Source organism: Balaenoptera musculus, chromosome 5, assembly GCF_009873245.2.
Source record: "Balaenoptera musculus isolate JJ_BM4_2016_0621 chromosome 5, mBalMus1.pri.v3, whole genome shotgun sequence".
Taxonomy (NCBI): Eukaryota; Metazoa; Chordata; class Mammalia; order Artiodactyla; family Balaenopteridae; genus Balaenoptera; species Balaenoptera musculus.
This window is the reverse complement of record NC_045789.1, coordinates 107,873,115-108,161,472: the sequence shown is the minus strand read 5'-3', so window position 1 is coordinate 108,161,472 and position 288,358 is coordinate 107,873,115. Positions and strand designations below refer to the sequence as shown.

The following is a 288,358-nucleotide window of genomic DNA, read 5'->3' as shown; positions in this document are numbered from 1 at the left end:
TAGATAAAGCTGATATTTGCTTTAGGACTTTTTTGTGGGAAGGTCAATATCATTTAGCTGGTTATATTCTTTTATTTATCAATTGGTTTGTTCTGAGCTTAGGGAAGGCACAGTTCCATCTGGCCTTAGCATCCTTCCAACCTGGGACTCTGTGTGTCTCATGGAATACAGAGCTGAGCTGGATGTGTTCCTTTCTTTAAAAATAGCTGCATTCTGGGCATAGATTACTATGGGAACATTTTTGGACATTTCACATTCCTCTCCAGTGGGTACCATAAAGTCATGGCCTCAAAGGCTTGCCAAGAACAGCTAACGAGTATCCACATGCCAGCCCAGAGGTGCTGTTCTTAGCATTATTTGGCTTGAACTCTGTGTTTCCCTCACTGGTTGTCATAAAGTATTCTGAAGCTATTCTAAGCATACTCTATTTTCACAATGCCCTTCCATGAGCCTTAGGTGACATGAGGCATGTCACCATGAGGCAATGGTGAGAGGTGAAACAATTATTATTAGTTTGTTTCTTTATTTACTTTTTAAGCCTATAGGCTTTGGGTTATGTTTAGGAGTTATTTATATAATGTTATTACTCAGGAATCTCCCTTTAATTGTTTAAATAACAGAATGAGTGCTCAATCATCCAAAGACATAATGATATTAAAAAAACAAGCCTTGATCTGAAGTTTCAACTGTATAAGTCAAATGGAGGTTTCATTCATTTAGGCCAGTGTCCTCAAATTACTTTTCTTAAAACAATGTGTTCTTCACCTATCAAAGCTATTTAAAATATTAAAGGGAACTGTATACCATCTCACATCTATCTGTCTTTCTTTCTTTCTATCTCTCTCTCTCTCTCTCTGGTTGGTTTGCTATTCCTTTGTATTTTCCACCTGCATATATTTTCATAGAGTTATATGAAATTTTATAAGCAGCTTGAATAAATCATCTAGAGTTTTTCTATCAGGATTATGGCCAGAATAACTTCTCCAACTACCACTTGTACCATACTCTCACCTCTAACATCATATACCTGAATACATCAAAACAATGTGAGGTGTTTTCCCTACAGATCCAGGAAAATTTTTTTTTCAGGGTTTTTTCATTGTTGTTGTTGAGCATGGGCAGAGGATATTTACTGATGTGAAGACACCAGAATACTGGTGTTTTTTTTATTGCTTTAACAAATAGAAGCTATGGTCACTAGGGTCAGAGTAGGTCTCCCTTGGAGGCCATGTGCTGTCCTAATAAATTTAAAAATTGGAAGAAACTTCAGGGCACACAAAGACAGTGACAGATTCCAACAGCTTTACCCAGAGTTCTAGCCACAAGCAGAAATGCTGCAATATCCAGTGTGGTGGTCTGGTTCTAATAAAACTAAGCCATCAGTCAACAGATATTTTTCTCACTGTCCCCAAAGTTTTATCTCACTAAACAACTTTTTGACTGTTCCTTAATTCTTGATCTCCAAAATATATGTCTCTAATAGACTGAGTGATTAGAACCATTTATTCTTTTTATCTTTGTATAATTTTCTGTACTTCTGTATACTTACATTTAGGAAACCATGCTGACAAATGACTTCTTATTACAGACTGCTTCTGTGGACTCACCAAGGATTGTGGTTGTTAGCGTTTTCTGTTTCATTTTTCTTTTTTTTTTTTTATCTTTGCAGTGCATTGTGGTTGGTCACTGAGCCTTGAAACAAGTGGTAGGTGCAGTTTTAAAGTCTCCACAGCCTCCTAAAACAGCTGTAACTCAGAACTCTGTATACACTTCCTTGTACAATCAAAAGAACAATGACCCGAGTGTTACTCTTAAGGCAGGTGTTCCAACACAAAGAAGAAACTAGTAAAAAAAAAAAAAAAAAAAAAAAAAGAAACTAGTGATGGCTGGTAACTCATCCTCTCTGAACAAATGTGCTCAGGTCTTCTGTAGTTAAAGAAGACTTTCCTTTGACTGATTCTGTCCTCTCTTGGACCATCCAGGCTCTACATCCTGACCATCCATTCATTTCTAATTCCTTAGACTATGGTTTTTACACTGTTCATAGCAGGATTGCCACTCACCAGTGTCCACTTTGCTAAGTTCACCTCAGTCCCACATCTCTAATTGTCTACTTCTTCACTGATTATTTAGTGATAACTTCAACCAAAATTTTTCTAGCCCCAGACTCATATTTTCTCTAAAATTGCCTTGTTCTTAAGATTACCTTATTTACTATTCCTCTGTTATGTTGGATATGACTTTTCAACCTTGTTCTACCCCATCCTCCAATCTTTCCCAGCTTTTTTCTAACTACACACAAAGACTATTTATTAACATAAGACACAACAAAAATGACAAGCAAAGCAAAACAAAACAAAATAAAATAACATACTCTGTTATTATTTTTAAAATTAACTGTTCTTCTAGGTAGAATGTGAACTTCTTGAGGGCATAGGCTTAGATCCACTTACTTCCTTAACATTTAGCACAATAAATATTTGTTGAGAATTCATCATCTTCATGTTTTTATCTCCTGACATATAATGATTAATACACATTAAAACAATTCTACAGTCTTTAGATTAATTTAGCAGAGGTTATTAACATTTTTAATATCAGAAAGTTTTTGAGAATCTAAAGAAAACAATGTGCTGTCTCAGGAAAACAAGTGCATGCAAGCACACACACACACACACACACACAAAAAAAAACCCTACCTCTCTACCCCTTTCTGTCTCGCTGTCTCGCTGTCTCACTCTCTCTCACACACACACACACACACACACACACGCACACAGTTACACATACTATTATTGCATACACTTTTTAATTAATTAATTAATTATTTTAAATTAATTTATTTATTTATGGCTGTGTTGGGTCTTTGTTTCTGTGCGAGGGCTTTCTCTAGTTGTGGCAAGTGGGGCAAGTTCATCGCAGTGCGCGGGCCTCTCACTATCGCGACCTCTCTTGTTGCGGAGCACAGGCTCCAGACGCGCACGCTCAGTAATTGTGGCTCATGGGCCTAGTTGCTCCGTGGCATGTGGGATCTTCCCAGACCAGGGCTCGAACCCGTGTCCCCTGCATTGGCAGGCAGATTCTCAACCACTGCGCCACCAGGGAAGCCCTAATTAATTAATTTTAAACATCTTTATTGGAGTATTGCATACACTTTTAAAGCATTCCTGGATGCTCTGGGGTTCAGCTATGGATGCCAAGTTAAAGGTTACAGCCCAGTGGTTTTTATAGATAATATTTCAGTGTTATTTTTGTGGGAATGTTAAATAGTGATGTCAGGAAAGAAACGAGAACACTATAGAGAGGGAGAAAGGCATGGCATAAGGGAATGAAATGTAGGGGTAAAAATAGGGGAAGTAAGGGGAATAGGTGATAAGAGATAAAAGGACTAGAGGTGGCACAAAGTGGTCATGAAACATTGTTGATTCTCTAGGATCAAAGAGTTTCAGGATTTAGGCTGAGGTTTGAACTGAGCTTTAGACTGTGAAGGGGACCATGGTCCAAAACAAGGTAATGGCACCCTCTACCCTCTGGGCAATATGAGCCCAGAGAGAACAAGTCCTTGCAGATGTCATGAGTGATCGGTTTTCAATCTGAGATCATTGAATCTTAAGTCTGACTCTCATGAAGAAGGACTAGGAATATGGAGACACTATCAAGTCTGGTAGGATGACTCAACATTGAGTCCTAGTGACATGTGGGCTTTGGGAGAGGAAAACAGGGGTGTCTGTCACCCAAGAAGTTTACTCCCTGCATTCCATCCTTTCAGGTCTAACTGGAGTTAGAGGCTTCAGATGTAATAACCACTGGACCAGTTTTATATTCTTATAGTAATGAGAGTAAGTGTAAATGTTTATTGAGAATTTATAAACCAGAAGCTAGGCTGAGTGCCTCACATGGATTATTTCATCGAATCCTCACAATAACTCTAGACTGTAAGAAAAATTATTTTTCCCATTGTGTGAATGGAAAACCAGGGATGGAAGAGATGAAATAGTTTGCCAAGGTCACAGAGCCAAGAGGTTCACGGCTTGGATCCACAGTGTCTGACATCAGGTTTAGCTTTCTTAACCACAACTATAAACTGACTTGAGACAGAGTTGCTGTAGCAGGGGCTGCTAGTGGTAGATGGAAGACTGCGATAACTGGCCTTAACACCCTCTAGCCAAGGAGATATTAGTGATATAGTTGATTTCTTCTTCTCAAATTTTGAACAGCTGTGAGGTGTTTAGACTTCTGAGCCCAGTATCAGTATGTATAAATAACTCTAACTTGATCCCCTTTGATTTTATTTTTGGATGTCATAGCTTTGTCCTTTCTTTATTTTAGCTAAGCCTCTATTGCGTGTTCCCTGAGTAGCAGAACGATCCATTTCAGGAGCATATTTTATGCGATGCTGACACCAGCTGCTCCATGGAGACCTTCGGGTTCCTGCCAGAGAGTAATTGGCACCCAGGAGCAGACAGGCTCCAAAGCACCAAAAAGTGAACATGTTTCACAATAAGTCTTTATCTCACCATGAAAAAAGAAATTGTGAGAAGTCTGAGCAGCTATTCTCTAAACACACACACAAAAATTTATTATGCTAAAACATAACTGCCAAAAATGAGGACAACATAATGCTGATTATTCAAACTTCTTTAATATCCAGTGCTGGGTGATTTAAGATATTCAATTAGTATTCATTCATTCAATAGACATTTCTGAGCACTTTCTGTATGTTAGGCCATATTCTAGGAATACAGCAATAAACAAAGATAGGCATAAATTCACACCTTAATGGAGCATACATTGTGGATATAAACAGGCTTGAAAGAAGCAGAGAAAGTGGGGAAAAAGAGATCCATCATTTACCTCTTTTAAGGTTCCAAACATTCCCCTGCATTAGGAAATTATACTTTTGGTGTCAGTTGATTGTGATGATAATTCCTATAGATTCGGAAACGTTTTATTTATATTTTCGCAGTCATAATTACGTGTCTATGCATCAGAAATAGTCACACAAGGACATGTGAGATATCTTGATTTTTGTTTAAAGAAATTCTTGGTTTCTACATGGGTTGGTTTTTCTCTTGTGCAAATTTCCCCCATCGGTCCAAGACCACAGTTGAGATGACCAAATTAGACGATCTCTGGAGATTCATTCCAGGTCTGAGGGTGGAGTGCTGTCTTGGGAAAACTGCTAGATAGTCCCTGTTACAAGATGTTTCTAAAAAGCAGGACATCTCTCATTTGACTCATCTTTCCTATATTAGAATAGTTTTAGATAATTCAGCACATTTTCCTGAATCTTAAAATTATTAGAGTGCGAAAGGGTTCCTGAAATCTATTTTGCCTTTGTTCTATATTAGACAATTCTTTCCAAAATGGTCTCATAAATAATTCCTTTAGTTTTCTTTTTTCTCATTTAAAAGGAATGCAATTGAAGCCTTTTTACTTTTGTAACCAAGAAGAGTTAGACCTCACTATGCCTAATAAAAATGCATTACTATGTTCAGTATAATTCTGATAGAGTTTATGGTAAAAAAAATACTTTAAAATAGGAAAAAATAGCTAACCTTATATCAGTTTTCTTGTATTTATCAGATTCTTGAAGAAAATCATACCAATGCTCAGACAATTTCTTGAAAATTTGAAAATAAAATAACATAGACTGAATCACCTTGCTTTGCATATAATGTCTGATAAATCATTATACCCTCCCTAAATCTCTCCAGGTGGATTATTTCCATAGTGCTTCAGAGTGATGATTGACTTTCAAATTCCTATCTCAATAAGGTCATAATTCAATAACACTCACTAAGTTTTAAATCTCATGCAGCAGAAAAACATTGGTATTATCTTGTGCTTTATTGGGTGCAGACAGGTTTCCACTTAGAGTATTTCCATCTTTTTGAGAATTCACTTTTATAGAAGAGATCTGAGATGGACTTTAGGATTATTTGGAATGAAAAGATGTTTCTATAAAACTATATTATCAACCTGGCCTTTTAGATGAACTTGAAGTATTTTGCAACTAGAGAGTTTGATCTAATTGATTATACACAATATAACTGAAAACTAGGCAGCAGTAGCAGTTTCTACTTGAACCCTAACTATTAAATAAGCCCTAGGATTTTGCCTTTATTTAATCATTGGTTTCAATTCCTTGTCTTAGGACTGAGAGGAAGGAAAGGAAGAGAGCGTTGGCGACGTTAATCTAATATCAACTACAGAAACTTCCCTGGTGGTCCAATGGTTAAGACTCTGTGCTTCCAATGCAGGGGGCACGGGTTCAATCCCTGGTCAGGGGACTAAGATCCCACATGCCGTGTGGCATGGCCAAAAGAAAAAAAAATAAAATAAACTACAACTGAATCTGAAAAAATTAGGTCAAAAAAGAAGTAAGGGTAAATCCAAAATCGTTAATGAAATATTTTCACTGGGTGCAGAGTTCTGTTTTAGATGATACAAAAAATGTAAAAAATAAGTTCCTTCTCTTTCAGAAGTTTACTACAATATTATATCTGTATGGTGGTTGAAATGATAAAAATTCATAGAGAAAAATGTCACATATTTATTAATTCTTATTAGATTCCTAGACCTGTTATTTAACTATTAACAAGAACAAAAGACTTCTTAGGAGCTAAAGGAGAAAGAAAATAGGGAAAAGTTGAATCTGACGATTCTTGTGTCAGTTAGCTGAAGAATATATAAAGAAAATCTTAAAAGCAACTAAGGAGTAAATAGGGTACCTACAAATTAATGGCAGAGTGGGCATAAACATCTCAACAATAGCAGTAGAAACTTAAACATAGTGGTATGATATCTTTTAAAAGTCCTGAGAGAATATATTCCTAACTTAGAGTTTTATACCCAGCAAAACTGTTCAGAGACAAAAGAGAAAAAAATTAAAAGAGAAACACTGAAAGAATATACAATCCTCAGAGTCCTTCTGAAAGGACATGTATAATTTGCATTTTCCAAAAAAAGGAATCTAATCCTAGGAGAAAGGTTTGAGAAGCAAGTGGCAATAGCAAGCAAAGATACTGGTAAATCTAAACAAGCATTGGCTATAAATGATAATGATGATAGTAGGAAGATGATGATGATAGTAGCTGGGGATTCAAAATCAATGTCAAATTCAAATGCTAGACAATAATAAAATGTGTGAAGCTGAAGTAAAATCATTTTAAGGTGCTTTTATTAACTAGGAAGGAAAGACACTTTAGAGATGCAATCAGCAAAATCCAAACTGTGTGAATCTCTGCAGGATCTCTGGAGTCAAACTGCCTGGGTTCCCCACTTGATAGCTGTGTGACCTTGGATGACTTATTTAGATGCTCTATTCCTCAGTTTCTTTATATGTAAAATAAAGTTGATGATAACAGTACCTATTTCATAGCGTTGTTATAATGAGTTTGAGGCATATAAAGCATTTAAAAGAGAGTCTGACACTATGAGACTATCATCATATATATATAAATTCACAAGTAGAGGTTTGATTAAGATTAGTTATAATGGACTTTAAGGTCATTGTAGGTTCTTGAATAAGAGTGTGATATAATATGTGGGCATATAACATGCCCACATATGAGGGGCACCAGAAAAATACCAACCGTATCTTTCTTGATTTCAACACCTGAGGCAAATTAGATGTTTTACCTTTATTCTCAGATTTCACAGAGTGGCATCCTTGTTTTATGTCTCTTTTTCCACTTAGACAGTGAAATTAGAACTAAAGATAAGTTTGAAGCACATAATGTGATACCTTTACGAGGTAGGTTTTTGTATTTTTTAGTTCAAGGCAGTACTTATAAAGAAAATTTGAGGTGAAATAACACACATTAATAACTATATATTTTTTATATCTTTTCCTAAACCTATTTTAATGGAAAGAGCATCTAGATTACAGGGTAGCATCAAAATGAGTTGACATATGTTACCATCATGTTGTGTACTATCTTCTTTGGAATGAATTTCCATGTTTTTCTTCTCCAATTATATTCACTGTAATCATTGCTCTTGTAAAGAGCAAGGCACATTCCAGTCATAATGGCTCACACCTTAAATAAAAATTTTAATCTCTTTTATATTTTTAAATGTATTTCCTCAGATAATCAGGGCAAAAGGAGGTAAAGATGGATAGCTGTCCTTAGCTAGAGGTTACTTCAGTTAGAAGGAGCTCACTTTTTAGAAAGAAGATCCCCTTGATTGGACCTAAACTTGAGGCATTTCTCACCTAAAATGATGTAGAAATTGCTTGTGCCCACCTGTTGTCTCTTCCTATTTTCATTTCTGGCCTCTCTTGTCTTGTTCCAAGGGCTGGGTTATTTCAACACGGTCTTCCAGGGCAATCTCTAAAACTACCTCCTCATTTGGTCTTGAGAATGGATTCCCTGGGGATCACTCTTTAACATGCCAATGGCACCCATTGTGTAGCCCTGGCTCTGGTTCTGAAGGGTGTTTTAAGTCAAACAAAATAATTCCATCGGGCTCTTTGATCTGATCCCATTTGGTCAGCTGGGAAAGTGAGCTTGCTCTCTTCACTCCTCTGAACCTCCAGGTTGGCTGCTGGCCCTCTAATGTGGTCTACTAATGCTGCAGGGTTCTAGCTCTCCACAGCTGCTTACACTGGCATTGGCCCCCATTCTGGCACGCTGATTTATCTCTGCTGGCACTGGCCCCATTCCTCTGGCTTTTGTTCTCGGCAGTGCTGCTGAGTTTTTCCCCTGACTCCTGGTGAACTCCCAAATGCCTCAGGAAGGCTGAGATGTAATCACATTTCAACTGCTGCCCCAATATGAAGTACCAATTAAACTGAGATGAAAAAGAAGGAATCGGCTCTCAGATAGAAAGCTGAAACCGACATTTACTCATCTCTGAGCCATGGTAGCGGGAAGAAAATGACACACGCTTTGAGGTTTAGATTCTAAATTATAGCTCAGAGGGGTGAGGAGATTTGTTTTAGTGTGTGTGTAGAGTCAGTATGAGCTTTCATCTTTACATTGTTAGGAATTGCTTGGAATTACTTATGAAAGAGTTGCTGAAAGCCCCCCTAAACAATGGGGAGTTAAATCCTATCGCTGAGGATATACTAAAACAGAAAAAAAAAATTATAAAGCACCATGTATGAAAATCCCTTTCCCAATCCCCTCCAAAAAAAAAAGTCTCTTTTTTTTCCCACCGCAGCAGATCTTATTCTATTGCAAATCCATTTGTCAGAGACTGAATATACTCTACTGTACTTCAGCAAGGGATGACATATGCCACATGGTCTTTTGACAGTATTAAAATATCTGGTCAACCACAGGCCTCCATACTGTGGCTCTACAAAGCAAGCAGGTCACTTGAGGGAATTAGAGATGAACTGCCAATGACTGAACTTGGAAATGGAAGTCTTAAAAGAGAGGCAGAAACTTACCATTCACTTGGTTTCTGGCTTTTCTCAATAAGGTTGATTGTGTGGTATTTTGTTTTGTTTTTTCTTCATGAACTTGAGTTTAAACAATCATGAGGAACTGTCACTCCTTTTTAACATCACTAGCTAGTTGAAGTCAGTATGGTTAAGAAGCAAGGTGTACTAATGGCAAATAAAATCCTATTTTCTTAAAAAAAATGCTACTAAAAACATTCTGTTCAAAGAAGGAACTCAGAATTGCAGAATTGTCCAATGAAATGAGGAAACATTGAAAAGAGGAAACAGTCTGTGGGATATAAATGAAAAGAGGAAACAATCTTTGGGACATAATTGAATCAATTATCAGAGGAAAATCTATAGCATTAAATAGCTATATCAATAAAAATTAAATGGATTAAACAGCCAGTTTAAAAAGCTAGAAAAGCAACAATGTAAATCAAAAGAAAGCATAAAGAAGGAATTGATATAAATAAAAACAGAAATTAGTGAGTTAGAAAACAAAAAATAGTTCTAAAATAACATCAACCGATGCAAGGAATGCAAAATAAAACAACACTGAGATGCTATCTCTGTTCTACCTGACTATCAAACACTCAGTTTTGACAACTTTTTTCTTGCAACGCTACTACAAACACAGAATGGCACAACCCCTATGAAAGGAAATTTAGCAATGCTTAGCAAAAGTATGTATTTGTTTACTTTTGGATGCTGCAAACATCCCACTTGTAAGAATCTATCCCTATGATACATTGGCAAAGTACAAAAAGATTTATGCATAAAGCTATTAATTGCAACACACTTTATACTAACAAAGGATTGGAAAGACTCCAAATGTTCGTGGTGGAATGAACTTCCATTTGTCAGCACAGCAGAGTAATATGCAAGTGTAAGAAAGAATATAAAAATCTCAATACAGTACTATGAGTGATGTCCAGGATATATTGTTAAAGGAAAGAAGAAAAATGGAGAAAAGTGTGTATGGCATGTTACTAACTTTCTCAGAAATGGAAACAATATTGGTTACATTTAAAAATGGAAAATAAGCCATAAAAAAGGAATATGTGCCTAGTGGGTCACTTTTGGTAAGCAGAACTGTGCTGCAGGGTGAAGAGAGAGAGAGAATATGCTAGAGGTGACACGGATGAACTCCTTTGAATATACTTTAAGTATTTGACTTTGGAACAATGTTAATATTTTATGTAATTAAAATATAAAATTAAACATTTACAAGTCCCTTAATATCAAAAAAAAAAAAAGAAAATGATACAAATGAAACTGCATCCAGTTGGTTGCTGCTGTTGTGTGAGGGTGTGGTGGTACACACACAGAAGGACTCTTCGAAGTGACTTTAAAACACAGTAATTTGTATTTTCTTAGTGGAATATGTTATGATAAAAATAAGAGCAAAATAATTTCAGTATCTGTTTTTGGTAATCATATTTTTAGTAGTAGTTTGATATTATTGTATGTGATATGATGTATATTGTGGGATAGAACAGATATTGACATTGAAAAGTGAGTTTTATGGTGTGGTAAGAGGAGATACAGACGTAATATATATGAATTGAAAAAATCAATATGAACTCAAGAGATATTTTATCTTTCTTAAAATACATGTTTTCTATATTTTCCCCACTGAAATGTCCCCAAACCCGATAGCATGGAAACCCCTTATGCCAAGATTGTACTCTCTGAATACAATTTTCCATTAATAGGAACTAGGATTCTTGGAGAAAAGAATGATTCTAGCTGAGGGTGGAAATGTACAGATAAACCTGGAACATCTTGTCATACCAGGAGCAAGAAAACTGTTATAGACTACAGGGGTTTGCATTAAAAGGATTCAGAAATCAACTTGAATAATCTCCCACTGGCTGAAGATGGGACTCTTTAATATTAATAAGGATAAAAACTGCGATGGATTGAAACATATATCTGTTTAGATCTGTGAATTCGTAACAATACTTTATAAAAAACCCTTAAATGCTTTTGGAGGCTATTAGGAAAGTAACTCATTATTTTGAGAATTCATGTCATTAATTTCTGTTTTTATCTATATTAATTCTTTATGCTTGCTTTCTTTTTTTTTTTTAGTTCTTTTTTAAATTGAATTGTGGTTGATTTACAGTGTTGTGTTAGTTTCTGTTGTATAGCAAAGAGATTCAGTTTTATATAGATAATGTATATATATATATATGTATATGTATATATATATATATATATATTCTTTTTCATTTTCTTTTCCATTATAGTTTGTTACCAGGATATTGAATATAGTTCCCTGTGCTATACAATAGGACCTTGTTGATTATCCATTCTTTATATAATAGATTGCATCTGCTCGTCCCAAACTCCCAATCCATCCCTACCCGGCCCCGCCCCTTGGCAACCACAAGTCTGTTCTCTATGTCTCTGAGTCTGTTGCTGTTTCATAGATAAGTTCATTTGTGTCATATTTTAGTTTCCACTTATAAGTGACAGCATATGATATTTGTCTTTCTCTTTCTGACTTACTTCACTTACTATGATAATCTCTGGGTCCAATCATGTTGCTGCAAATGGCATTATTTCATTATTTTTTTATAACTAATATCCCATTGTTTATATAATAACCACATCTTCTTTATCCATTCAATTGTTGATGGACATCTAGGTTGTTTCCATGTCTTGGCTATGGTAAATAGTACTGCTATGAACATAGGAGTGCATGTATCTCTTCGAATTACAGTTTTGTCTTTTCTAGATCTATGCACAGGAGTGAGATTTCTGGATCATATGGCAACTCTATTTTTAGTTTCTTGAGGAACCTCCATACTGTTCTCCATAGTGGCTGCACCAACTTAAATTCCCACCAACAGTGTAGGAGGGTTCCCTTTTCTCCACACCCTCTCCAGCATTTGTTATTTGTAGACTCTTTAATGATAGCCATTCTGAGCAGTGTGAGGTAGCTTTGATTTGTTTTATGCTTCTTTTGATTTATTTTCTTGTTATTCTTCTAGCTTTTTGAATTGAGTGTTTAATTTGTTTTAATTTATAACTTTTATTGATATAGGTATTTAATGCTATAAACTGGTGAATAAAAGAAAATAATTATTATCCTTTTTCTTTTCTATATGATCTATGCCTCAGAGTAAAAATGAAAGGGATAGAGGGATATGGATGGAACTTGGACTTCTTTGACTATATGTTGTTGCAAGTATTTGACTTGGGTACAAATAGTTGGATTACCAAATAATTTTTAAAGGAAGGTTTCTCTTTATAAGTCTATTCCAATTAATAAATAAAGAATAAATGATAGGGCTTCGCTGGTGGCGCAGTGGTTAAGAATCTGCCTGCCAATGCAGGGGACATGGGGTCGAGCCCTGGTCTGGGAAGAACCCACATGCCACGGAGTAACTAAGCCTGTGCGCCACATCTACTGAGCCTGTGCTCTAGAGCCCACGAGCTACAACTACTGAGCCCATGTGCCACAAGTACTGAATCCCATGTGCTTAGAGCCCGCACTCTGCAACAAGAGAAGCCAGTGTAATGAGAAGCCTGTGCATCGCAATGAAGAGTAGCCCCCACTCGCTGCAACTAGAGAAAGCCCACGTGCAGCAATGAAGACCCAATGAAGCCAAAAATAAATAAATAAAGTAAATAAATTTCAAAAAAATTAAAAAAAGAAGAAATGATAGAAATAGAATATTACCATTTTGTGAATCCCCCAAGTTAATGAATCTCAGCGATAATCATCAATGGCTGATAAAATTGCACATACAAAAAAGAGAGATAACCAGACATTGTGGATCTCCTGGTGGAAGTACACAGTGTCAGCAGTGAAGTCCCACCCCCTTACCTCTCCAAAACAGAAAAAAATCAAACTTGAATGTGATTAAGCCTCTGGATCTAACTACCAATTCATAAGCAATATGAGGGTTAGAAGAACATGGTAAATGACACTGTGGAGTTGCAATCAGCAAAACAAGAGTGTTTGAAACTATACAAGACAAACAATCTGGTTAGTTTTTCTTAATAAATAAATGGCAAGGAAAAAAAAGAATCGGAGGAAACTCTAGATTAACAGATCTTAAAATATGTCAATCAATTCATATACTGTATTTGAATGATGATTTAAACAAACAAATAGTACAAATAATTGGAAGACAATCAGGAAAATGTGAAAACTGGCAAGATATTTGATCATATGAAGGAATTATATTAGGCATAATAATTATATTTTAGTTATGCTGAAAAAGAGTACTTATCTTTCAGAAATACATACTGAACTGTGATATGGTATTTGCTTCAAAATTATTCATTGAGAAGGGGCGTGGTAGTGAGTATAAATGAAACAATACTGGTTATAATTATTGAAGCTAGGTGGTAGATTCTTATGCTATTTTCTTTATTTTTGATATGTTTAAAATTTTCTATAAAATGCATATAGAAACCTCAATATACAAAATACAATCCCTCAGTAAGTAATAATAATTCATGCTTTTAAAAATGTATTTACCTTTCAGTGAATAATATTAAAATTCATCCTACTGCAAAAAACACGTATATGTATTCCTGGTTGTGAAGAAATTAGAAAACCTTCTTAAGACTATGCACTGCCTTATGAGGCAGATTTGGAACTTAATGGTGCCAGAGGTGTGATGATAAATGTTTAACAATCAGCTCTCCAAAATGGGGGGCGGGTAGTGATATGTGATTTGTAGCATTTGCTATTTTCCCTGGTGTAAATATTCCCACCAAGGCAGATTTCAAGGCTACCAACTTGACATCACTGGATATGGAATTTGGAGAGATGTGCACAACTGGTTCTCAGGGCAAGCCAATATAAGCTGGCTCCAGCTTACTGTTTCATGGTCCACATTAAAAGACCTAGGAGGTCTTCAGACAGCTGTTGGAGCATTTGATGTTGCTGCCATCCCCTCCACATACACAGTTGGTCCCAGAGAGTCCTGCTCTGTTAAGCCATTGATCCAAATCTCTGGCTCCTTAAGTTGTATAGGACACCTAGCTGGGTGGTGACCAATTCAGTTTTTTGTACCGTGACTTTTCTTCTAGTATGCTGTGTGATCATCCATCAGATATTTACAGAATTTCTTTTTTTTTAAATTGAAGTATAGTTGATTTATAATATTAGTTTCAGATGTACAGCATAGTGACTCAGTATTTTTATAGATTATACTCCATTAAAAGTTATTACAGGATAATGGCTATAATTCCCTGTGCTATACAATACATCCTTGTTGCCTATCTATTTTTAAAAATATTAATTAATTAATTTTATTATTTATTTGGCTGCACCGGGTCTTAGTTGCAGGACGTGAGATCTTCGTTGCCAAGTGTGGGATCATCATTGCAGCACAGGGGATCTTTAGCTGTGGCATGCAGGAGCTTTTTCTTTAGTTGTGGCATGTGGGATCTAGTTCCATGACCAGGGATTGAACCTGGGCCCCCTGCATTGGGAGCGTGGAGTCTTAACCACTGGACCACCAGGGAAGTCCCTGCTTATCTATATTACACATGGTAGTTTGTATTTCTTAATCCAATACTCCTAACTTGCCACTCTCTCCTTCCCTCTCCCCTCTGATAACCCCTAGTTTGTTTTCTGTATCTGTTTCTGTTTTGCTATATACATTCATTTGTATTATTTTTTAGATTACACGTATAAGTGATATGATACAGCATTTATCTTTCTCTGTCTGACTTATTTCACTAAGCATAATATTCTCTAGGTCCATCCACATTGCTACAAATGGCAGAATTTCATTCTATTTTATGGCTGAGTAATATTCCTTTATATATATATAATATAATATATATAATAATAATATATTCTTTTATATATATTATAAATATATATCACATCTTCTTTATCCATTTATCTGTTGATGGACACTTGGGTTGCTTCCATACCTTGGCTATTGTACTGCTATGAACATTGGGGTGCATGTATCTTTTTGCTTTTTTGTTTTTTGTTTTTTTTTAACATCTTTATTAGAGTATAATTGCTTTACAGTGGTGTTTAGTTTCTGCTATATAACAAAGTGAATCAGTTATACATATACATATGTCCCCATATCTCTTCCCTCTTGCATCTCCCTCCCTCCCACCCTCCTTATCCCACCCGTCTAGGTGATCACAAAGCACCGAGATGATCTCCCTGTGCTATGCGGCTGCTTCCCACTAGCTATTTTATGTTTGGTAGTGTATATATGTCCATGCCACTCTCTCACTTTGTCCCAGCTTACCCTTCCCCCTCCCTGTATCCTCAAGTCCATTCTCTAGTAGGTCTGTGTCTTTATTTCCGTCTTGCCCTTAGGTTCTTCATGACCTTTTTTTCTTTAGATTCCATATATATGTGTTAGCATACAGTATTTGTTTTTCTCTTTCTGACTTATTTCACTCTGTATGACAGACTCTAGGTCCATCCACCTCACTACAAATAACTCAATTTCATTTCTTTTTATGGCGGAGTAATATTCCATTGTATATATGTGCCACATCTTCTTTATCCATTCATCATTGATGGACACTTAGGTTGCTTCCATGTACTGGCTATTGTAAATACAGCTGCAGTGAACATTTTGGTACATGACTCTTTTTAAATTATGGTTTTCTCAGAGTATATGCCCAGTAGTGGGATTGCTGGGTCGTATGGTAGTTCTCTTTTTAGCTTTTTAAGGAACCTCCATATTGTTCTCCATAGTGCCTGTATCAACTTACATTCCCACCAACAGTGCAAGAGGGTTCCCTTTCACCACACTTTCTCCTGCATTTATTGTTTGTAGATTTCTTGATGATGGCCATTCTGACCAGTGTGAGATGATATCTCATTGTAGTTTTAATTTGCATTTCTGTAATGATTAATGATGTTGAGCATTCTTTCACGCGTTTGTTGGCAATCTGTATATCTTCTTTGGGGAAATGTCTAATTAGGTCTTCTGCCCATTTTTGGATTGGATTGTTTGTTTTTTTGATATTGAGCTGCATGAGCTGCTTGTAAATTTTGGAGATTAATCCTTTGTCAGTTGCTTCATTTGCAAATATTTTCTCCCATTCTGAGGGTTGTCTTGTCATCTTGTTTATGGTTCCCTTTGCTGTGCAAAAGCTTTTATGTTTCATTAGGTCCCATTTGTTTATTTTTGTTTTTATTTCCATTGTGCTAGGAGGTGGGTCAAAAAGGATCTTGCTGTGATTTATGTCATAGTGTTCTGCCTATGTTTTCCTCTAAGAGTTTGATAGTGTCTGGCCTTACATTTAGGTCTTTAATCCATTTTGAGTTTATTTTTGTGTGTGGTGTTAGGAAGTGTTCTAATTTCATTCTTTTACATGTAGCTGTCCAGTTTTCCCAGCACCACTTATTGAAGAGGCTGTCTTTTCTCCACTGTATATTCTTGCCTCCTTTATCAAAGATAAGGTGACCATATGTGCGTGGGTTTATCTCTGGGCTTTCTATCCTGTTCCATTGATCTATATTTCAGTTTTTGTGCCAGTACCATACTGTCTTGATTACTGTAGCTTTGTAGTATAGTCTGAAGTCAGGGAGCCTGATTCCTCCAGGTCCGTTTTTCTTTCTCAAGATTGCTTTGGCTATTCGGGGTCTTTTGTGTTTCCATACAAATTGTGAAATTTTTTCTTCTAGTACTGTGAAAAATGCCAGTGGTAGTTTGATAAGGATTGCATTGAATCTGTAGATTGCTTTGGATAGTATAGTCATTTTCACAATGTTGATTCTTCCAATCCAAGAACATGGTATATCTCTCCATCTGTTTGTATCATCTTTAATTTCTTTCATCAGTGTCTTATAATTTTCTGCATACAGGTCTTTTGTCTCCTTAGGTAGGTTTATTCCTAGATATTTTATTCTTTTTGTTGCAGTGGTAAATGTGAGTGTTTTCTTAATTTCACTTTCAGATTTTTCATCATTAGTATATAGGAATGCAAGAGATTTCTGTGCATTAATTTTGTATCCTGCTACTTTACCAGATTCACTGATTAGCTCTAGTAGTTTTCTGGTAGCATCTTTAGGATTCTCTATGTATACTATTGTGTCATCTGTAAACAGTGACAGCTTTACTTCTTGTTTTCCGATTTGGATTCCTTTTATTTATTTTTCTTCTCTGATTGCTGTGGCTAAAACTTCCAAAACTATGTTGAATAATAGTGATGAGAGTGGGCAACATTGTCTTGTTCCTGATCTTAGTGGAAATGGTTTCAGTTTTTCACCATTGAGGACGATGTTGACTGTGGGTTTGTCATATATGACCTTTATTATGTTGAGGAAAGTTCCCTCTATGCCTACTTTCTGAAGGGTTTTTATCATAAATGAGTGTTGAATTTTGTTGAAAGCTTTCTCTGCATCTATTGAGATGATCATATTGTTTTTCTCCTTCAGTTTGTCAATATGGTGTATCACGTTTATTGATTTGCGTGTATTGAATAATCCTTGCATTCCTGGGTTAAACCCCACTTGATCATGGTGTATGATCCTTTTAATGTGCTGTTGGATTCTGATTGCTAGTATTTTGTTGAGGATTTTTGTGTCTGTGTTCATCAGTGATATTGGCCTGTAGTTTTCTTTCTTTGTGACATCTTTGTCTGGATTTTGTATCAGGGTGATGGTGGCCTTGTAGAATGAGTTTGGGAGTGTTCCTCCCTCTGCTATATTTTGGAAGAGTTTGAGAAGGATAGGTGTTAGCTCTTCTCTAAATGTTTGATAGAATTTGGCTGTGAAGCCACCTGGTCCTGGGCTTTTGTTTGTTGGAAGAGTTTTAATCACAGTTTCAATTTCAGTGCTTGTGATTGGTCTGTTCATATTTTCTATTTCTTCCTGGTTCAGTCTTGGAAGGTTATACCTTTCTAAGAACTTGTCCATTTCTTCCAGGTTGTGCATTTTATTGGCATATATTGCTTGTAGTGATCTCTCATGATCCTTTGTATTTCTGCAGTGTCAGTTGTTACTTATCCTTTTTCATTTCTAATTCTATTGATTTGAGTCTTCTCCCTTTTTTTCTTGATGAGTATGGCTAACGGTTTATCAGTTTTGTTTATCTTCTCAAAGAACCAGCTTTTAGTTTTATTGATCTTTGCTAATGTTTCCTTCTTTTCTTTTTCATTTATTTCTGATCTGATTGTCATGATTTCTTTCCTTCTGCTAACTTTGGGGTTTTTTTGTTCTTGTTTCTCTAATTGCTTTAAGTGTAAGGTTAGGTTGTTTATTTGAGATGTTTCTTGTTTCTTAAGGTAGGATTGTATTGCTATAAACTTCCCTCTTAGAACTGCTTTTGCTGCATCCCATAGGTTTTGGGTCATCGTGTTTTCATTGTCATTTGTTTCTAGGTATTTTTGGATTTCCTCTTTGATTTCTTCAGTGATCTCTTGGTTATTAACTAGTGTATTGTTTAACCTCCATGTGTTTGTAGTTTTACAGATTTTTTTCCTGTAATTGGTATCTAGTCTCATAGTGTTGTGGTGGGAAAAGATACTTGATATGATTTCAATTTTCTTAAATTTACCAAGGCTTGATTTGTCACCCAAGATATGATCTATCCTGGAGAATGTTCCATGAGCAGTTGAGAAGAATGTGTATTCTGTTGTTTTTGGATGGAATGTCCTATAAAGATTAATTAAGTCTGTCTTGTTTAATGTGTCATTTAAAGCATGTGTTTCCTTATTTATTTTCATTTTGGATGATCTGTCCATTGGTGAAAGTGGGGTGTTAAAGTCCCCTACTATGATTGTGTTACTGTCAATTTCCCCTTTTATGGCTGTTAGCATTTGCCTTATGTATTGAGGTGCTCCTATGTTTGGTGCATAAATATTTACAATTGTTATATCTTCTTCTTGGATTGATCCCTTGATCATTATGTAGTGTCCTTCTTTGTCTCTTGTACTAGTCTTTATTTTAAAGTCTATTTTGTCTGATATGAGAATTGCTACTCCAGCTTTCCTTTGATTTCCATTTGCATGGAATGTCTTTTACCATCCCCTCACTTTCAGTCTGTATGTGTTCCTAGGTCTGAAGTGGGTCTCTTGTAGACATAATATATATGGGTCTTGTTTTTGTATCCATTCAGCCAGTCTGTGTCTTTTGTTTGGAGCATTTAATCCATTTACATTTAAGGTAATTATCGCTATGTATGTTCCAATTACCATTTTCTTAATTGTTTTGGGTTTGTTATTGTAGGTCTTTTCCTTCTCTTGTGTTTCCTGCCTAGAGAAGTTCCTTTAGCATTTGTTGTCAAGCTGGTTTGGTGGTGCTGAACTCTCTCAGCTTTTGCTTGTCTGTAAAGGTTTTAATTTCTCCATCAAATCTGAATGAGATCCTTGCTGGGAAGAGTAATCTTGGTTGTAGGTTTTTGTCCTTCATCACTTTAAATATGTCCTGCCACTCCCTTCTGGCTTGCAGAGTTTCTGCTGAAATATCAGCTGTTAACCTTATGGGGATTTCCTTGTATGTTATTTGTTGTTTTTCCCTTGCTGCTTTTAATATTTTTTCTTTGTATTTAATTTTTGATAGTTTGATTAATATGTGTCTTGGCGTGTTTCTCCTTGGATTTATGCTGTATGGGACTCTCTGTGCTTCCTGGACTTGATTAACTATTTCCTTTCCCATGTTAGGGAGGTTTTCAACTGTAATGTCTTCAAATATTTATTCAGTCCCTTTCTTTTTCTCTTCTTCTTCTGGGACCCCTATAATTCTAATGCTGGTGCGTTTAATGTTGTCCCAGAGGTCTCTGAGACTGTCCTCAATTCTTTCCATTGTTTTTCCTTTATTCTGCTCTGCGGTAGTTATTTCCACTATTTTATCTTCCAGGTCACTTATCCGTTCTTCTGCCTCAGTTATTCTGCTATTGATTCCTTCTAGAGAATTTTTAATTTCATTTATTGTGTTGTTCATCGTTGTTTGTTTGCTCTTTAGTTCTTCTAGGTCCTTGTTAAACCTCTCTTGTATTTTCTCCATTCTGTTTCCAAGATTTTGGATCTTCTTTACTATCACTATTCTGAATTCTTTTTCAGGTAACCTGCCTATTTCCTCTTCATTTATTAGATCTGGTGAGTTTTTGCCTTGCTCCTTCATCTGCTGTGTGTTTCTCTGTCTTCTCATTTTGCTTAACTTACTGTGTTTGGGGTCTCCTTTTCACAGGCTGCAGGTTTGTAGTTCCCGTTGTTTTTGATGTCTGTCCCCAGTGGCTAAGGTTGGTTCAGTGGGTTGTGTAGGCTTCCTGGTGGAGGGGAACAGTGCCTGTGTTCTGGTGGATGAGGCTGGATCTTGTCTTTCTGGTGGGCAGGTCCACGTCTGGTGGTGTGTTTTTGGGTGTCTGTGACCTTATTATGATTTTAGGCAGCCTGTCTGCTAATGGATGGGGTTGCGTTCCTGTCTGGCTAGTTGTTTGGCATAGGGCGTCCAGCACTGTAGCTTGCTGGTCGTTGAGTGGAGCTTGGTCTTGGTGTTGAGATGGAGATGTCTGGGAGATTTTCGCCGTTGGATATTTCATGGAGCTGGGAGGTCTCTTGTGGACCAGTGTCCTGAACCTGGCTCTCCCACTTCAGAGGCACAGCCCTGATGCCTGGCTGGAGCACCACGAGCCTGTCATCCACACGGCTCAGAATAAAAGGGAGAAAAAAAAGAAAGAAGGAAAGAAGAAGATAAAATAAAGTAAAATAAAATAAAATAGTTATTAAAATAAAAAATAATTATTAAAAAAATTTAAGAGAGTAATAAAAAAAAAAAGAAAGACGCGAGCAACCAAACCAAAAAATAAATCTGCCAATGATAACAAGTGCTAAAAACTATACTAAAACAACAACAACAACAAAAACAAAAACAAAAAACTGAAAGACAGAACCCTAGGACAAATGGTAAAAGCAAAGCTATACCGATAAAATCACACACAGACGCATACACGTACACACTCACAAAAAGAGAAAAAGGGCAAAAAATATATATATCGTTGCTCCGAAAGTCCACCTCGTCAATTTGGGATGATTCTTTGTCTATTCAGGTATTCCACAGATGCAGGGTACATCAAGTTGATTGTGGAGATTTATTCCGCTGCTCCTGAGGCTGCTGGGAGAGATTTCCCTTTCTCTTCTTTGTTCTCACAGTTCCAAAGGGGGTTCAGCTTTGGATTTGGTCCTGCCTCTGCGTGTAGGTCGCCTGAGGGCGTCTGTTCTTCTCTCAGACAGGATGGGGTTAAAGGAGCAGTTGTTTCAATGGCTCTGGCTCACTCAGGCCGGGGGGAGGGAGGGGTACGGATGCGGGGCGAGCCTGCAGCGGCAAAGGCTGGCGTGACGTTGCAACAGCCTCAGGCGCGCTGTGTGTTCTCCCGGGGAAGTTGTCCCTGGGTCAAGGGACCCTGGTAGTGGCGGGCTGCACAGGCTCCCGGGAGGGGCGGTGTGGATAGTGACCTGTGCTCCCACACAGGCTTCTTGGTGGCGGCACCAGCAGCCTTAGCATCTCATGCCCATCTCTGGGGTCCGCACTGATAGCCGCGACTCACGCCCGTCTCTGGAGCTCCTTTAAGCGGAGCTCTGAACCCCCTCTCCTCGCACACCCTGAAACAATGGTCTCTTGCCTCTCTGGCAGGTCCAGACTTTTTCCCGGACTCCCTCCCACCTAGCTGTGGCACACTAGCCCCTCAGGCTGTATTCATGCAGCCAACCCCAGTCCTCTCCCTGGGATCTGACCGAAGCCCGAGCCTCAGCTCCCAGCCCCCGCCCGCCCCAGCGGGTGAGCAGACAAGCCTCTCGGGCTGGTGAGTGCTGCTTGGCGCCGAGCCTCTGTGCGGGAATCTCTCCGCTTTGCCCTCCGCACCCCTGTGGCTGCGCTCTCCTTCGTGGCTCCAACGCTCCCTGCCTCCGCCACCTGCAGTCTCCGCCCGCGAAGGGGCTTCCTAGTGTGTGGAAACCTTTTCTCCTTCACTGCTCCCTCCCACTGGTGCAGGTCCCGTCCCTATTCTTTGTCTCTGTTTTTTCTTTTTTCTTTTGCCCTACCCAGGTATGTGGGGAGTTTCTTGCCTTTTGGGAGGTCTGAGGTCTTCTGCCAGTGTTCACTAGGTGTTCTGTAGGAGCTGTTCCACATGTAGATGTATTTCTGATGTATTTGTGGGGAGGAAGGTGATCTCCACGTCTTACTCTTCCGCCATCTTGAAGCTCCTCACATGTATCTTTTGAATCAGTGTTTTTTACCATATGCCAGTACTCTTTAAGGTGCTGACATTTTGTGATGAGCAAAAGAGACTTTTTTACCTACATTGAGTTTGTAGTGTCATTGATGTGGAGACCCATTCATTAAATCCCCCATGAATATATAATTACCAATCAGTGCTAAATGGGTAAGGACCAAGATTCCATGTCATTGTGTAACTAAGCAGACCTAACCTGTCCACTCTGGAGGCTCAGGAATGGCTTCTCTGTGGAAGTGCTCTCTGAAGGGAGATTAGAAAGTTTCAGAGGAATTAATGGTAGTTTGTGAGGGTGGACATTCCAGGTGGAGGACAGAGTCTGTGTGAAGGTCCTGAGGTAGGAGGAGTGATCAATGGAAAAAAAAAGAGACCAGAGAGGTTGAGAAACAGCCAGCCAAAGGCAGAGTCGTCGGAGATGGGGGAAAAGAGAGCAGAGATCAGATCCTTCATAGGTCTTTTTTTCCTGTGCTTCTGAGACTGTGTAATGTGGCAACTTGGATGCAACCAAATGCAATCTCCAGCAGCATGTTTTATTTATAAAATATTCTACCAAAACATCTGCTTTGAACTCCTCAAATATTCACATTCATGTTGTTGATATTTGGAGCTCCTCCATTTTCTTGTGCATTTCCCACAATTTAAACTCATGAGATAAATAAATGTCTAGTAAATGTTCCTATTATTTACAGGCAGTAATGTTCAAATGTCCAGGCAATGAAGGCTCTGCCCTGGTCTTCTGCTCTGGCCTTCTTCCAGCCATTCCTCCCCTAAGGGGAAAAAGACTGTGAGGCCAGGAGTTGGTGCCAACTCAGAGCCTCACCTCTACTCCCTTCTGGATTTTCTTTGTGTACATGGGAGCCTGAATTCCCTGCCCAAACAACACCAGTTAACTTTGGGTTAAGTTTTATTCCAAAATAATACATGCTTATTGAAAATATAAAACATTTTTAAAAGTAAACATAAAATATCTTTATAGTCCCACCAACCAAAGACAGACACTGTTAACATTTTAGGATAGTTTTACCTAGGCTTACCTTATGCTTTATAAAACAATACTGTATAGTTGAGTTTATATCCTACACAATCCCTATTTTAGTTTCCAGTTAATATTATAACATGAAGTTTTCCTAAACTATTCAAAACAATGATCACAAAGTAAACCATAATTTATTTAATCATTTATTATTTGGTTTTCAAGGTGTTTCCTTGCTTAACTCATTAATTATTTGCCATTATAATTGTCACAACATTAAGCATCTATCTGTGTGCTTAAACGTTGTACACATGTCAGTTTATTTCCTTAGGCTAAATTTCTGGAAGTCAAATTGTATGAGCCTTTTTAAGGCCTTTGGAATATATTGCCTACTTACTTTTAGAAATTTTATGTCCTTTTATGTTCTAAACAACAGATTATGAGTATGCTGTGTGCTGATTTCCTCACATTTTCCCTAAAGTTGAGTGGTATCACTGGAAAGAATTCTGCTAATCTGACAGTTATAGAGGTGTTGTTTGTGTGTGTATGTGTGCATTATCAGTTCATAGTTCTTTCTCTATTTATGGAGATGTTGCTGTTTGTTGTGACAATATCTGTGGGCACTTTATATAGGAATGATATTTTAACTCTGATATTTTCTGTGACTATTATCTCCTAGTTTGTTTTTTGCTTTCTTATTTTGGTCAGTTTAATTGACACACAAAATTTAAAATGTTTATGGAATTAAATATATTTATCTTTTATACTGTAATTTTCCCATTGCTTTTAAGCTTAATGATCCTTCCCTGTGCAGAAATCAAATTACATTCAGCAATACTTATTTTTGTTGCATACAACTTTTGCAGTTAAATGTTTAGTCCACATGGGGTGTACTATGTGTACATACTCTGTGTACACACATAGAGTGTGTACATAGAGTGTACACACTCTGTACATTTCAGTGTATGATAAAAACCTAAATTGATCACACATTGATTTCCTCCCAGTAGCTCTCCAGTTGTCTATTGGTCAAGCAAGTTATCTTTGCCCCCTTGGTTTGTGATGTCTGTCTTTTATCAGTTATAAAACACTGAATCAGGCTATCTATTTTGTTTCATTAACCTATTTATTTTTGGACCAGTGTAAGAGTTTAAATTGTAGTAGTGTTAAAATATGTCTATATTGCCCAATTACACTATTAGTTGGCAGAACTATGTCAATGGTTGTGTATCTGAGAGAGCACTAGGAATGGAAAAAAAGCTACTCCTCATGTCCCAGTTGCTCTAAATGCACAATAAGCTCCTTGAAGGAAGCCACTAGATTTTATATGTGTTTGGACTCTGTCCGTAGGGTCAAGCAAAATGCTATCTATACTGTGCAAGCTCAAATGATATTGTCTATTGTCTGCCTGGTCATAGACCAGCAGGAGAATTGATTTCAGCAGCCATTTCCAGAGAGTGTATCAAAGTTCTGCTTTCAAAGCTTGCGAAGGCAATGAAGAGTGGACACATGGAACCAAAGTCTTCTGGCTTTTTGTCTGTCTGGTCATACTTTCTTTTCTGGGAGAGGCAACTACTGTTCTTCTCTGCTAAGCTATTAAGTAAAGAAACCGATGAGATTTTCCTTTTACTTTGTTTGAATGTAGGATGGGTTATAAATATGTCTGCATGAGCTATGGATAAAGTATGGCAGGAGACGTTAGAATGAAGCATAATTGGATTGATGGGAGCTTTGTGATGCATTTTAAAGGTTTACCTGTGAAATCACAAGTAGAGCCCTCTTTAAACTTCTTGTACATTAGAAACAGTGATAGCTATCAAACAAGTATTAATTAGAAAAGACCCTGAGAAATCATCTAGTTCAACTCCTTTACTTTATAGAGTAAGGAGAAAGAGAGAGATACAAAGAAGCTAAGATCTGTTTTCATGGTCACACAGTTAATTAATTAGTACAGATATCTTGTAACTCCTCTTTCAGTCCTCTTCTTATAGTACCCTGACTTCATTAGTTAAAATGACAGTGACAATTTGAGCAATTCCAGAACCTCTAAAACTTATCTTTCTATATAACACATAGGTGGAGAACTTGTGTTTGGAAAATTCCTGGTGAATTGCAATGGGCCTCTTAAGAATTTTCCCATTTTTACTCTCTCTCCCCAGTCCCAAGAAACTAGGCCATAGAATCATCAATTCACTGGAATTTAATAGTTTTTCTTTTTTCTTGTGCTTTGAGAGCAGAATCTCTTAAAATCCAACTCTAAACTCAGGCATATGATGTGCTTTCTGATGTCACTTTTAACACAAAAGCCAAAAGTTACCAAACCATCTCAGAATTACTGCCTTTGATACAGTGTTATAATACAGTGTTTTCACTCCCAACACTGTGAATCATATGTACCTTCATCCATTACCTGAAACTTTATTAATTTTTAACATTTCCATCCTTCATGATAAGAAGAAACAGTTGTTTAAGTTGAAAAGTAAAATGCAAATATGAGTCAAGAAAAATCTATGTGATTTTGAAGTGGGGAGGGGAGTATTGGAATCCATTTTTTTTCTTGTTTATTCTCAAGAGTGATCACCTTTTCAGGATACCGAAAAACCCCCTCAGAAAGCAAATAGCAAAAGCATGTCTAATTCATGGACCATAACCGTCATATCATTTAAATTGACAGCACCATTACTGAGTAAAGCAACAGGCTCTGTGTTATCTAGCTGTGTATGTCCAACCTTCTGTTATCACGAAATCAGATATTAGATTTTCTTTTTGAGAAGATTTTTTGTGCTAAATTGCTTGGTAAAAATTTGTTTTTGTGTTTCTCATAAAGAAATTCAGCGAGTTAGAATGTTCCATGGATAAATGGGGAGCTTAGGTCTCCAAAGGTCTCTTCTTTATTTCTTTAGTATTAATGAAAGAAATCAAAGGAGGTCATAAAGACAACTCTTATTATCAGAATGTTCTTCATGATTTTGAACATACTAGAGAAAGAATTCTTGATGTGGCAACATCAAAGCTTAAACTAGTAGGACTTATTGTATTGGCTAGAAGATGATACAATTCCTTTTTCTCTTTGCAAAAGGAAAGCTTTGACTATTGCCTAATGGGTTGTATAAATGCTGTCTTTTGTGCTTTGAGTCTGTTATTGCATCTGCATTTTATGAAAAACTCATATTTTGGGTTTCACAGATGGACTCATTTGAATTAGGTATGCTGAAAAGAGTTTTTCCAAATTGTATTATGTAAAAGGCTAATACAGCAGACTTGACTCAAAATTTTCTAGAACAATGATTAGGCCCAAAGACTCTTAGGATGAAGAAATAGTTGTGGTGAAGAACACCCAGAGCTCCCTCAGGTGGGAGGGGCAGAGTCCTTCTAGGAAAGGCATGGTTCTTACCTCAAAACAGGTCCATGAAAAAAGCCCATTGTCTTTCTCACTGACTGACCCAAATTTCTCCGTGCAAGGCAAATAGCCTATGAAATTTGCTTTTAATTTTCAAATGAAATGCATTTGAGTCAGCATCCCAGCATACCGAAAAATAGAAAGGAGTTTCATGACACTGAGTACACTTAGTGCACATTTGCTGCAAAAATTTCATGGAATGGTGTCAATTGCTTCAGAAGAGAAACAGTTTTAAAGAAGAAAAAAGACCCTCAGATATTTTTAGGCCTTTAAAAAGTATGTGGAGGGGCTTCCCTGGTGGCGCAGTGGTTGAGAGTCTGCCTGCCAATGCAGGGGACACGGGTTCGAGCCCTGGTCTGGGAAGATCCCACATGCCGCGGAGCGACTAAGCCCGTGAGCCACAATTGCTGAGCCTGCGCGTCTGGAGCCTGTGCTCCGCAACGGGAGAGGCCGCGATAGTGAGAGGCCCGCGCACCGCGATGAAGAGTGGTCCCCACTTGCCGCAGCTAGAGAAAGCCCTCACACAGAAACGAAGACCCAACACAGCCATAAATAAATAAATAAATAAATAAAATTAAAAAAAAAAAAATGTATGTGGAAAAGTGGACAAAGTGACCCTAGGATCCTGGTGAAAATTTGTCTTTAAAAGTAGGTGTCAAAACTTCTTAGCTTCCTTCTGTTTTTTACTTGGAAGAATATAATTCTTGTTGTAGTACACAATTCCTGTGAACATATATTTGAAAGAAACATAAAATCTTTGAGGGAGCAATGTACTCAGAAAGGAAAAAGTATGGGGGGGTATTGGGTGGATGGGATGAGGGAGGAAAGAAAAGCTGAATGGGGTAAAAAGAATAGTTTCTAATACACCTCAAGATCCAACTTAAAAAGCAGTTTAGGAAAAAAATAAGAATTGGTCATTTTTTTAGACTATTTTTTTCTATTCTGGGCAAGAGAAGTAATGGGAACATGGGATATTATGATTATTTCTTTCTACCTCTCTCTTCCTCTCTCCAACCTGGCCCCCATCTGCCCTTCCTTCCTTCCTTTCTTCCTTCCCTACTTCCCTCCTTTCCTCCTTCCCTCCTTTCCTCCTTCCCTCTTTTCCCTTTTTCTACCATAACAAACTGAGGAAAGGACATCATCAAGGAAGGGCATATAAGTGGACCTGTGAAAAGCAAATTGAGTTACAGTTGCTCTTTGGTATTAAGAAAGAGGTGCTTAGCCTGAAGACCCCTCAGCAATCTAAGGATGAGGTTTGGTGGTTTACGAATTCCCAAAATTGTCAACATGTGCCTATTTTCATTTTTTAAGGGATAGAGTGAGCTCTCATCTTTCATCAGATTCTCCAGAGGTTCCGTGGCCTAGAAAAGTGTAAGAACCACTGATATACAGCATTTGAAGCAAAAGCAATAGTTAGACACTATTATAATTTTTAAATGTTATTTTGGTATACTGTGGTTTTCTTTCTTTCTTTTTTTTTTTTTTTTTTTTACAAGTGGATCAGAGTTTATTAAGTAGGGAGTGGAGAAGGTGCAGCACAACTAGAAGTATACAACACTCAAACTGAACTGGACCTGAGATTCCTGAAAAAAATCTGTCGGTTACACAATTGGCTACTTCTGACACCACTGATACAGGGGCTTGTCAGGGGAGATGAGGGAATAATGCCAGTGGCAGGACCGGTGGTTGCTCCTGGAGCTGGGAACGATCTCCGCGGAGCTTTCAAGGCCAGGCCACCGACTCAGGGTCGAGATTTCGGAGTGGATGCAGCCAGACCCGCCAAGATGGCTATGACCGTGAAGCCCTGGGGGCAATTCGGGTGGGCATCATGAGCTGGGAGCGCTGGCTCTGACCCCGGTGGAAGCAGTAGAGGCCGTAGGTAAGGGCGGCCGCTGTGCCCAGGCAGCCTATGGGTACAATTGTGTTCTCGCGGGTCTTGTGAAGAAACTTTTCCTTGAAGCTTTCCGAAGTGCTGTGTACACTGGGGCTAAGGCCCTCAATGACTGGGGGCTGCGATGGTTCAAAGGGTGCCTCCGGAGTGACAGGGCCAGGAGTCGCCATGTTTCAGGCTACAGCTGTAGGAGAAAATCAGGACGCTAATATGGTTTTCTTAATACACATTTTTTTCAGTAAATTTTAGATTGTGATTTTTTTTTCCAGTTTGTTGTTTGTCCTTTATTTTTAGTTGTGATTTTTTCATGTATACTAGTAAAAGAGGATTTGTTTTCTACTTGAAATTTTGCATCTCAATAAAATTAATGCACAAAATTTGTGGGAGACACAGAACTTGCATAGACTAAATGATGTCCTCCAAAGTATTTTTTACCTCCAAAGGGAAAGATAGTAACTTCAAGGTGGAGAAACCCAGCAGACACCACTTACCCAATTGATCAAGATTAACATCACCAGTAATGAAACATTATTACACTGTTAATCCTTTGATAAGATTCCTTGAGAAGGCAATAACATAGTTTCTGTGATATTCTTGCCAAAAATACAGAACCTTATTCCAATCAAGAGAAAAAAATCAGAGGAACCCAAACTGAGAGACATTCTACCAAATAACTGGCCAATAATCTTCAAAAATGTCAACATCATGAGAAACATGGAAAACTGAGGAGCTATTATGCATCAGAGGAGACTGGGGAGGTATAACAACTAAATGCAAGGTGGAATCCTGGTAGGATACTGGAACAGGAAAAAATGTTAGTGAAAAAAACTGGTGAAATTTTAATAAGGTCTATAATTTAGTCAACAAACCTGTACCAAGGTTGATTTATTAGCTTTGGTAATTGTACTATGGTTATGTAAGATGTTAACAAAAGGGCAACTGAGTAAGGAAAGGGGGTATACAGGAACTCTCTGTAAGCCTGAATTACTAAGTCTTCTGTAAGTCTAAATTGAGTTCAAAAGTAAAAAGAAAAAGAGAGAGAGAGAGGTAATGGATCCTCAATGACATCCTCTTAACATTTGGGTCCAGCTCTGCCCGAAGTCTGAGAATTTTCTCCTAACATTGTAGTTAGGTGGGATAATACACACCCCTTTATCTTAAAAAGATTTAAGCAAAATAAAATTCTCTATCTTAACTTTGTTACTCTGGACAACTTGAGCCCAAGAATATATAATGTCCTGAAAAAATGTTGTTGCTTTAATCTTTCCTCGTTTTTTGATTTTGTTGGGTTTTGATACCGGCTTCCTGACTCTAGAGTGCTTTATTCTTGACCTTGAGCACAGATCATATCTTTGTGTGACTTCTAGACATGGGTCACTGACATAAAGTGCCTGGCTATTTCTTTTCATAACTTCCATAATTATTAGAATATCAATTATGACTCTTTGGCATTAAATATGAATACATTGCCTTTTTTCTTTCTCATAAGTTTTGTAGACCTCTTCTTAGTGGTAATGCTATATTATTTACTACCAGATATCTAATAACTATCTGTGCAGGAGAATGTATAGCTATCTTACACTGTGTTCCTCTATCTTTCATTGATTTAAATACTTGAGTGACTACTATGTGTCATAAAGTATTTTTCAGCAGAGAATAATACAGGTAGATTCTCACCATCCTATCTGTATTCCTGCCCACAGGAAGGAGGAAAGAGGGAATGCAGGATAAGTGGCTTTGCCTTTTAGGAATCACTTGGAGGTTGCATCCACATCAGTTCTGTTGACTTCTGTTAGCCCAGACATCATCACACGGACTCACCTCCTTTGTGCCAAAAGGAAGCAGAGAGATCAATTCTCCTGCTGAGCAACCTTGTACTCCCTAAAACTTGTGATGGTGGGGACTATTATTTTAAAGAAGATGGAGAGAATGGGAAGATCTCTGCCATAGTGGATTTTAAATGCAGGAGTCATATATTCAGATCTATGTCTTTAAAAGTTCACTTTAATAGCTGTGTGAACAACAGAGCTTAGTGGAGGCAAAAGTGGAATTGAGGAGACCAGTTAGGAGGCTACTTGCAGTTCAGATGGCAGGTGACGGTGGCTACTTGGTGTTGGCAGGGTAAGTGTTCAGTTTTTAACCACTAACTCTGTGGATTTTCACTTGGATAATGAAATCATTGTAAAACTTAGAGCATTTATTATAATTATGATCATCTTCACATAATTATTGTTTTTTCCACCTGGAGGTTGATCACATTATTATTATATACAATGATTTTACAAGTAAATGTAATAACTTTTACTTTGGCTTTATTTTGGCCACCAAGCTAATGGTTCTTATTTACTCTACAACATGACATTAGCTGGGAGATGAGTTAGGAATTTTTTGTGGTAGTGCAAGTCAGAGATAATAGTGGCTTAGACTAGGGTTGAAGCCAGGCAGATGGAGAAAAGAGGAAAATTTCAACAGAACTGGCAAGTAGAATGTGAGAGAAGGGAGAGAAAGAGAAATTAAGAACAGCTCATAGGTGTTCTGCCTTGATGGAATTGGTGAACATTGCTGCCATTTACTGAGCTGGAGAAGTTTGTAAAGAAATGAGTTGCCAGGGGCCAATGAGAGTCAAGATTTCTTTTTCATTTATGTTAGGTTTGAGATCCAAATGGAAAACAAAATGGATGTCTAATAGGTGATTAAGTATAGATGCCTGGGGCTTAGGTGTCAGGTCAAGGGAAAGATAATCTATAAACTGACTGGGAGTTTCTGCTACAAAGATGCTCCTGGGAGGTTCGAAGGATGAGATGAGGCAGATAAACCTTGGAGAAAAGTGGGAAGTTGCAGGGGGTCTGTTCTGCATAGATAAGAATGATGAAGAGTCTGAGAATGAGTGGGCTTAGTTGTCTGCTTAACTAAAGACCCTAGTCTTAGTAGCATTCACAGTGGAGAGGTGTTTATTCTCCACAAAATACTTAGATTTTTATCGCAACTTTACATAGTTGAGTGGATACTGGTAAGAGTAGATAGGGATGCACTTGACTTCCTTCTTTTCAGAAAGGGCTTCAAAGAATGCACAGTTCAGAAGCCTCCAATTTCTGTCTTTTGTGTAGTTTCTTTTGGCCAATGGTGTCTTTCTTCTGAATTTCCCAGACATGCTTACTGAGACCTAGTATACATTCAAAGTCAGCTGATATTTTCATCAGGATAGCTTTAGTAGAACCTGGTAAACATAATATCATAATGGTTGGAGGCTTCACTTGTGCATCCTTGAACTTGAGACTAAGTCCAAAGACTTTAAAGGAATAGTCTGAGCTCTTCAAAGCTGACCTCTCATCAGGTAATGACGACACTCCAGTTAGTCAATGCCCAGGAGGAATTCGGGAATGATGAAGTGTTACTTTGCAATGCTTTCCACTTGGAACGTTTTATTTGGTGTCCTGTAGTCTATTCTTCTGTCTCTTTCCCTTCTCACCTCCTTTTCTATCCACTTGTATCACGTTTTAACAGTTCATCACAAAGGGAAAGTAAGAATTGGATGGTCTCCCTCTCGTTTTTTAACACCTTTGACTAAAAGTAGATTTGCGACTGTAATCACTTCCAGAAAGGACTTGCATTGGGTGCCAGTAAATTGACTCTTGCTTCCAAGTATGCAAGTGTGTAAGGGCATGGGGGTGGGAGAATGAAGTGGGGTTTTGTTTTTTCCTGCTGCCAAGACTGTGCTAATTGCCTGTGCTTCTGGTCTTTATTTGGGGGCACCAAATCTATCTGATTAAAGATTTTAATAATGCCCAAAGCTTTTTATCACAGGCTCTCTCTCTCACTTGCTTCTAAAGTTCCATGTCATTTACTTAGAAATCCATCATCCATCTATTCATTTTTTGTTCAGTCATTCATCATTTAGTCATTGGGTACATATGTCTGCTCTGTACTGTACTGAGCATTTTAAGAACTTTAAGAGATGGTTTTATAGTCATTGCTTCTGTAATGTTTATGGTTTTTAGGGTGATATAACTTCCATGTATTAACCATCTAAAATATAATTCTAAGGCAGTATTTGATTAGGTTAGTGGTGGGCTGGGTGTCTCAAGTTATGAATTCAGAATAACGTTGTTCAAATTCAGAATAATGGAAAGCCTGTGGTGGGAGTGGGGTTAGTCACCAGTAGCTTTTCAGAAGAGAAAGTCTTGTTGTGGCCTTGAAGGAAGCTTAGGGTTTGGGTATGTTATTCAGTGTGTATGTCACAAACCTTCACCAAACTCCAGTTCCTATTTACTGTGAGAGTGAGAAAAGTTCTGCAAGAGTTATAGGTGATAGCCTTTGTTCTGATCCTTATTATTATGTTAAAAGTTATTCATGAATTTCTGCAGTGTGTTTTGCTTATTATATTCAAGTCTTTTCTCCCCATACTAAACATCTTAATGGCAAGGTCTATTTCTATCTGATCTTAGTATCTCCTTGTCTAGCGGCACAATACTGTGCAGGTAGTAGACACTCATTAAGGTGTCTAGGAGGGAAATAGACCATAGTGTTGAAGGGCATAAACCTTGGAGCCAGGATACTTGGGTTCAAATCCAAGTGGTGCTCACTTCTTCCTAGCAGTGCACATGGACAGATTACTTAAACCTTCTGTGTCTCAGTTTCTTCTTCTTAACCTGAGGATATAACACTACCTGCTTCATAGCATTGTTTGAAGGATTAAATAAGGTAATGTATATAAAATGCTTAGAAAATTGCCTGGATATTATTATCATCATTATCACCATCATCAAATGTTTATGGGAATAAAATGGAAGCAAAGGAAAGAGGACATAGATGGGTATTTTAGGTAAGGTAGGGATAACAGATGAAATATTTTAAGTGCTAGGCTGAGTAGTTTAGTAGATGGAGGAAATCAACATTCATTGGGTGAGGTGGCTTTAGCCTCAGGTCTAGAGGCCAAATCATTCAGAGTTAGAGACTCAGGGCCACATCTTGGTCAGATGATGGTAGAGGAGGAGGCTCTAGTTAAATATGGCCAAGAGGGCAGATAGCCAGCCATGAAAAGCCTTTACATATTTGCTGTACTGAGGGCTTTTATATCAAAAGAAATGTTTATGCCCCCATGTATTCAACCAATATTAATGGAGGTATTTTGCTAAGTAGGGTTATAGAATTAAATAGCTTAGTCATTTTATTTGACCTTATGGGGTTTATGGTTTTGCGGGCGGCCAGATTTTAAACAACTTCAGTGAAGTGTGATGTATGTGAGGATGGGGATGCGCAGAGGACTGTGGGAAGCATCTGCCAATCTGTTTTCTCTTCCTGCCCACTCCGTGCTGCCAACTGGTGCTCTTGGGAGCCTTCAGGATCTGGCTCACATCCTATCTTCCACTGGAAGTCATTGTTGACAGTATCATTAATTTTATTTTCTCTTGTCCTTAATTCTATCATTCTACAAAAATGCACTGACATTCTAAGTTTTCATATTCTTCTGAGTTTGTACAGCTTTCACTCAAGAAGATATAGGAACAGAGTTCTGGAATGCTATGTTGACTTCTATTTCTCTGTGTCCTTTTCTGAAAATCCTTCTGGAATTAGGAATTGATTTCTTCAAAAACATACTCATTTTTATCTTCTCCCAGAGATCTTTTAAAGTCTCAGGTGTCTCTCTGAGTTAGCATTCAGTCATCACTTTCCACCCCATTTTTAGTAGAGTCTTCCCTATATCCTTGTTCTTTTAATGCATTTTTTAAAACTTAAAAAAAATTTTTTTATTTATTTTATTTTTGGCTGCGTTGGGTCTTCATTGCTGCCTGCGGGCTTCCTCTAGTTGCGGCGAGCGGGGGCTGCTCTTCGTCGCGTTGCTCAGGCTTTTCATTGCAGTGGCTCCTCTTGTTGTGGAGCACGGGCTCTAGGCATGTGGGCTTCAGTAGTTGTGGCACATGGGCTCAGTAGTTGTGGCTCGCGGGCTCTAGAGTTCTGGCTCAGTAGTTGTGGTGCACGGGCTTAGTTGCTCCACGGCATGTGGGATCTTCCCAGACCAGGGCTCGAACCTGTGTCCCCTGCATTGACAGGTGGATTCTTAACCACTGCGCCACCAGGGAAGCCCTCTTTTAATGCATTTTATCTTCCTTTTATCTGGGAGAGCCAAATCCATGATGAAAATTGGGAGGTCGGATATCCTGGCACTTTGAAGAAGTAACCAGTTCTGGGTCTCATTTGCAGTTCACTTTTTGGTGATGAGTGCATATCTTTTTTTCAAAGCAGGGCCAAGAAGGTAAAGATACATTTTTGCTGAACTACTGAAAGTCTCACTTATAATAGAAGCAAAAGAAATAAAAGTCCAGTTCTTACTACAAAAAGAATGAATAATCTTAGTAAACATTGTTAATAAAATTGAAGCCTTACACAATAGTCTCTTTATCTCCTTAAACTTGATGTGGCGTGAGATTAGAGTCATAGAGCAACATATCCAAATTAACAACTGTAAACCTTTGAGATGCATGCTCAAAGTGGTCAGCTGCAAGAGAACTGATTTTTACAACATGGTGAAACAGGCAATTATCTATTGTCTCATTATACTAAGACTAATCTTTGCACTGACTCATTTTAGACCCCCTCTCTCTCTGGAGAATATCTTCTGCACAAACTGTAAGGTCCAAGATAGTGATGATCTGCTAAACATATGCAGAACAAATGGTTGAAGTAACTCTCTGCCCATTTGATTGTTACATTACTCATTTCTGCCATTTTGCTGCCCATGCAAACACAAGGCTATATAAAGCCAGTCTGTGGGTCATTCCCTATGTTGATTCATGGAGGCCCCTTGGCATGGCTGCCTGTGGAGAAGTACGGGGACCAGCATCCTCAGACAATGTTGACTAAATCTCTGGCAGAGTGCTTTTAAGGAGTAAGAAAAAAGTACTATGATGTCATTCAGGTAATGTCCAAGTTACATTTTCAGTCTACCTAAGGTAGTTATTTGGGAGCTCTTGGGAATGAACTGCAATCAAAGTTCTAGAAGATTCAGTCTACATTCTCTGCCAGCCTAGTGTTGGAAAGTCTTGTCCTGGACAGATATCTAGGAAACAAAGAGAAGCTGAGGAGTACAAAAAGTAAATACTAGAGATGAAGGAGACCTTGTTGACCTCAAATGTTGCTCCCTCTCTCATCTCATATTGTAACCAATGACCAAAATTTGCAGTTTGAATTGTTTTAATCCCTTAGTGAGGTAAATCACAAATGTTTGCATACAGATATTTCTTAATCCATCTCTTATGCCATAGATCCAGAAAAGAAAAATAAAACAAAAACCACAATACTATAGAAATTGAGTTTTCAGTCCTTCAGTTGACTGAGTTTTGGAATAAGTCATATTCAATTAGTGCATCCTTGCATTAAGTAGTTCTAATAATATCAGGATCAAAGCCAGGAGAGTTGAAAAGGTCACACTGAGAACCTGTGGTGTCTACCACAGCATTTTCCTGTTTACATTTAGTTGAATTTTAAGTGGGTTCATAATGAATGGGTAAAACCACTATACTGTTTCTGCCACTTGGTTTTAATTAGTGACTGGGAATAAAAAGGGTCCTGGTTTAATTTAGCAATGAAAGGGTTAGTTTGAAGCTTGAGAAGAAATGAAACAATATACTGTGTAAGGTTTTATTTTATTTTGGGCTACTTTTCTTTCATTTCTTCGAATTTTTATGCAGTAGTTTTGTGCCATGGACTGTGCTGGGGACATAACATCCCTGTCCTTGTGGACCTTACATTGTATGAGATCACTTTATGGTTCAGACTTAAATAAGAAATCTTTCAGAAAAGAAAACTCTCCAGGAAAAATCTTGATACTAATAGTAAAACAAATGAGAAAGCATATTAGATTTGACATGCTCTATTCACTATATCCATTTCTACAAATGACCATTTTTCCAGCCAAAATGGTTTTCCACTCTCATTGAAAATATTGGTTACTACAAGTATTCTGTTAAGATATTATTCAGTATAAAAAATACCAGACTCTTTGGTCATTAAAACAGATAATTTTTATATAATGTGTGCAAGAAAGAGCATATAGCAAAACAATACTTGTGACTTTTTAGTTAAGTGGCAAGAAGAGCCCGAAGATAGCAAGGATTCTGAGTGAGGCTTTGCAGGGAACTCAGGTATTTAAATAAAAAGAGCCTTTAAAAATTTTGGCCAAATGGCTCTACCATCCTTGTTTCTCCCTTTCCTCCTTCACTCTTTCCTTTTATCTGGAAGATGTTAGTACAGAATAAATACATTGGTGAAATGGCTTTGCTTTTTATGGTTTCCTAAGGCTATGACTATTTTACAGAGATTCGTTCCACTGGAAGTCCCAGGTTTCCTGTTTTTATTATCCACACTTCACACGGTGGTTTAGACCAAATTGGCCATTGCAGAGTTTGGAGAGCAGTCTGCTTAACACAGTAAATTGCACTGCTACTTCCCTACCCATCTCTCACGGCCCACGCTCTGGGGCTGATCAGATACACAGTCTCCAACACGGAAGAGCCCATCAGTGCCTCACTTTCTATCTATTTTTGAAGTTAGCTCCTCCTGAAATAGTTTTACTTCAGTCATGTTCATATGGCCTAGAGAGTGGATATCAGGAAACAGGTAATTTGGAAGGAGAGATGACTATCGGAATGTAATTTCCCTTTCAGCAAGAGGCACTCCTTCACACTTTGGACTGTCCAGCCCCCGACCACAGGTGCCGAAGGCTCAGTAAGGAGTTCACATTGCCTAGTGAAACTGTGACAGGGGAAGCACACATCTCTTCATGCAACCAAATCATGATGTTAGCCAGATGAAGTCCCTGACGAGCTCTTGTAAATAGAATCTCCCTTCTAGAGTGTCAGCATACTCAGCAAATACTCTGCTCCACGTGCATGGTAATTTAGTTAGTGAACAGCAGGGGAAATGATAATACGTACACAGAGGTTCATAATAACCAGTAATGACTTAGACACAGCAGATAACCCCAGCGCAGAATAACCAGGCAGAGGAGGAGGGAAGGTGAGAAATGAAAATCCTTGCAATGAGACCATGGTGTAAGCTGGGAAGTGACTGGGGAGTGACGGTGTCCCTGTGTCCACCCTGGGTAGGGAAGCTGTGTGCTCCCTTGCCAAGGGTGCAGACTAGGTTAATTGGCCAGAGTTGCAGCTCGTGGCCACTCGTCTATCTTCCCAGCGGACAAGAAGTGTCCTGGCCTCAAAACTCCTTGAAATGATTAATGTTGCTTTTTTTCCTTCTGTTATTGTAACTTGACAATATGTCAGTAACTTGTTTAGTCCACAGATGGTGGAGAATTTGGAAAAACAAAGCTGAAAACAGTTCAGGCACTGTCAATGCAGATCTTCCAGTCTCCAGACATTTCTGGAACTCCAAGGGCAGTGTTTGCATGTTATATTGACTGCAAACTTAGATGGTCAGGTTATAATATGGGAGGCATTGTTGTCCTCATTTTATAAGCAACAGAGGAGAGATACTTCTGTAGTAGACAGGGTTCTCAAATCTAGGAGGATTTGTGTCCTAACCATGTTCCCTAGTATGATGGCTCTAAATATTTGTGATTCTACAAAGCCTTTTTACAGTTTTCGTCACCTCCTTGTTTTCCCTGTTTCTTCCCTCTGGTATTATAACTGGGTCGTGATAAGGTACCAGAGAACCACACACAGGAATGAGTAAAGAAAATCCTAATTGTTTCAGTATTTTGGAGGAGGATGTGATCTATCTGAACACATTTTGTTTGGGTTGCCTTTCCCAGTCTTCTTTGACCTGTAGCCAAAAAAAATAAGTTCAGTTGAATTTACAGTTGTGCCCCTCTGCACCTAAATGGTTTTACTGGCTTGTGTGTGTGTGTGTGTGCGCGTGCACACACGCCTGTGAGCATGGGTGCGGGTTTTGTTCTTGTGATTCATAATGGCTCTGTAGCGTGGTCATTTTATGGAAGTTCTGTGGAAATGCTAGTGTATGCCATCAATTGTGATAAACACAGCTGTTAATCATCAATGCTGCTGTATTGCTTTAGAAAGAAAACAAACCTGAGAACTGTCACTGATTCTAATGATTTACAACACCACGATTCATAGGCGTCTGAGACGACTGTTTGCAACACGTTTGGATCGTCTCCATTTATTGTTTTGCTATATATCCATCATAGAATTAAAAAAAACATTAAATTTATCCACAGGTGTCTCTAATGGTAGGAAAACAATTCAAATCCCTATGAAATGAAGAAGTGAATGAGAGGGTAAGAAAGAAAATGTGCTATTTATGCCATCCCCTGAGTAATAAAAGAGTAAGCTGAAAAAGAAAGGGTCAGTGTTTCTTGTGAACATCATCTGGGTTATGAATATGTTCATGGTTGACATTGTTTTCAAGTGCATATTTGAGAAACTAAGCATCCTTTCCTCTTGTTAGGTCCCTCTGCACTTAGGAACATATATGGCCATGACTGGGGAGTGGAGGGTAAGAAGATAGCACCTTGCATCCCTCACATATATTTCTTTTCTCCCAAGAGTACAGGACTGGGGGCAAACCCCAAGAAATTCTATGCTTTTGTGAGATATGACTGGTTAGCAGGTGAGGTAGGAGAAGAAAACGGACTTAGTGTTCTTCTGAAGTGTAAAAGAACAGAGATGGGATGAACAGAATCGTGAAGAATCAGTAGAAATGTATAGGTAGAGGAAAATATATCCACACGTTTTTGCTCTTTAAGTCATAGGCCGGAAGACCATGATTCTAAATTTCCATTCTTAGCTCTTGAATATCCTTAGTCAACTCTTTGAATGACCTTGTTTGTACTCCATTTATTCAGTATTGATTTATTGAGAAATCTGAGGGACCTGTTAGTTTGTTTCTTGCTTCCTGTTATGGAAATGGCACTTTCTGCTTTGGTAGGGTATTGGGACTGCAGACTGGTGGCAGGTAGAAAAATTGGCAAATATGGACAAGTTAGAATTGTATCATTATAAATAATTTTTAAACTTTTGGTATCCACTGTATCAAATTTCCCAATATAAATTACGTCTATATTTGTCCATATATATTGTTCATTTTAAACAGCTTGGGCTGATAACATCTAGTTAGTATACACCAGTGTATAAATATTGGTAGTAAAAGTATTTCAATAATTACAAATAGCTGCTGCTCCAACTGCCTGAGGAGCTCCCTGCTGCAGCTCACCCAGCTCATGCAGCCCCTCCACTGGGACCCCCAGCTCTGCTCGATTCAGCCATTGAATAACACCCAGCAGAGCAAGGCCCTCCAGAGACCCTGTTACTCTACAGGAGCCTTATTTTGCCTGGTTGGTGTCGGTGCCATATAAGTTGTTAAGTATTTTGAATATCACACTTGCACGAAGGAAGAAAGCAACACACACACTTGCCTCAATTAGACAAGTGTAAGCGTTAAAGATCAGGTTTAACATTCTTAAACATTCTTAAAGCACAGAATCCTGTGCTTTAAGAGCTTTACTTTGAAGGAACTTACTATATGTATGGGTTTTGTAATCAATAACTCTTACCCAAATTTAAGTGCCCTTTTGATAGTAATGTTCTACCTTAAGTTAGACATTTCTCCATAAAGCAACTCAACGTGTTGGAGTAGCAGGTATTTATACATTGTCCATTCAAGGTAGTAACAGCAAGATGTTATTATCCACATTTTGGCAAACTTTTAGGCTTATATTGGTGAAGTGCGTGCAGGTTTAGAAATTAATCACAGGAGAAGAATGCTAAAATAAGTATTCCTCTGGGCATGTAGTACTGATAACAAAACAGAAAATTTTGTTCAATCCGTGCACCTCACCCCAATCCATTGGGCAGTCTGTGCCTCATTAGCCTTAAAACACATTGGACTCAGATATGTGCTTTCTATGACTTATGTTAAGGAATACGAGAGTATTTGCAAGTCAGTGTGGATCGTGAACCTGAAATGAATTGGACCTATCTCAAGTCTGTTCTTCAGGCCTTAACATATCATAAAAGCCTAGAGGCAGAAAGAGATGAAGCTATGGGGGCAAATGGAAAGTCAAATGTACAAAGCCAAATAGTTCTAGGGTTCAAGCAGTCTTCCAGAGAACAAATCAAATTTAGCAATTTAGCAATTCACAACTGCAGAGAATTCTGAATGTAGTTGCAAGTTTTCCAAGGCTCTCTACTTTTCTTTTTTTTTTTTTGATTTATCATTTTTTCCACCATAGGATTAGTTTCTCAAGCCACATAACAGTTTTATATTTAAACCCTTATACTATCTATTTATAATGTTTCAGTGATAAAACCTGTTTTACATGAAGTCCTTTTGCTTTTACTAGGGTGTAAATTGCTTGAGGACAAGTGTTATTTCTGATCCATTTTTGTATCTATTATAGACTCTAGCATTATGCCTTCCAATATTGAAGCTGTTTATAAGTGTGTTACACTGATATGAATTTGAGATAATATCAGTGAGTTCTTTGAATTCAGCAAATGTCTGGAGCTCATGGTACAATGTCTGATATAGAGTTAACATTTGCTTTCATTGTAGCCTCCGTGATGGGCTTTGCTATATGCATGTACAGATGAATCTGGATATTCTGGTATAAGTTTATATATAGGAATGAGAGTTTGTATCATAAATACATATTTAATTAGAATACAAGAATATTCTATAACCCTAAGGTGATTTGTGTTATTGAAGAAGGATTCTATAAACCTTATTCCTCTAAAATATTTGAGTCATCAGAGTACTACTAATAAAAATTCATGACCACTTAATGAAACCAAAATTATTATTTCAATCTATAATAATTTGAAAATATAAGACATTTCCAAGAAATATTTTTAAATTGTGCATATAATTCCAAAATCCTGAAAAAGAAGATGTAAAACTGTAGTGAGAGAAGGACAAAAAAATGTGTGTGTGCTTATATTTCAGGGCATCAGCACAATCATGGTAAAAGAATCAGGATTTTAGGTAAAGGGAGAAAGGGAAGTGACAGCTGTCTGAGTCATGCTCATTATTAGGGTCTTTCTCATCTAATCACCCTGCATTTCACTTTACTTTATCATCCCTAATAACTGTGGTTTCCTGGACGGTTCTTTATTACAGTCTTTGGTTAGACTCATGGGCTAAACTCATGCACAGCTCACACTGGAGCTTTTCAGCTCTGTTTACCCCGGAGGAATCTCTCAGAACTCCTTTCCCTTGGCTCTGTCACAGAACAATATTCCACTGGAAGAAAAGTGCTGGCTGGATCCCTGTTATCACCTAATTCTCTTTCATTTGATGAAATCCTGGATCCCTCTTTCAGAGAAGCAGTCAACAGACTGAAGTTGAAACAGAGAAAAGTTTATGTGAAACTAAAGTGTGTGTGAAGTTACGCTTATTCTGTGGCATCCTGGAGAGTGCCAGTAGCTTTTGGTCACTGCGTGTCTGAAACTTGTTCATCAGAAAGGGAGTGCTTGATGAAGAGAATAAGAACGCTTTGCAGTTTACACAAATTTCTTTCATGTTACATTAGTGAGGCAAGGCTTTGGAAATGAGAAGACATGGGTTCAAGTCAGCAGTAGATGCTCTTGGTGCTGTGTGCCGTATCCCCTAGACCCACCTGAGTTCACCTGCAGCTGTGATGGACAGTTTCCAGTACGCTAACTGCTTCTCACCTCCTGTTCTCCACGTCTCACCTGAGGATTTTCACTGGAGCCCTGGGAGCTTTCTCTGCTGCCCGAAAGTGCAGGGGAATTAAGGCCCCCATGAACAACCCTCAACCTGTGGAGATGGGGGATGGTGGATAGATGCCCAGTCTTCCAATTCTATGGTGGGCGTATTCAGAGGCATGTTCTATATGGTTTCTAAGAGGGTACCCAGCAAGACTGAGCCCCAGATGTCTGCAGAAGTAACCCACTTTCTCACACAATCTATATTGGACTTTTTCCTTCCTTGTCTCACTTTCCCAATTCTGTCACTTTTGTTTCTGAGGATCAATTCCCAAAGAAGTTACCTGCACCAAGTCTTGTCTTGGTATCTGATTTGAGAATCCAAAGTAAGATATGGTCCTAACTATGGAATTACCTGGTACTGAGACTCTGAGGAGGTTATTTTATTTTTCTGGGTCTAAGTTTTTTGACCTATCAAATAAGAGTTGGGCTAAATTGAGAATTTCCTTATTTACTTAGCTGCAGAACTCTTTTATTTTTTTAAATTAAATTCAATCTTACACAAAATCTTATAAAAATAAAAGTGATGAACATGTTTCTTAGGTAATTTAAAGCTTTTTTTGTCTGGCAGACATTTCCTTGTTTATAGATCACTGAGGTATATTCTTGGGTTCTTGCAAATCCTCATAGCACAATTTTGAAATAATTGGATTGGAAGATCTTTAAGGCTCATGTAGAGTTTGAAATTCTGGGATTCTAACAGTGGATAAAGGTCTGTAAGGAGCACTCTACTTCAGTCCTGATCTCTGAGTTATTTTCCAAAGTCTACACCCACTCATAACCAGTTTAGACTCTTTCTTCCCCATACCATTTATCTTCCCATCACCAAATGGTTATATGTGTACTTATACATGTGCACATGTATTTATACATTCTAAAGAATGAGTCAGAAAAATAATTTCCTAGCTTGTGGCATGCCATAGTTTTCCAGGAATTTTAGTACAAGGACTATAAATTCTGATGATATGCTGGATGAATATAAGAGCAAAAAAGTAATCCTCATTAATTTTTTTTTACTTCATCATAAGGACTTTCAGACTTTTTAACCTGTTATTTCATTAAAAGAATATATTCAGTAATACTTTCCAGCTTTAACGCAGATGAAAAATATATATTTCAGGGAGCCTGTGTGCTGTAATTTCTTTCTTTTTTTTTTTGTCTCTCAAATCTTAATTCTTGGCCATTTATATAATTCCCAAAAGTCGTTTTCCTTTCTGCAGCAAGGTATTTTGCCTAGAGTTTCAAAATAAGATTTTTTTCCTAGAAGTATCCACATGCCTCTTTGTTTCCTCCTTTCCCACACTTTCTGCCTAAGCTGGGGTCTGGGTTTTCATCAGCCTGTCTTCTCCTATTATTTTCCTTAGAATATTTCAGTACATTCCTTTGTCCTTCCAGGTAAACCACTAAACCTGCAACCACTTGTTTCCTGGGACTAGTTCCAGCACATCTTTCACCTCGCCAGTCTTTCTAGGGACATTTTCTCCTCATCTCTTAAATCCTGCACTTCTGCTTGACTTGTAGAAATACACAGAAAAAAAAATCATTTTTGGCATTTTCTTCTAGAGGAATATCTGTTATCTGATTTCCATTGTTCATCAAATCTTTGCCGTTGTGATCTCATTTTTTTTTTTTTAAGATTAATTGAAAAGAGATCCAATTTACTAAATTTGGAGAAGAGAGAGAGTAACTTCCACCCAAATTTCTGGCAAATATTCGTATCCAGATAACATGTATGCAGGTTCCTTTAGGAAGAATTATTTCTCCCAACTATGATTCTTAGTGATGTTAGTAAGGTATTTCTTATTGAAGCTGAAAGTCAGTAAGAAAGAGAATAATTTATATAGCCATCTTAACCCAGCCATGGTGTCCCACATTTCCAGAGGAGGTGCGGGTTGTGATTTCCTTTTATAAGTTCTTCATTTACTCAACAGTTTTCTATAATATTTCAAAGCTTTGAAATACAAGACAGTATTGTGTCAACACAACATTTTAAAGATTATAGTTGTTTCTCGGTACCCACGGGGGTTTAGCTACAGGACTGCTTCAGATACCAAAATCCACGATACTCAAGTTCCTTATATAAAATAGTGTAGTATTTGCATCTAACCTATGCACATCCTCCCATATACTTTAAGTCATCTCTAGATTACTTATAATACCTAATGCAATGTAAATAGTTGCCAGGTGCAAGGCAAATCCATGTTTTGCTTTTTGGAACTTTCTGGAATTTTTTCCCAAATATTGTTGGTTTGTGAATCTATGGATGTGAAACCCACAGATGTGGAACCCAGGGATAGGAGAGCCGACTGTATGTCCTTTCCTCTCCTCGGCAGAGTTTTCCTAGAGCCCTTCAGTTTGCATGTGTTGCCTTTAATTTTTGTTTCTGAGCTCCATCATTTCTTTCATAAGAGGTGTACCCTACCGTATGACTTCATCTAAATGCATGCCTTACCCAAACCACCCAGGCTGTGGAAAGTGGGTCTCTCGTCTCCCACATCTGACTGTAAGTTCCTTCAAGGCAGAAGCTCATCTCCGCGAGTTAAGCAACTTGTTGGGTACGTGATAGCTCCTTAATATATGCTGGCTGAATAAATCACCAAATTACTGGAACATATGTTTTAGGAGTTGCTTTTGGATGAGGCTTCATTAAGAATTTTCTGAATGGCTCAAGATTTAGTGATTTGGCTGTTTTTCAGAGGCTCTGACCAGCTTTTCATTATTTCCAGTTCCATGTATGAATTATGTATCTGAAATTTCTCTCCTACTGTGCTTGGCTTTGATGGCATCCCAAGCTTTGAGCTTACTTTGTCAGATTATAATACTTTATCTCGTTCTTGGTCTGGCTCTTCCACCTCAGACACTGATGTGAAAAACAAAATTCCTTTCATTTACGTTTCTCTGTCGTGTTTAGCTGTGCTCATATCAAGTGTCAGCCCACACCATGAAGAGATGACCAAAGGTTCTGTGATAGATGCCAGGGTGGTGGTATACTTACCACAGACTAGTTTGGGGGCATTCCAGTGAGGGGAAACAACTATTTTCTTTCCTGTTTTAGTTCCAACATCCTTTAACAAATTAAGCCAGTATGTCTCTGCATTGTGTTTTATATTATTTCTGGGCAGGAATCATTACTGACGTGTTATTCCCTTCAGTACCAGTGCTCCTAACAGTTGGCCAACGTGTAGCCATAGGTACAGCAGTTGATCAGTTTCACATGTGTTTCCTCATTTTATTTCTTCGTGTTTTCCCTTTTGTGGAATTTCTCTTGGCACATTTCTTTCTAAGTTGATTTTGTTCTTTATTCTTTTATTATGACACCTACCGAAAGATGTTGCCAGGTCAAGATCTTAGGATGGTGGATAGTCCCCTGGAGCCTCCTGAGAGGGACATATTGTTATCATCTGCTTTGGGGCACTAGGAATAGAGAGGCAGCCCCAGAAAAGTTCTTATAATTGTTTTCTTCCTGTCTCACTAATCATCTCAGCTTGCCTCTGCTGATGACGATAATGTTGGAGGAGACCTTTCCCTTCTTATTAGCTATATTTTTAGGTGGTGGGAGATGACAATAAAAATTATTTGCTGCATGCTAACTCTGTGTCAGGGAATGTTCGATGTGTTTTACATACATCTTTCATTTTATCCCCACAGCAACTGTATGAGTGTCATTCACCCAGTTTCTCCAGAGACCTCTGCTCTTCTTGTCTGCTTGCTAACCTGGTATTTCCTGCCCATCTCTACCACATGCTGGTGTAATATGTAATGCAATGCAATAATATGTAATATATGTAATCTGTTATTATATAACATGCAATTTTCTGAGCCTTAATACCAGGATAATTTTCTCCTTACTTTTAAAACATTGTGTTTATTATACACCCTATTGATTGACATCGATCAAGAGGAGGATTATAACAACTCTTCATATTATTTCATTTTTCTATTCAGTGGTTTTGATGCTACCTGCAAATCCAAGATGGCAAAGGGAAGAAGAGGTAAAACGGCATGTGGAACTGTTTCTTTTCTGTTTCACTCCTAAGGATGCCATCCTCTTGTGTTTTATTATTACTCCTGTTTCTTCTCACTCCTCTCATCCTAGCCCTAACCTTCAAGTTCACATGTACCAGGCTTGAGAGGTAGACTTTTCTCTACATGTCTTTTAAATACGTGACTTACTATGAATTCTCTTGGCTAGTTGATAAAGAATCTGAAGAACAGAGCAGTGAAATGACTTGCCAAGTTTATAGAAATACGGGAGCAATGGGGCTTATCCTTCTTGAGGTCTTGTTCAAATCTATGGAATCTTCCCTGAGTCCCCTTCCACTTTCTCTGAAGGCAGAGTTATTCCCGTCTGTCTCTGTTATCTCATGTCACTTTATATATCCCTTAGCACAGCATTTATCTCAGGCTATTGTGACTGCAGATTTATTTCTCTTCCCTATTTGATCGTGAAATCCTTTATAGCAAACACTATGCTATCTGTCCATGCATCCCCTGGGCCTAGAACAGACAGCACTTGGCAAGTTGTAGATGTCAGACAAGGGTCCGTTTGGGGAATGACTGCATCCATGCTGTACAGTTGGCTGCTATTTTTATTCTTGCTTCCTGAGGTACTGCTTCATATGGATCCTGTTGTTTAGTGGATGCCGATACAGAAGGATAGTCCTATTGACTCAGAAAAATATATGAGGCAATGTGGAGTTCAACCACAGAAGTTTCATCACAAAGATTCCATTTTCAAGTTAAAAACCCTGAGTCAAAACAGACCTAATCCACTCATGTTATGGAATCTCCTTTGTAAAAACTGTGAAATGAGTTTAAACACAAAGGTCAAATTTCAAAATAAAAGTTCAGTACTATGGTCAGGGTCTTCCCAAGGCAGGGAGGATTTTGTGTATTCGCACACAAACACACACACACACACTCTCACATGTGTGTTTGCTGCTTGAGGTCATTTTTTGTGGTTATATAAGCTTTAATTTACATATGAAACATTACTTACCAAATTGTTTACATCCATGGATTTCTGACATCATTTCAGCTTGACCTGTGGTAAATTTCCCCATGTAGGCACAGAAAGAGACATAACCTCTAGCCCAGATTTTAACTCACAAGCAGAAGTAAGTTATTAAGGAATCAGGAGAGAAGAAAAAGAGAAATAGCTATGCTTCTAATAGAAGAAAGAAAGCAAACGTTGATTTAATCAATTGATTCACTTTTAAGTAAGAGAGCAGATGTTTTCCGTTAAGTCCCCGGTGAAAATTCAGTAGGCGCCAGTGATACTCTAGGACCAGTGGCTTCTGATAAAATTTGAAATGAAGGTCTGAGCTGTTCTTGCTAAATGGGCTTTTGCACAGCAGGCTTGTCACCGTGGTGAGATTTTTCTCTTGAGCTCTCTCTTCTTTATGCATTCATGAACTCTCTTCCACTGCCCATTCACTTGTGTTCTTTATCCCTTAGAGTAGGAAATAACATTCCATTTGTATACTGTTGTGTTGTTTGAAAATGTTAATTGTAAAGAATTTATTTCTACCTATAAATAGCCATTTGAATTCTGCATTTTCTGGCCCAGGAGAAACACCTGTGGTATCTTCTGGTCTTACCTGGGTTACAGCCTGCTCTCTTGAATTTCAAGAGTGGTTGAGGTCTTAGTTTCCCTGATGCTGTCTTCATAACCTGTGCCCCAGCCTTGCTATGGAAACATTAACCAGAACCCCACTTACTAAAACTTCAAAGGGTTCCTCCAAATATTTCTAAGATTCTACATTCCCCCAAATGCCAGCTTTTCTTTTTCAGCTTCTTGAAAATTGCTTGCAGTAATATGAGACTTTTCCTTCTCATAAACACCCCAATTATGTTAATATTCTTGGAATTTCTTTGCCAAACACAATTTGTTATTACGATTTCAAGTAATACATCATCTTCTTTGCTTTTTTTTTTTGCCCAGACAGCCACCCTCTCACCCATCATTTGACAAACAACTCTGCTGGACTGTAAACTCCTTATGATCAGGGAATGTCTTGTACCATTTTAGATCCCTGTGCAGAGCATGGTTCCTACTACATAGTGGGAGTGCAGTAAATGTTTGCTGAATGAAGCCAGGTATCTCCCTTATAATCATTTATTGGAACTCATGTGTAGGCTGGCTATCTCAAACCATTATAAACTTCCCACTGAGGAAATCAAGATAGCCAAATAATCAAAGTAATTTGTTCCTTGCTCATATTTTCCGTAATGAATTCTCCCCTTCTTACCTATGCATTTTGTATTATCTGATAATCTTTGTATATATATCCATTTGCTCACAATTAGTCTGTATTGACACAAAAGTATGATAATATCTAAAACTACACAATGACTGTCTTTGTAAAATAAACTAGTCTTGAAAACTGGTATCATAGCATTAGCAGGCTAAAAAACTTTTCACAATCTAGTAATTTCCATTCTATGGGAGATAGAATGAGTGACCATGTCCTGATAGCTGCCTGGCACCTACTTGGAATAGCATCTCATTGACTGACTAAATTAAGTGGAGGGGATGATAAAAAGGATAGTATTAAGACACATGGAAACTCTTCCATGATTCCCTTCCTGATGGAGCTGTATTGGGTCTGCTCTGGTTTTCATCCTTCAGTGTCATCCTTTATCCTGTTCCTCAAACTGAAACATCTTCCGTAGGAGCAGGAGAGTGTTTCCGAGGCAGGAGCATGAGGAATGCTTATCTGAATGGAGCTGGCTTCTTACCCTCCCCAAGGGACAGAGGTGTTGATAATTTCCATCCGTAATGACCTCACAGGAAAGCCGTGTGCATCTCAAAAGCCATCACCACAGCTGGCACTGATTCAGGGAGAAGCTGGAGCCTGAGCCTAGGTGATCGTTGTGACAGAGCTACACTGTCTCCTCCTGGGTGATCTGTTGGCCCCGTTCTGGAAGCAGACTGGGAAGAAGCATGGAAGAAGACTCTTTTAAAACCATATCTGCCCTCTGGAAACAAGAGAGCACCTGATTTCCCAGCCTTACAATATTTAATGTACATTATTTAGAAATATTAAAATGACTTCCCTTCTTCTTAAAAAAATCCCACAATTACTCAATGTATGCCTTTGCTCATGAATCAACCCAGACACCTGCCACGAGGTAAGCACTTGTGAGGCAACAGGAATACAGTGGAGAGCAAAACCAGAGGCAACCTGCCCTAGTGAAGCTTTTAGTCTATCAGAGAGGTGGGGCTCAGTCAAATAGTCACACAGCTGTACAAACAGAGGTTGGAGCTCTGAAGGGAGAGAATGTTGTTCTAAGAAAGTTAGAAACTCTGCTTTCTGAATAGAGTTGCATATTCATCGGAGCTATATATGCCCTCCAGAACCTAGTCTTCTAAACTTATCCTTCACTCTTGTCCCTCTTTAATTCTTAGCTGTCACCACTGTCGAAACTTCTTCTGTAACATGCAAAACTGACCACAATGGCTTCCTTGCTTAAAGTCATTCCATGACTTTTATTCATTAACTAGAAGATAAAAATCAAAAGTTTTAGGAGGATGTTTCGAGTTCTTTATCACATGATTCTGCTCTATAATTTATCTTTATCTTCTTCCACTCTAGTACACTAACTGTGTTTTACCTCCAATCTCAGCCACTTCCTGGTCCCCGAACTGTCATGCTATTCCCAGCCCGAGCCTTTGCTGATGCCACAAGTGAGCTGTCAGTTGTTTCTTCTAGGTGAACTCTGACCTGCTGGCAAAGATTGTTTACCACTGCTGCTTTTCAGAAGCCATTTGTAGCTGAGGGTTAATTTTCTTTATCTCTGTTTGTATGCTCTGAGAGCACTGTCTAGGAAAGCACAGTATGTCATAGTTACTTCTCTGTGTGTCTTCCTCCACTGGATTCTGAAAGGACGCATCTTGTTAGTATCCCCACCACTTAATATGGTATCTTGCACGTGGCTTTTGTTTAATAAATACTTGTTGAAAAAACAAATGCATTAATGAATTTAAGATATTAATGGTGCTAACTGCAAGACAGAAAAAAAAAACTTTCCTAAAGACACAGAAACAATGGGAAAGTTAACTTCTTTTAGAAATTCTAGAATGGTAATCATTTGCTCTGGGAACTCTGTACCATTTTTGTGATAGATGTTTGTAAGTGACGCAATTAATAAATTGCTTGCAAAAATATACCTAAATCTTCACCCCTCCCTGTATGCACACCTTTTGCAATAAAATCTTTCAGCCCCTTCCATCAAGAGGTGGAGTCTATTTCCCCATCCCTTGAATCTGGGCTGGCCTCATGACATTTTTTTTAGCCAATAGAAAGCCGTGGAAATAACTGTACCCCAGTTCTGAGCCTAGACTTCCAATGGCCTTGCACAATTCTGCTCTCTGTCTCTTGGAATCCTGCACTGCATGAGAACAAACTCAGTCTATTCTGATGGAGGATGAGAGACCATGTGGAACAGAAATGATTTGTCCCAGCTGAGTTCTCCATAGACCACACAGTTCTCAGTGGACCTGCCAGTTGGCTGCAGGTGCCTGTGCAAGCCAAGACCACTCAGCTGAGTCCATCATAAACTGTAACCAGCAGAATCATGAGCTAAATAAGTGGTTCTTTTAAGCCACTAAGTTATGGAATAATGTTACAAAAAATGTTTCCCAGTAATAATCTATTTTTGTCTTATTTAATAATTTAAGTTTTTATTCACAAAGTATTTACTGAGCACCTTCTGCAAATCAATGTTTTAGACTTTAATGGGATACATGGGTAAATCAGATATAGTCCCTGTCTATAATGGAATGTGATTAAAAACTCCTAGGAGGAAGTGAACAAATGCATAAACAGGCAAAGATGCTAAGTTTAGCACAAGATTCCAAATAGGTGTGATAGTAAGTGCAGCTTTAAGATCCCATTTCCTAACTGGTTGATAGTAAACTATACTCCAACATAAGAAAACAGTATAAAGTGACCTGCAAGCAGAGGAAACTTCTTTGAAATTAGTTCCAAGGGGGGTGGTCTGAGGGTCTTTACTGAAAGCCATAGACTACCTCAGCAGCTCAGTGTCCTCTAATACTGAGGCTAGGAGTGGGACCTACCAATAAAATGCTATCTTTTATCATGTTACAGAATTGGAAAAAAATATTTCACAGTACAATCAAATTAGAATGTAGAATAAGTTTTTTTTTTAATGAAATTATTTATTTATATATATATATTTATTTTTGGCTGCGTTGGGTCTTCATTGCTGCGCACGGGCTTTCTCTAGTTGTGGCGAGCAGGGGCTACTCTTTGTTGTGGTGCGCGGGCTTCTCGTTGCGGTGGCTTCTCTTGTTGAGGAGCACGGGCTCTAAGTGCACGGGCTTCAGTAGTTGTGGCTCTTGGGCTCTAGAGCGTAGGCTCAGCAGTTTTGGTGCGCGGGCTTAGTTGCTCCGCGGCATGTGGGATCCTCCCAGACCAGGGCCCGAACCCGTGTGCCCTGCATTGGCAGGCGGATAGAATACGTTTTTAATACAATGAAGAAGTTTTTGTAAAGGTTCTACCACTATGAATTTCATTTTGAGTTGATTAACATACAAATTCTAAGATTTTTTGTCTGAGGAGATACTGACTGATATGGAAATGACTAAATTTCCAACAACCACCAAATAGCTCAGAATTTTCCCCACACTGGGGTGTTCTGAAAATGGTTTTCAGTAACCAACATTTTTTTTCCCCAGAGCAATGTTGAGCACATAGTCGAGACTCAAAAATAATTGTTGATTTGAAGTAACTTAAAAGCTTTCCTCTTTGTTAGAAATAAAAGAATGACATTTCTCCAAAGAAGACATACAGATGGCCAACAGACATGTGAAAAGATGCTCAGCGTCACTAATTATTAGAAAGATGCAAATCAAAACCACAATGAGGTATCACCTCGCACCGGTCAGAACAGCCATCATCAAAAAGTCTACAAATAATAAATTCTGGAGAGGGTGTGGAGAAAAGGGAACCCTCTTGCACTGTTGGTGGGAATGTAAATTGATACAGCCACTAAGGAAAACTCTAATTTGAAAAGACACATGCACCCCAATGTTCATAGCAGCACTATTTACAATAGGCAAGACATGGAAACAACCCAAGTGCCCATCAACAGATGGCTGGTTTAAGAAGATGTGGAATATTACTCACCCACTGAAAAGAATGAAATACTACCATTTACAGCAACATGGATGGGCCTAGAGAATATCATACTCAGTGAAGTAAGTCAGACTGAGCAGGACAAATATCATATGATATCACTTACATGTGGAATCTAAAAAACAATACAGATGAATCTGTATACAAAACAGAAATAGACTCACAGACCTATAAAACACACTTATGGTTACCAAAGGGGAAAGGAAAGGGGAGGAGGGATATATTAGGATTATGGGATTAATAGATACAAAGTACTATCCATAAAATAGATAAGCAACAAGGATTTACTATATAGCACAGGGAACTATATTCAATATCTTGTAATAACCTATAATGGAAAATAATCTGAAAATATATATGTAACTGAATCACTGCTGTATACCTGAAACTAACGCAATATTATAAATCAAGTATACTTCAATTTAAAAAAAAAGAATGAACATTTGACTAACTTTTTGGTGGTTTTGTGTTTCAGTAATCTCTTAATATATCTAAATGATTAGAGAATGAAATATTCTGACTTAATTAAATAGTCTATCAAAGGATTAATACTTATTTTATACATTTATAGTTTACCTAATAAAAACAATAAGAATTCAGCAGAAATGCTAACATTAAAATAATAGTCAAGTTTGACTTTTTGTTATAGTCATCAAACTTCATTGTATAACACTATAAGCAACATATTTTTGGGATTTCTGGATGTTTGTATTCCATAGAGCCATGAGTTTCCCACAAAAAGCTGTCACTTATAGTATTATGCCCATACAACCAGAAGTCAGACTATAAACAATCCTGAATTTTTCACTTTTATTTTACTGTTTTACATAGTAGCACATGGTGTTTAATTGTCAAAATGGGAAGTTAACATAATGTAGAATGCTTCTTCCGGTATTGAAAAGAATTTATCTTCTCCAGATGTGTAACAAACCTTTTATATGCCTTTCTATTTTGTCAGTAACCATATAGTCATATATACCACAAATGTCAGATTTTTCTTTCAAAATTCATTTGGAATAAAATAGTCTAACAGAGAAAGAGTTTAAATATAATTTAGCAGAAAGTCAAGTCAAATTATACCTAGTCAGCTTGAAACTCGGGCCAAAGCTAAGAGATTTGCACCATTGTGGCAGTGGTTTGAAATAAAGATATTTTAGGGAGATAGAGCTCTCTTCTTTGTGAAGCCCGGAAATCAAGGAGTATTTATGTTATTTTGTGCAAAATATTTAGAATAAGAAATGTGGGTGCTATATTAAAGTTACTTGATAGAGTAAGGCTCCAGGAGGTACCAGGTTTAAAAAATAAAATAAAAAAGTACAATTGTCGTTATCTCTACTTTCAAGCTTGAGTAAATCAGAGGCAGCTGGAAACTTCATTCAAACAAGCAGTAGCTCAATGAACTATGTTGTAAAGATGTTAAACACTCTGCATATGTTCCTATCTTATACTCAGTTAATAGCATTTGAGTTTAGCTGAATTAAATAGTATCTATGACTTAGCCACTAAGTAGCTATGTATCTTTGTATAGTTCCTTTTGCCTCTCTGGGGCTCTAAGATGTGACTACACTGTGAGTTATAAAATTATAAATCTTCTTGGGACCCACAAATCATGAAAGTCGAACATGGTCTTTATTTTCTTTGGGAACAAGTATCATTTTGAGGCAATAAAGGAAATAACCTACACATTTGCCAGGCTGTACACTTGTCTCATTTATTAGTATATTGCCCAGCATAACCTTGAGGACAGGTAAGTCCTCAAGAAACAATGGATTATTTGGTGCCTTGTGATTTATTTCTCTTAGCATTTAAAGAATATTGTCAGGCATGATCTCAACAACCTAGAGGAGCTTACCTGGCTTTTGCGTCTCTACAGAGGTCACATGGTCTATGTAGTTAGAACCAGTACTGATGTTATTGCTTGTGGATATGGCCCCTAGTAGTTTTAATGAGGGTTATTTAATAGGTATACTAATTAGTGAATATACTGTGAGCTTACCTTTTTGAAAAAAATTCCTGGGAAGCTGTTGGGATATAATGCTGGTACGATTATCATGATATGGCAAAAATTGTGCAGGACTTCCACATGAGATCATAAGTAAACAGAGGATTTTAAAAAGTGACATTTAAGATATGAATTTTTCTCATGTGTTGTCTAATTTAGTCTTTATGATAAACCTCTAAGGTAGGTATGATTATCCCCCTTTTACAGGAGAGGAAAAATTGAGAGAGATTATTGCTCATTCATTCATTTATTCAACACGTATTTATTAAATGCCTCCTCTAGGCCAGACACTGTTCTAGGTATTAGGGAAAAAGCAGTGCGGGGGTGGGGTAGTGAGGGAACAGGATTCTTGCATCCGTAGAGTTGCATTTTTGGGAGTTATGGTGGCAGGAGATACTTGTTTAATGCTAGTAACAAATGCATAAACAAATAGTTTCTGATACCGTTAAGTTTATGAAGACAATACAAGGTAATGTGATAGACTGGCTTCGGGGGGTGCACATAAGGGGGGGGGGATCAAGAGGCAGCTCTCTGAAAAGGTGACGTTTGAGTTGGAATCTAATTTGTCTAAGTGGAATAGCTAAGACTTACACTTAGGACTCCTAGTGCTAAATAATCTAATAATACTATTCCTTTTAGTAACTCTTGCTATGAACACTAAAATACTAAAAGGTTTATATTAATAACAGAAAAATCCAAGAAGTCTATAAGTACCTACATCCTGCCTCCTCTTGAGATTGTTAGGGTCAAATAAAAAAATGAAAGGAATGTAAACTCTATAAAGAGTTATGTACACTACAGCTTTCTTCTTATTGTGTACACTTGCAGTCTGGCATGGGATGCATGCTGAGAGCAAAAAAAGAAAAGGAATGAAACACGTATGCAATTTCAGTTGAAGAAATGAGGAGTGTAGTGATGTAGCCGTTAATAAGATGTGGCCACATCTGTTCTTCTTCTGCCCTCCAAGGTCTTGAAGAAACAGCCTTCTGGAGATAAAGATTAACATCATCAATAATCCACTGCCACAAAAATGATGGTTAATATTTTGGTGTATTTTTTCCTAGAGTTGTTTTCTATGCATATCTGAATAAAACTAACTTCAGATTTGAACATGGACTTTTTCTTTTTTACCTAATGTTTTATTATTAGTCTTTTCTCATGTTATTTAAATTTCATGAAACATAATTCGTTATGGCTCCAGAATAGTTCATCATACGGCTATACACTAATTCATGTTTTTGACCATTCCCCTATGTTGAACACATAACTTCGTCCAATTTTTTGGCATTTTAAATAATACTGAAATGATCCTTATACTTATTTCTATGTATGTTTGCTTGCCTCACAATGTCCTTTGGATAGATTTCTAGAGTGAAAGCACTGTCAAACATAGGAAGTTTCATTCACAAAATTGCTGGGAAAAAGTTGCTGGGTAGTTTCAGGCTGTCTTGCAAAGCCACGTTTGACATCCTATTTCACCCTGCACTACTCTGAGTAATCGACTTACAAGTGAAAGTCCTGACTTACAGATGAAAGTCCCTGTGGGAGCCAATGGTCTAAACTTATCAAGTCTGATAGTTATTTGTCCAATATTCTGTTAATAAAAACTTTATTTTGACCAAAATTTGAGTCCATGTCCAATGATAATTGATATTCACAGAATAATACTGAGACACTGCAAATTCTTAATCACCAAAAATGAAAAACTTATGTTCAGTAGAGTTTTGTATTATGCATTTATAAAATTATATGTTACTTATATAGAATTGTACTTACAATTTTCTAACTCTTAAAAAAATAACAGTTCCTTTATGTCAATATGGTAGCTTTTGATTACTCATAATTATCAGTTGATCACAACAGAGTTTATTACATATTATAATGCAGTTTGTTCCTACTTAATTAAGTAAATAGGAGTATTAGATGAGACATACCCTCATTCTATGCTATATTACTTTCCCCAAATAAGCTTTTCTCAATTTTATTTAAAACATTCTTTATTTATACTGAAGTCTGTCAGAATAGCCATGAAGCCTGTCAGATGGCCTTAAGATTAGCAAATTATAATTTAGCTGAAAAATGACAATTTTAGCAGGTCAGTGTTCCCCTCTGGAGGCTAAAAAATATGCATCAACTACACTAAGAAGAGGGATGTTTATTTGAAACTTATCCAAACAATCTGAAACCCCTAGATGGAAATCTTGAAGAAAAGGAATTTTCCACAGATTTCTAACTTTCCTCTTTCTCACTTTTTGATATTCAAGAAACAGAATCAAATAGCCCATCTGGCTTTGTTGCCTGAGGTGGAAGGGAAAGGGAAAGAAAGAGACAGAGAAGCTCTATCAGAATTTGAATTTAGCTGAAACTTATATCCAAGAAAGAAAGAAAAGAATATTGTACCTTAAATGAGGTATATTTGGAATCATTTGTGATGTATAAGGAAATTTAAATTCATGAAATTGAACTTTAAACTACATAAACAATGCAATAAAAGCAAGCATAAATTACCCAGTGTTACCTTCATCCTTTATCCATTTGCATTAGGCAATGGTAAATGTATACTATTTCACTCAATGAGCTTATCTCCAAGTGTAGCTGTAGGAGAAATGATTTCCTTTAAAATAGCCTATTTTGTAGTCAAGATTTCTCTCAGAGTTCAAATTGAACAGAAGCTCAGTTCTTATCAAGGTAGGACATATCATGCAATGGAATAACTACTGAAGTAGGATTTGGAATAGTAGTTTTCTGCTTATTGACTTGGGACTTTAGGAAAGTCAAATCACATTTCTGGACCCATTGTTTCCTTCTCTCTAAAATGATAGGCTTGGAATGATAATTTATCTTTTAGATCACTTCTATTACCTACCCCTTAAAAAATTGAAAGCCCTAAAATTATAGGTACCTGATGCATCTTTTTGTATATTTCATTGTTCTATTGTTCTGCTTTCTCTCTCCTTCCCCATATTTTTTAAATTTACAATTTCTTGTATGTTTGATTGCTCTATTAGAGGTATAAAAATAAATTAAACTTGTGAGTCCTTTCATCCCTATTAATTTCCAGTGTACTTGAGAGTAAAGATAGTCTTTTGTTTCTTTTGTGCCTTCACATAATGTCTAATTGTTTTTCTGTGCACAGAGGAGTTCCTAGCTCTTTTTAAGCTGACCAAAGTCTTTACAGACTCCCCATGGAACATTGTAAATAGAATAAACAGATGCATATGTTAGATCGTTGAATCTCCATTGTTTTGTTTGTATGTGTGTGAGCTCCTGAGGCTATATATCCAGATTCTAAATCTTAGAATCAGGGTCCTTATCCTCTGCTTCTTAGAGTTTTTCCATCAAGCTCAACAAACCATCCCTTTCAGATTTCCATCGTGAGCTGGGAGAAGTAATCATAGTTAAAAAGAAAAAAAAGATGTAAATATGATCTCATTGGGCACTTAGGGCCGACAGCATCAAGAACTGTTTTCCTTAAGAAAGCTGTCCCTCGGGGCCCTGAAGAAGGACAGAGCTGTGATTAACCACACTTGCCACTAGAGGTCAGTGCTGACCATTCACAGAGATAGTGAAGCCAATGCGATGGCCTCAGGACTCTTACTAAAGTTCAGAGTTAGAAGAGTATCTGAAGTTTCTTTGCACCATTGGTTGAGATTAAATGGTGGGTCCATTATGACTTGTGTATTATGTGCAGGCCTTATTAGATATAATTTGAACTTGGCTGATGATTCTATTCTAGAATATTTAGGATTACTTCTCATTCTTGGATACAAATCAACTGTTTTAGAAACTTTAACAAATTCCTGCTTTGCGGGATATCTCAGTATGCTGTTAGGTTTCCCTACTTTCTCCTTTTTAAGAATGTTATAGTAAGTATCAATCTAGAAGTAAATGTAGGGTATATGTAGAGGGCAGGGTGATGGTATTTGAGGTACTTTGATAAGGTTCTTGTATTCCCACACAACTTGAAATTCTTCTCCACTTTTCCAACATGGAGGCTTGTCATTCTATCATTAGGCATTAGTCCTTTTGAACGAAACCACTTTCCTACAGCTTCCCCTACCATAAATGTTTGTTATTTGTATCTCATATGACAGGAACTGTACCTTGATCTTGAGCTTCAAGAATTCCCTTGTCAAATATTACCTGAAAGAGGTAATGCTAGGACATGGTTTCTAGCTTATATTTACTTGACAGAGGTTATTTGGCTTTTTGATTGTGTCTCTATGACTATTTATCTATGATCAGCATTTGTTATAAAAGAGGGAAGAACTAACCTACTATAAATAAGTATTTCTTGTGTATATTATTGCATTTAATGCTCATAGCAACTCCTGAAGTAGGGATTGATTTTTGTCTCCATTTTACAGATGAGGAGATAGAGGTTCAGAGTTGAAATAACTTGCTCAAGACCACACAGCTTACAAGAGAAAGGGCCAGGGTTTGAATCCAGGTTTTCTTTTCTCTAAAGCCCATCTGTTTTCCTAAGTATCAAATTGCCTAATGTGGTATACATACTAAAATTACTATCCCCCATTCCCTGTCCCTCCGATTTCTCTATTCCATACTGGTCACCACTGCATCAGGTATCTTCAGGAGTTGATGATTTCTAATATTTACTATTCTAGCGTGCTATTCTAATGAGAACATGTCCTGACCCCAGTACATTTGTTAACATAGTTTAATGTCAATTACAGAAGGTCTCTCCTTGAGTCAAGGTATTTGATCATTGTAGTGCCTCTCCAAGTCTCCTTATAGTTATTGAAACTCTAAAAGCCAAAGGGCTCTAGTACACAGCTTGGGCTGCCATAATAAAATACAATACACTATATATATGGACATATATACACTACCAAATGTAAAATAGATAGCTAGTGGGAAGCAGTGGCATAGCACAGGGAGATCAGCTCAGTGCTTTGTGACCAGCTAGAAGGGTGGGATAGGGAGGGTGGGAGGCAGGGAGATGCAAGAGGGAAGAGATATGGGGATATATGTATATGTATAACTGATTCACTTTGTTATAAAGCAGAAACTAACACACCATTGTAAAGCAATTATACTCCAATAAAAATGTTAAAAAAAGATACAATACACTAGATAGTTAAACAATAGGAATTTTATTTCTCACAGTCCTGGAGACTGGGAGCCAATTTGGTTCCCCGGTGAGGGCTCTCTTCTGGACTTTCAGATGGCCACCTTCTACCTGTGACCTTACGTGGTGGAGAGCTAGACAAAACAACCTCTCTGGTGTCTCTTTTTATAAGGGCACCAATAGCGTTATGAGGTCCTCATTCTTATGAACTCATCTAAACCTAATTACTCTCCAAAGGTCCCATCTGCATATCATCACACTAGGGGTTAGGGCTTTACCATATGAATTTGTGGGGGAGATACAGTTCAGTCCATAGCAACTCTGAATATTAAATACCAGCTATTTTTCCTATCCAAAGTATAAGGAGGAAAATTTTGGGAGGGGAAATGTCGGGCAAGCGTTTTACTTTTGTTTTCATACTCGGTAATTTGGTGAAAATGATAGCCCACCACTATTTGGTGGAAATAGTAGTGATGTAGTAATTCTACTCCAATAGTAACTGAGCTTCTTGATTGAGTTTCTTGAGAACTGTGCTGTTCATTTATATATGACTGACAGCTACATGTTAATTGGCACATGCGTTTTGAATGAAAAAGGGATCCCCTAAGGAACAATGCCTCCAAACCTGCCTTTCTGGTATGGTTTAGAGCTGTGAGAATTATACATAGGCTTCTTGGAGTTCTCAATTTTCCATGTTTTAAAAAATGGAAACCAAGTTTATTGAGGTATGTTTTGCATATAGTAAAATTCACATTCTTAAATGTATAGTTCAATGGGTTTACATAGTATAATGTAATTATACTATGTAAATGTAATGTAATATAATGTAAGTATACATTAGTATATACTCTGTCACTACCATAGGAAAAAATAGAGTATTTTCATCATCCCCAAAAGGTCCCTTGTACCCTTCTGTAGTCAATCCCTTTCTTCCATAACTAGCCCCCAACAACACTAATCTAATTCCTGAATATTGTTTTGCCTTTTCCAGAATGTCATAAAAACAGAGCTACATAGTGTTTGCCTTTTGGATCTGGCTTCTTTCTTGAGATTCCTCCATATTTTTGCATGTATCAGTAATTTACTTATTCCACCAAGTAGTATTCCATTACATGGATACACCACAGTTTGCTTATTCATTCACCAGTTAATATTTGAGTTCTTTCCATTTTTAACTATTTTGAATAAAGTGGTTATATATCTTTTATGGACTGAATTTTGTGTCCCACCCCCAAATTTATATGTTGACGCCCTAACTCCACACAATGTGACTGTATTTGGAGATAGGGCTTGTGAGGAGGTGATAAAGATTAAATGAGTTCATACAGATGGTGTCCTTTTATGAAGAAGAGAGTTCTCTCTCTCTGTCTCTCCCCCACTGAGCACACCAAAAGAAGAGGTCATGTGAGTACACAACAAAATGACGGCTGCCAAGCCAAAAGAAGAGGTCTCAGAATGAAATCTACTTTGCCAGAACCTTAATCTTGGACATCCCAGCCTCAAGACCTGTGAGAAATAAATTTCTGTTGTTTAAGCCACCCAGTCTATGGTATTTTATTATGTCAGCCTGGGCAGACTAATACAATATCTGTGCACGAGTCTCTGTGTGGATATGGTTTTACATCTTTTGTGTAAACACCTAGGAGTGAGATTTTGGGGTCATATAGTCAGTTAAGTATATTTAACTTTATAAGAAACTGCCAATCAGTTTTCCAGAGTGGCTGTACCATTTTGCATTTCCATCAACAGCGTGTGAGAATTTCACTTGCTCCACATAGAAGCCAATACTTGGTACGGTTAGTCTTTCAAACTCAGCCATCCTAGAGAGTAGTGATATCCAATTGTGGTTATAATTTGCATTTACCTAATAAGTACTAATATTGAGCATCTTTTTATGGTTATTTGCCGTCTCTTCTTTGGTGAGATGTCTGTTGAAATAGTCTCATTTTAAAAAGTTGGATTATTTTATTACTGAGCTGTAATAGTTCTGTGTATTCTAGATACAAGCTCTTTATAAAATATTTGTTTTGCAGATATTTTCTCCCAGCTTCAGTCTTCCCTTTTCTTTTTCTTGACAGTATGTTTTGAAGCACAGAAGTTTTAAATTTTAATAAATTCCAAAATCAGTTTTTTCTTTTGTGTTTACTTCTTTTTGTGTCCTAAGAAATCTTCACCTAATCCAAGTTCACAAAGATTTTTTTTCTCTTGTGATTGACTTAGAAATTTTATAGTTTTAGGTTTTACATTAGGTCTGTTATATATCTAAGGTTAATTTTTGTGTAAGGTACTATGTAAGGTCAACACTCACTTTTTAAAATGTTAATCTCTTCTTAATTTTTAAAGAGTGAAATGTAGAACTAGGACTGTCCCTTTCTTGCCACATGGTGAATCAAGATTATTTTGATCATAGACTTGATGGAATTTAATTGAATATTGACTTGGAAAAATATTTCCTCTCCAGTTATTTTTTTATATCTATAACTACATCTATACTTACATCTATGTCTTTTCTAAACTCTAGACAATCTTCACACTTCATTTAGGAATAAAACCTCAAACAAAAAAAGAAAAAGGCAGCTATAACGAGAAGGTTGAAAAGGAATTTCATTCCAGTGTACTTTAATTCATTCCAGAATCACTGAGATTCAGAACATGCTGTGTTATGGGTGAAAAGGCTTTCTAATAATCAAATGTAAGTTGCCAATGAAAGTGTCTCAGTTGGAGTCCCTTGGATTTAAGTGCTTTCAGTAGGAGAGCATAAAAAATGACTTTCAGTAGGGTGCCTGATAAGTTGTTAGAATCTGTAATACATGCTGAGATTACTTCAATACACGCTGTAAAAATAAACTATTAAATAGAAGACAAAATGACAGAGGAAAAAAACTTTTCCAATAGTTACCACGGCATTGTGGAGGGTTTTTTTTTTTTTTTTTTATTGTGAGTTAAGTACTTAGAGACAGGAAACAAAGGGCAGGAATAAATAAGTACTTCTCTAAGTGGAGAATGATAGTGGGGAAGTTCTCTAACAATTTCTTTTTTACTTTGGTTTATTACTATTAACATTTTAGTAAATTGTCTGAATAATAAAATCTCTACTGAAGTTAATATCAATATAAGAGATGTTAGGCTCATGGAAATAAACTTACAGATAAATTCTCAATTACGTGAATGTAAAAAAACTGACAGATGAGGTTTAATGTGTATGTACAGGTAAGAGGCCTATTTAAAGGGAAGAAGTATAGAACTGATGGCTTCAAGGTATTGGTTATAACCTAGGAAAGCAACCTAGAAATGATTGTAGTCTGCTCCCCAAGGCACCAACCCAGTGGCCTGCCTCATGAAGAAAATTGGAAACAAATCAGAAAGCATCATCTTACAATTGTCTAAGAACTGGAATACTATAAATTCTCCAGGTCACCACTCCTCAGACAAAATAGAGCTGGATGAGTCCCAGAGAACAATAAGTAAAATGATCAAGGGGTTTCTATATGAATATCGATTCAAGAAATTCGGATGGTTTAGGCTAGAAACATGAAAGCAAAGAGGGAATATGATCAAAGCCTTAAAGTTGTCAAGCCTACTGCTAGGTAAAACACAGGCTTGTTCACAAAATCACAGAATATAGAACTAAAAACCCCTGGTGCTTGACATACTGTATGTAATATAGCTTTTTAAAGTATTACTTTATAGATAAAGCAGTACGTTTAGTGAGTGCAATTTCTTTAATGGTGAGTTAGGTCCGAATGAATGAGTAGTTTCTGGGACTATGATTATTGTTGTTGGTAGAGCCACAAAGCAAAGAATGTTTAAGTAATATTTCTGACCTTTAAGAAATTAAATGTATTACTTTTTCCCAGTAAAACCATAATGTGTATTCATTATAGAACTGTAAAAATATGGATTAAAAAATAAGTACCCACACTCTCACTGAGAAATACAAAGAAAATGTAACACTTTAATCTATTTCTCCCATGCATTTCTTTTGTACCTCTGTTCATACTTTATGTACAATTTTTTTGGAATATTATAAAAATAATTTCCTATTATTTTAATATGATATTTTTGTGCCCATAACCTTAATTTCATGGACATACTATAACTCACATAATCACTCCTCTAGTTCTCAGCATCTGGGGTCTTGCCAAACCAAACTGAACTTTTCTAGAGTGACATTTAGACGGTGATGAGATGTCAAAAGCAGAACAGGAGAGTGGAGAATTAGAGGACATTAGGTTTTTGCAAGGTGCCTTAAAAATCTATATTATGTCAATTATTAACTATAGACTAAATATGCCAAAGAGATTTGTAATATGATTTTTAATTTTATTTGCATGCTACTGGGATTAATAAAATAGAAACTCATTTTAAAGTGACATGGAATGCAGAGTATCTTTCTCTTATGCATTGTGTCAAAAGTACAATCACTAACATGGGAGGAGTTCATAATATTTTTAATTAAAAAGAGATTTTCATGCTTATAAAGATTACATAAAATTACTCCGTAGTTATCTTTTGAGTGTGAATACCAGAGCTAGTGATACTTTTACTAACAATTTCATTGAAAGCTGTCAGTATGATTGCTTCAGTATGGTTTGAGACAATTTATTTTCTCTTAATGTACATTATTTGAAGAAGGTAAAAGAAGGAAAATAAACAAATTTACCAACCCAGCGAATGCTTTTCTTTGGAGAAATATGAAGATGAATAACACACAGTATCTTTCCTCAATATAATTATTATATAACTGGGGAATCAAAATATACAGAAAAACATAAGTAAGATTTCTATAATAAATGTAACAGAAAGAGAAAAGAGAGAAACTGGAAAACTTCATGGAGGAAGTAGTATTTAAGTTGCATGTTGAAGGATGGGTACAACTCATGCAGGTAAATAGGAAGATTGTAAGTCTTCCTTTGGGAGGGTAGGTAACGAAACACACGGTGGCAGTAATGCCATGACATAACTAGGGGTATTAAAAAATTACTTTGGCTGGAGTGGGGAAATTCATTCTGGGAGGTAGTAGAAAATGGAGATGGAAATAGAGATGGAAGATGGATGAAAGATTTTAGACTTTATCCCCATGTATAATGGGGCCCTTTGAAGAGTTATTTAATAGTAAGATGATAAAATAAATGATACTTGTAGATGACTAAATCTAGTAGTGATGTGTAATTGGATTGGAGTGAAGAGAGACTGAACATAAGAATACCAGCAACAGTACAGAGAGATGAGGAACTAGGGAGACAAGGTCATTACACGTGCGGATGAATGCACTGTTATAGCTTGTATTTCCCAACAAGAGACTAGGTCCACCCAGGAACTCCATTCTATTATGGGTGTGATTTGCCTTATCTACCTTTTTTGAACACCAGTAAAGTCACTGGGATTTCTCACAGCATTATAGTCTCAGGGTAGTCAAACTTCTTTCATGGTGTCTGTCTTCTCCCAGTATGAGTTTTCTAAGAAAACCAGGCAGAAACTGCAAGTTTCCTATGATCTAGCCTCAGAAGTCATGAAACATCATTTCTGCCATATGCATTTAGTCAAAAGTGAGTCACAGGATTCAAGATTCAAAGGGCGGGGGGGTACTTCACTGGAGCATGGATAATGAAATTCAGCCAGAGACTCCTCACCAGTTCCTTGATGAGGGTCCAGTCCCTCCCTGTTCCCTGGGCATGATTCTGTACCAGTCAGTGATCAATAAGGGAAGTGGAACCACTGTGAGTTCTTATAGGACTAGGGGGTTTATTACAGAGAATAGACATTATGCAGTTGTGGCAGCTGGTGACTAAATTTCTGTAAGGCTGCTGCCCCTCTGTCTGGTGGTGGTCTGAAGTTGTGGTCAGCTGTTAGAAAGAAAAGCTGGACCCAAAGCAAAGGATGAAAAAATAGAATGTGAGAGGACATACTGGACCCATGAGGACAAACTTCTGTCTCTCATTTTCTCCAACCTTGACAATGCAGGTCCTTTATAGAAGTAGTGAGAGACAGACTCTGAGAAGCAGAAGGAGAGCCAGTAGGAGCTGGTGGAGCTCTAGGCGCAGTTGCTGCCCCTTCCCAGCAAGCCGAGCCAGCAGATTGGTGATGGAGTTCACAACCTCCAGGGATACCTGGAACCCACATTGAGCTTCACATTTGCAGCTTCACTTCAGCCTTTCAAATCTCACAAAAACTTCTCTTTTGGCCATGTCTACACCAGAAACATACAGGGAAGGGATTCTGGGAAACGTAGTTCTAGCTTAGTTATGTTAACATTAGTACAAACCTCCATAAAGTTCTTCTTTCCTCCAATAATACAAAACACTTCCTGCGGCTGCTGTGAATGTCTCTGCGTTGCACGGGTTCGGTGGACTTTTGAGATGTAATTGGCTTTTGGCAACCAAAAAATGCCTTCTTTGGAGATAGTTACCTAAGAGCAGATCTTTTCATTGTTTAGATATTTACTGATCTTTGATTGTTTCCTTTTTCTTGCAGTAACTGAGATGACACATTTTGCATAAAGTGCCTCAACAGGTAATTGATCCATTTCTACTTTTATGTAAGTTTGTATGGAAGGTATTTTTAAAGAATATTGCTGTGGTTAGAGCTACACTGAGTGTTTTGGCTTAGAATGTTCTGTTATGAGGAAACAATTTGAGTACTGTTTTACTGATCAAGACCTAGCTGCAAGGGTCTTTTAATTCCTAGTACTGTTACAACAACTCTCTCTAAGCAAGAAAAAGTAGGTGAATCAATAATGCTTAGACCCTCCCTCCTATAAGCAGATCTGAGTAGGAAATGAGCCAATGAGAAGTAAACTCAGCATTTTAAAAAAATATTCATTTATTTATTTGTTTATCTATTTAGGCTGAGCTGGGTCTTAGTTGCCGCATGTGGGCTTCTTAGTTGCGGCATGCATGCGGGATCCAGTTCGATTGAAACCGGGCACCCTATTTGTACACAGATTCCCAGAAAATCCCACTTGCTTTAATATACACACATATGTTAAAAAACTAGCAAAAACCAGCAAGTAGCTTTGCTGTTAGAAGCAAAAAACGCAATAATTCTTTCATTTGGACATCAGTAAGTAGCCTTGCCAGGGCAAGGCCTCAAAAAGTTGCTGTGAGCCTCACTTGTTCCTCTCCATGGAAGTCTTTAGTAAAAGGCGAAAGATTTATTCGATCTGAAGAGAAATTGATATGACAGGAGGAGATGGAGCAGTGAGGAACAGGCCCTGGCAGGCGTGCAAGGGGCGTGTGCCTTGGTTTCAAGGCAGAGTGGATGCAGTTGGTATACCATGACCCTTTTATTTGAATGTTAACGATGCAGAAATCCAACCTGACCTCTGAATTTTCACTAGACCAGAGCCTTAGCATCAGGGCTATCAAATCATGGTCCCTAAAGTGTCATCTTCATGGTATCTGCTATAGGAGAAGACAGCTGGGACAAAGGTTGAGAAAATGGGGGGAGAACAATAGTGTCACTTCTTATTTTGTCTGCCGAACCCATTTCACTTTTTTAAAGTATCTGCTGTTGAGTGCTCACTTTGATCTGCCCTCCTGCGTGGTTAGGAGGACTCAGATAAGCTCTTCCTCGTCCTTAATTTCTCTAGCTAGCTCAGAGGTATTTGGAACAAGATTGCACTGAGAGCCCTTATTACTGAGTTTTGATCTGTTACTCTGAGAGGACCTTATGGATTTCAACTGTTACTGTGAGAGAATGTTCTGGATTCAGTTCTTACTCTGAGAGAACATTCCAGATTTGAACACTGGAAGCTTTCTTCAAAACTGTGTTGAGTTTCATTATGATGTCGTCATTCTTTCATTGAGAAAAACATAGAATAATGAGAAAACGTGGCATAATAGAAAACACGCGGGAAATTGAGTCTTGGCTCCTAATAGCTTTATGACTTTTACTGATTCTGGGAATTGGTTTCCTTATTTGTAAAGCTGGTTGCACTAATTATTGCTGTGGAAGTAGATTCGGTGAGAAGGTGAAACTTATCTAAAAGAAATATGGTCCAAAAATGTGGTTTATTCCTTCCAAGCGTACTTGTGTTTTACCTCTGTCTGGTGCTCTGCTGGTTGAGAAGCAGCATGGTCTGAAAAAGAATCGCTTTCCTCTTCAGCACTCCACAGCTTCCCATCTTCATTCATCTCTTAAGCCTAACACTATCAATAAGTGTATCACTGCCCCTTCTCTCCACTTATCTGATTCTACTTGTGGGGAAGAAGAAAACTGAATGGCAAAAATAAAATTATAAAGTCATGTGGAGAATTGTAATGTTGGTGACATTCTAAAATTCTAGGGATGATTATATACTTTTTTAGTCTTCTCTTTAAAACATTTCCAAACTTACTTCCAATGTAAAAAAATAATCAGAAAATATACATTCAATGGATATATAAATGGCTTATAAAAGTTACCACAGGTGAAAATCATCCTTTCTAAATGCAATGTAACCATCCTTCCTAAAGGCAATTAAAGTTATTTTCCTTTTTTGTGATTTCAAGAGTATTCAAATTATCCTTTATGTATCAGATTCTTTTTTTTTTTTTCTTTTGGGCCTGGAATCTTTAAAAGATTAAAACTTAGGAAGATTGTTTTAATAAACGTAGAGCCAAGGCTGTGCATTTCATGAAGCATCTTTGCACTGTGAATAAACCCAATTCTTTATGGATCTTTATGGATTTTGTGAGCAGGGAACACTGTTGGTTAAAGTTTGGCAAGGTTAACGAGGGGAAGGAAAGTGAGGTTATTCAATTAATTATTATTTCCTCATCTTTAAATTTTTAGTGATTACAAAGAAAACTCAGTCCTAAATAGAAAAATAAAATCAATCCATACTAAAATAACATCTCTGTTGGTTTTTGATATGACATAGTGATACATGGATAATTACTTAGAAATAGCAAAGTAATTTTCAGCTCTTTTATGTCGGCTTCTCTGTAACCAAAACACCCAATTTTTTGCTCAGTTAGGTAGATCCCTCCTTAACCAAAAAAGTTTCTGTCAGATTCAAAACCAAAATGGAAAGTAAGAGAGGATGATCAAATTCATTTCTATTTGGCAGACACTTAAAACTGACTTTCTTCTAGGCCTTAATCTTTTTTTCCATTTCACATCTTGGCATCTCAACACTTTGCTATCTAAAAACAAGACCCATTCCTTCCTTTCCCAGAGTACTAGAGTGCTTTGCTCCAGAAACAAAAACCAAGTAAGTGCTTCCAAATGCTTAGCTCCTCTTTCCCGTACTTGTTAAAACTTCCAGCTGGGATGCCAGTCTGACTCCAGGCCACAAGAGTAGTTGGGCCAGTCACGGAGAAGTATGTCAGCACCGGCATGCATTGTCAGGGAGGGCATGTGTGGCCTGATGCTGACACAGGTGGGCCTCCAGATAGCCTCTGTCTTCATGACCATAGCTACATCTTAACTGTTCCCACCCAACGTAAATCACAGTTGGGGCCTTGGGCTAATTCTGTGTGCCTGGGAAAATGTATTATTTACCTTGAAACTATGTATGTAGGACCTTTCAGGGTTGAAAATTATTTTCGCTACTGGTTGAGGACTTTCTTCTTTCAGTGTTGAACCTAATTCTTGCATCCGATTCTCAAATAATCAGATGACAGTTTTATAAAATGGGGATTCGTTTTGGCAAAACTGTAAGCTCAACATTGAAATGCAGCTGGTTTTGCTTCTTACAGTCTAGTTTATCTCCAGAACTTAGTTGATGCTCCAGAAGTTAAAATAGATGTGAATTAGCAGCAGAACCTGTAGCATCAGACTTCGCTTTGTCTGATACTGACTGAATTAGTGATTAATTATGTTTAGAAAGTGATTTGAGCAGCTTTGAAGATCATGAAGTTGTCTATATGGGTGTTTCTCACAAGGAAAGTAGGAGTTGTAGTGATTCTAACCATCACAAAGTAACTGGGGTGGTATTTGTAAGAGAGTTTAAGATCCAATAGTATAAAATGATGATTGTGTATTAATCAGAGAATATCACCTCCAAAAAAAAGGGGCCATAAGTAAGCAGAATGGATAGTAACCCAAGGAAGTCAGAGTGAAATAACCTTATCTCAGTGGCTAAACTAAGGGTGGGGATCTCTAACAAATGGTGGAAACGGGACAGTTATACTGAGTGCTCACCTGCTGGCCTTTGCTCCTCATTGGGCCTCTGACACCAGTGCTGGTGTCACATTTGTGTGTCTGTGTGTGTGTGTACATGCATGCATATTGGGTAGTCCCAAGAAGAAAACCAAAGCAATGATAGATTTGGCATTAGGTAACGATTAATTCAGAAATTAATTTTTCTGCATTGCAATCTGTTGGCTTTTTGTATTTTAAAGTTTGCTATGTGTATGTCAGTGAGGGAGTTGGTAATTGGAAATGGACCTCTGAGTAGGGGAAGGGAGAAGTGGTCCATAAAGACTTCTAGGAGGAAATGATTCTTGAGTTGAATCTTGAAATATTATGAGGATTAGATCTGGTTAATATGGGAAGGAAGAATATTTTAGGTTGAGGAAATGACATGTAAACAAATAAACACATAAAAAGGTGAGTGAGAGTGATCATTTGGGCAATAGCAAATAGGTAGGGAAAGGGTATGGGGTATGACAGGAAATAATATAAGATGGAGACAGAAGTCAGATGATGTAAACCCATGAGTGGTGTGCTCCAGCAAGCTGAATTTTATCCTGAAAGAATGGAGAACCATTTAAGCAGAAGGACATAGTCATACCCTGATATGACTTTGGTAGAAGTGTGGAAGATTGATTAGAGAGTATCAAGTTGGAATTAGATAAGTTATAATAATTTATGAAGTAAATGATAAGGCAACAACATTCTCCTAAACAAATGCAAAAAAATTGTTATCAAAACTTCCCGAAGTAAATATTGGAATAGTTAATTTTTTGTGCTTTTATGTCAAAGCAATATTTTGGTTTCTAACAATGATAGTTTAAATATATTCCTAATTCATTTTCATGTGTGTTAGAAATGACTAGTAAATATGCTAAATAGTTATGGAATTAATATTTTGAATGCTTTTGTGATTCTTAGATGTATATGTTTTTGCATTATTCTTTTCTGAAGTTTCAGAAATATAATTTCAATGTCATTCAACTTCATTGAAGATGTACAAATATCCCAAGAGACCACTTTTATTCTAATTTCTCTCAGTTTTGAGTCTTTTGCTCAAGTTGAAAAAGGTAAAAATTTTCAGATTTCAAAAGAAAACAAAAATTAAATAACACAAATCTAACATGTTTGTCTTCCTGTTTCCTTCAAATCTAAGAAATAGATTGATATGACTATTTAAAAACCAGATAGTATTCCAGTACCACTTAATGCTGTTAAATAAAGCTTGACATTGAAATGAAATGGGCCCTCTTAAAAAGTGAAGTTTTTTTTAGTTCTTGGAAGGTATAATAATTAAATAAGACTGTTTCATATATTAAAGGATTTTGATTTTCTAACTGCAGTACACTTTGTTTCTTTGAAAAGTATTTACATTTGAGAAGATTTCTTTTGTTTGTTTTGTGAAAGTATTAATTCTGAAAACAGGTATGGCTATTATTTATATTTAAAAAAACCTCACACAAAAAGTGAAATTGTAGATTTTTGTTTACATTCACAAAGAGTAGTTCTTTTCGTAAAAAAGGTGTTTGAACTGATGTCTAAATGTTAATATATTTTTAAATGCAATGGGGGCTTACAAGAATATTTCGACAACTGATAGAAGAAACAAAGTGCAAAATCATGGAATGCCTGGACAGCACATACCATTAGTCACAATCTGCTTGGCTCACATATATATTACTTATTTTGTGAAACCACCAACACTTATGACACCAGCATATGTTTACCATATGCTTTTTTATCCTTGAGTTTGTTTCCTGAATAGTACACACTGTCCTTAACACAGAATGTATTTAAAATATGGTAAATGGGTCATCACGATAGTAATTCCAAACAAATTCTGCTAAAGGACAACAAAGTATAACATTAAGAGATATAGACGAGATATTCTTTCACCAAATGAGACCCCCATGTCCCTTAAATTATTCCTCCTATCTATGTTTTGGTATTTTCCATTGAGACACTTTGTCCTTTAAGACAGAGATTTCAGCTTAGCATTTTCCTGGAGATTTGTAGGAGATTATAAAAGGATCCAAATAGGAAATGTTTTATCCATACTACGTACTTTTTCTGATCCATTATAAACACACAGGCATATCAGGGAAAAGTGGGCCTCTGTGGGTCTCAGTCTTTTTTATCCTGAAAACAAGCTTTAAGTAGGGCTGTATCAAAATCAGGTGCATCCAATCACCATGGAAATATTTTTGTAATTGCTTCCTGGAGGAGCTGCAGAGACATTTGTAGTCATATATATATATATATATACACGTGTCTAGGTTTTCCAAATTTGGACTCTTTTGGAACACAATACCAAAGGCCAAATCCATTAACCATGGATAGAACAGAAATCTCTACACAGCAAAAGATCTCTGAGACTCAGCCAGTGACTTCCTAATTTTAAACTATAGCAAAGTTCAAATTTGTCCAAAATTTAACTTTTTAGGTAAACAATTTTTAGAAAAATCTTATAAAAAGACTATCAAAACCTCCCTGACTTCATGTTTAGCCTTACAGACTGAAAGCCTTGGTGAAGGAAAGGAATGAAATAACATAAGAGAAAGGGGGGTGGGGGGGAAATAGGAGGGAACAGAGAGTAAGTAAACAGAGAAGAGGTGAGGCTTCTCGCCCGCAAAGGACTCAGGTGTCAAACTAGAGTTTATCTAACACTGGTCAAAGGATCCAGCCAAAGGGAGACCTCAAACCAGAGGTAACTTGCTGGTAGAAGGAAGCCATAAAGATGTTCTGTCTGGCACAATTTGATTATTTTCAATGAAAGAACTGCCCTTTAAACTCTTCCTTTGTTTCTTTTGTTATTTGGTAAAAATTTCTCCACCTGTGTCTATACACGAAAACACAAATAACCAAGCCACACAATGGCATCTTGCCAATATATTTTATGAATTTATTGGCACTCATTTTGATTCGTGAACTCATTTTATGTTTTAGGGTTTTAAAAATGTTAATATGTCCCAGGCTCCCAATTTATTTGAAAACTGAGTTTTGTGTCATAATGTCTCCAATGCTGACTTGTATGTGAACTTAATATCTTACAAATGGCGTATCCTTAACTTAGCAGGTGATGTAGTTTTTTGGGTATTGTGGGTTAGTTTCCCCAAGGCTGGTACTTTTCTTTATAGTTTTTCGTTTTCTTCCACGCCTTTTTCTTGATTTGAAAACTTTGTTATATTTAAATGTCCAGAGGAGACTAGGTCCTAGTAGACGTCTCTATACTCTGCAAAATTGCATTAAGGGAGTACATTTACTAATTTACGGAAGTGAGGTAGCTAAAATGGTTTGTTCCTTCTGCACATCACTAAACTGATGGCAATTATTATTACTAAGGCAAAGAAATCAATGCTCAAGCAATCACATTGTTAATACAGACCCAAAGATCCTCTCAAAGAGATAATCCACCCAGGCCATCGGGGGCCCTCTGAAGTTTCCTTCCCACTCTGGGTGGCTGTTCTATGCAGTAAATTAGATTTGAGATCAGTACATCTCTTTCCTTCAGTTCTCTGTTTAGCCTTTCCTCACTCTCTCAATCTTTTCTGACATATATGTGAACACCTTCACAGCACTTTGGCATCTGAGACAGCTCAGATTAATGTAAATGTAGTGATTTCCTAGGTTTTATAGCTAGTAAATGGTGCAGTTGGGCTTAGACCTATGGTCAAAGAGAATTCTTTCATGTTGAAAATGTTAGAAGTCCATTCACCTTTCCTCTAGCATTGAATGTCCATTCTGGTGACCACCAACATTCTAACATGCAAGATTTATTAAAAAATGCCATTCTCTTCTCCATCCATATCATTTTACATCATGTGACTTAAACATTTCTTAACAGGCTTCCCACTTCTTTTTTCAGGCTATTCATAAAAATGAGTATGTAGGAAAATGAGACTTCAGGCATAATTGTGTCTATTTATAGTATATCTATTGTGTGATAACTGAATTGCTTGTTTAAAATATATGGTGCTTACAGGGACCCCCTCCCTCTGGGAGAAATATTCTTCCCCCTCAAATATCAGTGTCGGCCACGTGACTAGTTGTAACAAATGGAATATGAGCAGAATGGACACATCCCGGATCTGAGCAGAGGTTTCAGAGCCATACATCATGCTGCCGTTGTTCTTTTCCTGTAGAAAAGCATTTCCCAAATTGGGGCCACTCTTTCTGCCTGCATTTGGGAATAAAGACTTGGGGCCACAGCTACCTCATAGCCAACATGCCACATGAGTGAGAAATAAGCCTTGGTTGTAAGTCACTGAGGTTTGGAGGTCGGTTATCACAACATTATAATATAGCAAATGCTGACTAACCACATATAATGCATGTCAGTGGGGCCACTGGTTTCACACACAATGGCTTTTGATACATTTCTTGTGGGTAATTTTGATACACATATATTTCTAAATTAATTGGAATTTGTTAGAGCAGCTATTGTGCCAACAGCTAAAGTTATTCTTTTATATTGCTATTCACTGATTTTTTTTCATTTTTTATATTTTTATTTTTTAATTTTTAAATTTAATTTTATTTATTTTTTTATTCAGCAGGTTCTTATTAGTCATCAGTTTTATACACATCAGTGTATACATGTCAATCCCAATCGCCCAGTTCATCACACCCCCACCCCCATCCCCAACCCCGCGGCTTTCCCCTCTTGGTGTCCATACGTTTGTTCTCTACATCTGTGTCTCAACTTCTGCCCTGCAAACCGGTGCATCTGTACCATTTTTCTAGGTTCCACATACATGCCTTAATATACGATATTTGTTTTTCTCCTTCTGACTTACTTCACTCTGTATGACAGTCTCTAGATCCATCCACGTCTCAACAAATGACCCAATTTCTTTCCTTTTTATGGCTGAGTAATATTCCATTGTATATATGTACCACCTCTTCTTTATCCATTCATCTGTTGATGGGCATTTAGGTTGCTTCCATGACCTGGCTATTGTAAATAGTGCTGCAGTGAACACTGGGGTGCATGTGTCTTTTTGAATTATGGTTTTCTCTGGGTATATGCCCAGTAGTGGGATTGCTGGATCATATGGTAATTCTATTTTTAGTTTTTTAAGGAACCTCCATACTGTTCTCCCTAGTGGCTGTATCAATTTACATTCCCACCAACAGTTCAAGAGGGTTCCGTTTTCTCCACACCCTCTCCAGCATTTGTTGTTTGTAGATTTTCTGATGATGCCCATTCTAACTGGTGTGAGGTGGTACCTCATTGTAGTTTTGATTTGCATTTCTCTAATAATTAGTGATGTTGAGCAGCTTTTCATGTGCTTCTTGGCCATCTGTATGTCTTCTTTGGAGAAATGTCTATTTAGGTCTTCTGCCCGTTTTTGGATTGGGTTGTTTGTTTTTGTAATATTGAGCTGCATGAGCTGTTTATATATTTTGGAGATTAATCCTTTGTCTGTTGATTCATTTGCAAATATTTTCTCCCATTCTGAGGGTTGTCTTTTTGTCTTGTTTATGGCTTCCTTTGCTGTGCAAAAGCTTTGAAGTTTCATTAGGTCCCATTTGTTTACTTTTGTTTTTATTTCCATTACTCTAGGAGGTGGATCAAAAAAGATCTTGCTGTGATTTATGTCAAAGAGTGTTCTTCCTATGTTTTCCTCTAAGAGTTTTATAGTGTCCGGTCTTACTTACATTTAGGTCTCGAATCCATTTTGAGTTTATTTTTGTGTATGGTGTTAGGGAGTGTTCTAATTTCATTCTTTTACATGTAGCTGTCCAGTTTTCCCAGCACCATTTATTGAAGAGACAGTCTTTTCTCCATTGTACATCCTTGCCTCCTTTGTCATAGATTAGTTGACCATAGGTGCGTGGGTTTATCTCTGGGCTTTCTATCTTGTTCCATTGATCTGTGTTTCTGTTTTTGTGCCAGTACCATATTGTCTTGATTACTGTAGCTTTGTAGTATAGTCTGAAGTCAGGGAGTCTGATTCTTCCAGCTCTGTTTTTTCCCCTCAAGACTGCTTTGGCTATTCGGGATCTTTTGTGTCTCCATACAAACTTTAAGATTTTTTGTTCTAGTTCCGTGAAAAATGCCATTGGTAATTTGATAGGGAGTGCATTGAATCTGTAGATTGCTTCAGGTAGTATAGTCATTTTCACAATATTGATTCTTCCAATCCAAGAACATGGTATATCACTCCATCTGTTGGTATCATCTTTAATTTCTTTCATCAGTGTCTTATAGTTTTCTGCATACAGGTCTTTTGTCTCCCTAGGTAGGTTTATTCCTAGGTATTTTATTCTTTTTGTTGCAATGGTGAATGGGAGTGTTTCCTTAATTTCTCTTTCAGATTTTTCATCATTAGTGTATAGGAATGCAAGAGATTTCTGTGCATTAATTTTGTATCCTGCAACTTTACCAAATTCATTGATTAGCTCTAGTAGTTTTCTGGTGGCATCTTTAGGATTCTCTATGTATAGTATCATGTCATCTGCAAACAGTGACACTTTCAATTCTTCTTTTCCAATTTGTATTCCTTTTACTTCTTTGTCTTCTCTGATTGCTGTGGCTAGGACTTCCAAAACTATGTTGAATAATAGTGGTGAGAGTGGACATCCTTGTTTTCTTCCTGATCTTAGAGGAAATGCTTTCAGTTTTTCACCATTGAGAATGATGTTTGCTGTGGGTTTGTCATATATGGCCTTTATTATCTTGAGGTAGGTTCCCTCTCTGCCCACATTCTGGAGAGTTTTTATCATAAGTCAGTGTTGAATTTTGTCAAAAGCTTTTTCTGCATCTATTGAAATGATCATATGGTTTTTATACTTCAGTTTGTTAATATGGTGTATCACATTGACTGTTTTGCGTATATTGAAGAATCCTTGCATCCCTGGGTTAAATCCCACTTGATCATGATGTATGATCCTTTTAATGTGTTGTTGGATTCTGTTTGCTAGTATTTTGTTGAGGATTTTTGCATCTATATTCATCAGTGATATTGGTCTGTAATTTTCATTTTTTGTGGTATCTTTGTCTGGTTTTGGTATCAGGGTGATGGTGGCCTTGTAGAATGAGTTTGGGAGTGTTCCTTCCTCTGCAATTTTTTGGAAGAGTTTGAGAAGGATGGGTGTTAGCTCTTCTCTAAATGTTTGATAGAATTCACCTGTGAAGCCATCTGGTCCTGGACTTTTGTTTGTTGGAAGTTTTTTTTTATATATATATTCCAGTTATAGTTATTATAAAATATTGGCTATATTCACTTTGTTGTGCAATACATCCTTGTAGATTATTTATTTATTTATTTATTTATTTATTTATTTATTTATTTATTTATTTATTTATTTATTTATTTTTGGCTGCGATGGGTCTTCCTTGCTGTGCACGGACTTTCTATAGTTGGCGCGAGCTGGGGCTACTCTTCGTTGCGGTGCGCGGGCTTCTCATTGCAGTGCGCGGGCTTCTCATTTCGGTGGCTTCTCTTGTTGCAGAGCACGGGCTCTAGGTGCACAGGCTCAGTAGTTGTGGCACACAGGCTTAGTTGCTCTGCGGCGTGTGGGATCTTCCCGGACCTGGGCTCGAACCCGCGTTCCCTGCATTGGCAGGCGGATTCTTAACCACTGCACCACCAGGAAAGCCCTGTTGGAAGATTTTTAATCACAGTTTCAATTTCATTACTTGTGATTGGTCTGTTCATATTTTCTATTTCTTCCTGGTTCAGTCTTGGAAGGTTATACCTTTCTAAGAATTTGTCCATTTCTTCCAGGTCGTCCACTTTGTTGGCATAGAGTTGCTTGTAATAGTCTCTTATGATGCTTTGTATTTCTGCAGTGTCCGTTGTAACTTCTCCTTTTTCATTTCTAATTTTATTGATTTGAGTCCTCTCCTTCTTTTCCTTGATGAGTCTGGCTAAATGTTTATCAGTTTTGTTTATCTTTTCAAAGAACCAGATTTTAGTTTTATTGATCTTTGCTCTTGTTTTCTTTGTTTCTATTTCATTTATTTCTGCTCTGATCTTTATGATTTCTTTCCTTCTGCTAACTTTAGGTATTGTTTGTTCTTCTTTCTCTAGTTCTTTAGGTGTGAGGTTAGATTGTTTATTTCAGGTTTTTCTTGCTTCCTGAGATAGGACTGTATCTCTATAAACTTCCCTCTTACAACTGCTTTTGCTGCATCCCATAGGTTTTGGATTGTCGTGTTTTCATTATCATTTGTCTCTAGGCATTTTTTGATTTCCTCTTTGATTTCTTCAGTGATCTCTTGGTTACTTAGTAACGTATTGTTTAGCCTCCATGTGTTTGTGTTTTTTACTTTTTTTTCCCTGTAATTGATTTCTAACCTCATGGCGTTGTGGTTGGAAAAGATGCTTGATATGATTTCAGTTTTCTTAAATTTACTGAGGCTTGATTTGTGACCCAAGATGTGATCTATCCTGGAGAATATTCCGTGTGCACTTGAGAAGAAAGTGAAATCTGCTGTTTTCCGATGTAATGTCCTATAAATATCCTTTAAATCTATCTGGTCTATTGTGTCATTTAAGGCTTGTGTTTCCTTATCACTTTTCTGTCTGGATGATCTGTCCATTGGTGTAAGTGAGGTGTTAAAGTCCCCCACTATTATTGTGTTACTGTCAATTTCCTCTTTTATAGCTGTTAGCATTTGCCTTATATATTGAGGTGCTCTTATGTTGGGTGCATATATATTTATAATTGTTATATCTTCTTCTTGGATTGATCCCTTGTTCATTATGTAGTGTCCTTCCTTGTCTCTTGTAACATTCTTTATTTTAAAGTCTACTTTATCTGATATGAGTATTGCTACTCCAGCTTTCTTTTGATTTACATTTGCGTGCAATATCTTTTTCCATCCCCTCACTTTCAGTCTGTATGTGTCCCTAGGCCTGAAGTGGGTCTCTTGTAGACAGCCTATATACGGGTCTTATTTTTGTATCCATTCAGTGAGCCTGTGTCTTTTGTTTGGAGCATTTGATCCATTCACATTTAAGGTAATTATCAATATGTATGTTCCTGTTACCATTTTCTTAACTGTTCTGGGCTTGTTTTATAGGTCCTTTTCTTCTCTTGTGTTTCCTGCCTAGAGAAGTTCCTTTAGCATTTGTTGTAGAGCTGGTTTGGTGGTGCTGAATTCTCTTAGCTTTTGCTTGTCTTAAAGTTTTTGATTTCTCAGATGAATCTGAATAAGAGCCTTGCTAGGTAGTGTATTCTTGGATGTAGGTTCTTCCCTCTCATCACTTGAAATATATCGTGCCACTGTCTTCTGGCCTGCAGAGTTTCTGCTGAGAAATCAGCTCATAACCTTACGGGAGTTCCCTTGTACGTTATTTGTTGCTTCTCTCTTGTTGCTTTTAATATTTTTTCTTTGTCTTTAATTTTTGTCCATTTGATTACTACGTGTCTCAGCGTGTTTTTCTTTGGGTTTATCCTTCCTGGGACTGTGTGCTTCCTGAATTGGATGACTGTTTCCTTTCCCATGTTAGGGAAGTTTTCAGCTATTGTCTCTTCAAATATTTTCTCAGGTCCTTTCTCTCTCTCTTCTCCTTCTGCAACCCATATAATGTGAATGTTGGTGCATTTAATATTGTCCCAGAGGTCTCGTAGACTATCCTCATTTCTTTGCATCCTTTTTTCTTTATTCTGTTCCATGGCAGTGATTTCCCCCATTCTTCTTCCAGCTCACTTATCCATTCTTCTGCCTGTTATTCTGCTATTGATTCCTTCTAGTGTATTTTTCATTTCAGTTATTATATTGTTCATCTCTGTTTGCTTGTTCTTTAATTCTTCTAGGTCTTTGTTAAACATTTCTTGTATTTTCTCAATCTGTGCCTCCATTTTTTTTCTGAGATCTTGGATCATCTTTACTATCATTACTCTGAATTTTTTTCAGGTAGATTCCTTATCTCCACTTAGTTGTTCTTCTGGGATTTTATCTTGTTCCTTCATCTAGGACATATTCCTCTGCAATCTCATTTTGTCTAAATTTCTGTGATTGCAGTTTCCGTTTGCTGGTTGCAGGGTTGTAGTTCTTCTTGCTTCTGCTGTCTGCCCCCTGGTGGATGAGGCTGTCTAAGAGGCTTGTGCAAGCTTCCTGGTGGGAGGGACTGTTACCTGGCCACTGGTGAGTGGAGCTGGGTCTTGTCCCTGTGGTGAGCAGGGTGATAAAGTCTTTTTCACTTGAGAGTAGGCCTTTGATATGGAGAATACACTGGAATTATTTCAAATTGTTACTTTTCTCCTCATTTTTCCAAAGATAAAAGATTATTTTTCTTGGCTGTTTACCATGAGAACATGGTATTGTTCCTGGAGGTAAAACCCAAGAAAGGGTTCCTGCACCCCTACCAAGACTACAAGCTCTAGGATTTTCTCGTTCTCAAGGTAGTCTACACTCCAAGCAGTTAATCAAATAAACATTTAAGTTCTCCTACCAGTTTATGGATCCAGTGGCTTTTGCTTTAGCTGAGTTGATCTCAGCTGTTTTTCTCTATATTTGCATGTGTTTCTCAATATGGAGGTAGAGGTTAGCCCTGTGATATCAATTCTCTTATGTGTCCAGGAAAAGTCATTGATTTTTTTTTTTTAATTTTATGTTGGAGTATATTTGATTAACAGTGATGTGTTAGTTTCAGGTGTACAGCAAAGTGATTCAGTTATATATATACTTGTATCTATTCTTTTTCAATTTCTTTTCCAATTTAAGTTATTACAGAGTATTGTGCAGAGTTCCCTCTGCTATACAGTGGGTCTTTGTTGGTTATCTATTTTAAATATAGCAGTGTGTATATGTCAATCCCAAACTTCCAATCTATCCCTTTCCCCACTTCTCCCCCCACCCGACCCCCACCCCCAGTAACAATAAGTTCATTCTCTAAGTCTGTGAGTCTGTTTCTGTTTTGTGAATAAGTTTGTTTGTATCATTTTTTTTTAGATTCTGCATATAAACAATATCATATGGTATTTGTCTTTCTCTGTCTGACGTCACTTAATTATGATAATCTCCAGGTCCATCCATGTTGCTGCAAATGTCATTATTTCATTCCTTTTAAAAATTTTTTAAATTAATTAATTAATTTATTTATTTTTGGCTGCGTTGGGTCTTCGTTGTTGCACTCAGCCTTTCTCCAGTTGCGGCGAGCGGGAGTTACTCTGCGTTGCGGTGCGCGGGCTTCTCATTGCGCTGGCTTCTCTTGTTGTGGAGCACAGGCTCTAGGCACACAGGCTTCAGTAGTTGTGGCACGCAGGCTCAGTAGTTGTGGCACACGGGCTTAGTTGCTCCATGGCATGTGGGATCTCCCCAGACCAGGGATCAAACCCATGTCCCCTGCATTGGCAGGCGGATTCTTAACCACTGTGTCACCAGGGAAGTCCCTATTTCATTCTTTTTAATGGCTGAGTAATATTCCTTTGTATATATGTACCAAATCTTCTTTATCCCTTCATCTGTTGATGGACATTTAGGTTGCTTCTGTGTTTTGGCTATTATAAACAGCACTGCAATGAACATTGGGGTGTATATATCCTTTTGGACCATGTTTTTCTCTGCATATATGCCCAGGAGTGAGCCTATTGCTGGAATATGGTAGCGCTATTTTTAGTTTCTTAAGGAACCTTCATACTGTTCTCCATAGTGGCTGTACCAATTTACATTCCCACCAACAGTGTAGGAGTTTTCCCTTTTCTCCACCATTTATTGTTTGTAGACTTTTTGGTGATGGCCATTCTGACTGGTGTGAGGTGATATCTCACTGTAGTTTTGATTTGCATTTCTCTAATAATTAATGATGTTGAGCATCTTTTCATGTACCTTTTGGCCATCTGTATGTCTTCTTTGGAGAAGTGTCTATTTAGGTCTTCTACCCATTTTTTGATTGGGTTGTTTTGATATTGAGCCACATGAGCTGTTTGTAAATTTTGGAGATTAATTCCTTGTTGATCGTATTGTTTGCAAATATTTTCTCCCATTCTGTGAGTTGTCAGTTAGTTTTGTTTATGGTTTCCTTTGCTGTGCAAAAGCTTTTGTGTTTAATTAGGCCCCATTTGTTTATTTTTGTTTTTATTTCTGTTACTCTAGGCAATGGATCAAAAAAGACATTGCTGTGATTTATGTCAAAGAGTGTTCTACCTACATTTGCCTCTAAGAGTTTTATAGTGTGCAGTTTTACATTTAGGTCTTTAATCCATTTTGAGTTTATTTTTGTGTATGTCGTTAAAAAATGTTCTAATTTCTTTTTTTGCATGTAGCTGTCCAGTTTTCCCAGCACCATTTATTGAAGAGACTGTCTTTTCTCCATTGTATAGTCTTGCCTCTTTTGTTGTAGATTAATTGACCATAGACTTCTCTCCTGTTCCATTGATCTATATTTCTGTTTTTGTGCCAGTACCATACTGTTTTGATGACTGTGGTTATGTAGTATAGTCTGAAGTCATGGATCCTGATTTCTCCAGCTCTGTTTTTCTTTCTCCAGGTTGCTTTGGCTATTCAGGGTCTTTTGTGTCTCCATACAAATTTAAAAATTTTTTGTTCTAATTCTGTGAAATGTGCCATTGGTAATTTGATAGAGATTGCATTGACTCTGTAGGTTGGCTTGGGTAGTAGAGTCATTTTAACAATATTCATTCTTCCAATCAAAGAACGTGGTATTTCTTTCCATTTGTTTTTGTCATCTTCGATTTCTTTCATCAGCATCTTATAGTTTTCAGGGTACAGGTATTTTACCTCCTAGATATTTTATTATTGTTGATGCAGTGGTAAATGGGATTTTTCTTTAATTTCTCTTTCTAATCTTCTGTTGTTAGTGTATAGAAACGCAACGGATTTCTGTGTATTAATTTTGTATCCTGCAACTTTACTGAATTCATTGATGAGCTCTAGTAGTTTTCATCTTTTTTAGCTTTTTTTCTGGCCTGGAATGATTACTTCCAAGCTGAAGTCATGTCATAGCTGAAACCAGAAGTCAATATTTACTTTTTTTGATAAATAAAATAGCTGAGTGTTTCAATTCAGGACTCATTTTTCTTATTTAAAATAATCCTCACTATTGATAGCTTATAGAAAAAAATTACAAAGTCCATGAGGAAATTCATTGCCAAGAGAGAAAAGGCACACATACAACAAATGGCAGTATTTGTACTTGAGAAACTAGAAAAACCAGAATCCATTCTGAAAGGGACTTTAAAGCAAACATATTTAAAAGATCAGAGGATAAAAGGAATTCAGTAAGATCCATAAGAAAATTTTAAGACTATATGATAAAATGAACAAGAAGATTGTAAAAAGCATCAAATATAATTTTGGTAGCTAAAAGTGTAGGATTGAAATAATAAAAACTCAGTGGATCAGTTAAAGCATTGATTGTTATAGATAACCAGAGAATTAGAAGATAAATCTGAAGAAACCATTCAGAATGCAGCTCAGATATTTTTTTAAAAAGACAAATTATGATTTGTCCTAAAAAAAAAAAAAAAAGACAAATTATCTTCAGGGAAGACAAAATGAGAAGCTGTGCTATGTGTCTAAAAGGAGTCCCAGGGGAGAATGGGAGAGAGAAAAAAGTCCTGATGTGATGGTTCCAAGTTTTTAGGAATTGTAAAAATATTTTGAGTCCCCTTTGATTGTAAAAGCATATCAAGTCTCTAGTAAGATAAATAAATGCAAATTCATTCCTTAAAAACATCACAGAAACTGCAGAACATTTGGAGAGAGAGTAAGAGGAACGTTTTAAAGGCTACTAGAGAGTCAAGACGGATTACATATAGATAGCAATCACAGTGGCAGAGTATTTCTTAGAAACATCAATGGATCTCAGAAGATAAAGGACAAATATCTTTAAAGTACTGAGGGAAAATCTGTTTATTTAGATTTAGATACCTTTTCCACACAACCATCAAGAAAATGAAAAGGCAACCTATAGAATGGGAGAAAATATTTGCAAATCATATATCTTATAAGGGGTTAATATATGAAGAACTCATACAATTCAGTAGAAAAAATGATTTAAAAATTGGCAGAGGAACACACATTTTTCCAAAGAAGACATACAAAGGACTAAGAGGTACATGAAAAGGTGCTCAACATCACTAATCATCAGGGAAATGCAAATCAAAAGCACAATGAGGTATCACCTCACATCTGTTAGAATGTCTATTATGAAAAGACAAGAAATAACAAGTATTGGCAAAGATGTGGAGAAAAGGGAACACTTGTGCACTGCTGGTGGAAATGTAAATTGGTGCAGACACAATGGAAAACAGTATGGAAAACAAAAAATTAAAAATAGAACTACCACATGATCCAGCAGTTCCACTTCTGGGTATTTATCTAAAGAATGCTCATTGCAGCAATATTTACAATAGCCGAGACATGGAAACAACCTAAATATCCATCAATGGATGAATAGATAAAGAAAATTATATATAATTGTATATACACAGGAATATTATTCAGTCATATAAAAGATGGAAATCCTGCCATTCATGACAATAAGAAGGGACCTTGAGAGCATTATGCTAAGCGAACTAAGTCAGACAGAGAAAGACAAGTACTGTGGGATCTCACACATGCAACCTAAAAAGCCCAAACTCATGGATACAGAGAACAGATTGGTGGTTGCCCGAGGCAGGAGGTGGGAGGTTGGCAAAATGAGCGAAGGTGATCAAAAGGTACAAACTTCTAGTTATAAATAAATCTGGGGTTGTAATGTACAGCATGGTGACTGTAGTTAAGAGTACTGTATTATATATTTGAAAGTTGCTGAGAGAGTAGATCTTAAAAGTTTTCATCACAATAAAAAAAGTTGTAACTATGTGTGGTGATAGATGTTAACTAAACTTATTTTGGCAATCATTTTGCAGTATATACATATATCAAATCATTATGTTGTACACCTAAACTAATACAAAATAATTTTTTGTAATGTACAGCATGGTGACTGTAGTTACGAGTACTGTATTATATATTTGAAAGTTGCTAAGAGAGTAGATCTTAAAAGTTTTCATCACAATAAAAAAATTGTCACTATATGTGGTGATAAATGTTAACTAAACTTATTTTGGCAGTCATTTTGCAATATATGCATATATCAAATCATTTTGTTGTACACCTAAACTTATACAAAATATATGTAAATTATATCTCAATTAAAACAAGATTCCACATATAGAGAGATCTCACACACACACAAAGAAAAACTTTTCACATCTTTTGCCATTTTTTTTTTACGCTTTTAATATCTAATGATCAGGAAGATGTGTAATAATTTAAAAGTAACTCTATATACAGTAACACTTAAAACTGAATTTGTATCATATTAAACACAACTGTACCTACATACATTTGAAAGGTGATGATGTAAGTCCTTCTCTATAATATATATGTCATATGTGTAATGTGTAACATGTAATAGATGTTTAACATATACTAAAATACATTTTATTGTCAATCGATGGCCAGAGCTTAGTGCTTGAACATAATCATGGACCATTTGCCACAATTACTCACCCACAATATTTTTTAAAACTGTAACTTGACAGCGTCTCATGGCTCTGTTTTGAAGCTTGTTTCTTACAGTCCTGGTAGTATATTATTTTATGCGGAGTTTCAGCCATATTGGTCAACATACCTTCAAATTATAGTATTTTCCAGCCTTTGCACATTCTAACAGATATCCCTGGTCCCCAGCTGCTGTGATTTGCTCTGGTGGAGACTCAGGCTGTTTTAAGAGACAGTGTAGTTCTGGAATGTAGGACTGACTTTGGATCTCAGTGCAGCATACATGCAATTGGCTAAGGATCAGAGTTTTGGCTGCATGGATAGATCTGGGTCCTCTGAGAGCAATTCTAATTTCAGGTATCTTAGATGTTGGAGGATATTGCCAAAATATTTTTTATTCCTTAAAAACACTCAGATTCCCCCTCCCCTGCCACTTTTTCAGTCTAATAAATCCCAAAGGAGCCTTAAAAATAAAATATATTTTCAAAACAAAATGTGTTCTCTCAATCATAGGAGAAACAGCTGTTTCTCACTGGGTCATTCAGTCAGAATATATCCATGAAATATATATATATATATATATATATATATATATATATATATATATATATATATATATTTCACTTTTTGAGAGGGTGCAAGTAATATATGTGTTATACTTTTAGCCACACCTTTGTTTGCTCTGAGATGAAAGAATATATGTGATTTCCTTAGAAATATACAAGCTCAGGAAAAACCCTCATGATTACAAATCCTTGCCCAGCCATCAGCTTCTTCTTATATGCTGGGAATGCAGTTTCCTGAGGAACAACTTTCAGGAAAATGTGCCATTCTTTGATGTCTTAATTTCTTATCTTTGAATCTCCGAACAGTTTTTAGAAATTCAAGGCATGTCGACTCTTTTCAGCTCATTAATTCAACAAATTTGGTTGATCTCTATGCCAGGCACTGTGATAGTTGGTGGGGATTCCCTAATGACTCTGAAAGAAATAGTCCATAGCCATGCAACATTAAGTTCTCAATGCCCTTGATACCAGATTCTTGGCTTCAATGGAAAACTTTACTTCTTTTTAAAAACTATCAGTGGTCTCTCCTCTCTTATTTTTTGAGCCAGATTCCTCACACACAGCAGCAGTCATCTCCCCCATCATAGCTCAGCCTGATCTTTCTGAAGGACTTTCTATTGCTGGACTGTATCTATATAGCTGGTGGCAGAATGGTTCTAAAACAGGAATACAGGGGCATCATTTTTCTAAACAGATAAGTCAGTGATACCTCTTAGTACACACACAGCATTGCGAACAACAGAAGACCAGAAGTATCAGTTGCTCTGTTTTGGGTAAAGTGGGAGATAGGCATTTTTGCAGTACAGCTCAGTGGAAAGAACTTGGACATTAGAGTTTTTTCTAAATCTTTCATAGAGCTATATGAGCTTGGACAATGTCTTCTTTTGTCTTTTGTTCATATGGCAAATGGGAATAATATTACCTGGCTTATATGGTTGAGTATTTATTCAGAAATGGTACAATGCAGCAATAGTGGATAGTAACTATTATATATAAAAATATGTACATTTTATCTTATAATATGACTTATGGAATCAATATTGATTAACTAGGGCACAGCTCTACTTGCCATGGATATGCTATGGATATGTATTATTTTACACCTTTTAACCTCTGATCTGCTCCAGCAACAAAATATGCTGCTAGTTCCATGCTCTGTCATGCAAATAAACACGGAATGACCACAGTATTTAGCGTAAGCTGGTCTTCTAATACTTAATATGAAAATCATTGCACTTATAGCTACCAAAATTTAGCTTTCCTTTTTCTTAAACATGGAGAATTTTTAAAAACCCATTTCAGACCTGAAAGACACCTCAGTTTTTGTATCTAGTACTGGCTTTTGTCCAAATGTCATGTAAGGAATTTATTAATATTACTATAATACTTCAGAGGACTGTGGAATGTACATTCTAGGCAAATTTTTTAGGCTCTGTAGGGGGGGAAGGGAAAGAGCAGAGATGATGGTGGGATAGAATTCTCTTCTCTGCAGGAGGGAGAAAGAGAATTTTCTTTATGCCACTCTTTCATGTTGAGGCCTGCACTGCTGTGCCCGTAGCATCCTAACATAATATTAAATCACTGGTTCCTGCGTGGGCTAGTCCTATCTGGTCACTGACTCAGAAGGAATGTAATAAGAATTTCCTAAAAATGTATTGGTGACAATAAAAAAAACAGAGACTAATATATTTTATAACTGTATTTCTTGGGCAAGCCAGTACTATTTTGGTAAAATAAAAATATTTCATACTTCATTGTTAATACTTTCATTTAAAATATGCATCATTTTTGTTTTTGTTGCAAATATTTTGGAATATTATCATCTACTATTGATATAATAAAAGTTTAATTTAATATTTTTAAAGTTCTTTAATGGGAAAACTGACACAGGTTAATCAAAGACATTGAGAGTAATCGCTGTTTTTTTATGAGAATTTTCTCCAACACTTAGCTATTTAAGAACATTTCATTTAATTTAATCACTAAATGCAAAGGTCTTTGCCTAGTCCATTATCTTTGACCTATTTCCAGCATTTGTTGGAGTTTTCCTCCCCTTTCTTATTGAAACCTCACTCTTCCTTAGGCTTCTGTAACATGTTCCTCTCTAGATGTGCTGATTATTTACTTATTGTCTCTCAAATTCAAGACCCCTTTTTCTACTCTGCTCTGTAAGGCTGGGCATGGAGCTCTATAAATAACTTTTCCCAGACTGCCTTATCAGTTGGCTTCTGTTAGGCCCTGCCAGTAGAGGGCCCTAGAGAGAGGTTGGAAGGTGAAGGGAGAGAAAGAGGGTTTCCTTTCTGGTTTTCCAGTCGGTAGCAGCATTGTTCCAGTAGCAGCGGACAGCTGTCTGCAGCCTCCAGCTTCTTTTGCCACTACCAGCACCTGTTGGTAACAACATGCTTCCTTTAAAGACTGCAGTATGAGATGTTCCCGTATTCCCTCACACACTGGAGCACATTCTTCTGGGCACCTGTTGAACTCTGTCCCCTCTGCAGAGTTCTTGGCACCTGCCCGGCCAGAGATCTAAGAACCAGCTTCAAGGAGATTTCGCCAAAGGACCAAACACCAGGATTTCTGGGCCCCTCGTCCAAATTCAAGGTTCTGACATCACCACCTGTTTTCCTTTGTTTTCCCAGCCCAAGGGACAGTAGCTGCTTCCTACAGTTATTAATCTCTGTGCAACCTCAGCAATCCCTTTTCTGTTCTTGCAACCATCTAATATCAACTGATTCTCTGTATTAAATTCCATTTTAGAAATACCTAGCATGCTTTCTCTTTTCCTGACGCTATTCACAGTTCTCTCTTTACTCTGCTTCCTTTACTGGATCCTTTTTCCCCGGGACTATTTAGTCCTTCATATACGCTCTGTATATCAAAATCTGTATATCAAAGGTCCGATCCATTTCCTCAGCTTCAAACATCACATCTCCAGCAGTTCACATCATCAACTGTCCACTCAGTATTTCTGTTGGAATTTCCTATCAACTCAATGTATTTACAATGACTCAGATCAAACTCTTCTTTCACGTACCATTTCCATGTTTCACCGTGTGCTTCCTCTTCACACTTGCCTGTTTCAATCAATGGTACCTCAATCATCTTAGGAAGACTCATACTTTAGAATTTTAAAATTCTCTCCTCTTATTAGACCCTCATATTCAGTCAGTAATAATATCACCTAGATTATTCTTTTATACTATATTTTGCATTTATCCTTTTCTTACCCACTACCATCACCAATACCCTAATTTAGATCCTCATTAACCTCACTCTCTGATGACCAGTAAAATCCATACTGGTTTACCTGTTCCCAAAATTATTCTCATGTGTACATTGCTACCAGTCTAATTCTCATAGACCCTGAAATCCCCTTCCACAAACCTTCAGTGCTTCCTTCAGCCCGGAAGATAAAATGCAAACCCCTTGGCTGGAAGTCTTACCTCAATAAATGTTTGGCTTTGTCTCTTACCATTACCTCCAATTAAATCTCTACTACAGGAAAATTGGTTTTCTCAATGACATCCCACTTTTCTAACCTTGTCACTCTGTAGAATGTACCCTATTCAGCAAAGCTCTTCTTCGTAATGCCTTCCAAGAACATCTCAGACAGAATTGATCTCTCCCTGTGAGGAACTTTGCCTGGAAACCACTTCTCTGTATTAACTATTTGGCACTAGTCATGGGTTGCATGCAATGCTATCATGAGAAAAGAGGGAAGTATATATTTAACAGATAACAGAGTAGTGCATGGGTGGTCACGCTGTGTGTGAGACAACTCTTAGGATGTATCTATCCAGTGTTAGGTCAAATAGGAGGCAAAAAGAAAAAAAAATCTGAACTAACAATTCATTTTTACTTCTTGACAATAATTAAATTTTTTTTTTGATTTAGAAGTCACTAAATTAATCAGCTATATTACCTTAATTTTTTGTAGAGGTAGAATTTATTAATAAGCCTTGATATTTCTCATTTTATGGGAGTATGTGCTCCATCATTCATAGTTCTAAAATTTTTGTCTTGTATCAGAGATCTGGAAGAAATAATAACATATATTAACATACATAAAATATAATATATTAATATATTTTAGTACTTCTTAAAGACATAAAATATTTTGGGGAAGTTTTGTTTGAGAAAAATTTCCTGCCATATTCCCTCCCTTTCTTCCTTCCTCCCTCCTCCCTTCCTCCCTCCTCCCTTCCTTCCTTCCTTCCTCCTCCCTTCCTTCCTTCCTCCTCCCTTCCTTCCTTCCTCCCTCCTCCCTTCCTTCCTTCCTCCCCCTCTCCTTCCCTCGCTCCTTCTCTCCCTTCTGTCCTTCCTTTCATCCATCCAAATATGTTATAGTAACTCTTGCTTCTGAAAGCCAGGATTCTAATAGTGTCAGATTTCATGATTAAATCTGATAATGTCAAATCTCATTATTAAATGTGACCCATCAGATAAATGCCAGGTTTTGCAGTGTGTAGAGATTTTGAGTGCTTCAAAGGAAAAATGTCTACAGAGAGCAAAATATTTATAAAAAGAATACCAACAAAACGATGTGGAACTGCTTTGTCTACACTTTCTTGAATGGCTTTCTATAATCCGACCCTTGGCAGTGTACAGACAAGTTGAGAGAATTGTTATATATGGAAAACCTCCAAATAACTAAAGAGATATTTTGAACTGTATAGTATGTTAGGAAGGAATCTGGAAAGAGCATCTTAGTTTTTTGCTTTCAGAGAACTTTATAACTGCATAATTTTAGTATGATACCCAAAAACAAATTGAGCTTCTAGTGAGTTTCAGGACAGTTAGTTATGCACAGAGGCAGTGAGTCCCCATGAATGGCAACTCTACACCTCCCACAGTATCTATTTTTACTATTAACATTTTGAAAGTCAAGATGATCTAATTATGTAACTAATAACTGGACAATGAAAGTTTAAATTTATATAATCATATGTTTAATAAGTAGATAATGAGCCCAGTGATAGCAGGGTCCTCAATAAACTTATAAATACACAAAAAATATGTCCTGCTTTTATTCTTATTCGGTTTTCCATGGATACGGAGAGTAAACGATAAATATTTTTCTCATTAAAATCCCTCATATACTTGAAGTCAGCCAAAAAGTCTCCAATGAATAGATCAAGCATGTTCCTGGTTTGCCCAAAACGGTCCCAGCATGGGTCAGTTGTCTTGGCAAAATCTATAATAGCCACTCCCTCCCTTTGCTCTGAAAAGTTTCCCAGATTTTAAATCTGGGAATTATGTGGTCAATCCACTCATTAATCTTCGCTCATTCAGGCCAAATAATCCATATATAATCCATTCTTTTTAGAACTATCTTCACTGTTTTTCTCTAAATCATCTCTACTGATAAGGGAGCAGGTTGCAAATTTCCTCCCCTTAATGGTGTGGAGACATTTCAATAGTGAAGGTACCTGCTTTCAGAAAAGATAGCACCAGATCCAGTTATTGAAAGACCAAAGTTAAGGAATAATTGAGGGGGTGGAAGTATTTAAGAGTGACAGAAAGGAGGAGGGTGAGAGAAAGGGTGCCACTGAAAAGTTTATGATAAGCAGATGAATTCTAGTACAAGAAATCAAACACCACGTATTTCAATTCCCACCAGAGGTTCAATTAGAAATAGAATCCTTCTTTGCTTCCTGCCCTACGCTGGCGTGTTGTTACAGGGCATGCACTGTTTTAACAGCTGCAGAGTCTTACCTCAAGAGTGACGGAATTGCACTGGTGATGTTGATCCCTGTATGGAGTTAAAGCTAAGAGGAAACTTGATCATTTGCAGTATGATTTAGGAATTGAAGGTGAGTTATGCTCTCTGTATGAGGATAATGAGTTAAGAAAGTCTAAAGTATGTGAAGTCTTAGTACCAGTTTTGCCCAGTAAACCTAGTGTTGGACTTTCTCTTTTCAGACAAACCAAGTATGAAGAACAGCATAGACAAAAATGTACAAAAAGTAAATTTTAAAAAATTAAAATATGAACACTGAAATATTCATTTGAGCCTCTGGAACAAGCAAATGGCAAGATGTCACTTGCTTATTTTCTTTTTCTATAGTTTTCTATCCTCCTTTTCTAACTCTGCCTCTATTCCTGTTATTATCACCTCACATTTAATAACTGTGAATGAGCAGACATCTCCTTATATCCATGTGTTCCTCTGGTCCACTGGTCCTGAAACTTGATCATGCATTGTGAACACCTCGAGGGTCCATTGTAACAGATTGCAAGAGCCCTACTCCCAGAATTTCTGATTCAGTAGGTCTGGGGTAGAGCTCCAGAATTTGCCTTTGTAATATGTTCCCAGATGACACTATTGCTGCTGGTCAAGGGACCACACTTGACAAGCACTGTTCTAGTAATTCAAGGTCTTGCTGAAAGGCTTGGTGAAAGTAAACTACTGAGAGGGTAAAGGGAAATGCAAATGCATTGTTTGGGAAGAACATAGGAAAAAGAAGCACCAGCTCCCTCAATCAGACTTGTGAAGGGCTCATCACCACTCTTCCCTCTGTGGTCTCCTCCACCAACCCTGCCTCATTCTTCTGAATTTGATGCTAGAGGTTACTTTTCAAAGCATTCCAAGAGGAAAAGTAGGTTTATTGAATTTGAATTTATTGATTAAGTGAATTCATAGATTTGAGAATATTAGGTAAGAGTAACTTTGTAACAACTGGATTTTAAATGTTTGGTGATGTGTTGAGAACTGTTGTGAATACAACATTCATTAAAATATACATAATGAACCTATGTACACAATGGCATGAAAGATGGTGACCTGATCTGGTTTTGGTTCCCAGAATATTAAACAGTTGATGCACAGGTGCAGTGTGCGTTGCTCAGTTGGCACGTTACTTGAATGGTTTTGTTGCTGCTGTGTGTGTCAAAGTATTCAATTTTTTCTTCTCCTGCCTGCAGACTTCTGCCTTTTAGTTTACATTTCTTTTCATTTACTTACTACATTTAATCTGTATTTATTTTCATCTTGTTGCCAGAGTCTCCTTAGATCTCACTATGTAATATCCTCATATTCTTTACTTCTAATTTCAGTAATTACTACCTTCATTTTACTCATCTTTAGTGCTCTAGTGATTTTTCCATTACCACTTTAACTCACCTTCCCCCCCCGCCACTTATATCTTTTTCAGTATCTTAAAATATAGTGGGATATCTGATTATTTTATTTCTCTTTAGCTAGAACCCATTTTTTTTTACAAAACGTTTTGGGATATCTTTCAATGATATACACAAAACCCAAAAATATATGCATAAATTATAAAGCCAAGGCCATGAAAAATATAGAAGACAAAAGCAAACTCATAGAAAATTTAGAATTAAGGAATGCATATAAAGACTTTAATAATAACATACTTTCATTAATAAATTTAACTCTGAGCTCCTTGGCAGTTGAAGCAAAAGGAGCTGTGATTAGTTTATAGGAATCATATGATCACTTAAGGAGAGGACATACTAGTTGTTTGTAAGGTCAAGCACAAAGGCCCATGCCTTGAGTGGGTCTTTATATAGGGGATTCTGGTTTATGTAGTGGCTGACATTTTAATAGCATTATTGAGTAACTGTAGTAGTCCATTTCATAAAGCATTTTTAGGGCATCTATTAATGTAAGCCAAGGGATAATGTCAAAGTACAACAAAGGAAATATCTTGTCAGAGGCTAAGTAAATAGCACAGCATGATTCAGGGGTTAAAAATTAGGATGTCTAGAGAGAGACATACACTTCATTTTTTTCAAAACAATCTCCAGAAATGAAATTCCTTTCAAATGGCTTCTGAGAGAAGTTAGCTAGCAAACAGTTTGAAAGTATGTTCTCTGGCAATAAATAATTCTTTGTTACTGATTAAGGACAGACTCTGCATTTTAAAAATTAACTAACTGAGCAGGAGGGTTGACAACCTTTTATGAAAACCAGATCAAAAACCAACACTACTTCTTGAATAGATGGCCACCCAATTTCCACATTGAGGTGGGCCAATAGAATAGGTGGGTCCAAGAGTTTACTTGAGAAACAGTTTCTGAGTCTTTTTCAGCATGTGAACAAATGAATTATTAAGTCTCTAAAGTTCTTCACCATGCAGTGTGACCTAGGTGATTTAGATTGGAACATTTTCAAAACATAAGTTATCAGCCACCCGCTATGGCTATAGAAAAAGAAAATATCTCAGCAAATGCACTGATGGAACCTCTGGTTTTAAGAAACTAATTTCCTTGGTGAATCTGCCAGGATGAATTAGTTACGAATGAATGTGTAACTAACTAAATTATCTTGTTATATGGTGTTGATAGGATCAGTTACATTTTGAAAGATAACTGACCCAAATAATTTTGGTTTTAAAGTAAATGATTTTAAGCAATCTTTGATAATAATAGTTCATAAGCAGAACCAATTTCCCCTTAAGAGTCCTGATAGTCATAATCATGGTGTAAGCATATAGAAGGAACATTCTAGTCTCAATATCAGACATATTTGTAGTGATCAAACAAACCAATGAAATGTGTAAAAAGAAAATGGGTGGAATTAAAACACAGAAAGATTTTCTGTTCTTTAAAATTATTTGATTAGCTAGTAGGCCATTTCTCCCAATCTTTATTCTCCCAAAAGAGCTATGGCTTTGCCAGCAGATCTGTATAGAGCACAAGGACCAGTACCAGGAAATCACTTAGCAGATATTGACCATTAGTTTTTGCCCAAAGTAAAAGACTGAGTAAAACTCAACCAAAGTATGTCATTCTGGATAGACTTGGTCACAAGGACAAGATTCAACCAAGTTTGTAACATTGGTCTTTTATAGGATAATCTTGCCCCAAATCTATTATTTCTTATATAAAATATTGAGCTAAGAAATATCTATCTGTAGTTTGTCAAGGAGAAAATTGGCATGGAGTTTGAGATGGAATGTATAATTAATGATACCTTGTTTCAGAAATACTGTAGCTTTCCAACTCTTTTGCTAAAGATCTATATATTTTTTATTTTTCAAGCCTAAGAATGCTATTGTTCTGTTAATGGAGAAAATGATTCCTGGTTCTAAAGGAGTTGAAGACTTCTGAGTGAATGCATAAGAACTGGAATGTTTCCCCTTTCTTATTTTCCATTCACTGTAGTCATTTAATGATAACTAAATGTCACTGGAGGTTGGGATACATGTGAAATGTACCAAAATAATCTTTGCATAGAAGGAAATCAATTTTAGCACCTTTTAAGGATATGACATAAGAAAAACCCTGCAAATAACTGTGACCAGCACTGAGGCAAGCTAAACTTATTTTCAAATCAATCACTGAGAGGGAAGAGCTGAAAAACAATTTCTTGCTTGTACTGCTCTATAGAAAAATTATGAAAGATACAAAATGTATTATGTTCTTTGATTCCAAATGCATCCTCTTGTGTTCCTTATGTCTTCTTTAGTGTAATAATTTATGTAAAACATGCTTTTTCTTATGAGCAGTTATAAGTATCCATGTTTCCCCATGAGAATGTTCGAGTAGTTAACATATATGAAGAGTAAGTGATACATACTTAGTAAAAATGAACTGTTTTTTGCTATTACAACTCTGTCTCATTTGAGCCGAAAGACAATATTAAAGGTATGTGCGTAAGTGGGACTCTTATTGCATCTGTGTTTTCTTCTAAATTAATGCAAAAATAAATATATAAAAGACATTCTATCATTCTGTTTACTAGATCTAGAATGGGCTACACATGTTCTGGAGACCTCAGTAGATTTACAAACTTAGCAGATTTACTGAGAAGACTGAGAATTCCTCCTCCAAGCTGCTTCATTGCCTCTTCCTGAGATCCTCAGTGAATTTTGTATTTGTAGAAAAAATTTGTCTCACAGTCTTCTGGAAATTTGGAAAGACTCAGAAATCACCCCTTTTTCTGAAGTTGTCTCTTGAGATGTGTTTCTTTTCCTATCGTGTCTCTGAAATGTCAAGTTCCTGCACAGTCGTACATACCATTTTATTTTTCCTTCCTTATATTGAGACCTAAGCATGTTCTAGCAGAGTAAAAATTTCATTTGGCATGTAGCCCATATGTTGATGTTCCAAATGATATTTCTCCTAGAACTTGTTGGCTTCTATAATTAACCATTCTTTACATATCAGAGCATATAACTCACATTGCATCACATTTATCTAAGGAAATTCTATTGTTTATATCTAAAGGTAAATGGGCCAAACTTCCTTATATACCACAGCAGCAGATTGTGTGCTTTCTTACAGAAATGACCTGGAATGCTTTGGATTCAATATGGTTATTTCATTGGCCTTTTGACAAATAAAGCTCAGCATTAAAGCCAGAGATCCTTAGTAACATAAGTCACTCTATAGAGTTTAGAAAGTTCAATTAATTCTATCAGTTGTCCCATATGCATCTCAAAGAAAGGTCATATTAGCCCATTTACTTTACTTTCGACTGTATACCACATACAGTATTTGCATGCAGATCAGAATTACTTTAGAACAGATTTCCACAGGATAGTCATTGAGGAATCAATGAGTTTTACAAAAGTATTTGTCCTATTCATCATTGAAAACTTGTTTTAAAGAGTGACTCAGTTATAAAGTCACAACCACTCTCAAGGCCTGAAATCATCCATCCCTCTTTGATGGAATGAGTAAAATTTAGTAGTCTGGGTATGAAGATTCATTTAGAGATTCAAAATTGTTTGATTTGTAGCTTTGTGCTCTTAGAAACATCTCAGTGCCTCAGAGCAATTATAGTAAAAAAGGTTAATACTGCCTCACTCTCTGAATTCATCAGTAAGAGGCACATATATAAGTCACAGCATCCATATTGATAACCAACATTATTTGAAACAGAGAACCTCAATATAGGTGCTAAAACTGGGGAAATATTTCATTTGCTACAGATGGAGAATTAATTTAGAAAGAATGATGTTAGCCTCAGAAGAATATAAAATTTCTTAATTGGTAATGTGGAATAATAGTAAGAACAGGGCCTCTATTTGAATCAGGTTTCAACATAACTACTACATTGGATGTAGAATTGCATTATTGATATCTACTTGTCTTCCCTTCTAATTATAAGCAATTCCAAGTTAAGACCTCTCTCCTTTATATGCCATGAATGCTCACACCTCCTAGTACAGAGATGAAGACACACTACTGATGTCAAAAATCTCAATGTTGAAGAAATAGTGGATTCTATAAGTATCTGTATCTAATTTATTTCAATTTAACAAATGCCCATTGAGTTTCCAGGCAACATTCTGGGTGCAGTAAGTTGCAGATATGAATAAGCCATGGTCCCTGACATCCAGTGAAAGAAACAAACACATTCAACTAATTATAATGGAATATGTATTTTAATGATGGTCTGAATAAATTGTTACGGAAGCACAGAGGAAGAAATGATTTATTTTCTCAGATAAAATATTCAAGAATTGATTCTCAAAGTGCAAAATGTGTGAATTTCATCTTGATATGAATTAGAATTTTCTTTTGTCAGATGAACAGAGTAAAAACATTTCCAGTAGGAGAAATGGAATAAGAAATGAAAGAAGTATATCACATTGTGCAAGTAATATTGAGCACCTTAGTATGATTAGAGTGTAGGGAGAGATACTGATTGAATAAATGAATGAATGAATGAAGAGTGGCATAAATTGAAGAATGCTACTCAGTGGATCCTCTAGTTAATTCAGTGCAGACCATGTGGATCCATTTTAATTAAGATAATGAAAGAACCAGATTGTGTTTTAGAAACCTTGGTAGGCAGTCTGGAGGCTGGATTGGAGAACGTAGCTACAGGGGAAATGGAAATTCAAGGAAACAATTTGTTTTTGCCAAAATTATCAAAGTAAATAAGAAAATAAGTAGTTTTACATAAATTAGGCACATGGTGGTTGCATTCATTCTGTTAGATTTATATGGTGCTTTTTTTTTTTTTAAACTGAAGAGAAGCCTGGTTTGGAGTTGCTTCTCTTTTCATCTTTTCAGATTTTATGCCCATGAAGTAAGGAGAATGGTATTTTTTCCCTTATCTGTCTCCTGTCTATGGAATGGCTTATGCCATGTTATTTATCAGAGGCTTTGAAGTCTTTGAAAGAGAACGCCATAAAAATCATAGAGTGTTATTGTCCCTTTTGAACAGAGACCATATTCGCCTTATTTATGCTATCTTTGAACGAGGACCAATAAGATACCGGCTTTTGGCCGATATTTTATACATAAGTTTTTCTTCCTGAATAAATTAGAGGACCATTTCCTGGGACACAGTCCAGCAGAAAATATTGCCCATCAGCAAAATTTCTTGGATGGCAATAAGAACACCATTTCCTATAATGACAAATGAATTGGAAAATTCCTGGCTCTTGGTGGTTTTACTATGAACATACAAGTTATTCTCTTAAAGTGGAAAATATATTTCTGGAAAAAGTGTTTTGGCTTTAGCAAATACGTATATCCCCTTCTACAATGCTTGTTAACCAGACTTTCTTGAGTTTCTCTACTATTCATAGCTTTCAAATAATATATTATCATAAGCATCTCCTTATTTCCTGAAGTGGCTGCTAATGAAGATGTATTTCTGGTACCTCCTAAATGGTCTGGTCCTTAAATGAAACAGATCTCAGGCAGTCTGATCTCTTAAAGTAGGTAAGGCATCTTTGATTTGCTTGAAGGAAAAAATAGAGAAAATCAAAAGGACTGGGTCTGTTTTTAATGTGATAACACTTCAGCTAGAGTTTCCTCCTTTCTATTTTCTGACTCTAATAAAAAATATCTTACCCTTCAATACCCCAAATTTGAAGAAATCTTACTAGCCATGTAGTAGAAATGAAGATATAAAATTTTAGTTTATTGTTTAGGTATGTGTCATTCAAACGTGCAATGTTTCCTCAAAGATTACAAATTCAGTTCTATAAATTAGCACACAGTGGTAAAGATTAGGAATTTGGACTTCAAACAATTTGATTTTACATTGTAATTAAATACACCTAAACGAAATTTAACTCTTTAAAACTAAGTTGGCAAAGAAGTCTTTTTACATATATTCAATGTCTGTATTATATATGTGTGTATATGTATGTGGTATTTATGGTAACTTTCAAAGTATGTAATCAATAACCACGAGATGCACTTTCCTACACTCTAAGCTCAGACTAACCTAAAGTAAGGAGTCGATGTATAGTATTAGTACTCTGTTTTAGCTACTTTTTTATTCACTTTTTATTTAATAAACATTTTTGAGTCCCTACTTCCTCCCAGGCACTATACTGCATTTTAAAACAATGAAATGTTAGGTGGACAGTAGGACATACCCTTGAAAAAATTCATTAAACCGTTCTTCTTGTCTATAGTAATAGTAAACCAAAACACATAAAATTTAAGTTACTTTTTGTCTGTGTCTATTGAATTGTAAACCAGTAGAAAGTGGGTAGTTATGTAAGCATTTGTTTTGGGGTAATGATTCAACACTAGATATTCAATGCAATTTTCATGGCAAGGTGATTATAATATCATGAGTCTAACTATAAATAAAAAAATTTTGTATGCCCAATAATCTAATATTCTGATTACATTGATAGTTATTTGTTATAACCAAGTTTCTACTGCATTTTCAATATTTTGTTTTATAAAAATGTCAAACAGACAAAAGGAGACAGCAGTAAAATGAACCCATTGTACCCACAGCTGATGCAGCGTTGCTTTAATATCACTTTTTCTCCAAGCGCACACGTGTGCGTATGTATGTTGAGGGGGTGGTAGTGATGATAGGGAAGTCTGTTTTTGTACATAATATAATATTCCATTTGAGGTTCTTGGGAGGGCACCTAAGATTCAGCAGCATGAGATTGTTGGTTCAAAGCATCAGAAAAACATGTTTTAAATTTAGGTTGCAAATGCAACTGTCCAGTGGGGATTAATCCCCCTGGTAGATAATGACCATCAACACTTATATCACCACCAACATTTGAAAAGTCAAAGCAAAGCAGGAAGAGGAGTATGCTTAGTCCAGGTTTAGTGTGATTAAAGGGACTCTGTTCTGCTTGTTTTATTCATCTGGCTGTTTGTAAATGCCCAAGGAAGGTGAAAAATAGCTCCCATCATGAACAACAAAAGTACATTTATCCACCATCCCACCCTCTTCCAGCTTAGCACTGAGAGTGTCTTAACTGGGTGTATTATTTGTATATGAAGAGAACACCCCATTTCTACCTTGAGCTTTATTGTCAGGACAGAGTGGGAGTTGGAGTTGCTCAGTTGCCCTACTCTCACCTGAGGATGTAGTCATCAAGAACATGAACAGCTGGGTATAGTTGAGGGTACAGCCAATTGTAAAAATCACAAACTGCTGGTCTTCTATCAGAACCCAGCCCATTAATCTTTTAGTGTGAGGCCTGAACAAAGTTCTTAGAATATTTTAAGCCTACATTTATACAATGGAGATGGCATATAAAAATTTGCATTTTCCACTTTTCTTGAAAAATTAGAATGTCTGGTATCATTGCACTAACAATGGCCAAGAGGCATCTATTTCTTTGGACAGGTAACTTCTCCTAATATACTGCAGTTCCCACCCAGCCAGGGTCATTCATCCGTGCTCCCAGCTATGGGAGAAGAACTTGAGCTGCTAATCCTGGTGTAAAGCCATTAACAAGTGCTGCTCCCTCCATGTAAACTGACAGAACCAAACAAGCTGACTTCCAAGGACAGAAGCCCTGTTCGTGACTTTGAAATTGGACCTAAGAATGTATATTTTGACCAAGGTATCACAGTACAAAGCTGTGAATTTCTAATGTGTTAGCTTATGAGGAGGAAATTTCCCAACAGATGACCTAGAACCAGTTTAGATAACGTTAAAACCCTTGAGGAATGTAAAAAAAGTGATGAGAGGGGAAGATCAGTCTTTACAGAGTGCGGTTGCTGCTTGTCAGTCCCTATTTACCCCAAAGAGGGGAGCGGTCAGGGTGCTACCTCCTTCATCTCAAGCCTAGTGAGATGTGGCTTCCATAGGATCATTCAGAAGCCTGAAATACGTTCCCTATGGTTAAGAGGCATCATTAGAAGATGCCTGATTCATCCAGAGAAGGGGAAACATATTCTGTTTGTATTGCAGCCCACTTCTATTGAGTGTGGGGCAAACGATGTGTTTTCAGTGAACCAGATGTGTGCTACCCATGCAAGAGAGGGGCTGTTTTGAATCTTCTTGCAAAGGGAGGATGAGAGACTCTAACAGCAAGAGCCTGTGAGGAGTGGACAATCTGAGGAGACCTGGAAGAGGGTGCAAATGGGTGAGGGGGAAGAGGGAAGCAAATAAAAAACTGACAACCCATCCTTGGTTGACACCAGTTTCCAGCCAGCTGGAAAGGAGAGAATATTTAATACTACTTGAAGTTTAGAATTATATTACATAGGATTTGGCATTTTACTTACCAAACTGAACCCGTGTTTGCAACTTAGAGTGATCTTAACACTGTTAATACCTGAACGTGAACATGATTGTTAAAGGCATGTGATTTCTCAAGGTTTCCTCAGGTCAGGAGATTGCCACCACTGAATACATTTTAAAGGGACAGTGGGACACAAAAACAAGGTTGTGTTTTGATTATGTCAGGAATTGTGCTTGTTCACTGAGTTGGATACAAAACATCAGCACAGCAATGTAAGCAGTCAGGCTCTGTGGGGAGGTTGGTGTACTGTCTTCAGGCTCTTAGACCTTCTGGGTTTTATATACAGCTCTAGAAATGTGCTGATAATCAGGTCACTAGTATATTACTTAGTGCATCTTTTGTGTTATTTTCCAAGGCTGTTCAAACCATGTTAACATTAATTTTCTTTAGCTAATTTTTACTTCCCTCTAATCTTCCTTAAAATCTTAAATTCTGTCAACTTGTGGTTATTTTCATCAAAATTAACTTTTGTTTCTGCATTCTCAGCAATGTTGCCTTGTCAGACAGAGGCACCTCCCAAGTAGGTGTAACATAGAACATCTTTACTTAGTCGCTTACAGATTATGGAAAGCATGCAGTGCCTTCTTCCTATTGTCAGTGAGTTCCTGTCTGGGGATTTTATGACATGCTCTACTGTCTCATTTTTTTAAATTGGAAAATGAAAGGGAAACAAATGTTTTGATTGTTTTCTAGAAGTTTATCTAGAGTTCAAGAAAGAGAAGTAAGTGAAAATGGAAGGTGTTGAAATTAATAAGGTTACAGTTGAGGCACAATAATTATGAAGAAGCAAGAGAGAACGAAACTTATTAGTATGTTATGGATATACAACATGTGAAGTACACCCTGAGCAATTTCCTGTGGGGGAAAAATCTCCAACAGAAAAATGTAAGAATAATGTAGGTTAAGTCACCTATGTCAGAAGCAATTGATACTTAATAATCATAAAATTAACTAATTGGACATATTTATAGGAAAGAGCAAAAATAAATCAATTTATAATTCCCTGGGTACATTTATATAGATTTAAAAATATAAAGATGGACATTAAAAAGAGGATGAGAGGAAAGGGACTCTGGAAGAAAGGACCTTTGGGAATCCATGAAACATTCTCTGTGCGCGTGTGGTTGAATATTTGTATGTTTGAGAGATAAAGAACAAAAAATTAAAAATTTAACTGATATTCTAAAAATCACTAATATATCCACTCCTCTTCAATCCACAATTAAGTTTTTCAGGGATATAATTAGTTTCTCAAATAGTTAGAAATTCATATATTATTTAAGCAGTCAGGTTTTATTTATCAAAACCTCCATTAGCAGGTACGAAGTAAAAAAGCATTGATTTAAAAATATATTCTTATTACCTAAGGAAAAGGGAGAGACTATAAAAAGAAAAATATGCAAATGTTAATTCATTAGATTGTGAGTTCTTTGGGAATGTTATAATATTTATAACTCAGAGCATAAAGATACTAGCACTCAAAAAAAAAAAAAAAGACTGAAGAATGAATGGGAAACTAAATGCCTAACCTTAGAACTTTTCAAAAACATGCATATAAATATGATTTTACTCTTTTCTCCAAGGTTGTTTCTTCATGGAATGATTGATTAATTGATTGATGGAATGTCTAATGTAGATTAGAAAGAGCTCAGAAATTTAGTCTAACACTCTCATTTCACATAGGAGAGTCCTAGGGTTAAGAGAGGTTAAGGTAACACGACAGAATCAGGCCTAGAAACCAGGTTTTCTAACTTTTTGACCTGTGTTGTTCTCAGTACAGCATTCATCTGACAAATTCTTTAATGTTAAAGTTGTAGATTCAAAATGAAATGTTCAAATTTAAATGGTAAGCCATACTGAGAAATGGTTTAGAAACTTCTTCCATGATGTCGAGAGTTAAAGAAAATGTATTCAGATCTGATTCAAGCACAGGCAGTGACCCTGATCTCAAAGCTTATCTTTTTGGAGTATGTTGTCAGAGTTAGAAAGGTCGAGGATATTATCCTGAGGTCTGAAGAATTCTTGTCATTAGAAATGGGGGGGCTTCCCAGGTGGCGCAGTGGTTGAGAGTCTGCCTGCCAATGCAGGGGACACGGGTTCGAGCCCTGGTCTGGGAAGATCCCACATGCCGCGGAGCAACTAGGCCCGTGAGCCACAACTACTGAGCCTGCGCGTCTGGAGCCTGTGCTCCGCAACGGGAGAGGCCGCGACAGTGAGAGGCCCGCGCACCGCGATGAAGAGTGGCCCCCGCTCGCTGCAACTGGAGAAAGCCCTCGCACAGAAACGAAGACCCAACACAGCCAAAAAAATAAAAACAAATAAATAAATTAAAAACAAAAAAATCAATTACCTTTAAAAAAAAGAAATGGGGGAAATTAAGCCACTGAATTTTAAAGAAAATTACTCAAATACAGGCACCGTTATTAAAAATTATCTTTTTGAATCATCTATTCAGAATCCTAATAAGGGAAGTTTTAAGTGGAAATGGATTAAGCCATAGTTTCTAATAAGAATCAATGTACTTTTATTCGAAGTATATGCCTTATTCAGACTTGTTTAAAAAGTACCCTCTTTTATCATCTCAGTGAATGTTATCTGGTATCTCTAGGGTATCACACAAGACTGATTCTGAAAATTGTGGCTCTAGCTTGTTCAATTAAATAATTTTCCTAATGACAAAAAAAACCACAAAGCAAATACTATAGTATTTTCATAAACAATGAGTAACAATTGCAGGATATATATGGAAAAAGTGCCATTGTTGATAATGCAGTGGCTTTTAAGCACTTGTGAGAGAGTCCAATTATAGTATCTCCTGCTACCTTCTGCCTTTCAGTATAACCCTACCACCCATGAATGGGAGCATGTATCACTTCCTCCCAAACAGTTCCATTCAGTTCAGTCATGAAGAAAACCTCTTTTATGCAGATCCCCACTTCCTCCCCTCTGATGTTCAGATCTTTCAAGCTCCTAAGTCACACAGCATTTCTGTGCATCCTTACCTCCGCCTCAGCAAGGCTGTTGGGAAACACTTCAAACAGTCTGTCCCCGAGGGGGACAAAAACTGGCAAGGGGGGAGGGGAAGGCAGGGAACTCAAGTCAGCGCTTGCCAAAACAATGAAAAAAACAACGTGGAAGCTTGTGGTCCTGGTGGTGGAGGGGGAGTGATCTTTACTGAGCCAAATGAAATGACACCTGAGTGAGATGTTTCCTTCATTCTAAAAGAGAAAAATTAGGAGTTAGGTAATCACTTTACATCTGTGAAAATGAATAATAGGAAAGTGGTGGTAAGAGAATAATTTGGGGTGTGAAAAAGAGGCCTGAAAGGATGTGGAGATGCTTTGACTTCCCCAAGCTTTTCAAAGCCTCTGAATTTCCATTTTAACCCACTGAGACACCAGGCACTTAGCGTCAGTGCAAGACACTGAGTCTGGACTCTTAATGTGGTTACATTTGTTCTGACCTAAAAACCTGTGGATAAGATTTCTCTCAGTGACATGTTCCTTGTAATAAAAACATAACCATACTAGATATGTATAGCATAAAGGCAGATTGTTTTTAAACAGGGGGCTTTTCAAGGTTTACTGCAAGGCGTCAGCTACTCTTTAAGTTAAAATAATGTTTGACAGGTCAGTAATGAGACATAAAAGATTTAAAAAAAAAAACAGACAATTTTGTACAACTAAAGGGGCAGAAACAGAAACATCAAAGCTCAGGAACTGTATACATTGCACAAAGCATTAGGAGTTTCTGTTCTCTTTAACATTTTGACATATGTTGTGTAGTGTGGTTAGAGCTATTAAGGGAATGCAAAGTTCTTTCCAAGCAGTTCTTTTACCACTTACATCGCTCCATGGTCACTTGAAGGGCACTTTGAAGTTTCCCAGGAATAAGAGCAAGGTACTGCTGTGCTTTGCTGGATAGGATAAGTATGAACAGAGAATGCTATGTAATGTAATGCAGCAATCTGTCAATTAAGTAGTATTTGTTTTTGATTTAAAGGCATTTTGATTTTTAATACAGGGATTCCAAGAGAAATCTTCTGTCTTTTACAATTACTCCAGCTCTATTAGAACTGAGACCTCTCTTAGGGTTGAGGAAACTTGGAAGTTAGCCTTGGCAGGTTGACTGTCCAATTAAAGGAGTATGGGTGGAGTACCTCCCAACTGGTAGATGTGAAACTCCACATAGATTTGGAAGGAATTTTTCATAACTATTACATTCTTCTGCTTGATCATTTATTATTTGATTGGATAGTTTTTCATTTAGCTTCAGCAAATTATCAAAAGCATTTCTTGGATGGAATAAGACAGGTGTGATCATTTCTAAAATTGAGTTTGAAATGCTTTCGTACAGGAATGCTTTTTAGAGCATGTTATAGCTTAAGGGACAGAGAGACTCTTCAGTTTTCTCATAACTAACTGTTTTCCTGAGCCTGATTTCTGGAGCCAAGATTTTCCTTGAAGAGTCAACATCATGTAATGGAAGAAGCATGGACTTTAGAACCAGACAGTTGTAGATTTATATGCAGCTTCTACCACTTACCAGCTGGGGAAGCTTGAGAAAGTCTATTAATTTCTCTGAGCTTTGGGTTTCTCATCTGTGAAGCTGGGATAATAATACCAATTTATGCAGGTTTACTGTAGGAATTAAAATATAGTTTACGTAAAGTTTTAACATCTAACAAGTACCAGTTCTCCCATTCTTCCTTCAACAGAAGGAGGACTGATTGGAAAGGCTTACATTTGGGAGCCAGAAAGAAGTATATTGAAGATTATGAGAAGGAAAACTATTCTTTCTCTTTATATGAATGTTTATTTTTGTAGCTTCAAAACCTATTATCTCAAAAGCTTAGATGTTGGAATCAGAACAAATGAATGAGGGAATTATGTGGACTCATTTCTCCCTACTCCTTATTTTTTCTAACCCCCCATCGCCACCATAGCTTTAAAAGTAAGCCATTTGGGGGATAAGCATGAGCACATCAAAGGTAAACACAGATTCTTCAAACTCAACTTGTCCAGTGCTGAACTTAGGATTTTTTTCTGCCACCATTGGCCACCCAACCTAAGAAGCCAGGCTTTCTCTTAGCTATCCTCTCTGATACTCCCCACATGCAACCCACCTCCAAGACCTCCTGTTGCTACTTTTAGTATGCCCCAGTTCAGTTCCTTTCTTTCCTTCTCCTTTGACTCCATCTAAATTTTGGTACTCTTCAGCTTTCTTAGATTACCTGCCAGGAAATTTTAATTGGTGTCTTTTCCTCTGGTCTCAATCTCTTCCAAATACAAAGCTAATTTTGTAACTCCTCTGCTTAGAACCATTAAATGTTTATTATAACCATTAAATGTTTATTGTTTAATTTAAAAATTAAAGTCTGAATTCCTTGGCATAGTTACAGGCCCTTTATGATGTGGTTCCAGCCTGTGTATTTGGCCCTATATCCTGCCAAGCGTCTCCTTGCTTCCTAAACGCCATCCACTCAGAATCACTTGAGGTTCCCATGCTGCCACTACACTCTGTACCTTGGTACATGATATTCCCTCTACCTGGATCTCCTTTTATCCTAAGGGAAATTTCCCAGTTCAGACATTCCCTTCTCTGAAACATTCCCTGACTCTCATGGTTTACCACTACCTGACCTTCAAAACCTGGGAGAACTAATCCTCCCCTTCTCTATACTCCCTGAATCTGTATAGACTCTAGGATTCTACTCACCATGTTGGATTAGATGCAGTGTTTCCAGCCCCTGGATAATGAACACTGTGAACAGTGCACATATCTTTTCATCTTTATGATCTCAAAGGCTGCTTGAAACAACAGAATTTAGGAGACAGTATCAGGTTACATGGATGTGGCAGCACAGGAGAGAGATCGCTGTGATGAGACCAGGCCACATTTGCAACCTAGGAAGCAAAATAAAAGGACCAGCTTGATGTTATTTATGATAATTTTGGCACAGTAATATTATATGATGAAAATATATCAGTAGTATAGAAAGAACAGTGAAAGAAAGTTTAGTGGCAAGTGATATATTTGTTTCAAAATGCCGGTGACTTGACCCTTAAACTTTTAGAGCCATTGTGTCAGTTAGGGTATGGCCCAACATGTTGTAAGAAATAGATTCCAAATTGCAGTGGATTAAATAAAATAGTAGTGTATTTCTGGTGATTTCATGATAAAAGTGTTTGTAAAATATCAGGAGATAGAGAAGGAGTGATCACTTTGACAGTGGGATTGAGGGAAGTGATAATTGGGTTGAAACTTGAAGGACTCTTAGGACTTTAACAGGTAAAAATATAGGAAAAAGACATTCCTGTAGAGAGAACAGCATAAAAAACACATGCACTGTCCAGGGAAATGCAAAAAGTCTGGTATGATGAAGTGAGAAACTAGTGAGAGTTTAGGATGATCAGGTGTGTGGGAACCACACTGTGAAAGCCTTAAATGGTAAGCCGGATAGTTGGGTTTATGCGAAGTCTACGTGTAATGTCCCAAGTGGAAAGCCATATAAGGCTTTTGATCCAAGTGGTGATATGACCCTAACTATAATGTAAGAGGAGCCTTCAGAGGGCAGTGGGTGGGAAGGAATGGTTTATTACTATATGGTTGTATGGCACCCTGGTCATTCCTATGGTGCGTAATCTGGGAAAGGAGTTTACCACGGGTAAAGGTAGATCTTTCTAAATCCTGATAGAGAGGAGTTACTTCATTTGCTGTAGGATAAAATCTGGAATGACTGCCTTAGCATTCTCATCCCTACTCAAACATCAGAATACCTGGGTGGGGGGGGAAGGTCAGAAGGTAAAATATCTCCTTCTAGGCCTGGTGGGAAGAGCAGGATATAATTACCTTTATAAAATGAGACATACCAGGAGTTGAATGGCTCACTTAAAATCCAAGCAAACTTAAAATGTATGACCCTAAACTACATGCCCCCCAGGCTATCCACAAAAAAAGATTTGGCTGTGTACTATTTCCTTGGGGGTGGGGAAAAGAATAGAGTATATATTTCTTCACACATCTAAAGATTCCTTTGAACTCATTCTTCTTATATCCCTACACACTTTTATTTGAAGGCTGCAGTGCCCACAAATCCAGCAGATAACTTACATTTTGATGTAAGCAATTTCAAACAATTTTTCCTCTCTGTATTTTTGGCCAAAATGTTTGGTCAGAGAGAAGTGAGTCATAGACTCACATATGTTACTACAACAAGGACATTCTTGAATGCATATTTCTCCCAGAATTGGGATTGCTGAGTCAAAGATTAGATGTGGTTATAGTTTGCTTTGCTCCCTATTGCCTTACAAAAGTGTTGTATTGATATATATTTTTACAAGTAGGAAATGAGCATCTGTTTCCTCCTACCATAGCCAATAGTGAGTATTATAAAAACTTTTTAGTTTTTACAAAGTATAATCTTCATATTAAAGATGCGTTTTTATTTAGAGTCATGTACCACAATGTTCATTGCAGCACTATTTACAACAGCCAGGACATGGAAGCAACCTAAGTGTCCATCGACAGATGAATGGATAAAGAAGATGTGGCACATATATACAATGGAATATTACTCAGCCATAAAAAGAAACAAAATTGAGTTATTTGTAGTGAGGTAGATGGACCTAGATTCTGTCATACAGAGTGAAGTAAGTCAGAAAGAGAAAAACAAATACCGTATGCTAACACATATATGTGGAATCTAAAAAAAAAAAGTTCTGATGAACCTAGGGGCAGGACAGGAATAAAGACAGACACAGCAGACATAGAGAATGGACCTGAGGACATGGGGAGGAGGAAGGGTAAGCTGGGACGAAGTGAGAGACTGGCATGGACATATATACACTACCAATTGTAAAATAGCTAGTGGGAAGCAGCTGCATAGCACGGGGAGATCAGCTCGGTGCTTTGTGACCACATAGGGGGGAGGGATAGGGAGTGTGGGAGGGAGATGCAAGAGGGAGGGGATATGGGGACATGTGCATGCATATAGCTGATTCGCTTTGTTATACAATAGAAACTAACACAACATTGTAAAGCAATTATACTCCAATAAAGATGTTAAAAAGAAAAAAAAAAAAAGAATAAGTAAGGGAAATTGAGCAACGGATACTTAAAAAGTAAATTTTGCCATCAAAATCTCCCGCCACCCAGTCTCTAAATTAATTGGAATTTTAAGTTAAATTTTAGGTCTAATAGCTATTGTTAAGATATTAAACAAGGAAAAAAACTATATGAGTGTAGGGTAATTGTAATTCTTGGAATACGCATTACAATAAAAACACCCAATTACTAACCATAAAAAAAGGTGTTTTTATTTTAAAATTTCCATTAAATTTTTATTTAAAAAATGCAAGCCCCCCCCCCCACCCCAGCATACTTGAAAAGTCACTATTTTCAGCATGGAGGAAATGGAGCCAGCTGTAGGCTGAGGCTAGGAGGGGAGGGGAGGCAGTGAGAGCAGATAGTCCTTGAGGAAGGCTTGAAAAAAGGAGGAGAGAGAGGTAACAGGCAGGAAGTGGGGTCAGGGCTCAAGTCAGGAAAAACATTTTGTTTCGTAAGGAATTTGAGTTATTTAGAATTGGAGTAATCTTTCTCCCGAGGAAGTGGATTCCTTGTCACTAGAAATGGGCAAGCTGTGACTGTGATAACCTCTGGCCAAAGACACTGCAAAAAAACTTCATGCACTGGAAAGAAGGCTCTAAAATCACCTTGTCTCAGGCTTGTCAGATAGGAAAATAACTAAGAGCTAATTGGATCCTCTCAACGACATATAATATATACTTCATGAAACTGCAGATTCTGCTTGAATATCACTAATTACTCACTGAAGTCAATTGTGGGGCATCACAGAGAAGAAAGAGATGATCTCTAAAATTCCTCCTGATTTGAAGTTTTTATGATGGCTACATTAAGAAATGTTTTTATTTAAGATCCAGGTTGGAGGAAAATAATATGACTGACCAAATCCCTATGTAATTATTAGTTCTAGAGGCTTAATTTATACAGAAGAAATGAGAATAGATAAGATTTAGTTGATCACAAATTAATATTTCTTAAGAAAATCATGCAAGCCCAAGAAATACTTTGAAGCAAAAAAAGTTTCAACTGATAAAGTGGTTCCTGCATTGAGTTTACTATACATTTATGATTTTTATAAGTATCTTCCCCATCTGTTTACACTCAGTAAGTCCTCCATTTCGTCAGATACATTCCATATACACCCAATTTTATTTACAATCTGGCCCATTTTGTGTGTCTCTCACATGTACACACTCATTTTTTCATCTGGGATTTATACACATCAGTAAAATGCCTGATACAAGAAGGACCAAGCAAAATTAAAACGAAAAACAAAAACCCCAGACTTCCCAAATATGAGTTGAAGCCTTTTTTTCCTTGCAGTTTTCTTAGGATTTCATGAAAAGCCTGGGGTGGTATATCATAATAATTTAGTTTAGAAGATAACTGTCAAGGGTGTATCAAAATGTTTTTACCAATTTACATTGAAATGCTTGGTTTCAATATGGGCAATCTTTCAAATGCCTGATTAAGTTTGTTGGAAGTTTTGTTTGCTAAAGCATTCCACATCCTGGGAAAATAAAACCAAATATGTTGTTTTTCTTTGTTCTCCACTGAGCCATGCAAAGTTAAAGAGAGCTAAAAACAAAAAAATCTGAATAAATCTCTAAATCAAATTGACCTTTTCTAGGCAATTTTTTCTGCATCTTGGCCGGGACTGAATCTATATCCTTCTCTTTTTCTAGGCTCACTCTGTGTGGCCCACTTCCTGTAGCTGTTCCATTCTCTGAAATGACAGCATTTTCAGACTACAGTAGCTTAAGAAACATTAATTCACAGTCATTGGAAATAGCCTACATTTCACTCGAGGCAAAGAAAGTGTTCTTGCTTTTTGACACTTGAGCTTTCTTGCTTCTGATTTCAGGCAACCCAAACACAGGGAGGTGTAACTTTCTTTTGGAACCATTTCCTTTGTGCTTTGCTTTGCCACTTGGCCTTCCCTGGTCCCCCCAGCCAGGCTGTCAGCACATTCTCTTCTCAGGGTGGTGTGGGGAAAAAAGCCTGAGTATGGAAGGAGAGTTTATTTTAGGTAAATTTAATCAAGCAGTGAGCTTTTATTTTTACTTTTTATATTTTGGAAAAAAGACCTCATGTTAGAATGGACAGAATTCTGGAGCTAAGTTTTAGAGATTTTCAGTTTTGCAGATGACAAAAGAGTCTCAGATCTCTCTGCTTTTACCCTTTACAACTTGTTTCCCTTTTTTGACAGAAGGAAGTAGTTTTACAGTGTACTCAAAATAAACCCCAGTTTTCTTTGGTCTACAGTACTTGGGAATGGTGGGCTGCTTGAAAGAGAGGAAAACCTCCTGATTAAAAGCAAAGCAGACAGACAACTTTCACAGGCCTCGTCCAAAAATGGACTGGGAAGAATGTCTCTAATACAAACGGTCTAGTGAGAAAAGCCATTCCAGCTTCTTCTTTTTTCCAGATTTAAAAAAGTTGGATTAGCATATCATCTTGAGTATATGAACCCAATAGTAAGCACATCATTAATTATAGTAAGCCTGATTCTCTATAGTTTGAGTGTACAAATTCAAAACTCACATTTTTCTGTAAGCTGACACAAACAGAAATCACTCCCCTCCCCAGGGGATCTAACTGATAGAAATTTGGTCCTATTGAAATTTACCTTCAGTGGATACCCTGCCAAATACAAGAGAACTGACTTTATCTATTTTAAATCTTACTTAGCATTGCTGTCTATACACTGGATCATCAAAATACTCTATTCAGTATTGTTGGGTACTGGAAATTGAACATTTATTATATCATGGGTAGTTTACCCATTCTCACTTTTAAGCCACCTAAAAATCCTATGGGTTATTTATCCCCACTTACCAGATGAAGAAACCGAGACTCATGGAGTGAAGTACAGATATATATTATTATGTATATTAAGTTATATTGTGTATAATATATATAGATTTCTATGTCATATAATTACTACTACAACTTTATTAGAGACTTTTGATACAGTGTAAAACAGGGACTTTACAGTAATAGAGACTTAAATGTTAACTTCCCTTAAACAAGTTATTCAATCTAATGTAACTCAGTTAAAAAAAAATCAACACTCTCAAAGATATATTCCCCCAAAGCAGAACCTAAAGCAGGCATTTGGGTACAGATGCTTTACAAGGGATGTGCTCTTCAGGGAAAAACCAGTAAGGGACCGAGGGAAGCAGAATACAGAAGCAGAAAGAGTGGAGACAGGATGTCGTCTCAGGGAATGTCTAGCCTTGGCCTGATCCACCAGACATCGAAACATACATTGTATGGCAGCGTATGCCTGACCGAGGGAAGGGACAGAGCTTTGTACCCCTTTATCAGTCAGTCATTGGCTGACCCCAGCAAAAGTTTGGCATGACCTTCCTCCTACTCGACTTCTGGAAAGTTGGCTCCTGTCTGCCAAGGCCAGTCTTCCTGAGAAGGTCGAGGGTGTCAGGGTGTCAGTTGTTAGCCCACATTACCCTCAGCAGCTGGAGCTGTGTGTCACAGCAGGTTAAGGTAAGCAGGGCAGGGCGTTTAAAACATTGACTATATCAATTTCTGTTGCGTGTCTGCTAGATGCCATTGACTGTATTCCTCACCTTAAAGGAACTCAGAGTCTAATGGGAGGAAAAATAAGTATGACAGGGGTCAAACTAGAAAAATATCTGTAGTGTCACAGTCTGTTCTGTACGCCTGGGCTGGGGATGGGGAGATGGAGGAGGAGAAGGGAGAGGGAGAGGGGCTAAAGGGCTGATGAAGGGCTAAGAAAAATCAAACGATACCCGAAGGGACTGACCCTCATGGTGCCTCTTGGAGACCCTTAGAAGTTAGTCGATGAGATGCCAAAGGACATTTCAGACAGTAGAAACAGCATAAATAAAGGGAACTTGACTAATCATGGCAACTTTGGGGAGCAGCATTAGGTCTGTATAACTATAGCATGATTAAACCTTGTGAGGGCATGGTGGGAGAAGAGACTGGAAAGATGAGTAAGGGTCTTTTGGTTTATGCCTAAGAGTGGAATTTAATACTGACGCAATGGGAAAGTTGAAAAAAAAAATTGCTACAGGGTGACATAGTCTCAGGTCTTTGCCACACCCATGACAGTAATTACTTACATACATTTTGCTCTGTAAGTAGATTCATACAATGTTGCCATGTTGTTTTACACTTCTTTTTCTCCCACCTCCGTTCTCCTGGAAATATCTGAAATGTAGGTTGGATGATTTTGCCATGCTAATATAGTTGATTAAAATACACCAAGGATAATTCTGAGATTGGTGTCAAAAAGGAGCACATTGCCTTATTCCACATGCCAGCAAATGCATGGCTTGAGCACAGGGACACAAGCTTGCAGAGGCTGGTTGTGGGAGTCTTCCTCCAGGCTTCTCCAAGCCTGCGCTCACCCTGACACTTACTCCCTCATCTCTGAGGTTCTTCCACATCCCATTCTTTGAGCTCCATAAGTCACACGGCTGTTAGACTCCTAACTTGCTAGCTTACTTTGCTTTTCCTCAAACCCATGGCTCCCACCACTGAGTGCTGGTAGACTTCTTCAGGGTGGAGACCGACTTACTTATTTTTGCTACAGTCACCATTGTTTTCTCTCCGTTTTGATACTTTTTCCTTTTCCTGTCATAGGGTCATATTGCTTTTCCACATGGCCTCTCTGTAAAGCAGGTCCTCCGTGTGCTCTGTGGAACTCCCGAGTTCCAGCCAAGGTGCATGCTTTAGAAATGTTCTTTGGAAAGTAGCACAGAGCATGGGCTGGAGTGTAGAGTGGTGGGAAATAGAGGTGCTGAGTCCCATGTTCAATAGGGGATATACACATCAAAAAGTCACTGTTTATGATAGCAAAACCTGGAAGCAACCCAAATGATTTTTTTTTTTTTTTTTGGCAGGAGGTGGGGACCGTGAATAATGGTGGTATAGTCACACAATAGAATATTGTATAGCTGTCAAATGAATAGATTACAGTCCCACCCAGTAGCATAGATAAACATAACAATATAAGTATAAAAAGTCAGTCACCCAAATTTACATCTAGCATAATACCATTTTTATAATATTAACAACAATATAATAAAAGTAAACATTTTAAGAATACAGAATGGATAATAAAACCATATCATAAAGTAAAAAAGGGACTAATGAAACAGGATTTGAGGTGGTGGTTACCTTACATGGGAGGAAGCAAAGGAATGGAATGGGGGAGGTAATTAGGTGTATGTCAAGTTCCTAGCTTTTATTTTGAATGGTGGTTTCATGTGTGATTATCATATAATAAAAAGTAACTCCAAATTGTAAACCAGTTACATAAAAGAGGATCAATATGGACAAATGACAAGAGTGTGTCATGATCCATGGGCTGTGATTCACCTAAGTCTGTGTACCTGAGATCCAAAAGGAAAATCATAGATAATTCTTGTAGTCACTCAGGAGATAAAAGGGAATAGCAACGCTTATGGCATGAGCTGTTTTGAGAATTAAGTGAGACAAGCAGTGAGCTTCATAGGTTCTTAACTGACTTGGGAATGGGGGGGGGATAGTGAATCTTTGGCAAGACTGGGAACCATGATCCCTGAAGTTTGGCCTCGGTGGGTATACAGCACAGCTGTTTCTCTTTGAGGCCTTACCACCTAGATCAGATCCTAGTTGAGACCCAGATACCCTTGTCCTCTTCCCACTTTCTGGGAATCTTATCTCTTTCTCCTTGTCCACAGGGTCATCCCACCCCCTCTTCCCTCTGTAATATCCAGTACGTTCTCTTCAAAAAATTAAAAATTTTCCAAATGGTAGGAAAACACTGACTTTAAGTAGCTTCTACTTTATGGCCTGAAAATATACCTAACATAAGAAACTACTCCGGGAAAATGAGATGTAAGAAAATGTAAGGAGAAACACAAATATTTTAGTAAAATTTCCTTCCTGTATGTTAAGCACTGGTCATGTGGCCTTAGGTGCTCAGTAAATATTCTTGACCTGCCTCCACCCCCTAGTTAATAACAAGGAGGATGGGCTTTTGTTTCCCTATTTGGCTCAGGAAATCTTATACCTGAAAATGTGAAGGGGGTTTCGAGTGGGCACTGTGGAGAAACCTATTTCTGAGTTTGCTTCTTCCAACTCTGCTCTTCTTTCTATAGAACAAAAATGATAACTCGTGTGTTCCATTGCCAGAATAGTGTGACATATAGAAGGTGCTCAATACACATTTCCTGGCGACAATTCCAAAATAGAAGATGTGAAAGCATCATTTTTTCTTGAAAAAAGGAAACTTGGGACGAAGGCAGAATTCAGTGTGTTCTAAAAGTGGCTTGAGTCTTACTGTGGCTGGCAGACTTCAGCCCATTTCCTATTTCCAGAGGCTGGATGTTCTCCAGTCCAAGTGAAGGAAGTGCACTTCCTTGGAGTGGGACTTAGAGCATCCATACAGCCTCAAGGCAGCCCACCCACCCAGAACCCCTCCCACCACACATCACAGCATGGGAACTGAGCTCTGTTTTCCTTTCCTTTCCATTGATTCACGCAAGCAAACAAAATAACGCACTCTGCTCCCTTAAAAGAGCAATAGTTTAATCTGAGAAAAGTCATTCTAAATAACAAACTGGTGCTTCAGGAAAAAGTTCCTTTGCCTCCTAGCAGTTCCACAGAGGTAAACTATTCATTACAGGAATCTCCTGGGTAATCAGCAGACCCCAGCCAATCTGTCCAGATGGCCCCATCCTATCACTGTGTGTTGCAATAACATAAAAAGAAACCATGCTCTGTGTTGGCTGATTTGAAAATGGACCGCTGTTGTGGAGATAAATATAGAAAACTTATCAGGTTACTAATCTGCCATTGAACGTAGGCCTCAAAGGAAAGTCATAATCATGCTTGTCATCTCTGCCTTCAAAGGCCATCATCACAAATATAGCTAATGAATTACAGTAGCACCTGCCTCCACCTTTATCAGCTTCCCTTCACGTACTTTTCTTTGTCTTTTGAAATATCAACTGACTTCATCATGATTAGACAATGATACTGAACAAAATCATGATTTCTGATCTGCCTTAGCGTCACCTTCTGTCTGTGTTTCTGCTGTTGCTGTTAAATTCAGCTAGAAATTTAGGGCAGTGGGAAATCCATTTATTTTATTATCTACAGTTGACGATAAATGTTTTTGAATGAATAAACGAGTACATGCATTCAGTTACCTCCACTATCTCAAAGTTGTACAAAGCTATCTTTTTTGTAATCTTACCTAAAAAGTCTCCATAATTTCACTCAATATTCCATAGAAAATTATTTTAAAATCTCTTTTTTTCTTTGTTTAAAGATTGAAAATAGGGGCTTACTGTCTGCTGTGTAAAACTATTTAACATCATTTAAAATTGTTATTAAACCACTTTTCAGGCTTATGGCTGACTATCTTCTTGACTTTAACTTTCTTCCTTGATCTTATTTTGCAAACGCAGGTCTCTTCCAAACAAGTATTCAGGTGTGCATTGTTGCTTAAAACTGTTAAACTAGACCTCTGATTTCTAGTACTTGTTAAAATTACTAGCTCTGAGCATAACAGAAAAAAAAAAATCTCTGTTCCTATGAGTTTGAGTACTTTTAATACTTAAAAGTATATTTGATAGTAACATTTTAAAACTCATTTCTGGGTTATAAGCAAATGAGATATTTTGAATAGAACAATTATCTTAAAATGTAAGTTTAGACACTTGATTGTTGAAAACATTTGGACTAGATATTTTTACTTTTGGTATTACATATATTTGGCTAACAATAGTTTCTACAGTTGTGAAGTGCTTTTTTAGTGGAAAAGTCTTGGTTCCTTTATCCTTTTTCCAATCACAGGATCTCCAACTAGTTTTTATTTTTTTAATAAAATTTAATTTGTAGAACAGTTTTAGATTTACAAATAAATTACAAATATAATACACAAATTTCCCAAAAACCTCCAGACAGTTTTCCCTCTTATGACATTTTATGGTACATCTGTTACAATTAATGAACCGATATTGATATAGTATTGTAACTAAAGTCCATACTTTATTCAGACTTCCTTAGTTTTTACCTAAGGTCCTTTTTCTGTTCCAGAATCCCATCCAGGATATGATATTACATTTAGTCATGTCTCCTTACGCTCTTTGCTTGAGACAGTTTCTAAGACTTTCCTTGTTTTTGATGACCTTGATAGCTTTGAGGAATACCGGTCAGGTATTTTGTAGACTGTCCTTCAACTGGAATTTGTCTGATGTTTTTCTGATGATTAGAGTGGGGTTGTGGGTTTTGAGGAGGGAGGCCACAGAGGCAAAGTGCCATTTTAACTATATTATGGGAAGAATCTATTAAATCAATTTAACTTATTACTATTGATGTTGACCCTTGTCATTTGGTTAAGGTAGTCTTGGTTAGATTTCTGCACTATAAAGTTAGTCTTCTCCCAAGCCTCCTCCCTACTTTCCACACTGTACTCTTTGTAAAGAAGTCATACGAATGGCCCACACTTAAGGAATGTGGCTGCTACATAAATTATTTGGAATTCTTTTGTATAGGGGATTTCTCCTCTCCCCCATTTATTTCTTTATTTGATCAATCATCTATATCCTGGACTCATGGATATTTATTTTAATACTTTGAGTTATAACCTAGCACTACTCTGTTTCGTTGCTCCCATTGTTCCAGCTGTGACCATTGCAGGCTCTTTTATCTGGCTCCATTGCCCTTTGACATACTTCCATCCTTGCAGGATTTGTAAAAAATCAGTATTAGCTCCTTCTTACTTTTTGGTGCTCTAAGATGCTCCAGCCTTACATTGTATATTGTCTGCCCTAGTCCTAGAGTCAGCCATTTCTCCAAGGGGTCCTGGTTCATTTTATTGGTGTTCGAATAGACAGTCGGGGTGCTCTGTGTATTTGCTACCTGGATGTCATTGTTTCTAGGCCCTCTCAATCGACTGAACAAGGAAATATACGTGTGAATTTTAATCCGTGTATATACACATACCTATAAATATTTCTTTATGTAACTATCTGTATCTGTATCAAACTAAACATGAGTTCATACTGATGTCTCCAACTCTAATCCATTACCACATGGATCATTTAACTTCCCCCCATACTCATCTCTGAACTCCCACTCCAACAGTGAGACACCTGGCTCCCACCATCCACCATCCATTCACCTAATTGTTCAGTTCCAGCATACAGTGTGGAGTGTGTCTGAATATCGCAGTGTCTGAATTCTTTACCCATACTTCCGTGGGAAACAGCTCGATCAACTAAAATCCAGTGATTATGCACAATTTCTTTTGCCTTTCATCATAGAGACGCCACTCATTTCCAGAGTTACTTGGACCTATCTGTACTTTTATCCCCATCACCCTTCAGTGAGATTGCTTCATATATTTGTAATACAGTTAGATTGTTCTGACATATTCTACATTCCCTTCTGGGATCCCCTGACTGCCTAAATAAAATTTTTTACTTTGCATACATTAAGGTTCACTCTTTGCGTTACAACATTCTGTGGTGTTTCACAAATGTAGACTGTCATGTATCCAGAATTATAGTGTCGTACAGAATAGTTTCACTGTCCTAAGATCTACCCTGTACCCCACCTACTCAACCTTCCTCCCTCTCCCTGAGTCCCTCATCAACACTGATCTATTTACTGTTCCTATAGTTTTACTTTTCCTAGACTGTCATCTAATTGAGATCATATGGGATGTAGTATTTTCAGGCTGATTTAAAGAAATGAAAGCACTTAGCATATGCATTTAAGGTTCATTCATGTTTTTCATGCCTTGAGAGTTCATTTCTTTTTATTGCTGAACAATATGCCATTGCATGAATGTATCTCAGTTTGTTTATGCATTTACCAGTGAAAGACCTCTGGCTGCTTTCAAGTTTTGACAATTATGAATAAAGCTGCTATAAACATCCACATGCAGATTTTTGTGTTGACATAACTTTTCACACCACTTGGGCAAATACCTAAGAGAATGATTGCTAGATTATATGGGAAGACTGTGTTTAGGTTTGTAAGAAGCTGCCAAACTATCTTCCAAAGTGGCTATACCATTTTTGCACTACCACCAGAGATGAACAATGGTCCACATCTTTACCAGAAATGGTAAAGATGGTCCGTTTAAAAAAATATTTTTCCATTCTAGTAGATGTGTAGTGGTATATCATGGTTTTAATTTGCAATTACCTAATGGCAAATGATATTGAGGTCTTATTTGCCATCTGCCTATCTTCTTTTGTGAGGTGTCTGTTCAGATCTTTTACTCATTTTTTAATTGGGTTATTTGTTTCCTTATTGTTGGATTTGAAGAGTTCTTTGTATATTTTGGGTAAAAGTCCTTTATTGGATGTGTGTTTTACAAAGGTGTTTTTCCTCAGTCTGTGGCTTGTCTTTTCATTTTCTTAACAGTGTCTTCACAGAGAGAAGTTTTAATTTTAATAAAGTCCAACTTACCAGTTTTTTTCTTTCATGTATTATGCTTTTGGTGTCGTATGTAAAAACTCTTCACCAAACTCAAGATTGCCTAGATATTTTCCTATGTTTTCTTCTAGAAGTTTCAGAGTTTTGCATTTTATGTATAGATATATGATCCATTCTGAATTAATTTTCATGAAAAGTGGAAGGTCTCCTTCTAGGTTAAATTTTTTGCATGAGAACATCCACTTTTTCCAGCATCATTTGAAGATTGTCCTTTTTTTCCTCCAGTTTTATTGAGATATAATTGACATTCAACACTGTATAAGTTTAAGGTGTACAGCCTAATAATTTGACTTACATATATAATGAAATGATTACCACAGTAAGTTTAGAAAGATTATCCTTTGTCCATTGAGTTGCCTTTGCTCTTTTATCAAAGATCAGTTGACTGTATTTGTGGGGAGTCTATTTCTGTGCTGTCTATTCTGTTTTATTAATCTGTATGTCTACTCTTTCGCAACTACTACACTACCTTGACTTCTGTAGTTTTATAATAAGTCTTGAAGTCAGGTACTCTCAGTTCTCCAGTTTTGTTCTTCGGTATTGTGTTGAATATTTTGGATCTTTTGTCTTTCCATACAGACTCTCCAATCGGTTTGTCAATATGTGCAAAATAGCTTGCTGGGATTTTGACTGGGATCATTTTGAATCTATAGATAAAATTGGAAAGAATTGACATCTTAATAATATTGGTTCTTCTAATCTGTGAACACAGATATCTATTTACTTAGAATTTTTCGTTAGATTTTTGCAGTTTTCTGTACACAGATCCTGTACATATTTTGTTAGGTATATGCCTAAGTATTTCATTTTTCTTGGTGCTATTGTAAATGGTATAATTTTTAAAAATTCAAATTCTTATTTGCTGATATGTAGGAAATCAACTGACTTTTAAATCCTAAAACCTTGGTATATTCACTTATTAGTTACAGGAGGGTTTTTTGCTTTTGTTCTGTCCATTCTTTGGGATTTTTAACATAGACAATCATGTCATCTGTGTACAAAGACAACTTTATTTCCTCCTTCCCATCTGATATACCCTTTATTTCCTTTTCTTATTGCATTAGATAGGACTTTTCAATAAGATGTTGACTACACATGGTGAAAGAAGACTTAGTATCTTGTTCTGATCTTAGGGAAACTGTGTCCAGTTTCTCACTATTAAGTATGATGTTAACTTTTGCTTCCTTTAAGAATTAAGTATTTACCTTGGTCAGTTCAGGGTGTTATAACAGAATACCATAGACTGGGTGGCTTAAAAACAACAGAAATTTATTTCTCACAGTTTTTGAATCTAGGAAGTCCAAGAACAAGGTGCCAGCAGATTCAGTGTCTGGTGAGAGCCTGCTTCCTGGTTCATCCTGTATCCTCACATGGTAGAAGGGGCGAGAGAGCTCTAAGTGCACTGATAAGTATGCTAATTCCATTCATGACCCTAATGATCTAATCATAGCCAAAGGCCCCATCAGTGTGGTGAATGAAGTACAGCATTCACAATAGTTCCTTTTTTTTTTTTTTTAAACTTTGGGTTGGTTTGTTTGTTTGTTTGTTTGTTTGTTTATTTATTTATCTGTGGCTGTGTTGGGTCTTCGTTTCTGTGCTAGGGCTTTCTCTAGTTGCGGCAAGCGGGGGCCACTCTTCATTGCGGTGCGCGAGCCTCTCACTATCGTGGCGTCTCTTGTTGCGGAGCACAGGCTCCAGACGCGCAGGCTCAGTAGCTGTGGCGCACGGGCTTAGTTGCTCCGCGGCATGTGGGATCTTCCCAGACCAGGGCTCGAACCCGTGTCCCCTGCATTGGCAGGCAGACTCTCAACCACTGCGCCATCAGGGAAGCCCCACAATAGTTCTTATCTTCTGTAAGCTCAAAGCAAATTCTCTGTCTACAAATTCAAGATATTAATTTTATACAACTGGGTTTTATGAAGCTTATTAAATCTTGAGGGTCTAGATCAAAGTTACGACTTTTATTTACTACCAGTTAGTTATATGAGCATAACAGAGCTGCTGGAGTCAGTTAAGACAAAAAATTTCCAAATGCTTTATCTCTCAGTAGAGTAGAGTGAGCTTTTAAAATTTTTTGAACTACGTAGTTATTTAGAGATATATTTATAATATGAAAGTCCAAGGGTCCTTTTGTCAACCTTATAAATAGGCTGAGAAATTTTATCAGCCCTCAGAAACATGCAGAATATCAGCCAGCAACATTTTTTAACAAGAGTGTCATAGTGATGGAATATCTGATAGCTATGAATGTTAAGCATGGAGTATATGTTGGGACACATTTCAGTTTGATGAATATTCTTATATCTATGGTATTTTAAAACTTTCCTTAAAATCTAATGCTAATCATAAGCCTTGGGTAGGAGGGTGAAGTCTGGCTCTTTACGATAGATACTGAATTATGTGAAAAAGGTCTGTTTTGGATCATTTGTGTTGTTAAGTATAACATTTCCTAATCCTATTTTGATAAGCCACAGTGAATAAGCAGTCTTTTATTCCATGCATAGATAACTATAGATTTTACATACTGTCTCTAGAAATACATAAATCCAGAGCTCAAGACACAGTATGTGCTTCATCTGGCTGTTCCTTTGTATCCTTCACCTTATCCTTTAATAAACTGGTAAATGTAAGAAAAAAAAAAAGACACAGTACATGAAAAGCTCTACCTTAAAGGAGGTTATTACTTTTATATTCACCTTCTATCTGACTCTCTTGTCCTGCATTCAGTTTTGTTTCCAGAACTTTAGCTGTTCTAGTCTTTTCTACAAACTCCTCTTCCTCACACTGATGGACAAATTGTAAACCTTTCACTTCCTGGTCTTTTAAAAAACATTTTTTATTCCTATTCTACCCCAGGAGAAAAGAATCCTTGATTTCTATTCATGATAATACAAACTTTTTACCCTCTTTGTTGCTATGGAATTCACAATTTATTCCTTATTTCATATTTGTTAGATTTTTTTTTTTCATGTTCCTGGGGTGGGAGGGTGAGGCAAGTCGATGGGAGAGAGATAAAATTTTGAGGAATAAAATTCAGGAGTCTTGATTTTCTGATCACTAACACCTTGTTTGTGGAATTAACAAATTAAGCTAAATGTTAAATTTGCTTTAATATGTACAATAAATCTCCCCATTCTAATTCTGTATATTTCATTTGTATATTATTATTGTAATGAAGATTAAGTGATTAAAACATTGCTTCTGGGTTATGATTACTTCTCATTTTCCTACTAAAGTTCTGAGACTAGACTGGCCATCCTTCCAGTCTCAAATTTCTATATGTTGCTCAATATTGAGTTTGTCTTTGGATATATAGACAACTAAAATTTTTATTTCTGTCACGTGAATAAAAAAATGAACAAATCAAAACACTGGAAAAACCAAGTGGTATTTAGTCTGACCTCCAATATTAGAATTAAAGTCAACGTGGAATTTTGTAGCCAAGGCACACTTATAAGTTTTTTTTTAATAATTTCTTTATTTTTTCCCCATGTTCAATATTAGTTATCTATTTTATACATATTAGTGTGTGTATGTCAATCCTAATCTCCCACTTCATCCCACCACCACCCCTCCCCCGCCACTTTCCCCCTTTGGTGTCCATATGTTTGTTCTCTACATCTGTGTCTCTATTTCTGCCTTGCAAACTGGTTCATCTGTACCATTTTTCTAGGTTCCACATATATGCGTTAATACACGATATTTGTTTTTCTCTTTCTGACTTGCTTCACTCTGTATGACAGTCTCTAAGTCCATCCATGTCTCTACAAATGACCCAATTTCATTCCTTTTTATGGCTGAGTAGTAGTCCATTGTATATATGTACCACGTCTTCTTTATCCATTCATCTGTCCTTATAAGATTTTAAATGATGGGGAATTTAAAGATTAGTGATGTTAATTCTAATTTGAGTTAGCCCTATATTTAGGGGAAAAAAATCAATCTGAATTTAGAATCTGTCACTTGATCTGTGCTCAGTTTCTTCCCTCTATAACAATGGGTTTGGGTTGTTTTAAGTGTCTGACAAAGGTCCTCTGTCTTCATTATAGAACGGAAAAACGTTTCAGAGATTGAGATTTCTTATTGCCAGATTTGGAATAGGTACTCCACCATATTTTTTTAAAATAATCATTATTATTTTGCTCTAATCCAAAAGGAATCATCATGGGTCTTTCTTACAAACAGAATTAGTTTTCTTGCCTTAGTTGTTTTTAAAGGGCAACATGACAAAATCAAATGACTTCCAGCTCCTGAGCTCAGGGAAAAGCTAGAAATCTCTGGAGGATGATACTGCCTGTACTTACTTGCAGAAAAGAATTTAGCCTTTTTGTGAGTAAAGACCTTAAGGTGAAGAAAATATAGAAATGAACGTGTTATCATGTATCAGTTATCCGGCAACTGTCTAGACAAACGATATGTGATAAATAAAATTTGGAGAATATTTTGTGATATTTTGGGTTCAAAATTTGTAACGAATTTCAAGCTTTTTCCTATTTAGCTTCATTTACTCTTGTGAAAGAGTTATTTCCTGTTCTTCAGAAGGCTTTTTTGTGAGGTTTAACTGAAGGATTGAACAGCTTCTTAGTCATTAAATGGCTCTGACAAATAACATTTATAACATATTGGAGGAACACAACTGGATGAGTGAATCAGAAACCAAATGAATTTCAAACAACGGATCTGATTCAACATTTATCTCCCCTTTTACTCTTAAATATGCACATGTGTGATGGGCCATAACCACAAGACTAAGACACAGTAATGGGTGACTAGATGTGGGGAGGCTCTTACAGGAGCAATTTATTTGCAGAGAGTTCTGGGAATTAATTTGAACCCCCAAAACTGTTACTCTATGTAGACCATGAACTTGCTACTGAAAAGGAAAAATAAACCCATCTGTAAGAGTATTCAGGAGAGATGGCTTTATGAGTTTAGATAACAAGGACAAGTGGAGAGAGAATGATAAATCCAGCAGAGGTCAATCCTTGGGAAGAAACAGAAGTAAGATGCACATCTGGAACTAAGTCCACAAATAAGTAGTATGAAAATAGTCCTTTTATTCCAAGTCCAGGGTGCGATATTATGTAGGCCTTTCATGACATTATACCAATTGGGGCAGTTTGTGAAAGAGCACAGAAGGTCATGGGGACCCTTAGGAATTTTTATGTGTGCTGGGCATAAATCCCTTCTGTGCACAAGGGACTCACACTTGTAACCATGAAGTGGATAAAACTTAGTTGTGGAGCAGAGAGAGATTTAGAATCTTCATCTCTAATTCAAGGTCCATGATCTTGAAAACCTCCTGCTAAAACAGGACCCGCTGTTTGGAAAGAAATTAAAGTCAAAGAGCAGATTGATAAGCCACTGATTAGAAGCCTTGCTTATTCTTACCAGGCCTCTAAGATAGTGAAGACAATTCCTGAGAAGGCATCCCTTAATGATATCTTAAGATGGTCTATACTTTGACACTTATTTTATTCTTAATTTTGGTAAGACTCAGTTGTAAGGTGGATTCTTTTCCCAGTCAGAAAAGTTTATTTGTTTGTTGTTGTTTCTCCTCGTGTGTTTTCATATATAAGAAAATATACTTTACTGTTAAAGTTTCTCACATATCTCTGGTGTCTAGAGAACATCTCTTGTTTTTGACTGTTCAGTTCTATTCTTTTTGGAAATGTTTGCTTTCTCATCCACTATGATTCTGTTGGGACTGCCAATTATATCACACTCCTTGTGATCACACACATAGTATCACACTCCCGGTCACAGGACTGAGTGTGTGATCTAGACCATATTTTTCTACTCTCCTGCTAATGTTGATTGATTCAAAAGTAGGCATGTGACCCAAGGTAGGCCAATCAATGCATTTCTCCAGGAGTCCTCATTTTGGAGCTAGGAGAAGGTTCTTGCTTTTTTGGATAATAATGCTTGAAGGGTAGTGTATTCATGAGATTATAATTCAGGTGATGTTACAAAGACCTCAAGTTAGCATTAGCTTAAACAAGGTAGAAGTTGACTAATTTATTATGTAAAAGTTTGATCTGTATGGTAGCGCTCCTCCACCAAGTCATTAGGGGCCCACACTCATTCTGTGTAGTTATCCTGCAATTTTAAACATACAGCTTCTGTCTCATGGTCAAAGAGGACTACTCCAGCTTCCACCTCATGTCTGCATTACAGCCAGTGGGAAGAGAGCAACCAAGGGGGCTGTACACCTCATCCCTTCAAAGGCCTAAGTAGAAGATGTATAAGTTACTGCTGCTCAAATCATATTGGCTATAACTTAACATGGCCACACCTGTCTTTAAGGAAAGCTGGAGATAGTAGCTATTACATGAATAACCACATGACTACTTAAAAATTCTATTGTCGTAGAAGAAGTGGAGAATGGAAATTTAAGGAAGATTTTTGTCAAATATAGGCATCAGGGTTTCCTGGAAGCTGTCTTTTCTACTGTATGAAATCTTCCTGTAGTTGAGAAAAGTTGGAGTATTTAAGTACATTTAAATGTTTGAATATAGTTGTGCTACTTCCTGACTTTCTATTTAAATAGACAAATTATTTGTGTGTATGTGTATATATTTTGCTAAATAAATTTAAGTCAAGCTGTTATGGCTTGTGGTCCAAATAGTCTTGACTAATACTATGTTGCAAAGGGTGAGGGGAAACTAATTCTTAGTCACCAAGAATGAATAAAAAGAAGAGAGTTTTCACTGCTTCTTTTATGACATGGGGTATGCATAAAAGTGGAGTCTCCTGAAAACCATGATCATTACATATTGAAAAGAACTGTGGTATATTTGGCTCAAGAAAGATTTAAACTGAGCAAAGCATTTAAACTCTCAGAGATGGTTTGGGTTTGATGAAGGCTGAAGATAAGGATGAAGAGTACAGGAATTAATAAGAATAAAATAACCAAAAAAATAGCCACTTCTTAAATACTGATTGTGTGCCTAAAGAATTAAGTATTTAAATAATTTCATTTAGTTTTAACTTCAACTTTATAGTAATCAGTATTACCCCCATTTTATAAATAATCAGAAAGTTTAAATAACTCCCCCAAGATGATAATTTGTGGCTAAATCAGGATTGCATCTTAATCTGACTCCCAATCCAGGCTTCATCTTTTCTTATCATCATCATTACCACCATTGGTTTCATCATGGTCATCATGATTCACTGTCCTTTTTCACAAGCACCCCCATCTCACAGCCACCACCACCACCACCATCACCACAACCACACCATTACATCAGAAGCACTGTTAGCACTACTGCCCTGATCACCACCATCTAAAGTGCTCCACCATATCCAATAACAACCCCAGAATAATAATGCTTGAGGAGAATATAAGACTTAAGTGTTCGTTTTATTCCATGCAAAGAATAATCTTGGACATAGAATAGCCAATACAATTAATATAATAAACAAAAACCCACTCCATATTTTATGTAAGTTATTCATTAATTTTTCTTCTTGTATCTCAGGATACATTACACATACTGTCCAATTTATTCCCTAGTATTTGGGTTTTATAAGGACAAAGACCTTGATTTGTTCACTGTTTTATTTTTAAAATATAAACTTAATGTACTTTCCCAGTCATTCATTCATTACAGAAAATAGTCTCTTTAGTGTCAGGCTCTAAATTTGACTTTGGAATGCAATGGTGATTAAGGAAATGAGACAACATACAACTGAACAAGGAGTTGATATGAGTTAAGTGTAAGGAGAGGGGAAGTACAGGAAGAAAAGGGAAGACAAGGTAGAGACACCTCATAGTTTAGGGGTGGGATGGAAAGATATCTTGAAGGAAGTGATGTTTAAACTGAGACCTAAAGGATGAGTAGGGTACGGCAAGAAAAAGAGGGGAGCAATGTGTTCCAGAGCAGACTGCATAGACAAAGGCCCGGACACAAAGAGGACATCTTTTTCAAGAAATTAATATTCATTGTGGTGAATCTGGACATGAGAGGGAAGGGCTGCAGCTGTAGGGGGAAGGAAGTGTCGAGTCACATAAATTATGCTAAATAAGGTGGACTTTATCCTAAGGACAATGGGAACAAGTTAAAATATTTCAAGGCAATCAGAGTTGTGCTTTAGCACTTCGCTTTAGACTGCTGCTTGCAGTGTGGAGAATAAACTGTGGAGGTCAAAACTGGAGTCAGGGATTAGGACCATTATTAACTTGCAGTAGTCCAAGTGAAGTGATCATCCTCAAGAATTATCTTACTTGAGATGGGAATAGTTGTCTTTCATCTTTGTAAAGGCAGCGAGAGGGAAAATGATGCACAAATTCAAGAAATAGTTATGAAGTAGAATCACCATAACTTCTGGTTGGTTAAAGCAGAGACATGAAAGAGAAGGAGGATTTAAAGATTATACCACTGTTTCTGTGTGGGCAACAAGTATCTGGTAATGTAATGCATTTAAATATGGAGGAAGGAAAGTTTTCAAGAAAAGGGAATGAATTAAGGTTTTTGGTTAAAAAATAAACTTTTTATTTGGTAATAGTTTCATGCTGAATGAAAAGTTGCAAAAATGATACAAAGAACCTCTTAGACACTTCTCTCTCTCTTTCTCCCTCTTTCTCCCTCTTTCTCTCTCTTTCTCTCTCTTTCTCTCTCTCTCTCTCTCTCTCTATATATATATATATACACACACATACAGAGATAGATAGATGTATTGATAGGTAGAGAGGTGATAGTTATAGGTATAGATAGATGTAGCTATCCATGAACTATTTAAGAATAAGTTGCTCACAACATAAAATTTTATCTCTAAATATTTTCAGTGTATATATTTTAAAGAACAAGGACATTCCTTTACATAACCACACTGCAATATTCCATTTTAGGAACTTTACATTGATACAACATTTTAATGTACATCCATATTCCAGTTTTGTCAATTGATCCAATTATGTCCTTTATAACATACTTTTCCCTCCAGAACTGCATTCATTCCACGATTATGTATTGCGTTTCATTATATGCTTCTTTAGTCTCCTTTCATCTGAAATAGTTCCTCAGTAGTTTTACTGTCTTCCATTTTTTATAATAGAACAGAATAATTTATGTAATGGACATGGTCAAAATTAGAATTCTATGTTACTAATTCTTTCTTTCTGCTACTTATTCTGTATTTCCCACTGAATGTTATCTTTTAAAGTATACCTGGAAGAAGCCTGCCCGTAGTATTTGTGTTGACCCAAACCGAGCCAAAATTTACCTCATAACAAAAAATCCCATGTACAAATGTCCAGGATTCAAACAAAATGTCAGTGGCAGCAGAACTCACATCTCAGAGCTGAAAGCGAATACTCCCTAGTCTGTCTGCTGAAATGTTACCTTTTACTGCTCCTTGTGGAATGGCAGAAGTCAGGTGCTCTGTGAGTCTGCATTTAACAGCGTCCAAGAAGCACTAGGAATGAGAGGCTGCATGTTAAATGGAAATTTCTGCTGAAGTAGTGCCCCCCCACACACAAAATTAACCTTGCTGATTATAAATTTTGTACATGTATGTATTTTCTCACGGGGAGAGGGAATGATGTGAACGTATTATGCCATGTGGGATTGAGAAACATGCAGTTAGGAGAGAGTAAGCTCAGGGTACACACACAATAAAGCACTCCTATAGAAAATGAACGGGCTGTCAGGGTAAACAAAAGAATGACCAGAACATGTGTTTTTAGTCATGTGACTGAAACACCACAAAGTTTTAGAAAGAGAGACCGAGTCTATTCCTTAGAGGATTTCACAGAATTCTTGGGCTGGTTGTCAGTCTTAGCTGAGCTGATGGATTGGTGTGGCAGAGATAATGTTAGATCGAATCGCCATTCCAGTTAAAACCTCCCAGAGATTGATGGCCTGGGTCAGTGACAGTTGTCTTTAATGCTCCCTATAACTCTATTTTTTAGAATGCTTTATATTTGTAAACAGAGTTTACACTTGTTGACTATTTGCTATGTGCTCGAAACAGTTCCAAGTGCTTAGCATGTATTAAATTATTTAATCTTCAAAACAAACTTCTAAATTACATATTATTATAATTTCCATTTTTTAGATGAAAAGACTAAGCTATAGAAATGTTGAGTAACTTGCCAAAAAAAAAAAATTGTGCCCCTGGGCATTAAACACTATCATGATTCACTTAGCTTCTTTCCAAAGAAGTGAGCATAAAGGAATAAACTGTATTCTAAAACTTCTGTAAATGAATTGATTAATTCATTCTTGGCCATGTCACTTTTTAGCTCAATGAACTGTCCCACAAATAGTGCTAATATGTTCTATATCTATTTCAAAAAAACTAACTGAAAATCGTATACCGCAGTGTAAATTCATATCGAATGGTTAGTGTATTTCTATTTTTGCATATTGCTGAACACATAGAACCTGTAAATTCTCAGAGAGTGGTACTATTTATACATGATGTAAATTTGTGAGAAAGCTAATGATAATTATCTCCATATTAATAAAACTGATCTCATTTTCCCTGTAGTTTAGGAATGTCACTTAACATACCTTAAAGATATGTCACATTATTTCATATGTTATAAATTTTATTGTAAAATTTTAATTAATTGAGTAAAAAACTATAATAATATAAAATTTGTTGCAAATATTATTTTAAAAATCTCTTTTGGAGAGCCCCTTAATTCTATATGCAGAATATAATATTTAAATTGTTCTTCGGTATCTACATAGTTTATAAAATAATCTGTTTTTCATGGAATTATTCTTAATTTCATTAATAGAACTGATAATAACATTCATTACTTTGTGGGCTCTTTCACAGTGATTCTTGGAGACCAATTGTTGCTACGCATAATACAGTGAATCACTAAAACATCTGTTGCTACTTTTTAAAAAGTTGGTCATATACATAAATTGCCTGTCAGCTGTAGCCTGGGCTCCATCTATTGCACAATGTATGCTACTGGGAAATTGATTTTTTCCAGGAATTAATTTTTAAGGCTTTCAAACAAAAGTGACCCTTTTGTATACATTGTATGTAATTTTGAACATAACGTATCCACTTATACTTTTGCATTCTTTATGAACTGTACATTATGAGCAGGAAAACTTCATTATCAGACAGGATGGTTTCATCTGTTGTAATCAAAATTTGCTCGACTTAGCTAATTTTATACATCTTTCTCAATGCTGATGGTTATTCTTCAGAAAGAATCATGGCTTGCAGAACAGAAATTATTTCATTTTTTCATTATCCTACTTATAACTCTCACATAATGATACTAATTTTACTTTAGTGTTATAGGGCCCATCACATTTTTAATCATTTGTGTTCCTCTGTAGGAAACAAATTGTTAAAAGACTTTTAAAATAAATCCAATGTTGATATTCTGATTTTCAGTGTTTTCCTCTGAATCTCAGTAATATTATACACATTTGCCAATTTATCTTTTATATCTTTCCTGTCAGCAGTTTTAATCTTCCTTTCCTCCTTCCTTCCTCCCTCCATCCCTGCTTCCTACCTTTCTTGTTTTTAAAACTCTGTGTATAGATGATCCTTATTTTATTTAACACATTCCCCAATAATGGAATTTAAATATACCCTAGTTTTGGCTTCAAGAAGCTAACATTGTCTTACATATGTGTTTGCAAACTTTCTTCAAAAATATCTATTAAAAAATACCTGTAAATAGAACTTTTGGAACAAGGGACATGAATATTTCTATGTACTGGGTGGAGAATCGGAATAGGGCTCTCTGTTAGTGACCATATTTCTAAATTCTCATATTTTCCTAAATCTCTCATTTTGGGCTAGAATTTTAAAATGCTACTTTTGTTGTTTTAATTATACAAATGATACATGAATTTATATATGATGAAAAATTATTTGGATAAAAAATTTCATTCCCTTTTTAATCTCTGCCAAACTATTTTGTAAAGGAGGGGTATGCATACACACACACAGATATAGACCTTTTTCCGTTATATAAAAACAGTGTGGATTATACTAAACATATTGTACTATGAATAGGTCAGATCAGTAAGTCAAATCTTTTATGTTTTCATTTTTAAATCAACTTTACTGAGGTATAATTTACATACAATAAAATGCATCCATTTAAAATGTACAGTTTGCTGAATTTTAACAAATGTTTACACCCACATAAGCACCACCATAATTAAGATATGAAACACTTCCATCAAACTACAAAGCTCTCTTGTATTCCTTTGCAGTCAGCCCCTTCCCCATTCCTGGCCCCATGCAACCACTGATCTGATTTCTATTGTTCGAGATTGTTTTCGCCAGATTTAAAAATTCATATACCAGATGGCTTCATAGGCAAGTTCTATCAAAAATTTAGAGAAGAGCTAACACCTATCCTTCTCAAACTCTTCCAAAATATAGCAGAAGGAGGAGCACTCCCAAACTCAATCTACAAGGCCACCATCACCCTGATACCAAAAGCAGACAAAGATGTGACAAAGAAAGAAAACTACGGACCAATATCACTGATGAACTTAGATGCAAAATTCCTCAACAAAATACTAGGAAACAGAATCCAACAGCACATTAAAAGGATCATACACCATGACCAAGTGGGGTTTATCCCAGAAATGCAAGGATTCTTCAATATACACAAATCAATCAATGTGATACACCATATTAACAAATTGAAGGATAAAAACCATATGATCATCTCAATAGATGCAGAAAAAGCTTTTGACAAAATTCAACACCCATTTATGATAAAAACTCTCCAGAAAGTGGGCATAGAGGGAACCTACCTCAACATAATAAAGGCCATATATGACAAACCCAGAGCCAACATTGTTCTCAATAGTGAAAAACTGAAACCATTTCCTCTACGATCAGGAACAAGACAAGCTTGCCCACTCTCACCACTATTATTCAACATAGTTTTGGAAGTTTTAGCCACAGCGATCAGAGAAGAAAAAGAAATAAATGGAATCCAAATCAGAAAAGAAGTGAAGTTGTCACTGTTTGCAGATGACATGATACTATGCATAGAGAAACCTAATGGTACTACCAGAAAACTACTAGAGCTAATCAATGAATTTGGTAGAGTAGCAGGATGCAAAATTAATGCACAGAAATCTCTTGCATTCCTATACACTAATGATGAAAAATCTGAAAGAGAAATTAAGGAAACACTCCCATTTACCATTGCAACAACAACAAAAAAATACCTAGGAATAAACCTACCTAAGGAGACAAAAGACCTGTATGCAGAAAACTATAAGACACTGGTGAAAGAAATTAAAGATGATACAAACAGATGGTGAGATATACCATGTTCTTGGATTGGAAGAATCAACATGAAAATGAATATACTACCCAAAGCAATCTACAGATTCAATGCAATCCCTATCAAACTACCAATGGCATTTTTCACAGAACTAGAACAAAAAATTTCACAATTTGTATGGAAACACAAAAGACCCTGAATAGCCAAAGCAATCTTGAGAAGGAAAAACGGAGCTGGAGGAATCAGGCTCCCTGACTTCAGACTATAATACAGACTTCAGACTATACTACAAAGCTACAGTAATAGTAGCAATACTATAGTACTGGCACAAAAACAGAAATATAGATCAATGGAACAGGGTAGAAGGCCCAGAGATAAACCCACGCACATATGGTCACCTTATCTTTGATAAAGGAGGCAAGACTATGCAACGGAGAAAAGACAGCCTCTTCAGTAAGTGTTGCTGGGAAAACTGGACAGCTACGTGTAAATGAATGAAATTAGAACACTTCCTAACACCATACACAAAAATGAACTCAAAATGGATTAAAGGCCTAAATGTAAGGCCAGACATTATAAAACTCTTAAAGGAAAACATAGGCAGAACACTCTATGACATAAATCACAGCAAGATCCTTTTTGACCCACCTCCTAGAGTAATGGAAATAAAAACAAAAATAAACAAATGGGGCCTAATGAAACTTAAAAGCTTTTGCACAGCAAAGGAAACCATAAAAAAGACGAAAAGACAACCCTCAGAATGGGAGAAAATATTTGCAAACAAAGCAACGGACAAAGGATTAATCTCCAAAATATACAAGCAGCTCATGCAGCTCAATATCAAAAAAACAAACAACCTAATCCAAAAATGGACAGAAGACCTAAATAGACATTTCTCCAAAGAAGATCTACAGATTGCCAACAAACACATGAAAGTATGCTCAACATCACTAATCATTAGAGAAATGCAAATCAAAACTACAGTGAGGTTTCACCTCACACCAGTCAGTATGGCTATCATCAAAAAATCTACAAACAACAAATGCTGGAGAGGGTGTGGAGAAAAGGGAACCCTCTTGCACTGTTGGTGGGAATGTAAATTGGTACAGCCTCTAGGGAGAACAGTATGGAGGGTCCTTAAAAAACTAAAAATAGAATTACCATATGACCCAGCAATCCCACTACTGGGCATATACCCAGAGAAAATGATAATTCAGAAAGAGTCATGTACCGCAATGTTCGTCGCAGCACTGTTTACGATAGCCAGGCCATGGAAGCAACCCAAGTGTCCATCGACAGATGAATGGATAAAGAAGATGTGGCACATATATACAATGGAATATTACTGCCATAAAAAGAAATGCAATTAAGTTATTTGTAGTGAGGTGGATGGACCTAGAGTCTGTCATACAGAGTGAAGTAATTCAGAAAGAGAAAAACAAATACTCTATGCTAATACATTTATATGGAATCTAAAAAAAATGGTTCTGATAAACCTAGGGGCAGGACAGGAATAAAGACATAGACGTAGAGAATGGACTTGAGGACACGGGATGGGGGAAGGGTAAGCTGGGACGAAGTGAGAGAGTAGCACTGACATATATACACTACCAAATGTAAAATAGATAGCTAGTGGGAAGCAGCTGCATCGCATGGGGAGATCAGCTCGGTGTTTTGTGACCACCTAGAGGGGTGGGATAGGGAAGGTGGGAGGGAGACGCAAGAGGGAGGGGATATGGGGATATATGTATACATATAGATGACTCACTTTGTTTTACAGCAGAAACTAACACAACAATGTAAAGCAATTATACTCCAATAAAGATGTTACAAAAATAAAAAATAAAAATAAATTCTATGAAAAAAAATTCATATAAATGGAATCATACAGTAAGTGGTCTCCTGTGTTTGGTATCTTTTTTGATACCAGGCATTCATCATGTTTTGAGCGTCATTCATGTTGTTGCACGTGCCAATAGTTTGTTCTTTTGTTACTGAGTATATCTATATATGAACATGTTTATGCATTTACCTCTGATGGGCATTTCGGTACTTTTGTTTTTTGGCTGTTATGAACAAAGCTGCTCTGTACATTTGTATACATGTATTTTGGAGGACATATGATATTTGTTTTGGGTAAATATGCTGGGTTATATGGGAGATATATGTTTCATTGTATACAAAACTGACAAACAATTGTCCAACATGATTTTACAATTTTATATTTCTTCCAGTATTTCATATTCTTAATATCTTTCAAAAGCAGAAGGTGTTAATTTTGGTACAGATCAATTTATCAGCATTTTTTCTAATGATCTGTCAAATCAGTTTTTTACAAAGGAATCTTTGTCTAATGTAAGGGGTGAAGATTTTCTCTTGTGGTTTCTTCTAGAAGCTCTATATTTTTAGCCTTAACTTTTAGACTTAAGATCATGTTAAGTTAATTTCAGTATATGTTGTCAGATAAGTATAGTGCTTCACTTTTTTCCACGGAAATATCCAATATTTTAGTGCTTTTTAAATATGTACCGCATTTTCTCTTTTTAACTTCTTTTTTTAATTGAGGTATAGTTGATTTACAATATTACATTAGTTTCAGGTGTACAACATAGTGATTCAAAATTTTTACAGATTATATTCCATTTATAGTTATTATAAAATATTGGCTGTATTTCCTGTGCTATACAATATATTCTTGCAGCTTATTTATTTTATACATAATAGTTTGTACCTCCTAATCCCCTACCCCTATGTTTCCCTTCCACTCTTCCCTCTTTCCACTGGTGACCACCAGTTTGTTCTTTATATCTGTGAGTCTGCTTCTTTTATGTTATATTTGCTAGTTTGTTTTATTTTTTAGATTCCACATATGAGTGATAATATATAGTATTTGTCTTTCTCTCTCTGACTTATTTCACTAAGCATAATACCCTCCAGGTCCATCCATGTTGTTGCAAATGGCAACATATCATTCTTTTGTATGGCTGAGGAGTATTCCATTGTATATATATACCATAGATTTTTTATCCATTTATCTGTTGATGGGCACTTAGGTTGCTTCCATATCTTGGCTATTGTAAATAATGCTGCTATGAACATTGGGGTGCATGTATCATTTCAAATTAGTGTTTTTGTTTTCTCCAGACATATACCCAGGAGTGGAATTTCAGGATCATATGGTAATTCTATTTTTAGTTTTTTGAGGAACTGCCATACTGTTTCCACAGCAGCTGTACCAATTTACATTCCCATCAAAAGTGTACAAGAATTCCCTTTTCTCCACATCCTCGCCAACATTTGTTATTTGTGTTCTTTTTGATGACAGCCATTCTTACAGGTGTGAGATTGATATCTCATTGTGGTTTATTTTTAATATTTATTTATTTATTTGGCTATGCTGGGTCTTAGTTGCAGCATGCAGAATCTAATTCCCTGACCAGGGATTGAACTTTGGCCCCCTGCATTGGGAGTGTGGAGTCTTAGTCACTGGACCACCAGAGAAGTCTCTCTCGTTGTGGTTTTGATTTGCTTTTCTCTGATGATTAGTGATGTTGAGCATCTTTTCATGTGCCTGTTGGCCATCTATATGTCTTCTTTGGAAAAATATCTATTCAGGTCTTCTGCCCATCTTTTAATCAGGTTGGTTTTTCTTTTTTTTTTTTTTGATATTGAGTTGTATGAGTTGTTCATATATTTTGGATATTAATCCTTTATTGGTCATATCATTTGCAAATATTGTCTCCCATTCAGTAGGTTGTCTTTTTGTTTTGTCAGTGGTTTCCTTTGCTATGCAAAAGCTTTTAAGTTTAATTAGGTCCCGTCTTAAAATTTTTGCTTTTGTTTCCTTTGCCTTAGGAGACAGGTCCAAAAAAATATTGCTGCTACTTATGTCAAAGATTATTTTGCCTATGTTTTCTTCTAGGACTTTTATGGTTTCCAGTCTTACATTTAGGTCTTTAATTCATTTTGAGTTTATTTTTGTAAATGGTGTGAGAAAATGTTCTAATCTCATTCTTTTACATGTAGTTGTCCAGTTTTCCCAGAACCTCTTATTGAGGAGACTGTCTTTTTTCCATCATATATTCTTGTCTCCTTTGTTGTTGATTAATTGACCATAGGTTCATGGGTTTATTTCTGGGCTCTCTATTCTGTTCCAGTTATCTATGTGTGTGTTTTAGTGCCAGTACCATACTGTTTTGATTACTGTAGCTTTGTGGTATAAGTATAGTACCCAGCCTGGCTAATCCAAGTTTGAGTATCTCTCAGCCCTGTAGTTCCTGAGTCTGCGCCCAGCTTCTCTGGAGTTTCACTCTCTTCATAAGCTGGTTTACACTCAGCCAAACACTCAAGAAGACCCATAGCCGTATTTCTGAATCTCTTTTACTAGATTGCTTCCTCCTTTCCAATGCTCTGCCTCACAAATTCTAGCCACCTCAGCCTCCCCCACACTCTGATCTCTCCCTTCACTCAGAATATCACCATGTTCTTCCTGCACCAAGATCCAGGAAAGTGCCTCCAGGCTCAAAGCCCAGGTGTTCATACTGATCATGTCCTTTGTTTCCTTTCTGTTAAGGATCACAGTCCTGTGCTGTCTCCTGTCCAGTATATGAAAATACTTGTTTCTATTTGTTTCACTAGAGGGGCCAGTCTGGTACCAGTTACTCCATCTTTGCTAGAAGTAGAATGCTAGGAACATTTTATTTCGGTAAATTTTGCCAAATTTCCCTTCAAGTAGATTGTACCAATTGTCATTTCCACCAACTCTGTATGATAGGTGGTACTTATTTTTCTATCCATTATCAAAACTGGGTTTCATTCAGTGCTTTATATACTTTTTTTTTATACTTTTTTTTACTATTTGTCTGTTTGAGAGGTATTTTTATTTACAATTCTTTGAATATATGAGTTAGGTTCAGTCACTTTTATATATATTATCAGCCATGTGTATTTCTTTTTCTTTGTTTATTTATGGACCTTAGTCATTTTCCCATTTATATTTTTCCTTTTTAATTGATTTCTTAGTATTCTCTTTATATTCATTTATTTACTCATTCATTCAGTCATTCAACAAATATTTATTGTATACCAGCTACATTCCAGGCCTGTTCTAAGTGCTGGGAATATGACAGTGAGTTAATTCTGCACTGGTGAAGTTTATCTTCTAATGAGTAATGAGGAGAGAGAGAATTAATACAGTGTAAGCACATTTGATATATCATGTGGTGGTAAGTAAGTATGGAGAAGAATAAAGCAGGGTATGGGAAATTCAGTACAATAGAAATATATTATTGAATTGGGGGATTTCTGTTTTATGTAGGATCTTTAGAAAAAGATTCTTTGCTAGGTGATATTTAAGTGAATACTTGAATGAACAGAGTAAGCCATGTGGATGTCTGGAGAAAGAACATTCCAGTTAGATGAAACAGCCTGAGCGAAGGCCCAATGATGGTTGTTGCTTGGCATGCTGGAAAAATTAGAAAGAGGCCCCTGTGGCAGGAAGGGAAAGAGAATAGAGGAATGGGAGCAGTAGTGGTCAACTGGGGAAGATATCTAGATTAGGTAGAACTTGGCAGGAAATTACAAATTCATTGTTAATTCATTCATCTGCATAAGATGGGAAGCCATTGGAGGATAATATGCAGATGGACATAACTGATTGTCATTTATAAGGGATCCTCCTGGTAGCTTTGTGGAGAAGATAATACAAGGGAGCAAAAGGGAAACAACAGCAGCCATGCGTCTCAACACATTACTGAATATCTAGTATTAATTCTATTGAGTTGTGTTACCTTGATTATATACTAAATTCTCAGATGCATTTGGGTCTTTCAGTTCTCCTTTAACTTGTCTGCCATTGTTAATGTTAAACTTCATCTTGATATCTGGTAGGTCTCTAACGAGGGTGATCGTTCTGCCCAGTTAACCAGAACAGTCCCAGTTTATACCTGTTGTAGATCAGTTAATATGTGTTAATTACTTTTAATATGTCTTTTCCCATCAAGTTTCCTGGTTTGATGATAAGCTACATGGTCACTCTCTCTATGACCTCATTACTGTTCTTTCAATTTTCTGGGTGTTCTTTTATATTTATTTTTTAAATTATGGTTTTATTTTCTATCATGTTTTGATAAAAATTCAAGTTGATATTTTGTTTGGGATAAAACTGAATTTTTAAATTAATTTTTGCATAATTAATATTTTTGTAATATTTGTCTTTTCCTAACCACAAAGAGTTCTCATTTTAAAATAGTGAAGTCTTCTATATTCTTTCGTATATTTTATTTTAAATCTTTTTCTTTACATGTTTTTTACACAATTTTTAGTGGTTTTATCTAGTCATTTAACAAAATGTTTTCTTATGGAATTTTTCAAACACGAAGAAGTAAAGAGTATAGGACAACAGCCTCATACAATCATCACCTAGCTCCAACTACCATAAACATTTCCCTAATTTTCTAGTTATTTTAACATTTTTTGCTGTTACTATTGAAATATTTTTTCTTGCTGTATATTTTAGAAAAATATTGTTCATGTACTATTGTAAATTGCCACATTTCTAAATTCTGTTTTTGTTTCAAAAATGTTTTTTCTCATGGGATGGGATTGTCAAGTATAAAATCCTGTCAATTGCAAATGATAGTTTTGATTTCCTTCTCTCTTTATTTATGCCAGTTATTTTTTATTCTTATTGTATGTTAACTAATCTCTTAACTGGTGTAGATTTAAAAATAGCATTGTAATAAGTATCCTCATAACATCATTCCGTTTTAAAGAAATGTGCTGAGAGAAACTTTCATACTTTCCATTTCCAATTTCATATTTCTGTTTAGTAGTTTTTTTTTATGAACTTAAATATTCTTAACACATGATAATTTGAATGCAGGTTTTACGCTCTTTATAAGCTGAGCAGTTTTACACATTTTAGGAGCTCTTCATAAACACCATTTTCAATGAATGCATAATACTCCATTGGCCCTATATCGCTCTGTGGCAGGCTCTGTGCTCCCAGTCTGTGCTACACCCTTGTGGGAAGGGCTTCACTCAATTGCAATGTGTGCAGCGGCCCATGAAGCCAAGTCACACCAAGCCACAAACCACCTGAGTAGACTCTACATGCCTGACCTTCTCTAGATCACATTCTGTATCATCACTTACAGTTAAACTGCCCACTAGTCTCCTACTTTTGAGCTTTAAGCAGTCTTATTTGTTTTTCCTATTATAAACAACCCTGTGTTGAATATCTGTGACCTGGGACCAGTAATGGATTATCTTTCTGTAAATGGTCTGTCCCGATGTGAGTATCTTTAGTGCTTCCCTGGTGGTCTCCAGGCTAGACACAGTAGGCTCTGAAGAACCCTCTGTGGTGAGCACTCCTCTCCCAAGCTGGAAAAAGACAACCCAGAGCCTGAGTTGCCCCAGAACTACAAAGACTTGACCTTCCCAACTTTCTTCTAACTATAGAGCTGCGATTAGAAGTGTGACATTATGTTGATTATGCTGTGATATGACCTTCTATTCAGGGAAATAATATAATCTATTCCCCCGAATGCCTATTTTCTCATTTCTGCAGTATTCAATATTAGAGCTGGAATTTCATAAAGAGGAATTTTTGCTTCATCTTTTATGTGGAAAGAACACTAAAATAATTTTGTACATTCATCTTTGTGCATAAGTCTGATTATTTTCCTAGGATGAATTCTCAGAACTCAAAGTGCTAGAGTCAAACATATATTTAATTTTATTATGACATACATTGCAATATTGGCTTCCAGGAATGCTGTATCCATTTACATTTTTTTATCAGCAATGTTTGAGGACTCCTATTTCTTCACTTCCCAGCTTACATGGGTATTATCAACCTTTTAAATTTTGTGTCTGATGGGCAACCACTTAAATGTCTGTCTCTTTGATTAGACATGTTTTCATATTTTCTAACCATTTTTTCTTCCAATATTGATCACTTATCCATATTCTCTTTGGGTTTTTGTATTTTTCCTATTGATTTTTAGGAATATGGTTTTGATTGAGGGATATCAACCATTTTATCTTTATTTATATTATCCCTCTAGTTTGTCTTGTTTTAATGTTTGCAAATTATAATAATAAGTTGATAAAACTTTTCCTGGGCAGCAAAACTTTCTGTAAAGATTTGTTTAAAGTTTCTCGCTTGTTCTTCAGTAAAGAGGCAGTAGAGCCTAGTGCCAGACATTTGCATCCAAACCCTGGAGCTGTTTCTTACTAGCTTCATGCCCTAAGGGAGTTTCTGTAACCCCAGAGGTCCCTGCTAGTGGATCCTGCACTCGCCTCTCACCTCTTTCCTCCTCATACTCTGGTGCCCTGGCATTCTGTTCTCTATGCTAAGTTTTCACTTGCCATGAGGCCTTTATACATTATGCAAGACTTTTCCCTGACATTCCCCCTTATGATTCCTCAGGTCTTCAAGTAAATGTACTTTCTGATCTGACAATAAAGGGTAGATGTTTGTGGCAGTTACCATAAGTCGCCTCACTCCAAAACCATTTCCAAACCCCTTCACGTTTGCCCTCCTTTAGTATAGAACAGGGGTTATCAAAGTGTGATTCTGGGACCAACAGCAGTAGCTTTTTCTAAAGACTTGTTAGAAGTGTGAATTCTTAGGCCCTTCCCCAAACCTCCCTAATCAGAACTCTGAGGGTGGGGGCCAGCAATCAGTATTTAATTAAGCACTTAAGGTGATTTTTTTTAATTGAGATTCTGATGCACACTATGGCTTGAGAACCTAAATACTGTGGAAATTAGGATACTTGATACCCCTTCCCCAGTCTTGATGCTAAAAGTGGCCATATAAAGGAGGTCTGGTTAAAGAGGATTAGTAAACTCAGCTACTGAGGGTTCTGGGAAAAATTTTTCTGTCAAAAAAAAAAAAAGGACAGGTGCAGCTAGGGTGGCCCTTTGCTCTTCTCCCTCTTGCTGTCTAGAATATGTATGAAATGCCTGGAGATGCAGCAACCACTTTGCAACCAAGAGGTTATACACATAAGAGTGAAAAGCCAACACACTGAGAATGGCAAGATGGGGGAGGAAGAATCTGGGGTACCTGACAACTTTGTTAAGTAGCTGAACTAGTTAGATGAAATCAATACTTCTTTTGCCTTTTGTTTTTGAATTTCCACAGTGAAATATGTATATACACATGTATATGTAGATTCACATATATATAATAGTTTTTAATTTTAAAAACTTTAAAAATATAAATGCAAATCTACCTACAGCCAGATTCTCTAGTAATTTCTCTGAAAAAGCCTTTAGCTACAACACACTTAGATTTGTTCAATAAGATATAAAATGCCTTATTTAAATGTCGTTTACAAAAGCAAAGTGAGAACTGTAGCAAAAGAGGTAAGTGGGAGTGTAGGTTGTGGCTTTCAGGAATGAGAGTTGGAGACAAGATGCTAGTTTGCCAGCCAGGGGCTAAGGTTTTAACAACCATTCAGGGAATGTAGATAAGTCCTACCTACATGTCTGGGATTCAAACTGAGATAGCAGTATTAAGTTGGGTAAGGATGATATAGAAAGAAAAGCTTAACACCTGCAAGAGTAGATAACAAGAGAACTTGACCATCATAACTTAGGCTCTGGAAACAAAAAAAAAAAAAAAAAAAAATCTCTCCTGATAGTATTTATCTATGACTCTTCCACAAAAGGGTTGGTGTTTTAATTTCCTGTACAATCTTGAAATTAACATGAAAAACCATCCCAAGTAACTTATACCTTTGAAGCACCTGGCTAAGCAAAACAGAAACTTCCCTGGATGGACACGCTCTCAAATAGGCCAGGTAGTTCTTCCAGAGATAAAGTCCCACAGACCATAAGGTCACAATCTAAAATTATAATTAACACAAGAGCACAATTCACTACAAAACAGCAGATAACACAAAGAATAGAAATAGACTCCTCAGAATGTCAAATTCCTTAGAATTAAAAGACAGAGGAGGGCTCCCCTGGTGGCGCAGTGGTTGAGAATCTGCCTGCTAATGCAGGGGACACGGGTTCGAGCCCTGGTCTGGGAAGATCCCACATGCCGCGGAGCAGCTGGGCCCGTGAGCCACAATTACTGAGCCTGCGCGTCTGGAGCCTGTGCTCCACAACAAGAGAGGCCGCGGTGGTGAGAGGCCCGCGCACCGCGATGAAGAGTGGCCTCCGCTTGCCGCAACTAGAGAAAGCCCTCGCACAGAAACGAAGACCCAACACAGCCATAAATAAATTAATTAATTAAAAAAAAAAAAAAAGTGGGACTCCTGATATTCATCCCACTTTAAAAAAAAAAAAAAAGATGTTAAAAGACAGAGGATATAAGATAATATTCTTAAATGATTAAAGATTAAAAGAAAAAAAATTATGACTTGGACTTGCTGGTAGAAATGGAGGGGGTAAGAAGTTGTTAATTTCTGGGTGTATTTTGGGTTTTTTTAATATAATTTTTCTTTTTTTAAAATTTATTTATTTTATTTATTTATTTTTTGCTATGTTGGGTCTTCATTGCTGCGCGCAGGCTTTCTCTAGTTGCGGTGAGCGGGGGCTACTCTTTGTTGCGGTGCGCGGGCTTCTCACCGCGGTGGCTTCTCTTGTTGTGGAGCACGGGCTCTAGGCACACGGGCTTCAGTAGTTGTGGCTCATGGGCTCTAGAGCGCAGGCTTAGTAGTTGTGGTGCCCTCCCTGCTCCCTTTATCCTCCTGGAAAATGTTCACCTGTTCTGACCTCCTATCATAGTATCCCTTCCTCTGATTGTGGTCTTTGGCTTCTCTCTCCATTCATCATACTCCCTGCCCCCCCCCACACCCCATAAAATGTCTGTGTATTGTACGTATATCTGCTATTTTACACATAGAATTATACTGTAATGATTTTTATATATCTCTTCTATTGGCCTAAACATTTTGAGAGCAGATACTGTACCTTAATCATCATCATTAGCATAGCACTTGCCATGTATTATGTGCTTAATGAATGGGTATTAAACTCCAGCAAAGGGAAATCATAAATCCCTCTACATTATTTCATCATCCATAAAGTAAATGGATGATCTCTAAAATCATCTACTCTAATTATGTGTTCATTATAAATCTGTATCACCACACCACTAATTTACTTCTCTTGGGCATTGTCACAAAAAGAGTTAAGAAATACAGGGACACATACACACTGCAGGAGAGAGAAAGAGAGAGAGAGAGGATAAAGATCCATGTATTTACAGCTTAATATTTGTTTTAAGTGCAAGTAATGTTAATGGAAGTTCAGGAAGGGAGGGCAAGAGAGAAGCAGACAGAAAGATGTGGAACATTTATATTTAGGAAGTGTGAGAAATAAGGTCAATTCATGAAAGATTTAGGTAAGAATCTATGTAGAGAGGAGAGGCAGGAGACTGTGAAGAGAAGCCAAGGGAAGGAGTGGGTCTCACGAGAGAAAGACCAACATTATAAAGGGAAGCAAAGCAGTTAAGATGAGAATTGAGAATAGAGTAAATACTTGGCTACATGTTAAATAAGAGCCACATTTTTGTACTGGAGCAGAGTGAAATCATAAGATCTAAATGGGGGTTAAATATATGAGGAGAACTGTTGCAGTTTAGAATGATTTAAAAGGGAAAATAAGCTTTTGAAAACCTTTAAAAATTTATTTTTAAAGCACTTTCAAAATCTTTATCCAAAGTAAAGAGGTCTTTAAGAGTAAAAATTGCATATATTTTGTCATAATTTCTCTAATTATCTATATAACTTTATATATTTCCCTTCTGTTTATTCAGGATAAATCTTCATTCTCTTTGGAGGGAACAATACATTCAACAAATGTTATATTACTTCAAAAGTATCAACTACACTTTCAAGATACAGTCACTAATTTTATATGCCTCACTCCAAACACTAAATTCTGATAGTTGATGGTTTCATTGTATCACCATGAAAGTCAGGGTGGGCTTAAGAAAAAAAAAGTAAAACTTTCAGAATGAACATTTGCTGTCGATTATGAGAATGTGTCAGATATGTGTGTGGGGAGGGGGAGGGTGAATGGTGGTGGGTAGTTGCATGATCTATTAATAAGAAACAGTTTAATGCAGGAGATCACTAAAGCATGGCTAATTCTGAAGCCAAAACCCACACATTCTTAACTTTCCCCCCAGCTTTAGAATCACTCTCCATACACTCAGTACAGGAACTGGAACATTATTCTTTGAAAGCAAAGCCAGTGTTTAGAAAATCTGAAATTGAGCTAACAGCACAGCATATAGAAGTCACACAGGATGTTATTTTAAACTGTAATGCAGAAATGTCAGTTCATTTGATATCTTTATTTGTTACATGTGGGCTTGAAGAAAGTATGTTGTATACATTTTTGCTTTACAGATACTCTGTTACAGGGTATATTCAACTGTCAGGAAAGTTTGAGGTCCATCAAAGAGACAGAATCTTTACTGAACAGCTTTTGGAGCTTAGAGAAAAGAACATACAACGATTTATCTCATCTCTTCCCCTAGAACAATATATATTTTAAAATATCACTCAGGAGTCATTCAGAAAGGATGTCCAACTGGGTGAATCACATAACTGTAATGGTTATGCAATTTAAGCAGCTAACTCATATTCTGTCAACATGCTCCCTCTCCACTGCACATCAGTCAAAGACTTAAATACACAGTTGGATCCAAAGACAGAGTTGTGCAATATCCAGAGGGAATGAACATCGTGTTTAATTGGTTGCACTTGACTAAAGCTTGTGCTATCCTGTAATACAAACACTCCAATCCAAATATCTCACCACATCCTACATTTACATTTTCTCATTTTGCTTCATTACCAGCTTTATTTGACTACTCCAAAATGTTAAATCAGATGGTTAATTGCTGACCTTCTACTAATTGATTAGCTGCCTTAAAAGGGAAACCTGAAATGTAAATTTTAAAATCAATGACACATGCTTTCATGTTCCAGCAGTCTGGAGATTATACATTTCTGTTTTGTATAAAATGTATAAATAGCATAGATGAATTAGTTGAAATTTTCTGTGTCTCTCTACTACAGATAAGCAGAAAATTATTTTGGATACAACACTAAAATAAAGCAATCTTTGGCAATTTTCGTAGAATTTGTTTCCAAAGGAAAAAGAGGAAAGTTGTTTTTCTTTAACAAGGACATAAGAAGAGAAAAATACGGAGTGAGAAAGGACCTTACTTTTATTGGTAGAAAAAATTGGAAATGAAGGTCTGTAAGCTATAGCTGTGCCTATATATATTGTAGCTGTAGGGATAGAGAAAGTACAGTTTAGGAAAGGCTCTCCCAAAGGGGTGATGGTGGTTTTTTTTTTTTTTAATTTTTTAAAAAAATTTATTTGTTTATTTATTTATGGCTTGTGTTGGGTCTTCGTTTCTGTGAGAGGGCTTTCTCCAGTTGCGGCGAGTGGGGGCCACTCTTCATCGCGGTGCGCGGGCCTCTCACTGTCGTGGCCTGTCTTGTTGCGGAGCACAGGCTCCAGACGTGCAGGCTCAGTAGTTGTGGCACACGGGCCTAGCTGCTCCGCGGCATGTGGGATCCTCCCAGACCAGGGCTCGAACCCGTGTCCCCTGCATTGGCAGGCAGATTCTCAACCACAGCGCCACCAGGGAAGCCCCGGTGATGGTGGTTTTGCATCGTGTTGGAGGCTACAGTGTATGAGTGGCCAGAGCACATTGGAGATAATGTACTACAATGTCTGTCTACTTCAGTTTCACTGATAGAATTCATCTGTCAGTATAGACACTTAAAAACATGTGATGGGATATTTTAAATATTACCTGAGTTTTAAACTTGTTACCTTTAACAAAATATTTTGATAGGACCACATCTCTCTTATAATAATGAAAACAAGCAGAAACACAGTATTTAATGTGGAGAAATTTTATAACTATGTATATTCAAAAAAGTAAAGCACACCCCTTTTTAAATGATTGTATTGATTAAAAATATGCCGAACTAAAGATACTGAACAAATTTTATTTTACAAAATGTATTTAAAGCACTTGTATAGGAGAGGAGGGTATTGTATACTCCCACAGGTACATGTTACAAAAACAAACAAACAAACAAAAAAACCCAGAGTAATTAGGTACCAATCAAGAACAGTTTTGCTGACAACCATTGAATTCCTTGCAGGTTTTCCATTGTTGTTTTACATTTCTATATTTTTACTTGTATCCAATTATCTTTTGTGGTGAAGTGGATGGTATTTTATAATGATTTAAACAATGGTAGGCCGTACAAATCCACTCTTTTTTACAGTGAATACATATTTTATCCAAGAATTTGAGTAACTCTTGTCTTTAAAATTATTTTATTTATTCATTCACTTAATCATCCAAAAAAACAGATGTTGAATGACCTTTATCTGCTAAGCACTGTTTAGGCACAGGGATTAGAACATTCGTTAGTTCATATACAGTTGACCTTTGAACGTTGACCCCATGCACAGTAGAAAATCCACATATAACTTCACAGTTGGCCGTCCATATCCATAGTTACACGTCCTTGGATTCAGCCAACTGAGATCATGTAGTGCTGTAGCATTTATTGAAAGAAATCCACATATAAGTGCACCCTTGAAGTTCAAACCTGTGTTGTTCAAGGGTCAGCTGTAATTTGATAAGTTTCTTGTTAGTCATTTCCTGGGATTCATGTCTTGATGGGGGTGATTACAGGTTATTTTGAAGAGAATGAAAAGGAGAGACTGATGAGAGAGTAACACTGAACAATCACATGATTCTATTTTTCAGTTTTTAGACAGTGTTTAGTTCCTTGCATTGTCTGTATTAAAACCACTCCCTTCTTCGTGTGAGAAATATCCAGCAATGATTGAGGTTACTTTGATTTGAACAAAATGAGTTTTCCACTTTCACTGGACATTGGAGTACAGGAGTTAAATTCAAAGTTAAATATCAATTTAAAAAGCTCAATTTTGTAATATATGAATTTGTGATTGTAAACCATATAACCATTATATATACACTGCAAAGGACTTGGTGGAAAGTATAAATAAATTATGTGTAAAACCTTCACTGAATTATTATCTTACTCATCTTTTAGAAGAAAAATTTTGAAATTCTGTCTTTGCTCAAAGGCTCTTTTAACAACCCAAGAAATCATGCTGTCATTAACTACATATTCAGCTTCTCATGGACTCTACCGATGCCTGGATATTCTGAGAGAGAGAGAGACAGACAGAGGGAGAGAGAAACTGAGAGACAGAGAGATAGAGAGAAAAACTAAGAGACAATTTCATATGTATATATAATTTTAAATCACAAATTTAAATGGTAAATAAAATAAAGTGCATTGTATTACTTTTGAGAATTTTGCATAAGATAGAAAATAAGAGAAAAGTTCTGGATAGAAAAATAGAGGAGAACAAACACTGAGTGAAGGGAGAATACATCTTCAGAAAATGTCACCTATTTCAACACATCAAATTCAGTGTGAAAAGAAAACTTTCAGGAAAGAACTGTGAGTCACCCCAGACTGCACTGGCACTGTCATGGCAGATGGGCCCCAGCACACATTTAGGATGTGGACCCTCCATGCTGTCGTTATGGCAGATGAGTTGTGCTGCCCACAATACAGTAATTTGGCATGCAGACTCTGAAACCAGACTGCCTGGATTTTGATCTTGCTTCTACCGCTTATGATCACAGGAACTTGAGGAAAATGAATTCACTTTCTGCTCCCTAAATTCCCTCATCCCCAAAGTAGGGCTGGTAAAATTCTCTAATTTATAGAGCTGCTCTGCTCTGATTTTTTAAAAAATTAGGCACTTGAAACTATCTCTAGTGCCCCAAATCATTAGCTATTATTATTTTTGTTTCCATTAGTATTTATTTCAAGTATTACCATTTGCCTGAGGTCTCTTATTAACCCTGCTCCATCTCATCTTCAACTGACAACCTCAAGGTCCAATTTACCAAGATGGTTGAATTCCTTGAGGGTCATCTCCCTCTACTTCCCACCTCTTATTAATTAGTTTATCTATAAAAACAAACTTTGTTACTTCCAGTCTTCTAGGGACATGGTATCCCTCCTCCTGTGGACCAGCTCATTCTTATCCTTAAGTCCATCCTATCTTTTGTCCGTTTTTGGTCCATTGTACTCCATTTGCTCTACTTCGGTCCTTTATGGTTCCCTTGGACTATTCTAATTTCCAAACTAGTTTCCTTGTTCTCTTCCAAACCATTCTGCACAATATGGCGAGACTAGATTTTCCAGTTATTTTTGTTCACGTTGCTCCTCTAGGTAAATCCTTTCAATGGTATCTCTGTTCTTATAATAAAGCGCTAATTCCATAATATAGCCTGCATGATCTGGCGTCTGCCTGCGATCTTCTTCCACACCTCCCAACGTGCTCCACCTCTTTTACTTTGTGCCTCCAGCTACCCTGCTCTTCTCTATGTCACACTAGTAGAAAAAGCTGCTTCCTCATCTGCTCATGTGGTCCCCTTGGCTTGGAATGCACCACTCCAGCACTTTTTTTTTTTTTTTTTTTACCTGATTTGACGCTCTCCATCTTATCCTAACTTCAATATCACTTTATTATCAAGGAGAACTTCTCTAACATTCCAAACTTTTTGACACTTACTTTCTTTTAAAGTGTCCTAAAATTTCTCTTCCCACCTTAAGGTATCCTGACGTTTCCCATGATAGTCATCTAAATTGCAGATTTAATGTTTGCTTGTTCTATTCTTTAATAACACAACTGAAACTTTAGCAAAGTCTAAGACCGTGTCTTCTTGTTCACTGTTGTATTTCTGGCACAAAGTGACTGGCCAGTTGTTTTTGAATAATAGAATGAATGAATGCTGATGCCTTCACTAGGAATTTCGATGTTAGAAAACTTCCTTTACCCTCCTCTTCAGTCTATCACATTTCACAATTTACTGCATAAGTTTTGACATTAGCCTCAGCTTTAAACTCTGTAGCCAGCAGAGAGACTGACTAAGAACTTTAGCTATTTCAAATCAAAAAATGATGACTCAATCTCCTTACTCCTCCAAAATTCTCTTATGGATAAAATAATGTGATTATGTGATTTTATAATTGAAATGTACCATCAGTGACTTTGGGTGCATTATTTATGGCCATCTTATAATTTTGTGCTCAATAGCTGAAACTTGGGCAGGTTAGTTAATCTCTCTTTGACTTGATTTTCTCATTTTTAAATTTGAGTATATGCTTGATCATCTATCTAAAGTCTTTAAAGGCATTCTTGGACTATAGTAGATACTCAATAAATGATAGAAGTTCTTTATGATTCTTTTTGTTAATATTTAAGCCAGATAGCAGCTATACCTGAGGGGTGCAAATACATACTTTTCAAATACATATTTGAAAATTCTGTAAATAAGAGTATTACTTGCCAGGACGCTCACTGTAACTAACCAAAGAGCAAACAATGCCATATTAAGGGGCCAAGAACAGAATTTGGTATACAGCAGGTATGAAATACATGTTTGTTGAAAGAATGAATTAATAATAGAGTAGTAATTATAATATTACAGATCTTCCATTTCTTACATATACAGGAAAAATGGAAGTAGCTTCAAAACTAAAGGGTTAACTTAGCAAAATTAGGATATTTGAAAATCTTATATCTCCATGTTGGTTAATAAATTTACTTTTTTATATATTCCTTTGGATCTTAAGTGTAATTTCCGTGTAATTAAACATTTAAATTAAATTGATAAAGAAATCTTGATATAAAGCAATTATGAACTCTTTTAATATTGAATTAATTTTTTTAAAAACTCTATAATACTTCCTAGTTGTGGTGGAATCCTTCTCAAAAGGTTGTAAGTCCTATGCTACTGTTTCTGACAATGGACCTTGTGTAAGATACTTTTTAAATGTCTCTCTAATTGTCTTATATTGGAGGTTGAGAAAAGAATATAGGTATCTGGCTATGGCAAATGTCCCAGGAATAGTAATACACATAAAATAAATATGTAAGATTTACATGAGTTAGTTGGCATTCTCTGTCTATCCCATGGAGAGGCAACTCTACTCCCGACTTCTCTCAGGGAACATTTGGCTAAGTACTGATAAATATTGCCTTCCTTAATAAAGTCATTGAACCTATAATAATACAGCCTCTGCTTCCCTGAATTGATCTTAGAAGTACTAAGCAGATGAAAGGTAAGCCCGTGCTTCTACTGTAGCCAAGGCATGGGGTGGACTGCTAAGAACACATCTTCTTCTGCCGAATTAGTTGGATGGTCATGTTGGGAAGAAGCTCTGTGGAGTATCTGAGCTCTGGTCACAAACTAGGGAAGCCACAGTTGACATTCTAGATCTTTATAGTTAAGCTGACAACCCAAGAGACAACCCTACTTTGCATTTATCTTTGTGCAGGAGCAAAGAGGATTCATATACCCAAACATAGCTAAGTAGAGGCCTTAACATCACACGCATCAAAAGGCACAATTATTCTTAGGAGGAATAGCCAGAACTGTTCCTGGGATAGAACCTTGAGACAGAAAGGGAAGACTGGGAGTAGATATTACTGGTGCCACTTCCATTTGTATTCACTGCATGCCCCCTCCATCTCCAGAAAATGAAAATTTAAAAGGTCTATTTTTTAAAATTTTATTTATTTATTTATTTATTTATGGCTGTGTTGGGTCTTCGTTTCTGTGCGAGGGCTTTCTCTAGTTGCGGCAAGTGGGGGCCACTCTTCATCGCGGTGTGCGGGCCTCTCACTATCACGGCCTCTCTTGTTGCGGAGCACAGGCTCCAGACGCGCAGGCTCAGTAATTGTGGCTCACGGGCCTAGTCGCTCCGCGGCATGTGGGATCTTCCCAGACCAGGGCTCGAACCCGTGTCCCCTGCATTGGCAGGCAGATTCTCAACCACTGCGCCACCAGGGAAGCCCTAAAAGGTCTATTTTTTAAGTGCTATGAGCTGAATGTTTGTATCCCCCAAATTCATATGTTGAAAGCATAATCCCCAATGTGATGGTATTTGAAGGTGGGGCCTTTGGTAGGTAATTAGGTCATGAAGGTGTAGCCTTAGTGCTCTTATAAAAAGATGTAGGATTAGTGCTCTTATAAAAAGGGGAAGCGACATGAAATCTCTCTATGTCTGCATGCACACACCAAGGAAAGCCTGTATGAGGACATAACCAAGAAGGCAGCTTTCACCAAGAACTTGACCACACTGGCACCCTGATCTCTGACATCTAGGTTTCAGAATCATGAGAAATAAATGTTTGTTGTTTTAGCCACCCAGTCTATGGTAATTTATTTATAGCAGCCCAAACTGACTAAAACACTAAGTTCCTAAGATTGATAGCTCAATTCATTCAAACTAACAAGATCATTTTGAGGGTAACTGTCTTTCAAATCATGTTAACTTTCTTGGGACCCTTTCTGAAACTACCTCAGTTGAATTAATGAAAATGTTAGACTGGAAACATATTAACCTAAAGAATACTGCAGACATGTAAGCGCACACTGAGGTGGAGAGTTAGAGGTGGTGCAAATGATACTTGTCAAGTTTCTTACTCCGAAATAAGTTCTACAGTGGAGTTCTAAGTGCCGTAGCTGCACAGCTCAGTCATCAACAAGAGCTTACAAGACAAGAAGTGGTGATTGTTACAAAAACTGTAGGATTTGGGGTCGGACCTGCCAACCTTCCAAACTTAGAATTTTATGTTGATTTAAGACAATCTAAGTCAACTTTAAATAGCAAAACATGGAAATTGGTGGGATGGGGGAAGAGGCATGTTTTATAATATAATTTATCACTTCATAAAATGTTTAACCAAAGAATCCTTGTTAAAGAGAATGCAAACATATAAAATTAAAAATACTTAACCTCTTAGTAATGAATTTACTGTCTATTGTGCGGTTGTTACTCTTGTGCAAAAATATCCATCTCCCTATAAAATTAAGAACGTAATAACTCCAGACCAACAAATTTCAAATTCTTTTCCATGAAATTCTGGAGTTTGAGCAGTAATTTAAAGAGGTTCGTTGAAATACAATTTGGTCACGGAAGGCATGCTTTAACACCACCGCTTTGGGGACTTGATGCTGACAATGAAAGTACATGAGGGATAGCAAATAAAACTGTCTGCTCTGGTTTGGGGAGTTTGGAGTTGCGTTAGGGAAACTGACTAATTTATGATAGGTATTTAGAGAAGAGATAGTCTGTCAAAATAAATCTATCTTTCCTCTTTTCTTGAGAGGAAGCAAGATGTCTTATGGATTTCCTTGGAATCCTTAAAAATAGCAGGAGAGAAATGTTCCCATTATTCATGGCATGCTTTAGTTTTGCAGGTTGAACAGGCCAAAACATTTGAACTTGTACAGGTGAAACAGGAAAGCTCCATGCCATGCTGGAGATTGAACTCTTTAGGGATGATCCACACCAACAGCTTACATCCCCTGTATCCAGGATCTTTGGGCTTCCTCAGTCAATGGGCTTGACATGACTTTAGTCACACAAGGATTCTGAAATTTAGGAAAGTCAAACACAGTGGGGAGGAGAGCAGAGCACTGAGTGACCCAACTATCGGTGTATGCGAGTGCTTGCTGTCTTCCTGTGTATAAAAGAGGCAGAATTTATACTTCAAATTCTTTGGTTACCTTGCTTCAGACTGTTTAATCTACCTGAAAAATCGTCCATATTTTCTTTCCCCCATTCTCAAATTTAACCCCATTCTTTTGTGAAGCTTCTGAAGACTGGTAATTCTGGGGTTCAAGACTCATCACCATCTGTCAACTGGATATTATTTACTTCCAAGGATGTGATAAAGACTAAATGGAAAAATATGTAAGCAGTCCTTAATGTGCCTGTCACACAATAGGCACTCCATAAAATGATAGCTTTAAATAAAAAATACTAGGACTTGCAACTATATTCTTTGAACTGGTGTCATAACAATATTGTCCCTAAATTATTTTTCCTTTATTTTATCCTCAGAGGCCCTCTTAGGCATGCAGTAGGAGAGCATGTGATAGGTCTTTGATTCTGAAAATGAATTTTGAATATTTAAAGGCATGTATATCATGCCCCGACCATCTATCGAAAGTGGGACAGCTTACATAAACAGTTTTCACTCTACTAGAAACAAATGTGCAGGATAAATTTATGGATGGTATTTGGCAGATTTAGATCCTTTGGGAAGATATGGAGGAAAATAATGCTTCATAATTATTGTAAATTCAATTTAAAATTGATTTAAAAGTCTTTCTCTTTGGTTATTATGATTGTTTAAGTTCTGGCCCTCCTCCTCTAATTACTATGATTTCTGGCCCCTTGTACACATCCTTTATTTCTTGTCAAAAAATAAAATCAAACCCTGCTGTGATGATCCTTCTTCATTTTTCCAAACAAGCATTGTCTTTTCAGGAATATAGAGAGTGAAGTACAGGAAAGTGAACTTCTGGTTGAACTATTCAGCTCAGAATTCCCCTCCTCTGGGAAACTTTTTTCTACACTTCCCTTCCCTCAAATCTCTATAGAAGTAATTATTCATAATTATTAATTTTCTGTGCTACCTCTGCACTCTGCACATATTGTTAATCTTTCACTTTACCGTACTGTACTGTAACTTATTTTTCATTTCTGCCTCCCTTCCGAGACTGTGGGCTGTTTGAGTGTAAAGACTATGCTGTAAACATCTCTGTATCCTGACCTGCTGCTTGACTAGATATGCGGCAAGTGTTCACTGAAGTGAATTGTTGAGTTCTTGAGTTATTGCTATTACGTTTAGCTAACACATAAAGAAAACATGTCTACATGTCCATTTTCACAACAAATGGTCAGTGATATGGCTATTTGGCTAAGCCATGATTTTGAAAAAGTTTTCTTTGTAATACATTCATATTTTCTACTTTTACAAGTTAGTGTTGCTGTTATTATGTTTCTTAATCTCTAAACTCTTCGCAATGAATTAATTCTGCTTCACATGCAGCTTTAAACTCTTGGTGAAAAGTTTCCTGCCTGTTCTGCCTTTTCTGATGAATGTTTTCCTGTTGGGTGTGTTTAAGTTATTTACTTTTCCTGTAATGACAAATTCTGTCCAACTATATGGTGCCTCTCTACCTAAATTGTTATATAAATATCCTAGATTTAATTGTCCCTAGGGAACTAGCCTGAATTTAAAAGATTTATTTTCTCTCCATTGTTCCTCTGATTAATAAATTCAGCAAATACAGAAAGGCTGTTCTTTGGAATACTACGTACTATGTTTTTGTTTAACTACATTAATTTTTTTTGAAAAGATAAAGGTGAGAATATATAAATTAATAACTGTATTCTGTTTATCTCTCTTCCTTATTTCCAACGTTTACTCTTTAATATTTTACTTTATAAATTCCCAAAAGTAATTGCATTAGAATGTTAATACTAAGTTTTTCCTATATTCATAGGAGAGAGAAAAAAGCAAGATACACACATATATATATATGATTAATGGTATGACTGCATATTAATAACAGCAGTAAAATAATTTTCTACATACAGTTTGGGCAAAAGGGAAAAATTGATTTTATTGTACAGAACTAAATTATTTTCTGAATAATAGCAAACAAGTGAGATAAACAAATATTTTAATATATTTAAGATTATATTTAAAGTAAAATGATCTCTGCATCCTGTTATATTACAGAGTTTAAAAGGACAGTCATGTTAGCTGTTGTTTTAAAGATGAGGTTAAGTTACTTGTCCAGGGTCACACACTAGTTAGTAGCAGAGTTCGCCTGACTTGCAGACCAAGGTCTTGTTATTTTTAGGCAAATAAATCAGAAAGATACATTAGACCATGAACTGTCAATGCATTTCAGTTATCTCATTATTAACCATGACAATTACATAACATGCTATGTTTTGGTGCCCAATTTTTGTTAATTTTCAGTGCAAGGCCTACTAGAAATATGCAGAAAGTTACTGCTCAGTGTTTGTTTTTTCATTAAACATTTATTAAGCACCATCAGTGTGCTGCATGGTGTTAGGCACTGAGGATACCAAGTGGCTGAAAACACACATGCCCTGAGAAGGCATGGTTACAGTAGAAGAGCCAGCCCTGTGAGCACATATTCTGAGTATTAAAAATCCTTTTTAATATTTGATGAAGAGTGCATTGGAGTAAGGACAAGTGATATTCTTGGAGTTGTCCAGGTTTAAGGAGATAAAACTTGCAGAGCAACATAACTGGACATACCTGAAACTGTGGAATAAATCAGTGGGGCTCCCTTGTCCAGACCTGAGATACTGTTTTCCTGGACTTGTGGCTCTACAGCCTCCTCTCATTTGTCCCTAGTAGATTCGGTGCTCTACACCCTCAGGAAGCCTGCCGTGCACATTTGCAGCTCAGTGTCTTCATCGTTCCTGTGGCCTCTGTCACCTTCCTCCAGTTCACGTTTTCCTATTCATTCCTTAAATCTCAAGTCAAATATCATCTCTGCTTGGAAGCATTTCTTGGTCCCCCAAAAGCTAAATTTATTACTCAGTCATTTGAAACGCTATTTCTTTTTTTTTTTTTTTTTTAATTTTTTTTTTTTAATTTTTTATTTATTTTTAATTTATGGCTATGTTGGGTCTTCGTTTCTGTGCGAGGGCTTTCACTAGTTGTGGCAAGGGGGGGCCACTCTTCATCGCTGTGCGCGGGCCTCTCACCATCGCGGCCTCTCCTGTTGCGGAGCACAGGCTCCAGACACGCAGGCTCAGTAATTGTGGCTCACGGGCCCAGCCGCTCCGCGGCATGTGGGATCCTCCCAGACCAGGGCTCGAACCCGTGTTCCCTGCATTAGCAGGCAGATTCTCAACGACTGTGCCACCAGGGAAGCCCAGAAACGCTATTTCTAGTTGAAGTGACCACTGTTATAAAATTCTGATATATCTACTTTGTTTTCTTGCGATTTTGCACTTTATTAATTAATTTAAATAAGAATGAATCCTAACGTTTTTCTAATCCTACAAATGGCATGTGTCTCTCATCAGGAAAAATATGTTTTCTTCCTCAGAAATTGGACTGTAATAATTTCAACCGATTCTGGGTTGTTTCCTACAGTGATTATTTAAATACTCACCTCATAGTATAGAGAGATGGGTTGGTAAGAGTTTACTTCAGAACTTTCTCAATTTTCTGACTTGTCATTACAGGAGTGAGTCAATTGCTATCTCTCAATGTGGGCTCTGGGAGCCTTGATCTTTGTGTCACTGAGGAGATTAAGCATACATAAGATTGCAGGTAGAGAACAGAATATGTGCCTCATGGAATAAAAATTTTGAAGCTCCTTTAATCAATCTTTTCCTCAAAATTTTTTTCTGTGTTTAAACATAAGCATACTTTTAATGTTCAAATTGCTTTATTAATAAAATATTGTTATAATCACCTTTATAAGCTTGAAATACCACACAGTATGGGAACCCTAAACAGTCACAGCAAGTATTGTACACCCTCTATTTTACATCGTTTATATTATTGACTGTTAATACGTCATTTTCCTCTTTCATCTCCTGAACTAATATCATTTACTGAATTGCCTCATCAGTACTCCTTTTAGTAGAGATTATTTCAATATGTCGCACTTCAGAAAAAATATCAGACCTTTGAGAGCTTAGATTTTTTACTTTAGTTTCCTCCAAAATTGCTTTGTATATTAGGTCATAAAGATTTCCTAAAACTAAATCAGACACATTTGATTTTGTATGGTTACAATTTCTTTGTTTTAGATAAATATTATCGATAGCTGTATGAATATGTTTTTAATTATTTTATGATGTCTTGAGAAATTATGTCCATTGTAACATCAGAAACAATTTTGACTTTTTCAATTGATCTTATAGGTTAGTCGTTGATGTTTTTCCATTTCATTTTTTCCTCCTGAACTTTCCAGTGGAACCAACATCTCTAAACAATTATCAGAGTGAATGTAATGTCTGGTTTGTTTCTAAAATCTTTATTTTGTTCTGAAATATATTTATACCACACACCTATGAATGTTATAGAGGTGATACTGTTGATTTTAAACTTTATAAGACATAATGGACAGAATAATTTCAAACATGTCTAATGAAACTTCTAAGATACCTGTATTTTAGTTTACTCTTAATAGATACCAAAGTCCTCTGTATGGACCCCAAATCATGCAATAGTACCCTTAAAGTATGAATTAATGATTCAAATCATTATTATTTTGTAATGCTATCTCTCATAATTTTACCCTGTTTCCCCAATGAGAAGGAATATGTAAGTGTTTGCGTGGTAATCAGGATCATTTTTGTATTACTCTCAGCAACAGAAAAATTAACCCTTGCCTCCCTGTTCATATCCTTTCTGAAAAGTACCTGTGCCCATTAGAAGCTTCCATTATGGGGAATGGTGAACCTAGGTAGCTCCTTTGTACCAGGTGACCCTGCCCCTGAAGAGAACCAAGCAGATTCTTTTAGCCAGGAATTCGGAATTTAGAAAGATCAAACTGAGTGAATCATCCAGCTAAGAAAAACGGAGTCCCAAGATAACAAAGAGGTATGACTGGAAGTTGGCTCTGAAAAAAGCCAAATCCAGTTACAGAGAGAGGACTGCCACAAGTCAGCAAAGAAGGGTGGTTTTCAGAAAGAAGCAGCGCAATGAAACAGAAGCACAAAGCTAGGCAAGAACAGGAAACGGGCAGTCCCATGAAAAGCAGAGGGAGTGGTCTGGTTCTCAGCTCTCAGGTCTGGGCCAGTGTGACCAAGCTGAGTTGTGCTTTTGCGTCTTACCCTCAGGTGCTATCACATTTCTTCTACCACGTGCTTCAGATTTTCTAATTGCAACCTAATAATTCTGAGAGGTAATTAAAAATCAAAAGGTATTTGTAAATTTAATAATACCTGAGAGGTATTATAAATCAAAAGAGTGGAAGAGATTCTCCTTACAGTTCCATTTCATGTAAAGTTACCAGATCCAAAGTATGTGAATAATAAAATACATTTCAATCTGAAAAATAACTTTTTAATCTTAAGGTATATTTCCATATTAGAAAATCATAAGCAATTTTTTTCACATGGTATCTATCACACAAGACGATCATGTCAGATGTTCTCTAGTAAATTCTCAAACATCTTCTTGGCCCCAGTCAAACCTGAACTCTAGCATGTGTTAAGCTTGAACTTAATAGACAGTATACTTATTTGCTCAAGTAACAGATGTCCTCTATTTGTTTCTGGACTGAAATTTTTTCTGCTTGTGTTCTTATTTATTCCAAATTCAGTATATTTTTATGTAGGACTCTTTAGACTCTGAGTGACAAGACCCCCTACCTTGAAATAGCTTAGACAAAAAGAGAAACTTATCGGTTCTCATAATGGGATCCTCTAACATTAGATTTCAGGTTTGACTCAAACCATAACTAGTAATCTTTCTCTCTTTGTCTCTTAACTCTGCTTTCCCCTATAGAGACTACTTTCTTGAGTAGGTGCTCTCCTATCTTCCCTCCTGCCAGTTAAGAAATCTTGACAAAAGGAGAATGTCTCATTCTCAATGTTACCAGCAAATATCTGACCCCACTGCTAAGAATCTGCTTCTATGGCCAAGGATAGAATGCTCTGAGTTGCAAGGCCTGGGTCCTGTGTCTACTCTGAAGTCACATGAAGTAAGAATGGGGGAATGGGTAATTTCACCAAGGAAAACCAAGATGCCTTTACTCTGAGGAGAAGGACAGGTGGTGCTGGGAAACAGAAGCAAAGATATCCCCTGTATCTACCCAGTATTTCCCATTTCTGTATTTATTCTGACTTTGCATTCCCACCCCAGTTATTATAGCTTTGTTCTCGTCAGTTGTGGTCTGTTGACCTACACATTCTTATGCACTGATAGTGCATTATCTTCCACATTGGATCTACCAATTCAAGAATCATTCAGCCAGTGACAGTCTTAGGAGCTGAGACCTTTTATGTGATATGATTCAAAGAGTGCCTGGATATTTCCTTTTTTTTCCCAAATATTTCCTCCTACTATCTGACACAGAGATGTACTTTTTTGGATCCTAGGGGTCTTGGAGTTTTCCAGTTTTGTTTAAACACAAATATCCCCTTAGAGCAGTAGTAGCTTAAGCCACTCAGAGTTGGTGCTCTAGCAAGGATTAGCTGATGGCTAGTGATAAAAGTTTTCTGAGGGACAGTGTTTAAGGGAGATGGAATATTAGATGATTTTTGTTGGCACAGCATCAAAGATTTACTTGGTCTAACTTCACAATTTTCTTATGGTTATTCCAGCTCTAAGTCATCGTTTATACTTCTTCAACTCCAATGGAAAAATACAGATAAATTGTATCAGATATAAGAGAAGAGAAAAAAGTTACAAAAGGGTTTATTATTCCTAGATGTTTTTAAAAAATGAAGGGATTTCAAGTGCCAAACCACAAGGAAGACAAGACATGATAGCTATCCATCAGTGCTTGTGGAGTCAGATTCTGGGTCAAAGAAAGATAATGTTATTATCTTTGCAGGTTTTTCTGGTTAAAAAAAAAAACAAACTCATTCAATAACAGACGTTGAGATCATGAAAAATATTATTAAATTCAAGTACAAAGCAATAATGTTTTATTGAATTGAACTGAAGAAGATTTAATTAAGTCTTTTAACATTTGGTACCTTCCACATGGCAGGCATTAATCTAGGTGTTTGGGCTACACTGATAGGTAAAATAGACTGAAATCCTCACCTTCACTGAGCTTACATGTTAGTGGAGAACATAGACAGTAATCAACATAATAAATAAGTAAAATAGGTAGAGTAATGGAAACTTACAAATGCTATGGCAAAAATTAAATATAGAATAAGTTAACAGAAATAAGGAAGGCTATGTGGCGGTAATGGTCCAGTTTTAAGTAGGGTAGACTTGACTGAGAAGATGACATCTGGGCAAAGACTTGAACCGCTGAGGGGATGAGCCATACGATGTTGGCAGGAAGGAGCTGCGGGCAGAGGGAGCAGCCAGCGGGAAGGGCCTGGTGGGAATGTCTGCAAGGCTGAGCACCAGCAATGAGGCTGGTGTCCTGGGAGTGAGTGAACGAGGAGGAGAGTTGGGGGAGATGAAAACACAGAGGATATTATATATTTTCTACCAAAATACTTGACTACAGATGGGTTGTATCCTCTGAGGTTCTAAAAGTTTAGCTATTACATTTTTTAATGTATTTTTCTCTGTAAGTACGATCAGATTAACAAATTCTGAGCTATGGCCTCCTTTGGTTTGATGTTAGTTTTACCTATTTTAAATTTCTTCAATTTATAATCTCATTTTTTAAATAAATGTGAACTATTTCCTAAACTGGTGTTTCTCCCATGTATGTTAGTAGAGCATTCTCAAAAATGTGTTTTTTTTTGGCCGGGCATGAGGGTGGGAAGCTGCCGTATGTGACTGTGTGTAGCCACAGACTGGATGATGATGAAAGGGCCTTGCTGCAAAATATGCCTCAAAGTGGATAACTGCAAACAATCTCCCTCTCCCTCTAGTGTCCAAGAAGGAAAACGTGCAGACCTTAGCTGAGTGGAATTTGTTGGAAACAGAGCTTAAGTGAAGTCGAGATAAAGTTTAGTTTGGACCTGGCCACTGATGTGCTGGGCAACTGTGGACCAGTTACTGACCAAAATCTTAAATAAATGAAAAGGTCTGATGGCATCATTGTGAAGTAACTTAGTAGCTGATGAAATTCATTTGAGATTAGTTTTTACTATGTGTGTTTGGCATTTGGCAATTGTATATATAATCATTTCATAAGCATTTGTTAATATGAAACCCAGTGGATGGAGCTAAAGTCTTTTGGAAAAAAATTACAAAACCAGAAGGGTCCCTACTCTTGATAACTATAATACGTTTCGGATTTTCTGTCCTGAGTATTTATTCCCAGCCCTGCCTTTGCTACTAAATGACACAATTTATGGCTTCTTTCTTCCAGGGACTGTGAATGCTTAGCGAAGAGCAATTTATTTAGTGTAAGCCTAAGTAAACACAAGAGAGCAGGTCTATGAAAGGAAATAAAATATTACATTCCAAAAATGGGTCTTATGCTTTTACTTGTTTCTTTTAGTGGTAAAGTTAAGAAATGATCATTTTTTTGTTTGATAGAATTTTAGATCTTTTACTGATTGTTTTGAAGTAAAGAATGTTCCCCTTTAGGCCTTGAGTTCTTGCTCAGTGTTTCCTGGATATTAACAGTTATAAATTTTGTTTTTCTACCCGTTTAAGTAATATGTGAATATAAGTATATCTTAACTCTTACATAAACAAAACAAAAAACACAAATGAGCTATAAAAATTTAAGTAATATTGGAATGTATATAATAAAAAGTACCTTCACCAACCTATTTCCCTCAATCCTACTTCCCTTTCCATGGTGAAACCAACATATTAGGAGTATGTGTCATTTAAATGTTCAGCTTGTGTGCACACACACAAACACAGAGTATGTTTTTCTGCATTTTGCTTTTCTCATTTAACTATATAGCTTGGAGATATTTTTGTATGTGATAACTACTCATTTATCTCTATGGTTTTATCTCTATCTCTATATATCTATTTTCCTACTTATCCATCTATCCATCCATCCATCCATCCATCCATTTAACTATCTAATCTCTCATTTTTTTTGTTTTTTTAATTTTATTTATTTTTATATCTTTATTGGAGTATAATTGGTTTACAATGTTGTGTTAGTTTCTGTTGTACAACAAAGTGAATCAGCTACAAGTATACATATATCCCCATATCCCTTCCCTCTTGAGCCACCATCCCTATCCCACCCCTCTAGGTTATCACAAAGCATCGAGCTGATCTCCCTGTGCGATGCAGCTGTTTCCCACTAGCTATCTATTTTACATTTGGTAGTGTATATATGTCAGTGCTACTCTCTCACTTCATTCCAGCCTCCCCTTCCCGCCCACACCTCCCGTGTCCTCAAGTCCATTCACTATGTCTGCGTCTTTATTTCTGCCCTGCCACTAGGTTCATCAGTACCGTATTTTTTAGATTCCATATATATGTGTTAGCATACGGTATTTGTTTTTCTCTTTCTGACTTACTTCACTCTGTATGACAGACTCTAGGTCCATCCACCTCATTACAAATAACTCAATTTTGTTCCTTTTTATGGCTGAGTAATATTCCACTGTATGTATGTGCCACATCTTCTTTATCCATTCATCTGTTGATGGACACTTCGGTTGCTTCCATGTCCTGGCAATTGTAACTAGTGCTGCAATGAACATTGGGGTGCATGTGTCTTTCTGAATTATGGTTTTCTCAGGGTATATGCCCAGTAGCGGGATTGCTGGGTCATATGGTAAAACTCATAGAGGAAAACATAGGCAGAACACTCTTTGACTGAAATCATAGCAAGATCTTTTTTGACCCACTTTCTAGAGCAATGGAAATAAAATAAAAAATAAACAAATGGGACCTAATGAAACATAAAAGCTTTTGCACAGCAAAGGAAACCTAATCTCGCATTTTTAACATCGCCTCATAAGCCCCCTCTCTCCATCATTCGTCTCCACCTCTTTCTGCTCATCTGCATCAATCTCTCACCAAAGACTAACTTTCTTTCCGTCTTGTTCACAAGACAGAAAATATTACCAACAGATTCTGAGTTTGCATCTTCTTTTATCAAGAACACACGTAAAATTAGACTATTATTTTTAATGCTAATTCCAAGTTTCACAGGGAAGGAAGGGGGTCACTGGCCCTATTAGATCAGATGTGACACCAAATCCAAGTACTGTGTGGCCAGAGAGGCAGATGGTGTTGCAGCAATATGACTGCCAGAAACCTTGTTCTGCAGCTGAAAGAAAGACAAATATTACATAATATCACTTACATGTGTAATCCAAAAGATAATACACATGAATCTATATACAAAACAGAAACAGACTTACAGACATGGAAAACAAACTTACGGTTACCAAAGGGGAGAGGGAGAGGGGGAGGGAGAAATTAGGAGTATGGGATTAACAGATACAAACTACTGTGCATAAAATATATAAGTAATAAGGATTTACTCTGTAGCACAGGGAATTATATTCATTACCTTGTAATAACGTATAATGGAAAAGAATCTGAAAAAAATATTTAACTGAATCATTTTACCCTATACCTGAAATTAACACAATATTGTAAATCAACTATACTTCAATAAAAAAAATTCACATACCATACAATACAAAAAAAAAAAAAAAAAGAAGAACTGTAGATGGGAGTCTGTTTTCAGAGAAAATGGTTCTCTGAGAAAGAGATGGGGGTCTAGGCCTCCAATTCAGTAAGTGTCCACTCAGTGGACACTTAACTTCCTCTTAAAAAATTTAATTCAGTTGTAAAACTTACCTCTCAAAGGTAAACTCTAGTATCAGTAGCATTATTTTGTATAGGAATTATCTTCTTATACAACTATTGATGAGACAGTCTCTTTTATTCTTCTCTAGCTTCTAAACCTGCATTACACTTATCTATTCCCTACTGTAAAATACGACACTTTGGGATCTGAATACACTGGGTTTTTTTTTTTTTTTCCCAAACTAAATCAGGAGACGTTGTCTGAAGTGTTATTATTGAAACAAAAAGTATTGTTGAAATTAGATGCCACCTAAAAAAAGTCAAAACATGCTTGTTTTAGATATATCTCCTGGTAAGAAATATAAACAGATAGGGGCACTGAAGCCAACTTGCCATGGCAGAAGCATTTAGAAGAGGTTAATTCCTCATGAGGACTTTAAGTTACATCTCTAATGTTTCAATGTTTTCAGTTCTCTTGAAGAGTTTAGAAGAATATAAAATGATATAATCAATATTCATGAAGATACTTTGCCCCAAAGGCCACCTGCTTTTATAATTGGAGATTTTGCCTTAAAATTTTTATTGTTGTTGCTGTTGTCACTTTTATTTATGGAAATTTTCAAAACTAAAAAAACAGAAGAGTATAATGAATTCATATACATACATCACTCAGCTTCAACAATTTCAAAACCCATCCCTGAGATTATTTTGAAGCAAATCCCAGACATAAAGCTATCTCATCTTGTAAATATTCTAGTGTGTATCTTTAAAAGATAAGGACTGTCTAAGAAAACTCATTTACAGAAACCATTATCACAACTTAAAGATTAACAATAGCTCCTAAATTTATCAAGTATCCATCATATAATTTTTTCAATTTGTTTGCCTAAATCAGATCCAAATACGATCCATGCATTGATGATTTTTTAATGTGTCTTAATCATCTTTCCTTTGTCATCCTTTTTTCCTTGCATTTTGTTGTTGTTGTTGCTGTGGTTCATAAAAATTGAATCATTTGTTAAGTAGAGTTTTGCACATGATCAGGATTTTACCGATTTCATCCCCGTGGTGCTATTTAATATGTTCCTCCATTCCCTATATATCTGAAAATTCATACTTCAATCTAGAGGCTTGATTGAATTCAGATCCAATTTTTTGGCAAGACAGCTTGATAGGTGGTACAGCTGACCCTTGAGCAACTCCCGGGGTAGAGACACCAACCCTCTGCAGAGCTGAAGGTCCACATATAACTTCACAGTCAGCCCTCCTTATCCTTGGTTCTACATCTGCCAATTCAACCAAACTCAGATGGCGTAGCATTGTAGTATGTATTTATTGGAAAACTTTGTCTGTAAATGGATCTGTGCAGTTCAAACCCATGTTGTTCAAGGGTCAACTGTAATGTGTACTACTGCCATCAAGCAGCGTATCATATTTGGCTGTCTCAGTTTCTGTAATGTCAAACATTGATGATGATTGCCTAGATTCCATAACTCATTAAGGATTGCAATGGTGATGATCTTCTAATTCTGTCATCTATTAACCCCTATATGAAGAAAATGTTTTGATAATTTATTTGGTTACCCTGAGGTATGGTGAGACTAGGAAAAGCAGAATAAATGCTTCTTTTTTCTTTTTTTTTTATCATTTTCAAAAAATAATAAGCTAGTTACTATGCATGGTCCCCTCCACCCTATTCCTGTCCTCCATTTTATTTGTGTGGTGATTTGTCTTTATTATTTTTTAAATCATAAGCAAAGACAGATAGAGATACAGTTACAGATATATATTTGTAACTACCCCTTCTTAGTTAAATGATAGTACACAATTTTCCATCTTGCCTTTTTTCACTTAATGATACATCCTGGAGATCACTCCATTTAATATATTAAGTATATTACTTATTCCTTTGTACAGATACATAGAACACCACTGTGGATGTGTTCTGAGTTTATTTAACCAGTGCTCTACTTATAGACATTTAGATTCTTTTCAAACCCTTGATATTACAGACAGTCCTACAGTAAACACCCTGTGTCAATGTATTTTTGCTAGTCTATCTTTTGAAAAGATTCCTAAAAGTGGGATTACTCACTAAGTCAAAGGTAAGATGCATGTGTAGTTTTGCTAGGTTGCCAAATTCCCCTCCATATGGGGTACTGCCATTTTGTATTCCCATCAACGTGGGTGCTTGTTTTCTCACAGGCTTGCTGTAGAGATATTATCAAACATTTGGATTTTTGCAGTCTTATAGATAAGAAATCATATATTTGTGTAGTTTTAACTTGTATTTCTCTTATTATGTGCAAGCACTTTTTCATATTTTCAAAAGCCAGTTTTTTTCTCTAAACTCTCTGTTTGTATCTCTAGGCTATTTTTTTTGTAGAGTTGTTTGACTTTTACTTTTCCATCTTTTAGAAGCTCTTTACACATTAGGGATAGTCACCATTTATCTCTGATATAAGATCCAATTACTTTTTCTTGTTTGTCATTAATATTTTATCTTTGTTTATAGTGATTTTTGCCATGGAAAAATGATCTTTATGAAATCAAATTTTCTAATCTTTCTTACTTCTGGATTTTAAGTCAGAAGAGCATTTCCCTGGTTATGGAGGAATTCAGTTTATGGAGGAATTCATCCATGTTTTCTTTTTACCTCTCGCATTACTTTATTATTTTTTTTACATTTAAAATTTTGATCCATTAGGAATTTAGCTGTGAGGGTGTAAAGAATAGATTCAGTTTTACCTTTTTAAAAAAATATTATTATCTAGTTAAACTAATCATCTTTTAGCCCACCGATTTGGGATGCTGCTTCTATCATATACTAAATGTCCATATGCAATTGGGTATACTCCTGAGTTTTCTGTGGTATCATGTTGGTCTGTATGTCTGTTTATGTGCCAGTAACAAACCAGTGCCTCTTTTAGAGGTTTTAATTTCTGGTAGATTTATCTCCGTCTCTCTAATCACTACTGTTCTTTTTCAGAGTTTTCCTGACCTTTCTTGTTTACTCTCCTGAAAGATTTTTAATCCAATGAATTTTAAAAACAACTTTCAAAGAAACATGATGTATTTTTACTGAGATTATATTAAGTTTATTAATTCAGGCGTAACTGACATCTTTATAATGTTGAGTCTTCTGCTCCAAGAATATTGTATTACTTTCCATTTGCTTAAGTCCACTTTTTTTTTTTTATCTTTCAGGAGTATTAGGTTTCAAAAATATATTTTTTGTACATATCAGGTTATGTTTATACCTAAGAATTGTATGATTAGATTTTGGCAATTGGCATGGGGTCTTCACTTCCTTTATAATGTCTAAACAATTTTTTCTTATATATAAAGACTAGAGATGATTGAATATTAAATTTAAAAACTGATTCTTTAGTAAATTCCTTTTTTCTTTTTAGTTTTCCAGATATATACTTAACATTATCTGCAAATAGAGGTAGTTTTACCTTAACCTTTCCAATTCTTATGGCTTATGCCTGATTGATTTCTGTTGCTCAACTGATGACTATTACCAATAGCACAGTGCTCAGTAGTAGTGGAGATTGTGATCATCCTCATCTTACTTCTGACTTTCTCATTTAAGCATCAAGTGATTCTATTAAGTAAAGATTCCAACTTTTGTAATGATATCTCTATCCCTATTATCTCTATCTCTATCCCTTTATCTAGACCTAAACCTATATATATATACCTAGACCTAGACCTAGGCCTAGACAGACCTAGACAGTTGACCCTTGAACAAAGTAGAAGGATTAGGGGCACTGACCCTCTATGAAGTAAAACCTCTGAGTATAATGTATAGTCAGCCCTCTGTATTCACAGTTCCTTTATATTCGACGATTTAACCAACCAAGATCCTGTAGTACTATGGTGTTTACTATTGGAAAAAGAATCCACGTATAAGTGGACCTGGGCAATTCAAACCTGTGTTGTTCAAGGGTCAACTGAATATATCTCCATAAATTCCCATTCTATTGGTTAATATTTAACCTGAATAGTATTGATTATTGCCAGATGCTTTTTCTGCATGTATGGAGATGATCATATTATTCTCTAAGCCCTATTACACTGATGGAGCATATTAATGGATTTCCTAAGTACATTACATTTCTGAACAAACCCTCATTTAGTCATGGTGTGTTGTTTAAAAGGACTGTTGAGTTTTGTTTACCACGACTATTGAAGATTTCTTCACATCCATATTCACAAGTGTTGTTATCTCTCTCTCTCTTTCTCTTCTGTTACTTGTTACTGCATAAAGCCATTATATAATACTGTGTCTCTCACTGAAGGCCATCCTGTAGTCTAGGCTCTACAGGTAATTGCATTTTTAGTACCACTCTTTATTTCAGTATCTCCCCAGTCACTGTGGTTTTCTAAATCTTATTTTCTGGTAGATTTCTAAGGAAGGGCTTATGTGATAATATTCTCTGACCCCTCAGATTCACAAACCATTTTGTCTGGAACTTTTGTATATAAAGATCAGTTTACCTGGTTTCAAAACCCTTGGTTCACATTTTCTTTCTTTGAATATCTTAAATATGTTACTTAATTGTCTCCTAGTATAAAACATGGTTGATGAAAGTGACACGATCTTTTTGCCTACTGGCCAAAGGACATTTTTTTTCAAGTTCAGTAGTTTAACTAGAATATGTTACGGGGTTGTCCATTCTGGGTTGACTTTCTCCTGTGTAACATTATCATATGTAATTTCAAATCTTTTGGTTCATGTTATTTTAGAACATTTTCTTAAATTATTTAGTGTTTGTTTTGTTCCACTGCCTAGGTTTCTTATTTGGGAAAACTATTATAAGTATGTTGAATCAGCTTTTCCTATTTCTATATTTATTATTAGTTTTCTTGAACTCTTTATTTTTTTTTCTTTCTTTTTCTTTTTTGGTCACACTGCATGGCATGCAGGATCTTAGTTCCCAGACCAAGGATCAGATCTGAGCCCCCTGATCAGATCTGAGCCCCCCTGCAGTGGAAGCTCAGAGTCCTAACCACTGGACCACCAGGGAATTCCCCTCTTGAACTCTTTTTATCTCTTTCCTTATTTCTTGATTTATCCACGTCCCTCCTTTTCATCTGATATTTCTCCTAAAGATTCCCTTTAGGAGATTCATTCAGTCTTCATTTCTGAAATGATTTTTCTTGCTACGTATCTTTTCAAATATTTCTCTTCTTGAAACATATTATTAGAGTTTTTCGAATTCTGACATATGATGTTCTTTGATAGCTTCAATTTTTTTCTTAATTTCCTTTAGTGTGTTCTGGAATATTAGGTTACTCTTTTTATGTGTTTACTGGGTATTGTTTTGGTTTGCTTGTTCGGTTTTTGGGTTTTGGGTTTTTTCCTGCTTGCAGGTAGTGATGCTATTCCAATCCTTATTCTCTTTTTTTACATATTACATTTATATAGGATTGGGCCACAATCCTCTTTTGTTGCCCATTTTTAATTCAAATAAGTTTTTCTTTGCTCTTAGAGACAGGGTTGGGCCAAAATAACTTTTCTAGATACATTGCTCTAGTACTCCCTCTTCTGTTGTTTTTACAGAGTGATTTAAAAAAATGGCCTCATATTTTTGAGGTCTACTTCCACCCTTTGCTCATTTTTATCTAGACTTTTTCTTTTGTCCTGATTGTTCTTGGCCTGCTCAATTTGGATTCTATTTCCAGAAGTTGCTCTTCATTGAGGGGCTTTGTTCCTTGATTTAGAGCCTGCAGAACCCATTCCCTCCTGGTTTTGTATACTATTTTCAGATTGGTTGTTTTTTTTCCAGTGAGGACCAGATAAAGATTTGGGGTTGTGCTTGTTCTCAGAGCTCCGTTGCTTTCCCTCAATACAGTAAGTCCCCTAAATAAAAACCTTCAAGTTGCGAACTTTCAAAGATGTGAATGTGCGTTCAGAATGCAATCCAGTTCTACCGTGTCATCTATGACAAGAAAAAAAGAGCTGCTACCCAGACATCACTGGATGGTTTTTTCAAGAGGGTAGATAGAATTGAATCCAGCAAGGAACCAGACCCTGTGCCATCAACGTCAGGTGGGAGTGAAATTGCAGCTTGCCCTCCATCTCCTATTGCTGACGATCCTTCAGCTCTACCATCTCCCACCTCCTCTCCCTCCTCCAGTCAGTAACTCTTCTTGCCTGTTCACTCCATGCCAGCCCCTGTATGCCAGCTGTTGTACTGTACTACTGTACGTTTCAAGGTCCTGTACTGTAAGATTAAAAATGTTTTCTTTATTTTTTTGTGTTTGTTTTTTATGTATTGTTTGTGTGAAAAGTATGATAAACCTATTACAGTACTATATAGCCAATTGTGTTAGTTGGGTACCTAGGCTAACTTTGTTGGACTTATGAACAAATTGGACTTATGAACGTGCTCTCGGAACAGAACTCGTTCATACGTAGGGGACTTACTATAATCTTTTTCATGGAAACTGATATTGTATGGGCCTTATAACTACTGATGATTTTGTTCACTCACCATGTTGCCTAATTATACTGTAGACGTTGTCTGTGTTTTTTGGTTTTGTTATCCTAGTATCTTTTTCTGGTTTTGTAAAGCAGGAGTTTAAAAACTATTCCATCATGTATTCCCAGACTCTACCTTCATAGTTTTACCTACAGACTTTTCGAATAACACTATCCCCTCGTGTCAGGGGCTGCTTTATTTGGTGGTTTATTGCAGGAAGTAGAACAAAGAGTAAAGTTAGGACAGAGTGAGTAAGGGGGAAAGCAGTTTGTTGAAATAATCTTTTAAAAAATCAGGACAAAAAGATGCAAATATTTTTACAGTGGTGAGCAGGCACAGGAACTAAAGGAGGGTTAAGTACTGAGGTCTTCAGATTTTGTTGCCTTTTTTTTGTTTTGTTTTGTTTTGTTTTTTAGGTAGCCAGGGAAAGTTTGAGGATAAAGTGGTGGTAAGTGAGATTAAGCAGGTATTGTTTATTCCCAGTGCATTCTGCACGTTCATGGGACTGCTAGCAGCACTTTATTCGCCTTTGTTTCTGAGTGGTGTGGAAGAGTTTTTACAGCAGACTTCAGTGCCACATGGGCAACCTCTGAATAGGCCTTGACAAAGGAAGATGGCTCCTTGTGTATAGTTGGGTAAGGGGAAGATTTTTGATTTTATTTTTTTCAATCTTGGCAATCTGAGATTTGAAAGGTATTGCAACCTCTTCATTAGAGGAGTAGATGAATTCGTTTGTCAGTTCTCTTCCATTTAATAATAGCGGTACAAGAATGGCCTTTAAAAGCTTTTCTCCAGAAAAGTTACTTTGTAATAATCTCTAGCTCTTCATCTTTCTAACCATGGATATATGTGCATTACTCCCCTCTGCTACATGAACTTAGACATCTCTTAGTCTTGTAGACTAATAATAACTATGTAAGATCACTTATTTTTTTAAAGCCCATTTCTAACAGTTAACAGGAACTCTTATCAGAGAAAAATATCATGATGGGTTGCAATTTCTATCCCCCATATATATGGTCTCACTTAGAGGCACTACTTAGAGTGGTTTCCTTAGGGACATTTTAACATCAAATGGCCATTGGAAAAGAAATCAGTTGATCATGTCTGCTATATTCAGAAAGCGTGTTACAAATGAGTGACAGTGTACAAATTAACTTAAAATTAACAGTCTTAGGTGTATCTACACTTGGTTAAAGACAATTAAGAGTGTTGGACTGTAGCAAGAATAACTTTTGATCAGAACTTGTAACTGTGAGCTTTTTTAATGAGTGAACTCCTAGAATTATGCAAACACATAGAAGAAAAATCATGTAATTCTGTGAACTTGAAAATGGTGCTTAAAAGATTATAAACGTATCTTGACTTTTCATGTTAGAAAGGGTCCCGGTTGGCATACCCCTGACCCCAGTGCTAGCTCCAGTGTAAATTGGAAGGGGGAAAATATATTCAATATTATAGAACAATAGGATAGCTTAAAAATTTGAATAATTCTATAACATGATAAGATTATATTTATATAATACATTTTGATACCTAAAAGGCAAACCGATCAAAGATCTAAGAATGTCATTTTCTTGTTAATTAAAACACACAACATTGGTACTGGAGAACAAGGCTAACCCAGTTTTAGAACATGGAAACAGTTGTTACATTCTAGGAGATATTATTCGATCTTAGGTGTGTACAAATCTGCACCTATATTCTTGACACTAACAACCAAAATAGCGTTTTATGGATTTCAGGTGAGATCGAGTGCGTTCAGGGTGGTATGGCTGTAGACAAATTTTATGGATTTCAGAAAGACCGACAACTAAAAAAAAAAAAACTAAATGAAATTTGAACTTATTCTGACTCAGATTTCTTAATAATTTAAAACGAAGTGGTCAAAGTGCACATGTATTAAAAAATGATTCCATGAGCAGTTTCAATGAAATTAGATATTCCCTCTGCTTCCACATATTTAGCACTGCCTTGAGTTAATTAAAAGTACTGTGATTCCAAGTAACTACTAATTCACTGAGTAAATTGAACAAATCAGACTAAATAAATGGACAAATTAAGTTAGTAACAGAACAACTTGCTGATTGCTAGATCACTCTACTTTTGATGGTCACTTCCCTTTTCTTTGATCTACAACAGTTTCATTTTTGTATCATATATACTCCTGTGTTTTATTGTTCCCATCTTTCATTAACAAAGTGCTGTTTTTAAATGTAGAAGTGATCTTATCTTCTTGGCAAACAGCTTGAATTTTTTTGTGTTCTTTTTCAGGGCCCCAGTGGAAACTTGACAGTCACTTTCAGACGCGGTCAGCTGCATTCATATTTAGCCATAATTCACACAGAAGAAGGTGAGGAAGTTAATATCATTAACACAGGTTAGAGGTAAAATGGTAACAGGGAAATTTTTAAAATAGCACTTTTAAGCGGACATATGACACATCTCCCACATTATGCTTAGGAACTCTGGCAGAGTTCCAGAAATGTCACACTTTCCTCAAATATTTTATATGCACTGTCTATAAATTCATCTGTTAGGGGCTGAATTGTGTGCCCCCTCCCCAAATTCGTATGTTGAAACCCTAACCCCCAGTACCTCTGTATGTAACTGCATTTGGAGATAAGGTTTTTCAAAAGGTAATTAAGTTAAAATGCAGTCTTTAGGGTAGGCCCTAATCCAATATGACACGTATTCTTTTACTAAGAGGAAATTTGGACAAAGACAGAGGGACAGCCCAGTGAGAAGAAGGCCATCTGCAAGCCGAGGAAAAAGGCCTCAGAGGAAACCAAACTGCTGACACCTTGATCTTGGACTTCCAGCTTCCAGAACTGTAAGAAAATACATTTCTGTTGTTTAAACCCCCCAGTCTCTAGTATTTTGTTATATCAGCCTGGGCAGGTGAGGACACCATCCTTATAGCAGAGAGTCTTTTTTTGGTTGTCTGCTCTATGATCATTCAACTTCCAAGAGGCTTTACTATATTGGTCGAAGCTGCAATATATGTACTCATCTACTTGTATTCTTGGTGTTATTTGTAGCCCTTTATCAAGTGATTTATCTTGGCTCTTTTAGAGGAATCAGTGTTACGTCCTGCTGCAGTGATGCAAAGCCACCTCCATCTTCTTTGGATGAATTCTCCTTTTCTTAGGTGCACTCCACATTGTTGCCATAACTGGGCATCTGTAAGTACAAATGAGGGCCTGCTGTGCTGCAAGTTACTCTTTGCTCAGTATTATTTTAATATGGGACATTGTTTTAAAGGCATGACTAAGGCATACAAATAAGAGATAATACATGCAATAAATGTGAAGTACCTAACAAGTTTAGCACAGAGTAAGCATTCAGTATATTTTGGTTCTTATTATTTTTTTATTATTACTATATCTTCCAAGCCAGTTACCTTTAAAATTCCTTAAACTGATTGAAGTTTATTTATTTATTTATTTATTTATTTATGGCTGTGTTGGGTCTTCGTTTCTGTGCGAGGGCTCTCTCCAGTTGCGGCGAGCGGGGGCCACTCTTCATCGCGGTGCGCGGGCCTCTCACCGTCGCGGCCTCTCTTGTTGCGGAGCACAGGCTCCAGACACGCAGGCTCAGTAATTGTGGCTCACGGGCCCAGCCGCTCCGCGGCATGCGGGATCCTCCCAGACCAGGGCTCGAACCCGTGTCCCCTGCATTGGCAGGCAGATTCTCAACCACTGCGCCACCAGGGAAGCCCTGATTGAAGTTTAATACTTTGAGTTTTTCATACCTCAAGATGTTTTTGAGCATTGGAGCCTATTCCCAGAGTATCAAAAGGTACGACCTATTGCAGAATGATCATTTGAAGATAAACTGAACACAATTTACATTCCCTGTTACCAAGCATGATTATGCTTCAAACACAGATTTAAAATTGCCACTTAGGAACATATTTCCTTAGTTTGTGCCAATAGTTTTCCCATTATTTTTCAATCTGTGCCATAATTTGTTTTATAGTTGAAGTTTTTCTATGTTTACTACTCATGGTTTCAGATAACTGACCAGGAACAAACACATTTTACCGTGACTGGATTAACTACCCTGCCCTTCCATTTTTTAATATGCCTGACTTCAAATGACCATATCTGACTAGAAAAATTGCCAGATTTGCAATAGTTTCTCCATTTGAGTAATGTTTGTTTTGGCAATAATCTGCAATAATAGCAGGATAGAAATCAATCCGTCTTGTTGGCAGGTTGAGGACTCATAGAGTATTTGCCCAACTCGTTGCATCCAAATCTGTATAGTTGACTAAAGCCAAAAAACCAGCCAACACAACCCTCCCCCAAATAAAAACAGTAACAAGATAGACACTTAAAAATTCATGTTGCAGGAGCCCTCTCGCATGAGGTCCTGTCAAAAATAACAGCAGTTCTAACTTCCTTGTCAGACTCCTACAGAACCCTGGAGGTCTAAGGAAAAGAATTTGGAAACTACTGGTCTAGATTATCTAAAAGTTGTGTGTTTTGTTGTTCAAGATGAGATTTCTTGCAATGAGCCTCTCTCAAGAATTAAACATATTTTCCAAACCACCAAGTATAGTACTCTTTCCAAAAATGAATCTTGAAACAGCCTGCCAGAGCTCAGCAGTAGGGGTATATGGACCACCAAGAAGGATATGCAGTGTATAGAACCAGCAGAAACTGTGCATCATAAAGGGAAAGGTTTGGTGTTAAACGTTTGGTGTTAAACGCTTCTAATTTCAGTTCTACCTAAGGTCACCCATATGCACAAGAGTCAACGGAAGTTTGTCTACCTGAGTTTCTGACTATATTATTTGCATGCTTTTTATTAGTTGGGTTCAGTCTCTTAAGGGAGGGATTTGTTTAGTAAGTTTCTATCATTTGGGTGGCAGGTAAAGTATTGAGAAGATGACTGACTGATGTGTCAAGGATTAAGAAACAAGCCATTGGCTAGGAAATTATGTTTCTGATTGATTTACTCTGAAATAACCTTGAACCATTTCACTTCTGCGTGTTTGGGTCAAGCACAGCTAGTGCCTCAAATGTGAGTGACGAGGTCTTTTCTCATTCACTGGACCTGTTGTCCAGGAGATCAAGTCAGAAGAGAGTTAACAGGTGAAACTATGGCAGGGATAGAATAGGAGGTGCAATTTTTCATATCTGGTATGTAAGTTAGCCCTATCAAGAGACACTAAAAATGTTCACAATACCAGTGCTAATATTCATTTATCACAAATTATTTAAAATGTAATTGACGCTAACACATGGTACTGTTTTTCCTTAGACAATGAGAAACATAAAATTCTCATGTGATAAGATCCAAAGTGTGAGTCCTACTAGAATTGAAGACCAGGTAGGCTGGTTTACCATGGAGAGAGGAAACACACAAAACCATATATTCCAAATCCTTTAACACTGAAAAATGATGGAGATGTTTCATGTGCATCTTGTGTGAACAAGAAGATTCGTGGGCCTATGGGACCTACTAAAAATTAACGTCCCTTCCCAAGTTTGCCAGAGTACTGTACTTCTTACTTATCTAAAATGACCCAAATGACCACAGCTAGTGTCATTTCTCTGCATTTAACCACAAATGTGGGAATACTGTCTCCCTGTGTGCTGTTAAAATGTACATGTAACTTATGAGAAAAGGAAAGACTCTGGGGGACATTCCTAATATTTTTATTCCCATAGTCATATGAATTCAATCCAGCTTGGAAGCTCCAGATACCCTGTGAGAGGCTGAGATTGGCAGAGTTCAGTGGTGGATGAGAACAGAGGAGGGCTAATAGCAGCAGCTCCTGAGAGGGGTAGAGGCAGATTTCAGTAAGTCAAGGCCTTCACAGTGGACCATAAGACTCTCCACGGCCAAGGCCCTGACTTACTCACTTTTGTATCCTTAAGGCCCTAAATTTAATAAATATACAGTGAATAAATGAACAACGGATAAATAGACTATTGTGGGAAGTGGTTACTAATGCCGGGAGAGAGAAAATAGGATGAAAAACAAGAATAAGGCAATGAGGTGTACACTTAGCTTACCTTGGCCCTAAGTATTCAGAAGGAAACCAGGACCCAGAAGAAACTGCTGAGTCAGTTGTGGTTTTTCTATGGAGCCAAAATCACCCCACAGCTGAGGAGCAAAGAGAAGTGGGAAATTATGGCCAAAGGAGAAAGTGTCCACAGAGGCACTTTCTTCTGGACAAGAGGACCCTATCTTTACTTCTGTACAGTGTTGCTTTTATTTATTTACTCCCTAATGATGTTATGCAAAAGGCATAAAAAATCTATTTTTCCAAGTAGAATATGAAGCTTGTATCTTCATATTTATGAAAACACACATGAGAAAACACATGTGGGATTAAAACAGTAATCCAAAGGATTATGTTTATTTGCAGTTAGCTGATTTTGTGTGTGCATACCTACTTGTCCGCATGTGGGTTATGTCTGTCTGTTTCTGTCTTCTATACAATGTTACAGAGAGCATTTGGACCATGAATGAAATTAGTTTTTATCTTCTTTTTAGCCTAAGGTGTAGTTGTGTATGTTTTAGCATTTGATTCCATAGCGTGATTTTGTTTTATAAAAAAGGGACAATGTTTGTGAAAGTAATTTTCATGTGAACTTTGATTTTTAACCATATTTGTAAAGTTTGCTTTTGGAACTTGTAGGGTCCTGTGTAAACCTCTGAGATAATCTCTTTATCCTGATATCTAGAGCTGAAGGGTTTCTTGAGAGTACATGTGCTGAATTGTACACTATTTCTTTTTAGCATATGACAGGAGTTGGGTTCTGAGTATGTGGTATCTTATTTTGGTTGGTGGTAAAGAAAGAGGGAACCAACAGAAACAGGCAAAGCATCTTCAGATTTTCTGTTGATTCATTGGAGTTGGTTCTTCAGCAGCTGGTGGATTCCCACACTCTTCAAGTGGAGGGAGAGTGATTTCTTGCTTACATATTTAGCTCTCTTTTCCTTTTGCCCGAAAATACTCTTGAAAAATATCCAAACCAGTAGGATCCTAACTTAATTTTCTCCATTTCTCTCATGTTTTCTGTTTGGCAAATCACAGTGAAGGCAAAAGATACACCTTTGTGTGTAAAGTCTAAGCATTGAATCCCAAGTACTTATCTGTAGAGTGTAAGTTAGTTTCCTTGCCCTCCACTAGTGCCTGGAATGCTTACAAATCCTTACAAATCCATTCCTGGGCATATTTTTAAAAATTGAAAAAAAAAATTTTTTTTAACGTGAAAATCTCTACCCTGAGGAAGCACAAGGCAATCCAAAGATAAGAAAACATGCCTGAGGGTTCCTCAAGTTTTAATCACCTCTTGCTTGTGCATTCAAAAAGAAAAAAGTCATTCAGAAAATGAAGAATTCCTGGCAGACAGAACAGGGCAGAGAAATATGCAAAGCTGGTGCAGCCCGCGGGAACCCAGCTACAAGTTCACACTTTAGACCTTCTCAGCCCTTTTGGTGGAAAAGAAAGGAGTCACTAACGTTCTCCCCTAGCAACTGTTGACTGTGCACCGCCGTGTGTCCGCGCTGGTGTGCGCCAGGATCAGGTGCGAAAGCTGAGGAACTCAGGTCTGAAGATCCTAGAGCGTGTTTAGAAAGAACAGCCTGCTCCCCCAGCTGTTAGCCATCAAGTTGTGCCGCACGGCCTCGATTTCTCTGTGCACAGATGTTAGCGCACCAGAGAAGGAGAAATGCAACAAATTCCGAAGCCCTTGGGTTGCCTTGGAAGCCTTGGCTCTCTACTGCCGCTGAACATCTCCAGTCCCAGAGACTGCCTGGGACAGCTCTCATCTCTGTCTCCGGGAACGCTTCCTCGCCTTGCCCAGCGGCTGCCACTGGCGCCCCCAAGCGCCGCAGACCCGCGCGCTCCAGGCCTTCTCTGAGCCTCTTTCCCACAGAAGCGAACCGGACCCGGGGAGCCTCGGGTCTCGCAGGAAAGGCTTCGCATGTAATTCCCAGAGGCTAAGGGGCAGAAAGCAGAACCTCCAAGACTCCCTTGCCGCCCCGTTCATTCCTGTCTGGGATTTCCTCTTTGCAAAGGGACGAGTTGCCTGGGACGGTAAAGGTGCCCGGTAGAGCTGTGAGATTCAAAGCTCGGAAGGTACTCAGGGGGCCCCCATTGCTCCCATCTCCTCAGAGAAGTAGGCAAACGCTGCTTGTGTGGTGGGGAGGGGGACTGGAGTGTGAAGAGGGGGAGACCAGAAAGTCCTACACACCTCTCAGAGGGAGAATAGGAGCATCTTTCCCCCTTCTCTGGTACTCTTCTTCCCAAAGCCCCATTTGGGTCGGTTGGGCACTCCCTGGCGCACTAGTACAGCGCCAGTCTCACACATCCACTGGGAGGCACAGGCTAAAACCCAACTTGAGCATACACAGACCATTAACGCCCAGATGCTCACTTCTTTCAGTCTTCTGTAGGGCTTTCCCAGTGCTCCTCCAGGAGTCAGGGGCTGGAGGTGGGTTGGGGAGGGGTGCTGGCGGTCCCGAAGCGAGGTGGCAGCTCGCCCCTCTCCACGTCCACATTTGCCATCCGTTTGTTTGCAAGGGTTCTTCCATCCTCTGGAGTGGCTGGTTGTCAGGAATAATCAGAACCCCGCCTGTTCCTCTGGGGGTGAATCCCATTTCCTCAGCCGCTGTACGGTGCAAGGGCAGTGGGAGGGGGCGAGGGAGAAGCAGAAGGGGAAGCCTCAGAAGGAGCAGCCGCAGGGAAAAGAGAAGAGGGGGGCGGGAACGCGGGGGGTGATAGATACGTTTTCACTCTTTGTCACTATTGAATTGGGGGCGGAGGAAAAAAAAAAACCCATTGTGGGAAGCTATAAAAAGCAAAGGGGGCGGCGATGAGAGAGCAGACGCAGAGAGGGAGACCTCGTGGAGCGCAAGACAACTCCCAGGGCATCGCAGCGTCCCTGGCAGCGCTTGGCTGCTGCAGGGCTGTGAGCCGGAGAACAACGCTTCGGGGCGCCTGTGCGTGCGTGCGCGCGTGCGGGACCTTGGCTGGCCTCAGACCTCAGGGGTCTTGTCTGGGGGCGGTTCCTGATCCCCCATATAGTGCCCGCTAACTTTGAAAAGGAGGACTTATGTCCTGCAAAGGTTGAGACATAAGGGGTAGGGAAGGAAAAGGAGAGAAAACGCAACTGAGGCCGAAGGAGAAGGAACTGATGTGGACCTCCTGAGCAGTTGGGAGGAGGACTGGACCGCGGAGAACCGGGCGGGACCTCGGAGGTGCGGGGCAAGGAGCAACGGAAGCGGTGCGGGCCGTGGCGCTGGGTCTTCTTGCACCTCGGGTCACGCCTCCTTGGCAAGAAGGCGCCTCGCCTTTGATTGCTTCCAGTTACTGCAGAACTTCCTGCCCTGGCGGAGAAGCAGGTCTTGCTTGGGTCGCGCTCCCTCCCGGTCTGAGGCGTGAGACTGAGTTCACACGGTGCTGGGCCCCCAAAGCCAAGTGGGGTTGGGGGAAACAGAGTCTGCGAGTCCCGGCGCCCCGAGCGTAGGGCCCCGTGTTGGGCTCCTCCCTCCCTCTGTATCCGCACCCTTGCGGGCTTTGCCCCTCCCTGGGGACCCCTCGCCAGGAGATGGCCACGCTGATGCGGGGCAAGGACTCCTCCCGCTGCCTGCTCCTACTGGCCGCGGTGCTGATGGTGGAGAGCTCACAGTTCGGCAGCTCGCGGGCCAAACTCAACTCCATCAAGTCCTCTCTGGGCGGGGAGACGCCAGCCCAGGCCGCCAATCGATCTGCGGGCACATACCAAGGACTGGCTTTCGGCGGCAGTAAGAAGGGCAAAAACCTGGGGCAGGTAGGAAAATACCCCCAATGCACTCTTCAGCCAGGAGAGGTAGGGACCGGCACTCTCGGACACTTCATTTGCCTTTGCCCCCGAGGGCGCCCCCAGGTGTGGCGCGCGAGACGGCTGGGGAGGGGTTCGCAGATGCACGTCTGCACTGGCGGGGGTGGCTGGGTGGCTGCGAGTGCTGGAGGGTGTGGAGCGGGCGGGATGGGGTACTTTCTCATCTTTGCTTTGGGATATGATGGGCATGTGCGGAGATCTAGTGCGTACAGATGGGGGAAAGGGCCGGAATGGTCCTTCTCCACATTTAACACGGTGGATGTCGAGGATGATGTTAATAGCTAACACACAGCAACTACTATGTGTCAGGTACTGTTCTAAGCGTTTTACATATGTTTAATCTTCACAACCCTATGAGGTGGGCGCTGTTACTATCGCTATCCGGCAAATGAACAAACTTAGGCACCGAGTAGAAGCTCTTTGCCCACGGCACACAGTTAGTGTAAGTGGCAGAGCGGGATTTGAACCCGGACAGTCTGAGTCCAGTTTCTGGGCTCTTAACTGTTTCATTTCACAATCCGAAGAGGGAATTTACCGTTTTTCAGGTTCTCCTTCCTTCCCAGCCACTTTCTCATTTCCGTGAAGTAAGGTCACATACAGAAAGCTTAAGTAAACGTGCATTTCTCACTCCTGGATATAAATCATCCCGGAGAAAACAAAATAACGAAGCGACAATGGCAGTATCATAGTTACGGAGGACCAGGGTGCCTGGGACGTAGCAAGGAAAACTCCCGAGGTTTATTTTCCAGAGGGAACTTTCCGCGAGCATCTTTGTTTCTCTGTCACACAGACAGATAGATTGACAGTCATGCAAACAGTTACACAAACAGACACAGAGAGACACGAGTGCGCACACCCTGCGCCCGTTGTGGCCAGCACGCAGCGGCCAGGAGAGGGGGCCCTGCGGGCACTGGGAACCACTACAGCTCCCCCTTCCACTCCTTTTTTGCAAAGCCAAAACCGAAAGCCAGTTTGCCAAGCAGCACGGGCACATCCACAGCACAACTGTCAACCCGTGAAGGCGGCTCATTGCCCCACAGATTCTGGGTTTCCTTGTTTTATGAGAGGATCCTGCTGCAGCTGCTGTGCGCGTCCTCCGCTGCCCCTGCCCCCAGCGCAGGCGGCAGAGCGAAGGTTGACAACCAAGGCCGTCCTGGATGGACAGCGAGGGAAGATTCTGCTCCGCTTGGCCCCCTAGTGCCCTCTCACGGGGAAAGTTTTGCTCGTTTTGCAGTTCCAGAATGCTTCCTAGGCTTTGAAATGTCAAACATTTCAGCTATCCTCTCAAAGGAATACAAAGCCTGCAACCACAGTAATTTTTTTTTTAAAGTCTCAAGGGAAATAAACTATACATCTGCATACACACTACATGCATACATGTCCTGTGCATATTCTCACACATGTGTACATACCTCCATCCACACTTACAAGACCACTCTCATTCCATTTTCCTCTTCCTTGGGAAACACCCTGCCATTTTCAATAGGAATGGACTTCTCTTAGAAGTCCATAATGTCATGGGTCAAAGACTAGAAAGGATGCTCTCAGTCCAAATCATCAGATTTTTTTCTAATGCTACTGACTTCAAATTCCACCTTATCAGTTGCTGAAAAGAGCTGGGTTTAGTTTAGCAAAGAACAGAGGGATGGACCCAATAATCTTTCAGGTTCCTTTTGATTCTAATCCATGTACATTCTGTGAGTTTCTGCAAAGGGCTTTCTGTTTCCGTCACCATTGGGCCCTAACACCTGCTGTTCCTCAGTCAAATTACCAGTTATGTCAGCACTGCCGCTAGCCATAGGGTTACATGGGTTAGACTGTGGGATGCATCCCAGAACCTGGCTTATCCTTTATGTTTTGGTAGCATATCAGTATATAAATATGTATAAAATATGTGTGCTTATTTTTCTATCTCTCCAAATATCTGCTCCTTAAAGAGGTTGTGACTCTGTTTTGCATGTCTTCAAATTGAAGATTGATTTATTTTATAAATGAGTTGAATTTTTCTTTTTTTTTTTTTTCTTTTTTGAGTTGGATGTCTTGTATGCTTTCCATAACTTAGTGGTCCTATGGAATATATTTCATTATATTTACTTAACTATAATACAGGATCCTTAGAATTTGACATTGGGTTTGTGAGAAAATTACAACTTATTAGAGACAATGGTAACATAGAATTGAAACATTAAGTTGACTCACAGTAAGATAGCTGTAAAATAAAAGGATTATCTTTTGTACATTCTGGCTTCTCACTTGTTTATTGGGTGACCTAAAATGTGTACTGTTATGAAGGAAGAAATAGAAAAAATCTTTCCTCTTTGAAGTAGAAAGAGGAATTCTTTGAATATTTATGGGTCTCTTTATCTTCTTTCTTCCACTAGTTATGTGGTTACCAAAATTCTTAGTACTCTTATTTTCAATAATGGAATGGAAATTAGAAAGACTATTCAAAACGGAAGATGCCACATCCTTTCATGGAGAAAAACTTTAGAAGTAAAATGTAGCTGAACTGAATTTTTATCCATCATAACATGATTGATTGAGAAAATTTGTAGTAAAATGCCAACTGATAAAACTAGCTAATTATGTAGTGTCATCCTTAGGCCTAATAAGTCTGGTTGTCTCCCCGTCCCCAATCTTTGATTGATGATACTGAACTGTATGCATTTCAGAGGTACAGGAACCAGAGACTGTAAGATATAACTTCAAGTAGGCATGTCAGAAACTTAGTCTTTGGTCTCCTTTTCCTTAAGTGAAAATTGAATAATGGTCTATTTTTCCTGATTTACTTTCAGAATAGAGAATTAAAATAAAAATTTTATTGCTATTGCAGAAGAAATTACTGAAGAAATTTAATAATTTATTAATCTACAAAAGTGAAAATGAGACTAAATTGGCACCAAGGTTTTCTTGATTCACCGTAGCTGATTTCATATGAAGAAAACATTCTAATTAGTAGGAATTCTACTTGTCCTGTCAGCAAGGTGAATCATTTGTAAATCACTTCTGGAGGAGTAGCCTTTGAATTTCAGGAAAGATTTAGAGGGCACTCAAAGAAAATGAACTGTTCTCCAGGGGTGTTAAAATTCTTATTCTTAGGTTTGCTTTCAAAGACGCAGTTATGAGTTATGATTGGAAACTGACATAGAAAATTGAATTCATTGAGGTGAATCGATACAGAAGTAGCAAAAATTATTTTGCAGAATTATTCACATTGTTTTAATTTGACTTTCCTTTTGCATCTATTATTAATGTGTTTTAAAAGGTAGCGTGTGTATGTATATGTATATGGAATAAATGAGATTGTAGAACTGTTACTAACATATATATCAATATTTATATTCTCAATTTCTAAAGAGACTTGCAAATTTTCTAAATCAAAAGTATTATTAGACAAAATATTCAATATCATGCGCTTAAATATATTCTGATTAAGTACACTGTTGTTCAACATCACCTCTGGAGCATGAGGTATCAATTTTTACAGGCCACCTTAAAGACAGATTTAAAAAAAATAAAGCAATTTATAAAATCAATTTACCCTTGAAATTAACAGTGATTTTTTTTTTTTTTGAGAATGAAAAACCTTTTGAATGTGTTTGTAATAGCTTCTTTTAGTCTTTACTCCTTACTTTGTCTTAGACTGGCAGATTAATTTGAACACAATGCTGTATGATTTTGAAATATTTTTAAAAGTTATGATGAGAACTGTGGAAAATAATTATATTTTAAAGGTAGATAAGCTTCCTGGCATGTGTCTCTAAAACGAAGGTGAAACTGGTCATGTAAGATTCCATTATTTTCTGATATAATTTTGATGCTTGAAGGAGGGTGGTTTGGATGAAGTTATGTTGTGAGAAAAGAACGCTTGAAATATGTTGAAACAGAGGCTTGAGGACGTTGGTTAGAGAACACTCATATTTGTATATTGAATTTTCTTTAATAAAAATGCTGTATCTATTTGTATGCACAAACACTCATGAATATGCTCATTGAAAAAACTATATACCCTATTTTCTGTAGGTGATTTCTTCACTTTCTAAAATTATCCATGACTTTTTTTTTTTAAAACCCCAGTCCAACTTTCCCCTGCTTGAGGATAAATATTTGCTATCTCCTCTGGACATCAACTGACACTAAACATAATCAGGAAAGCAAATCAGTTTTTAAATTAAATTTTTCAAAATGAAAAATATTTGAAATAATCTACACTACACTACACTACTTCTTCTCTTTCACTGTAGATAGTAGAGAATTGATACAAGTGAAGGTTACCTCGTGAATAGCAAGAAAAGTATTTTAATGATGATCTAAGTAGAGGCATCCATCATTTTATTTCTGTGCTAGAGGAGAGAGAGTAAAGGACAAGGTTACTTAAACTCACTCCAGCTGTGACTCTGACCCTACCATAGTCTTCTTTAGCACTCCCCTCTGATACATATTCCTTCCCGGGATGTTTCAAATCTTACAATTTTTAAAGTAGAGAAAGCAATGTAATAGAAAGGTAACGTATATTCTGTTCTAGGAGAATACTGCCGCTTCCTCTTCTTTTCCCTGCACAATCGTTTTGTGTACATTAAAATGATCTGTTAAATTATAGAGGCCTTTATAATACTCAATATACTTACTATTTTAGACTCAGTCTCTTCTGGCTGTTCATTCTTTGGTATTGATGTAACATTGAAATGAATTACAATCTTATTTCTGTCTGTGACTCCGTGAATGCCCTTTTAAGTCGTTTTATTTCATTATACCTCTAGTCACTTGTACTCATCCATAAAAAGGAGATAAATCTGCTCCTAGTTAATTATTCAATCATTGAAAAGATTTATGCAATATTTATATTCCTCTTATTGAGTCATTTTTTAAAAAAATCTGAAGCAACCCTCAAAACAAAATTAATAATAATTAATAGATAGATTTTTGTGTTGTGTAGGATTGCTTTAAGATTACATAGAAAGATTAAATATGGAATATATAACAAAAGTTTAGTATTACTGTTTAAGGAAAGCAGAAGTTAATTTTTTTCTTTCTCTGTCCCCACTTTCTGGGAATGAGAGAATGACATATTTATCTCTGATTGTTGGGGTTTTTTTTTTAGGATAAATATAAACCATTCTCCCAAACACAGAGGTCAACTGATATAAAATATGGGAGATTTTTTTTGATAGGAACATCTGTCCACAGGAGGAAAGTCACCATCCAAATATTTTAAATTGTGGCTTCCCATTGAGTCTCTCATGCTAACAATTTTGGGTTATTGCCCACTTCTTTGGGTTCGAAACAAGGAAGGCTGGCCACGAATAACACCAACATCTAATCAGGGTCCTTAGGGAGAGTTCATCCCATAAATCCTTGTCTTAGTGATGGTAAATTAAATCAGAAACCTTTAAGGCAGAAGGGATTTCAATATCAGATATAAATTGCTGTATTTTAACTCAGTTTATGCAGCACTAAAAACAGAATTATTATATTCTAACTTTTATCCACAACCAATGAACCTGAATAAGAGACTATATTTGTGGGATCTTAATACTAGCTTAGATTTATCTATGTGCTTCAAATAAATGTAGAAATAAAATCAGCAAAACACAAAAGTAGTAAACATTTTAAAAAGTTACTTATCTCTCTTCCATAGTTAGATAAAAGGGACAAATATGCATCAGATATCCTTTAAAATATATTACAGCATCTAATTTAATTGGTTGATTCTACTTATGTATTATAATTTGGCACACACAATAGCTCAAATTTAAATATTTCATTATCATGCAACATTTTAACTGTCCCAACCTGTCTAAAGCAAACAAATAAAATCAGTGAATGAATAAGTACATTAAGTAGCAAAACAAAGCATCACAATTAGGGAGAGAGACTTCTTAAAGTAGTGGATCCATCCAAATATCTCCTAAAAAATGTTAGCTCTCCATAGTATGCTTTACCATGTGGAATAATAATGTTCTTTCTTCCCAGGACTAGAAGAAAAGAGTGATTTTCAGATATTATTTCCTTAAACTGGCTTGCAAATAGTTATAGCACACATCAAATTATAGTAAGAGGTTCCATTTATTGATTATTTACTCTGTGCCAGGCACTGCTGCAAATGCTTCATTTGAATTAATTTTTTAATTCTCTCGGCAGCCTTTGGAGCAAGTCCTAACATCATCCTTGTTTTTATAAATGATAAAACAATAATTCTCCTGAGACACAGAGAGGTTATGCAATTTGTACAAGTCACACAGCAGTAAGTGGAGAAAGCCAGAATACGAACCCAAGCGATCTAGTGTCAGAGCCTGCATATTTAACTACCAGACCATGCTGCTACAATATGCTGCAATATACAATACGGATACAATATCCATACAGTGTGGACTTAAGAGGAAACATGGACCTTTATTTTATTCTTCCCTATTCTATTTTCTAATGACATGGATATAACTCTACATTCATTAAAACCATAGCAAAACCCAAACCCTCTGTTGATGCCAGTTGCTACTCTGAGTAACCAAAGTTTGATAGCAGTTCATGGGTACAAAGGCATGCACATAGTAGTACACTAGTTTCATCTCTGCCTTTACTTGCCTCCCTGCCAGGGAGAATTCACTGTCAACAAGGAAAACATACACACACACACACACACACACACACCTCTTTCTTTCTCTTACTCTTTCCCATTAAATTATTGCGTTGCCCCAAATAGAAGGGAATGCTATTGCATGGATCCTATTTTTCTCTTTTTTTCTCATGGTAACCACCATACAGTCCCCAGTACCCATCATCCTGCATCTAAGTGACACCATGTGCCCACTGACATCAGCAAAGTGGAGGCCTTCTCAGTGGCTTCTCTCCAGTGGCTTTAAGTTGGTCTGGCTGGCATCCCTCACATTAGGATCAGATTGGGGGAAAACTGTCTAGGTTTAGAACCTGCTATTGCTTTTGTTTTTTCTTTACTTTTGACCCCTCCGAGCTGCCTTTCAGAGCATCAGTTGATCTGTAGCAGCACTACAGCTTCCTAACAGAATTCCTAGGGGAATTTTTCCAAATTTCAGCTGGCCAGCTTAATGTCTTTGGAAAAGCCACTTAAGCTCTGGTCTTTTTTTTAAAATCTGTAAAATAGGATAACAGTAGCAACCATAATAGTAACAATACTCATCTTACTGGGCAACAGGGAGGAAGAGGAAAGTGCACTTAGTCATTGAACTGATGTCATTATTACTATTACCATTACAGAAATAAGTAAGGTCAAGTGCTCCTGCACGAAATAGAAAGTGGCTGCTTAATTTTCCCCACCAAGATGGGAAGGAGTAACTAAATGAATGCATGTGATGTACATGAAGGAAACAAATGAACTCAATTATACCAAGGCCAAGAATTGTAAAACAGAACAAAACAAGACAAAATACACACACACACACACACACACACACACACACACACACACAGACACATACACATACATATGTTATCATGTTTCTTGCACTGATTGTTAGAATTAAAAGGGATGGTAAGTCAGTGCTGTCTTGTAAAACTTAAGCCAAATAGCACATAATTGAAAATTGATGAAATTACACAGAAGCAAGAGTATAGCAGATATTAAAAATACAACCACAGTAAGGAGAGGTCCTAAAAACTATGGCAATATTAGTTATTTAAACATGGGGACCACAATAATTGAACAACATGTTATAGTCTGCTGCCAACAGCATTCATTTGATATTCTCCAAAGTAAGACAGCCTATGCCAAGGCAAGCTTCTTGACACTTTCTGCACAGTGCTTGGAGCCCAAAGGGCTTGCTGAGAATTTGGAAGACTTATAACTCTCTTTGAGTGTCAGACTGTCCTGCTAAGAGGACTCAGAAATTTGGAGCTCATTAGTCTCATTCCATTCCCTTTACTTGTTTGTTTGTTTTGAGTTCTTTTTTCATGATTCAGGTAATTTGGAAATATTTTAGTAATGTTAAATTGAGAGTGAAAGTCATCTCACTGAAGTATGTGATGAACTTCTTTTAACATACTGGATACAAACTGTTTGCCAATAAGAGTTTCTATCTGGTAATGAACTAAAAAACTTCATTCAAGTGGGAGGACGGGGAAAATTGTCATTTAAAACCAACTGAAATGACAGCTCACATTCAAATAATAGTCTTCACTTGCTCATTGTAACTTCATCTTAACCCTTTGGAATTTAGCACTGTGAACAAGCGCTGTGTTAACTTATCACTTGAAAGCCAAAGTCTTTTTTCCAGTAACCATCCTCTGTACTCTGTTGTCTGTCTTTTATACCTGATATAGCCCCTTGCTTCTGTAATATTACATATTTTTCTTTTCCTCTCTGGTTTGTTCCTCTTTATTTCTTTCACTGATTCCTCCACAACCTTCTGCCCATAAACGTGGGCATTCCTTCACATTCTCTCCCCAGTCCTCTTTTCTTTCTGTTCTGTGTTCTTTTCTTTGCTGATATTATTTCCTTCTTTGAAATCATTTGTCACATATGCAGATGTTCTTGATAAAAACTCCTGAGCCCCCCTGCCTGCTCAACTGTTTTGAAGTCCTTTCAGAAACAAACAAAAAATCTCCATATCAAAAATTAAACCATTTACGGTTGACTACAAATTGTCAGGAGTCAGGCAACCAAGTCTTTATGATTTCTCATTGCTATCAAAAAAGTCTGCTAAAAAGTGCCCCGGGTTAGACTAATGCAGCCCCCAAGAATCAAGTCTGATTGCCCCAACTTCTCATGCTCTTTTCCCTTTCATCACTTACTGGACATGAAATAAACCTGTGTAGATTCCTATCAAGACAGGTGCTTTTGTTTCTTGAACTCTATTTATTTGAATGCTTTGGATGTAAAGGGCCTCCAGTTTTTTTTCTCTATGATGGACTTGTTACATCAACTAGTGTCTGATGAGAATATGCAAGTATCTATTATTTATGCTCATGAAATGTTACATATTATAATATGCAATACATATTTTAAGCAGTATATAATGTTTGTTTTTATAGCTTGAACTACGCACTAAAGAGTAATTTTTTGCTACTTGCTATTTTATAAATGATTACTAATTTCTAGTGTAAAACGCTTCCTTAACATTTATTTTCCACCTGATAGACTCTTAAAAGTGCTTCCCTCTTTAATAACTGAATAAGAGGATTCTTCAAATATGCCTAATCATTATTAATGAAGATGGAGAGCTTTATAGAAAGAAACAAGAGAACCTTTTATCATCTACAAGTTTCAAGAACTTGTACAAGAGACTAAAGTGGGCATAGTTATAGCCGGGAGATACATTAGAAATCACCTAGTTTAACTCGCTCATTTTACATACGAGGCAACCAGTTTAGGAGATGGTCATGATCTGCCCAATGTACCACAAATAATGCCTGTGACAAAGGAACTTCTGCGGGAACTTGGATCTTCTGACTTCTAACACAAGCCTTTCGAATAATAACAAAGCTCTGTAGAAGAATTAAATTCAGTTGATTACAAAACTGATGGGAGATAAATTATAGGTAGAGCTCTTTTTTCAGCTCTAAATTTGTGTATGTCAAAATGTATTAGCAAAGAATACAATGTCATGATTCCAACGGTGTCAGTAGGATTTAAGCAAAATTAATGAAAGGATGTGGCTTTGACTATATTATCCTTGCTTGCTTTTTCATTCATAATACCTTAATAAGCCTGGCTAAAGAGAGTCTGTACCAAAGAAATATATTTTACATTGGATCAAGTACACATACGTATACACATACACACACACACCCCCTTGAAAAAAAAGTTTCAACAATAAATACTTTTAAGATGCAGTGAGTCTTTAAGTTCTTTCCTTCTATTCTACTCTGCACTATTCTCTTGTTCTGTTCTCTTTGCTCTCTCTCTTTTAAATACTGGTCATTACTTATAGAAATGACTGATCAAAACCTGTGGTTTGAAAAACCACTGACTCATTTGCTACTGCCCTCACCCTGAGGGAACTCAGGGCATTATGCTCAGAGATTGGTAGTACTTGAGGAATCAGCCCCAGTGCGGGGAGATAGAAAGCAGAGGCAGGCGGGTTTTCATGGAGAGAAGCATCCACCATCTCAGACCTCTCCCACTTTCCCTTCTGCAACTGCATGTCAGCCTCTGGCCTAGCTGTGGTGGAACTCTTCACCTTGGGATGTGCCTAACCTCTGCCTCTCTCTACTTCCAGGAGTAACTGACTTATAACAATGCTGTGTTTGGTCCTTGGATGTTTCCTGTTAATTAATTTCCATGTTAATCTGTTATCCCATATTAGTATTGTTCTTTCTGGGTGTATGCCATGTGTATCATCATACTTTATTTCTAAGAATATGCAGTTGAGGATGGCTACAGTTTCTACACAGGACAGCAGATGAGCTTGACAGAGCCTGGGATAAAGATTCAGAAGACCTGGTTAGCCTATTTTTTAATATGCTGGACATTGAAGAAATCATCTAGCACCTTTACGCCTTAGTTTTCTTATCAGTAAAGTGGGAGCTGTGACAATGGTGTCTTTTCCTATCTCTTTGCAAAAAATAAAGTATTGTTTATTTACGTTACATCATTAGAGGTTGTGTTATGAAAAACAAAATTAAGACCTTTCCACTCTGAATTTATGAAAGACAAATCTGAATTAGACAGAATCAACCCAAGAATGAGTTATTCGAGTTGGATTTTATGATTCTGGAATCATAAATTCAGTTTCTGTTTTGACAGATTGCCTTTATTTTTTTAGGGAAGAAAGACTGAAAGCGGAACGTGTTTTTTGGTTTTGTTTCCTTTCTTTGCCTATTTGTCTTGATTTTCTTGTATTTCATCAAAAATTTCAGTACCAGTAGTAATTCTTCCACATTTCTTATTAGAACTTAGTGGTATTATTATAAGGATTATTATTTTTATTCTTGCAGGCTACAAACAGCCTGCTATTAGAATATTCTGCCTATGACATTCAAGAAGAGCTCTATGTGTTTTTATTCTATCATGTATGAGATGTGTTACTGTTTATATATTTTAAAAACATCTTGGAAAGGCATTATAAGGGCCTCAATAATAGAAGTAAGTGTATTTTTAAAGCTCTAAAACTAAACTTGAGTGTCATATTTTGGGCACATTATAGGTTACAGGGTTCACAGTGGATAAAGTTCAGAGAAATAGCCAATTATAAAGTCAAGCTGTATGGGTGTGAGATCACGTGAACTGTGACAGACGAAATATATTTTGCCACAAACTCTTCAAACAGGAAAGTGGGTATTTTTCAAAGCTGGTGAAAACATATTTTTGTTTTCCTAAGTAGGCGTTTCCTAATGAACAGTGTAGTAGTTTTGATCTTTCACGTTCCATGTGCAGGAATCTCACCCAAACATTTGTCCAGGCTAGAAACAGTCTAGGCTTCCTGCTTGCCATCCCTGCTCCTAGGCAATTATGCTCTAATTGATAGGATTCTACTTCTTTTTTAATATTGATCTCTTTTGTTGTTTTATTGTCATCCCAACTGCCATTGCGTTGATTCAGACCATTGTCATTTCCCAGTGTAACATTACAATTTTGTGGTATTTTTGTGCTTCTCCAAACCATCCTCCACACTACTTCTAAAGTGAGCTTTCTAAAATAAAAATCTGATAAGGGTCCTCTAGAAATGTTCATTTCTAGAGCATGAAGTCTAAACTTCTCAACTTGGCACACAATGTCATCAATTATCTTGTTTCTCTTACTTTGTCCCTGGGGCCACACAGCTGATGAATGGCAGAGCTGGGATTTAAAGCCAAGCAGTCTTCCTTGAGTCTGTCTACTTAATCATGCTATGTTGCATCCTCATATAAATTGGAGGCCAGAGAATCCAGCTAGAGACTTTTTATTGGTATGTTTTAGAATTCAGAGGTGATTAAGTTCTTCTGGTAAGCCAGTCAACTTGTTAATTGCTTACTTACTTCTTAGATGTATTAGATGCTATGATCACAGTCAAGAAACATTTATTAGACACATATGTTATGCTGGGCCCTTGGTATAAGTAGCCGTAAAAACAAGTGTAGTGTATTTGACTAATCCAGTTGGAATTTTCAGGTTGAAAGAGGATCCCAGATATTGTCCAATTCAGGCCTCTATTTTCAATACAGTATGAGAGCTGAACAATTTGATGAGTTTTCCTTTTTTTAAAGATTTTTAAGGATGAATACTTGTATCTCCTAGTTATCTAGTTATCTTAACTTTAATTATGTTAAGCATGGGGACATTCTGCTCTCTGCTGTAAGTGAAGCATGGATAAAACAAAGCTGGCTATCAATCTCCAGGTAAAAGCACTTCCTCATTAACAGAAAATGTAATCAAGCTATTTCAGTCATTTTTCATGGAGTATACTCTGGTTCCCTTGATGAACAGTCAGGATGCCCTGGAAGAGTAAGACTGTATTCATCAGCGGTCAAGAAAAGGTCTGACATGCTAGACATTATGTTGGTAATGTAAAGAGGTGGTGCCTGCCTTTTCTTTTCCAAATATTTTGGAAGGAATTAAATTTTGATTTTTTTTCCTTTGTTAATGCCTCACTGCTCCCTGAGGAAGTCTGATCCTAGTTTCATTTACAAAGCACTAAGGAAACATAAGTGGAAAGAGGCAGGTTTACAAGGAATAAGAAGCATGGTAAGAAATAACAAGGTTGCACTAGTAGGAGGGTAGGAGTCTGGTGACTTCAGAACAGATGGTAGAGGGGTTGTGTTAGGTAAAGTGGACAAGATCTTCCTACAGGTAAGGCGGAGGAACAGAATAGAATGTGTGCTGAAATATATCAAAGCAAGAATGTGATAAATGTGCAAGTTTAAAATGATGTCATAGATTTTTTTTAACAAGCATGCTCAAACATTATTTTTCCAAATTAGTCACTGCAGAAAACTCGTTCCTCTGATATTGTCATTTAGACCTTTCTTTTGAAACTAACTTCAGAAGTAGTTTACATGTTTATTTATTTTAGGCCATAATTTTATGACCATAAACAAGATTATATATATTGACCAACACACCACATTGAAAATCCTTGGCTCTGAGTGGCTTTGTGTTGTTTCCATAAACAAAATATCCCACAGAAGGTGAGGATGTCAGTCAAAGAAATGTAGTGTACTTTCTGAAAACAATTCCAAAAAGTTCCAAAAGGCATTCTGAGTCACGGAGTCAGTATTGTGGTTATAATTATAAACGTTTCAATGTTGATTGCTTTAAGGTGGTATACCCTCAGTTTGGTTGATAGTCTTAAAAAGAACCTGTAATATCATCTTGTGACCGGGTCCTCTCTATTAGAAGAACCTGGTCGAAATTGATGTAGCATGGTTACCATTCCCAGGAAACCATCATTTTCAGGAAGCAGTTAATGAGTGCAAACCAGCAGTACGTTCCCCACCCAAAACCCACTCTTTTCCTGAAAGAAGAGGCAGGAACACATCGTACGCAGTGCAATGCCATAGAGTCCAGTCTGGTGACACATGTTACTTCATGTGCCACTTAGTAAAAATGCATGCACTGAGGCCAAAAAAAAAAATGTCATAAGTTATTTTTTAATGCAAACATATCCTATTAAAGTTTCAGAGAAAAGGCTAAACGGCTTAACTCAGTAAAAATGTTTTGGCAATTGTTCAAAATTAATACAATGCTTCCAAAATGCTCTTTGGAAATCCTTGTAAATTTCCTTACTTGCCTATTTGCCCTACTGCTATCTTCCCAACACTCTTCAGAAGGAAATGGCTTTTTAACAAGAAAAATCTTCTTGAAATTACATTTCCAGTGGGGTCCTGGCCACACCAGCTGCAACACATTGTGACTAAATTTTAGTCTCTTTTGGTTCTCATTGTTAAAAACACAAGTGACCAACAGTCAGGTCTTGTGCCATAGCCACCCCAGTGATTGATTACAAATTGGATTGGAGTGTGTGTGTTGTTAGAAAATACAAACTTTTGACACAAAATAACAACTATATTTGATGGCCTGTCACTTAAAAAATTAAGACCAAAAATATAATTCTGATTCTCAGTAGACATCAATAAAAAAAAAATATAGCCCAACCTCACCAGTAATTTTTTTTTAAAAAGTCCACTTCTGGAAAAGTCAGAGACTAGCTGGAGAAAATGCTCTGGTGGTGGGACCAAGATGTTCTTAATCTTCAAGGGCTATTTAAAATATCTTAGGGAATCAAGGCAGAGGGCCAGAGCACTGGACAAATTATTGATTTCAAATCCCTGCTACCAGATTTAAGAATTGCACATTCAATGAAGAGCCAATAGCAATCACCATAATAAGATTTAATATAAGGATTTGAAGGAGTGATAATCTGCAGCTAAGATGCATGGAAAGGAAAGGAAGAACATAACTGAGAGCTACTTGTGACTTAATCACAAAACCAAACAGGATAAACAGGCCAACCTCCAAATTGTAGTCATTGCCTACCCATGGATAATGCAATCTGATATTATGTGTTGTGACTGTACACCTCCAGCACATTCCTACCAATATCCTACAGCCAGCATGAGTGTGGTTGGTACTGTGATTGGATATCTAGGCAATACATGGGCCCTTGCTTCTAGAAGATAGTGCAACTAACATTTGTTGAAAACCTACTTTATGCCAAGAAATTTACATTAATTTCACTATATTAATAACATTAAATTAATTTTCTCAATACCCTATAGCATCTGTCATGTGCAGAGCACTCAGTAAATATTTGAGGGAGGCAGGTAGGCAGGAAGGAAGATGCTAGAAAAGTGACTATATACATTATGAGCAAGCTCAATATTTGGTATCTGTGGTCCCATCATAGATCAGCTTCAATAACTGTAGTTATTTGACTACAGTTTTAATACGGAAGAGTTTTACCTTGATGAGCGAAGTGGGGAGAACACTTAAGTTTCTTTTTTTTTTTGTAAAAGTGAATGAGATTGTTTTTCCATACTGGCTTTTTTTTTTTTTTTTTTGGAGTTTAACAACTTTATAGAACTGTGCATATAAACTCTGGAAACACTATTGAAGTCCTTGTTTTCTTATCTCTGAAGAAGAAACCAAAATTGGCACAAGCTTCAAGGGGAGTAGAGTATATATATCGATTAAAAGAAAAATAAACGTTTTAAATATCTAATAATTACTAATGGGACTTAAAGGTAACAATAGATTGCTAAATAAGGACCTAAAGATAAGTTGTGGGAAATTCAGCCCCACAAATTGCAAAGAAGTGAGTCTTACTTTATACTATTCTAGATGTCAGTTTTAGTGGGGGGGGGGGAAGACAATTAATACTAATTGTTCAATAGACTCTGGGTTGTCCACCATGTTTTCTCTGACCAGATTTTCATTAAAGATCAGGAAGTCAAGGTATGGGCCACATGTCTCATTATGGCTTAAAGGGAATAGGGAAGAGAGATATTCCCTTGTTGGTCTGATTGTTGCAAACCCAGTGACAAGAACATAGAGCATTTTTGGAATTTGCACATGCTTAACACCTGGAATATTCTGAGAGTTATAGTCATTCTTCATCAGTCACCAGAATGAAAAGCCAAATGCCAATCTGAAGGAGGACTTCTGAGGCAGCTCTTCTGGAGCTAGCAATATACCATATTTGTCATCTCTCAGACATAAGCCTTTAATCCCCTCTTCCTAAAATTGTTTATTTTAAAATGTGAGAAAGGCTAAGGATGTCACAGCCGAGTGGTGAGCTTTCTCTTTAAAGAATCCCATCCTTCAAACCCATCTTCGGCAAAGAAGCTGGCATTTCATGTGCCGAGCAGACGGCGTCCTGCAGCTCTGGCCAGCCCGCATGCGTAGCTGGGCCGATCTGGCACGCAGGTGTCCTGATTTGGACCTTCCTGAGATTCTGACACCACACTTTCCTCCATTGGGAAGTATGACTTGGCTATGCTGTTTTCCAGTGACAACAGATATACTGGCCTAACAATGACAGCTCCGACTAAGGTGGTAACCTAACCCTCTAACTCATATTTAGCTGGGACCCAGGGTACAGGGTTTGTTCTAGGAGTCTAGGCCAACTTTTTGGTTTTGATTTCCTTTTTTATATTGTGTTGTGTCATCCATATCTCCTCCTTTCACCTCTTAGGATTTGGGGTACATCTCAGAAGGGTGGGAAAGTTCTTTAGAGAAGGAAACTACTGCTGTAATAAACAAAGCTAAAAATTGTACATTATAAGGTAGTTTTCTAATAATAAATATTGAGCAACCACATTCCAATGTTGAGTAGTCTCCAAGGGTTTAAAGATAAGCAAAACTAAGACAAATGCATTAAACTTTTCATAGCATTTTACAAAAACTACTGTGAAAGTAAAAGGAGATTTTTAAAATGCAGGCAACAAGGAAGAAATTTAGTTGCTGTTCCTTCTGCGTAATCTTTTGCATAATCATTTCAGTCACACCAAAAATATTTCTTAGTTCTGGGCAGAACCCAGATTTTTGTTTTTAATTTTGTTTATTTATTTTTGGCTGCATTGGGTCTTCATTGCTGCACGCAGGCTTTCTCTAGTTGCGGCGAGCGGGGGCTATTCTTTGTTGCGGTGCACGTGTTCTCATTGTGGTGGCTTCTCTTGTTGCAGAGCACAGGCTCTAGGCACACAGGCTTCAGTAGTTGTGGCACGCAGGCTCAGTAGTTGTGGCGCACAGGCTTAGTTGCTCCGTGGCATGTGGGATCTTCCCGGACCAGGGCTCGAACCTGTGTCCCCTGCATTGGCAGGTGGATTCTCAACCACTGCGCCACCAGGGAAGTCCAGAACCCAGATGTTCTGCATTTTTTTTTTTTTATAAAGAAAGCAATATTTAAGAACTTTCCCATTCCTTTCCATCTTAGTAACAGCTGCCTCTAACACCTGCTTATAATGAATATGTCTAAGTAGGAAAAACATAAGGGGAAATAATGAGGGAAGTAGGTGGTATCATAATTTAGAGCTATAGATTGTGTTCTTGCCCTGACTCTGATTCTCTCTCACAAAACATAATTTTGAAACTGATATCTTATTTATTAAAAGCTACTCATTTTCACTCTAGTAGGTTCTACAAACTTGGTTGGGTCTGCATTTAGATAAGCAGATATGATTACTCGGCTCAGCTCAAGAAGGAAAAATTTATTACCCAGAAGTGATTTTATCCCACTGTCTTAAGATAATTCAATTATCGCCATGGATCTAAAAGGAATAATATAATATGGAAGAGATATTCTGATTTTCAAAAAAGTGGAGGTTTATTCTATAGAATGATGAATGTGGACTACATTACAAAGCAGATTATAAAATTAGGTACTTAGGGAAATAGATTTACCCAAGGAAAAAACACAGCTTTACTTAGAATAAATCACGACAAACTAATTTTATTATTTCTTGAGCACGGGAACTGGTCTAATACCAGTATGATATTTAGTCCTTGCCATTTATAGCCATTTTCTTTGTGAGTTAATGATCTTTTGGCTTTAAATACCACTATATGCCAATGACTCCCATATTTATATCTCTCAGCAATACCTCTCTCTTGAACTTCAGAATAATAAGAATAATGTGTTAACCTAACATTTCCACTAATAGATATTTCATACTGACCATATCAAAATCATCTTCTCCCTTTTCCAAACCTATTGCACCCATGGATTTCTTCATCTCATTTGACGGTAAGTCTCTTTTTCTAATTGCTCAACCAAAAAGGCTTGGATTCATGTGTAACTTCTCTCTTTCCCTTACACTCACATCCAGCCCCTCAGGAAAGCCCCTTAGCTCTGTCTTAAAAACATATCCATAGATCAAAACAGGCATTTCTACAAAAGTATGAGTGAACAGTAGCTCACAGAAAAATGACTTAGGAATTTAACTGAGGCAGGACAAGATACGTACAGGGCAGAACAGACCTTCCTAAGAAAATACCTTCACACAAACGTGAGAAATATATTCATTTTATAGTCTAGGAAGTGTTTCATCTGTATACATTTAGAGTATTAAAGAATTTGGTATCCTAAAAACCAATTCAATCATCAAGTCTGCCATTGCCAGAGCAGGAAAAATTAATCAAGAAGCATTTATTGACCATACCCTATAAAAACAAAAGCATTTTGAAAATCCTATTATTTGTTAGACTGGATCCCTCAATCATTTTTTTAGTGACCAGACAACAACAAACCCATGTATTAGCTGTGCTTTCTTGATACTTTCCAAATGTTTTTTGGTTTTGGTTTTGGTTTTTTTTTTCCTTTTGGGGGGGGGGGTCTTCTTTTAATTTTTCTTTATGTTATAGTACATACCTAGCTAGCAGATAAGGAAAATGATTTCTTAGATTGGCCATTATGTTCTCTAATAGTCTTATATCGAGATGTGACTTAGTTTCCCAACCTCAAATTTTCAAATAACTTTGCTCTAACTTGACTCTTTGGAAGGGCAAGCTTTATTTATTGTTTAAAGGAAGGGGAAATGGGACTTCCCTGGTGGCGCAGTGGTTAAGAATCCACCTGCCAATGCAGGGGACACGGGTTCAAGCCCTGGTCCGGGAAGATCCCACATGCTGCAGAGCAACTAACCTTGTGCGCCACAACTACTGAGCCTGTGCTCTAGAGCCCGCAAGCCACAACTACTGAGCCCACATGCTGCAATTACTGGAACCCATGTGCCTAGAGCCCATGCTCCGCAACAAGAGAAGCCACTGCAATGAGAAGCCTGCGCACTGAAATGAATAGTAACCCCCGCTCGCCGCAACTAGAGAAAGCCTGCGTGCAGCAACGAAGACCCAATGCAACCAAAAAAATAAATTAAATAAAATAAAGTAAAATTAATTTAAAAAGGAAGGGGAAATGATATCACACAAGAGGTATTATGATATTGTTATTATGCCATTTATCATGGTCTCAATTTTTATCATGAGTATTAGATTTCTCTCTTTTGGTGTTTACTCATGTTACCGATATGATTTATCTGTCATACTGGTACATAGACATTTGAGAAAAAGTGTATTTTATTTTAGCTACTAAAAGTATTTTATTTTGCCAAAGTTTCAGGTTATTCTGTAATCCCATTTACAGAACTAAATATTTTGTCTCAAGAGAGATGAAAAATATAAAGCTATATTACTTGATGCTGTGGTATTGACCAATTAACCAATGAAACAGACTAGAGAGCCAAAAAAAGATTGAAACATTGATCATTAAGAGAAGAAGGAACTGTTTAAAACCTGATGTTGGAAAAATTGAGTAGCCATAAGGAAAAAACTGATACTGTAACACTACTATATACAAAGATCGATTCTAAATGAATTAGTGTTTTTATGCAAAAAGAAAAAAATTTGAAAAACACTTAGAAGAAAATATAATAAATATCTTTCAAATATTGAGAAAGAAATGATTTTTTAAGTAAGGCACCAACCAGAAAATAGATGATAAATTTGACTACATTTAAAGTAATAAAGAAAGTAGAAAACAGGTCACTAACTGGGAGATGTACACAGCACATGTAGCCAACCCAAATCTTGTATGACTAAGGATTAGTGTCCAGAATATTCAACAAATTCCTACGAATCAATAAGAAATTAAAACCGAGGTACACAATCCATAAAAATGGGAAAAAACCCATGAACAGGTGCTTGACAGAAGGGTAATAAAATGGCCAGTAAAAATTTGAATAGAGCTTCAGTATTAATTAGTAATAAAGAGAATGCAAATTAAGATATTGACATTCCATTTTACACATATTGGATGATGAAAAATTAAGAACTTGATACTACCAAGTGTGTAAGAGAATATGTGGAATTTTAATATATTTTTCATGGGAGTGTAACTGCTACAACCACTTGACAATACCTTGTAATTCTGAACATTCCTATATTCTCTGACCTAGCAATCCTACTCCTAAGGATATAACCCAGAGAAGTGTTTATTTACGTGTACCGCAAGATATGTATAAAAAGGGCTATAGCAGCATGGCTTGTAGTATAAAAAGCCAGGAAACAACCTAGTTCATCAACAAAAGAACGTATATATAAATTATAGTAGAGTAATACTGTGGAGTACTATGGAGCAGTGAAAAATAAACTATAGCTAGAAGTGAGCTATAGTTTAGCTAGCTAGACTAGCTAGAACTATAGCTAGAAGTGAGCACAAATGAAGCTTTGAAATGTAACAGTTATATTATTTATATATCATTTTCTTTAATATATGTTAATATTATTATTATATTTATAATATATAAATATTATGGAGGATACTGTTAATTTTAGAGGGAGTCAAGAGGGTTGGGATATAGGAGGTATACTAAATTGAGGCAAGTTATTGATATTGTTCTAGCTCTTGGGTTGGATGGTGGGTTCATAGTTGTGCTTGCCAACTTTAAAATATTTAAATATATTTTGCATGTATCAAATATATTTTAATATATTTAAAAAATAAAAATTAAAAGGTAATACAGAAGAGAGCTCTGAGAATTCTTGTATAGCTTAGGGATCATTCATTCAGGTAAGATATCTGCAGATGAGTGTTAAGAGAGAGGTAAATATCTCTGAGCATATAGTCTGAGATTATCATTTTAAAAGTGATGTTTAGAGGTCGTATGTTGACACTGTGATAAACAGTATTAGGGAAAGTTGAGTAAAAATAGGACTCAGACCTTAGAGAATGTAGTTAAAGCTTTTATGAGTTTCCTCCCTAACCAGTGATGAACCTCTTTCCCATTCTCACACATCCCCACCTTCCGGCATATTCCCTTGATCTATGAACCTGGATATCCCTCTGCTTACTCACCATCTCTGAAAATGTCATGATTTGGGGGTATTTTCTATCTAACCCTAATGTAGAAACATTTTTTTTTTCTTTTAGAAAAGCTTTCATGGCTTCAATAAGCAACCCCTTCTGCAAAACATGTCTCTATCTTGTAACTGTAACTTCCTAGGAGATTTGATAGAGATGAAATTACTTATTATAAATGAAGAGAATAATAATTTTAAGGTCTCAACACTGAAGCTGACATAAATATTGGATGAATTTAATCACATTTACAAAAAATTTTTGCTGAACTGTTCTACTGGGAATTTTATTAAATCTATTTGCTTCGTGGGTTTCTTGCTTGTAACGTAGGTGATAATTCTTAAGCTGTACTAAAACAGGTTGAAATATCTTTAAAATCTGTGTTTAAACTTTCCCTTCAGCAATATTATTTATATGGGATATGAGATACTTCAGCCGTTCAGCTTTGGATGCATTTTGCCTGTTGCATTTGGAGAGTGTGATTAAAATGATTTTTATTATGTGAATGGTAAGTTATATCTGGTTAGCAACTTCCTGTTCTAAAGAGAATAGGGGTGGGTGCTGTAACTCTTCTCTTTAAGAGCAAAAGAGAAAATTACTTTTTCTAATTTATTGACATGAAAAATCGCCTTATGCCAGTAGTTATTAAAATTTGGTCCATGAACTCTTGGGTATGTCCAGGACCCTTTCAAGAAGTCTAAAAATTCAAAACTCTTTTCATAATAACACTAAGATGTTATTTGCCTTTCTTTTACTATGTTATCAATGGTGCAAAAAACAATGGTGAGTAAAACTGCTGGTGCCTTAACATGAATCAGTGTAGTGGCACCAAACTGTGCTAGTAGCCATTGTATTCTTCACCAACATACTCATAATAAAATTATACATACATACATATGTATGCCACTTTCCCTTAAGAGAGTCCTTGATGAAGCAGTAAAAATTAATTAATTTGATTACATCTTGAGTACATATCTTTTAAGCATTCTGTAAAATGTAATAGAAAGTATGCATAAAGCACTTTTGTTGAATCTCATTATATGACTGCAATACTTGACTTGCAAGTTGAACTTGCTGCTTTTTTTTCAGGGACAGCAGTTTTTTGTTTTGTTTTTTTTTACCCGAAAGAATGACTGAAAAACAAGCTGTAGTTATTCAGACTTACCAAGTTATTTAGCAAGTGTTTTCTCAGAAAGAACAAAGTGAACCTGTTAGTTCAAGGAAAACAGTTCATGATATTTGTTGCCACGATAAGATATGAGCTTTCAAGGTCTATATAACTCTACGAACCAACATTTCCTAAGTGATCAATGGATGATGTTGCAGAATGATAGTGCAAAGTAGACCAAAGGATCTTAGTGTAATAGAGTATGAAAGTTTCATTAATATGGCTTTGGATTCTATACTGCAACTAACCTTTAAGAAACTACCATCTGTTGAGTTTTGGTGTAGTAATCAAAGAAGAATATTCACAATTATATGAAAAAGCTATTAAAATACTCCTCCCCTTTCAAACTACACACCTGTGTGAAGCCAGATTTTCTTTATCTAGTTCAACCAAAACAACATATCACAAGAGATTAAATGCAGAAGCAGATAAGAGAATCTAGCTGTCTTCTACTAAGTCAGACATTAAAGAGATTTTCAAAAATATAAAACAATTCCATGCTTCTCACTACATTTTTCTTCTGTTTTAGAAAATATAGTTATTTTTCACAAACATATAATGGGGTTATATTATTATTTTGTAATGAACTAATAAATATATTTTAAAAAGTTTTAACTTCTAATATGGTCATTATGGATAGATATCACAAGCATAAAGAAAAGCTTTTGGGGGGCCCTCAATAGTTTTTAAAATTCTAATAGGGTCCTTAGACTCAAAAGTTTGAGGACAATTCTCTTTTGCAAATTCTTGGTCTTTCTCTTCCAGTGGTTAGGAGCAAAGTAAATAGAAAACTTTCAGGAGTTTTAGAACTTAACAGAACTAGAAAGGCAACTTGATCCACTCTCTTTAAGTTCTGAGACTTATCACCTCTTACTAAAATTGAACCCAACATTTATTCTCTTTAACCAATATTTTTTGAGAGCATTTTATATGACAAGTATTGTCCTAGAACTGGGAATATAGAGAAAAGACAAATGCCCCTGTCCTCTCTTAGAAATGTTATTTAAATTAGATATTGGATTTAGCTTAAATTGATAACAGTGAAAGATTGTGTGACAGTAATGATGTGTATTTTGTCAACCGAAAAATAAGACCATTGCTGTAATGCAACAAAAGCATTTATTTGGGGTCTTAAGAATTGCAATTCTGGAGACACAGAATCTGGTAGAAACCCAAATGTACTCTCAGGAGGGTTGAAAGCCAAAGGATTTTTAATGGAAAAAGCAGGAATCTGACATAAGTCATATTGTAAGAATTATGATTGGTGCTGGCTGACTGGAACCATTTTTGTCTATACTTGATTGGTTGCTAGGGTTGTTATTATTTGAGAGTCTGCTGTGTAAGTGTTCTTTCAGGATACTGTGGCCCAGTTCAAAGTTCATGTTCCATCCAGGTGAAGACATGCATAGGTCCGCTTCCCAATGGCCTCCCGGCTCCATTTTAGTGCTCTCTTGGCATTACAGGCTCCATTTTATTCATTCCTTCACAATTTAGTAGATATTTCAGTTTTAAAAATAGAAATAGAAGTATTATGTATTTTTATTGCCTAATGACTCTCATATTTAGGTGTCTTAATACAGGGTTAACCTATACTTGGAAAGGGAATCATTAGATAGTTTATAGTTTTTAGTTGATGAGGCTTTAACCAACTAAAAGCACACAAGTGAGTATAGATGTTGTATCGTTATTCGTTTCCCACCTTGTCGGAAGGTAGCCTACTTGCAGGTAAATCAAGTCATTTAAATGGAAGGAAAAAAAACCTACATGGTTTTTTCTTTTCTTTGCCTTTGTGTGTGTGTGTGTGTGTGTGTAAAAAACATCTCATTTAAAGCGATAAAGTGATGGTACACTTCACAGATGGCAAAATGCTTTGGGATCCTTAGAGGAAAATAAATCCTTTTGAAGTACAAACTTGAAGAATTGAGGAACAGTCACCTGGGGCCAAAATCTTATTCTCTGTAATTCGAGAAGAATTCCCGCAGAATTACAGAGATTTAGAAACTGGTTAGCAAGTACTCATTTAAAGAAAAATCTCTGTTATCCAAGGAGCCTAAAATTGTTTTTTTGCATAACAAAATGTCTTAGTCCACTTTGATACTGATTCAAGAACATCCCTTCCAATGCTGTCAAAGTGAGGGCTTGCATATTAAAGTGACTTACTTGAAAAATGTTGCTGTCCCTTTGCCCTCCCCCAGCTGCAAGATCCCCTGTTGAACCATGATTTCATAAAATTATTCTGAAATAAAATTTCTTTTTTCCTTTGCTCTACCCCTTCCAGCTGCAAACTCCTACCCTGCTTTGTGCAATAATTAACACATATGTTGAAAATAAGAACTCATCTTCTCCCCTCTATCCTTCCAGCTGCAGATTTCTAGCCCTTCATGGTTTTTTCAGCTTTTTGTTTGTAGTAATATCTCATAAATACAGAAAAAGTTCAGATTCTCTGGTTCGTCTTTCCAAACCCACACTGTTGTCCTGACTCTCAGTGGTTCTGATTGTTGCCAGTGGAGATTAGCCCAGGCCCTTCCTCAGTTGCAACATTACTTTTTAATTCCACTATTTTTATTTTTGAATTCTCCAGTCCTGAAAACATTACTAAATGAGCATTAGCCAAGGAAGGGCATGTTATAACTTTCTAGTATTGAAACTAAGGAGAATTTTTTTTCTATGCTTGAAGATGATAGACATCCTACCTTTTGAACTGATCCTTTAGTAGGTAATCTAGAATTCCTTCATGTTAAAAATGTTACGTATATAAAAGCATTTCAGTTGTTGAGAAGATACATTTGGTTCTACTTTGATAATCCTTGATGCTCATGTTCGTTTTCATTTATCAGATTGCGAACAGAAAATTCTCTGTTATTTGGCATTTTATGAAAATACATTACAAATAATCAAATATTCCTGATCACAGAGTAATGAATTGATATATCTGTTATGCAATCCAGTTTTGATTATATTTGTTCATCATCTTTCTAAACACTCTTGAAAATGTCTGTTTAGTAAAATATCAAGTCTAGGAAACCCTTCTATGTTATTACTACTAGTAACAATTTTATATGACTTATAATTTTCTTAGACTACTAAACCCTAAAACTTGGAAACAACTATAAGTCTTACTTGACACTAAATAAATAACTTGAAGTGTAGAGAGTGTTCAGTTTGCACGTGTGTGTGTGTGTAAGATGTTGTTGTGTGTATGAGACATTAAAGGAGCTTTTGGCCTCTCCCTTTGCTCCTCCACGTTCTGGCTGGAGTGAGCTTTCAAAATTGCAAATCTGATGGTGTCTCTCCCTTTTAAGGTAAAGTCTAACTGCTTTAACATGACTTACAAGTCCATGACTTACAAGAGTGCTTATCTTTGCCTAACACATGGTGCTTCTTCTTTTTCCCATTACACATTTTACTTGTGTAACTCTTGCTCACCCTGCAGACTTTCCTGAACTTCTCAAGACAAAATAAGATTCCTACGTGTTCCAATAGCACCCTGTATTTACTCTCATTATAATTGTTGCTACTGTAAATATTTTTGGTCAGTAGTACCCCTCAGTCCCCATTTCTACTCAAACTGAAAATCCTATTTTTCACCATTGTGTATCTAGTGTCTAGTACAGACACAGAGTAGACGTGTAGTAAATATTACTTGAATGAATGAATAAGTGTTGAATTATAAATCTTTTAAAGTGTCTCTCAAACATGAAACGTGATTCCATGTTGCTTTTTATGTAGTCTACTTAGTTTTTATTAGCGGTAATTAGAGAATACCTATTTTCTTTTATCCTGTTTTATCAGAGGCTGAAACATAAGCAGGGTGATTACTAGTAGAGAACATTGGAGTTGAATCAAACAAGGTGCAGCCAGGAAAGGAGTAAGGGTCAGGAGATGAGATGGGGGTCTAGTTGGGGCAGTTTCTCATTCTGAGAGTTGATATTTCCCAAGGAATCAGCAAACCTGTATAATGACATGCAATCACCTCCCACTGTTTACCTGAGTCTTAGCAATATCAAGTATGTCATTATATGTCTATCCTTGCCATACAGCATGACTTCATCAACTAGTATACCAGCTCCTAAACTTAGCTACATACTAGAATCACCAGATGCCCCGGTTGCACCTCAGAACAATTAAATCTCCTGGTGTAAAATCCAGGCATGGTTAGTTTTTAAAGCTCTTCAGGTGATTCCATTGTGCAGCCAACTTGAGATCCACTGTACTTGAAGATGACAACAGAACTATTGATTTAGAATTATATTAAACTCTATGAGCATGCTCAAGGAAGGGCATCTTTGGGTTAGAAAATCACCTCAAGTTGTGAGCCATAGCACCACCATACTTCAAATATTTGATTTCTTCTCAAAACATTTCTTATTTTGTAGTGGTATAATTTAAAACTCTATTTATTTAAAAATACTAATGGAGTCACTCTCATTATTTTCAGGAGTGCTGAAATAAATGACTACTTTGGCAAGAAAAGATCATTAATACATATGAAAAAATAACCTGTTTTCTTACCTTTCTTAAGCCTCTGCTGAAAAAAAGAACTTAAATTTTTCATGACCATATAAAGAGAAAACAGAGCCTCCATTACTTTTGAGTCCATTGACACAGAGGGCATATTAAAGTTCCATGCAGGAGCTTAAATTTAAGCACAAACTTAAGAAAAAAAAAGCACAAATCTTCTGTCTTTTTAAAATGAATTCAGGATCATTCTATCGTTCATTAACCTAAAAAAGCAAAGTTACTGTGATAGTTGCTCTTTCAAGATATATGCACCCATTTATTTTATCCATTAGCTCTGAAAATTTGAAGTTCTATTTTAAAGAATGTCTTCTCTTTATAACATCTAAAACACTACCCTTTGGAAAAGTTTTCACTGTTTATCAATGTTTGATGTATTTGTCTTATTAACACTCCTTATTTCCCTTCACTTTCTCCTCCAAAATAGCTGCATTTTACTTATAACCAAGGAAGGTTAAAATTTTGTTTCAATTTTCTCTCAAAACACTATACTTCCCGTTCAAAATTTGAGAACAATATTTTTGCCAAAAGGTTCTTATGTAACAGTTGTATGTTTCCTTAATTTTCACTTGATTTGCTTTGTATAGAAACAGGACACAAGCCAGAGATTGTCACCTGCCTTTTCACTTCTTTCACCGAAGTCAAATTGGGAGGTAGAGAGGGTAAGTGAAGGGGAGGGGATGAGCAGAGAGTAAACAAAAAAGGGGAAACCACCTGCCCTCAATTCAGCCATCAAATGAATCACACAGAATTTAACACTTGACAAATACTGTGCACTTAACATGATCTTGGAGTCACTAAAGATTTCAACCAGACTCTAGAAATTTGATTCAGACAAACAAACCTTCTTGGTTACCAAAAGATTGTTTGCCGAAGGTATTCTTTTTCCTACAACCAGGTGCTGCTAAGCATGGAAAGAGGAGCTGAGACCAGGGAGGACTCCCTCCCCGGGGTTTAGTTAGGTGTATAGAAAAGTGGACTGCTTTGAAACGTTGTTATGTTGGAATTCCTCCTTCTGAATCATGCTGTAACACCCTACCCACATTATCAAACTTATATATTCAGCCATGATGATCATTAATAACACAGAAAAAGCTGCTTGTTTTTTTTTTAAGTCATTTTAATGCGAGCCCTCAAACCATTACCCTCCAGCCCTTTAATTTTTATTTCCGACATTTACCTTCCAGCTCATTAGCTACATTCTAGCTCTTTGATTACTTTCTTAGCTCTTTAGTTTTTATTTCCAACGTTTTCTTAAATGGTGGAATTGTCTTTGAAGCCACGACTGAGTTTTACACAGAAGGGTGTTATTTATTTTAAATTCCCATTGGCATTACAATTCTAGTTTCTGTATAGTTATGCTGTTTTAAAACAGGAGACCATCGTCTTCTCTGAGGAGTTTCCCCAGTGATTCTGGTAAGCTGCCAGATGTGGGAACTCACTGCTCTAGAAACAAAAGTATTTATTAAGTGAGATTGAAAAACTTCTTGTTAACTAGTGTAGCATAATCAGTGAAACTCTACTGATAATTGTAAGATCATAATATAATTTGTCTAACAGAGAGTGTCTGAGCCCATTAGAAACTAAAACCAAAATAAAATTAAAATCTCTGCATTTTACCCTCCCACTTAAAAAATGCTTGAAAACAGCTTTTACCTCTTAATTGCAAGTTCAGAATAATAATGCAAATAGGCTACAAGAGGTGTAGAGGTGAACTAAGAGAATGGTGCACATCAGATACCATAGAGAAAACAAAGAATGCAATGATGTTAGAGCAGAATCAAAATATCTCCACATATTTTGGGGAGAACTGTGTTGAAGGCATCAAGAAGGAAGAAACAGATCTTCTAGGTCTTTCTGCCATTGCACATTTTAAAATTTTCTAATTTTTGTTTTCTCTTGCTGCCGTAACAAATTACCACAAACTTAGTGGTTTAAATCAATCAAATTAATTATTTTATAGATCTGTATGTCAGCAGGTCAGCACTGGTCTCATTGGGCTAAAATCAAGGTGTCAGCAGGCCTGAGTTCCTTTCTAGAGCTCTAGGGGAGAATCCATTTCCTGGACTTTTCCAGTTTCTAGAGGTTTCTCACATTCCTTGGCTCATTGGATCCCTTTCTTCCATCTTCAAAGCCAGAAACAGACGGTTGAATCCTTTCACATGGCATCACTCTGAAACCTTTTCCAGTTTTAAAGATCTATGTAACTGGATTGGGCCGGCCCAGATATTCCAGACTAATCTCCCCATCCCAAGGTCTTTAGTATCTGCAAAGTCTCTTGTGTCATGTGAGACAACATGCTCACAAGTCCCAGGGGTTATAGGATATGGACATCATTGGGGGGACATTATTCCTCGTATAATATGTGTGACCTTTAGGCAGTTGTTTTGTACACCCCATCTTCTATAAGTTTATTAAATTATAGTAGTATATAGTGAGTGAGGTCAATTTTAAAACTTTAGTAAAAGAATTTGTTGGCAACTGCAGATGACTTGTGGTTAATGGTAGAATAGATGTTAATACATTCTTAATTGGGGCTTTGGTCTAAATCACCCTTGAAAATTTCTTAGGCAGACATCATTGTGAAGCCTAGCATAGGTCTATCAATAAAAACCAATACAATCCATTTTTTCTTCATTACTGGAAGGGATCACTAGAATTGTGATGTGTATGAGCATCAGATACAGTAGTTAATAGATGAAAAATGTATTTCTCTAAACCCTTGAATCACAGTGAAGTGAAATACCACGATATCACAATGTAAGAAGCACTCTGAAACTGAGTAATTCAGTAGCATATTCATATACCCAATCCCTCACTCACTCTGTTCTACAATTTGGAATGGTGGGCTTAATTAAAATTGTTCTCTCTCTTGCACTCTATTTTATAGATTCTTGCTCTCTTTCTCCCAATCCACATAGTATTATGAATGTAAGTTACGCTGAACCATGTTGCTTCATCACTTCTAATTTTGACCATCCCTCATAAGAAAATAAATAAGTAAAACAAATAGGGAATATGAATTCCATCCCTATGCATTTTTTTCCCCCATCTTGTAGTTCAGTTTGGAATGCAAGACTTACACACACAACTTCTTAGAGCGGGCGTCTCAAGTTATAATGTGCATACAAATTACCTGGGCATTTTATTAGAATGCAGTTTCTCCTTTAGCAAATCTGGGGTGGAGCCTAACATTTTGCATTTTAACAAGGTCCCAGGTGATGTGATGATGATGGACCTGGTCTGAGACAGCTTAGTTGTACCCTGCTGATGATTTGTTGTTGCCATGGTAACCCCACCAGCAGGAAAGGAAGCTGCTGGTTCAGGCATTTGGCGTATATGCTTGGCCGAGAAGCCAAGGGGGCCAAGCTACTATCTGTGGAACTATGACTGAATGCCTCTAAGTCAGAATCCTGCCAAGGCCGAGCTTTAGGGCAGTGCCACCGAGGCTCGAGCCTCCTGTAGCCTTTGGCTCAATGACAATGAAGGCTGCTGGGCTGGGATCCCGAGGCCTCTCTAGTCAGCTCAGGGAACACTGGGAACATGAGCACATTTGTTAGGACTAGAATGATGGTAAACTATGCCTGGGCAGAATGAAGCCTGAGGAAGCTCTGGTGGAGATCCGTAACTGTCCTGTGCAGAACCCTCTTCTGACTTGCCTGCAGGAGAGAAGGACTAAGCCATCCAGGAGCTGGTTCCCTCTGAAGTTTCTGTCAGGGTAGCAGACACACACGGAGAGTGCCATGTGAAGAGGAAGGCAGCAGTCTATGAGCCAAGGACGGCTAAAGATTGTCAACAACCACCAGAAAAGACAAGGAACAAATTCTCCCTCAGCAACCTCAGAAGGTGCTCTCCGAACAGCCCCTACCTGTTAAGTAACAAGGTTTTAGTGGACTTGAGCTATGGAAGAGCTCACTATCAATCTGTCCCTAATCCTGTAGGAGGTGCCATGAATTAGGTACTACTAATCATTTATGGAATGTGATAACTTATCTGACACTATGCTAAGCATTTTATTTATGTATCTAATTTAACTCTCACAATGGTGACAAGAGATGGGTATTATACCCATTTTACAGAAAAGGAAGTGAAAGCTGAGGAAAGTCAAATGATTTGTTCAAGATTACATAGTTTGTAAGTGGCACAGTTGAAGTCAAACACATCTACGTTAATCTAGATCCTGGAATTTTAATCACTGTGCTATGGTAACTGTTTCAACAAGGAGTAGATCCAGAACCCCAGGTCCAGAAGTTAGACTATTAGAATGAGACTGATTTTTAATTTTTCATACCATTTTTAGGGCATGCCAAATTTGCTTTTGGCTCAACATTTATGTGATGACTAGTGGTTTTTCTCTTCCTTTTTCTCTTTCTTTTTTCTCTTCTTTTTCTTTTTGGCAGTAGAAGTCATTGAGCCAGCAAAGCAGAAGCATGTGAAGCCCTCCAGCAGATAAACATTTTCCATTCACATTTTGAAGAGAATTAAAAAAGCCAAATAAAAGAACCCAAATGGCAAACACTGTAAAGCCATTCCTTCATAAAAATAAATTTTTGGTGAAGAGGTCTTTCATTTGGAAATTAGATCCAGCTTCTGCTTATGGAAAAAGCAAGTAAAAGGCAGGGAGAAGACCAGTAGGTCTGCTAACTATATAGCCACACGGTGATACTCTTGAGTCCCAGGATACAAAAATGTAGACTTAAAAGACCTGAACAATTTGTTTGCATATCTATGCACTGTGAAATCAGGCATTGTGAAGAAACAGTGTCTTGTAGCTAGTTCAGAATGATATAATTCAGGACAGATTTTTTTTTTCTCCAACACATGGTTTTGAAATCAAAGATTTTTTTTTTTTTCTTTGAAGCAAGATGGAAAAGTCATTATGTACCAAGTGCAAAAAATTAAGTGCAGAGTAAGATTTTCATGGTAGGTAACATTTCACTTACTGCTTATCTTTGATTGGGTGAATATATTTCTTGTCAGCAAAGACCAGAGGGTTTTCCAGGGCTGAGGTCTGCAGTAATCCACTGAAGGTAATGATGTAATGATAAGGCTTTCACATTCCAAAGGACAATGATTTTTCTCTGTTGTGAATTAAAATGTTTATTTTTTCCTAACTGTTCCAGAAAATTTCTTTAATGCATTGTTATATGCTTTTCCTTATGGAAAACAAATAACTTTTCATTCTGTTAGGTTAAAAAAATAACAGTCCATTCTTTTGTAAACACACAAGACAACGCACCAAATGGTGTGAAAGGTGGCAAGCCATGATTCTCTGCCCTGTGTGGTCTTAAAACCTGCAGATAATCTAAGATAAGAAGGAAGAAAAAGAAAGAGAAGGTACGGTTCCTACTGAGCAAGAGATACCTCCCAGGTTTGGGGCTAAGAGCTTTAACGATATTATTTAATCTTCACAGCAATCAGTACCAGTTAATTTAAACCCCAGTTCTGTTGCCTTAAAAAACCTATTTCCTTAATCTAGTCTTGAAAGCACGAATATCATCATATAAGAGTTAAGCTGCTTATTTAGAAAATTCTTAGAAAAGGAAAGCCTTTAGGATTACCAAGATCTCTATTAATTTCCTAGGGCGGCTTTAACAAAGTGAGTGGCTTAAAACAGCAGAAATTTATTCTCTCACAGGTTTGTATGGGAGATGCCTGAAACTGAGGCGCTGGCAGAACCATTCCGCCTCTGAGGGCTCTATAGGGAAGGGTTCTCTCTCACCTCTTCTGATGGCTATTGGCAATCCTTGGCATTCCTTAGCTTTGTATGTTGTGTAGATTTACAGTGCTGGAGAGTTGTAAAACCTGGTTGCACTGGGGCTTTATATTTCTAAACAGAGGGTAGGTTTTTTGTTTTGTTTTGTTTTGTTTTTAGCAGAGAGAAGAGCCCTGTCCATATGATATGGGGAAAAATCGAAAGAGGTCAATCCTCAGACCAGTCATACCTGGGTTTTCTCTCCCAGGAAGCTTCACATCTACAATCTTAGAACCAGCTGCAGTTAGTACATGTCAGGTAGTTGTGAAACGGAGAATAACTACTTACCTCAACTCTCACAGATTTTGAAGGTAGTGAGATCTAAACTTCCTAGCTGTATGGCCATGGACAAGAGACTGAATTCAAATTTCAGTTTCCTCATCTGTAAAACTGAGATAATATTCAGTGCAAGAGGATTTTATGAGACAGTACATTTGAAGAGTCTGGCAGATAATGGACCATTCGTTCTCTTTGTCCTTTGACTTATGTGGGTGCACTCTATCTCAAAGGGGTCACAATTTAGGAAATCTGGTACAAGGCCACCTCTGTTAGCATATGAAATAGGAAAAATAGTCAGATGAAAAAAGACTAGCATACAGAAAGACACCGAATAGTTACCAAATAATAAATTGAGGTACGCAGGTATAAACTGCCCTTTTTCTCCTTGAATAGAAGCCTCCATCCTGAGTCAAGTCTCAGGTGCTAAAAGCACCTAAACTAAACTAAAACTAAACTAAAAGTTTAGTGTCCAGTGTTGCAAAATGGATGGTGCAGTTGAGGTCTATCCCGATGGGGCTTTTTCTGTAAACCTACATCGTTGGAAACGCCTCATAGATTAACTGTGTGGTTTCCTTTACTCATAGAACTACCTGTTAGATCTGTGGGAAAGAACTACAAGACAGAGCTGCCAAGTAAACTATGAAAAACCTAACAAACTTTTTATCTTAGGTATTGGCATATCCCAATGATCTGTACTGTTCTAGGGTGTGATGGCTTAGGAGTGAATATGATTTGAACCTAATACATTTTTAGAGGGTGTCAAATTCAGAACCAGGCAGATCCATCGCCTGACCCTAAACATGGTCCTAAAGTAAATCGCTTGAGGAAATTGGATCCCAAAGATTACAGGTGGGGAATTTTGAAGTGTGTCCATATTTCATTGGAGATCAAAGAAGCCTAACTAAAAGAATTGTGGGCTGACTCACACGATAACTTCTTTTTGAAAGGGCTATTTTATCTTGAAGATTATGAGTTTGGAGGAACTAAGGTGATTGGCAGTGGAAAGAATCGGAACATGTGAAATTCCTTAAAAATTTATTGACTTAAATAACTTTGTGTTACACATAATTAAAAAAAACCCTTTACACTTAAAAAAAAATGGATGGTGCAAGTTTTGCTTAGACTTAAAAATCCATAATCATTTTGTCTAAATCTTATAAACAGCATTCTTTATTCTCATTGAAATGAGTGCTATATTTTTGATGAATTAAACAGAAACACTGTAACTTAATCTCTAGCCGTTAACATCACTTCAAAACTGTTAAACTGTGGTTTTCCATTCTGTTAATGCTAGCAAAGAAAACTCCATAGTAAAAGCAAATTTGCCATTAATCAAGGACCATTCTTCTTAAAAGTAAGAATTTATTAGATATATAGCAAATCTTAAGTCCAATAAGTAAGTTTTAGTGGGTTTTTATCTTTGATTATTTATAAAACTTATGCATTGTTTTAAAATATTTTGGCCTGTTGATGTTTATATTTTCATTTTATCACCCTTTACACACTTTCCTTTTCTGCAAATATGTCTGCTCTTATCTCTTTACGTATTTCTTTTCATATTACATATTTCATTATCACATTTATCCATTTTCATAGTGATAAGGTTTCAAAACATTCCCCTTCCTTTCACAGGCACACTTCTTTCTACCAGAATTATTTGAAGAGCTGAACTCTTACCAATTGAAAATACTCCAGTTTATACTTAAAATTTACATATGTCTATACACTATTAAAGTAAGAAGATGAAAAAATATGAAAATTTGACTTAGATTTTTTTAACAAGCTTTTTGTTTTTTATGTAGCCATATACTTTCGAACTAAAGAAATAAAGATTGAATTAGAAAAAGAAGTCCTCTAAAAAAAGATACAAACATATATATGTATGTATACACATACACATACACACATATATATTTAAAGATTTTCTTTATAAAGTAGGGTCACATCTAATGCATTCTTAAAACCCTAAAACATGCAGTGGCCCAGGCCTTGTGCTAGGTGATTTACGTATTTCAGTTGTGATTCTCATAGCAACTCTGGAAGGTAGGCTTAGGATTATCATCAGGGAAGTAAAGTAACCTTTTTTGTGTCCTTGCCTAAGGACACAAAAGCTAAACTCTGAGGTCAGGTTATTAATCCAGGTCTTTCTGATTCCAAAGTTGGTATGCTTTCCCTGAAGCCAACTCCTGCTTTTTTTACCCTAAAGAAACTTAAAGTAGATGACTCTAAAGAGTTACTTTATGATCTTGGTTAACTCAGTGACCCTCATTTTTAATGCTTCAGTTGTTCCTCTGAAAGTTTCTCCCATAGTATTCAGGAAGCTATTTTTATCAGCTGCAAAATCACATAATCAATTTATGTGATTATACTTGGGATTTACTGCCTCAGATGTAAGCTTTCTAATATGGTCATCAATTTGAAGTACTATTTAATGCTTTCTGTAATTAGTACAAATAAACAGATTTCTCTCTCTAAATAAGACATTAGGACAGTTTTTCTGATTAGCTATAGCTATTTGTATATGGCTCATCTTAAGAAAATTTGACAACAAATTTATTGAACATACACTTGTGAAAAGTATTATTAATATTTTGTAGAACTGTTCCCTTTACATGAGAATACATTGAAGAGTTTCTTTTAGAATTACATCACTGTTCTCTTTTGACTACAGCTACTGTGTTAAACGAGATTTACTGTCAACTGCTTGGTGGCATCCATCTCAGAGAGCTGCCCTTTACTGGAGTAAAGGAAGGGAGGTAAACATACCTTCATGCCCTTGCATAACCAAAGTGATTACAGTACTTTGTCAGGAAAATGTGGGTACACTTAATGTACTCTTCTTCCAGAAAAGATGCAAGCAAAATAACTTGTTTGTGGCCAGACGGAGGGCTACAACATTGTGAGACTGAAACAGAATGGACCAGAAAAACTCAGTACATTCAAAATAGATCAGAAAATATGATTCATTTATTTCATGGAAAAACAGGATGTCTTGACAGCTGAGAAGGAAGAAAAGTCCTTTGCTTAAATATTTCAAGTTCTCTCTGCCAGTTGTTTAGCATTCTCCTCCCTCACCTGCTTAAATGTTCACAAAAAGGGTGTTTCATATGCTGAACAATCTCTGGACCATCCTTGTTCTTGAACAGTCCTGACATCTTTAAGACTGTAATTCTAGAAACAGGAGCCTGATACTAAGCATCTGGACATGCTCTCCATTATTTCCTCCCGAAGAAAACAATAGCTGGGTAACATTACACTCTAATGGAATCCATTTTCACTAAATATGTACATTTAGTCAGATGCAGTTTGGTAGACCATAAAAGAGAAAAAGAAGAAACTATTTAAAATGAGAAGGACAAGTATTGATATAATGCCCATTGAAAAGTGTCTGAGTAACTGATTACACATAATACATAATTGCAGACATGAATATTTATTTCAGTACACCTGAGTCTTGGAAAGTTTTGAGAAGAAATATCAGTATTTAGCTAGGACCAGGACCTTTATAATGGATGTTTTGGTTTGTGGACTTGCTGTCTTCCTGTCGTCCAATAATTTTCTTCTGTATGAAATTACAAGGAAGATTTTTCATTGGCATGGTAAAGGAAGAATTGAATGCTAAGGAAATTAAAAAATGTATCTCTTGAGTGTCTGGATAGCTGATTGGCCCCAGATAAACTTGTTGATACTCTTGGTAATTTCCTATATTTCAGGAGGAATTGAATCTATTTGCATATTGACATTATATGCATAAATATGATCTATATATTCCCACCAAAACATGTGGCATTTGGCTGATAAAAAATCTGAAAACCGTTTCAGAGGATGAACAAATAAAGTAATTGAAACTTTTAACCTGGGAAGAATGTCTAGCAATATTTTAAGTGCTGATGTGGAGGTGCTACATGTTAGGACCCTGTGCTAGATGGTGAGGCTACAGAAAGAGTTCTTGTATTATATAGCTAGTACGATGGAAACAGTTATTCTTTGTAACTGAAAGAAAGAACTGGGACTAATGGTTAGGTAGGCATTACAGAGATTAAACTTGAATTTTGTTTAAGGTAAAATTTTCTAAAAGTCAGATTTTATGAAAGTAAATGGGCTGTTTTGTGTTATAGAACTCTAGGAATGTTCTAAAGGTAATTGTGTGCCAATTTGTAGGGAATATTTAATATATATTAGTATATAAATATGGCGAAACTTCCTACGTTTCCTCTCAACTCAGTGATTTCTTTTCAAAATCATATGTAATTTATTATTAGTCAAAGTTAACTCAGAGTTAACCTTGGCCTACAGAAAAAAGCTAAACTAGGTGTCAGACACTTTTCAGAGAAGCAGGGAAACCTACTAGTTGTATTCCTGTCACAACTGCCTTAGAAAGGAGAGGACCAATCTTGTGCAGCTGTTTTTCCTCATCTCACTGGTTTTTAGACTACAAAAAACAGGCCACCGAAGGACCTCTGAAAACCTGTCTGCATCCCATGGCCCAGTAATTTTGTGTGTGAGGTTAATCACTAGATCCTGCCCTTTCTTTGATGTCTTAGAGGGTGAGGGTAGTTGTGGCCTCCAGGATCTGTCAACTTCAACATCCACCTGATTTCATAGTTTACCATAGAATTCTGGGCTCGAAAGAACTTCATTCAAAAACTTTTCTTGATAGCATATTAAATTTACAATCTTACAAACTTAAAATGAGAGGTGCTCAGTTACCTTTCCTGGAAATAGAAGGGAATCCTGATCAGAGCACTGGAAACAAGAGATCTCTAAGTTTATACTTTTTTCCTCATAGTTGCATATTCTGTGTCTTCCATAAATTGAATCATAGACTGTTTTTCAAAGCTGATCTATAAATCGTTGCAGTTGGGGCCAGCTTTGTATCTGAACACTTATCATTTAAGAGAGTCTGTGACTCTGAAGATCTGGAATGACAAATAAACTTTGTCTCTATACATTCTATTTGATTTTCATTACAAATGAAAGCTTTCCAAAGTAGACTTTTTTGGTTTTTTATTCTTCAGCACTTTTCCCCCACTTTAAGGAATATCACAGAATTAAGAGTTTGGGACAGATGGCTAATTAAGTAAAAATATGGAAGTAAAATTTCTTTTGCATTTCTCATGGCTAAAGGGTACTTAAAGGTACATAGAATCCTGTTCCATAGTGACCTTATTCTGCACATGAGAATGATTTGTTTTCTCTCCTACATTATGTAGGATCATGAAAATTCGTATTGGTGAATTTGTTTTTTAAAAATTTCTTCAGCAAAACGTGAACAAGCAAGAGGAAAATGAATTCATTCATTCTTATTTCATGAAAAATAATAGAACATCCATTGAGGTTTTTATCTAATCTGAAAGTGAAAAAAAATGTCAATGAGTGGAACACTGGTGAAATTTCTGAGTAAAGTTTAATTTTAAATTATAAATTTTTATATAAAGTACTTGAAGTAGGAAAAAGAATTTCAGAACTCTGGTCAGTATATTTACAACAATGTCTATAGCTAAAGAAAAGTGAAATAAAAGGATTAACAAAAATACTATACATTTTAATTGCTGACTTGTTAATTCTCAAAAACGTTGTCTTAGAAAATGACATTAGGACTATAATGAATCTCAATATAATATTTAATATTATGAAATTCTGGAAACAAAAAAGGAAACAAATTGGATTATAGGAAATTAATATTTTAGGTAATAATTTTAGTTTACATATAATTAGTACTGTTAATGTACTAATTATAATAGTATTATAATATTATAGTATTAATAATATTATCTATAACAAATGAAGCCAGATTTTTTGATAAAATAATATACCAATCCTGAGAAGTTTCCCATGGTAGAATAACAGCATATTTTTCTAAAAAAATAAATGAGGAAATAACTCCTACTGTCTTAAGCTGTTTGAGCAGTTAACTGCATGTGTCCATGTGTTGGTCAAACAAGAGCCCTTGTAGTACTTGCTCTTGTGTTAGTCAGCAAGACGGTCCTCAGAGGAGCACTGCGACTTCAAAGGAGAGCAGCTGCAGGCCAGATGGGGCGAGCGGTAGCCACGAAAGGGTTAATTTGGTAATTTCGTTAGCAAAGTGTCTTCTTCCCTGGCAGCTTTTCTATTATTTACACAAAAAAGTCATGGTGCTGAATTATAAGAGAAAAAGAATTGGTCTCTAACCCTCAAATTATTTTTCTTCTGCAGTATCTGGTTCACTCAGTATAACCCACTCTTATCTAATTCAGAATTATTATAAACTTTAATTGTGAACTTGTTATGAGGATCATCTGTGAGTGAGTGTGTGTGTGTGTGTGTGTGTGAGAGAGAGAGAGAGAGGGAGATTGTTTTGGAAGAGGGATGGATCTGTCTAAAACTTGGACTGAAATTGTGTAAATGAACTCAGAAAATTTATCTTAAGTGAATGTAAGCAAACTTTCAGATCTGTTGTGGCCACATTGGTCTTTGGAAATAGTCTGCAACGCAAGGGCATTGCATGGCAAACTCTCATAGCTTGGCTTTTATCCTCATGAGGTCTTAGGTTGGTAACAATCCAGGGATAAAGGAAGCTAAATGGCCCCACTTGGTGAGAGGAGAGGATGGTATGAGAACTTAATAGTGGAGAGGCTGCTAAACACAGTGTCTGCTGGCCGTTTCCATAAACCACGAAATGCTCTTTAAGTTCTTCAAACCAAATTACTTCAACCGCTAGATAAGGTTTCAATGCATGATATTATTATGCTGCAGTCTTTTTTCCCCCTTCCAAGTTAATATCTTTGTTTTGATTTTGGCTGGGGAAGTTCCTTTGTTGGTCAGCCGCAACATTTCCATTAATTCACATAAATTCCCCATCTCACAATGCTTGCCAGTTTTCTCCCTGCCCAAACAGGAGAGGTAACATTTGCAGCGTTGCATGAAACATCTAAAATTAAAATTATTTTTCCCAGAGCTTCACTGGATTGTGAATAACTTTGATATTATTCACAACCTTCCTAATCAAAGCAGTGAACTTGGGAATACTTTTTATTTTACCTAGGAACTAAAAATCTTGTATGATATTAGAAATTATTTATAGGTTTTAAAAAATAAAGGGGTACCAGAATTGCTTCAGAGATTTCAAAGAAATCTAGCTTGCCTGTTTTAGCTGCCCGGAGCAGCGATCCCTGAGAGCTTATATGGCGTCCCCCTTCAATTCCTAACGTCACGGAGCTACCCAAGAGGCTTCATGGGCCTAATCCAGCAATCTAATCAGTCACCAATCCAAGTGGCCAATATACTTACTCAATATCGATCAGGTGTGAAGCAAATTGGTCCTCATAGATACTGGGGCAATGATTACGTGGGCAAAGTTAACTAGAATTTCACAGTTTCAATAAACTAGAGAAATTAGTCTGTTAGTAGAATGATTAGGAACCTCCATTTATTGAGCATATTTTACCATGTATCAGGCATGGGCTAAGTACTTCATAGACACAATCTCTTGAATTACTGACAACAACCAGAGAGATAAACATTATTTTTAAAATTTTACAGATTTTTGGGTGTTGCTCCTTTAATCAATTTGCCCAAGGGTACATGGTCACCAATGGAAGAGTCAAGATTTAAGCAAGACTCTGAAGGCTATGCTCTGAACCCTTGCTACTCCATGCTATTTAATTGAACCCTGCTTAGCCAGACTTTGGGAAGAACGGAAAAGAATAAACTTCTTTGCACTTGAACCATTTTCTGATTGAAAGGAACCCAAAGAGAGATCCGTACTGGTTCTGTGCAGTATCCATGTGAGGTATTCATAGCTCCTGAAAAGACCCCCATTCAATCCATATGCAACTCTTTCCTTCTCAGAGGGCACAGGAACACCTGGTGAGGTCTCACTGAAACAGCTATGTGATAACAATGACAGCAATAAGCCCAAAGAGCTTTCGTCTGTCAGGCACTGTTCTAAGTGCTTTCCATGCAGTATCTCAATTCCATCTTCACAGCAACCCTATGAGGTAAATTCTCATGTCTCATGGGCCAGAGTTCAGTGGGGGTCGGTAGGAGATTTTTCTACTCAAATATATGTGTAAACGCTACCTACTGTATTCTCTTTTTAATGATTCATAGTTCACATTAGCCTAGTAAAGGCTCTGAGAATTTCTGCAGTAACGAAACTTATCTTTGTTCTAGCCAGAGTATTCAAAATTTATTTTAATATATACTCCTATCGCCACTAACACCTATTGACATGTCACAGAGTACAGATTGAGGATTGCTCTTCCAGATCTTCAGTAATAGCCTGAATTCAGAAACAAAGCCATGGACAAATCTTTAACGGCTAGGAGGTGGGGAGGGGGGCAGCAGGTGGAGAGGGGTGTTACTCCAGTGATTCTATAGACCACACCAGGGACACTGGGCTCAGGTGAGCAAAGCTGCATTCCACGTGCCAATCAGAAAGTTGTTTGCCAATGCAGAAATACATAGAGGGAAAGTCTGGCGCTTAACTACAGGTTGGCACTCGACCCAAACCTTTGAGCATTTCTGCTATTTCCTAATGCAAATCTTTCATCTAATGATCTGGTGATTCCATGGCTTAGGGCAGACTAGCACCATGAATGTAACTGATGATAATAGGATAAGTCTGTTCAAGCAGAGGTAATCTTGTTACATTTACTTGTGAAAATTGTTGGTATTTCACAGCCTGCTGTTTAACTCAGGACTCTGGGGAAAGGTTTAGCAAGTGATTTAGATTCAAAATCCCATCACCTTTCTGGCTCCATGGGATCACTTTAGAGTTTAGCATCAGGACGGAGACCAAAAGGAGCCATGCAAGGTTGGCCATGCAAACAACTGGAGTTAGAGGATCCAAGTGGCAAAATGAGTAAGGGAATGAACTATCACTGGAGTTCAGGTTTTGAAGCTGAGGATGTAGAATGAATGGTTATGAAGCCTTCAAAAGTTTGAGCCCCAATGAGGAACCTCATTGATGGGTTGGATTTGGAAAGATACAGATGAAGAAGAGTCGTATTCTGACATACACATGTGTGTATGTGCATCTGTACATGTGTGTATTGGAGGCCAGAAGAAAATAAGGAGTCAGTATGGAAAAAAGGACTGTGGCAAATTGGGCCCGTGTTCTGAAGGTCGCAAGAACTTGATCTGGCTGCATGACAGTGCTCGTAGGAAACTTTAGAAATGTAGGTTAAATTCAAGTTATGGGGTTCTCTGAAGGTCAGGCCAAGAATTTGGACTTGTCTTGGTAGTCAAAAGAGAGCCTTGAAGGTTCTTGAGCAGTGGGATGACATCAGAAGTGGTGTCTTAGCAAGAATCATCCAGTGGTGCTAGGCGGGGTAATCTGGAAAGAAAGGGAGGAGACAGAGTGCCATACAGAGGCATGGGGTGCAGCAGGATGAGGGCCTGGATTCGTACTGCAGTGGAATGGAGCCAGAAGGAGGGATTGGAAGGATTATGAAGTATAAGGGTGAAGACAGCTGTAGAAGAATATGGGCGTACAAACCTGGGTGATCCCTGAAACGGAGGTTGAAATAACTAACTCTGAACCACATTTTATCTATGCAGCACATCAATTTGGTCAATACACTGAATAATTATTAGTATAAACACATTGTCTCATACCAAAAAAGTGCCATTTCAATAACTGTAAAAATTATTTTTACAAAATTTTTCCTAATCCATGGCAAAAAACTGAAATGTGCTCTCTCATAATTTGTGAGACTATATTAATTATTTTTCCCAAGTGATATCCACCATGGATTGATATTGGAAGGGCATTCTTCCTTTGCATAAATTCTATACTCACAGAGAACAAAACTTTTTAATCTAAAAAGGAGATAATCTGATGCCTATTCTATTTAACATCCTGCCTTCAAAGTCTATGCCATAGATTTCAGCTTCCTCGTGGTCATTTTCTTCTATATGTGCAGAAGGAAAAGAGAAAAAGACAGATCTTTATTTTGAACACTGAGTATATTTTCCATGTGTGCTTCCTGATCCTTCTCCAACCTGTTTACTGCACCAGGAGGCTGACCTACAAGAAATATCTCAGGGGTACCCTCGTTTTTGGTTCCCAGTTGAGCCTGGCCATCAGAAGAGACCAGTCAGGAGACTGTGTGGTAGGAGGAGATGCTGTGGTTTGTGGGAGACATTCCCCTGGCCCCACTCTGCCTTCAGTGACATCATGTTGTTAGCTTTCATTCAGGTGTGATTGGAGAATTTATACCATGGCCATGAGCACATGTTACAAATCAGGGCTTTCATTTTTGGAAAGCCGGGTTACCTGCATGCTCCTAGAGGCGTGTGGTTCCAGGCACTTACGCCTTTTGTCCCCTCTGTACTTGGCCACCTAGGCCGGCTGTGTACCTTAACCAAAGGTGTATGGAGGGGACTCTCCACATAGCATCACTGTTCAGGTTCCTGCGACCACCACTTCGTCTTCAGGCTTAAGAGACGTAACGGTTTCCTGCCTTGCTCACCTCAGATTACTGCACTTCCTCTTTTGTTTCTCTAAACCTGTACCATCTAACATGGTAGCCACCAGCTACATGTGGCTATTGATCACTTGATGATGTGATTAACATAACAGTTTAACTGATGAGTTGAATTTTTTATTTTATTTAGTTAAAATTAATTAAATTTACATTAAAAAGCCAGACACAGTATAAAACATTTTCCCATTAAACACAGCTTTATTATTTTGGTAGGACTATATTTTACTTGAGAATTTATTATTTAAACTGAGATGAACTGTAAATGTAAAATACACACCAGATTTCAGTGACTTTATTTATTTTATTTTTGGCTGTGTTGGATCTTCACTGCTACGTGCAAGCTTTCTCTAGTTGCCGTGAGCAGGGGCTACTCTTCGTTTGAGTGCGTGGGCTTCTCATTGCAGTGGCTTCTCTTTGTTGCAGAGCACCGGCTCTAGCGCGCAGGCTTCAGTAGTTGTAGCACACGGGCTCAGTAGTTGTGGCATATGGGCTCCGTAGTTGTGGCTCGCGGGCTCTAGAGCACAGGCTCAGTAGTTGTGGAGCACAGGCTTAGTTGCTCCGCGGCATGTGGGATCTTCCTGGACCAGGGCTCGAACCTGTGTCCCTTGCATTTGCAGATGGATTCTTAACCACTGCACCACCAGGGAAGTCCTTCAGTGACTTACTATGAAAAAAAATCTTCCTAACCTTTTTTTATATTTATTACATATTAAAATGATATTTTGAATAGGTTGGGTTAAACTAAGTATATCATTAAGATTAATTTTGCCTGTTTCTTTTCACTTTTTTAATGCAGTTAACAGAAAATTCTAAATTAGTATGTTGCTCCCACTAATGGACATTCCTGCTGTAAATCTTGCCCACACTACTGTAAATAGCCCCTTTATACTCTTCAAATACACAGCTTAAATATGCCGTCAGTTTTGACTGGTGGAACCCTGATTCCACTAAAACCAAAAAAAAAAAAAAAAAACCAGAAAACTGTGACTAATTTTATTTCTTGTGAGTTAAATCACCACTCTGTTTTTAAAGAGAAAAAAAATAGGCTTCTTTGAGGGGGATACATATATTCAGTAGGCACTATTAGCTTGGCGACACTTGGCTTTTAAAGATGTTTCCTAAACAATTTTTACAGTGTGCTCTAGTAGAGTAATCCTCAAAAATGTTTCCCGAATGGAAGGAAGTATTAATATTGTTAAGCAGCTATCAGATGCCAGAAAGTTTTTTGATAGATTATCCAATCTATCCAATCTCCCAGACCACATTCCATTTCTTCCGCAGCCCCACGGGTAACACTTTCAAACAGACCTAGAAAAGACCATAGCTCACAAATTCCATGAAAAGGAGCTTCTAGCGGAGGCTTGTCAGGTCACTTGCAGGAAGGCAGAGACAGAGGTTTGGTGGGATAAATCAAGCTGGTCTGGGCAGGCTGCGTTCTGCTGAGCCCACCGCCAACCCCAGCGCAGTCTCACCCCATCCTTAATCAGAGTGCTACGTGGACCATTAGGCAGTCTTGCTTCCCTTTAATGACACTGGGAAAGGATGTAAAGAGAGGCTCAGAGATGTAAACTGTACCCAAATCACACAAGGGACGAAGGTCCTTGAGCTTGGGGTTGAAAACATCATAGTGCTGCCTCCCATTCTTGTTTTCAATCTATGCATAATTTGATCCTCCTGCATTTGACTCTGACCTACACTGTAATTCTTCATGGGAGTTTTAAAGTGATGTTTACACACATGTTAGCACTTGTTGCTTTGGACTTCACTGTATCCTCCCTAGCTAAATGGGTGTGAGATAAAAATGTGTTTTTAAATGCAGGTAGGGATTGTACTTGAACCCATGTTAATTCTGGAATTGTGCACAGCTGTGTGACATTAAACACTAAAAAGGGAATTACAGGAACTGCCAGAATCACTGCAAAATTGGTCATGGTTTTGTACTCCTTATTTAGTGCAAGGAATTCTTTGGATAATTCTTTGCATAATAAATAGTGACTATCTGATTAAATGTAACAAAGAAAGGGATGCTCCTTCCTTTATCCATTTTATATTTTTGGTCTGATCTAATATGACTGTGTAACCATCTAGACACGCTCTCATCTAAATTCTTCCAAAACTGAAAACAGAGGCAGTGTTACTTGGGGATTAAAAGAGAGCTTGGAAGCAGGCAGACCTGAGTTCAGCTGTGTTACCTAGATGCTGTGTGACTGTGGCCTAGTTCCTATACCTCTCTGCACCTCCATTTCCTTGTCTGCAAGAAGAGGGTAACAGCATAGCAGTTAGAGTTCTTCAGGTATAAGCAATAGAAATCAACTCTTAAGCAACCTATACAAAATATTTTTTAAAAAGGAATTTATTGTAAGGATATGAGAAAGCTGAAATAATCAAATGAAGGAATGAACTGAGCCTCAGAAGAGCATGAACCCATGGCACTCCAGGGTTCTAGAAAACAAGACCTTTGGGGCCTTATTAGGGCACCTCAGCCAAAATAAAAGACCTCTTATAAGATTTCATCCTTTGGATTTTTTACTCAAGATGCAAATTCCCAGAAAGAGTCTGAGTGGCCTAGTTGAGGTCCTGCCTTCCTTTCCTTGATGAAGGGAGGGCAGGAGAAGGAAGGGTGCCCCCACTGACAAACTGTAGTAAATGAGGGAGGCTGATTTCTTAAATAAAACATCAGGGTGGTGTTACCAAGGAAAGGGATATGGGTGCTGGACAAGCAAAAGAAATGAAGTATTTTATATTCTCTTGACTTATATAGAGTCATTATACCGTTCAAATGAGATCACTGACATAGGTACACACAGTAACAGTACATATAAATTGTCAATAAAGATAATTTTTAAAAATTATCAATAAGAAAAAATTCATAATTTAGTTTATTCTTCTCATTATGCTCTCAGAGCATATTTTAAATACACACGCACACAAACAGAGCAGTCCCTTAGATCTTACTAACGGGGGCATTTTAACAATTTGCTAACTAGATAGATATATATGGAAAACAAAATAAGTAGTAATTATATCCCAAATAGTTAGCATGCAATTATTTAATTAAAAAATCTGCCTTCACTTTTTCAAACATAAGCCAACAATAAATCCCATGCCATCTATTTTAGTTATGGTAAATCATAGTCATATGTGGTCGTGATTATGGCTAATCGTGGGATAAAGGATTTAATTTTAGAGTATGAATGAAATACATTCTTGTTGACATTTATGCATGACAGTCTCGGAACAATAGGGGAAGAGCTAACAGCCATGTGATGTAAAACCCCCTATAAAGAGAATAATAAAGAACATTTAAATCAAGGATTCTGATTCTTAATGATGGTACTGATGATTCTAGAAGCTTGGGCTCTCCATATTTAGAATGCACCAGCTGCTTCAAATTAGAGAGACTGTAGACTCTTCTGACGTGGGTTCATTGATGGGTGTGTGTGTGTGTGTGTGTGTGTGTGAGAGAGAGAATAAGTCTTTCCAGCTATATGCAAACAGAACGTCTAGAACACTTCCCTGAACTATCAGTCTACAGAGGAAAATATTCTGTGGTAAACTGCTATCCCACACTAAGATGGCGAATCTACGTTGAAATTGTAACTTTTAAAGAACATTAAGATAGATTCTGTTTACACTTGGCCTGAAATTGCTTACGAACTGAACGAAAGTGCCAGGAACTTAAAGGAACCAACTGTATTTATTATTTTTTTCAAACACGTCTGCTTTCATTCACTTCACAATAATGTCTTCCTTAAAACTAAATGATTAGCATCCTTAAGAGCAAGGCCTCAAACAATTAACGTAAGACTTGAAGTTATTTCCCTCATTGGAATTTTTAGTAAAAATCAAAATATTCATTCAATATCAAGAGGAACCAGAGATGCCCTCTGCTTCTATAACCACACCTCTAGTAAGAGAAACTCCTGCTGCACTACTACATAGTGGTCAAGATATAATCCTGTCAAAACTTTTCAGGGACTTCTGCAAATAAATATGGGTGAAGGAAATTTTAAATTGTGCCATTTTATAATGTACTGTGTGCAGTACACTCTTGATATTGAAATCACCCTTTCTATTCTGGAAATATCTTAACATTCACACAGTGACTCTGAGCTACCATTAGGGGGCAATGTGGAGGAAGCTTGGCTAACTGGACCTATTGATTCCTTCAGTGTAGTTTTCATTTTATTGTATTTGTCCTCTCTGATTGTTCTTTATATTTTCTTGTTAAAAAATTCTACTAACTTCTGCTCTGTACATTCGTTCTCTTCCCAAGTTCTTTGATCATCTTTACGATCCTTATTCTGAACTCTTTCTTGGGTAGACTGCCTACCTCCACTTCTCTTAGTTCTTCTGGGGTTTTATTTTGTTCCTTCATCTGGAACATATTCCTCTGCCACCTCATTTCGTCTAAGTTGCTATCGGTATTTTTATGTATGTGGTAGGTTGGTTACATTTCTCAACCTTGGCGAAGTGGTCCTCTGTAGGAGGTGCCCTGTGGGTCCCAGCTGTGCACTCCCCTCTGGTCACCCAAGTTCTAGGGGTTTCCCCTAAGATGTGTGGGTCCTTCTGTGGTGGCAGGCTGACTTTGTGGGCAGTCTGATAGGCTTGGTTGGCTCCTAGTCTGGTTGGTTGCCAGGCCCTGTCTTGTATGGATACTGCTGGCTGCTGTTTAGCAGAGTCTGGTTACAAGGTGGCTGATTGCAGAACCCTAGGGGGCCCTAGGGCTAGTGCTCGCTCACCAGTGGGCAGAGTCAGGGTGCCCGAAGACCCACTGCAGGGGTATTGCCCACCCACTAGCAGGTGAAGCCAGAACGTGGGATTAGTGCCAGTCTACTGGCAGGCAGAGCTGGTTCCTGGAGTCTGGCTACAGGACCCAGAGATCCCAGAGCTTGTTTCAGCTCATTGGGGTGGGGGGTTCCTGACACAGTTGGGTATGAGGTCTGGGGTGTCCCGAAGGTTGTGAGGTCGGCCAGGGCCCAGCTAGTCCCAGGGTAGGGTCTGGCCTGCGTTGCAGGATCATAGTTTTCTTGCTTCTGGTGTCTGCCCCTGGTGGGTGAGGCTGGTCTAGAGGCTTATGCAGGCTTCCTGTCGGGAGGGTGCCTGCCCACTGATGGGTGGAGCTGGGTCTTAGCCCTCTGGTGGGGTGGGCCATGTCTAGGGGCATGTCTGCAGGCAGCTGTGGGCTCTTTAATCTTTAGGCAGCCAGTCTGCTGATGGGAGGGACCGTGTCCCCACCCAGTTAGTTGTTTGGCTGAGGTGTCCCAGCACTGGAGTCTACAGGCTGTTGAGTGGGTCCAGGTCTTGGCACTCATGAGCCAATATGTCAGCTGCCAGGAGCGTTCTCGCATTTGAATGTTCCCCAGTATGTCTCCCACCAGTGTCTATGTCCCGCAGGTGAGATGCAGCCCCGCCACACACACCTCTCCAGGAGACTCTAAGGCCAGCAGGTAAGTCTGGTGCAGGCTCCTATCAAATTACTGATTTTGCCCTGGGTCCTGGTGTGCATGAGATTTTGTGTGTACCCTTTAAGACTGCAGTCTCTAATTCCCCCAATCCTGTGGGGCTCCTGCAATTAACACCTGTTGACCTTCAATGCCAAATGCTCTGGGGGCTCATCTTCCTGGTGCCAGACCCCCTGGTGCCAGATCTTCTGGAGCCAGAACCCCCCTCGTTCTGGTCCCTTCTTTATGTCTCTAGTTGTAGATCTTTTCTGGTAGGTTCCAGTCTTTATCATCGATGGTTATTCTGCGCATAGTTGTGATTTTGATGTGCTCGTGAGAGGAGGTGAGCATAGGGTCCTTCTGCTCTGCCATCTTGGCTGCTTTCTGATCCAGCATCAGCCGGGATCTAAACTGAGTCCTGATCAAAGACTCAGGTGGATTTTGTATTGTATATTTGAATATCTGAGTGAGATTCCTTTCCTTCCTCATTCCCTCCCACCTTCCTCACTTCCTTCTTTCCTTCCTCTCCCCCTCCCTCCCTTTCTTCCTTCCTTTCTTTACTTAATGTTTTGTGATAATTATAGATTCACAAACAGTCGTAATAAATAACATAGATTTGCTGTACTCTTTGCCCAGTTTCTCCCAGTGGTAACAACTTGCAAAACTATAGTACAATATCACAACCAGGATAATGACATTGATATAGGTCAAGGTATAGAACATTTCCATTCCACAGGGACCTACCATGTTCCCTTTTATAGTCACATCCACTTCTCTCTTGCACTAATTCTGTCATTTCAAGAATGTTCCATAAATGGAGTCATACAGTATATAATCTTTGGAGATTGGCTTTTCTCACTCAGCATAATTTTCTGAAACTTCATTCAAGCTGTTGTGTGTATCAATAGTTCATCCTTTTTATTGCTGAGTAGAATTCCATGGTATGGATATACCAGTTTGTTCAACTATTCACCTGTTGAAAGACATCTGGGTTTGTTTCCAGTTTTTGTCTATTAAGAATAAAGCTGCTACAGAAGCTTGCATATGCTACAGAAGCTTGCTTCCAATGTTCATAGCAGCATTATTCACAATAACCAAAAGGCAGAAACAACTCAAATGCACATCAACAGATAAATGGATAAACAAAATGTGGTATATATATATATAAGCATGGAATATTATTCGGTCTTAAGAAGGAATGAAATTCTGTATATGCTACAACATGGATGCACCTTGAAAACATTATGCTAAGTGAAATAAGTCAGACACAAAATGACACATTGTATGATTTCACTTATATGAATTACCAAGAATAGGCAAATTCACAGAGACAGAAAGTAGCACAGAGGTTATGAGGGGCTGAAGGAGAGAGAGAAATGGGGAGTTATTTAATGAGTATGAAGTTTCTGTTTTGGATAATGAAGAAGTTCTGGAAATGGATAGTGGTGATGGTTGCACAATATTGTGAATGTTCTTAATGCTACTGAATTGTACACTTAAAAATGGTAAATTTTATGTTATGTATATTTTACCGCAATTAAAAAAAAAGAATATATAAGCATTTGTGCATAGGATTTTGTATGAACATAAGTCTTAATTTCTCTGGGATGAAAGTCCAGGAGTGCAACTGTTGGTTTGTATGATAGTTACATTTTTGTTTTTTAAGAAAATGCCAAACTGTTCTCCAGAGTACTATGCACTTTAATTCCCATCACCAATGTGTGAGTGATCCAGTTTCTCTGCATCCTCACCAAAATTTGGTGTTGTCACTAATATTTTAAAAAATGTTAATCATTCTGATAGTTGTGTATTGGTATCTCATTGTGGTTTTAATTTGCATTTCCCTAATAACCAATGACATTGAACATCTCTTCAGATGCATTTTGCCAATTTATATATCTTCTTAGGTGAAATATCCCTTCATGTCTTTTGCCTACTTTCTAGTTGTATTGTTTGCTTTTTTACTGTTGACTTTTGGGAGCTCTTTGCATATTCTACATACTAGATCTTTGTCAGAGATGTAGTTTGCCAACATTTTCTACTACTCTGTCACCTGTCTTTTAATCCTTCTAACAGCATCTTTCATAGAGCAAAAGTTTTAAATTTTGATGAAGTCTGATTTATCAGTTTTTCTTTTTGTGGATAATATTTTCTTTGTGTCGGGTCTAAGAACTCTTTGCTTAGTCCTAGATCCCAAAGTTTTCTCCTCCTTTTTTTTCTAAAAATTTTATAGTTTACATTTACATTTAAACCCATGATTTATTTTGAGTGAATTTTTGTATAAGGTATACAATTTAGGTCAATATTATTATTTTCCTTATGGATAACCAATTGCTTTTGCACCATTTGTTGAAAAGAGTATCCTTTCTCCATCAAATTTTTTAAGTAACCCTGAAATAATGCCTTTTTCTTCCTTCCTTCCCCCCTCCCTCCCTCCCTCTTTCTCTTTTTGGCCACTGCTTTACATTATCAACAGTATCTTCACTGTAGCTGGTTTTCTTTCTGTAAACAGAAGTTTTGGCACCTTCATGCTATGAAGTTTGATGACTGTGTATATGGAAGGCACAAATTCATATTCTCCTATATATTTATAAAACACCTAAATCAGCATTTTGCTAGCCCATTTTTGTACTTTCATAATCGTCATGTTAATTAATGAGCAAAAGAGAGATGGAGACGGGTAAAACATTCTGTCCTCTCTTTGCTGTACAGTGTACTCAGTGCCAGCAGCCTCAGTTCATCTGGGTTTATTTCTGTTCTGGTGTATTAGGAGCACCAGGAACTTGGGAATGAGGCACAGGTGACTTTGTAGTTAGCAAAAGTGGTGCTGAGAGCAGTAATTTATGCAAATAGATCCTATACATTCCTTCTTCCCTCCCTCCCTCCTTCCCTCCTTCCTTCTATGAATAGTTAATAAATAACTGGGAATAATATGTTACACAAAATAGACAGGTCTTTGCTTTCATAGAGGTTTTTATCCTAGTGACGGAGGAAGAAGACAAGTAAATAGATTAAATAATCATGGATTAGAATGAATGCCATTTTATAAGGTTTTATCATTGTCATACACTGAAATACTTCAAACATTCAAATATTAGTTGTGTTGACTGTGATAATAGAATGACAAAATGTGTCATTAGAGTGATATGTTTTGATTCATTGACACTATTTTATTGATTTGTCCAATATTTATTGTGTGTACCAGCATTGTGCTAGTTGCTGCTATAATCCCGAAGAAAAAAACTTCATATGTTTTGATTTCCAAGAATTTATAATTTAGCTGAGGAGATAAGAATATACATAAACAAGTGTCATATAAAGAGAATGAATGATACATGAAGGTAAAAAATTACAGAGTTCAGTGAAGAGGAACAGTCCCTTCCCTTGGGAATAATCATGGAAAAGCATGGGTAGGCAACATCGTAAAGCTGGGCTTTGCAGCCAACCTTAAAGGAAGACAGGATTTCAAGTAAAGACCATGGAGGAGGCAAAGGGTAATGGAATGATGGCCCTAAGAAAGGCTCAGCATGGAGAGAAAACACGATTCCTCTGTTTCAGAAATGACTGGTTTGACATCATAGTTTAAAAAGTAGGAGATTCAAATACAAAGGGAACAAATGCATGACAATGCATTCTGAATGCTAGTGGAGAGATGTCTATTTGTACCCTGACCCTATACTCACAACAGCTTATAAAAGAATTCAAACAAAGATTCAGGCTTTAAAGAGGATGGAAGACTGTTTCCATTTGTGTAATAGCTTTGAAGATTTTAGACTGAATAATGAATAAAGTGTAATGTTTTACTAAAAAAAATTTATTTTTCCAATGAAAGGCTAGAAATACTTAACTAATGTGTCAGCATGAAATCACAATAATTTGACTGTTATTTCAATTTACTTAAAAAAGTAAATTCAGACCATACCTTCATGAATCCACAGGGCACAATTTTGCTTTACTCTGATTCCATCCATTATTACAATATATTTTGCATCAGCAAAATTATGAGCAGATCCTTCTCACCCTGTTGCTTTTTTCAATTGGGCAGCATGTTCAAGAGTTGGAGTCCTGACCTGTATTGAATCCTTGCTCGTGTCACTTAATAATAATAATGTTTACATCATGTTGTTGTTGTAAGGATAGAAGGAGACCAGGTATGTGAATTTTTTTTAAAATTGGTATAGTGCAAATTTAATATTATTAGATAATAAACTTCATGATGGCTTAGACTGCCCTTCATATATCTTTGCATTCCCCGAGTGCCTGCTGTGGTACCCGGCACACGGCACCTATTTACTCTCAGTAGCATTATTGAAAATAGCAACAATACCACAGTACATTTATTTGCCTGTACACATAGAGTCTGTTTTTATGTTTGTTGATGAATCAATGAATGTTCTATGAACTTGTTTATAAAGAATTTATTATGTAATTATTCTGTTTAATCATAGTGAACCATTCAGAATAGAAAAGTCACATTACTTTTGTCAAAGAAAAAACCACTCACAGAATTATTACTCGTTATACTTCTGGGATGATATATCTAGTGTAATGCTGAATAAAAGTCAAATTACATGTGTTCTGCTGGCTTCACTTTATGTTTAAGAAGATATAATATAGTCAGTATATAACATGCAGAAAAGTTTAAATTTAAACTAAATATTTAAACTTAATTTTTGATAACATGATTATACATATGTGTATATATATATAAACACAAATATATCTATAAGTATATACCTATATATGTAAATATGTAGATGTATAGATATTACAGATATACAAGCATATGGTCTAAATTGAAATTAATACTGCTAGTGCCTCAGAATGTGCTGAGTTTCAAGTCACATTGATAGTGAAACAAAATAAACATGTATAGCTATACAGCAATTATGTTGTTAAAATTAAAATTTTATTCCAGATCTTTTACTGCATTCTATATGGGAGAAGCTTTCTGTAATATAGATTGGTGTAGCAGAAACTGTAATACAACTACCAAAATGAAATTTTATGTGTAGGTTTGCGGATGAGTAATTTAAGACTTGTGGTAGTAAAGTGACTAGTTTTATGTATTGTCCCCTTATGAATCTATTTGACCACTTATAAAAGTCTTACGTGGTTAAATGTCCAGGTTTAACAAACAAACAAACACCTGGATACTGTGATGTATGAGAAAAGACAGAAACTGCATCTGTGCACGAGTGCAGCGAGTTTAAGTCGGTAGTAAGTCTGCGAACAGTACGGCATCTGCTGAGTGTGTTACACACTTAGCAGAGCAGATCCTGAACACGTGCAAATCCTCACGGTTTTGGTCAGCAACAGTGTCCAACAGTGATATGGAGCTCCTTCTAGGATAAGTCACAAGTGTGTAATTTACCATGGAGTGGCCTATTTATGGTACACAGGAGGATACCTTGCTGGTTGTTTTTTCCCAGAGTTATTAAATCTTAGCGGCAGTTAAAATCCAGGATACTGTATGACTTTACACAAGATGACAGGATGCTTCCTACACTCTTCCTGTCTTTGAAAAAATGATATTAAGTAGTCTAATCAGAACTCAAGGAATGGGAAAAACGTGAGTTTTTGAGCTAGATGAACTTGCCTTCAAATCCTGGCTCTTTATTTAGCTTTTTTTGGCCCAAGTTTTCGTCTTTTTGTACAACAGACAGAACAATATGCACCTTGTATGGTCATTTTGAGTATTAAATGAGATAATGGATGCAAACCTTCAATATAACGCCCAGCATCTATTAGACGCTCACACTCCCTCATCCTTCAACATCACACCTCCTTTCCATTTCCATCGTCCAAGGGGAAGCTAAGAAAAAAATCTTAAGAGTTTTATAAATTTTCATAGTAAAAACTTTGAATGCTTTCCTGTTGAAAATTGATGCTGATTCATAAAAAAAGAATGCAATAGCTTCGGAGATACTGGTACCTATAAGAAAGAGCCAGCAACTGTTCTAAGAGCTTTATATATGTTATTAATCCATACATTAATAAATACCCCATCTGGCAGATATTATTCTAAGCATTTTGCATATGCTTATCATAACAATCATGAGGAAGAAAGTACCAACGTACTTATATTGGCCTTATTACAAGAATACAAGCTCGGCAAGAGGAAGGCATATTTAACAGCCACCTTGTATTTTAATGTTACTTTGCTCTGCACTTAATACACAGTTGAGAAACATTAGTTGATTTTTCTTTCTTGAGAACTTTCACTGCTAAACCCAGAACGATGACAGTATAGAGACTCCATTTCCCTGATCCAAGTACTAACCAAGAAGCTCTAAGCAGTAAAGATCTACCTAGTAAGCGAAAAAGCAAGAGTCCTGCTTTGTAATTTGTGAATAACCTTGATAAAGTTCAAACCTTGTGAACTGGTTTGTTCATTTATGTAGAGATGGGGTGGAGAGGTGGGGTGGGGGGCAGGCAGAGAAAGAGTGAGAGAGAGGGAGGAAGGGAAGGAGGGAGGGAGGAAGGGAGATGACAGTTCTCTGAATCCTCAGGTGTTCGAGATTACTGGCGAATTACTCTTGAAGTACTCAGATTGCATTTCAGGAGTTGCACTGAAAAAAGGTGTATTAGCAAAAAATTTATTATGGCATGACCAGTCTGAGACCCTTACTTCTCTGAACCTATTAACTAGCATCACAAAGGAATGGATGCTGCATTGCAATGGACTTGGAGTACCAAAGGGAGTCGTGTCAGGTCGCTACATCTGGATGGCTTTCACGGGTGGAAAATAAAATAATGAGGATACCCACTGGGCCACCCACTGCAAAATGTGGGTGACGAAATAAGCCAACGGAACCTCTAATGAGTGTTTACTCCAAAGGACTCTGCATGTAAACTATTTCCAGACTGATGTGGTGCCAAGCTTAGAGCATTAAGTCTTTCAATGGCTTTTGTTGGTCAGCAGCCAAGGCATCTAGGAACAAAGGAGGGGGTCTCCTTATTAAACATATCAAGAATATTACTTTCAGACAAGAAGAATGCAAAGAATGGATCAAAGAACACCATAAAATAGATGGAAGACAGTAGAAATAAGTAATAACAGCATCATTAATACTCAGAGTTCAGGGTGATTTCGTTTAGTTAGGGCATTATTTTTCAGAAGACTTTAAAGCACTGCTTAACATTTATGTGGTCTGGCCTACATTATAGGTAGTTGTGTACATGCCTTTGGTTTTGATGATCTGGAGGGCAGGAGTTTCCTCTGCCCTGTCTCATGAGTGTGCCATTAATCTTCTGGTTCTTTCTTCTTCCAGCACTAAGCAGAGTATAGGTATAGGTTGTTTAAGAATTATTTCTGAAATATGTTAAATTGAATTTGCAACCACTATTGCTTTAATAATATAAAAAACATGAGGAGGAACATATCATGGTATTTTTTTTTTTAAGGAGAGGTAAATCTGTAATACAAAGAAATTGCATGTCTAGAGGGAATAACTCAATATCACTTAGAAAGTTAGTGGCTGGGTTTATCCTGACTTAGGGACCTTGTATATCTCAGACTAATCAAATCCCCCAAAGCAATGCAAATGACAGAGTACATATGGAAAATCACATTCTCTGTATGTTTACCCAGAGAAAATACAAAGCAAGAAAATGTTTGCACACTGTGACAAAAGTCAGTGCTAGAACAGATTCTAAAATGGCCACCCAAACAAATGTTTACTTCTGTAAAGCAAAGCAAAGCAAAACAAAACCTAATTGGGTATTTTAAAAGTTTGAAACATAACAACAACACTTACTTGATTCCTTTCTTCCGTTTCCAAATAGTTGTGTTAACATTTTGGAACATTTACCTTTCTGATCCTTCTCAAAGAAGTGGTCAATTGCATTTTATAGCAAGATTTCCTAAGAGACATTGTCAAATGTAAATCTTGGCCACCAGTTTCTCCCTCTTTAGGCACAAGGCGGCCACATGGGTGTTCAGAGCTGGCCTGCAATCCTGGAACTGCACTGCATGGTTTAAGGACTTTCCCGACGATCAGCATTGCCTGTCCTGCCACAGTCCTAGCATAGGTAACCGTCCCTCTTTTCTAAACGGACTACAATTGCATGCTTGCAGTTATACACATATTCAGAAAGCTTCCAAAATGTTTGTTTATAGTCTTAATTTAACAATCTCATATAGTGCCAGAAAATGTTTTCTGTGAAGTCGATAGCAACATGATCCCTATTTCATAAATGTGAAAACTGAGGTTAAATAAACTGTTGAAGGTCATGCAGCTCAAAAGTGGTAAAACTGGGATTCAAACCCAAGCCACCTGGCTCAAGCACACTAAAGTTTAACCCCAACTCAAAAACACATGTTCTAAGGAAAATAACGATAGTGGTTGGATTTTCATAAAGCCCCATCCAAGTCAATATCCCTGAAACTGTATGGGATGCATCCCCCTCCCTTATTTCACATCCGGCTCCGCAGTAGAGACAGGAAGTTCTCCAGGTCTTATGCCCCTGGGGTGGGGGTGGGGGTCCCACATAGTAGATTCCAGAGGAAAGTTGGAATTATGAGAGTGAAGGAGATTTCTGACCAGTTTACACTCCTGGGGATATTTCTGTGCTCTCGAGGACTCCCTGTCTTCCTCTTGTCAGCTCCTTTCCTTTGCTACCACCAGTAAATTCCAAGTTGCTTTATTTCCCCTTACTTCAGAAGGCGGTAGAATATTTCTCACACCTAAAGCAAGCAAAGTGTATCAAAAACTTTTTCTTTTTCTTTTTTTTTGGCTGCGTTGGGTCTTCGTTGCTGCTCTAGTTGCGGCGAGCTGGGGTTACTCCTCCTTGCGGTGCGCGGGCTTCTCACTGTGGTGGCTTCTCTTGTTGCGGAGCACGGGCTCTAGGAACACAGGCTTCAGTAGTTCTGGTGCGTGGGCTCAGTAGTTGTGAGTCACGGGCTCTAGAGTGCAGGCTCAGTAGTTGTGGCGCACAGGCTTAGTTGCTCCGCGGCATGTGGGATCTTGCCGGCCCAAGGCTCGAACCCGTGTCCCCTGCACTGGCAGGTGGATTCTTAACCTCTGTGCCACCAGGGAAGCCCGTATCAAAAACTTTTAAAGTTTCTATTGCCAGGGGGCAGAAAGAAACAGGTTGAAAGTATGTCAGAAGGGAAAACATATCCCTCCTTTCTTTTTTTAAACTATCCTTTCCCCTCCCCACCCCATCATTTAAACACTACAATTGGTCCAAGTTATGTAATTGATTTTCAGAGTAAAGCTTTTTTGGTGTGTAATTCTGGAGTCAGCATGACGCTGAATTTCTAAGGGGAAGGCTGGGACACGTGGGAACAGATATATGAGGAAAGGGAGGCCTTAGCACTACTGAGAGAGTAGGTCCCAGGAGTGATGGAGCTCAGGGAAATAGTCCTGGAGAAGGAGAAGTGGGAGCACGTGGGATGCCTCCAGGCTGTGTGAGATGAGAGGGAAGAGGGGTCCCGAACCGGAGCCTAAAAGTTTGAGCAAAGGCAGAGGAAGGAAAGCCAGGCTTCGGTTCTCAGCAAAGATCATGAAACTGCTTCTTTGCAGTAATTGACGCCTGAAGAAAAAAAGAATAAAAAAAAAGCATAAATCAGCCTCATCCTCCAGGAACCTAGCACTCAAGTTAATTCCAGAAAGGAGTTGGGATTTGTTTTAGGTCAAATGCTGAAATTCTTCTTGAGTACTTTTGTTTTACTCTGGGAGTGTCTCTAAGTTGACCAGTCATGCTTCTGTGAAATCCAAATTGGCAACATGGGAAAGGGAGGAAGAATATGACCGTATATCTTGAGGGAGTGTCTTTTTATCTCCTCTTCAGTGGGGGAGTCAATAATATTAACTCCTTTTCTCTTAACCTGAAGGAACTACAACCAGAGCCAGCTCTTCAATTTTCTGTAAATCCCACATGTGACAAGCGTTCGAGAATCCCGCCAACACATTCAAAGCCAAACTGCCCAGAAAGCCATATGGAAAATGGAGACTCAGTGACCTCATTATGCAGAGCATTTTATGCATTATGTATTTCTGCTATCTGGTGGGCACACTGTGTTTCACAACAACTTTAATTAAAAGTAAATATAATATTTGCAATAAATTTAAGAATATGAAGCAAGGTCCCATTATTTAGACTCTTACTTTAAATCTTAATCACAATCAAGACCTCCTTAGAGGAAAGAAAAAAAAAAGATTTATGTGTATGTGCACACGCACACACACACACACACACACACACACTAATATGCTAGAGAGAGGGCGGGTATGGTTGAATCACTTTAAGCAAGTCGCTAAACTATCCTAGCTTTATTATCCCCATCTATAAAAATGACAATAACAACCAAAATGAGACAAGCTCTGTAAAAAGTTGAGGCGCCTCACCGTGGATGGGGGCTCTATTTGACTGAGGTATCTCCAAATCTTGGACCTCTAATACGTCTCACTCTCTGAGGTTTCCTTCCTTCCCTTCTTTCCTCCCTCCATCCCTTTCTTCCTCTCTTCTTCATTTCTTAATATGTATTTATCAACTAAAGTGCTATCTATTGTGTTCGAGGTAATTAACAGAATCCCCAGCAGAGAAGAAAGATCTGTGCCCTAAGAAAGATGGATGCATCCTCCTCTTTAAAATCCTTATGTAACTTCCTAGTACTTTTACAACAGAGACCAGTATCTGGGTCATGGCTTAGCAAGCCGCATCTCACTCCACTGCCATCTTGTTCTCACCTCTCTGGACACTTCGGCCTTCTTTGTCACCATGCAGTCTCCTGCCACAGGGATTTTACACAAACCATTTCCATTTTCTAAAGCTTTTCCTCAGCATGGCTCTCCCTTCAATTTGTTAACTCACAGGCACCCTTCAGCCCTTCAGCTCCTCAGAAGAACTTTCTCTGACCCTTCATCTGGATGAGGCTCTTTTGCTGTGTGCTTCTATAGCACTGTGCCACATTTACTTATCTAAGCTTATCGTATTTATTACTCCCTACTCTACCAAGCAGCAGGCTCCCTAAGAGCAAACACTGTGTCTGTTTACTTCCACCACTGGGAAGCCAGAGCCTCCCACAATCCCCGACCTGTGATAAGTGCTCAATATTTATTATTTGAATGAATGAATGAGTGAGTGAATCCACTAAGGAACTTCACTGTCCTCAGTTCTTGTCCCTATCAATCAGTTATTGTAAAGCTTTATATAAAGCAGTCCCTCCTCTAAATTAAAAAAAAAAATAATTGTGCACTTCTCTATTATACAAATGGACTATAATAATGAAGATAATTCTTTGAAGACAGTGCCTTATTGTGACCTTTCTTCTACTTGTAATCTATTATTAACCAGAAACCTGCAGCTGAAAAGCCGGGTACTTCTGAGACAGCCTCCAGAGAATTATGACTTCCAGGCTCTTCATTAAGATGCATATTGTTTAAAGAAAGGAAGAACCCCAGAGGCTTACAATATGCTCTTTCAAACACGACTATTTGCGAACAATGGTCAAGACATTTAGTTTACTTCCTAACAAACAGATGAGGTTTAAATAAAAAACACACATACATTCTTGGGAAAATTAAAATGGTTGAGAATTTAGAAGAGATGGAGAGTTGGCTGCTAATGAGAAAACCCCCAGGAAATTGATTAGGTTGGTATTCAGTTGCAGCTTTTATGACTGGAGTTGAGAGTAATGCTACATAAATTTTGGCCTATAATGCATATACTGACATAACTTCCATTGTGTGAAAGGCATATGAAAAAAATGAATGAATTGCATGATTCTCTTTAAACTCAGAGTCTGATATTATGTCACAAAAGCCAACTTTTACTGGAGACATTATGTTGGCTACTGTTTTTTGGTGAATTATTGTGTTAAATTACTACTTGGTCATTAAGTCATAATTTTAATCATCTTAGAATATAAATTATCCATGACTTACTACAAACATCTAAACCAACTTCATTTGAAATTATGTATGTAAAATCCTTTACGTTTTCCTAAATTATTTTTATATCTTAAATTACTATGTGTATCACTGGATTTTTCACTGGACTTCAAATATAACCAAGAACTTCTCAGTGGTATTAATATATTTTGGAAGAAAATTGAAAGAATTATATAAACAATTAAAAGCAAGTCAAGTAGGTTACATATATTAAATCATATTTTTGGTGGGATGCTCCAAACAGTTTTTATTCCTTTCTAATTGAGAATACCTGTATAACTCTTGGCTTTGACATTCTTGGGAAACCTATTCCTGCCAAACTTTTAGAAATAACTCATTAGGCTCACAAAAAGATATGTTGCTGTAGCTTTAACACAATGGCTGATATTACCTATGCCAAGAAACAAGAAAGACATACTAACTATCTGGATATTAGCTAAACAAGATAAAGGTATATTTCTATTTTATGTCTTCAAAACTGCTTAAGTGGTATTTAAATGTCAAGAAATGAAATTTATAAGACATAAAGTACATGAATATAAGAAAAATGTGGAAGGAGAAAGATTTCTTCTTTTACTTTTATTCTATTTGAAATCAAGTTAGGTTGAGTGAAAATGAATAGTTAGGGTTTTCCAAAGAAACAGAACCAATAGGAGAGAGATGTAATATATTTATAGATATAGATAGATACATAGATCTATATGTCTATATATCTATCTATCTATATATAGATAGATAGATAGATAGATAGCTGGCTCTATTTATCTATCTCCCTATCTATCTATCTAGCTTTTAAAAGAAATTGGCTCACATGATTGTGGGACAGGAAAATCTGAAATCTGTAGACTGGAAACTCATAAAGGGTAGACATTGCAGTCTTTAGGCCGAATTTCTGCTTCTCTGGGAACCCTCAGGTTTTGCTCTCAAGGCCTTTCAACTGATTGGATGAGGCCCACCCACATTATCGAGGGTAATCTCTCTTACTTAAAGTCAAATGATTGCAGATGCTACCACATCTACAAAATACCTGCACAGGAACATTCAGACACATCAATGTTTGATTAAATAACTCAGTACATTAGCCTACCAAAGCTGGCACATAAAACAAACCATCACAGACACCAAGTTGCTTATTAATCTCCAACTTTATCTGCCACTTGCCAGTGGAGACGAGGGGTGGCAGGGGGAAGCTTCGGAACCATGGAGGAGAGTGCTGCAACAGGGGTGCGGAGGGCAAAGCAGAGAGATTCCCGCACAGAGGGCCAGTGCCGACCAGCACTCACCAGCCCGAGAGCCCTGTCTGCTCACCCGCCGGGGCGGGCGGGGGCTGGGAGCTGAGGCTTAGGCTTCGGAGGTCAGACCCCAGGGAGAGGACTGGGGTTGGCTGCGTGAACACAGCCTGAAGGGGGCGAGTGCGTCACAGCTAGCCAGAGGGAGTCCAGGAAAAAGTCTGGAACTGCCTAAGAGTCAAGAGACCATTGTTTTGGAATGTGCAAGGAGAGGGGATTCAGACCACCGCCTAAACGAGCTCCAGAGACAGGCATGAGACGCTAAGGATGCTGCTGCAGCCACCAAGAAGCCTGTGTGCGAGCACAGGTCACTCTCCACACCGCCCCTCCTGGGAGCCTGTCCAGCCCGCCACTGCCAGGGTACCGTGATCCAGGGACAACTTCCCCAGGAGAACACACAGCATGCCTCAGGCTGTTGCAATGTCATGTTACCCTCTGCTGCCGCAGGCTTGCCCCACATTCTGTACCCCTCCGTCCCCCCGGCCTGAGTGAGCCAGAGCGCCCTAATTAGCCTCTACTTTAACCCCGTCCTGTCTGAGTGGGGAACAGATGCCCTCAGGTGACCTACACGCAGAGGCGGGGCCAAATCCAAAACTGAATGCCAGGAACTGTGCAAACAAAGAAGAGAAAGGGAAATTTCTCCCAGCAGTCTCAGGAGCAGCGGATTAAATCTCCACAGTCAACTTGATGTACCCTGCATCTGTGGAATACCTGAATAGACAATGAATCATCCCAAACTTGAGGCTGTGGACTTTGGGAGCAACTGTAGACTTGGAGTTTGCCTTCTGCATCCAATTTGTTTCTGGTTTTATGTTTATCTATCTTAGTTTATTATTTAGAGCTTATTATTGGTAGATTTCTTTATTGATTTGGTTGCTCTCTTCCTTTTTTATTTTTTATATATATATATATTCTTTTCCTTTTTCTCTTTTTCTGAATGTGTATGTGTATGCTTCTTTGCGTGATTTTTGTCTGTATAGCTTTGCTTTTGCCATTTGTCCTAGGGTTCTGACTGTCCTTATTTTTGTTGTTGTTTTTTGTTTTTTTTTAAGTATAGTTTTTAGCGCTTGTTATCATTGGTGGATTCGTTTTTGGTTTGGTTGCTCTCTTCTTTCTTTCTTTCTCTTTTATCTTTTTTTTATTACTTTAAATTTTTTAATTTTTAAGAATTTTTTTCTATTTTAATAACTTTCTTCCCTGCTCCCATCCTCCTTTCTTCTCTCTCTCTCTCTCTCTCTATCTCTCTCTCTCTCTCCTTTTCTCCCATGTATCTGAGCCATGTGGCTGACAGGGTCTTGGTGCTCTGGCTGGGTGTCAGGCCTGAGCCTCTGAGGTGGAAGGTCCACCAGACACCTCCCAGCCCCACGTAATATCAAAGAGGCAAAGGTCTCCCAGAGATCTCCATCTCAATGCTAAGACCCACTACACTCAACGACCAGCAAGCTACACTGCTGGACACCCTACGCCAAATAACTAGCAAGACAGGAACACAAACCCACCCATTAGCAGAGAGGCTGGCTAAAATCATAAGTTCACGGACATCCCAAAAAACACCACTGGACGTGGTCCTGCCCCCACAACCAGGCACAAGTCCCCTCCATCAGGAAGCCTACAGAACCCACTGAAACAACCTTACCCACTGGGAGCAGACACCAAAAACAACGGGAACTAAGACCCTGCAGCCTGCGAAACGGGACCCCAAACACAGTAGAGTTAGCAAATGAAAAGACAGAGAAATACACAGCAGATGAAGGAGCAGGGTAAAAACCCACCAGACCAGACAAATGAAGAGCAAGTCGGCAGTCTACCTGAAAAAAGAATTCAAAGTAATGATGGTAAAGATGATCCAAAATCGTGGAAATAGAATGGAGAAACTACAAGAAACGTTTACCAAGGACCGAGAAGAACTAAAGAGCAAACAAACAATGATGAACAACACAATAAATGAAATTAAAAATTCTCTAGAGGAATCAATAGAGAGTAACTGAGGCAAGAGAACACATAAGTCACCTAGAAGATAAAATAGTGGAAATAACTACTGCAGAACAGAATAAAGAAAAAACAATGAAAAGAATTGAGGACAATCTCAGAGACTTCTAGGAAAACATTAAACGCACCAACATTCAAATTATAGGGGTCCCAGAAGAAGAAGAGAAAAGAAAGGGACTGAGAAATATTGAAGAGATATAGTTGAAAACTTCCCTAATATGGGAAAGGAAATAATCAAGTCCAGGAAGAGCAGAGGGTCTCATACAGGATAAATCCAAGGAGAAACACACCAAGACACACATTAATCAAACTATCAAAAATTAAATACAAAGAAAAAATATTAAAAGCAGCAAGGGAAAAGCAACAAATAACATACAAGGAAATCCCCATAAGGATCTTTCAGCAGAAATTCTGCAAGCCAGAAGGGAGTGGCAGGACATATTTAAAGTGATGAAAGGGAAAAACCTACAACCAAGATTACTCTACCCAGCAAGGATCCCATTCAGATTCGATGGAGAAATTAAAACCTTTACAGACAAGCAAAAACTAAGAGAATTCAGCACCACCAAACCAGCTCTAAAACAAATGTTAAAGGAACTTCTCTAGGCAGGAAGCACAAGAGAAGGAAAAAACTTAAAATAACAAACCCAAAACAATTAAGAAAATGGTAATAGGAACATACATATCGATAACTACCTTAAATGTAAATGGCTTAAATGCTCCAACCAAAAGACATAGACTGGCTGAATGATTACAAAAAGAAGACCTGTATATATGCTGTCTACAAGAGACCCACTTCAGACCTAGGGACACATACAGACTGAAATTGAGGGGATGAAAAAAGATACTCCATGCAAATGGAAATCAGAAGAAAGCTGGAGTACCAATTCTGATATCAGACAAATAGACTTTAAAATAAAGACTATTACAAGAGACAAAGTAGGACACTACATAATGATCAAGGGATGAATCCAAGAAGAAGATATACCAATTGTAAATATTTATGCACCCAACATAGGAGCACCTCAATACATAAGGCAAATGCTAACAGCCATAAAAGGAGAAATCGACAGTAACACAATCATAGTAGGGGACTATAACACCCCACTTTCACCACTGGACAGATCACCCAAAATGAAAATAAATAAGGAAACACAAGCTTTAAATGACACATTAAACAAGATGGACTTAATTGATATTTATAGGACATTCCATCCAAAAACAACAGAATACACTTTCTGCTCAAGTGCTCATGGAACATTCTCCAGGATACATCATATCTTGGGTCACAAATCAAGCCTTGGTTAACTTTAAGAAAACTGAAATCATATCAAGTATCTTTTCTGACCACAACGCTATGAGACTAGATATCAATTACAGGAAAAAAACTGTAAAACATACAAACACATGGAGGCTAAACAATACACTACTAAATAACCAAGAGATCACTGAAGAAATCACAGAGGAAATCAAAAAATACCTAGAAATGAATGACAATGAAAACACGATGACCCAAAACCTATGGGATGCAGCAAAAGCAGTTCTAAGAAGGAAGTTTATAGCAATACAAGCATACCTCAAGAAACAAGAAACATCTCAAATAAACAACCTAACCTTACACCTAAAGCAATTAGAGAAAGAAGAACAAAAACCCCCAAAGTTAGCAGAAGGAAAGAAACCCTAAAAATCACATCAGAAATAAATGAAAAAGCAATGAAATAAAACTAAAAGCTGTTTCTTTGAGAAGATAAACAAAATTAATAAACCATTAGCCAGACTGATCAAGAAAAAAAGGGAGAAGACTCAAATCAATACAATTAGAAATGAAAAAGGAAAAGTAAAAAGTGACACTGCAGAAATACAAAGGAGAGATTACAAAAAGCAAATATATGCCAATAAAATGGACAACAACCTGGAAGAAATGGACAAATTCTTAGAAAAGCACAACTTTCTGTGCCTGAATGAGGAAGAAACAGAAAATATAAACAGACCAATCACAAGCACTGAAATTGAAACTGTGATTAAAAATCTTCCAACAAACAAAAGCCCAGAACCAGATGGCTTCACAGGTGAAGTCTATCAAACATTTAGAGAAGAACTAGCACCTGTCCTTCTCAAACTCTTCCAAAATATAGCAGAGGGAGGAACTCTCCCAAACTCATTCTACAAGGCCACCATCACCCTGATACCAAAACCAGACAAAGATGTCACAAAGAAAGAAAACTACAGGCCAATATCACTGATGAACATAGATGCAAAAATCCTCAACAAAATACTAGCAAACAGAATACAACAGCACATTAAAAGGATCATACACCATGATCAAGTGGGGTTTATCCCAGGAATGCAAGGATTCTTCAGTATACGCAAATCAATCAATGTGATGAACCATATTAACAAATTGAAGGAGAAAAGCCATATGATCATCTTAATAGATGAAAAAAAGCTTTCGAAAAAATTCAATACCAGTTTATGATAAAAAACTGTCCAGAAAGTAGGCATAGAGGGAACTTACTCAACATAATAAAGGCCATATATGACAAACCCACAGCCAACATCATTCTCAATGGTGAAAAACTGAAACCATTTCCACTAAGATCAGGAACAAGACAAGGTTGCACACTCTCACCACTATTTTCAAAATAGTTTTATAAGTTTTAGCCCCAGCAATCAAAGAAGAAAAAGAAATAAAAGGAATCCAAATCGGAAAAGAAGTAAAAGTGTCACTGTTTGCAGGTGACATGATACTGTACATAGAGAATCCTAAAGATGCTACCAGAAAACTACTAGAGCTAATCAATGAATTTGGTAAAGTAGCAGGATACAAAATCAATGCACAGAAATCTCTTGCATTCCTATACACTAATGATGAAAAATCTGAAAGAGAAATTAAGGAAACACTCCCATTTACCACTGCAACAAAAAGAATAAAATACCTAGGAATAAATCTACCTAAGGATACAAAAGCCCTGTATGCAGAAAACTATAAGACACTGATGAAAAGAAATAAAGATGATACAAACAGATGGAGAGATATACCATGTTCTTGGATTAGAAGAATCAACATTGTGAAAATGACTATACTACCCAAAGCAATCTACAGATTCAATGCAATCCCTATCAAACTACCAATGGCATTTTTCACAGAAGTAGAACAAAAAATTTCACAATTTGTATGGAAACACAAAAGACCCCGAATAGCCAAAGCAATCTTGAGAAGGAAAAACGGAGCTGGAGGAATCAGGCTCCCTGACTTCAGACTATACTACAAAGCTACAGTAATCAAGACAGTATGGTACTGGCACAAAAACAGAAATATAGATCAATGGAACAGGATAGAAAGCCCAGAGACAAACCCACACACATATGGTTACCTTATTTCTGATAAAGGAGGCAAGAATATACAATGGAGAAAAGACAGCCTCCTCAATAAGTGGTGCAGGGAAAACTGGACAGCTACATGTGAAAGAATGAAATTAGAACACTTCCTAACACTATACACAAAAATTAATTCAAAATGTATTAAAGACCTAAATGTAAGGCCAGACACTGTAAAACTCTTAAAGGAAAACATAGGCAGAAACACTGTATGATATCAATCACAGCAAGATCCTTTTTGACCCACCTCCTAGCGCAATGGAAATAAAAACAAAAATAAACAAATGGGACCTAATGAAACTTAAAATCTTTTGCACAGCAAAGGAAACCATAAACCAGACAGAAAGACAACCCTCAGAATGGGGGAAAATATGTGCAAACTAAGCAACTGACAAAGGATTAATCTCCAAAATATACAAGCAGCTCATGCAGCTCAATATCAAAAATCAAACAACCTAATCCTAAAATGGGCAGAAGACCTAAATAGACAGTTCTCCAAAGAAGATATACAGATTGCCAACAAACACATGAAAGGTTGCTCAACATCACTAATCATTAAAGAAATGCAAATCAAAACTACAATGAGGTATCACCTCACACTAGTCAGAATGGCCATCATCAAAAAGTCTACAAACAATAAATGCTGGAGAGGGTGTGGAGAAAAGGGAACCCTCTTGCACTGCTGGTGGGAATGTAAATTGATACAGCCACTATGGAGAACAGTATGGAGGTTCCTCAAAAAACTAAAAATAGAACTACCATACGATCCAGTCATCCCACTACTGGGCATATACCCTGAGAAAACCATAATTCAAAGAGTTATGTACCACAATGTTCATTGCAGCTATGTTTACAATAGCCAGGACATGGAAGCAACCTAAGTGTCCATCAACAGATGAATGGATAAAGAAGATGTGGCACATATATACAGTGGAATATTACTCAGCCATAAAAAGAAACGAAATTGTGTTATTTGTGGTGAGGTGGATGGACCTAGAGACTGTCATACAGAGTGAAGTAAGAAAGAAAAACATATACCATATGCTAATACATATATATGGAACCTAAAAAAAAAATGTTTCTGAAGAACCTAGGGGCTGGACAGGAATAAAGATGCAGACATAGAGAATGGACTTGAGGACATGGGGAGGGGGAAGAATAAGCTGGGATGAAGTGAGAGAGTGGCATGGACATATATACAGTACCAAATGTAAAACAGATAGCTAGTGGGAAGCAGCCGCGTAGCATAGGGAGATCAGCTTGGTGCTTTATGTCCACCTAGAGGGGTGGGATAGGGAGGGTGGGAGCAAGAAGCAAAAGGGAGGAGATATGGGGATGTATGTATATGTCTAACTGATTCACTTTGTTATACACCAGAAACTAATACACCAGTGTAAAGCAATTATACTCCAATAAACATGTTAAAAAAATAAATAGAACTAAAAGGCATACCATTTATATTTAAATATGATTAACCAACTTTGTTATATAACAATATATGTGTTTATATATTAAATAATAAGATCTAGCTGTAGGTTTAATAGGTACCACAATTTTATTTAATTAATTAATTGTTTTGGCTGTGTTGGGTCTTCGTTGCTGCGCGCAGGGTTTCTCTAGTTGTGGATAGTGGGGGCTACTCTTCGTTGCAGTGCACGGGCTTCTCATTGAGGTGGATTCTCGTTGTGGAGCACAGGCTCTAGGTGAGCAGGCTTCAGTAGTTGTGGCACGCGATCTCAGTAGTTGTGGATCGCGGGTTCTAGAGTGCAGGCTCAGTAGTTGTGGTGCACGGGTTTCATTGCTCTGCAACATGTGGAATCCTCCCGGATCAGGGATGGAACCCATGTCCCCTGCACTGGCAGGCAGATTCTTAAGCACTGTGCCACCAGGGAAGTCCCTGTCCCATAATTTTAAAATGGTGATGAAACAGTATTTTGAGATCCAGAAATGACTGTAATGTGATATGAAGATATCTGTGATTTCTATTGTTGACAAAGTCACAGATACTGCTAATGCCACCGTGATCCATGTGTACATTTACAATTCAAGGACATGGAGTTGGAGATTAGTGAAAATAAAGATGTCATGCTTTCCCAACCAAGTTCAGAGACCTCTGGTTAAGAACCAGTCCACTGTTTGATGAGGAAAAAAAAAAAAAAAAAAAAGATGGTTTAATCAACTGAGACTTGGAGATTACCTATGGATTTAATTTCTCAAGCTTTGTCCTGATGAAAAGAATAATAGCAATAGCTAAACACTTACAGCAATTAGTAAGTGCCAGACATTGTTTTAAGTGCTTTAAATATGTCACATCACCTCATTCTTAGAAAAACTTTATGAGGTAAGGTTTTACAGAGGCACAGAGATGTGAAGTAACTTGTCTAAAGTCACACAATTTTGTAAGTGATAGAGCCAGGCCATCATGGTCTTTTAACTATTGAGCTATATAACAACTGGTTTCTTTGTATTTGCCTGAGTTTTGTGGCAAATGATGGAAGGGCAGGATTATGTGAGACTTTTTTTTTCCAGTAGAAAAAGTTATGAAACATATTTTAAGTATCTATAAATTTGCATAGGGGGGTTTTTATTGTCTAATTTATAAATTGTTGAAACTAAATTGTTAATGTCAGAAACACAAGAAAGGGAAAACTCATGCTTACGAAGAAAGTCTGTGACTGTTAACTCTTACCAGATTTTTTTCTTTTTCTTTTTCTTTATTTTTTTTAGTACAAGCTGTTGGTGGTTACAAACATTAGAGTTTGAAATTTCTTTATAAGGTTAAAACATTTTAAAATTTATTGTTGTGTGGTTGTTTGACTCTTTAGGAATTCTGGAACCACTCTGTTGTGAAAATGTCAAGGTCTTAGAAGTTTTAATAAGATTAAAAATTTAGGAAAATTAACATGGTGTTAAAACATGGCTATTATAATTAAGTATTAAATATTTTTCAACTCTAAAAATTTTGCAAAAGAGAAAACCCACAATATGTACCAACTTTTCAACAGGGTCAAAACACTTTTTTTTCTCTGAAAGATTTAATGAATTTAGGATTACTATTTTAGAACACACAGAAACTGAGCCAACTCTTGATTTTCCAGAGAAAGGGGAGATGAGATGGCATGAGGATTCATATGCAGTGTCAAGCCAAACTTAGTATTTAATATTAATATAAACCTTCTCTTTTATCAAAATATTAGTTAAGCTTCTAACAAGTAGATGAATTATTTAAATGGAATTAACCTCTTCATATATTAACTTGGCAAAAGAGAAAACTTTGGATAAAAAGAGAGAAAAAATCAGATGCTTAGATCCCCCAAATATGCATAATTATAATGAATAATAAATATCATTGACCATATTATTAAACTATTTTCCTCAAGTAGAGCAGGCGTATGACAATAGAATGGACAAACCAGTAGGAAAGAAGAAAATAGGAAAAATATAAACCTGTCCACTTCATTGTTCCTTTACAGTTTAATAATTATTGCTAAGACTCAATTGAAAAAGAGAATTTAATTAATTAGTTGTAAGCATTTTTTCTAATTATAACAAATGTGAAGGAAAGTTTGCACATTTTAAAATAATATGAATGCTAATATGAAACATCCTGAAACTTCAGGCGGTGTGTCTTAAGGCTAGTTGACCATATATTTAGTGAGACATAAATCACTGTTTACAAAATAAATTTATAATGGATATCTAGACATCTAAGTTCTTCTTTCTATGCACGATTAGTTTTATCCTTTTTTTTCTAAGTTCATGCCCCCTCAGTTCAGTTTTCATGCCAGTGAGCAAATTGTTTTATAAATTGATGACATCTTGAGCAAACTCAGATTTTAAGCATTTTAAAAATTACCTGAGCTTCACTGAGTTTGAGCTTAATTGAATATCTATGCACTCTATGGTAGGAAGGGCAAATTGGTTTCACAAGGGGCAAAAAATATTTGTTGAATGAATCAATGAATGAGTGACTAAAAGTGAACTTCTGTCAACGATAACCTTTTCAATATCCTTCACTTTTGACAATATCCTTACTGTTGTCATAGATTTGTGCATATTTTGTGCTTATTCTTTATTAAGCATATTCCGTAGTTAAAAACAAAATTGAAATTCCCATTAAAATCTGACTATTATGTTGTAGGAATGAAGTTACTTATGGGAATTTTACCAATTGTAGGTCTAGGTCCCACTTAATCTCTGTATCCTCTTAAGAAACCTTTGAAAAAATAGGCATAAAGAATCAAGTAGACTTCCCAGAAAACTGAAGAGATTTATATGACAGGGAAAGGGGTAATTTCCTTGCATTGAGTACTGCAAGCCAACCATTGCTTAATGCCACCAAAGACCAATTTTCTAGAGTCCCTGAGAAAGAACAGTGAGATCAATCAAGAACATAAACTTATGGGAGGCAATCAGGCACTCATAAAAACGGCTTAATGTAATGAAATTTTGTGGTGTGGATACTTGTGAAATTTAATTTCTATCCACCAGGAAAATCCTTTTATATGTTTGGAATATTTTTCCACACAGACAAATAAAATCTTTTTTTAGACATCTTGTGAAAGTCAAATACAGTGATTGGGCATGTTTTTTGGTTTTCCAAAATATTGTCTGCTTGATATGATCAACTATAAAGAAAAGAAATATAAACATGTGTCTGTATTTAATGTCATTTTTTCATTTCTTAATTTTTTAATAATAACCTTTCTGATTCATTTTGTTTTATTTAAGGAATGGGGAGAACATAAGGAAAATTGAATCTATTAGGCAGGAGGGCAACTGGTTGAACTGGATACCAAAAATTAAAAGCAGCTGTGCTCAAGCACATAATTTTTGCCCTTCTTGCTTAATTAAAATTTTACCAAATTATATCCTTTAAAAATGATGCTAGCCATGTGTCCATGAATTTAGACTTCCTTCACAGTGCCTACCATATATTCAGTACAGTAGGACTTTTTTTTTTTAGTTTATATGTCTGGTTTCGGGGGAGGTATAACATAAATGGGAGATTAAGAGCGACAATATCACCCTTGTTTCTTGACTACAGGTGCAAATCTTGTAAAGTATAAGTAATGTGCAATCTAAGCATATTCTCATAGATCTCAGGTTTGCATCTGTTTTTGATTGATCCTTTTAAAAAGGATTGAGATTAGTATTGATACTTGAGCTTGGGATAATTAGTATTTTGTTAATAAAACTCTCAACAAAGATAAAAGATAGTACAACAGTCCATTCCAAGAACCCTGTATATAATTTATATATCTAATATACCTTTTTAATATACATTGTCATGTTATCAATCATTTCTATCCCAGGTCACAGAAATTGCAAAAATAAAGTTTTGCCATGCAGACAATTCTGAATCAATTCTCAGTTCTTTTACTTCAGTAGAAGTGGTCAGCTAAATTTTTTGAAGAGTTCTCGTTCTTTTTTTTTGAATGCTAGTAGATCACCATCTTAACAAATATGGACTACATTCTCTTACTCCTTAGATTAAATTGTCTCTGGAGTTCAGAATTCCTGCATTCAGTAATTATTCACTGATCCTCCTCTATGTACCAGAAACTACGTGAACTTGCACGTAGAGATGAGCTAAACACCTTACTTGCTCTTAGGGAAATGTCTAAACAATAAGTAGGTTGTGATAAGTGCCGCAATAAAGGGAAATGAGCTCTGCTGAGAACAGGGGTGGGCGCCCTGTGTCTGGGGTTGGGGTGCAGGAGGAGGACATCAAAGAAGGGCCCCACCAGACGGGGTGATACTCACGTAACCCTTCACTGGGCCATGTCATAACTTAAATGTAGGATTTCCCTTTTTATCGGTATTCTGTAGTTAATAACAATAGCTTACTACCCAGCAGTGTTCTTCATTTGCTCCCTTTGTATTTCTGATTATGGCAAATAAAACCATTTTGCATATCTAGGGTTAGCTGCCATTCACCAAAGGTTTCCATGGTACATCAGATATTTGTTGACCTTTATTGGAAAAAAGTAATAATTTGCTTCTCCTTTTGTATTGTTAAGCGTCAAAAGATGAGTGGTGGTGAATTCATGGGTGGTGTGTTGATGATACTCTACTAGGCGTGATTCCATAGGAGAGAAAACACTTATCCCACAGACACAGTCTGGTGTGGTGGTTCCCTTGCCAGCCCTATAAAACCTCCCCAGGTGTCATGCTCAAGCCTCGTAAGTGGAGCCAGCAATGAGCCTATTTTAAAAATGTGTTCACCTTACATTTACTTTCGGAGAGTTTCAGCTATAGAGAAAGTTTACCTTTCTGACTTTAGAAGGATGGGTAAGAAATATGGGTAAGAAAGAGAAGCAAAAAAAGCCACTCAGCCTTCATTTTGGAGAAAGGCATGAGTATAACATTAAAAGAGAAAATAAAACCCATTACATTTCCAGTAAGTTGCTATTTTAAGAGATAATTAACATTAGAATTTAGTACACTAATTTAGCGTCTTGTTCATTATTATTTATGAATAAAAAAATTTCCATTGAGAAGTTCCACTGAGAAGCAAAGTTGCCTCACTGTGCAATTTCCCAAGTCTCTCCAATTGAAACAAAGCAGTGTTATTAATTTTGAACTTATGGGGTCATATTCCATAATGGGGAAATCTCTCCACATTGTCTGGAAGTGTTTCCATTCCAGTCTCTACAGACATGGCCATCTAACACTGATGGTGGTTTCTGTACACCATGAACTGCCAGATACCTGCTTTTCTCTGTCTCATAAAAATGAACATTTCTCAAATCTGATTTAGACTGTCATTGCAATAATGGAGTGGTATATTAAAGAATGTATTGTTCCTTAAGATGCAATTACAGAAGCCATCTCTTTTTCCTCTCTTATTTTGCTATGATAAAAATAAATTTGTAGGTAGTCCAAATAGAAAATATAAGGAAGTGATGATAATATTAGGCAAAATGAATCAACAAACAAAACAACTCAAAACTTCAAACATTCATATGCACAGTCCTAGGACTTTTAGATAATAGCTAACCGTCCTAAATCTTGCGTCTGTGAAATTTTAGCTGGCCCAGTGTGACTTTGGCTATATCACGGAGGAGGAGACAACTTTTCATCATGCAGGTATTCTCTATTTTAGGGATTTTACGTAAATCAATGAAATAATCACCACTTTACACACAGTTACAATGTACTTTAAGTAACAGGTTATCTCATCTGACCACTCAATGGTGTAGCAAATAGAATAGTAGTTATCATTATACTCATTGTGTATTTGTGGAGACTGAGGCTTGGCTGATAATCTGCAAAAGATGGTGCTCACACTCATCCATAACTTGGATTTTCCTCACCATAACGCATAGCAGGACTTCCACAGCCTAAGAAAACTAGATGTCAAGAGCTTAAGATAAATGAACTAGAATCATAAAGTGAGTACAGATTTGAAGTCTAAAATATTTGATTTTATTACCTGAAACTGATAGGGTTGTGCTACATTATCGTAAGTTCTATGTCCCATTATTCTGTGATTCTGGAATGTCAGAAGGAGGCTAAAGTATTCCCCTTTCTGCAGGGAACACTCTGAATCTCTCACTCCACTCTTCACTGGGCTATGTAGTGACTTAAATGTAAGATTTCTGTTTTTATGTGAGGTACTGCCTCACATGAACACAGGGGGAAAAAAATCTCACTAACCTCTGAGCTTCTGAGGGAAAGGAAGAAAGATGGGAAGTCTCAAAGTTTTCCCTTTTATCTACTGAATGAGGGAACTCATCTATAACCTTGAAAAATCATCAAAATGTAACTGATCCTCTAAGTGGTAATGGGTTAAAGCCTTCTCTGTCTCACATTTTTCTTTATTAAACATTTGTTACTTTGTTCTTTTTATGTAGAGCAAAACCACTGGAAAGGTATGAACAGAGTTTATACCAGAAGGGGTATCTAGCCACCTCTTTAAATTGTGTTACAAGTGTGTTTTTGTCTGTTTTATTTCCATAGAGAAAGGTGAAGCTCAATCCCCCCTTTGGAGCAGTGAACATAGTGATGGGATGGCCAGCACTCAGTGCTGGTTGTCCTGGTAACAGCATCTCAAATCTTACACTAACATCTGGTGTTCTTAAGTTTAACAGCTGGTTGTCTACAGAAAAATTTGAACAAGGAGTTGAAAACACAAATGGAATACCATAAAATAAAAGTAGTTACCTAGGAGGAATACCAAGAAATAACTAAGCTAAAGCAGGAAATTAGATGCAACTTGCAAACACAGAGAGAAATATCAGGATTAAAAATGGATAAAAGATAATGTTATCCTGAAAAAATAAAATGAAGATTTTGTATTAAGTTCTGCATTATTTTTATAAGCAAATTGACATGTTGGAAACATGAAAGGTCAAGATTAAATTTTGGAGAATATGGCCTAACAGGCTGTTTTTTTGAACTCTCTATAAATCCTAACAGAAGTGGAAATCTTAGTGCAGTTAAACCTTTTGAGAATTCTTGGTAAAGTGTTTGAAGATGAGAAAATACTCAGGATTTCTCCTAGAAGTAGTTGATCAATAGCTTTTAACTTCTCATTTCTATTTACACGTTATCATTATATTCAAAGGATTTGAGGCTATTCTTATTTTTGAGAAGGTAGTTTTTATGGACTCACTGAATACATATTGACACTGAAGTAGTACTTATTTGGCCCATTGATAAATCATAATGTTAATACAAATAAAGAATTTTGGCATCAATATTACTCTTCATTTTGAAGGGCACAGGGTCTGATTATTTACAAAAAAGTTGTTAACAGAGTCATAGTGATAGCTCTCCACCTTCATCTCTTAAGTTGGAAAGTTAATTAAATTCTCAATTACTATAGTTAAAAAAATTTCTGCTATACCTACTCTCATACTGGGTGATATGAGAATATTTGAAATAGAGATAGGTCCTTCCTTTCCTATAAGGAAACTGGCCAAAGCTAAGCAGAGACTTTCTTGTGGTTTAAGATAATCACAGTTAAATAAAACTGGGCTAATAAGAGTGTAAAACTTATTCTGAGTAGATTTAATAGGCAGAACCAGAACAACTGGATAGGATTGGAAAGGGAATTAGACTTTTACTTGATGTAGAGAAGAACAGTTTAGGAATTCGTTTCCAAAATGGAATAGACAGCCCCTTGAGGTCATCATTCCCTCACTGGAGCCAAAGCTGGATGAGATGCTGAATAAAAGATTCATGTTGAGTTGAATAAGGGCTACACTCACATCCAAATCTAAGATTTAGTTTTGTTGTTTAGTCAACACCACACCAAACATGTAGTTATTTCCAAACATGCATTTTTGTTTAATGGCATTTAGAAAAAATAAGCAAATTATTGACTGCATTATTTTCTATTAATAAAAATGTTTTCCCAAATGATAGACATATCAATTATTTTTTCTTAAGAGCCATATTTTTGGAGAAATTTTAAAACACTAATAATTTAAAAGAATAATTAAGTCTCTGACTTCACCACTCAGAATCAAGAGCTTTTAAAGTTTTTCCATATGTGATTAAACATTAAACGTTTAGAGTTTAAACAGGTTTAACTTTATCATTAAGAATGCTCTGAACACTGCTTCCCTTCCCTCCCTCTATAATCTCATCCTCTACTCCCTTAGTTACAAGGTTCTGTTGGTCTCCTTTCAAATTTTTGAACCACTCCAAATTTTGACATTTTTAGAGGACGTTTAAAGAGAAATAGGAAAGTCATGAGGAAGAGATGGTTTTGATTGAACCCTAGTGAGTGCAGATGTAAATATGCAACATTTAGGATGCCAGAAGAGACCCAGAAGATGTTAGGCAGTGAATGGGAAATGTCATTATTGTTGAGAATGCTATCTATAGAAGACAGTCAGCCATAGAAGTGGATAGAATTCTGGAGTGAAAGATTCTACAAAAAAATTTAAAAATCTGAGACCAGAGCTGTTTAGAATTACTGTGTTAGAAAGGTGAGGGAATGAAGAGGACCCACTTAAGATAAGGTGAAGAACCAGGATGATGAGTGCTAGAAGCTAAGGAGGAAATCATTGTCCATAAAGGACAATCATTTCCTTCAGAAAGAGAGAGAATGACATGATCAAGGATAACCCTCTGAATCAAGCTCTTAAAAGGTGAAGTATGACCAGGGGTGAATGAGAGTTTCTGCACATTGGTAACGTCAGATCTCAGGTTAAATGATGAATTAAGGAATAGATTAGCAGCCAGAAAGAGAAGACTACATGTGTAAACTACTCTTTCAAGAAATTTACCAATAAAAGAGAGAATGAGCATAGTTAGAGATTTTGTTTTTAATAAGAGAATTTTGCTAGGGAAAGACAGTTTGCTAGTAGATGGGGAGAACTAAAGATACACTACTCTTTCTAACTAAACTCTCACTAGTCAAACTCAGGAAAACAATATATTCAGGTAGTGGGCCAAACTTTTACAAGAGAAAGGAAAAAAGATTAGAGAAATAAGAGTCTACAGAGCCTAAAAGAGAGAGCAGGAGGGAAAAGGACCCCGTTAATACTAGATGTGCAAAACTATGTTTATAAAATACATCAATTCATTCATTCACTCATTCTTAAGCATATATTATATGCCAGGCACAGTTCTAGATGTTGGAGATACAGTCATAAACAAAGCAAAATAAAAAATCCCTGCCCTCATGGTGCTTAAACTTCAGTGAGGGGAGAGACAATAAACAAGGAAATGATTAAAATAAGCAGCATGTCAGAGGGTGAGAAATGCTATAGAGAAAAATAAAGTGGTAAAGGAGCTGAGGGAGCAGTAGAGCGAGATGTCACGGGGGCCTCAATAGTAAAGTAAGCGAAGACTTGAAGGACAGGAGAGCGGGCCAGGTGGCTCTCTAGGGAAGAGCCTTCCAGCAAAGAGAAGAGCTGGTGCTGGGTCCGAAGTTGGAAGATGTCTGGTGTGTAGGAATCACAGAAAGGAGGTCAGCATGGCTGGAGTGGGGTGAGTAGTGACAAAGAAGCACAGGGCCAGCTCATCTCAAACAGAAGAGGTTCAGGCTTTTGTGTGGAGATGCAAAGCCAGCGGACAGTTTTTAGTTAGCAACTCACAGGATTGATCTTCCATTTCAACAGGCCCACTAAGGCCGCTGTGTTGAGAATAAAATTCTGGGATGGCAGAGCAAAGATGGAAGGCATGGAGTGGAGTGGAGCAGTGCAGATGGTGAGAAAAGACTGGATTCCAAAAACACTTGAGGGTAGAGCTCAATGGATTTGGTGATCGATATGAAGTTAAGAGTGAAAGAGAGGAATACAGCATGGTAACAAGGTTTTGGCCTGACAACTGCCATTATAGACTTGCCATTTACTGAGATGGGGAGGACTTCTGTGAAAAAGAAATAGAATAGCATTTGTAATATTTTTTTGAAGATCTCCAAAGGATCATCCCTACCTATATTGATTTTCACAAAACATATTACCTACTGGGACCTTTTTGACATTCCAATTTGGAAATGAACTGAAGTTTTGCAATTCAAGACATGTTTTACACTGTGCGGAAGGCTCACACCCAAGTTATTGCTTGTAAAGCACTTAACACAGCCCATGGTCCATAGTAAACATTCAATAAATATTAGCTATTATTAGAATTTTTTGTAGTGTCAGGTTGTTGAGAGGTTGATGCTATTTCATATTTATCAGAGGTTTTGTCTAGATCTCTAGTTTGTTCTACTAGATGGAAACAAACAATAAAAGGAGGTAATCATATTATTTCTGTAATGCTAAAGAAACAGGTTAATGACAAGTAGCCCCTGGAAAATGGGCAATTTTTTAATTAGTTGCCACAAATAGCTTTTTAAAAACAAAAAACAAAACAAAGCTTTTTAAAGGTGATTTCCTTCATTATGTAGATGGAAACCAGAAGCCCACAGATGTTAAGTGATGTGTTCAAAGTGTACATGCTGATATGCAAGAGTCAGGACTTGAACCCAGAATTCCACCTCCCAGTGCTCAGCTATTTGGACCACAACAATATTATCTCTTTTGTTTGAATCCAAAAGCCATTTGTACAAAGATTCTATGTGTTTTCAAGCAGCTGCTTTTATATTCATCAGAGACAAAAAGGTCCCGTTCTCCATTGTTTGTGCCTTTATTTTATGTATGGATAGAAAATAAATAGAAGTCATAAAAATGTGACCAGAGCTGTCATCTTTTTACCCAAAATAAGAGTCCAAATAGCCACCCCCCACGCAGAGCAGAGCTCTAGAAATGTGTAATTCAAGTCACCTGGTACAATGGGCTCTGCAGGTGTTTGTAACACACACCCTTTACTGGTAAATGGTTTCCTGGTGTTTCATTTAGTCCCAGTGTCAGTGCATAAAGAAGGAAATCTCAGACATCAAAGGAAGAAAGAAGATTAAAGGATCCCAGCACTTTAGAAACAAGACATTGTCAGCTCTACCGTTTACCCCCCAACAATGCTCGTCCACACTCAACCCCAAGCAAAGCGACCTGGAGAGCGTGCACAGATCTGGTAGGCAGATGTTGGAATATATGTTGGCTATATTGCCAGTTGTCATCTATACACATGTACACACATGGGGTTGGGCAAAGAAAGTGGTTGGAGGTTGATGCTAAAACACTGGCATCGACTCCTGCAGAGATGCAGGAGAGGAGTGGATGCCCTTATCGGTGCTTCTAAGACCTTTTGGTGCACACAGACTAGGACACTGGCAGGAAACCTTATGGGTAAGGATTGACCTGTGTCCATCATGTCAATCAGGCAGGTTGCTTGAAGCTATATATCTAGTAAGTGCCTCAAGTAATACTAAAAGAAGCCCTGTTACCTTTGATTTTAAGCAAACTAATTCATTCAACATTAATGACTATACCATGCCAGGCACTGTGTGTCAGACCCAAGACAGGAGACACCTCTAGTTCTGGCATTTTGGAAGTACAAATTGAAACAGTTTAGTAGTTTCCTCAGACAGGCTGGAAGAGCTTAACTAGTTAAGTAAGAGGACTGATCTTCAGCAAGGAATAAGACTAATTTACATAATTATTTTAAAGCTGATACATAATTATTTTAAAGCTGCTTTTACCTACACATTTTCATTTTGATGTTGATCCAGCCAATAAACCTGTGATGTAGAGAAAGTGGACACCTCCTATAAGCCTACTTTGTTTAAATATACAACGGTCCTTGGTTGAATTAGCAAAACCTATAATTAGAAAATAGGCGAATAGGCAACTCAGTCTAGCATGATGGTTCTCAAAGTGTGGTCTCCTGCAACATCAGTATCACTTGGGAGCTTATTAGAAATGCAATCTCTCAGGCTCTGCTCTAGACTTAACCAGAATCTTTGAGGCTGGAGCCATGCAATCACCTCTAGGTGATTCCATGCAGGCTAAAGTTTGAGAACAACTGGTCTGGTAAAGAATTTAGAGTTAGAAAAAATGGGTTCTGTTTCAGGCTCTAGCACTTACTAACTGCAGGCCACTTAACAGTCTCTGATTAGGCTTCCTTACCTACAAAGCTGAAGTTGATAATGCCTACCCACACTGCTTAATCTGTATGGTGGGCAGAGGAGGGGTATTTTGGAGTGATGAAAATGTTTCGGAATTAGATAGAGGTAGTGGTGGCACAAGACTGTGAATGTACTGAATGCCACTGACTTACTTTTAAAAAAATGTTTAATTTTGTTACATGAATTTCACATCAATAAATTATTTTAAAAATCCTATTCAACTCACTTCCCAACTGAATGAAAGAATGTGCCTGAAGGCTCTTTGCCAATCAGAAGGTGCTATACAGATGTGGGCTTATAGGAAGGCCATTCAGAAAGTAACTTTCCTCAGGTACTTTTATTTTTCCTGAGAAACAGAGAGCCCTGTCATTTAGATAGACATTTAGCAAGTGTTGCCAAACAATGTGGCATTTTAAAGAAAACATTTTATTTTTATGGTACCTTTCAAACAACTGTCAAGGGGTGAATTTGAGGTAGGCAGAGGGGAACACCAGCTGCAGCTGATGTGGTTAGTATCAACAGATACAGTCCTACACCTCCAGGTCATACATGCACCCTAGTTATTCCAAAACCGAAAGTACACGAATGTACTTAGAAAGAAACTTTTCACTCAGTCTGATATCAATTCTCTTCTCCTTTGTTTGCTCATTCCAAGATAATGGAGTTCCTGTGTGCTCCCTGAAAAGATGAGTTGAGAGTATGTGTACTGCCACTACCTGAGTTTTGACTACTCACAAAAGCAATGGCTTGTTTCTATCCTATATGAGTCTCTCGAGGGCAGTGACCATGTCTTATGCATCTTTACCACCCCTAAAATGCCTACATTAGTAGCACTTTAGTAAATGTCAATGTATGACAATGGCTTGAAATGGATGTTTTCCTGTAGGGCTCCTGGGACAAGTTTTCACTACAGAGATTTGAGGACCAGAGGCTAAAGCACTAACTTATAAATCCAGTGATGTCATGGCTACCACCATATGGTAGATTGTGAATAATCCAGTTTATAGAAGCTCAGAAGTTTACTCACATTATCAGAGGTCTTGTCAGCCTAATGCAGTCTGATCTGAGGTGGCCTTTTCAGCTCCTCCAAGGCGAGGATGGAATCAGGAGAAGGAAAAAATTTTGATTCCATGTTGTCAAGATGCTGCCTGTGCTTTTTGTGTGGAACCGAGTGATTTCAGATTACGTTTGTAGTTGGCTGCTCCTTAAAGATTAGTTTTAGAGTTCTGCCTATGTTGCAGGAATTCGTTAATGTTCTTTTCATGGAAATTTTTATACATACATGAAAGTAGAGAGAATAGTATGAGTGAACCCCCATGTGCCCATCCCATAGATTAAACAATTTTTAACTCATGGCTAACCTTGCTTCATCCACATACCCCAACTCATCCTCACTTTCTGCAGAGCATTTTAAAATAAATCTTACACAGCATGTTATTTCATCCACAAGTATTTCAGTTGTTTCTTTTTTTAACTTTAATTTTTATTGTATATTGGAGTATAGTTGATTTACAATGTTGTGTTTCAAGTGTACAACTGATTCAGTTATACATACACATATTTCTTTCTTTTTTTTTTTTTTTTAAGTGTTTCTTTATTTGGCTTTGCTGGGACTTTGTTGCAGCATGTGGAATCTTTTTAGTTGCGACATGCGGGATCTAGTTCCCTGACCAGGGATCGAACCCGAGCCCCCTGCATTGGGAGTGTGGAGTCTTAACCACTGGACCACCAGGGAAGTCCCTCTATTCTTTTTTAGATTCTTTTCCCATATAGGTTATTATAGAATATTGAGTAGAGTTCCCTGTGCTATACAGTAGGTCCTTGTTGATTATCTATTTTATATACAGTAGGATGTATATGTTAATCCCAACCTCCTAATTTATCCTCCCCCCGTTTCCCCTTTGGTAACCATAAGTTTGTTTTCAAAGTCTTTAAGTCTGTTTCTGTTTTGTAAATAAGTTCATTTGTATCATTTTTCTTTTAGATTCCACATATAAGTGATATCATATGATATTTGTCTTTGTCTGACTTATTTCACTCAGTATGATAATCTCTAGGTCCATCCATGTTGCTGCAAATGGCATTATTTCATTCTTTTTTATGACTGAGTAATATTCCATTGTACATATGTACCACATCTTCTTTATCCATTCCTCTGTCGATGGACATTTAGTTTGCTTCCATGTCTTAGCTATTGTAAATACCGCTGCAATGAACATTGGGGTGCATGTATCTTTTCGAATTATGGTTTTCTTTGGATATACACCCAGGAGTGGGATTGCTGGATCATATGGTAGTTCTATTTTTAGCTTTTTAAGGAACCTCCATACTGTTCTCCATAGTGGTTGTACCAATTTGCATTCCCACCAACAGTGTAGGGGGGGGGGGTCCCATTTCTCCACACTCTCTCCAGCATTTATTGTTTGTAGCCTTTTTGATGATGACCATTCTGACTGGTATGAGGTGATATCTCACTGTAGTTTTGATTTGCATTTCTCTAATAATTAGTGATGTTGAGCATCTTTTCATGTGCCTTTTGGCCATCTGTATGTCTTCTTTGGAGAAATGTCTATTTAGGTTTTCTGCCCATTTTTTGCTTGGGTTGTTTGCTTTTTTGATATAGAGCTATATGAGCTCTTAGTATATTTTGGAGATTAATCCCTTGTCTATCACTTTGTTTGCAAATATTTTCTTCCATTTTGTGGGTTGTCTTTTTGTTTTGTTTATGGTTTCCTTTGCCCTGTAAAACCTTTTAAGTTTAATTAGGTCTCATTTTTAAAATTTTTGTTTTCCTCTTCACTACTCTAGGAGGTGGATCCAAAATGATATTGCTGCAATTTGTGTCAAAGAGTGTTGTGCCTATGTTTTCCGCTAAGAGTTTTATAGTGTTCAGCCTCATATTTAGGTCTTTAATCCATTTTGAGTTTATTTTTGTGTATGGTGTTAGAGAATGTTCTAATTTCATTCTTTTACATGTAACTGTCCAGTTTTCCCAGCACCACTTATTGAAGAGACTGTCTTTTCTCCATTGTATATTTTTGCCTCTTTTGTCACAGATTAATTGACCATAGGTGTGTGGGTTTATTTCTGGGCTTTCTATCCTGTTCCATTGATCTTTATTTCTGTTTCTGTGCCAGTGCCATACTGCTTTGATGACTGTAGCTTTGTAGTATAGCCTGAAGTCAGGGAGTCTGATTCCTCCATTCTGTTTTTCTTTCTCAGGATTACTTTGGCTATTCAGGGTCTTTTATGTTTCCATACAAATTTTAAAATGTTTTGTTCTAGTTCTGTCAAAAATGCCATTGGTAACTTGATAGGGATTGCACTGAATCTGTAGATTGCCTTGGGTAGTTTAGTCATTTTGACAATACTGATTCTTCCAATCCAAGACCATGGTATATCTTTGCATCTGTTTGTGAAATCTTCAATTTCTTTCATCATCTTATAGTTTTCAGAATACAGGCCTTTTGCCTCCTTAGGTAGGTTTATTCCCAGGTATTTTATTCTTTTTCATACAATGGTAAATGGGACTGTTTCCTTAATTTCTCTTTCTGATCTTTCACTTAGTGTATACAAATGCAACAGATTTCTGTGTATTAATTTGTATCCTGCAACTTTACTGAATTAATTGATGAGCTCTAGCAGTTTTCTGGTGGCATCTTTAGGATTTTCTATGTATAGTATCATGCCATCTGCAAACAGTGACAGTTTTACTTCTTCTTTTCCAATTTGTATTCCTTTTATTTCTCTTTCTTCTCTGATTGCTGTGGCTAGGACTTCCAAAACTATGTTTGATATAAGTGGCAAGAGTGGATATCCTTGTTTTATTCCTGATCTTAGAGGAAATGCTTTCAGCTTTTCATCATTGAGAATGATGTCATCTGTGGATTTGTCATATATGGCCTTTATTATGTTGAGGTAGGTTCCCTCTTATGCCCACTTTCTGGAGAGCTTTTATCATAAATGGGTGTTGAATTTTGTCAAAAGCTTTTTCTGCATCTAGTGAGATGATCATATGGTTTTTATTCTTCAGTTTTTTAATGTGGTGTATCACACTGATTGGTTTACAGATATTAAAGAATCCTTGCATCCCTGGGATAAATCCCACTTGATCATGGTGTATGATCCTTTCAATGTATTGTTGGATTTGGTTTGGTAGTATTTTGTTGAGGAGTTGTTTCTTTAAGAGAAAAGAACTTTAGAAAAATAACTGCAATACTATTAATATTATCAAAACTTAGAGTTAACAATAATTCCTTAATATCATTAAATATCCAATAAGTAGAATTCTTGAATGTTTACATTTTGAAAATTATCAAGGAAAAGTGATTACAATTGAAATTTGTAATCTGTAATGAAGACCAGTGCTTGGTCTTTGTCTGTAAAGTGACACATCGATAAAGTGCTTAGGCAAATTGTGAAATCATTTTGTAAAAAGCACATCTGCAAAATATCTGTAGTTTCCAGGAGCCTGTTATTTTCAGGGTCTCATGAAAATACGTGCAGTTTGTAGAGAAGCTCTAGCAACTGTGGCATCTGTTAGCAGGAGGAGTCTTTTTGGCTGGTGAGATGGTGAATTTAAGGATCTACGGCTGGGCTGAGGTTATGTGGAGAGTACTGAACTCATCCTCACCACACCCAGGTTATGCACCCAAATTCCCAGACAATTTTTGTGTTATTTTCGGCAAAGTCTGTCCTCAGTGAAAACCATCCTGGCTCTATCACTGGAAATACATTTTTTGCCTGTGATTGGGTATTGGTTGAGAACTTGGCATTGAACCAGCCAGACAGCAGGACATGGGTGTGTATAATTACCCCATCTCTGTACATCCAAACAGGTTTATCTAACAATGGAAAGACCTCCTGTAGACATTACGAGGACAAGACATATAGATGTTAAATGAACTTCTCTGTAGAGCTCTCCAAACACATGTTGGCAGTTGTGACAGAGAGAGTTAATTTGTTAATACTTAAGAAATTCACTGCTTTGAAGACAAATAGCTCTATGCACAGTTACTGTTAAATATTAATAATAACTATTATTATATAATCAGTAACTGGCTGATTACTCTTTTAACTGATTCATTCTATGAAACTGTGTTTTAAAGAACTGTGATTTCTTTTTGGAAGGTTCCCAAAAAGCAGGACTGGACTTTTTAGCAAATTTGCTGTTATTTATTAATGGCTAAGTATAAGAAAGGCATCCTGATGTTTCTTGGAATCATCATTTGCAAGTTGTAAACAGCTTTCAGTGTACCATTTATAAAAGTACAGCTCCAATTCTCATTACTATGGGATAAACAGTATTATTTCAAGAGCTCGTTCTTGGCTTTTCCAAAGCGTCCTGTTTAAAATCGTAGGCAGAATTTGATCAGTGTGTGCTAGTCAGTGCTGTGCTCACGCAGAGGAGATGAAAAGCAGCACATGACCAGGTCCTTATGCTTTTGATCCGCCCTCAGAAAAGAGCCTGGCGAGTGCTGGGTTTTGTAATAAAAATCACTTCATCCAACGTTAATGTGGAAACAACTTGATTTGTTTGTGTGAATAAAGTTCTGGTGATCTCATTTAAACCCTGGAAATGTTATAGTCAGACTGTAATCCATCCTATCTGCTACCTGCTGTGCCCAGGTGTGGCTGTGTCTTTCCTTTTCCTACAGAACAAGGGAATCCAATCACTCTAGTCTCTAGACTGTGCAGCTAAACTGTACAGGAGTCTTATAAAGACTTAACCTTTTCAAACACACAGTGACATCTCTGCTTGGACTCAAAACATGTAACAAACGTTTCACTTAGGAAATTTAACCTAGAAGGTAGAGTTCTTATTTTTTTCCTTTTTGCACACACAATAGGCTCATAGAATCTTTCTACAAATACCAGATATGAATCTAGTTTAAGCTGAATAAGTTCTTTGCAAATTTCTCTAAGTTCTTAAACTTGGGAGCAGGGCCTGAAAAACGTATGGGTGTCCCCAAAATTCTGATGTGTGGGCATAATAAGGGGAGTTGTTAGGTGTGTGTAAGAATTGTAGACATGATTTGAAATGAACTTGGTTCATAACATAGACACGCTGTCCACATTTTGGGGTAAAAATTGACATGCCAATGAGATTTAACTAATTTAACATGGTGAGAACCTTGTTTAACTCAATTTGTTTAAGATCATAAACAAGTTAGACATTAAATAAATGTTTTGGTGGTGGCATTCCATGGGGTGAGCATTTGGAAAGCATTAGTTGTTTTGTGCTGGTTGTTATATTGCAGTGACTAAGGTGTATCAAGAAATTGAATCCCTTTAGTATTCCACCTACATACCTTTAGGATGTTTAAAGGAAGCCATCATTAGTTGCTCACCTTTTTGCTTCTTTACAAAAATATCTCATAGTGGTGGAGGTTAACTAGGAACACTATCAGATATGACCTCCAATAAGAAAAATATTGAGAGACAAAGGCAAAGAAAATTTAGAAAGAAGTATTTAGGGTGGAATGTCAACAGGTTCATCTGATCCTCAGAAGTACCCAGTGTCATAGCTCCCACCCACCAAGAGGCTTAAACAATTTCCTGAGGACAATTAGGAAAGAGATGAAATACAGAGTCATTACTATGAATGGCTGCTAGGACAGCATTATTGCTGTGGCAGAGACCATCAATACCACTTAGATATAAAGAGCCTACTTTTCACTTTAGATAATTTATATGTGAAAAATATCATCAGTTATAGGAATGTAATGTAAAGGAGCTGATGATAGCACTTGAAAATGTGAATCTGAGGCTCAACATGAAATATTTGCAGCCAAGTTGCTGGTTGGAAAATTACTCATCCATCAATTTTCTTTCTTTTTTTAAACACATATGGCGTCCTAAGTTAAACAGTTACAGGTTACAAATGATTTATGTAGGACTTAGCTGATTTTTTAAAATCTATTTCAAAATATATACAAAATCATCTCTTGATTTTCAAGTTCATTCTTTTTACCATCTACTGATGGGTACTTGTATGAGCATTTTTATCAGATCGCTGGTACAAATTTCAAACCACTGTTGCAACAATATCTCATTCATTAATTCATTACTGGACAAAATATGGAATGCTAACTTATTCCATGTGACCATTGGAGAGTATAGACATGAAAGATGATTTCCATAATCAAAGAGTATAAAGAAGGCAGAGGAAGAATTTAACAGAACATGATCTGTATCATGGGACAAATAAGCATGAGGTGTTAGCAGAATGCAGGTTAAGTTGGACATCCAAATCAGCTAGGAGTGAGGAGCTAGCCCAGAAGGTTTCCAAAAAGTGAAGTTATTTGATATAATCTCTGAATGAGTTGGAATTATTCTGATGATGAAGTGAATGGAGGAAAGGTATTTGTGGCAGAGGAAAAGTGTCTGCAGATCCATAGACATGAGGGTGTGTGGCTGACTGAGGGATGTGCAAGCAGCCCCTATCACTGGAATATATAATGCAGTGCTGGCTGGGGGGGCAGACAGGGGTCATATGCCATGCTAAGAACAAAAATATTTTCTGCTCATCTTTATTGCTACAAAATTGCCTTCTTTGGTTAAAACAAACAAACAAAAACAAATGGGATAGATTTCAGATAGCATCCCAAACATAGTTCCAGAAACACTTTACTGCTGGATGTGAGGGAAAAAAATTTGAAAAAAGTATAGGATTTCAGATTGACCCTAGTAAAGTTGTATTAAAAACTTTATTAACAACTTGGCTGATGAATTTTGTTTGATTTGTTTGCCTAGACTTCCTTTTGACCAAAATAGCACTTGAGTTGTGTTGAGGCAGGACATATCTACCCCAATCCCTGGGGTGATCCTTGCTTTCTTAGCTGCACTCCACTTCTCCTTCCTACTCTCCCTCCCACATCTCACATTTTAAAGCCCCATATTTGCTGAAAATTCTGCTGGAATGTGAGGCCAGACACAGAGGTGTTAAAAAGAGTCCAATGCCAGTACATCTGGGGATCCTTAGGAATGAACAAGGGCCAAGAAAATGAGTAGCAGAAATACAGAGGAGCATACTCTTTGCAGGGTCTGGAAGGACCAATGGGATGAAATGACTTAAGCCCTGAGACAGGATTTCATTTTTTTCATCTAGTAACAAATCATCTGACCTCTCTCACACTTTTGAGAGTGTCCTGGTCACCACAGCAAGCAGATATACAGAGATGTGGGTGGTGTGGGGGACCGATGTCTTCTATGTGTTTTCTTTGAGATTATTAACACATTGAATATGTCATCCTAAATGAACCACATTTCTGAGGCTGAGATTTGAACACCAAGGTCACACAAACCAACGTATCTGTCATCTGGCTCATAACTTCCTTCCTTTCCAATCCTCTAGCAAAGCATTTAAATAGAATTTTTTGGTAGAAGTAGATTATAAGCCAATGAGTGATGTCTTTCTCTATGCCATATTGTTCACTAGAAGTAAATTTTCTTTGTCCTTATGTGCTGACCGTCCCTTCCTCCTTCTACACAATAAGAATTTAAATTTGTTCATGGGGGCAGGAGGCTGAGAAGTAAGACCACATGTGTATCAAGATATTGATTATTTTTTGGAAAAAATGTTTTATATTAATAAACAACATATGGTCATATAATTGCTATTATCTGACACTAAAAATAAAAATACTCTCCAGGTTGGGGCTTTTCAACCCAATCGTCTTGTGAATACCTGAAATAAATGAGTAGCCTTGGATATTGTAATTTCATCTGTCAGGAAGTCAGGCAATAATTCCCCTGGATGCTTTAAACCTATGATTATGTTAGAGACTCTGAGACTGATTCAAACTCTCTCAAACATTGTCCTGATCTTTGGAACCTGGAAATGACAACACAGGGGTACTTAGAGTGCTCTTTGCATGAAGAACTCCTGTGTGAGATCTGCCTTATCAAATGAACATTCCAAATAAATAAAAATGAAACTCAGGCATGTAGCATAGGTCCCTACCTATTTTACAGGTTATATAAATATCAGCTTAAAATACCTAGGGAAGGAATCAAACTGGAAAACAGGAAAGAATAAGGATGGTAAAATAACTGATTATATGAGATAACTCCTATTCCTTTCTCTTGGTAACAGACAAGCTTAGTAACTTACGCAAACTTCTCTCTTAGTAACTCATCCAGAGTTCAGGAGTTGCAGTGCCTCCTCCTGTCGCACATGTAACTTGCCTCTTGCCCCTCTGTATCTCAGGAGTGTGTAATAGCGTAATGATTCTAGTCCATGACTCTTCACGGACTTACTGTTTATTTTCCTCCAAATGGCAAAGGCAGAAATAGATTGAGTTACTTAGGCAGAGTTCTGTGTTAGAACTGTGAACCACCTCTTCGCCCTACTTTTTTTAATCAAAAGGTTTCTTAGGTTTTGATTCAATCTCTGTGGCTATTGCTATTGCGTAAACCTCTTGCTCCAACCTTCTGGGTGATCTTTTGGGACCGTGCTTCATCTCAAACGTTTGCTTCTCCTCCCAGCACACCTAGAGGATAAAATGCTGCCTGCTTTCTTATTTATGACTCTAAATTTAAATGGTACATTTTATATTCTCAAGCAATATTTACACAGGGGTTAAAGTAGTTCTTTCTTAAACAGAAATTGAGTTTTTTTCACTGCAAATGAATATTGAGGGCTATATTTTGCTGTGCTTTTTTCCATCTTCCCAACTATAAAAGAGCAATATTTTCAATTTTATCAGCTTCCATCACTTGTTTCCTCAAAAATCAGATTAGAATATGGTGAGAGGCCATTTGTCTATTAGTCTAGCCTAATTCTTAGAAGAAGTAAAAGAGAATTAAACGAGATTAGAGAAGCATAAAGTTTGTACATTTTATACTAAATGAAATCAGCCAAAACAAACAATAAACATTAGCTCAATTAAATAACTGTTGGAACAATGGATTGTTTATGTGTGTGTGTGTATATATATATCATTTGAATGTTGCATTGATGGTCTTATTCTGCTAATAAGATGACATTTATGAAACAAAAGAGAATTTTTAATCACGAAACTTCAATCTGTATTCTTGATACACTTGCAAGAAGCCCTGTCTCCAGGAAACCCAAGTTCTTCCAAGCCTTCCTAATATGAAAACCATGAGGCATAAAATTAGCAAGTAATAAGAAATTTCACTTTCAATCTCATAATATTAAAGTTGTCCCTCGGTGTCCACAGGGAATTGGTTCCAGGAACCCCCACTGTTGCCAAAATTCAAGGATGCTCAAGTCCCTTAGGTGGAATGGCTTAGTACAGTCGAGCCTCTGTGTCGGTGGGTTCCATGTCGGTGTGTTCCACGCGCGCACACGCACGCCACACACATCTTCGTGGGGTTCTCATGTTCTCACTTCTAAACCCATGATACTATAAGTGAAAACTTACTCCAACTCATGAAACATTTCAAATTCACAAGTGTTTACGTTTGGGCACAGAAATCTTTACCAACATTGACCTACTCTATAATCATAAAGAAGGTCTTCTAAACAGCAGTTTGAAAGTATGTTAAGTTTTCATATCTACCTGTACATCAGTATTTGAATTTTCAATGTGCTTTTCATTGGAAAGGAAAATTTGATGCTATACCAAGAATAGAAAATAATAAAATCATACATCCTCTATTTATCATACTTGATACAGGGAGGAAGAGTACTTGTTTTGTAAAGACCAACAGGATACACGATGCAAAGAAAATTGCAAAGCTATGCATTGCCAACACGACACAGGTGTACACCACACGAGGATATGAAACAAGCCAGCAGTAATGGGTGTGTTGACAGCTATGAATCCACACTGTGTTTCTCCCAAAGTGCACTGGTGTGTTTGTTATGTGTTACTTTACTTTTTTATTTGTTTTAGAAATCCTCAAGCCCACCCCTAAACACAGTGGCTAAGTACTAGGAGTGAAGATGAACCTGCCTGGAAATAGTTGTTGTCAGTGAGTCTCTTAGACTCATATTGATGTTAGAGAACCAATCCCCCCCTTAGACCCATGTCTATCTGGGAAGTACTACAGAGTTCATATCTCATGTAGACCAGACACTGTCTGTATAATAAATGTATAAGAGCATCTTTAATCTTTGCAACAATTCTATAAAGCAGTGTTTCTCTATCTTACCTTATCATATAATCACCAGGACAGGATTCATTAAAAAATATAGATCCCTGGACCACATCCAGGCCTACAGAATTAGTCTCTATGAGGAGCCTGTGAATAAGTAGTTTTTAAAGACACCTCATGAGATTTTTAAGATTAGGTAAGGAGGGAAATGCTGCTGAAGGTAGTATTATACCCATTTTATCAAGGAGGAAACAGAGACTCTGTTAAGTAACTCGTACAACAAATTAACTGTGAAGGCATAATTCAGATTGCAGTATAACTCCAAATTTCTTCCTACCATGTTACCTTGCTGCAGGTCATGAGGTCAAGCAAATTTGTAAGGCTACAATGAAAATTCTATATTATAGACATTCAATTCTGGATTTAAAAGAAAACGTAAAATTGTGTAGTTTCTTCCTCTGTTTTGGTTAGGACAGTTATACTGAACCAATTGCAGAATTATAAAGGGCTTCATAATTATATGCGGAGTATAAAGGGCTCCAACCACTGCTGCCAAAGCACTCTGGAAATGCTTTTTGAACATGGGATAGAAGTGTTCTGTCCTATATATTCCAAATGAGGGGGAAATGGTCAAAAACAAGCAAAAATAAAAAACCATGTACTGTTTAGATTTCTCTAGGTGCTGAGACCATATGGGAAGGGTTCCTCTTCCCATTCACCCCGTGATCAACAGCAGTAATGGACATGTTACAGTTGAGAAGGTGGTCTATGTTCAAAGTAGAGAATTCCCTGGAATCTCTTTTCTGCTTAATGACATACAGAGAACAGGGTGAAGCAACTAAAGTTGGAGAGGACCCTGCCTTTATTTCACAGAATTATTGTTTCTTAGGATTTATTTATTTATTTTTTGTTTCTTAGGATTTAAATGAGGCTTTCTGAATACACTGGGGAGGTTAATGAACCCCTGGCAGAAATCTGTCATTCCTAATTTATAATCCAGGCAGTATTAGTAGAAATTCTCTCAATTTTGAACTTTTATATCAAAAATCAAATGTCTAACAAACTTAGCCTTGAAATGAATATGTATAAAAGGTATTCAAAGGTTTTCCACGGTGTGCACAGCATGAATTGTTTTAGGGAATCAATTTCCAGATCCTCAACTTCCATGGTTCTTTTTCTTAGAATTGTCTGGAATATGCCTGTGTTTACAATAAGTCTTTTGCTATTTTATGTGGGAAAAAAAGCAAAACCGTCACGCATTCCAAATCTTGATATATTGCATTAGCCAGAGGTATAAAATCCACTTTTGGATGAAAAACTAAAATAGAATTTGGAATATTGGTTTTAACAAAGATATTCTTTTTTTTTAAAGTTAATTAATTAATTAATTAATTTTTTTATATTTATTTTTGGCTGTGTTGGGTCTTCGTTTCTGTGCGAGGGCTTTCTCTAGTTGCGGCAAGTGGGGGCCACTCTTCATCGTGGTGCGCGGGCCTCTCACTATCACGGCCTCTCTTGTTGCGGAGCACAGGCTCCAGACGCGCAGGCTCAGTAGTTGTGGCTCACGGGCCTAGTTTCTCCGCAGCATGTGGGATCCTCCCAGACTAGGGCTCGAACCCATGTCCCCTGCATCGGCAGGCAGATTCTCAACCACTGCACCACCAGGGAAGCCCAACAAAGATATTCTTAATGGTTGATCAGGGCATCCTAAATGTACAAAGGCACTTTATTTCCTTCTCTTATCTTGTTCTTGGATTGATCCCTTGATCATTATGTAGTATCCTTCCTTGTCTCTTGTAACAGTCTTTAATTTAGTCTATTTTTTCTGATATGAGTATTGCTACTCCAGATTTCTTTTTGATTTCCATTTGCATGGAATACCTTTTTCCATCCCCTCACTTTCAGTCTGTATGTGTCCCTAGATCTGAAATGGGTCTCTTGTAGACAGCATATATACAGGTCTTGTTTTTGTATCCACTCAGCCAGTCTATGTTTTTTGGTTGGAGCATTTAATCCATTTACATTTAAGGTAATTATCAATATGTATGTTCTTACTGCCATTTTTAAAATTGTTTTGGATTGTTTTTGTAGGTCTTTTTTTCTTCCCTTCCTCTTTTGTTCTCTTGTGATTTGATGACTATCTCTAGTGTTGTGTTTGGAGTGCTTGTTCTTTTTTGTGTGTGTATCTGTTGTCATTTTTTGGTTTGAAGTTCCCATGAGGTTTTGATATAGCAGTCTATATATATACGAGGTTGTTTTAAGTTGCTGGTCTCTTAATTTCAAATCCATTTCCCATTTCCTGCATTTGTGCTCTCCTCTTCTCATGGTTGCTGGTTTTGATATCATACTTGTGTGTGGATGATTTCCTACTTTTACTGTATGTTTGCCTTTACTGGTGAGCTTTCCCATTTGTGATTTTCTTGTTTCTAGCTGTGGTCTTTTTTTTCCACCTAGAGAAGTTTCTTTAGCATTTGTTGTAAAGCTGGTTTGGTGGTGAATTCTCTTAGCTTTTGCTTATCTGTGAAGCTTTTGATTTCTTCATTGAATCTGAATGAGAGCCTTACTGGATAGAATATTCTTGGTTGTAGGTTTTTCCTTTTCATCACTTCAAATATCCTTCTCTTATTACTAATTTTTAAAAAGTGAATCTTGGCCCCAGTTGGAAGGTTCTGGATATAGAACATTCAAAATAGCTGTTATGACTTGTGCGTTTTAAAATTTAACTGAATGTCTTCTAAGACTAACTTGTTCAAGGAAGAATATCTATTGGTAAATATGTTGTGATTTATTTTAGGATCAGGATGCATTTAGGATCAGGCTGTGCTGATCAATATTTTATTGAATCATGACAAATTACTGTGAACTTCACCTTATAAAATGTGTAATGTTATATATCATATTAATAAAACAAACTTAAACTTATACGGAAACATTTTACGTGTCAAATGCGATGATACATGTTTTTTAAAATTAGTTTAGGGGTAATGCAGGCAAAACATTTGTAGATCATAGAACATAGTTGTTAGTGTCTGGATCATAGCTGGTGTTCAATAAATAAAAGCTGAATAAATAATTATTGAATACTGAATGAATACCCAAGCAGCCACCCTAAGAACCTATGGCACAGATCCAGAACACCATGAAATATCTGAAGATTTCCTCTCAAATTTAATATAGCTCAATTCTCCTGGCCTTAGGTTCAGGAATCCTCAAAGATGCATCTAGTAAACCCCTATCCCCTAGAGGTAATTGTGGACAAAGGAGAAGATCAAATTGCATAGCCTTTGGCATGAAGTGTACAACTGCACATTAGCCAGATTGAGTTATATTTCCCTGCACCTCCTGCAGTTGCAATGTTAGGGTTTGAGTTTGAAATGACCACCTTAAAGGATAGCGTATTTTGCATGCTCACTGAAATACAGATCTATCATGTGGAATGTCATGACAAGGGAAATTAATCTTTAAGAACCTAGAGGACACCAGTGTGATCTGGTTTCCCAAATGTAATTGCCAACCCTTTGCTGTGCTCTCTTTAAGACCCCAGACATGTTCCAATCCCCAGCCCTTTGCTGCTACCTCCCTCTATCCACTTGCCTCAAATGTTTTTCATTCCCACAGCTGGGTTGTCCCCCTGCAGGCTTTCTTCTGCCTGCCCAGCTGATGATGTTTTTCTGGCTCCAGAAAACTTCCGAGATTGTTACAAACAGTGCTTACAGGGGACAAAGGATTGTCCCAATTAAAACAACAACAACAACAAAACTAAGACAGTCTTGCAAGAATCCAAATGGGTGGGTAGCCGACATGAACACTTTATGTTGTTTCTCTCTTCTTCATTCCCCCCCATCATTAAACAGGAACATGTCATTGTTTTGAAAGCTTGGGAGTTAAACTAAGGTTTTAGCTGTGGCCAAAGGTCTATTGAATAGTCAGTGCTGCTGAGATACCTGAAACACTTTTTCTCATTTCATAATCACTTCACTGTTGCACTGCGGGGTTCTAAGGGATGGGCAGTAATTGGAAAATAAGAATAAATTCAGCCCTAAATCTAAGTCTTGATTTAACAGGCCTTTTCTCCCTGCAGTTTTAAGAATAATTGAAAAAAAAAAAAAAAGGCTCAATTAGTTTAAATAAGATGCAGTAACATTTTATTTTGTTCACTAGAATATTATTTATCATTATTTGCATGATGGGATTTTGCTTATAACTCTGATTACACTGAGTTTAAGTGGACATAAAACTGTTGTCACAAAAATGGAATGAGAAGATGTTGTTTACAGTCTTGTGTTTTCCGCCAGTATTCTGTTTTTTCCAACAGCTGCAGCAGGACATGCTGTTGGTATTTGGAGGCTTCTAGAAAGAGAAGTGGCCAAGTTTATTTTCCTAATCTCTAAATTCAGCACATAGGTCACCACTCAAACACCTTTTCTATGTGTGCATTAATAGTCATTATTAAATGCTCTCAGTCACGACACCTTACAATGAGGCCTAAAAGCCAGGGCAGGGCTCTGATCCCCAAGTGTTCTGCCGCTGAGCACATGTGATTTATCTGCAGAAGTTACTTAACCTCTCTTCACTTCACTGTTAAAACTGTAATAAATAAAGGTTCTAGATTAGCAAAAATATCCTTTATACTAAAAAAGAAATGCTTACTTCTGACAGACTTATTTTCAAGCTGTGTCCAATGTGTTCACTCTTATTTTAGTCCGTGTCATGGTGGTAATGATAACTAGCACTGCTATTTATGGGAACCACTGTATTTTTAGCCTAGAAAGGGGGTTGGGCAAAACTTCTCTGTTTTTTGGCCTGATCATGGATAGCTCTCATGTTTTCTTAATTTATGGCCCATCATCTGCTATTATTAGATATCGCAAATGAACTTATCCCCTAAGTGTGACTAAAGCTAAGTCATGAATGATTCTGCATGAAGGCGAGTATTCCTGGATGCTCAGGCAACCAAATTTCTGATTCAGTTTTGGAACTTTTAGTACAGGATAGGCATGTATAAAGTCTCTCCCTAATTCTTTCACTTGATTTCCAGTCTTCCACACAGACTGTCATTGTTCCTAAACTCAAGTAAATGAAGAACCATAAAAATTAACTATTAATAAATAATTTCCATAGCAGGTTAAGAAAATCAGTCTTATTCATTTATAAAATAAGTACCAGGGAAGCATATTATTATTTTTGTTAAATGGAAACTTAGACTAAGGTACTCAAATGTAAAAATCATCATTAAATGGGACCTTTGGAGGCCAAAGTAAAGGGAAAGTATTTTTCCATGGGAAAGCTTCTTAATGACACTTTTATTAATGTATATAATTCCCTTCAGTGGTCTGTTAATTGCCACAGGTCACTTCTTCAGGATTCTCCATAACTACTTTAACTATGTGCTTTTTTCCCGTCTCTATCTCTGTCTCTGTCTCTCTCCCAATCTCCCTCCCTCGCCTAATATGATACCATTTCCAGACATGTTAAAAGGGTTAACGTAGGAAAAACCCAATAGCAAGCTGCAGAGCCTCATACTTGAGTTGAAAACTCTTTACTAAAAAATAATGCATTAGGCTGAAAACATGAGAATTGGTATTAATGGGTCAGAATCACATTTTCTCCTGTTCTGTATTCTCTTGCTAATGGTTACACCAAGGGAAACTTTATGGCTGACTAGATCCATCCTGGGGGAACACTGATTTCAGATGTTTCTGAAATATCACTTGCTTTCCCTAAACTTGTTTCAATCAATTTTTCTCATCCATTCTTGATTTTATTCATATATAAAGGCTGTTTTTTGGAGCCAGGAGTTCCATAAGCATACTAGAAGCTGTGTAATATAACCTTTCATTTCAGTTATTAAAATTTATTTATTTTTTGTCATAGCAGTCCTCTTAATATTATGTTCTGGGATTCCATTCCAAGGACAAGTTCACATTAACAATAACCTTCAATTTAAAAAAAAATCCTGCATACTTTTTCTGCCTATATCATTTATATTTCAAGCCAATTAAAAGATATATTGGAACATAATAAAAGTAATTGATATTTTTTCTCTCTTCCCTCTAAAAATTGGTGAGAATTTTACTGTGATCCCATTCACAAAGTACTGCTGTGCATATTACTTTTTGTAATAGCATCAAATATTTTCCATCTCAAGTATTTTCCATTTCAATATTTTCCATTTCCCACCAACTGAGAACGGGAAGACTATGATGTGCCTTCCACAATTTTCTGCATAAATGAACTGCTACTTTTAGCAAACAACTTGCTTTCTACCATACAGGCTATTTTTTAGGAATGGAATCAAGTATTATTCTATATTCAGAATCCCTTGAAGAGTCATTGTTTGAGTTGAATTGCACATGATGTTTTAGGTGGCATGTGTTTACTTCCGTTGAAAGAACATGTCCTATTTTTGAGGAAGGAAAAGAAACTTGTGAGACATCAGATGTTTCTTGCAAAACAATTTGGTGAAATAAATGTAAATGAATCAGAAACATGTGAATTGTATTTCAGTTAAAATTAATGGGTTTAAATATGAAGGCAATAAAGCGCTCAGGGGGGAAAGAGTGTAGCAAGTCGGGAAGTGACATTTGTTTTGTTTTCATCTGTCTTAGACTCTTGAAAATGGCCTAATACTCTGAATTCAACCTCATTCAGAGTCTCTCTTAAGTCTAATGATGGAGTTATAAAATGGGACAATAGTATTCAAATTAATTTTATAGCTTTATCTGGCTCCAGTTATAATGTGGGCGTCAAACATTGCCACTGTGCAATTTTTCAAAAGCACTTTCAGTTTGAAGTTAGAGGTTTTTCTATTTTCTATTCTCTTCTGAGGGTAAACAGTAAATTGTAATGATGCTAAAAGTGTATTTTTTTTCATAGAACAACAATGTAAGGTTTTCAGAGTCACATATCAACTTCGTATTTATTTCCTCTTTCTAAGATGAACAGATCTAAATGGAAAACACAGGGGGCAGAATGCATACACACGTATGCAGGAGAAGGGCACAGGGAGAAAAGGCGACGGAACAGAGTGAGAGAGAACGAGAGTGGGGGGAAGGAATAAGCAATGCATGCAGGGGTGAGGTCATCAAGCCTCATTTCAAAAGTGAAGTGCTCAAACCACACTACTTATTTTAGCGTCACAAAAATTTTATCCCATAGTTTTATAGTCATATCATTTATGCTTGCTTAAAAACAACTACATAGCTTCTTTATATTTTTGTATTTTTCAATTTTAAAAAAATGCATTACTCTGAAAAGCAGGGAATAAAATGAACTACAAAAAAAAAAAAAAAAGGACTTACAAATAATTTTCCCTATCAACATGCCTCAAAATGTGAGTACTGTAAGTTTGATGTGTGGTGTGATATTTCAGTTTCTCAACTCTCAGTCTCTGAAAACAGGGACATTTTAAGTGTTCCAGTAACTTGCAAGAGACAAGGAGTATATAACTGGAGTGTGTGTTTATATATATATATATTTTTTTTTTTTTGAGATAATATATGACACTGCTTAAGTAGCCTTCTGAACATACAACTTGGTAGAGAAATGTAGGAACAGAAGTCCTTTCTGTATAAGTTGAAGGTACAGTAAACCATAGGGCTGTTTTTGCATGTTAAGAGCCTGCTTTTTTGTTTCCTGAGAACATGATGCTGTATCAATAATTGGAGTTCAGCGTCTCTGACCACTCAGAGCTCTGCTGCTGCTCACCACTGAGTTTGGAATGAAGATGCTGCTCCTTGATTTCTCTGTGCCACAAGGTTCATTGCTTCCAACTCTTCTTAGAAGTGTCTCCCCTCTTTGCTCCTCTATCTATTCCATAATTGGGCAGGAGATGTGTTTTAGCTGCTACCACAGCCCTTTGTTGCTTTATTTAACCTTCTCCTCATCCTAGTTTAGTGGATAAAAAATGGAGTGGCTAGGCTGTTTCATTTACACCTTAAATAGTGGCAATATAACATTTAGAAGTGGTTTTGAGCTCCCAGAGTCACCCTTTAGGGCTCTACTAATCAATGTAAAGTCTAAATCCTAACCCCTAATTTGTGTCAATGAAAATATATGAATAGTGTCAACTTTATCTTCATCACCATCAACAGTAAATATTTATAAAGTCCTCAATTAAGTAACTGTTACTACGTAGTATCTCTGCTGAGCACATTATTACAATGGTATATTTCCTTTGAGGAGGGATATATTGTGATTGATTTTCCGTCATGATTTGGTGCAGTAACTTTTTGTTACAAGATCTAATCTTTGCTTTTGGTGGTGTTGTTCCACTTCATGACAGGCCTACCCTTGTAGCAGTGATAAGGAATGTGAAGTTGGGAGATACTGCCACAGTCCCCACCAAGGATCTTCGGCCTGCATGGTGTGTCGAAGGAAAAAGAAGCGCTGCCATAGAGATGGCATGTGTTGTCCTGGCACCCGCTGCAATAATGGTAAAGGTCTTGCTCAGTGTTGAAGGGCCTCTTTCCTTTCATGTAGGAGGCCTGGCTACCAAGTTAGGCTGCCTTCCCCTTAGTCAGACTCCTGAAATGTAAGGAGCCTTTCAAAATAGGCAGGAATGGGATCAGGGTTTAGATATGTATAAGATTACCTGGATTCCCTCTCAAATCTTAGTTTTCCTGGGCTCTGATCATCTCCTATAATTTATAATCTATGCTGATCTAGGATTTGCCGTATTGAAATGCTGCATATAAATAGCTAGATGTTCTATTCCACTGAACACTTAAGCAAATATGTGCAAAGGAACCAAAGAAAGGAACATGCTATGATTTAGCAATACACTTGTGAATCTGTTTTCCATTTCCATACTAGTTTCATAATTTTACTCTTATACTCAAGGTGTCCTCTTTTGAAGGCCCTACCCCGTGGCATGCACAAATGCTGATGGAGTGATTGTTTCCTCCCAAAGGAGACACAGGAGTCTATTCCCTGGCCTTCACCCAATCTCAATGAGCTTAGAGGCAGACAGTTCAGCATTAATGATAAAATGAAGAACCACCAACAACACATGGTAAAACCATTAAATAATTGCAGAAGGTGATCAGAAACATACACTTAGTCATACAAAACAACATAATCAGGCTCATATACTTATTCCTGGCCTCTGGGCACAGTCCTATTGGAAGTGCCCTGGACAAGAAGAGGTGAAGGCAAGAAGACCTCACACCATTAGAGGCGTTTACAGTGTAGACAAGGATTATACTGTTGACTGAAAAAGGAACCTTGATCTTTTTCTGATCAGATGTCTGATTAGACAATTTTAAGGTATTAAGAGCCAATCATAATTTAATACTTTACTATGTCACTATTCTAAGCACTTCACATGTATTCACAGTAATTTAGTGAAATGAATTCTGTTTTCATCCTTATTTTTGCCCACGGTCACTTGGTCTTGAGGGTAGCAAGATTCAAATCAAGAAAGCCTGGCTCAGGACCAAACTATTCAATTCTCAGTCTGGACAAATATGTAAATAAATGAATAGATAGATGATAGATAAATGGCTTCATACCTCACATCAGGAGAATACTTGGATAAGAATCACACTTTAGAGAACTGAATAAGTCTAACTGATTACCTGACCATCTCCAGGCATCTGTATCCCCGTCACTGAGAGCATCTTAACTGCTCACATCCCAGCTCTGGACGGCACTCGGCACAGAGATGGAAACCACGGTCACTACTCAAACCACGACTTGGGATGGCAGAATCTAGGAAGAACACACACTAAGATGTCACATATAAAAGGTAGGGATATCTGTAGCTCTATGTTTATTTTTTCTTGTTTTATAATGAAGTAAAAGAAAAATATCGATAATTAATTCCATTGGTTTTGTGTGCAATTTGAAAAAAAATATTGGGAAGTTACTTTAATAGCAAGATTTTAACTGAATTTCTTAATTCTTAATTTTGAGGATGCTAGAGGTTTCTTAGAGATCTTAAATTGTTAGAAAATACATATTACAAGACTTGCAGTACCCCCAATTAACCATGCCATTTTCTAAACAGTCCTGCCTTTTTACAGGATGTTTAGAATACATCTTTTATACAAGCATTTCTCTTCCATATTCAAGCATAAAGCATTCCAAAAAATAAATGGGAAAATGTTTGCTGCCATATGATTAACTCACTAAGATTTAGAGTCTTTTTCTCATCTTTGCAGATTCAAAAATTGTATTTCACTTAACAACCAGATAATATACTGTGCATAAACCAATTTACCAAAAATAATTGAGATTACATATGCCCATAAAATGCCCTTCCTTGTGTCAAAATATTTGGGAAGCCTAATCACTAATAGTAAAATTTTAAAGTATGAAATTATTGAACCCAGTTACTAATAGTAAAATTTTGAAAAATAGAAATACCTATATTTTTTTTGTTTTGAAATACGTATATTTTTAAAGGAAGTTTTTGCAAGTGTATTCTGTGGAGCACTATTCTTTCAAGACGTTCTGTGAATGAAAGAGCCCTGTGTTCAAGAGTTTTGTAATAAGGTATCTCCCCATTTCTGGGACTTTATAATAAACATTGATATATTGAAGTCCAGCAATGAGGAAAACTGGGTAACTTTTTTAAACATTGTATTTCCCTGGTTTACTTGACCGCAAAACCATTTCCCCACATTTTCACCTTCTGCAGAGCTAGTATCCTAGAGAATATCTGACCTATTAGTCCAACCTGGAATACTAATGGTCAAATCAATAGGGCTAAAGAGACTGACAATTCCTCTTCAGTTATCCCTTGTCTACACTCCCTGAAGGCCTAAGTGCTTTACCCACATCTCCTATTTCTAGTCCACCAAATTCACATGCATTTGTTAGTACGTGAGTATCCTTCTTTATTCTGACAGATATCTATGTCACAGTACAGTTTCAAATTTATTGCTTTTATCTAATTATATGTGGAGTTTTCTGATGGCAGCCAGTGATGAATCTTATACAGCTCAGCTAGTGAGTTTCATCCACATCACACAGTGGAGCTGGTGACATCTGTGATGACAGCTAACCTTTTAGAACAGGCTTGGCACATTATGGCCTGTGAGCCAAGTCTGTCCTGCCGCCATTTTTGTAAATAATCTTTTATTGTAACACACACTTGCCCATTCACTTAGGCATTATCTGTGGCAGTTTTTATGATACAACAGCAGGATGAGGAGCTGTGACACAGATCACATGGCCTAAAAAGTTTAAAGTATTTACAGTCTGGCAGGTCACAAAGAAGCTTGTTGACTAGTACTTTTTTATAAAGATTACACATCAACCCAGCTGTGACGTGTGGGTGTTCTTTGCTGACTTGATTGTTTTTCTGAATTAAATACCCAGATTTGTGCTCCTACGTCATTTTTATGATGGGTTCTTGGTTGACCCTGGGGCTACCTGCCCTTGCTCTGCTCCACTCTGTATCTCAGCTTTTTATAGACTTCATTTCCTGGGCTCCCTGTCAGATGGCTTCCGACCACATGGGTTTGGCTGTGGTGAGACTGAGAGGTAAAGGGAAAAGCCAACAGATTCTCTCTGCCTCAGGCAGTGTTTCTGGCAGAGCTGTACCTCGTTGGGGCCTCAGCTCCTGCCAGGTGGGCCTGTTGGAATTCCAGTTCCTGCCCTTGCCCCACTCAGATACCACCGGCTCCTTTGGATCCTCCAGACTAAATGTGGTAGTGGCTTCCTGTTGTGTTGCTTTACCATCCTCTGGGACTTCTTAGCCCTGCCACTCACTACCTATGTGACCAGTTCTCTGCATTAAATATCTTCTCTTTTGAATACTCAGAGATTCTGTGTTCCTGGCTAGATTTTAACTGATACATGGTCTTTAGGAGTCCCAGACAATTACAGCCTTCTCCTTGAATCAGAGTTTGTTTACTCTTTCCAAGAAGGTACCAAATTAATTAATTTGGAAGCAATTCTGTTTACTTATTTTCACTCACCTAGTAAACAAAAAAAGAACAGAGAAATATCTAAAAGCACACCATGCCAAAGTAAAGAGAAGATTTTTTTCTAAAGTGTCATGGTAAAATCTTTTGGTCATCCTCTCCGTAGGGCATGAAGGAGACCCCTGTCTACGATCATCAGACTGCACTGAAGGGTTTTGCTGTGCTCGTCACTTCTGGACCAAAATCTGCAAACCGGTGCTCCATCAGGGAGAAGTCTGTACCAAGCAGCGCAAGAAGGGCTCTCACGGGCTGGAAATCTTCCAGCGGTGTGACTGCGCAAAAGGCCTGTCTTGTAAAGTATGGAAAGATGCCACCTACTCCTCCAAAGCCAGACTCCACATGTGCCAGAAAATATGACCACCTCTGAGGGAGGAAAAGCATCACTAGCAGACTGTGAATCTGTGTATTTAATACATTATAGCATGGCGATTTCAGAAGGGCTAAAATGAGGAGTGTCACAAGATGATAGATCACAGAAAGAGAAAGAAAATGGAGCAGATTAGAAAGGGTGACAAGTGTGGTACAATCAGTGTGTTTCCACCATGCACCTTGTTTATGTAAATAATGTATACATTTGTGAAAATGCTATGACTCAAAAAAAAAAAAAAATGAAATTACTGACGAATACCATGTGACTTTCCAGCAGTTTAGGTTGTGCTAGAGGAGCAGTTTCCTTCACACTGGTGATTGATTGATTGCCTATAAAAATAACCTGAAAGCCATATTTCTCTTTAAAGTTATACTTTACTTTAACAACAAAATACTCCCCATATATCCTGGCATACAATAGACTCTAAAACATGAAAAGAGGGGTTGTTAAATAGGAAACGAAAGCGTGGAGCAGAGTTAATTTGCAACACAGAATCACCTTTTAATTTGGAGCACTACTTCTTACCACTCAATTAAAGACCTTCGTAGATAGATAAGAAAAAAAGCAGTTGATATTTTCCAAATAATATCAAAATAATCACAGGTCATTTGTCTAGTCCTTCAGAAAAAAACAAACTCGTTTTTCCTCAGACTGCTTATTTACATTTTTCAAAACTTTAATTTCACTTATAATTAATAAGAACCAGTATAATAAGACAAAAATAATCCATTCAGATTATAAAGGATCTAAATTGCATCTCTCTTGATTGTATGTGATTCCTACCCATTTTATTCTCTATATTATACACGTTATTTGTGAATAGCACCGAGCAGAATTTTCAGATTGTAAAAGTTTTAAGATGCCCAAAATAAAAGTTACTAGATCACATATTTTAAAGCTTTGGCATTCCCTATTTTTGATAGAATTGGACATTTATTCTTTACATACTCTGCAGTATAGTAGGGTAAAGCTGATAAAAGAGACGAGCTACATGTGTCCTGCACTGAAGCACAGCAAGGAAATAAATAGGGAAAACGTTGTCAAGTGTCCAGGTTTTGGCAACACATAGATTATATGTCTGAAGCACAAACTCACTTTTCATATTTGAAGCCCAAGGCTGCACAACCTAAATGGAAGTTTTCCATGGGATTTGCTATCACAATATTTACTACGCAGATGAGTTCAGCGTGAGTTAACTACTTGACCTCAAAATATTTATTTTCTATTTTTGAGGTCCTAAAATAATCTTAATATGAGGAGGTCTCATTAAATGGACTCCAAGACAGGTAGGATAGTAAGCTTCCATTGCCCTCGGTAAGCTTCTTTCTAACTGGCTGGCACCATCTGATTTTTTTCTGCACCAGCCTCTCTCTGCAACAGCTGTTTCTTTGCCAAAGATACAGTTTCTGTTTTCTGCAGTCATTGAGATTAAAAAACTATAAATGGAATAACTTGTAAAATGTACATTTTGCTAATCTATAGAAACCACAGGTTCTAAATTCTTTGAATCCATTTTATTACTTTTTTACGTTACTCAGTTCTAAATATTATGTCTAGAGCATAAAGCAAAAAAGTTATCTTATAGTTGTTACTTTTGACCTTTTCTTCTATAGACCTTAAGTCACTCCTTAATTTTCTTTTACTTAAATCCCAGTTGCAGTCTCACATTCAAGTTCTCCCAGTAGAAACTCAACCTGAGCCTGCATGTCTATTAAGAATTTCAGCTTCCCACATACATTTACAAGTATGATTAAGATTTGCATTTTCCCCACATGTCTGTTAAAACTTATTAGCTAATCTATCCAAGAACCAAAGTCTGTACACAAGCAGGTTTCTATAAGCTTGGCAACATGAAAATGGAACATTTTAGTCAAACATTTCTTATATAGCAATCTGGTTTCTGCATTTTTTTCCTTATGTACATCCCTTCAAAAATTATTATTTGAAGTAATTTATTTACAGGAAATGTTAATGAGATGTATTTTCTTATAGAGATATTTCTTACAGAAAGCTCTGTAGCAGAATATATTTGCAGCTATTGACTTTGTAATTTAGGGGAAATGTATAATAAGATAAAATATATTAAATTTTTCTCCTCCAAAAGTGGAATTCAAACTTCCTTGTGTTTTGCTTATGGGAAAAACTTTTACAGAATCATAGATTCTCTGAGTTCAGGTGGACTGGGTCTGATGTTGCAGTCTTAGTTGAAATCCTTTGGATGACATCACTGTGAGATGATCCAAGGCAGTTTTACTATTACTGAAGGTGCTTATTTCATGGCAGGAAAGCTGTAATTGTTTGTTTGAAAGTTCTTTTTTCATTAAACTAAAGTATTCCAGCTTGTGCTTACCACCCATTTATTCTTACTTTGCCTTCTGGAACATTTTAGAACACAAACTCTCCACAAACCTCTTTAAAACACTTGAAGTCACCTACCATATTTCCTATAATCTTCTCTCCAGTTTAAAATTTCCCACAATAGAGATGCCAACATGCTTAGGGTATTGGTTCATTCCTCTATGGCACAAAGAAAATACAAAATATCTTTATCCCTATATAGCTATAGACTGGCCCTGCGTGACCTAAAATCTACTTCCTAGGAAGGTCTTTCCTCTGCTTCCTGAATACAAAGATGTCAGGAGTGTTTCACAAACATTATTCACCAATTATGAGACCAGGAGTAGTTGCAAGAGTCCATGTTGTATTAGAGATGTTAATGGGCTGGAAATGTGGAAAATAAACATTCTGTGACATAGTGGAATGGACTGAGTACAGCTATGGCAGCTTAATGACACTAAAACAGTCCCATAGCTAGAGGTCCTGGTTGAAGACATCTCAAGCACTGATGAAATAATTCCCCACATTATTCTAATTAGTCACTTGGTATATTATTAAATAGTTATCTATTTCTTCAAATCGAGAACATTTATATTTCCAAGCTACAGTGTATTTTTAGATTATAACAATCATATCGGTGATATTTTTCTTTTCCACTGAGCTCAGTGAGATGCTCTGAGAAGTGACGAATTGTCCTGATTTCCTTTTTTAGCCAAGAAACAAAATACCCTATCATAGCCTCAGGATTTGAGGAGGTGAAACAATCCATTACACCCTTCTCCTTCCCCAAATTCAGACCATTTGAGAAAAAGGTTAAGAAAGAAAGGCAGATGACAGATTACCCTATGGCTGATAAAGTTAATATTGGAAAGTGTGGCATGTATCTGTGGGCAAGAGGACACCAGAAAGAGACAGATTCTGTGCCCCTTCTCAGGCAATACTAGACAACATCAGTTCTACCTTTTGGAACTGCCCCTGTAAAACTTACAATCTGGATGGGCACAACAGAATGATACACTTTCTTCTGGAAGTTAGTGCCAAAGACTAAGAGTAGAGAAAGGACAGAACTATGCATTTCTCATCCAAGAATCTCATTTTAAATTCTCTAAAACTGTATAATTCATACCACATGAAAGAAGTGAGTGAGGCATGAAGTTGAGACAAAGATTATTATACACTCCACATTAAACTAACATGAAGGATTAGAAAAGAAGACCCTCTCCCCATATTATTCCCCAGATCTTTATATTCTTAATCAATTGTACATACCCTTTGTCTATGGTGAAGATAGGGGTTTTAACCAAAATCTGAGAAGCTATCTACTAGGGTAGTACGTGAAAAGGTCATTTCCCCAATGCCAACATTCCTTACTTATGGAT

The 288,358-nt window shown here is 37.1% G+C and overlaps 1 protein-coding gene, 1 long non-coding RNA gene, 3 other non-coding genes and 1 pseudogene across 6 annotated transcripts; 3 read left to right on the top strand and 3 right to left on the bottom strand.

Moving 5' to 3' along the window:
• Positions 1-28,575: 28,575 nt before the first annotated feature.
• On the bottom strand, positions 28,576-29,018 carry LOC118895823 (annotated as a pseudogene).
• A 37,254-nt stretch (positions 29,019-66,272) lies between these two features.
• LOC118895824 lies at positions 66,273-173,848 on the top strand. Its single transcript, XR_005020042.1, has 3 exons — positions 66,273-66,315; positions 173,295-173,373; positions 173,728-173,848. It is a non-coding gene; the product is annotated as an uncharacterized LOC118895824 (long non-coding RNA).
• On the bottom strand, positions 66,871-66,981 carry LOC118896229. Its single transcript, XR_005020135.1, has one exon. It is a non-coding gene; the product is annotated as a U5 spliceosomal RNA (small nuclear RNA).
• Positions 173,849-179,881: 6,033 nt separating the features above from the next.
• On the top strand, positions 179,882-285,266 carry DKK2 (dickkopf WNT signaling pathway inhibitor 2). Of its 2 annotated transcripts, none has more exons than XM_036854041.1 (4): positions 179,882-180,817; positions 280,624-280,774; positions 281,932-282,087; positions 284,379-285,266. In XM_036854041.1, exons 1-4 carry the CDS (start codon positions 180,596-180,598, stop codon positions 284,627-284,629), a joined length of 780 nt encoding a protein of 259 aa, XP_036709936.1. In that variant the 5' UTR covers positions 179,882-180,595; the 3' UTR covers positions 284,630-285,266. The 2 variants fall into 2 exon arrangements, with proteins under 2 accessions (XP_036709936.1, XP_036709935.1); XM_036854040.1 differs by having other exon boundaries at positions 179,901-180,856; positions 284,379-284,902.
• Positions 213,824-213,954, top strand: LOC118896211. The gene has a single exon (XR_005020120.1). It is a non-coding gene; the product is annotated as a small nucleolar RNA SNORA18 (small nucleolar RNA).
• LOC118896230 lies at positions 227,572-227,684 on the bottom strand. Its single transcript, XR_005020136.1, has one exon. It is a non-coding gene; the product is annotated as a U5 spliceosomal RNA (small nuclear RNA).
• Positions 285,267-288,358: the final 3,092 nt, after the last annotated feature.

Excerpts from the sequence above, each read along its gene's own strand:
- DKK2 (XM_036854040.1), top strand. The coding sequence starts at position 180,596 with ATGGCCACGCTGATGCGGGGCAAGGACTCCTCCCGCTGCCTGCTCCTA. Across the intron at positions 280,775-281,931 it reads TGGCACCCGCTGCAATAATG|GCATCTGTATCCCCGTCACT; the intron begins GTAAAGGTCTTG and ends GACCATCTCCAG. Across the intron at positions 282,088-284,378 it reads TAAGATGTCACATATAAAAG|GGCATGAAGGAGACCCCTGT; the intron begins GTAGGGATATCT and ends TCCTCTCCGTAG.